This window comes from Miniopterus natalensis, chromosome 22, assembly GCF_054644295.1.
Source record: "Miniopterus natalensis isolate mMinNat1 chromosome 22, mMinNat1.hap1, whole genome shotgun sequence".
Lineage (NCBI taxonomy): Eukaryota > Metazoa > Chordata > Mammalia > Chiroptera > Miniopteridae > Miniopterus > Miniopterus natalensis.
Genome location: NC_142102.1, coordinates 9,733,955 through 10,022,312, shown reverse-complemented (window position 1 = coordinate 10,022,312; position 288,358 = coordinate 9,733,955). Strand labels below are relative to the sequence as shown.

Genomic DNA, 288,358 nt, shown 5'->3' with positions numbered 1-288,358 from the left:
AATGCTTGTCTCTAAGTCACACTTATTAGCCAGGATCCTTCCGTTACCAGTGACAAGAGCCCCAACTCACACTGGCTTAAAAGGAAAGTCCAGTGGGGTTCAGGCATAGCTGGATCTAGGTACTCGGGAGATATTGTCAGGAACTTGTCTTTATTTCTTTGCTCTGCTTTCCTCAGCACTGGCTTCCCTCTTGGTCAGCCTCTGCATGTGGTGGCAAAAATTTCCTCCAGGAGTTCCAGGAGGAAACTGGACAGATCTGACAGAAGAAAAAAAAAAGACTCTCCCTCTCGAACAATCCAGAAAAAGCCTCAGGGATGATCCTTACTGGCCTGGATGCAGGGATGTGCCTGTCCCTGGGTGAACTGCTAGGACCTGCTCAGTCCTGAGAGACATGTCATCTGGAGGCACGGATGGAGCGGCCACCCGATCACTTTGAAGTGCTACATTCATCTCCTAGGGCTCTCAGAGGAAGGGCCCCCAAACTGGGTGGCTTGGGCAGCAGAAATTTACCATCTCACGGTTCTGGAGGCCAGAAGTCCAAAATCGAGGTGTCAGCGGGGTTGGTTCTCCTTCCGGAGGCTCTGAGGGAAAACCTGTCCCCTGCCTCTCTCCTAGCTGCTGGGGGTCACCACAATCCTTGGTGCTCTTTCACTTGTAAGCGTATCACTGCAGTCTCTGCCTCCACTGTCTTCTCTCTGATTGTTCTGTGTGCCTTCGCATGGCCTTCTTACAACGACACCCATCATTAGATTTAGGGCCCACCCTAATTCAGCATGACCTCATCTTAACTAATCACATCTGCAAAGACCCTATTTCCAAATCAAGTCACATTGTGAGTTTCCAAGTGAACATCAGTTTGGGGGGAGGGGGGGCACTATTCAACCCAGCTCAGGTGGTAAACCAGAAAAGAAATGGGGTATGGACACCAGAAAAAATGGGCTGTGAATGCTTGGCAGGCAGACTCCCAAACCAACAGATGTTCGTAATACCACATAAGTCACCAATCATCAAGTCGTCAGAATAGGGGAGATCTTAAAGTCTGTTCTCCCAGGGCCTAGAAACGACTGTGCCTAGTTACACACCGGAAATCCCACTGGGAAGCCAATTCGACAGCAACCAGAGATCTCTCTTTGATGGGAATGGTTCTTAGAAGCGGAGCTAAATTTATAACAACTCAGGAGACTGGAATTCTCTTTCAGGCAAACTCGAAGCACCCCTCCGCCCACTGCTCTGGCTTCACATGTGCCTAAGATGCTGAGAGCCCTCCCCTCCAGGGAATTCAGCTTCCGGTCCATAGGGCCCAACTGTGTCTAAAAATGTAAAGTTGCTTTGTGAAGGCAAAGTCAACTATTTCTGAATCTCTAACCTCAGGAGGCCACCGCCAACTTGGCTAAACCGGCCCATCGTCTCAGAATCACCATCACCAAGACTCTAGCCCAGTTATAGATATTACTTCCTTTCCTCCCTGCAGGAAAACAAACAAACAAACAAACAAACAAACAAAAAACAATTTCTTGGGGAAAAAGATCTAGGAGAATTTAAGTTAAACTCTTAGCAGAGGTAGTCTCTGGGTGGTAGGATAAAGAGGGTACCTGGACCGTAAATTACTTTTGAAAAAAGAAAAAATAAAGATATTTCTAAATTAATAACATTTCCTAGCGGCTCTGTGAAGACTACTACACCATGCTGGTTAGCGTACCACCTTTGATTTAGGATGTCTAATGAGTAAGAAAATTTCTCCCTCAACAACAAGGGGAAAAAAAAATTCTAAATGAAAAGAAATCAGTAGAAACAGGAAAGTGCATGTGAGAGAAAAAAATCCCAGCCAAGCGACATTTAAAAATCCTTATTTCCTTCAAGAAGCGAAGATTATTGCGTTTGACACAGCGATACTCCCTGGGGACCGGAGGCCCTGGGTAAGGGTCAAGATTCCCAGGGCTGACTCACGGCGTTGTCACTTCCCAGATGTGTGGCTCCGGGCGAGTCATTTTACCCACTTGAGCCTCAATCTCATTTTCTAAAAATATCTCCACTATCCAACTATATTTACGTAGTTGTCATAACACTCACATGGGTCCACCTATGGGCAAGAGCTCTGAAAACGCCATAAACTTTATGAGAGATTACTATTAAAAGCCTTTATTATTTAAGCACAGGTGGTGTCCTACCAGGCCCCAATAAAGCACGGAACAAACAAAAGGTAACCCTTTTCCTCAAAATAATGGCCTCTTAGGCTTGCCTATTTATTTTACCCTCAGGTGAACTGAAAGCATCTCACTCAGCCCATGAAACACGATCACTGGCCCACGCGATCTTCCACTCACCGTTTATTATTCCGTTCCTGCCCCAGTCCTCACTCCCACGTGCCGCCTCCCTGCCCACAGGCAACTATTTTATGCCGGTTAACATAGCCTTCCGTGCACGCTCCATAAGAGCCGAGTATATCTGCACGCTGCTGAAGGTTTCCGTTTGCCTTGTGCCCTTGGGGCTCAGCTGCCTCACGGTGGCACTGTCTCGGCGGCACCACGCCAGCCCGTCTTCATGCTTGAAGGGGGCTCCCTGCCACTAAAAATAACCCTGCCACGAGCACCTCTGTCGGGACCCTGGGTGCAGGCTGGCCCCAAGGCATGCGCACACTCGGTCTGCTTGCTCTCCAGTCTCACGGCCTTGGGTGCCCCCTGCAAAGATACAGACACACAGGGACACCTCGTTGCTGTCCCGTTTTCACACAACTGACTACTAATGATAGTTAGTGGGTTGTTACTTCAGGTGGGGGAAAGATTCTTCTTCTGAAAATGGCCTGTTCTCCATCACGCGCTCTCTCCCCTGGTCCCTTGAGGGTTTCCTTGCGCAGCCCAGGTCTGCCAGCGGGTGGCCTGACCAGGCAGAGGTCCTTAATTTTGACGTAACCACGCTCACCCCTTTTCTGCACTGTGGTGTGCACTCTCTGCAAGACACTTGCCACTCGGTACACCATTGATATTTGCACGTCACAAACGTGGTTTTCCGAGAGGAGACAATCCTCGAGCCCAGGACATGTGACAGTCAGTATAGTCACAGACAAGAAGGAACAGTCCCATCTCCATTGTACAGGTCAGAAAGCTGAGCCCTTGTCAAAGGAAAACCATGCCGGACATGTGCTAAAGGCAGATTTTATTCAGATTACTGCCACAGAGAAGAGAGACCCCGGCATAAACGGAGCTCAACTCCAGCTAAGAAAAGGTAACTGAGGTTTTTTTAAGGAGAACAGAGAGGAAACAACAACAAAAAATCTATTGGAAAGTGCAAAAAGAGTAAGAAAAAGGAAACGAGGTAGTTTATGAGATGGGAAATTACAGAAGGGGAGTGAGGGGAGAATTGCTGCAAATGGTTTGGCGAAGCGAGTTGAGACTGCACATTTTTAGCTTTGCATGCTTTCTTGAGCAAAAACTCAGCGTGGGGCTGAAGTCACTTTTAGGGACAGCCTAGTGCAGGTGGAAGCCAGGCTGAAGCTCCTTAGCGCGGCATTCGGGCAAGTCTTCATGCCGCAGGGCGGTTCACAGTTCACGCCTTCTGGCGGACAGGTAACTAGCATAGGGCTACACACGCAACAAGGCAAAGCCTAGACTTAAATACAGCCTGTCTGACCGTGACGTCCACATTCAACCCCGTTTCTGGTCGGTGTTTTTAACTTCACCGAGGTGCCTGTTTGGAGTGAGGCCTGTGGGAGGCTTGTGAGCAGGATGGAGCCATTTATCTGGTGAGGCTGCCCAGCTGCCCTGGGGCTGTGTGTGGGTCTCCCTCCTCTGGCCCTGAGGCAGCAGAAACTCTTGTGAAGGAACATAAAAATCGTTTAAAAAATCACTTTGTAGGAATTTGCCACCATGTGAGAAAAATAAAAGAACCTCATGGGAAAGTTGAATGAGTGATAAATTTAAGGTCTGAGAATACATAAGAGCTATTTGCCTCTTGGTGGGAAGGCCACTTAGGAGAAAGCCTAAACACTTCCTTCATAGACATGGGGAGGGACTCTCAGATGTTTCCAGAAGACCCCTCCCCAGAGTCCCCATTCTGAGACCCAATGAACTCCCTCAGTAGGACTTGGCAGATGCAGTTTTAGGAACCACCTGGGTATCAGCCATGAGGCCCTTCGCTGCAGGCCAGCCCTCAGCAGAAAGAGACATCAGCAGCCCTGCTTCCCATGGCAGGGAGCACGAGGCTGTAAAACACAAACCCCTCTCAGAGTCTAATTGAGATAATTATAGTTTGCCTCCTAGGACTCTCCCTGCAGATCCAACTGACTTTGGTTGTCATCATTGCTCCTATTTCCCTAAATCACTGGGTAGGGCAGGATTAAAAGGTCAAGCCTCCTGCAGGGAGAACTGAACGGGGAAGGTGGTTTCCTCTCTCAGCTAACTAGTCCCCGTCTGACAGAAACGATTACTTTGCACCCAACACAGCGCACCTACATTTGGTGGGACATCATTGGGAAAGTGAGCTGCATGTGGTTTTCCCTGTCCTAGCACTGCCCTGGGACCCAAAATTGCTCTCACAACAGACCGAGCTCTGGGACACCCACTGGCCTGACTCGGAGGGAGCACTGCGCAGAAGCTGAGAACATTTGTCAGAGCCAGACTGTGTCCGAAACGCAGGGATAATACAGTCGCCCTCCTCGCTGGTGGTGAGGCGGAGGGACTGAGTTCATTATAAGCACCAGGCACAGAAGAGGCCCCAGTATGCTGGACAGCGCCAGCTCTTACTTGGCCATCCAGGACCAGGCCACCAGCCTCTCTGAGCTGGGCCATGGCCAATGTCATGCAATCATCACAAGTGACGGGAGTTTTTAGTGCAGTGTACACTTGCCCTTTGAACAACATGAGTTTGAACTGTGCAGGTCCATCTTATATGCAGATTTTTTTCAATTGAGCCACACAGTTCAAACCCGAGTTCAGTGCCGACCGTACAGGTTGCTGTGAGGAGGTGAGCTGCTACGCCGAATGGCAGGCCCTTGGCGTGTGGGGGAGAGAATGGCCGCAGGGCTGGAAAGGGGTCTCTCACACACTGGCTGTGGGGTCTTGGTTCACACACCTTCCCCTCGGGTGCCTCTATTTCCCCATCTGAGAATACATCAGTTCTTATAGCTCACCTTCCATTTTAAGACATCCAGCCTCTGCCTGGGCCTAGCTGAGTCGTTCTTGCAAGGCCAGATTTTATAATCATCCCAACTTGTAGTATTTATATCTATATTGAAAATAAATAACCTGGAATAAAGACTAAAATATGAAAGCTAGAAAAAAGGCACTGAGAGACCCCCTACACAGACTCCAAAAGTAATACTGACATTGGGGCCTGAGGAAGGGAGAAGGGAGTGAATTCCTCAGCCCCGCTGACAAAAGCTGGAGCAGGAAAGCACTGGCCAGGGGGCATTTCGTAAATCAAGAATGGAAGGGGTGTTCGGAGGCACCCCAGGGACCTGACCCCGTCGCTTCCAGAGCCACAGGCAACCCCACAGTTCCAAGATTCTGGTCCTTTAGAGAGGGACTGGCCGAGGTGCCCACTGGCGAGCAAGTTTCTGACTAATTGGGCCTCAGCACTGGAAGGCTCAGTGAAGTTGTCTCTCCCAGCCCTTCACGACAGTGAGTTTAGACAATCAATCTAAGCATCAATAAAATGTACTCACTGTTAGACTCTGCTCAGCCTTCCTTGGCCGGGTTGCGGCCTCACAGCAAAGAGGAATGAATTAGGCTGGTCAAGGTTCATTAACCCGGAGCCACTGCCTGTCAGCTGAGGAAGGTGGGACCTTGAGCTCAAGGCCGCCCAGGTTCCAGAAGCATCGATCCCCTGCCTTCAGTTCACACACAGTAAAGGGGGGCTGGGTGAAAGACTGCAACAGTGCCCCCCGAGAGGAGAGGAGGCGAGTGTCCCCCGAATGGAATGGACAGCTCTGAGCCCCCACTGGCCAGGGCTGGGACCTGCCAGGATGGCAGCACCAGGACCCACCCCGCCCCCTGTATCTTTAGAGCTGGGCTGGACAATCGCTTAGCACTGGTTGCTGAACAAATGACCCCATGGGAACAAAACCTATCTTTATTTTTAACAGTTTTTAAAAAGCCTTCCCATTAAATACTTTTATTATCTGTATGACTCTCAAGTAAATAAGCTGTTTACTGCTAATCTAAGGTGGTGGTTCTCAAACAGGGCAGCAGATCATATCAACAGGGGAGCTTTCAAAAATCACAGACACCCGGCTCCCTAGCCCTTATATTTCTTTTTTTTTTTTTTTAATTTTTTTCTTTTAATCCCCACGCAAGGATATTTTTCCATTACTTTTCAGCGAGGCTGGAAGAGAGAGAGAGAGAGAGAAACATCAATGTTTGGTTGCCTCCAACATGCACCCCAACAGGGGCCGAGGGATCGAGCCTGCAACCGAGGTACGTGCCCTTGACCGGAATCTTCAATCCACAGGCCGACGCTCTAGCCACTGAGCCAAACCCACTAGGGCTCTTTTTAATTTCTCCCAACTGAGAATCCTGTGCAGCCAGGATGAGAGCAGCGGCCTGAGGGGCGCAGTGTGGGCCCGTCCCTGGTCCCCCGCTCCGGGAGGCAGCAGCCTGAAGCCTGAAGCCCACCTGACTTGAGAAGCAGCCCAGCCACCAGACAGGGGCCGGGAGGGTTAGGGCTGAGCCCTCCAATAAGGGGCAAATGAAAGCCAGGCCACTTGTCAGAGCCATCACCAAGCAAGGGAAAAAGTAAGAGCCAGGGCAAAGGCCTAAACCTGCACACAGAGGGACCATTGTGTGGGATGGGGCTGGCGACCAGCGGAGGCTGGACATGTGCTCACACAGGCCGACCTCCAGCTCCACAGAAGCAGCCCAGGCTCGGCGCCCACCTGCGCGTGAGGACAGGGTCCTAATGAACTCCCGGCGCCCTCCACTTTGTCTCAGGCCCAGGATGCGTCGGACACATCAGCTTGAAATTCTTCAGGGCCTTAAGCCTGCCGGATCCGGCGTCAGCACAATGACAGGCAGAGAAATTCCTCTGTAATTCTCAAGGCCCATTTAGAGTTTGATGCTTAGAAAGAAAACTCTTTTTTTGTTCCAATCTAAAGTGTTAAAAGCACTGAGTGGACAAAAGCGCTCTTTATGAGCCGGCCCCCACCCCCTGTCCCCTTCTGGGCATCGGTGGCCAGCTCAGCGTGTTCGCTGTTTTTGTCTGTTTGTGTTTTGTTCTCATTTTAAAAGTTGGTTCTGTGCTCCCAGAAAAAGACGAGATTGACAACTTGAAGAGAGAGCAGCCCTCTCCTCTCTGGTCTGGAAGCGCCAGCATCTCCCTGGCAATCAGCCAGCCTAATTTAATGTCTTTCCTAATGATGGGAAAGAGCTGCTCATCAAAACCCTGCAGACAAGGCCCCTTCGGGAGGCGTGGCAAAGCCAGGGGATTCCAGAGGCTGCGCAAAAGGGGTTACCAGTGGCTTGCACCCCAGGGGGCCCACAGCAACAGGGTCAAACCTGCCACCGAGATGCACTGTCCTCACCTACCCCAGGCGTCAGCCACCAGATGCCAGTGCATGGGCCTGGGAAGGCATTTGTGGTGACACTGGGTTTACCCTCTAGACAGTGTGGGCAGCGGAGAATTACCCAGGGCCCTAGCAAAGAAACTGGGGGCAGCGGGGTGGCCAGAGAGCTGTATTCCTTACCAAGCAGACAGACAGATTCCAGGTAAGAGGGAAGTGAGCCTGATAGAGTTTCCCATTCCCTACACGCACACACACACGTGCACACGCATACACACACGCACACACACGTGCACATGCACTTTCCCCTCCCTGCTTCTTCCTGAATGGGGCTGGGAAGCTGGGGCTGGGGTGGGCAGTGACCACCTGTGGCCGAAAAATCACAAGCACAAAGGAGGCGGAGCAAAAAGGCGCAAGGAGTTTAAATTTCTAAAGGCATTTTGGAGCCACCACTCCAGCCCTAGGCCCACTACCTCAGCCTTCTTGCTACGCAGGACACACAACCCCACTGCTGATTCCACTTTCCTACCACTCACAGTGAGCTCAATACATCCGGAGCCAAACTCGGGGTTTCGCCCACACCTGGCCCTCTGCCAGTCTTTGCGCATCTGCAAGTCGGAAATCAAGGGCCATCAGGAATTCCCATCTCCCTCCCCCGTCCTCTGTGCTGAGACAGGTCCCCACCTCTTATCTGTCATTATCTCCCCCGTTCCTTCGCCAACTGACCATAACCCCCTCCCCCAATTCATTTCCTACCCAGCCACCCGCATGATCTTTTCCAAGGACGGATCTTCCTGGGTCATCCCCCGCTGCACAGCTCTGCAAGGGACCTGCCCCCCCGCCATGCACTTAGGAGAAAGACCTTCACCCGACCCCCAACCTGCCCCACGCCTCCTATTCTGGCCTCTCCCCCTTCTGTGCTCCATGTACTCGTGAACCACTAGTTCAGTGGTTCCCAAGCTCGTCCACTAGAATCACCTGGGGTTTTTGCAAATTTAACTAAACCACAGTCTCTAGGGATATAGCCTAGACATCGGTATGTTTTAAGGTGATTCCAGGGTGCAGACAAATTTGGGAACCGTTGTTTCCTTAACCAAGGGGTGTTCTTGCCGCCTGGTCAGGGGCCTTCGCAGGTGGGCTCCCTCCTGCCTGGGCCCCGGCCCGTCTGCCATGCCCCTCTTCCCCTGCAGCTGCTCACCCTTCAGCTGACAGTCCAGACATCGCTGCCTTGGGGAAGCTTCTCCAAGCCCCAGACTGGGTGGGGCGGCCCTGTTCTGAACTCAACGTCTGTTTCCCCCACCAGACTTTAGCCACCCTGCGCGCGGGTCCCTTCTGTTTCACTCGTATGTCCCCAGGTACAGCACATCCTCTGTGTGCAGCACATATTTGTTGAGTGAAGGAATGGCCAGCACCACCTCCGCCTTGTGCATGAGGATCTGAGGCTCTAATCTAAGGAACACTGCCACCCAGACGTCAGTGCTCTGGGCATCCAGAGGTTTGCAAGTGTCCAGTTCATCAGCGTCACCGGGAGGGCTATTAAGCACAGATTGCTGGGCCTCAGGGTCAGGGGAGGGGCCCGGGGCTTTGCATTTCTGTCAAGTTCCCTGATGATGCTGTTGCTGCAGGTCTGGGGACCACACTTCAGGACCACTGCCCAGGCTCCCCTGTAGTACCTTCCAGCCATTGGGTGTGCTGAGTGACAGAGGAAAGTCAAGGTCAACTCAAATCCATCTTCAATCTAATAACTATCTTTTTTCTTTTTCTTTTTTTAAAGCGTTATACAAGAGTTACATTCATATCGTTAGAATCGGGTGCTCGTCCTGGGCTCTAAGAAGGGCCTCCTTCCTTCCCACTACCCTCCTGACAGAGCAAGTCCAGCTGTGGCAAAGCTCAGTCTCCCCAGGGGGCTGGCAAAGGTTCCAAACAGATTGGCAGCCAAGTGGCAAAGGGGCCTGGCGGGCCCACCCCAAGCCCGGCACACCTGACTTGTGTCCAGAAAGGAGACAAGCATGAAATTCTGTCTGGAGAGAAATGGACCGGCCACAGCTCCCCCTCCCCTTTCCACTACTCCTGAAGCCCTGGAGATTTCCAGAAGATTCCCAGAGCCAAACTTTCAGACAACCCGCAGTCCACCTAAAATCCCCTTTTCTCTACTCTTCCTTCCTCTCTTCAGCGTATTTCAACAAACTGTCGCGAACAAACCTGTGCATGTATCTTTAATGCACATTTGGGTATGTGAAAACAAAAGGCACAGGTTTTCCCTCATTTACTGCTGGTTCCACCCAAATAATTAATATTTTCAGCCTAGGAGATTTGTTTATATTTTGAAACTCCAGTCCACAGATCTGAGGCTCATACTGACTTCCTTGTCAGGATCAGTGGCTGCAAAAAACCCTCCTGGCCCCTTAGTTAATGGTTCATTTCAGGACTGAGACGGCCAGGTCAGAGACATTACAAGTAAAAGCAGTTCCATGAAATACATTGAGAAATCTGAAAATTTAAAAAAAAATTTTTTTAGCTCATTATTAGCGAGAGGTAAGACCACATAAACTTTCTCGTCTGCATTTTACACATCAGAATTTGGGAAAGGATTGTACTGTGACTGAGGTTTACCCCAACACAACCGTGGAAGAGAGCATTTGTGTCTATTGTTCTAACTGTTAATTAACCGTGTCAACAAGATTGTAGAGAAAATGTTTTTAAAGCCTCTTAAGAGGGCAAACACATTCTAAGCACCTCTAAGTACTTCAGGAATACCCCAGGATTTAAACTGACAATGATAAACAATCACTAATTATAGTCATTCTTAAAGGGTTCTCACCAAGGATCTCTTTATTAGATAACACTTGTTAACCTAGTTTCAACTACAGTGTGTATTTAAGGAAGATTAAATTCAATTTAATTCAAATCTGCATTTATCGAGTTTCCTATAATGCGTGAAGTATGAGACTGATTATTCTGAAATGTGCTGTCGTTCAGATTGGCCCTTCCCCCCCTTAGCAGAAAACGGTAAGGTTTAACTCTACGCCCAAGCCTATGACCACAGAAACAGACCTTTATTACGCGTCGTTTAAAATTCCTAAGATGTCCCATGACGAGAATCGAGGTATAGTATCATCATTGGCCCCCGGCACCCGGCACAATGCTTATCACAAAGAAAGGCCCAACACGCGTCTGCAGGACGCGGAGTCACGGAGACAACGCGGCCTCCCTGATGGATTGTTCCAGAAGACGAAAGGAGAGGAATTAGCGTCACCAGTTTTTGAAAACAGAACTCTCTCTCTTTCGTTGTACAGTTCAGATGAGCGAACACGAGCGAGGTAAGCCTTTTAATTGCTTTATCTTGCTCAAGCCGCAGGACAGCCTCTGAGGAACATTCTCTCGATGGACCCATTTTACAAACGCAGGCAAAGGCAATGGGGCTGTGAAGGGTGGGAGAAAAAAAGAGAACCTGGGTCCTCCTGGCTCCAGGCCAGACCCTCCCACTGCTGGGCACCATGCCTCCCATTCAAGCCCAACCCGGTCCACCCCAGGGGCCCTGGGTCTTAGCCCTTCTGACAGCTAAAGACAGAGACTCCATAGCAGCGTGGTTGTCAAGGGTAAGGTTGGGGAAGGGGCTGCACAGGGAGGGAGTGAGAGCAAAGTGGAGAAAAGAGGAGCACTTTGCACAAAATACATGAAATATTGCTTCATTGTCTCCCCTGTGTATAGTCAAAGCATCGTGGACACACAGAGTAACACCCCCAAGCAAGCCACAGGCATTTCGTTCGCCACCCAAAGAAACAAGACGGCTTTCTTGACATTGTGATCTTGAGCAAATTAGCCAAGTAGGAAACACATCAAGGCGTCCAACCTGTTGCAATCGGTGAAGTCAGATTGTGTGAGCATTGTTTTAATAAAGAAATGGGGGAGAGAAAGAACTATAGTTCAAGAAAGCGAGTCTCAAACTTCAGGGGGCAACAATCTCCAGAGGAGGGTCGAAAACACGGAGTCCAGAGTCATTCCCCGAGAGCAGGCTAGCATAAGGCCCGGCCTTTGCGTTTCCATGCCCAGTGTCCACGCACCGTATTTGCTCATGAATCTGTTTATTGAGCAACTGCTATGTGTCAGGTGGAGCTCTAGATGGTGGGGATACGGCAGTAAGCCAAGCACTCGAAACCCTTGAGGTCAGAGTGGGGAGACAGGCCGCAGCCAGATGGCTCTACAATGAGCTGACCAGTAATAAGGGTTATACAAGGAACAAAGTAGAAGAAAAACTGGGTGTTACCTCCCTTTACTGGGTGTTGTGAGAAGCATTTCTAATAAAGAAACAAAGCAGATTTTTATATAGATTTCTAGGGAAAAAGTATTCCAAATAGAGGGAACACTAAATGCAAAGACACTTGAAATTCTGGCGCAACTGGTTTAAGCTCATTTAAAGAGCACTTGCTATGGGCTGAATGCTTTACAGCAATGCTCTTATATCAATGATACAGCAACTCTGCATTGCTAATTATAATGGTCCCCTTTTTCCCCCATGACTACAAGGGGGATTTGGCCACAGATCTAGCAAAGGGAGGAGCTGAAGTATGGCCCGAGTGTCTGATGGGATTTCCCCAAGCACAATGCTTTAGGGGCATCCGCCTTGGGAAACGGGTCCCTCCTGATAAGTGGCAAATACGCAGAGCGGTCAGTAAACCGCGATTTAATTATATGATGGTACATTAATGCAGCCGCCCGAGTGATATTTAAGAAGAGTTTAACAATTTGGAGAAGTGCAGTGCCATTGGGAGCAAAACAGTATATAGAATTATGTAGATAGAAAGGACTTAATTATACCAAGGAAAAAACTGCACAGTAATATAAAATGAGAAGGAAATATGCAGAAATGTGAGCGTTGCTGCGGTTGCCTCTAAATGTACATTTCTGTAACTCTTTACTGTTCGGTACTTCCCAAATGTCTATTGTGACAAGCAGGTATTTCTTTAATCATCAGGGAGACAATGAAAAATACTGTGAGGACGTGCATTGCCCATGCTTGGAATTTTGACTCTGACCCCACCTGCAGGCCTCACTCTTAGTGAGACCTCCACGTCACACTCCATTCCTGCGCATGTCCCCTCAGGCAGGCCCTGAGCCGGGGTCTGGATGGTGCTCGCCTGGCTGCTGAGGGAGGCAGGGAGGCAGGGAGGGGACATGCGCTGTCTTCATTCATCACGTGGGCCAGCCAGTGGGGTCACATTGTACACGAGAGATGACGGCTCCGCGGGGAACGTCTCCCAGCATTTCGCTGCTATAAATTCTCCTGGCTCTTATTAATAAAATATAATGGTAATTCCTAGAATAATGGCCTATTATCCAAAGTCACAGAGCAGTCAAAGTCAGAGTGAATTGGAGGGGCCCGAGGACATGGTGGAGAGGGAGGTAAACCCTGGCTTCCAGAGGAACCGCATTAGGCCCATGCAGCAAATTAAAGGAATAATATTCCAGGCAGTTGTTTAAATTGCTACGAGAAGAAGAATGATAAGTTTATAAAGCAAATACCATCCTAGAAATGGGCGATGCGCTGAAGAAGTCAGGTGGGCATTAGATGGGCTGCAAGCTGCCCCCCACCCAGCCATGCCGGCTTCGTCTTCTGTGCCGAGGCCGCCTCGGCCTCCCAAAGTGTTTGGCTTTCCTTATGCTTCGAGTCTGAGTTCTAGGGGGACAGTCCTACATACGATTTCTTCTTCCAGGAGGTAAAAACCATTCGACACATTGGACCAAGGCATGACTGAGCCATTCTGAGGATAAAAGAGAATTCTTTGAAGTCCCCCCGAATACCCCTTGGGGCCATCTCTAACAGAACCAGAGCAACCAGGAGGACCCAGAGTCGGGGGAGCTTTGGGACTTGGTGTCCCACCACTAAGAGACTTGCTGGCTTCAGAAGTTCTCCACGTGGACTTAGCAGAGAGGGCTCTGAATTCGCAGTGACCATCCCCCTTCCCCCCAGAGACGGACGCCACGTGCTGCGATGAGTTACCTGTGACCCCCCCAAGCAAGCTTAGAGATCCGCCTACTTCTACACAGGGGGTGATCCTATCCAGCCACCTGCCACACTCTCGCTGTGGGGAGAGCTTTCGCCATGGTGGCCCTCAGGAGCCTGCCGCCCACCCTTCATTAGGCTCTAAGGCAATGGGTCTTAACCCTAAAGACATGCGGAGTTTTTTCAAAACATCCTTGGCTGGGATTCGCCGCCAAGAGATTGTGACTTAATTGTCCTAGACCCTCAAGCCAGCAGCTACAGCATCTCTGGAGAGCTTGTCACACATACAGGATTTTAGAGCCACCTGGGACATAATTCTTCAGAATCTGTATTTCAACAAGAATCCCAGACAATGGTCATGCACACTAGAGAGTTCAAGAAGCACGGGCCTAGGGAGAGCCCAGGAATTTTTTTAAATGTCCCCAAGATATTCTAATGTTCAGCCAAGACTAAGAACTCCCCACTTAAATTCTGTCATCAGTCTTTCCTTTTCCTTGCCAGCCACTGCCAAGTCCGGAGTCCTGGCACCAGACCAGCTAATCCCAAGTTCACCCCTCACAAGAGGGACTGTTGTTAAGTGTGGAAAATTCCCTCCAGCCCACTCCTGCTTCCCTGAGGTTCACCCCAGCCGACCGCATCCAGGTTGGTCTCCCCCGACCCAGCCCTAGGAATTTTTTCCCCTTTCCATATCCCGTCGCCGGCCATCTTCCTACCTGGTTTCTACCTCGTGTGTGGGAGTTGGTTGTCCCCACCGCCCACCCTCTCCCCTGCCCCCTTTGCTTGTTGGCAGCTTTCAGTCAAGTGTTTCTGCACTAAGGAGCACTGATGGAGGAGGGGAAGGCTTTCCTTTCTCTTGTCTTCCAGCACCATCTCCTCCCCTGCACGCGGCTTTCTACACGACACGTGTGTAAGCAATGTTAGTGGCATGAAGGCAGATAAAGGGGGGGACACAGCAAGTGGAGGGCTGTGGGAGAGGCGCTATTTGACGTCTAAAGTTAAGAGAGACAGCACAGGTCTTACGCAATAGCGGTAAGTCCCTGTGAGGCGAGCAGGGGACAGAGACTTGGGACAGACGTGGCGTCTAACATCAGGAGACTCCACAAATAACTCAAATTATTAAAGGCAACTAAAGGGCCAACACCAAATATTATCCAATTTCACACTGCAGCTCCAGGGAAAGAAAATAGCCAGATCCCCCAAACAGCCACTGTAATTGAGGATCACGCTGCTATCACCTTCAGGACATGGTTACAAGAGCAGCGCCCAGGCTGCAAGAGATGGCAGGTTCTTTTTGAGCCCAGACTATGGGCATTAAAAAAAAAAATAGACTAAGACTTTCCTGTAAACTTTAGAAGCTGCGAGTAGCCTGAGCATAGGTCCAAATACGTCTTCACTTCACCCCAGCCCCTCAAAAGCATTCAATAAGGTTAGAATGAACGCTAGAAAGGTTTATACACTTGAAAAACTTACTCTGCTTCTAGATGCCCTGGGTTGGTTATGAAGGTCGCCTGGTGGTACCCTGTCCCTGGCGGCCAGTCACAGACATGCTCAGAAGCTGGTGGACAAGCCAAAATGCCTCCTTGCTTTGTCTTGCTTTTCTCTTGGTACCTAGAGTGTCAAAGTCAGCGTCTGTCAGGCATCTGCTGGCCTCAGAGCCCCTGTCTCCTTTGCTCTCTCCATTCCTCTCCCTCCTCCCTGACCGAGTCCCAGCATCATCTTACCAGCTGCAAAGGGGCCACGGCTGAAAAGACCATCATTCCTACTTCCACCCTGGGAGGGTACCTCTCAGCCCTTAGCATCTTCCATCTCTTCCCTGGTCTTCAACAAGAAGCACCTATAAAACAAAATGGCATTTTTCCTGAGAAACAACACATCAAAATATAACTTGAGTGCACTATTATGGCGAGAGGCCCTCTTTGGGGGTTCCCACATACAAACTCTCTCTCTGATCACTCTTTCTTTCCTTGCTTACCTGTACTTTTTCTCTCTCCCTGTATATTAGTCAGGATAAACCAGACTTTGCTGCAGTAACACACAATCCCATCTCAGTGGTTTTAAAACAGCAAAGTTCTCTTTCTCACTTATTTCATAGTCCATGATGTGTTGGCAGGGCTCTGCTCATCGCAGCTATCACGGGGCCCTGGCAGGCTGGCATACCAAGGAGGAAAAGATTTCTTGTGTGTCCCTGAAATAAGCCATGTCACTCCTGCTCATAATTCTTTCTCAGAACTATTCAAAGGCTCATATCCAACCACAATGGAGCCAAGAGGTGCAGTCCTACCATGTGTTCAGAAGGAGAACTAGGAATATCTTATGAAATGCATTGTTTACTATGGTTCCTTCCCAAATTCAAATTCCCAGGACAAAGAATATAATCGGCTCCACCTGAGCATGTCCTATCACTTTGATTAGCTAGCTTATTTGCTGGGGGAGGGGGCTGTGCACTTCATGTATGTCTGGGAATGAGGGAAGGACGAGTGAGGGAGATGGCGAGGGTGAGGGTGGCAATTCAAGGGTGACGGGCTGGAGAAACAAACCATAAGGTATACAGATTGGACCCTTAGGTGTGGATGAGTTGGAGACAGGACAAATGGATTAATAAGCACAAAACAAAGCAGTACAACCTGCAGAGGAAAACGGCAATAACCAAAGAAGCTGATGCCCAAACTCAGTCTCCAAACATTCTCCGAAACGTGTCAACCACGTAGCTAGTAACACACCTGCAAGGTAGAAAAGCTTCTCAACCAGGTAAACCATTACGAGACTGATTCTTCCGTTCCTCCACACGTAATTTATGTGCACCTCAGCCCAATTTTCATTTAATCAAGAGCTATCTTGTCCAACCTTTCAGCTGTGAGTGACTTCATACAAGATGAAAATAACCTAATCCATCATGATGATAGAAATTTTTCTACTTCTTCCCGGCCCTTACTGCCAACAAAATGCCAGGAATCTTGCTTCCTTGGGTGGTTTATTAAAATGCAGCAGGCCCAGTGCATCAGGGCTGTGTAATAGCATGCCCTGCCCACCAGCTAATGCTTGCCAGATGTTCAGGCTCCACCCCATCTGTAAGCACCTGCTCAGAGGAGTGGGCCTCCAGAGCCAATTGTGGGAGAACCCAGCTATTGGCTTTATTTGCCCTCCAACTGATGCACTCTGGAGCAACAAATTAAATTTCAATGGGGGAGGGGGGGTTGCCAGGCTGAGATGGCAATGGTTTGAATGAAGTTATTTCCCAAGGATATTCCCTGGACTTCTGCACCCATACATTTTTTAGGCTGGACACCAAAATTCCAGTCTCCACCACAATGACCTTGGGTAAATCCCTTTACCTCCTTGAGCTCTGCATTCCTAATTTGTAAAATGGAAACAACTGCATGCACTTGCAGTGCTGCTGTGAGGATACAATGAGATGAAACATGAGGAACTGCTTTGCACAGTAAGGGGGACGCAATACTTGCTTAATAGAAGTCCAGTCCACATATGCATTTTTTAACATATAGGTAGGGCCAGAAAACTTGTATCTCTCTTCCATTCTCAACCATATCGCCCTCCCCACACACCCCTCTCTTTCTCTTCCCCCCTCTCTCCCTCCTGTCTTTGTCTGGGACTGTACTATAATGCAGGGGTTGGCATAAAGGGAAGGAGGAGCACTATGGCCAAGGCAGTTCACTTTTCTGAAGGGAAAAGGTCAGAAACAGAGTAATGGGAGCCCCATCTCTCCACATCTGATAGTATGCCGTTTACACCCTGACACCTCTCAATGTGTACCAACAGGAAGCGCCATGAACAGTGGTGTTGAAATTCAACATGGAAGCAACAAGGTATATTAATTATCTATTGCAGCATAACAAATTACCCCAAACCTTAGTGGATTAGAACAAAAACACTCATTATCTCACATCATTTCTGAGTCAGGAATCTGGGCACAGCTTAGCTGAGTCCTCTGGCTCAGGATGTCTCATGGGCTGCAGACAAGCTGCTGACTGGGGTGCAGGTATTTCAAGGCTCCGCTGGGGAGGAATCCACTTTTAAGCTCACTCTGTGGTTATTGACAGGATTCAGCTTTTCATGGGCTATTGGACTGAGGGCCCCGCTCAACTCTGCACCAGCTGTTAGCTGCTGGCTGCCCCGTAGGGAAGACGTGAAGGCTTCCTCCCAACATGGCGGTAGCTGCATCGGCGTGAGCAAGTGCGAAAAGAGAGGAAGAGAGAGAGCAAAAGAGAAGTCACAACCTAACCTTGGGAGTGACACCTCAGCTCTTTCTTCATTAGGAGTAAGTCACTAGGTCCAGCCCACACTCCAGGGGAATGAACCATCTTAGAAGCCGCCTTCTACACAAAGACCTTTTTAAAAATAAAAATTTTTAAAAATCACAATTTTGTCAGCTCACTCCTGGACTTTTCTGAGCCTAACCTCTAAATTTCATTTATCTAGTCAAAAATCCTAACAGCTCTTCAACACTCCGAAGCCAATGTTACAGTGAGGAAGCAATGATGAGAATTATATCCAATTAGCTTTTCCCTTTACTGGGAATAAAGCTGTCCAGTTTGCAATGGGATACTTTGGAGAAATAATGGCAAGTGGCCTATTTTCCTCTTTTATGTCAACCCTTAGAAATAAAACTCAAAATTCACACCAATTAACCAGTTAATTTTTTTAAGTCAAAATGCAGGAGTTCCAAACATGAGGTCACAAAAGTAGTCTTGCCTATTCTCAATGCTAATACATAATTAAATTTCCATCTGCATTTTAAAATTGTGTCTGTCAACTGAGTATGATAAACTATGTAATTTGTGAATGTACTTGTTGATGAATCATGCTTTTCTAACATAATTAATTTAAAGCAAATTAAACAGGATGCATCACTTACTAGATAGAAAAAAACGCTTTAAAATTCTTACATTCAATTTTTATAGCATGTACAAATGACAAAATGGGTTTTTTTCTTTTACTTCCTACAGGATGAGAAAACATATGTTCCCAAAAGGAAGATCCAGGTACAAACTTCTGGGAAGCATCTCTCTGCCTTACACACCCCACCCTCCTCTCCTTTCCAACTCATGCGACTATGGACAAATCAGACCTCTTGGAAAGGACCCACCATAATCTGTTTCCATGGTCTCATGAGCAGCACAGATCTGGAAATATCAGTCCCCCGCAAGCCCACACATTTCAATGAGCCACGGCCAACTGGAATGACGGAATCCTTCAGCCATGTCAAGTGTGCTGCCACAGCTGGCCCAGGGCAGCAGAAGCCGCCTCCTCCCCGGGACACCACCCTGTGTCCAGTCACAACCGCAGAAGCCCTAAATGCAGAGCACATTTTCCCAGCTGCTCTCAATGCCCAGGAGAAACTGGGCCAAGTGGAGAGTCCGGAGCCAGGGCAGTCTAGCGGAAGTTGGAGTGTGTTGGACGAACACCAGCCGAGGCAAGAAATGGGCAGGAAGGGGGGTAACGGGCAAGAGCAGAAGAGCAAATCTAATCATCAGTCCAGCAACCTGAAGTCTGAAGTCCCTCTGAGTTCCAGAACCAGGGGCATCTCCAGATGCCAAAATGGCTTTGGCCAAGTGCTGCCTTGGAAAACTTGTTATTCCTTTGGTTCTTTAAGAGAGAAAAACCCGCCCTCAGGTGGTTGCAGCACCGTCCTGTGCACCAAAAGGTTGCGGGTTCAATTCCAGGTGAGGACACATACCTAGGCTGTGGGTTCAGTTCTCAGTCACGCTGTGTATGGGGGGCAACCGATCAATATTTCTCTCACATCAATGTTTCTCTCTCTCTCTCCCTCTAAAAATATATCCTCAGGTGAAAATTAAAAAGAGAAAGGGGGAGAGAGGGAGTAACCATTTATGAATTTGTAAAAAGAAATATGACCACCCATGGTCTACACTCATCCGCCTGGGCGCTGGCATAGTCTCTCCCTGTGGGCCAAGTCTGCTCTTCCTTTCAGTCAATATTTATTTACCAAGCGGCTTCAAGGTCCCCGAGAAACAGTCCCTGCCCTCAAAGAGCTTTCAGTCTGGTGTAGGGATAGACTGGGATGTAGACGATTAGGACACAATGCCCGCTGTGGCCCTTCCTCCAGAGTGGTGACCACTAGGCTATAAAAGCACATGGAAGGGAACCCTGGCCTAACGGGGATGGCGGTTTCAGAGTGCTAATCAGCTATCACGGACTTGACAGTTTAGCTGAGATCTCAAGGGTCTCAGGACCCACAGGAGTGAGCCAGAGAAAATGAGTGTAAGTTCAAGGTGCAAATTCTCTGCAGACAAAGAGGTAAGAGAAGGTGGTTGGCTCAGGTCAGCACACAGAGCCCATATTAATTTATTTTATCTGCAACAATCCCAAACAGGTGTTGCTATTAGCTCCCTTTTACAAATGAGGAAACTGAGGCACAGGGAGGTTAACTGACTTTCCCAAGATCCCCCAACTAGTGAGTGGCAAAAGTAGTTCAAAATGACTGGAACATATTGGGGATGGGGTGAGGCACAGGCTGCCCAGAGATATAAAAGCGGGCAGGGGCCAGATCCCACATCAAGTTAGAGATTTGCAAGCATCTAAGCAACGTCGGAAGGGGGTCCGAGCTGTGATGCTAGGAGCTGACACGAGCCTTGTGGGAAATGTGCTGGAGGTGAGCGAGGCTGGTGACGGGAGACCAGCCACCTGGTCAGAGATGATGGTGACCTGAGCCACAGGAGTGGCAGTGAGAAAGCCGGGGCCTGGGACTCCCGGGACGCTTGTACGTACAAGCAACTGAACAATAGCTGCTGGGATGGGACAGGATGAGGAGAGGGAGGCATGGAGGCCAACTGCCAGGCTCCTGGCTTGGGCTCCACACAGATGGTAGGGCCGCCAGGACTCTCTGAGATCCTAGAACAACAGTGGGCTGGCTCCGATCCTCAACTATTTCATGGCACCAGGCTGGACACTTGGAAGAAGGCGCCTGCCCTAGAGGTAGTCCTGCCAGTGTGACCAGCGTGCTCCCAGACGGGCTCCCTCTCCCTCGCTCAGTGTCTGGGAGGCCAGGGCCAGCGCCGCTGTCTCCAAGTCTTCCTGGTCTGTTTCCAGACAATTCCTTTTCTAACACGACCTGACTTTGCTCATCCCAGGAAAGACAGGCACCCAAGAATGTGCAGGTACCCCCAGTTGCCTCTGGACTTTTCCATCTTCACTCAATAGGCTGAATTCTTTTTTGAACCCAAGTCAGCGCTGGCCCTCGGCATATTTTCCCAACGCATGTGGGTTTTCAGTGAAATTTAATCTGTGTATTTCTAATTCTTCTACCTTTAACTCACTCACAGGGTGTGAGGAAATAGCTACTTGACATCCAGGGATCCTCCCTGGACACTGTATGAAATTCTAAAGCTTCCTTTCCTTTTGTCTTAGACACAGGAAGCAACAACTTGCCAAGTATAAACAAACTTTCTCCAAGATCTGGAGCCTGATTTTAAATGTCTCCTCAGATGGACAGAAAATAAGGGATGGGGAAGGAGCGGAAAGCATAGTGAAGCACAGCCTGGGCTTTTGATTAAAACCAAAGGACTAAAAATAATAATAGAATAAAATAATAAAATAAAATACAGTGATGTGGTAAGTACCAGTGTCACTATGGCTCGCTGCATTTCTACCCGTGGCCTTATCTGATGTAGGGACACAGAAGGCATTTGAAGACACTAAGAGGGAGGTTTGCAGAGCAATGGGCTTTCACTCTGTAGCCATTTCCAACTATCCTACTAGCCACAACTCACCGAAAAGTCCTGAATTAATCAGCTCTTCTCAGGTGTGGACCCTACAGGTTGCCATAAGAAAGAGGTCAGTAGAAACATAAACCATTTAAGATTAAATTGTTTTCACTTTGGAGACTTTCTCCTACTTCTTGGGAAAGGAACCCAGAAAGTCACCCAGAAATGTCCTTGTTTACGCCTGCTGACACCCTGGGGTTGTGGAAGGTCGGCATTCTTCCCCTTCGTTCAGCAAACGCTTCCGAGAGCTTGCCCTTGGACTTCTGCACTCTGCCCCTCTCTTCTTTCTAGACCAGCTCAGGCTTGTCCCTGTCTCCTGCCAAGCCGTTGCCCAGGGCCCACCTCTGAGGCAGTTAGTTTATAAACAGTTTTGAGAAGCAAGGGGTCAAAGCAGGCCAAAGCTTGCCCAAGGAGGCACATACAGATGGCGAAACAGGCAGAAACGGACGCTCCGAAGAGGGCAGCCCTGTGGTGCGTGGCACAGCTGAACCCACGTGTTCAGTTGGGGGTGGGTCCCAGGCTCAAGACGAACGCGCGTGGGCTGGTTGGCAGAGAAGGGCCACTGTTTACTCTGGGCTTGATAAGGCCGATTCCTCTAGACAAAATGCAATCCAAAAGATAACAAGGTGAGCCGGCTGAAGCCACTGTCACCAAGGGCTCTGTCCACACATCGGAACACATTGGGACCCCATCTGCCAACATAAGTGCTCCAACTTGTTTGTATCTTATCTCGCTGGCTCTTATTAGCAGGGAGGTGCTGAGGAGGGGGCTGGCTCCACGGCTGTGACTCACTGCTGTCATCAGCATCAGCATCCTCGAAGAATTCCTCCTCCTGCCCCTCCCCTCCCCTCCCCCTCTAGAAAAGGGGCACTGATGTGGCAGGCGGTTTTTTCAGATTGCCACTGTCAACATTTTTACGTTTGTTTGGGGTACTTATCAATTTGTGCCCAGCCCTTTCCACATAGAAACTGAAGTAGCGACAAGAAAACCATGAAACAGGCTGTAAATAAAAAATATGAGAGCCAAGCCCCAGCATCATCTCATAAACCAGAAAGGTTGCAGGTTAGATTCCCAGTCAGAGCACATACCTAGGTGTGGGTTCGATCCCATCGGGGTGCACACAGGGAATATAAACTGGACTGGGAGGCTTCCAGCTCAACATGGCAGCCCCAGATCCACCCATCCATTATCTTCTGTCCCTCTGAGAATCTCAGATAGATACGTAGGACAGACAGGAATAAACCTACATGCGGCTGTGTCACCTGCAGGCTCCAAGAGCTAGAACTGAGCTCCTGTCAGCCTGGTCCTACAGCCTTGGAGCTTCTACCATGCTCAGGGCCCAGGCACAGGCAGGGAAATTGGCTCAAATCAAGATAAAACTATACACATACCCACAGGGAACGGTGCCTTCAGGCCCTGAGCCGCCCACAAGCAAAGCAGCTGACATCTGCCTCTTTCTCCCTGGCCAGGGGAAGAGAAGGGGTGTCTGTGGGCAAACTGAAACAGGCCTCATTAAACCAAACCATTGTGCTCAACCGAACATGAGGCATAAATTCCACAAAGAGACTCAAAGTCAAGTCACCACCAAGAGTTTTTCCTGAGAGATCCAGCAACCCAGATGTTCCCTGGAGATGCTGAAAGATGTGAACAACTGGAAAACACCACCAAACAACCCGCAGCTGCCACAGAAAAGGGGTGGAAACCGAAGGGCAAGTGCAGACCACTGCACGTCTGAGAGTGTCTTCGAGCTGATCCAAATCAAGTGACCCCAGTCCCCCTCTCAGGACCTGTAAGGGCCATAATGCTGCCACTCCCCGGAGATGCTGCAGGGCTCAAGCAAACGAGGAACGAAATGGTCCAGAACAGCATCCGCCTTACTGGGAGTATTCTACAAGCAGCTCTCATCATTATTCTTCTTATTACATGATATTTACAAATTTTAGTTTTAGTTATAATAAATCATACTTAAAGGGCCATAGGTACAGAAAAGTGTCTGCTTGTATGTTTGCTTGTTTATGTGCTTCTTGCTTGTTTGTTTGACACACAAGATGGAGCCTAGCCCTAGCGGGTGTGGCCCAGTGGTTAGAACGTCAGACTGTGGACTGAAGGGTCCCGGCTTTGAATCCGGCCAAGGGCACATACCCTGGTTGCAGGCTCCATTTTCAGCCCTGGTCAGGGTGTGTGCAGGAGGCAACCAATCCATGTGTCTCCCTCATATCGGTGTTTCTCTCCCTCTGTCTCTGTGTCTCCCCCTTCCACTCTCTCTGAAAAGCAATGGAAAAAAAATCCTCAGGTGAGGATTGGAAAAAACAAAACAACGAAGCCTAATTGCCAAAGTTAACCGAGCGCCTGCTGTCGGATAGCTGCGCCATAAACTTTTGTTGCTCGACTGAGTGAAATGAAAAAATATTATCGGGTTTCTGGAAATAAGCAGAATTAATAAAGCAAGACAAATGCCCAACCCTGAAGGCTAGGACGGGTATGTAAACAGCCCGCTGGAAAATTCAGGCATGGAATCAAAAGATCTTCATGAAATTCACCCAAGCTAGCTCAGCCTCGGTGACGTCACCCACGTTAGGTCAGATGTGCTGCTAAAACCAATTAGGCCGATCAACTGCGGTGAGCCGTGACCGAGTGATGACCTGTCAATACAGGTTGGCACCAAGCAGCTGTGCTAATCGTGGGGCGCAAGATCTCAAGGGGATCGTACAGGTAAATGCGTGAGCACAGCCCCGAAAGCTTCCCTAAACATTTTTTTAAATAAAATGGCAACAGTGTGCAGCTGGGAAGAGCCATAAGCACACATGAGCTCAATGCTAACTAAAAGGCTAAGAACTTTATATTTCTAAAATAACAAAGCAACTGAAAGCTTATTGATGTATTTTCACACTTGGTAAGAATACCAACAAAATCTATGTTTTAAAAATTTGTAGTCCTGAGAGAGGAGTTTAAAAAACAGTACCAGGCGCCTCTATCCCAATTTATTCCTGCCCATGTGTCCATAGGTTGCTCAGCCAATAGGAAGCATCATAATGCAATGAGTCAGCCGCAAATTCATCCTCCAGACCATCCAGTTGGGAGGTTCTATTAGAATCATCTAGAAGGTTTTAAAAAATAGCCACGCCCAGACCCCACCTGCAGAAATTCATTTTCACTAACCCAAGAGAACCCAGATATGGAATTGTTAACAGATCCCCAGATCTGAGACCTGCAGCTCTGATCTGTACGACTGTACCTCAATATTGGCCAAAGACAGGGCCCTGGAAAGCATGCCTTACCCTGCATGTCAAAAGCAAATTCTATCCATCCTAAGGCTACACTGTTCAGTACAGTAGCCAGTAGCCATATGTAGCATTTAAGCATCTGAAGTACAGCCAGTGCTACTGAGGAACTAAATTTTCTATTTTATTTTACTAAATCTAAAGACTGATAAACAATTTAATAATTGGAAAAGATTTCAGTAGGCTTGAATCTATGGGTATATGAATCTACTACTCTCTCAACTGTAAATTTTGTGAGCTCTTAATACAGATCAAGTGTTTCTGGTAAAGTTAATTTCTAAATGGAGAAATGCTGGAAGTGTGGGATGCATACTGGATTTCACAGACTTCGTAAAAAATAATATAAATATCTCATTAATCATTTTTATATTAACTACATGTTAAAATAATATTTTTGAGATATTGTGTTAAATAAAATATATTATCAAAATTAATTTCACTTATTCCTTTGTACTTTTTTAACACGGCTACTAGAAAATTTTAAATTACATGCGTATGTTCCAAGGAAAGTGAGCGTTTTGCAGCCAAACATAACAAAAGACACAGAGAAACTATGCATCACATGAGTGTCAGCAGACACAGTAGCTGAATCAGACTAATATTGTAGATAATGGAATTGTCGGACACGGAATATAAGTTTTATATTTAAAAAAATAAAAGAGAAACTGAAATACAAACATCAAATAAAAGACTTTTAAAATGAGTAAGCATAACTGAAAGAGAGCCAAACAGAACTTCTAGAAGTGAAAACCACGGCAACCGAAATTAAATCATCATCAGAAAACGAGACCCAGCCAAATGGAAAATTAGTGGATGGAAAGATACAAATAAATTATCCATAAAGCAACAGCGAGAAACGTGTTTGAAAAATGTGAAGCTAACATTAAAAGACATGGCAGATAGAGTAGGAGGTTTAACAAATATTTAAATCAGAATACCAGAAAGAAATGTCAGAGAAAATGGGGAAAAGGTAATATTTCATGAGAAAATCACGAGCTGGAATTTTCCAGGTTTGTTCAAAGCCACTAAGCTTCCGACCCAGAAATCGCAACCCATCTCAAGCAGGACAACCTCCGCGAAGCATAAAGGAACGGCAGGAAACCAAAGAGGAGGACCTATTACAAGCAGCCATCAAGGGACAGCGCGGCTCATCGAAACTTCTGGAACGCAGCAAAAGCAACGCTTAGAGGAAATTTACAGCGTTTACTGCGCGTTAGAAAAGACGACATTTCCAGTAATGAGCAGCGAAGTAAAAGAAACTTTTCTAATCTACCGGTGATGCAACCAAACCCAGAAGAAAGGCTGAATCCTATCTGCGACTTCCTCTGTAGGACGCAGCACTGACGACGACTGTCATGTGAAAAGGTAGTCAGAGGCCACACTGCCAAGAGCGTCGGAGAAACTATTGTAGAGATGATCAACTATTGTAGAGATGAGCTGTACGAGGCTCTTAAGTACAAGCCTTTTCTCCGAACAGACCATAATTCTGCCCAGGCCAGCGGGGAGTCTCAGGGAACCCAGCACGCGGCTCTCCTCTGCCCCGCTGAAAGCACAGGCCTTGGCCAGGAGCCTGGGGGTGACTAGGCCGGGGAAACGTGTATGCAAAGGGGGCGGCCCCCTCACCATTGTTGGCCTGGGGCTCACTGGGAGTGTGGCCTGTGAGGACTGCTTTGGGAGCTGCCTGTCCAGGCTGCAGGGGACCAAACAGCGTCATTGCCTGACTCCTGGACTCCAATAAAAACCCAGTCAAGGACGGTGTCCTGGGCATCTCTGTCAAAGCTGTTTCAAAACGCAAAATCGAACCTGATGGGTGCCATCACGCATCCCTCGGCAGGTTCTCACTGAGCGTCCACGGGGAGCCCAGGTCTGGATTAAGCCTTCTGGAGCCATCACTCATGAAGCATCCAATTTTTCAAACTCAAAGGGCCTAACCAGAGATTTCCAGGCAAGCTGAACTAGGTCAGATGCAGCTTTCGAGCATTGCTTTTGGTACAGAAGCTGGAATTCAGGTCCCAGAGGCTCTAGGCATGCTCGAGGGTATCAGCTCCGGGTTCTGAGTTCAAGCTGGAAGCCTCAGGCTCACAATCTCACAGCTCTCAGTGCGGTGGGAAAAGCAATACTCCTTTATGCCCGGCCAGTGTGGCTCAGTGGCTGAGCATCGACCTATGAGCCAGTAGACTGGGGTTCAGTTCTCAGTCAGGGCACATGCCCGGGCTGCAGGCTCCATCCCCAGCAGGGGGCTTGCAGGAGGCAGAGGATCAATGAGTCTCATCATTGATGTTTCTCTCTCTCTCCCTCTTCCATCTTCTTTCTGAAATCAATAAATTTTTTTTAAAATACTCATATACATGTTGCTCAATCAAAAGTCCTAAGATGAGCTCTACTGCAACCTGATTGGCTTATGGGTCAAGTACCCATTCCTGAAACATTTACTGCGACCAAAAGGATGCCACATTCTGGCCACTTCTGGCTCCTTCAGTAGAGAGACATGTGGACTGGAAATTAGAAAGAGCCTCATTCCAAGTCTTAAAACATTTTCCTCTATGTAGAAATTTGGCTCAACCTTGTTTCAGCTTTTCAATTCTTTTCTCCAAATGAAAGTGAAAGCAGAGCTAATCTACCAAGAATAACTCAGACGAGTGGGCTCCTAAGAAAGAAATCCCAAGTGGTTGGTGCCATTAAGGACAAAAGGAGAGGCTTCGGGAACACCCACTCTGCCAGTGCCAAGTGAAGCTCTCTGTTTCCCCAATCCATAGACCAGCCTTCAAGAAGTGTGATTCCCTTATTAGTGGGTGAATCAAAAAAGATTACTGATTCACCAAAAAAAATATCATGATTTCCTGGTTAATTACATTTGAGAAGTCTGGGGTTCAATAAAGTCAAAGAGTATTTTTGGTTGCAGGACATGTCAGAGCCTTGAGGGTTCCAATGTGTGCTTGGAGTCTCCAGAGGAAAACACCGCTCAGGACTTCCCAAACCTATTTGATTGTGAACCTTCTGAAGCATCTCTTGGGACTGACATTCCCCAGAACAAACTCAGGGATACGCTGCTCCAGAGAAAACAGCTCATTTTCTGACCCAGCCCCACCTTGCCCTGCCCATCATTTTAACTGCGATCACAAAGCAGTAAAAGGTCGCTGAGGAAGGCTGGTTTTGTCCTTCCATCGCTTCTCTGGGATGTTTAGAAATGAATATAATAACAGTGATGAAACCCACCAACTGCTGGCTTCTCAAAAGGAGCTCTTTCCCCATCCAACCTGTTTCACAGTCGCTGGAGTCAAATTGCAAAAGCCCTGCCCTAACTCCAGCTCGGGTGGGAGGAAAGACCACTGGGGGCTGCACCGACAGGGCTTTCGGCCTCTGCGGGAACTGTGTTCACCTCTGGCAAACCTCTGTCTGCAGCTGCAGAAGATCAAGTCAGGTTCACATCTGTTCCCCAGATACCCGACACCCCACCCCAGCTTCCCTGTCCAACAAAGCCTGGCCAGGTTTTCACAGCTAATTCCTCCAGGGCCCTGGCTCATCTGCTCCCTTCTTGCTCCTATGAATTCTCAGAGATCAAAGCAGCAAGTTAGCCGAAGCTTTGTTAGCTCAGCATTCAGCAGAACACCTTAAATTCCCAGCTTGAAAGGGGGCCTGAAGGAGGTCAAACGTCCTCTATTGTTGAAAAACTTTAGAACAGCCAGACGTGGCCAAAGTGTTAGCAGAGGAGCCACCATGATTTCTCTGCGTTTCGGGTTCCTGTGAAGGAAGGGACGTCCCCTAGCAAATTTAACGTAAGAATCTGATGGGAAGGCAGTTGAAATTTTCCCCGGAGGTCACTCAGAGTTGACTCAGGCAATACGCTGATTCTCAGATGGAAACTGGGAGCTACGACCACAACCCAAAGGGTCAGCCCCAAATTAAAATGAGGTCTAAAATGTCCATTCTGGGTTACTCTTCTAACCCATTCGACCCATGTTCTAGACTCTTCCTCCTCCCCCTGACCTTAGTTCACAAGATTTTTTATTTTTTTTTAACCCTCAACCTAAGAATATTTTTTCCATTGCTTTTCAGTGAGCACGCAAGGGAGAGAGGGAGGGAGAGAGGGAAAGAGAAAGAGAGAGAAACACCGAAGTGAGAGAGACACGTCAATTGGTTGCCTCCCGCACGTGTCCTGACCCAGGCCGGGGATCGAGCCTGAAACCGAGGTACATGCCCGTGGCCAGAATCCAACCCAGGACACATGTCAACATCTAACCACTGAGCCAAACCAGCCAGGGTTGGTTCACAAGATTTTATGGCCTTCAGAACTGAAAGGTCATCTAGTCTGGAGATTTTCAAACTATTTCCAGCAGCATATATTTCTCCAAAAAAAATTTTAAGTAGGACCCCAGTATAAAGTAGGTAGTGTTGGGGGCGCTGGGGGATGGTGGGCCGGGGCAGAGCCTGGATTTCCATGTACTCAGCCACCCCCTCCAACACTGAGGCTTTGGGCTCCCCCAGTGTGAAAAGTCCCTGGGGGGTTCAACCGTTCCAGTTTACACAAACGCTGGGGACCAGGCAGGCAAAGGGAGGTGCCCGGGCCTCACGTGCTCCAAATCTCCAGTCCTCATTGAGAGCTTGTACTTTTGCTCTTCACGTCTTCAAGGTGGTCAGTGTTACTTTCAAAATGCTCTTTTTCTGTTCTCACCATCACTACCTGCCCTCCTGGGAAACACCTGGCACCCTGGCATCTACCCCAACAATTCCCCCCGGCTCTTCAGTTGCTCGATGTTTCAACTCAGTTAACCATTAGGATCACCCTGAAGCTTGTAAAAAATACAGATTCCCTGGCCCAGCACCGTACCTAGTGAATCAAAATTTCCAGGGGCAGGTGCAAGAATCTGATCTAAATATGCACCCTAGACCATTCAGATGACCGGCCAGCTCTGGGAAGCACTGCATTGAATTTAAGTCATGTTTCTTCTCCAAAACCACCACCAAGGTTAAGCGATGCTTACATTAAATCACAGCCCTTGTTGCTGGCAGGATCATAATTTCGTACGACTTTCTCTGGACATCCTTTGGGGATTACAGGAGGAGGGGAGTCTCTGCAAACTTTCACTCATCTATTCTACAGAAAATAACCATAGACTTCTGCAAATATTTATCTAGAAGGATGTGCATTGCTGCACTTTTAAAAAAACACACAGAAATGTTCAACAATGAGGGGGCTGAGTCAATAAATGTTGGTATGTACACGTAATATTGTGCACTTACTAAGAAATGTATAGAGATTAATAACATGTAAATATGTTTACAATATACGTAAAACAAGTACAATATGTTAAAACAAATGTAGAGGATTCCACGTTTTCATGTGTGTAAGAAAACTGGACATATAAACAAGAAAATGTTAATATTATCTCTGGAATGGTGGTGGGATTAATAGCATTGTTTACTTTCTCGCTTGCATTTCTTCTAACTTTCCAAAGTTTCTATAGAGAACATGGATCCTATTTACTTTACAATTCCCCTACTCCTGGACATTAGACTGATCCCAATATTTTGCTCTTATAAACAACTGCTTAATTCTCTCAACACTGTGAACAAATGCTACTCATCTAAAAGAAGGGAACTCAAAAAATGCGCAACCGGCAGTGGTCTGAAATCATGTGGAATGCACTCTTGCCCTAAATTTCATTTTCTCTCTGGATTTTTTATTTTTAGGTTCCTTCTCTCCTGCCACCAAGTCATTCATCCATCCAAACACTCCCTCTATTGATCCTTCGGCCCCTGCCTAGCTACTTACCTACCAGCTTTTCTGAAACGACTTTCTCTTTCCCTTTTGTCAAGTCCACTTCTGCGACCCCCGCTCCTTTGCTTTCATCCCGTACCCTAGTTCCGAGGACTCTCACCATCCTTTGAAGCCTGCTGCACAAAAGACACGTGCAGGCCCTGCGGGGATCAAAGCGGGAGCACAGCACATTCTGAGCCTGAAGGAACTCGGTCTAATTGGAGATGCAAGGTACGTGCACACAGTGATGTGCTGGTAAATTGGCTCTCTGAGGAAATTTGACAATTCCCACATGATAAAATATTCCCACTATGGCCAAGCTACCAACATGATAGCACTGAGCCCAGAGGTGGGAAGAGATGCACATAAGCCAGCTCCAGGACATCACTGCAGTGCAAGACAAGTTAACAGATATGTGCATTCATATATATGTGTGTATGTGCACATGTATGTGTACATGCACAAATATATCTATGTGTTTTAGCTTTTCGTGGACATGCAGTCCTGCACATATGCATCTATAACCAGACCGGACAACCAGAGCAGACATTTCTACGGAGGCAATCATATGATCATCTTCATCAGTAACATTTCCTGAGCACTTACGATGTGTCCAGCCCTGTGTTCAATGTCTTATATGCATCACTTAACAATACACTCCTAGGAAGAAGTATCATTGCTTTTGCCCATCTGACAGCTTTACTCTCGCAGAATCGGAGTCCTGAGGAAGGTCATCTTCCCGTGGTCGCTCACTGCAGTACATGGTAAAGCCAGGACCACATCAAGGTCTATATGATTGCAGAGCCCGGGCGCTGGTGACTGGCCTCTCCTGCTGCTTCGTGCCGGGGAGCGAGGCCCGCAGGCTCCACACTGTGGATGGCCAAGGACAGACTGGCCACGAGTGCAGATGGCTGGCTGGCGCTCTCGCTTCGCCGTCACGCCACTTCTCCAGGGCACCATCGAGGCTGGTGAGTAACTCCCAGGGTTGCCCTTCAACTTATGGCACAATTCTGTCTTCATTTAGTTACCTTCTATTTCCTATCAAAAGCTTCCCTAGGTGCTTCTTTAAAACTATAGCTTTCTCACGCCTGTTTATATTTAACTCCTGAACTTTTTAAAAAATTTTTTTTATCTCCTTATCAATTATCATTGATAATTCTTCATTCTAAACACCTGGGAGACAGAGAACTTGTACAACTAGAAAGAATGCACATCTATCTAAAGAGGCAGATGACAGGCCCAAGGGGCTGGCCGACTGCAATGTGTCAGCAGGATACGAGTGCCACTCAGAAGGCACACACATGTGCGTGTCAAGGGTGCCGGCGTAGGAATTCTGCAAGCGTCTTCCCACTCCTTGACCCTGGGGAGCCTGAGTCTAGTTCCCCAACAGAAGGGCTTGAGAAAACTGGACAGAATTCAGCGGAGCACCGGGAGAATGATTAGAGGGTTGAAAAACGAGCCCAACGGTGGCAGGGTGCACACACCGGGAATCTTCCTGCCCGTGGGGGAGGCTGAAGGGAGGCTGCGAAATCGTTTTCCATTGCAGGCAGGAACGAGGAATCCATATTTCTTGAGTATTTACCATGTGCTGGGCACTGGGTTTGGCATTTTATGTGCATTAGCTAAATAACTTACAGTTACCCTTCAAAGCAGCCTTTATTAATCCACAGGCCTTCGTGTGGGTAACACAGTGCCCACGGGTTTGGGAGCTCCTCCGGCCGCACGGCTAACACATGTGGAGGCAGGAGGCGGATCCGTCTCGCAGAGTCGCACGCTCACATCTTTCCCACTTTGAAGACTCCTGTTTGGGTGGCAGCTTCTCAGCTGCAGGACTACTGACATCTGGGATCAGAGAGCTCTTTGTTGGGGGGCTGTCCTGTGCACTTTAGGATGCTTAGCAGCACCCTTGGGAGCTACCCACCAGATGCCAGTAGCATCCCCAGTGCTCACCAGCTGTGACAACCCCAAATAGCTCCAGATGTTGCCACTGTCCCGGGGCGGGGGAAGGGCAAAATCATCTCTAGGACCCACTGAGGCAGAGGAAGTTCATAGCATATGTAGTGCTCACTGCCCTCCATTTCCCCCTAAGGGCTTTTTTAAGCCACGACTTTGGTGAGAAATAAGAATGTATGTATTGACCATGGAAGCTATTACATGGCACATTTTGCTTTATAAGAGGTGGGCTTTTGGAAAGATGGAGTGCCAACAAGACAGCTCATAAAGGCCTTTTCTTCTCAAAGATAATTTAAAAAGGGCTGACTTATTGAGCTACTGGCCCAGTTGGGGTACTCTCCCAAGTACTTAATGTGCGTTAACCCATCTAATTCTCACAGCGGCCCATGAGACAGGGGCCATGAGCGTTCCCATCTCAGACATGAGGAGACTGAGGCAAAAGGAAGTAAGGAAACTGCCCAAGCTTCCACCACGAGCGAGTGGCAGGGTTGAAACCCGAACCTGGACAGAAGGCAGCCGGGGCCTGCGCCCTTAACTCCTACCTGATTTTGCCCCGTACACCCACTAACAGCCAACAGTGTATTTATTAGACAAGCGTGAGCGAAACAAGGAGACCTTTTACCTGAAGACAACTGGCCCTGCCAGAAATAGCCCTGCAAGGAGAAGATGTGACAGGACTCAGCGCCCTCCCTCCAGCACATAGACAAACCCAAAAAAAAGGCCTAGCTGCTTTATGCAGTGGTTAGAGCTCCAGCCCACAGACCGAAGGGTTCCGGGTTCAATTCGGGCCAAGGGCACGTACCTCGGTTGCAGGCTCAGTCCCCAGCCCCGGTGGATGCATGAACAGGAGGCAACCAACTGATGTATCTCTCTCACATCAATGTTCCTCTCGCTCTCTCGCTCTCTCCCCCCTTTCCTCAGTCTCTGAAAAAAGCAATGAAAAAAATATCCTCAGGTTAGAAATTTTAAAAAAGGAGAAAAGAGAAAAAACACAACTCCTTCCCCTAGACACTGACTATTAGCAGGCATCATGCTGCTTCTGTTACAGCATCACTAAGACTGAAGCAGGAGTAAAAGCCTGGGCGCTGCTAACAGCAACCAGCCCAGACCCGCCTTTCGGTCCACAGGGCCTCCTCTCACAGCTCCCTCGCGAGCGCCCACGGCAACCCTCTCTCCTGCTGACCTCGCAGGGCACTGCGGCCTGGGGGCACGGGCTCTGGGCAGGCTTCCTGGCCTGCTTGCTGCTCCCCAGGAATTGTCCCGGCCCGAGCACCCGGACAGGAGGCAGACGGCCCTCCGCCGAGCAAGGACAAAGACACAGGAAACAAGGAGCTGAGTCCAGCCTGTGACCACTGTCTGCCCAACACCCAGCACACGGCTGAAGGGCCCAGTGCACAAAAGTCACTAATAAATATCTATGGGATGAACGAATGAACGAACGAATGAACAAGTGAACTGGCCTTGACTGGGCCAACTGAGTGACAAGTGAAAAACAGAGGCTGCGGTGAGCCCGGCCCTTGACCCTTTGGCAGATGCACCCAGATGACGGCTTTTGCGGGGAGCAGCAGGTCTGTAGAGCTGCTGAAGACCTGCCCCTATACAACCGGGCTAATTGAGGGGCCTGGCTTTACCCTGCCATTGCCTTTTTGAACAGAGCAGGCACTAGCTGTTTGGTGGACAATTAGCCTGTCCCAAGGCTGCAGGAAAGGCTGTTGGGAGCCATCTCCACACCCAGACAAGCAACTCAAAGCATCAGGTCAGCAGCACTGTTTTTAACTAGAAAAGGCAGAGCGGGCAGACAGTTCAAGGCGCTCCCCTGCGTCTGCCAGGACCCCACGAATCTCTTCCTTGGGTCACTCCTGGCCAGAATGTTCCTCCCTGACCACGTGACAGCTCTGTGCTGGCCCCAGACTGCGGCCTGTGTCTGGACCAGGACCAGGGGGAGGCCTGCGCAGGAAGAGCCTCGGGGGCTCAGGAGAGGAAGGTTCACTCTCCTGTTTTCTTTCAGCTCAGAATCCCGGCCCCCAGCAGCCAGGCTTCCTCGGAAGCCACCGCACACATGGCAGAGCTCCGCACCTAGCCCAGCGTGGCTCCTTCCAGCCAGCCAGGCCTCCGGGCCTCTGTGTTTACGCCCTGACCCGTGGTGAGGCCTATTTTCTCTCCCCGGGCTGTGACCCTACCTCCCAGGATGCCTACCATGTGTCTGTTGACTTTTCTCCTTCCTGTCTTCTCGCAGTGGCTCTGTCTTCCCCATCTGTAAATGGCATTTCTTGGGGAGTGAGGGAGGCCCCGGACCACAGGTATGTGTCCTGTCTCTGCTGGGCAGTGGCCGGGCCAGTCAGAGGCAGACGCCTGTGGTGTCCTGTCCCAGCCAGCAGAGAAACGTGGCCTGGAGTATGGTCAAAGGAAACTGCGTCCTCGTGGCTGTGTGTTTGGGTGGCAGCAATCTCCTCATTTCTCGCTATTTTTACTTTAGAAAAAGTCTCTTGCCTGTCCGGGGCTCCTGCCCTGCTGAGGGAACCAGGTGATGTGAAACCATTAAGTGATTTTGAGCCCAGAGTCCTGGGTTCGAATACTGTGCTGTCATTTCTTACCTGCCCCTCCCCTTCCTCCTCTGGAAGGGGACACTTACTACATAAGGGAGGTGGGGACAGGACAGCTTCCCCCTTTGGCTCCTGTTAAGATGAGGTGGCAGGGCCAGTGGAAAGGCCCAGCATCTGGTGGGCTCTCCCTGATGCCAGCTGCCTCCCCGCCCCACCCCTTAGGGCTGAGCCACCATAAGAAAAGGCGCCGGGGACCCCCTCACTCATGCTCACGTGTGCCCTGCCACTCCCAGCGCCCAGGAAAGAAGGCCCCGTGTCATTGCACGTCGACCTCTATGTCCTGGATCCCTGTTTTTTAACAAAACCCCATTGTTACACTTTGTACTGAACACTAAGATCCTATTTTTAATGAGAAATATAGATTAATTTATAAATCCGAGTGAGGGATGGCAAAAAGAGGTGATGGATGGCTACCCTTGGGTACTTGATGCCAGACGTTCGGCTAAGTGGGTCACATATTTTCATCGTATTCTTTCCAGAACTATTGAGGATTCATCAGCTCGGTGACTGAAGGCCCAGGGGTGGTCCCGGGAAAACTCAACCCCAAAGTATAAACTGTGAATGGTATCAACCGATGTTCTCTCTGTCTCATTACCCGTCCGTCTCGGCCTCTGTGTGTGTCTGTGTGTGAGACAGAGATGTGTGTCTCTGTTTCTCCCTCTTTCTCTCACTGTCTCTGTCTACTTCTCTTTGCCTCTCTCTCATATATATATATATATATATATATATATATATATAGTCTTTCTGTGTTTCTGTCTCTGTATCTCTATTTCTCTCTCTCTCTATCTCTGTGTGTCTCTGTCCCTGTCTGCATCTCTGTATTTCTATCTGTTTCTTTCTCTCTCCGTGTCTCTCTTACATGCTCAGAGGTGTTTATGCTATGTGGGTGTTTTCGTAGTTTTGGAGTCTGAGTTATCATCTGGGATTTCTATCAGTCTCCATCTGCTTCCCTGACTGTGTGCAAACAGTAACATCCCAAGCTCAGAAAAGAGGGGACATAAAACAGTTTTATTTGTCGGACCTGAAAAGCCATATGATCCAGAATGTGTGAAAGGAAGTCAGAAAAAAGAAGGAAGAACAGATTGTCAGGCTTGGTCACAGCCACAAGGAGACTCTCAGACCAGTTTTACTAGAAGCAGCCCCAGCATGTGCCTCGTGTCCACAGCGCGGCTTTCCAAACCATCGCCCCTTGTCCATTAGGAGAATATGCAGGCCTGGGTTCGAATCCGGACTCTATAGCTTTCTACAGTGTGACCTTGAGCAAATTACTTAACTTCTCTGAGCCTCAGATTCCCTCCACTGTAAAACAGGACTAATAGTTCCTACTGTGGAAGTGTTGTGAGGATTAGACCAACATGAAGCCTTCAGTATGGTATCTGGCGTATGACCAGGGTCCAGGAAATGCCGATGGTGGTGGTAACGGTGGTGGCATGAAGTTGGCAGAGTGGATGTGGTGATCAATGGCTGCCACTCCCACCAAACCATAAGCCCCAGGGGTCTCTGCTGGCTTCCACTGCTTTGCTACTTGAGTGCTTAGCAGATAATAGGTGCAGAGTCAGTATTTTGTGAGTGGGTGAATGAATAATTGATGAGTGGATGGATGGATGGATGGATGGATGGATGGATGGATGGATGGATGGATGGATGGATGGGAAGGCGGCTGGGGGGCTGGAAGGCTCTCACTGTGGCCCCAGCAGGGGAGCAGGAGCCGTCTGTCTCTAGCAAGGGAGTAGGGAAGGAGAGGCAGAGAGCTAACAATCATTCCCGCATATTCGAGGCCATAAAGACCTCACAGTGCTTCTTGGAGGCGTTTCTACATTTCTGGCATATTTGAGAATGTCTATGAAACTAAAGCATTTGTGAGACATAATCAGGACTGAACCGTATTGCAAAGCCCGTCCTTCACCCCACCCCGACCCTGGGAAATACTGTTCTTCAAGCGCAGACGGCTGGGCAGTGGGATGGACCTCCTGCTTTGCCCAGACGGAGCACACCCAGACCAGGCAGACACGTTTCCCAGCTCGTTCCAGCTCGAGGTTTCGTTCTGGGTTTGGCAGTCATTTTGGGGTTTTTGTGTCCTAGAGACATTTAACTCTGTACTTAATTTAGGTTTAATAGGCAGCTATTATGTTAAATAGAGACCAGCTGAACTGATTATTTAAGACATAGTTATGGTTGTTTAACAACTATGTGGTTTGACTGCTACATCTCAATAAAGGTTTTCCAGTACTCGGCTATTATTACGATCTTGTGTTTGGGAACTGTCCTCACCTAGCTACTGCCCTCTCTTGAACAAGTGCCTGGGAGCCTGGCCTGGAGGCTCCCAGCTCTGCTATGTCCCCTGGTCCCCAGGCTGCTGAGTGTCTGAGAATCCGTGAGTATCCACCGGGACCAGGAAACCGGAGCCGAGACCACGTGTGGCTACGCAGCAGAGCCTGGTCCTGCAGAAAAGCAGGCTCGTGGCTACCCGCCAGCTCCAGCCCCAAACCACCTGTCAGCAGGATTCGGGACTCGCTGGGAAACTCAGAGGCCACAGCTGAGCCCAGGAGGTGACTCAAGCACTTGGGGCTTCTCCGGGAGAAAAGAATCTGTGTGTAACAAAGAGAATTAAGAAGAAAACGAGAAGGGGTCTGACTCTCTAGAAGTTTCCACTGGTGAAGTGTGGCTTAAAGTGTGAGTCATGGACCAGTGCCGGTCTCAATTGGTCCACACGTTGAGAATGAGCATTTAGGAGCTTGTGTTGCAATTGGAAGTTGCCACAATATCCAAGCATAAGGCCCCTGGGCCTGGCTGGTCGACCAGGATGCAGGCCAGTCTGGGCCTCGATGAGCTCATGTGCAGAGGTGCATGCGGCCTGGGCTGCGACCAGCCATGTGTACGTGGACCACAGATCTATCTGCCAAGTATTGAAAACGTGAAAACTAGTCTCTCCGCTCAGACGCTGTGGGAATCACTGCTTTCTTGCTGGGTACCTCTCGCTTCATTTGTTTCCCTGGCCTGCCTGCACACTTTGGGGCATGTAATAAGACTTTTAAAATCTTCCTCATGTACATTTAAAACTGGCTAAAATGTAAGTGTTGTGTGTGTTTTACCTCAACAAAAAATAAAAATAAAATCTTTCTTAAACTGATGCTTTGGTTTCCAGAATCAAATTGAACCTATCTGTTCCTTTTCCTAAAAATAATGAAGAATGTTAATATAATAAAAATCACTGGATTGCACACTTTAAAGGGGGAAATGTTATGGTATAAAAGGATAATTTTATAGTAAATTTCTGTGAATTATATCTCAATAAAGCTACTATTTTTAAAAAGATAGAAAGATATGTGGCTGGATGGATGGATGGATACACAGATAGATACAGAGGTGGATATATAGATGGATACATAGATAGATACATAGATATTATAGGAACTGGCTCACACCAGCAATTTCCAACCTTTTTCATTTTATGCCACACATTAATTACTAAAATTCTGCAGCACACCAAAAATTGTATTTTTTGCCAGTCTAACAAAAAAGATAGATATCACTTTGATTCATTCACACCGGATGGCTATTGTGTTGGCGGATGTCATTTTTTTATTTCACAATCTAAGGAAAAAGAGGTCAGTGCCTCTGACTAAATAGTCAGGTATTGCAGGTTTAAAAAAAAACCTTGGGCTTGATCCCTAATTGGGGGCGTGCTGGAGGTAGCCGATCAGTGACGACTCTCTCATCATTGATGTTTCTATCTCTCTCCCTCTCCCTTCCTCTCTCTGAAATCAGTAAAAGATATATAATTTTTTAAAGTGTTTTTTTTAAAAAATCTTGCTGCACACCATTTGAAAATCTCTGGCTCACACCATTATGGAGGCTGAGAAGTCCTATGAGCTGCTGTGTGCAAGCTGGAGAACCAGGGAAGTCAGTGGGGTAATTCAGTCAGAGTTCAAAGGTGCAGGAATCAGGGGGCCGGTGGTGTAAGTTCTGGTCCAAGTCCGAAGGCCAGAGAACCAGGAGGGCCAGGGTGTACGGGCTGGAGAGGGTGGAGGGCCCGGCCCACGGGGAGAGAGCAAGTCCACCTTCCTCCGCCTTTCTCTGCCTTTCTCTCTATTCCGAGCTTCAGTGACCGGATGGCGCCCACCTGCACTGGGCACCTACCCATGACTCATCTACCAATTCTAATGCTAGTCTTTTCTGGAAACATCCTCACAGACACACTCAGAAATAATGATTTACCGGTTACCTGGGCATCCCTCAGCCTGGTAGAGTTAATGAAATCAACCATTATAACGCATTTGATAACCATGTCAATGCCCACTATGCCTCACTCACAGCCTGAAGACTGGGAACTGGCCTAAAACACAGACCCTGCCCTCCGAAGCCCACACAAGCCGGCAGGGAGAGAAATACGTGCACACCTAATGGTGGCTCTTGGGGCTGAAAACTTAGCCATGAGCAAAGAGCACTGAAGAGGAAGCCATCAGTGCCTGTCTAGTTCACACCAGGGCTGCACAGGACTGCTGACAAGTTACCACTTCTCCGCTCCCAGCTGACACAGATTCATTTCCATGTGGCTTTCGGATACAGTATTTTGACTTCTGGGCACTTCGTCTAGGTCTCTCCACGGACCGGCCTGCTCTGTGCACAAGCTCAGAGTCAGGCAAAGGAGTCAACCCTCCCCACCCACTCCCCCAGACTGAAGGTTTGGGGCTCTGCTGACTTTGACTAAAACTAGCTCTGACATGCTAAAGCCTGAGACAAATTTAGGGGAGGAGGGCGGCCCTGCAGGCTCATCGCAGGCCAAGATGCTGAGACCAGAAACACATTTTTTAGTCTGAGCCTCCACGAAATAAAAAAATTGAATTGAGTGATGAAGCCACAGCAGGATCTTTTCATTCACAGGCCAAAGAAAATCACGATCCAAACTGAACCGATAGAACAGAGGACGAAGGACCTTACAAGGAAGGACTTCACCAGCAGCTTTTCCAAGGAGGCAATTTCTCAAGTGGGGTTTATTTCAGGCCTTGACAATGAGCTGGAAAAGCCTTTGGGAAGTGCAGCTTTCTGAAGGCCTGGGAACAATGCGGAGGTCAAGTTGGAATTATTTACACTGATCAGGGTGGGCCTAGCGTGGATGATTTAAACCTAAGCCAGCCAACGCATCCGTCAGTCTGCACCTCCACGAACCTCGACCTCTGGGTGCATTTCTCACCAGACACATCTAAATACCCACTTTCAGCTGCATCTTCCATCCAGAAAACACCCTCTGCCCAAAACCTTTACTTATATTTTTGTCCCAACTACCCCACTCCGTGTGTGTGTGTGTGTTTTTAAGTTACTTTAGCGAAGGCAACTTGTAACTGAAACCACAATTTCTAATTTTTGCTAGAAAGTTATTGACAGATTTGCGAGTCGAAAAGCTGGCTTTGGCCAATTCCGGCCTGAGTGGAATGTGCATTCCCGCCTACCTGGGTTACAACGCAGGACTGTTGTCCATCACAAACCCCAGGCTCACGGAATCCAAGTGTTCACCATAAATTCCGAGGGCAGAGACGAGCCTGCGCGCCTGCAGCACCCCAGCCCGTGTTCTCAGACAACTCACAGGCATCTTGAGCTGCATATGTCTCCCTAAAGGCCTGCACTGCAGACCCGCCAACAGCTGAAAGCTATAAATAGGACAGCGAGAGAGGGTGGGGGATTGGGAAGCAAAATCTTACAAGGATTCAGACAAAATGGGCCAAGAAAGCTCTTTGGAGGGGCCACGGAGGAAAAGATCTGTGCTGTGTGTGCTTCTAAACCAAACAATGGTTCACACCCACGTCATAGAGAACCTGAGGGATGACTCTACCTGGGCAATGTCACTTCCTTGGATAATATCTGATCCAGATTAGTAGCTGGGGGTGGCGGGCACTCCAGAACGGGAACCCCACGGGACACCTGAGCTTGGCACAGTGGCACGCACACGCTAACCATGCAGCATGGCCGGGCGTGCCCGTGGCAAGGGCAGTTTCTGCTTGTTGGGGTGACTGATTAACTCCAGTCTCCCCACCTGCATCCTAAGCTCCGGCTCTGTCCTGCATGCTGAGTGCCCAGTGCCTCCTACAGTGCCTGGCGCACAGAAGGTGCTCTCCATCTCACACCTTCCCCGCCCAGCCCCGCCAGCCTGCACCGCAGCATGAGCCTCACTCCCCAGACCTGTCACGTCACTGAGCTGTGACCCTGTCTCCCCACCTGTCTCCTCCGGGGCAGTTTATAGGCGCCTCTTGGTCAGCTTCACGGCCCCAGTGCCATGCATGCTGCCTGGCTCGCCAACACATAAAATGAATAAATTGCTCCCTAAGAAAGGCACGTGTGATTTAAAGAAGCTCCCACTTATGACTGCCTCCTATTAAGTGAGTCAACAATCTCGCACGTCTTGGTTCATTCATGATGTCATCTACTCCTTCCTCACAAGTAGGCACAGCTTGGGAGTTTTGAGTAACTGGTCCCTTTATGAAACAGCCCGGGAAAGCTGACCTGCGGGAGGGACAGCAGGAGGCGAAGCAACACTCCTCATCTCCGACAGGCCATCGTTTTTTCAAAACACACTTGGGCCCCCCGGGGTGGCTCAGCTGTTGAGCATCAACTTAGGATCCAGGCGATCAGGGTTCGATTCCCGGTCAGGGCACATGCCCGGGTTGCCAGCTAGGCAGCCGATCAATGACTCTCATCATTGATGTTTCTCTCTCTCTCCCCCCCTCTCCTTTCCTCTCTCTGAAATCAATAAAGATATATTAAAAACAAACAAACAAAAAACACAGTTGGTTCAGATGGAGCCACGGTAAGCTAACACCCTCCGACTTCTTTCCCCGTTTGTGTTCCTAGGACTGTCATCATCCATTCTGGGTGCCTGCGGTTCATTTAATGTACCAGCAGGGGAGGTCCTTTGGAGTTACTCTCTCTGTGGGAAGCCTGCCACCAAAAGCCACACAGTTCCCACTGCCAAAGCCTTGTCCCACGGCTCCGTGAGGCTGCTCCCACCTGGGTTCCTGCCAAGGGTTTTCTTGGCTTGTTCTCGATCCTGAGAAGGAACAGCGTGATCCCTCCGTGCTGTGTTCTCCAGAAACATCTACCTTTCTCCCCGCCGCTCACCGCTCGGCTGGCCCTAGGGTTACTGACTCTGGCACCGCCCACTCCCCTGGGGGTGACGCCCACTCTTCTCCGCAGGCTGCCCTGCAGAGAGCCCTGCGCCCGCTACATGGGCAGGGCCATTAGGCACAGTCTGGGCGCATTTTTCCTCAAGAATTCCTTTTAGAAAGGCGTCTTTTCTAATACCCGGGCCTCCCAGGGAGGGGGGTGTGGGCGAAATTTCACTATCATTGCATACTTTTTTCAAACTCCAACTTGTGCCCCTTCAATAGGATATAAAATTGATTTTGAGGACTGGACCAGCATTGATGGTATAGAACAGAAGCTCATTACAAACAGAAGTACGGATTGAGCCTCGTTTGTTTTAGTTAAAGGTGAGAGAGGCTTACTGTGAGGCACTGGCTTATGTGATGGGGGGGCTGCCCCGGCAAGTCTGAGGCCCATAGGACAGGCCACCGGGACCGTCAGGCTGACCCTCCGGGCTGAAGCTGCCATCCACAGGCGGGATTTCTTCTACTTCAGGGCAGCCTCAGCTCTGGTCTTAAGGCCTTTCGACTGATCCCACCAGACCCGCCCAGATTACGTAAAATAACCTTCCTTAGAGTAAACTGCAGGCTTGAATCCCGCCTCCAGGAAACCCTCACAGCAACACCTGGCCTAATGCTGGAACTGCTGGGCACTGCGGCCAAGCAGCTTGTCACGTAAGAACAGACACAGGTTTTGTGGGGCAGGGGTTAAACTGTAAAATATTACAGTGCTACCACCTCACATATTTGAAAGCCTCAATGAAATAGATCATCTTTTGGGGAAACACAAATTGGTACATTTGTCTCAAAGAGAAGTAAAAAAAAAAAATTGCAGTGATCAACAAGCAGGAAAGAAAGCAAACCTGTTTCAAAGAACCGCCTCCCTAAGAAAGGCTTTGGGGTCAGCCTGCTTTCACAGCATGTTCTTCCACATGTGCATGGAGCAGACAATCCCCTCCCTGTGTAAACTGTTCCCAAGTGCCGAAAAAGACGGAGGACGGCCCAATTTGTTTTATAAGTCTAGCAGAGCACTAAGACCAAAACCTCAAAAAGTGAATAAACTAATTTCACAATAATTAAAGATACAGAGTTAAATCCTGATTAAATACTAGCGTGCTGAACTGAGCAGCACGGCAAAAGGAAATGACAGCTTCTGGGGTCCCTGGGTAGACTGCACACACTCCTGCCATTTGCCACAGCAAAGACGCTTGCACTTCCTATGGCTGAATGACATCTGCAAGGGGAACCGGTGTCTCACCCAAGAGGGCAGCCCACTGAGCAAGGATCACCCCGACTTACCCCCTACCCCAACCCCCGTCCCCAGCAAGAGAACAGGCCGGAGTTTGGAGGAGAGTTGGCCAAGGGGGTAAAACGAACTTCGCCTCCCCCATCTGGGAACAGTGCCATGGGAGCCCTAGTCCCCGACACCTCTCGGAGTGCCCGCCAGACCACCAGCACTCTGTGCCCGCCACAGAGGGAGCCCACAGCCAGTGAGAAAGGGAGGCAGCAGGTGAGTAAAGGAAGGCCGCCCTCCTTCCAAGCTCCCATCCCAGTGTGGTTAGAAGGGAGGGAGAGCCTACAGGAGTAAGAGCCGGGCCCCGGCTTGAGGAGGCAAGATAAAATCTGAATTCGAGACCTCAGCGCTCAAGGGGGCTGCACCCTAACAACTCAGAGTCCCCTGAGTGCTGCAGGACCAGCACGTCCTGCGAGTCTAGCCGGGGAGGCAACAGGCTATGCGTTTCTCCGTCATATAGTTTAAAAATATCTACAACAAGCAGATATTCTATAAACAACAACAAAATTAAGATTGAAAATGTGGATTGTATGGAAAGGAAAAGTTTAAGGAATGTTTGAAGGAGGCTGTGACATTTTGCCTAGAGAGGATTTGGGGGGCCTTTACCATCACAGGCCTAAAGCAGTGTCCTTTGTAACCATCAACTCCATAAAACAAGTAACTATAAATACTTGGAGAAAGGACAGGCTTATTCTGTGATCTCGCAGAGGCCAGAAGAAGGGTTGAGGATTTCCAGCCTCAGGGAGACAGATTTCAGTTCTGTGTGAGGATAACCCTCTTTCCACCGGGGCAGCCCAGCGTGGATCAGACATCTGTCCATGTTTTACATTAAGCTGCATCATCAACTTCTGAAGAGACTTAGTAGCCCGGCCAACTCATGCATTCTAGGATTCCTGCCTACTGGGGCTGGCCTGGGGCTAGCTGCTTAATGCTAAACCCAGCCGGATGGGCCAGGCCATAGCTGGTCTCATCGATAAATAATGTGGACCTGTGCAAACTCAGGTACATGACTGCCACCTCACCCCCAAGCACTGTCTCCTCAGGCTTTCAGCTCCGCGGCTGCCCCAAGCAGGTCCCTCACCAGAGCTCACATCTGCCCAAGTGACAGTCGATTGCAAAGGACATGGGGAGAAGTGGCACAATTTTCCCTCCCTCTGTTCTTTGCAATACAATGGTGAGATCATTCTCGAAGCTGCTTGGGGAAGATTAGACTTCACAATGCCACAGAAATGACGGGTTTGGTTAGCAACAGCCGAGCCTGACTTTGCTGGAACGCGTCAGCACACGGCCGCATTCCCTGTGTGCTTTCAGCAGCTCAGACTGCCCTGCAGTAATGAAAGTATCATGTAGTATTATAAAGAATTGAACCACCAGTCTCTCCAAGTTAGAGTTACAACTAGATTTCCCCATAAGGCAGGAGTTAAGGTCCCGTGCAGACTCCTTGACAGGCACAGAAACCCTGTTCTAGCCCCTGGAGGCCTGTCCAGCCTCAGCTCGTCTCGCCGTTCCTCCAGCCCCGACATCCCCAGTCCTCCAACAAGGCCATGCCTTTGCTCGGACCCCGGGGCCCTTGCCCTGCTTTCTGCATCACTCCTCTAGAATCCCCTCAATTTTCCTGACCCTCTCCTTGCCCACTCAACTCACGTTTTGCTGCTCCCTCCCTGATCCCCCCTGGTAACCTGGGCATGCCTCTCTCACAGCCCTGATGACACATCCTTGTCATTGCCTGCCTCTCTCTAGGCTGTGAGCCCCTGGAGGTAGGACCTCTGTCTTCTCAGCTCCACAATGCCTGGCACATGGTGGGAGTTCAGCAAGCACCGGCTGGCTGACTGAACACAGCAGCCACACTACCGGAGACGGGCTCCCTTTTTCTAATGCATGCAGCAGTGTTCTGAAGCCAAAGTGACTGGGTTTGGCAGAGCTTGTAACCCTGGTTGCTCGCTCTGTCTTTCGTAACTCTCTAAAGCAGCACACTCTATGCCCCACAAATCAATCGAGGTCCACGTGACGGTTGTGCACTTTGGTTAATTGCAAACCCAATCAGTTCCCATAAAAAGCTGGCATTTTTTACATAAAGTTGAAACAGGCCACTGGCTTTGAAAGCGCACGTGATGTGGTTTCCCGATGGGCAAGGGAACTGAGGGGAATATTTATGACGCTCACGGATGACATCCTAGCTATTGTCCATGTTCCTTTTTATGGCATCATAAAGATTACTTTTTACGGTCAGGCTGGCTGACATCTTCATCAAACCCCTAATGTGCACATTCGCCCAAGGAGCATTTGTGCATTGAGTAACATTTCAGCAACATGCAACAGAGGTTTATTGAGTGAGTGCCTGCTATGAGCAGGGCACTGAGTAATGGGATTTGTCTCCAAAGCTTTCAAATCTGCTAAAAATATTCTCAATTTCACAAGCAGCCAGGACAAAAAAAATAGTTTGCTCTAGTCTCCCCTCTGGGGCCCACTGGGTGAAAATGCACCTAGAGCTGCCCAGGGATATAAAACCTCCCTTCATGGACCTTCCAGATCTCTTGAAAGGTCCTGTCTCCAGCTGGCTCTGGAGAACTTGCTTATTAAATTCTGCACGCAGGCTCCGTTTCCAAGCAGCTGAGCCTTGGGACACCCTGCAACCCCTCAGCCCTGGGAACTGGCCTCACCGAGTCCCGGACTGGGGGAAGCACAGATGACCACCACCCTTTCTCCCTACCTCAAAACAATTCAAGGCACCTTCAAGGCAGAGGGAACACCGTTAGGTACCCCCTGGGTGCCCCCGTTTCTTCATCTACAAATGGGAATAATGCTGCATTACCCCCCCACACACACACTCCACCCCCATCACCATGCAGAAGTGACTGAGGAGATGGAGAAAGGGGACTGACAGTGGGGAAGGAGCACGTCCGGAGACTCAACCAGCCTCAGGGCAGGGCCAGGTCGCCCAGTGGCCACGCAGATGGTAACTCCGTGGACCACAACAGGGGGCGGCAGCCACACTTGCTTTGAGAGCTCTTGGCTCTGACTTTTCCTGTAACCTCTGCCCCGCCTCACCCCCCTTCCTCACCCACCAAACCCTGCTCCCCCTTAAACCACAGTGTTTCTTCCTCCAAGAAGCCTTCCTGGCCAGTAAGGGGGAAACAATGTCCCTCTCCTTAGTATTTTTCACAGCATTCAGTAATCACTGATATCGATCACTCTCCATCAGGTAAAAATGATGTGCCTGGGTGCCTGGGGCAAGCAGGCAGAAGACAGGTGGGGCTGCAAAACTCCAGGTGGTGCATGTCTGGAGGCAGAGGTCTGGGCTGGGAGCTGATCCCAGAGGCATCAGGGCTGAGAGTGGACGGCACACTCCAGGGAAAGTATAAGCAGTAGGAAAGGAGTTGCCATCGGTATTGAGCAGCGTGTAGAATAGATGTTGGACAGCTGGCGATCCTCTCCCAGGCAGCTTTAGCACCCGGTGTCCCCAGCACCACGCCTCCTGGACCAGTGTGTATGGGGACATCCTCTGCCCTTCCACACCCAGGGGCCACTGTCACAAGGTAGCTGTGCCCACGATCCCCTTGCAGTCAACAATGCCACCTCTTCCAGCCCTGAACTCCGTAGTATTCGCCTCTGATGACGGAAAGGAAAATGAAACACTCCGCTCAAAAGCAAATAGCAAGTCTTTTTTTTTTTTTTTTTAATCTGAAAGGTATGAGCGTGGTTCCCATAGTTTTATTTCTTTATTTATTTTAATTTTCACCCAAGGATATTTTTTCCGTTCCTTTTTCAGAGGGAGTGGAAGGGAAGGAGGGAGGGAGGGAAACATCGATGTGCAAGAGACACATTGATCGGTTGCCTCCGCACACACCTGGACCAAGGCCGGGGATCGAGCCTGCAACCGAGGTCGGTGCCCTGGACCCAAATCGAACCCAGGGCCCTTCATTCCACGAGCCGACGCCCTAACCACTGAGCCAACATTCTTGAAACGTATCTTGTTTCAGGGCCTGGTGCGAGGCCCTGTTTGCAGGCTGCCCTGTCATCACCGAGTAAAAGCTTCTGAGGCAGAGCTGATGGGGACACTGACACGGGGGAGAAAAGCTATTGATTGGTGGCACGCTGCTGGCTCCTTGGGTTATGGATATCAACACCCCATCAATGCCTCCTCCTGAGTGTTTAACAACCCTCTCTCCACTCCACACAGAGCAAGTGCAGTTCCAACCTAAGCGTCACACTGCACAGATTTTTTGTTTCAAATAATCTGGGTTCCACTGGCCTAATATTTATAAGGTATTTATTCACCTCCCAAGCACCCACTATGATACACTTAATACACAGAACAGGACCCTCCCTCCCTTCCTTCCTTCCTCCGTTGCCCCAGAAACTGGGGACCTGCTGACACAGGTGCCCCGAAGCATCACAGCAAGGTTCTCGCACAGGTCCAGGGGGTGACCCTTATAGTGAAACAGTTTCTCACCTGGTTGCCTCTCTCGGCATCATCAGGACACTGGACATGAGAAACTTTAAATGCAAACACTGTTGACTAATCAGGCTCAGTGTCCCTTTATCTGTCATCTCCCTGAGCGATCTCACCCATATGGAATTAATTTGTTTAGAAGCTGATGTTCCCGTGTCTGAATCTATGCCTAATGTGACAATGTCTCCGATCCCCAGCCTGGAGCTCTCCGCCTCCAGGGCATTCTCAGATGACCTGCAGACACCTCTATCTCAACATGTGCAAAACCACACTCGGCATCTTCCCCAAAACCTGGTCATCTAAGCACATCTCAGTCTATTGAACCACCCATATCCTCAAGCCACATTCATGGAAATATTCTCAACTCCTTGCATAAGCAACTGCCACCACCAAAGCCTGTTGCTGTTAAATGCTTGCTAGCTCTTTGCCACTCACTCCTCTCCATCCCCACAGCAGCCTTGGCTGGGCTCAAGCAGCCTTCTAACTGACGCTTTGTTTAGTCTCCAATGTGCTTTTCACCCGGTAGCCAGAGTGGGCTTCTCTAAAACGCAAACCCAACCCTGATCTGCCCAGCACTGACCTTCTGGGTAAATTTTGCTTCCAGTATGGACCCACTGCTCCAGCCAGAGAGACCTGCCTACAGCTCCCCAGGTATTTCCTCCCTCCAGCCTTGGGGAGGCCGTCTGTTCCCCATGTTCCCCAGAGAGCCCTCTTCAGGGTTGCTCCGCCTGACCCCTTTCCCCACCCTGTGTTGATCACTCAGTTTTCTGTGTCCAATCTCAGATCTTCCCCTAACTTTGCACTCATCCTACGCCTTGTAGCCCTTCACTCCTGGGTCAGTCCCCTTATTAAAAATGTGGGCTCTGTGATTTAGCCCCAGCTGAATCCCCAGCATCTAAGCAGCATTTAGAAAAGCCCTTCTGACTGAGGCCTGGAAGGAGAGTTTCTGCCTCATCAACAATGTTCCCCTTTTTCCTGGGATGGCCTCACACTGACCTCCGAAAGCAGCCGGTTTTGTTGTCCAGACCCCTGTGGACAAGAACCCACGGGGTGATTTAGATTGATGAGCCAAAGAAAGGTGCCCAAAAGTTTGCACCAGGGAAGCCTGCCCTTTAGGGGGAGAGAAGTGGTGCCAGCCCCTTCCCCACCCCAGCAGGCCCAGTGTTGCTCCAGAAAACTCCCTCTGCCCCCCTGCATTTTCTCTCATCACCTAGGAACACTGCTTGGTATTTATGAGTGGAGAGAATGCTGGTCTCACAGGCCTTTTTTTTCTGTTCCTTTAACTGGGAACATTTTATGGTTTACTGTTTGCTCTTCTCAAATGCAGAAATGTGGGCGGCTCCCTACTGTGAAGACTGCCTTCATTCCCCACGGTCTTTTCACTGGGAAGTAATCTAGAGCTTCAAAGTAATCTACAGCCTGGAAGTAATCCTCAGCCTGAAAAAATACCAGGATGTGGCCCTCGAACCTGAGGCCCCAGCCTTGGGAGGAGGGCAAGGCATCCACCAACAGTCTGGCCCTGACCCTGGTGCTGCGCACGCTCCGTGGCCTCCGAGGAGTCGCCGCACCTGTTTAAGCATCGAGTCCAGGCCCACGACATGAGAGAGTTCACCTCGACCTTGTGGCTGTGTCTCTTCAGAGCCACAGCTCGGACCCAGTCCCTTGGATGGCTACAGTGCTGGGCCTGGGGCAATGGTCACGAGCCGGCCGGGAAATGGTCCCTGCCTCAGGAAACTCTCCCACAAAGTTAGAGACGCCAGGCAGGGTGAGGGGGGCCCATCCAGTGCCTGGCAGCTGCCCCCAAAGGCATTGGGTCATTGAATGAAGTGCTGGCTTATCGAGAAGGATCCCGTTTCCTTCTCAGTCCCGGCCTAGGAGAGTCGTAGACCTACCTTGTTCCAACGACGGGCAAACTCTTCTGTCTCTGGGAAGAAAATCTCTCTTTATGATGGAGGCAGCTGAGGACCACTGGTCACTGTCCGTGTGCTACAATCTGTGTCGCAGGCAAGGCCACCACAGCATCTGAGGGAGGGGGTTTCGGAAAATTGCCTTGTAAGTCCTGTTCCTTAAGCTCAGAGCCTGACAAAGGCTTCAAACTGCTCAACCACCACTCAGGGCAGGAATCTGGTCCCCACCGTGGGGGACGAGGTAGGGGAGGAAAGGAAAGGGGGGGAAATGAGAGAGAAAATGGATTCAGTTATCCGGGGGAAGGAGGAATTGTGGGGTGATGGCTAAAGGGCCCAGGGTTTGTTTTGGGGGAGATAAAAATAGACTAAAACCCATTGTGACTATACGAAATAATATACCATTTTGGGAATATAGGGAAAATCATTGAATTGTATACTTGAAATGGGTAAATCGTATTGTATGTGAGTTCTATCTCAAAAAAAAGCTAATATATGTATTTATATATTTTTTTAAGTGCACCAAGGCTCTTGTGCTTGTGTTGGAGAGAGATAGTTCTAAATACTGATTAGTTCTCAATGCTAATAGATGAAATGCTGGCTATTAATTCAATTATCAAAGTAAGAGCCACTCCTCTGTCACAAGAGCGCAGACTAATCAAGAAATGTCGCTCTGCTCTCGAATGCTACTTGCTGAACTCACTCTATTCCTAGATCCGCTTGGGGTTGGAAGAAATGTCATATTGGTTGTTTGGCAGATGTGATAAAATGAAATACATGTTTTATGATAAATGTCACTTCTGTCAATTCTGGCAGTTGCAATATGTGCAGAACCAGAACTCTCCCCACAGGGTGTGAAGTGGGAGCTGTGCTTGCAGGAGCTGTGGAGCGGAGCCAGAGGGGTGGGGGGGGGCTAAGGCGGAGAAGATGCTAGAACATGGGGGGGGGACTGGGCATAGGGATCGAGAAGACACGTAAGTTGCAACTCAAAATTCTAGTGGTCCACAATAAAGCAAGCATGACAGATACTGAAACTGGACTCTACTTACACTCTCTGTTATGATCTTAGCCCTTGGTCTTGCCCGAGCCCAGTGGTTCTCAGACTTGTATGTGCACCAGAGCTATGTGGAGGGCTTGTTAGAACCCAGCTTACTGGACCCCCATCCCAGAGTTTCTGATTCAGTAGGTCTGGGATAGGGGTGAGAATTTATATTTCTAACAAGGGCCAGATGATTAAGATGCTGAAACTCAAGCAGCCACGCTGTGGACCACACTTTGTACTCAACAGGGAAGGGAACCTGCTAGATGCATCCCAGTGCCGGGCCAGATCACACTGGGGACTCTTCAGCAGGCATTTCTTAAGACTGTTCTGGAGATGGCCCAGGGACAGAAAGGGTTAAGTGAGAGGAGTCCTTCTGCCTTGGAAAGACCAGCTAGGACCTTCATGCAGTTTAGATTGGATTCTAGGCTCCTTGCTTATTGACTGCAATCAGTCAAAGTTACCCCATAACAAATTCCCTTAAATTACTGCAATAGTAATAGGCGCAGCTGGATGGTGCAAGTCTGAATTCATTAAGAGGTCATCCCACTGCAAGTCTCCCACAGGGTGTGACTCAAAATGATTTGTTCCAACCAACCTGATATTTCTCGATGCTTGCCCATCTGCAAACTCTGCATCTGAGGACACTGAAATCCCTCGTGCATTTCTTAAAGGTCTCCGAACACATCTTCAAGGTTTCCCCACATGTATCCATGGAGTGGCCACACAGACACACATCCAAGTGTCTTGAAGCTTCTTAACAGCACATATGCCAAGCGCTTAATATCCGCTGATGATAATAAAACTTGCGATTAGAAACGAGTTACTCTCAATTACAGGCTGCATTAAAAGCAAATTAATGAATTTGAACCCAAGAAGCCTTTGTTTCCAAAATGCAAATTTTTTCCCAGCTATATGGAGTTGTAATTGATGAATAAAACTGTATAAACTTAAAGTGTACGATGTAATGATTTAATATATGTTATTGTGAAAAGATTACCACAATAACATCAGTCAACACATCTATCACCTCGCATAGTTATCACTGTGTGTGTGTGTGTGTGTGTGTGTGTGTGTGCGCGTTTTAAGAACATTCAAGATCTACTCTCTTTGCAAATTTCAAGTATACAGTACAATACTGTTAACTTTAGTCACAACACTATATATCGAGATTTTTGCCCTGGTGAAAGGAGCATTAGGAAAAACAATATTTTCTTAAGGGAACTTTCCCTGCAATGAGATATGGCAGAGACTAGCTGTGATAGGGCTGGTGGAGATTAAGACAGGCTCCTTAGAAAGCATCGTGAGACAGAACACGTAAATTACCATGGAAACCAAGCCGTGTTTTTACTGTATAATAGGTTTGCTAATTATACTGAAAAGGTAAGACAGTCCACAGCCTAAGAGGAGATCAGGGTGGGTATTAGTGAGCAATACAGCAAAGTAATGGAGGAAAGGGGCAGCCAGGAGTGGCCATCTCTCCCTGACCTGCCAGGCGGGTGTGACATGCAGGGCTGGGCAGCAGGGAGTCCTGCTGTCCTGTTGGATGGAGGGAAATGAGGATCGGCGACGTTTCCCCAGCCTCGGTGCCACCTCTCTGGTGGTTCCAGTACCTATGGAGCCTCCCCGATGGTGGGGGAGCAGACCACGGGGGCAGACTGCACTGCCATCCCAACCCCCAGAGCCAGCCTGGTCCTGCCGTATGCTCCTCACAGGTAAGAGGCTCGACCAGGACACAAAGACCGGGAAGGAAGATGAAAGCCCATCCTGGAAATTTCACTCACATCAGCTAACTGAATGCTAATTAGCTCATTTAGTAAAAACCCTGTCTGGACAAAACTTAACATTTGCTGAATACCAATGATATCTGAACACTGCGCCCCTTTTCGAAATTCTAATAATCTCAAACATAAAGGAATATGAAATGAGGGACTGGACAATCCTCTAAATAAACACAGGCTAGATTTAACATATAGATTTGCCGCATTTATTTCAGACCTTTTGATTTTTTAAACACAACACTTCTGATGTCGTTTAAGTAACTTCTGAAGCACCCTTAGTTGGGTGAGTCCTGCCTTCCCGGTCTCTGTGCTTTTACTAATCTAAGTATGTATCCACACGAAAAGATAATAATACTGCATTTCAAATTTTACACAATTGGTATGACATTAAAGTTAGATCATGCAGCTTAATGCTTTCATTTGACATTAAGTTTTCAAGAACTGTGGGTATTGAGTGTGAGCAATAACTGAGCTCAGCAATGTAGGTGGGCTTATCCCATGACTACAGGGCAGTTGCAAGGAACAGAATCCTTAGGACTTGAGACTTTGGGACCTAGAATGTGATCAGTTTATGAAATGTTCCATGTGGGCTTCTGTTTAGGGGGTCCTTCTATGTCTATTAAATCAAGGGTATAAATGGTGTATGCTTACTAATTAGTGTCTATGCAATCTTGTTTCTGAAGAATTACATCAAATAAAATTACAGTAATAAAACTTTACCTGTATCAGTTACTTTGACCATCGCAACTTTTCAAAAACATGTATCATATGAGCCTTGCAGATAAAGAAATGTGAGGCTCAAAGCTGGGAAGGGGCAGACTCAGGGTTGGAAACTGAATGCTTCTAGAAGTCAGTATCCTCCACTGAAGAAATAATCTAGCCACTGGGGCAAAGAGAGGCAATTTGGCCCATGCTTAAATCCAGGTCCATGAGGCTCTGAAATGATAACTCTCAACCCCTAAATGATTGTGCAAAACATAGCAAACAAAAATCGAAACTCTGCCCAGCCGGGCGTGGCTCAGCGGTTGAGCATCGACCTAGGATCCAGGAGATCAGGGTTCGATTCCCGGTCAGGGTACTTGCCCGGGTTGTGGGCTGCAGCCGATCAATGACTCTCTCATCATTGATGTTTCTATCCCTCTCTCTTCCTCTCCCTTCCTCTCTCTGAAATCAATAAAGATATTTTTTTAAAAAAAAAAAAAAATCGAAACTCTGAATTGTATCCTGCACTTGGCATTTTGGTTGGCCTTGTCTGCTGACTTTGGACTGATCGCCCCGACTTTCCCCAGGTGTACAACCTCCAGGCCTCCTTTCTCCCCTCTCCGGGCTGTCAAGGCTCCCCTGACTATCAGGTGGCCCAGTGATGGCAGGTTCATAAATTAACCAAAGCCCAGTCCAAAATGTCTTCTCAGCCTTCATGTCTGCATTTTGTCCTGTTAGAACAAAATGTTTCAGATTCACCAGAACAATTAACACAGCTTAGGTGCCAAGACCCCTCCCTTGCAAGGATCCCTTCTAAGGCCCTGTACTTAATTCTGTATTTATAATTTTGTTTTCTCAAAGAGGACTCCAAAAATCATATGAACTTCTGGCCACCCAAAACCTGGATCCATCCCTGAAGAAATGACACCTTGACCTAGAGATCTAGTCAAGTAGTCAGGTGCTGCAGGGGAGTTCACGGGTCATAACCTCAGGATTACAGCTTAGATCAGAGACACAGAGCTCTCTGTGCCCCATCTCTTTCCACTTGTGCCCCAGGCTGGGTGCCTCCCCCCACCCCATGGGACACACTGGCCTTGGTCAGCCCTGCTCCACCGGGGCCTTCAAGCCAAGGGAAGGCCATCGCTCCCAGCTCAGCAATTCGCCTGGGCCCCACCCTGCTCCAGCTGTGTCCATTGGGCTCTTGGGGAAGGGCCAGCCCAAGCCAGATGATCTGACATGGTGAAAAGGGAAATTCTCAGCATTCCTTCAGCAGAAGACATTTGCCAAATGCAATGCAGAGAGGAGAGGCTGACTGGGGTTGTCTTGAGCAGCCAAATGCATCTTCAACCCTAATACAGTACTAAGGGGGAAAAACTGGCTCACATCTGAGTCAATTGAGTTTCAGGGGGAACTGATGTCTGCTGTGAACAGAGCAGGGGGCCAGGGAAGGGAAGCCAAGGAAGGATGCAGGACAGAGCACTGAGATACTCTCCCAGTGCACGAACTTCCAGTTTTGGAAAAACGTCTTCATATTCCCAGAAATGACCCAATGGAACAATCAGATTACATTATTTTCTCCAGTCATCAATGCACAGTGATGGTTCCAGATGCAAAGGGCCAAAATCCTGTTTTTAACCCTGTCTTGACTCTCACACTAACCAATTACCCGAAGTTCCTCATAGAGGTCCTCTTTCCCAAATGTTCATTTTTCTCTCTCACCAACAACGAAGGAGGCTTTAACTTCCCAAGCCAGCTTCAGCTGGTCAGCTTCCACCAGGACACTTGAGGGGTATCCAGAAAGCTGGCTAGAGCCCTGTTTCCCCACAGCCAGTGGGAAATCAATGGCTCTAGAATCACTTCCTAACATACCCTCCCAGGAAGCCTGCGCATTTTAGTTATTAGGAGCATTAGATTATCTGGCCATGCTGGCCGCCTCCTCCATGAAGCCTATCTGATTGCCTCCTACCTTGAGACTGAATCGAGCATCTGTTCCCCACAAACATCTCCCTAGAATATGTGATTTTATATAACTGCCTACATCAGTTCTATCTCCCTCACCAGCCAGGACGCAAAACACTGTCATTCTTCCCACATAATTCTCTGTATCTCTACCACCGTTTAGAGTTCATAAAAGACCTATCGCTTACTGCCCATTTCATCCTTATGAGTTGCCATTTTGTAAATAAAGGAGCTGAGACTTGGAAAGACTGTCAACACCTAGACCTACCCCCAGATCTCCTGATGTCAAATCAAAAGACTGGTGTCACTTTCACTGTTCATGAGCTACAGGTAACAAGGCCTTAAGGGAATGAAGATATTGGGAAGGCAAAAATCCAGAACATAGCTTCCCTGCACTCAAACAGAAGGTTAGACTATAAATTATAGTCAGAGGTGCCAAAAATACAGCAGGTCACAAACTAAAAAGCCTACAGAGGCCAAGCAGGGGCTGACTGGCTGAAGCAGTCCAGGCAGAGACTCACCCACCTGAGAGGTGTGTCCTCCTAATGGGCCATCTTTCACTCAGAGCCAATAGGTTGCTACCACATGAGAACATGGCCAGGAATTACTCATCTTATTTTTGTAGTTGGTAATCTAGACTTTAATAAATCTAGACTTTAATCTCCAATATTTTTAATGTTGGCAGCTAATACAAAGTTCTTAAAATATATTTATTTGCAAACAAATACATCTGCAAGCTGATCACAGCCCACAGGCTACTGGTTTGCAAACTCAGGTGCAGATGCACTCCCTGGACATCCAGTCAACCCATGCAAAGCAACCTAACTCAGCTCCAACGCCCTGCCCACTCTCAGGGCGCCATCCTGCCTTGTAGAAAATGGGTGAAACAGTGCACTTCCCAGAGTATTGCCTTTGACTGCCGTCTCTGCTGCACAACTGGAGTCTCTGAGGATTCAAACACAGAAACGGAGGCCCTCGGCAATAAGGCTGCCACTTCGACATAGCTTTTTGCTCCTCTGTAATACCTTCACCCACACAGCTCACAGTCGGGTAACCTCGTGGTTTTGATCAACCAATGGGCCATTCAGATCAATCAGCCTCACGGAAAGAGACTGTTTTTTTAAATTTGTGTCTGGTTTGGCATTTATTTTGTTTCCATCAGACTTTCAGCTACTTTCTTCAAGGATCCCTTTCAGATTGTGGTTCAAGAGCCTCACAGAGCCTCCCATTTGTACAATAGTGAACATTTCACGAATGTGAAATATTACAATTGGCTCCAAACCTTTAACCCACCCTTCCCTCGCCGCCCCTTTGCAGGCGTTTTCATCTTAGACCAGCTGAAAGGCTGGGTTTCCACAGGCTGCTACACCTCTGCGATTCCTTCCATGGCCAGGCCCCACTGCACTTGCACAACAATCCTCTAAGACAGGTCCTAGTTTCATCCTATACTACAGACCAGCAGAACACGGCCAAGAGAAGATTACAAACAAACCAAAACTCTCAAGTAGCAAAGCTAATTTGAACCCAAATCAAAGCAATTCCAGGGTCCACACCCAATGACACAACTGTGCAACCTTCATGAGTCTTATAATCCCCATTGTACTGATGGAGAGAGAGAGAGAGAGACCATAAAATGACCTAAAAGTCACACCGGCTAGTTAAAAAGCAGATTCACAATTACATCAGGTCAACAATAGACTCGGTTCAAAATCCACTTCTACATTTTAACACAGGCTTAGTTGAAATGAAAAAATTATTATAATGAGAGTAAGAAAAAAGTTTAACACTGACTTCTCTCTAATCCCTGCTAATCGTGCCTTTAATTAAAAAGCTAAAAAAGAAAAAAAAATGGTACACATGAGCTTAGCATGTTGGATCTTCCCCTTCATTTGTAAGTCTGATCTCTTGTCTATTTACAAGTTTGCTCTTGTCTCCCAGCCTCTCGTTACTCAATGTGTGGTCCATGATCAGCAGCATCAGCAACATCTGGGAGTTTCCCAGGAATGTGGGATCTCAGGCTCCCTGAATCGGAATCTGCATGTTACCAAAACCACCAGGCGATTTGTGTGCACAGGAAACCTTGAGATGCTCTGGCACGACCCCGAGAAATCTCAACTATCAGCCATTTTATGAATAATTCCCTTCTGTGTATCTAAACACAAGATGGGCTAGTTGAATGCTGGTTTTTAAATACAAACACTCTACCCAGAAACAAAGCTCCAGCCAGAGCAGCCTGAGGGGACCACAACAGAACATCTCAGAAACCTCAGTTTGCAGGTGAGGGAGTCCACTTTGGGAGGGTCCCAAACGACACCTGAGCCCTCGGCTGCACCTGCACCCAGCCATCCGTGTCGTCTGCCACGGCGACTCTGCCCCTTCACCCAAGATGCCCACCCACCCTTCGACATGGGCTCTGGGTCTCATTTTCAGAGAGGCAGGGAAGGTTCACGGCCTTCAAACGCCTCGCTGAACGACTAGAGAAAAAATGACCTTTTGCTACATGGAAAAAACGCACCCAAAAGTGAAGTAATAGGGGAATAGCAATGAGCCTTAGGGGCCGTCCATAAAGCAAGCCCAGGATGGGTTTGAGAACTTCCTTATAAAGCCAAATGGTGGCTCCTTGGTGGCTCCTCGGTGGCTGAGCAGTGGGTGGTATGGGGCTGAGACCAGCACCGTGGGATCCTGGGTTACAGAAGGTCGGGACAGCTTCTGTCACTGGCCAAATCCTCAGTGAGTCCTTGGGAGACGCGCACGGGAAGGGACCCTTGGCTAGAAGAAAGAGCCAAGGCCAGGACAGCCAGGAGCCTTCTCCAAAAGGCGGTGCTCAGCTCTTCCTGGGGACTGCTGGAATTTCATTACCCTGTGCACACTGTGCAGATGGGAATTTAATAATTAATTAGGGGAGAGCTCGCCCGAGAGCCGCGCAGGGGGATTAAGCAAAGCAACCGAGGGGTGGCAAGGGGCTGAATATTTCATAGTGTGTTTAATTTGCAAATACTACCCACCCATAAGGCTGAGGCAGAAAACCTATCATCATCATAATTATTATTACTCATGTAAAACTACTCGAGTTTCCACCAGACCTCCTTCCGTTCCGCTGCTTTCACCAAACACTCCTCCCCCAAAATGTAATTTTTTTAAAAACCAAGAAAAAGAAAGTAACAGATGCAAAAGAATATAATAAATGAAAGGAACATGTTTGGATAAGAAAAGACGAATCTAGACGCTGCCTTTGTTTAGCCGGCGATTCTTTTTAACACTCAGCTCCCATCCCGATCCTTTTCCCTCCCCTGCAAATTATCTCAGGTCATTTTCTCTGCGCCGCGACTGCGCCCTGAAGCCGAATCCCAGAGGAAACCAATGGAGTATTTCTCGGCATTCCGCACACGCTTGATGCGTTAAGCCACCCACTGGCTCTGGGTACCCCAATATTCTCTCTGTAAATTCTCCTCTGCTCAGATAAGCCAGAGGAGTTATCTGCTGCCTCCCAACAGAAACCCCAACTGCGAAACAAGATGGCGGCGAGGTAGCCGCTGCGCCTGCCGCCTCCGCCACCGCATCAAAATCACAACGAAAATACAGAACCGCCGTCACTCGGGGCCTCCTGCCATCCGGCTGCACAGAAGCCCCGCAACCAGGGAGCTGAAGGAGCACCGAGAGCAGGAGGAGGGGGAGACGCGGGCGGGGCGGGGCTGGATCCCGGAGACGGGGCCGCGGGCCCACACCTGGCGCCAAGGGGTAAACCCGGGAGGGACTCTCGGCGGTGGGGGTTTCCTGGAAGAGCGAGGAGTCCCAGCCCCACGGCAGGCTCCAGGCCGGGAAGAGACGTCCCCACAACTCCGGGCTGCGAAAGCAGCGGGGAATGTCCCTGAGGGTCGCGGAGGCCGCGGGAGCCCCAGCAGCTCCTCTAAAGGGCCCGGCAGGACTCACTCGGACCCGCGCCCTCTGAGCCCGGCGCTGGGCAGCAGCCTGAAGGGACCTGGGACACTCGGGGAGGAACTAACCTGCCTGAAATCGGGCGAGAGCTGGAGGGCGGCTTCCTCCCGGGCAGAAGGGCTGGCGGAGGCCATGGCTCCTGAGGCGAGTCCTCCCCGCACACAGCTGGCAGGCAGGCGCCATGTTTGAGTCGCCAGCACCCCACGCATGCCTTTGGCCCCGCCCCGTGATTCCCAGAGGCCCCGCCCCTCCCACCTGCAGCTCATCCAGGCCATTTCCAGGGGCTTTTCTGTGCAAGTGGCCTCTGGAGCCTCATGCTTAGGACTTACCTAAAATCTCTCAAACAGGCGGCAGCAGGCCCCATACGGCTTGATAAGGGGCCCCAGGCCTGGCACTAGCGGCAGCTGCATTGGTTCATGGCTTGGCCTCTCCTGGGCACCTCCAAGCCCAACACAAGCAGCAGCCATCTACGGTTTGCTGTGTAGCTCAGGCTGGGTGGCCCTGGGCAAGGCACTGGCACAGGCTGACTTTGCACCTCCCCCAAGGCCCCAGAGACAGTGCACCTGGTGGTAGGACTCAACCACGCTGGATTACAACCCTACCACATCCACGAGGGACACTCAAGGGACGCACTTGGTGAATACTAAAGCTCCACTGAAGTAAATCCTGCTCCATAGGGGTGTCCCCAGCACAGCAGCCCTTTGGCTGTAGCTGCAGCTGGTTGGCCTGGGGGTCAGTTCCTCCCAGTGATGCCAACAGCAACCAAGGCTCAACTACAACAGGACAGTGCACACAGCCTACACAGGGGAGCACCTAGGAGGCCCAGCTCAAGTGACTGGGGAGGCTGAGCCATTGGACCCTACAGGACACCTACACAGCCACTCTACAAACTCCAGGAGACATAGCAGCTCTACCTAATACATAGAAACAAACACATGGAAGCAGCCAAAATGTGGAGGCAAAGAAACATATCACAAAGGAAAGAACAGAAGAAATCTCTAGAAGAGGAACTAAATGAAATAGATCCAAGTAAGCTGACAGATACAGAGTTCAGAATTTTGTTTATAAGGATGTTTAAGCATATTATTAGAGAAATAACTGAGAAAATCGATAACATAATAAAGTACCAATTTGAAATGAAGGCTACAGGAACTGAAATGAAGAATAATTTACAGAGAATCAACAATAGAGTAGAGGACACTGAGAATCAAATCAGCAGTTTGGAACATGAAGAAACAAAAACACCCAACCAGAAGAGCAAAAAGAAAAAAGAATCCAGAAATATGAAAATAGTATAAGGAGAGTCTGGGACAACTTCAAGAAGCCCAACATTCATATTATTGGGGAGCCAGAAGGGGCAGAAAGAGAGCAAGAAATTGAAAACCTATTTAAAAAGTAATTACAAAAAACTTCTCCTACCTGGGGAAAGAAATAGACTTACAAGTCCAGGAAGCACAGAGAGTCCCAAACAAGAGGAACCCAAAGAGACCCACAGCAAGACACATCATAATTAAAACGCCAAAGGTTAAAGACAAAGAGAGAATCTTAAAAGCAGCAAGAGAAAAGCAATTAGTTACCTACAAGGGAGCACCCATGAGACTGTCAGCTGATATCTCAACAGAAAGCTTGCAGGGCAGAAGGGAGTGGCAAGAAATATTCAAAGTGATGAAAAACATGGAACTACGACCAAGATTACCCAGCAAAGCTATCATTTAGAATTGAAGGTCAGATAAAGATCTTCACAGATAAGAAAAAGCTAAAGGAGTTCATCACCACCAGTTGAAGGGTCTTCTTTAAGAAGAAGCTACTGAACAAAAGAATCTGACGAACTAAATAGATCCAGAGACATTGATGCATACAACAGGCAATCATATTTCAGAGGAAAGAGGGAAGGGGGTGGAGGGTGGGAAGAGATTAACCAAAGAAGTTATATGCATATAAGCATAACCCATGGACACAGTCAATATTGAAATCATATCAAGTATCTTCTTGGACATTTACACCATGGGATACTGGGATACTATGCAGCTGTAGAAAAGAAGGATCCCTTACCCTTGGAGACAGCATGGTGGGACCTGGAGAGGATTATGCTAAACAAAACAAGACAGTCAGGGGAAGACAAGTCTCACATGATCTCACTCATATGTGGAATCTAATGAACAAGTTAAACTGATGAACAAAACAGATCCAGAGACATAGAAGCATGGAGCAGACTGAGGGATCTCAGAGGGAAGGCGGGGATGGGGGAGTGGGTGAGGAGAGACTAACCTAAGGACTTATATGCCTATACGCATAACCTACGAACACACACAGTAAGGCGGTGAAGGGGTGCCGGGTGGTGGGAATCTAGGGGGGAAAAGGAGACATTTGTAATACTTTCAACAATAAAGATAATAAATAAATAAATAAATAAATAAATAAATAAATATTTAAAAAATAAAAATAAATATTTAAAAAACACCCTAGGATAAACCATGTGAGATTGTCGATATTCTACCTTTTTAGACCTGCAGGCGAAATCATTTTGTATGGTGCAGCCTAATTGAACCAGGTTTTACATGTATGTAAGACATAAAAATAGTTATGAAGCAGGAAAACATCCTCTGTCCATCTATGTATTTCCAATTTCTTTTCCTCCACCACAAATACGCCTCTTGAAATCTGCCCTCACTTTGTGTACCCATGTACTTGTTTCCTGTTTTTTCTTAAAAAGTAATACATGCAAAGGGCAGAAATTTCTAAGGCTCTGAAGCATACTCAGAAAGTGAATCTCCCGCCTACCCTGTCCCTCACCTCTGTTCCCCTTCTCAGGACAATCCCATCTATCATTTTCTTCCCTCAGACATTTTGTAAAAGAGGGTGTTCTTTTTTTTTTATATATGTTTTTATTGATTTCAAAGAGAGGAAGGGAGAGGGAGAGAGAGAGAAACATCAATGATGAGAGTCATTGATCGGCTGCCTCCTGTACGCCCCCTGCTGGGGATCAAGGAGCCTGCACCCCAGGCCTGTGCCCTGACCCGGAGTCGAACCGTGACCTCCTGGTTCATAGATCGACCTCAACCGCTGAGCCACACTGGTCAGGCAAAGGGGCCATTCTGTACGTGTGGCTACTCTCCTGCTTTCTTCAGAATGTCCTTTATCTGCCCGCCTCAAGCATCCCCTATACCTGGTCCAGGCCTGCTTTCCTTCCCATTTTTCCAGGGTCGGCTACTTTTCTAAGAAGGACTCCAAATGTTCCTCCACCAGCTCTGCCTCCTGCTTCCCGTCTTTGGAAGTCACGGTGGAATAAAAAATAGCATTTCATTTTCCATTTCCTAATTTCTCTCCCCCGGTGCTCTTTGTCACAGAATGTATTATTGCTCTATTTCGAGTCTGCTGGGACCCAGCGCCTGTCAAAGCTGTTGAACAGAATGAAAAGCTCTTGAGCTTGATTCAGGCCAAACCTCTATACATAGATCTGGCCCTCATTTTGGTTCCAAAAGGAGCAGGAAAGAGACAGCCTGATGCTGAAAGCTCTAACCTCCCTGGTGTGGGTTTTGACTTGGAGAGTGAAGGAGAGGCTGCCTCCGCCTCTGTGTATGAGCATGGGGGGTGACCACGTGGGTGCTCATAAATTGTTAATATACCTCTTTTGAATTAAAAAGAGAAAAGCAAAAGCAACCAGAAAAGCGTGAGCAGGCAGAGAACACCAATTCGAAAGGATTAATTATTTAAAAGTGTTTAACCACTATCGTAATTCAAGGGTAACGTTTCTAGTAGGGAGAAGTGAGAAACCTGCAGGGAAAATGTGGCTCTGACCTCAGGCAGTAGCAGATTCCCCTGGAATCTGCCCTTCTTTCCTGCTTGAACTTTGAACTCCCAGGCCACTCTACCTCGTCTCCCAGGAGGAAGGCTCCAGGCTCCAGTTTCCCCTAATGCTCCAAGGAGGTGAGAATGAGATGTCCCGGGAGGCTGCTTGTCCTGGCATCTTGATGCCAGAGGTGGCAGCTCTGTGATGCAGAGAAGGCTGGGCCACATCACGGATGGGGTCGCCTCCTCCAGAGCAGGGCATCCCTGTCTTCACACTCCAAGGTGACACTGGCTGGTGCACAGGATGGGAAGGCAGCAGAGAGGGGTCTTATGGCTCGAGAGGAAGCCCCTCCAGCAGCTCTTCTAGCTGAAGCCTTCCACCTCCCACTCCCGCTCCCTTGTCCTTCGGGGCATGATGGGTCCTTCCCAGGTCTTGCCACATCCCTGTCTAAACGGATGCCTTGGGATGGTGAAAGGGGTACAGGTTAAGGTAGGGGTTAAAGAACAGAGGATGAGCATTCAGAATGGCAAAGTACCCAAAGCAAAGCCTGTGAAGATTTGTGTGTGTGTGGTAAAATACACATATCATAGAATTTACCATTTTAATCATTTTAACCTGTACAATTCAGCGGCATTAAATGCATTCATGCTTTTGTGCAACCATCACCACCACCCATCTCCAGAGCCACTTCATCTCCCCAGGTGGAAAGTCTGTCCCCACTAGACATTAAGGCCCTGTTCTTCCTTCCCCCGGCCCCTGGCAACCAGCATTCTATTTTCTGCTTCCATAAATTGACTACTCTGGGAACCTCATGTAAGTGGAAGCATACAGCATGTGTCTTTTTGTGACTGTTTATTTCACTTAGCGTAATGTCCTCAAGGTCCATCTACGTTGTAGCATGTGTAGGAATCTCCTTTTTCAAGGCTGAATAATATTCCATTGTGTGTATGGACCACACTCTGCCCTTCCGTTCATCCACCCTCGAACAGCCCAGCCGCCTCCACCTTTTGTCTATTATAAATAATGCCGCTGTGAACATGGGTGTGAAAATATCTGTCCCAACCATGTAGCTTTTTAAAAAACATATGTCCAGGTTTTACCTTGTGAGATTTTGTTTCACTGGCTCTGGAGTGTACTTTTAACAAGAACCTCGGCTGATTCTAAAGATAGACCAAGTTTGGGGAACAGGAAACTGGACGCCTGAGCAAATTGTGCTAATCCCAGGGAGTCCTCTTTTTAGTTCCTTTGTAATCAGGTGAGCTCCTCTGTAATCCCTGGTGATGAAAGTAAAAACAGCTTCGGTTTGGTAAATGTCAGCTCCAGCAGTCTGAACACAGTCTGGTTTTCCTGTTTACAACAGGGAAGCTGAGACTGAGACACAACTCGGGCACCAGGATTCACGCTCATTCCTCTGACTCCAAAACCCTTCCTCGTGGACTTTGTTGTACTGACTCCCCTAAGCCTGTGGCAGCTCTCCTGGGTGACACAGGGTGACATCAAGGCCAAGGGATGTGAGTAAAAGGAGAGGAAAGGTCGGCACCACACCGGGGCTGCTGCAGGAGTGTGGGACGCAGCGTCCCTCAGTGGTAACTGTTTCTTCATTTCCAGAAAGGTGTCACCCACAGCTTGGGAACAGTGAGTATGGCTTGTGTCTGGCTTTAAGACAGTAGGTCAGCTTCTTACTGTCCTTAATGCAAAGATGCAAAGAACAGCCCCCCACCAGCACACCCCCTCCCTGTAGGCTGAAGTTGTCCCCATAAGCTAAAGGCTTCTCCAGGGGCAGGCGGGTGATCACTCACAAAAGAGAAAAGCAAAGAATGGCCACGAAGGGGCGGACACCCCGACTCTCCTGTTTCCCTCTGTAAATATGAGGCCAGACTTTTTGGTGGTGTTATTAATCCCCACCTGAGGATATTTCTCCCATTGATTTTCAGAGAGTGTGGAAGGGAGGAAAATGGGGTGGGGGGGGGACGACATCTATGCAAGAGACACATCGCTTGATTGCCTCCCACCTGTGCCCTTGACCCTTCGGTGTGCAGGCCGAGGCTCTAACAACTGAGCCACACCGGCCAGGGCTGTATGAGGCCAGGTCCTAACCTCTCCCTTGGCAACATTGCGCATTGGGCAAGAAAAAGCCAATAGAGATATTAGTCTTGCTCTGCCTTAGACATCCGACCCTCACCACCCCTTGTTTCCTAATGACCTTACTTTTTTTAACTCTTCAACCCAGGTTAGCCTATTTCCTGTTCACATTTTTTAAGGAATTCAGGCCCTTTGCAGTAAAGAAGACATGTATTCCCTGGCACTTTCTATCAGGAACATTCCTAGACTGTCAGTTGAAAGCATGTACATTTTGTTAATTTGCACCCTAAACACACCCCATGGCCTCATTTAACTCTGAGTGCTCATCTGTGTATTGCGACGGCCTGTGCATGGTGCCAACTTAATCAAGTACTTAATGAGCAGCATTAATATTCATTGTCTTCTCTACAGGAGCTTACGCTCATCAAGGTAAATAGCTGCTGGCCTGCCGCCTGCACAGCCTGTGGCTGAGCTGAGGATTGTCTGTTCTCATCTAGACAGTGGGCAGTTTGTCCCCCAAGATGGGAAACCCTCCTGGGTACTTTCCAAAGGCGTCATTTTAAAATGAGATGTTTCCACTTACAGATCTTTTGAAAATGCCAAGCGACTTGGAAGAGCAGTAAGAAATCTATTACCGGGGTGATAGTCATCCCAGAATCTTGCAGGGTGCCTATTATATGCCAGCAGGCCCGGTACTAAGTGCTGGGGATGCGCTAATGACCCCACACAGCCCTGGTCCTGCCCCCCTGGCTGCTGACAGGTGGGAGAGGCCCAGGGTAACCCTAGTGAGTGCGCAATTGCAAAGTGAGATCAGTGTTAGGAAGCAAAGCATGGGGTGTTAGGAGAGCCATTTCCCAAGGAGGAGATAATGGAGCTGAGCTGAAAGGTAGGTAAGGGGAGAAATCAGTTATTCACCAAACATTAGGGCTGGAGCACACACTCACACGCACGCTCGCCCAACATCTAGTACAGCTCCTCCGTGTACAGATGGGGAAACTGACACCCAGCCGTGTCTCCGTTTGCCCAGCGTCTGGCACAAGGTCAGAACTAATTGTAGACACCGCCCATCCGAACCCCCAAATCCCTTCCTGCCAAATTCCATGAATTTATTTCTATCCCAGCTGTAGATTCTCTCAATATGCCCCGGCCGACAAGATGCAGGCTCCCTCGAGACCACGAGCGTCAATAGCGATCATGCTTTACTGCGGATGTCTTCTCATTTTCAGATCCAAAGCGTTCCCATCGTATGGAAATGCAAGGCCGTCTGTTGTCTGTAGGAACCGAAGGTCACAGGACAGTCCTGTCGGAAACGCACCGGCAAATCTCTCCAGCCCTGAGCTGCTGATCTGGGCGTGAGTCGGTGCCCAGGCTGCGTGCGCGCCCGGCTGGGGTCCCTCGTTTGCACACGGCCTCCGGGGGCTCCGCGCTCCCCCGCGAGGGCCTTTCCCGGGGACTGGCGGCGGCTGGGGCGGCGGCGTTCTCGCCTGCGCTGCGTGGTGACACATTGTTTCCAAACGCCGGTGAGAACCCACTTGCAATCCGGGCACGTGCGCGCAGAAGTGCAGAGCGGGGGCGGGGAAGAGCCGCAGCCGAGCTCACCCTGACCCGAGGTCACCCCGGGAGCGGCTGCGAGGGGGCGGGACGCGCGGGGCTCTGCTCTTCACCGCACACCAGTCCGCGTTGGGTAGTCGGGGGAAACCGCGCGCGAGAACGCATTCGTGTGTGACACATGTCATACATAGGCATAAACTTTAAAAAATAAGATTCTTAAAAATCAGGTCTTCGTAGAACAAAGGTGCGTCTCGGCAGAGAGCGGCGGCGTTTCTCTGGGGGAGACCTCGCAGTAACGCCCCCTCGACCACCCTGGAACGGAGGGCAGAAGACAGGCTCTCCACGGCGTCCGGGAAAGGTGGGGCCTCTCGGGGGTCGCTGCACTAGCTCGCGCGCCCCAGCCCGTGCCTTTGACACAGACTTGACTTTTCCCGATGCGCGCCCCCCCACTCAGCCACCCAGCGCGTGCAGATGCGGGAGGGCGCGGCTGCGGCGGGGCGGGGCGGGGCAACCCGAACCCACACCTCCTCCTCCTCCGCGCGAGCTCGCCCCCCGCCCGCGCCCGGGGCGCCGGCCCGCCCCCTCCCCTGTGCGCGCAAACGAACCTCGCGACGCCGAGCTCCGCGGCGGCGGGCGGGGGCCGGGCGAGCGAGGGGGTTGCCGGAGCCCTCCGACTCTGCAGTCGTCTCCGAGCGCGGATGCGCCGCCCGAGCCGCCGGGCTGGGCACGCACTAGCCGCTCGCTCCCGCGCCGGCTCCTCCAGGCGCTCGCAGGCATGCAGCCCGGGCGCAGGCGGCGCGTCCCGGGCCGCTGCTGAGCCGCCCGGGGCGGCGGGGACCCGCGCCTGCCGAGCCCCTCCCTCCGTGCTCCGGGGCGGACCAGCGGCTCCCCCGCACCCACTCCTCGCCTGCAGCCCCGCCACGCCACCCCCCGCGGGCCGCAGGGGCTCATGCAGCCGCCAAGGTAAGCGCGGGCCGGGACCGCGGTGGACCCGGCTGCGGCCGCCTCCAGGCGCCGCCGGCGCTCGCCGGGGCCACGGCGCGGGCAGGGCCCTCCCAGCCCCGCGCCTCGTCTTGCTCCGGTCTTGCCCACATTTGGAGCTTCGCTGCGCCTCCATCGCTTTCCCCTTTGGCGGCAGCAAAGTTTTTGTGGTTTGGTATTTGCTCGTTTTTCCTAAAAGGCAGCGGCAGCCGGCAGCGCGCGCGGTTGGACGGCCCGGCAAACGTCTCCACAGTGTGCGCGGTGGGGGCTCCCTTTCTCCTGCTCGACCGCCGCCCCCGGGAGCCTGGAACGGAGCCGGCCCCCGGGCTGCCCCGCCGAAAACCCCCAGCTGGCTCGCCCGCTGCCTCCTGCCCCTCGCCCGCTCCCTCCTGCCCTTCGCCCGCTCCTCCTGCCCCTCGCCCGGCTCCCTCCTGCCCCTCGCCCGGCTCCCTCCTGCCCCTCGCCCGCTCCCTCCTGCCCCTGGCCCGGCTCCCTCCTGCCCCTCGCCCGCTCCCTCCTGCCCTTCGAGGGCTCCCTCCTGCCCCTGGCCCGGCTCCCTCCTGCCCCTGGCCCGGCTCCCTCCTGCCCTTCGCCCGCTCCTCCTGCCCCTCGCCCGGCTCCCTCCTGCCCTTCGCCCGCTCCCTCCTGCCCTTCGCCCGCTCCCTCCTGCCCCTCGCCCGCTCCCTCCTGCCCCTGGCCCGGCTCCCTCCTGCCCCTCGCCCGGCTCCCTCCTGCCCCTCGCCCGGCTCCCTCCTGCCCCTCGCCCGCTCCCTCCTGCCCCTGGCCCGGCTCCCTCCTGCCCCTCGCTCGCTCCCTCCTGCCCCTGGCCCGGCTCCCTCCTGCCCCTCGCCCGCTGCCTCCTGCCCCTCGCCCGCGCCCTCAGCCCGCAGCAGAGCGGAGCTGCGTCCCGGGGCATCGGCGCAGCGCGCCGTCCGGGCTCGGGCCCCCGCGGTCCTTTGCCTGCAGCGCAGGTGGCGGGACAGCGCGGACTCGGCTCGCGTGCTAAGCAGTGGGATCCCCGAGTGGCCCCGGCGTCCCTAAGGGGAGGGTCGGGCCCTGCGGGCCGGGCACCGCGCGACTCCGCGCCTAGCTCCCGCCGTGGCTCACCCCAGGGAGCCAGCTGGGGCCGGGGACAGGTGTCTGCAGGCCGAGGGCCTGTCCGTGCAATTGCATTGGACCTGCTGGGAGGCAGAATCACTTCCCCCAAACTGAGGTTTTCCTGGGAGCCCTCCAGATGCTATTCGGTGGCGTGGTTTCGGAAGGCGTTGGATTGTATTTATTTTATAAATTGGGTGTCTTGCGGACGAATTAGGGGAAATCGCGCCATCTAGAGGAAATGTGAGCTTTCTCTGCAATGGGCATCTCGGGGCAGGTGAGGGGCCCCAGCTGGCCTCCGAGGGGGAGTAGTTCCCTGCGTGTCTACCAGCGCCCGAGCACAAGGGACAGAACTGCAGGTCGCGCCGAGTGGCAGGCTGTCGCCTCCAGGAGATGCATCGCCTTCTCCATCTGGCTTTAGCAGAAATATAAACTGTTACCTGCTGGTAAGGGGAAGCCTGTCCTTTGGGCAACTGTGGCAGAAATCTGGAAAATCTGTGCAGGAACCTTGCTCTTCTCCCCTGCATCACGGGCGAGTGGTTTTCGGGCGACTCTCCAGCCCCGATCCCCGGAAAGGAGACTGGCTGGGCCCTGAAGGGCGGCTGAAGGAGACCTCGGAAAGGCTCTCTTACCAACCTGTGCGGGAGCTGTGCAGAGTAACAAAAACGGCAATTTTTTACATGTACAAAGAAGAGGTTTCCTACTCCACCAACCACCGCCACGGCGGGTGACAGGCAAGCCCCCTTCATAAGGGACATGATCTCCAGTTGACAATGGGGCAGACTTTGCTGGATGGCCAGCAGAGCCGGCGGAGGCCCTGGGTGGGGCGCCCACATTCTCGGGGGCTGGATTCTGCTGACATCTTCCAGGCCCGATGGTATTAGCAGTGAGCCGGGCTCTCCCTGTTCTGACAGGGACGTTGGTCCTTGTAGGTTAGTGTCATGTCCTGCTTGTGGAGAAGACCCTGCCCCAGTGAGGTCCCCCGAGCTGCGGTGATGGTAAGGGAGGTCCCAGTCTCCTTTCCTCACTAGCCCTGCTCCCATTCTTCCTTCCCAGGCGACAGACAGGGGCCTACCCTGAACAGGCATGAAGAAGAGTGGGTGGCTTGTCTCCTCACTGCCCGCGCGTCTCAAACTGTCTCCCCATTTCCAGGTGTTTATTTAATAACCAGATTTGTGACCAAAAAGGGGGGGGGTGTCTTGCAATAACCTGGCATTTTTTCAAGGAGGGCTTCCAGCTCGCTGCCGCCCAGCAGTGTGCGCAGCACCACAGACCGAGGCGTGAGCAGCTCCTACTTACGACGGCCCTTTACTGTGACTGTCCCGCCACCCAGGTGGGTTCAGACACGGGAATTCTTAGCCGAGCAGATGCAAAATACAATGAGTAGGTACTGAGCGTTTCTCACAATGGGACAGGGAGTTTTTTGAGCCACGCTTTTACCATGTATGGTCCCCAAATTTGGTCACAGCTTAGGAAGTATGGTCACCGATCTGCCCAGAAGTCTGCCGTCCAGGGAAAGGAGAGGGATATTCCCAAGTGAACATAAACAAACGTATCATCAGAAGCCAGTGCAGGCTCATTGGAGTCTGTTGTGAAATGAAAAGGCACTACTCCTTCAAGAGCATTGTTCTAGAACTTGACTTATAATCCCAAAGGGAAGTTCAAATAACTTACAGGTGTCTGCGGTATTACTGTGGATCTTTAGGAGATGGCTTTGCTTTTCAAACACAACCATTGTTTATTCATTCAACAAACAACCTAAGTTTAACCTGGAGAAGGGAGGTCCAGGCTTTCCCACCTGTCTGGTGTCCAGACCTATTCAAACGACAGGCATTTCTTTTTTTATTTTGACCGAACACGAGCTCGGTGTGGGCCTCCCTTCCCTTAAGCCATAGAGCTAGGAAGGAGCAACGTGAACAGAGCAGTGGAAAAAAATTAAGGATGCCTACAAGGCCAGGCTCACCTGGAGACATGTTGAGGTTCCCGATGGCATCCCCTGCCAGGTCCAGACCTGGTCATCACCCCTTGCAGGTCACTTTGCCCTGAAACAAGGATACATGGGAGTTAATGTTGTTTTACATCAGCCAGTGCAGATAAAATAGCCTGATATTTAGATTTCAACATGCTGACTTCAAAATGCCTCCCTTACTATCCTGAAGCTAGCCTGGTTCTGCACCCTGGGTCTCTCAAGACCATATGGTCAGAGAAGGCCAGATGCCGGTCTCTTCCATGCTGCGAGGGTTTTACGCTACTTTTATGTTTCTCAGTTGAGAGAATTTTGAGAAAGGAGATCCCCAAAGTCCAGGTAGGTGTCTGATTTCTTCATGAGCATGTGAATGCTATTGGCGACTATTAGCTTTGGACCTGAAAGGGAACACATTGCCCTCTGAGCCCAAGAGCTAGTGAGGGCAAAGCCAAGCCAAGCCAAGCGGGTGCCCAAGCGCTTTCTCTCAGGGTCAGTGACCAATGTCTAGAGGCAGAAGCCCACCTGGCTTTGGATTTGAGACATGCCCTGAATGGCTTGTGGTCTGAATGGGCTGCAGTGAATGGATGCTCTAGATGGGTTTACCTAAACACCTTGGTGCGCAGTACTCACCGGTCACTCAAAGGCTATTAAGTCTAGGTAAGTACTATAGGAAAAGTTGACCTAAAAATACCATTTAGCATCCAAAAGAAAGAAAAAGAACTCTAAAACTATTTCAACTTACTAAAGTTTTAGGGGGATGAGGGAAATTGTCAAGGGAAACTTTTCTTAAAATGTTCATATGTTTTTGTTTCTGGAAAATGGTATATCTCTAAACATATTCCCATTTCTTTTTTAATGTTTTTTTTTTTTTCAATTTTGATTATCGATTTCAGAAAGGGGACGGGAGAGAGAGAGAGGGCAGCATCAATGATGAGAGAGGGTCATCGATGGGCTGCCTCCTGCGCGCCCCCTGCTGGGGATGGAGCCTGAAACCCGGGCATGTGCCCTGCCCGGGAATCGAACCGCGACCTCCTGGTTGAGAGGTTGGTGCTCAACCACTGAGCCACGCCGGCCAGGCTAAACATATTCCCATTTCTAATGCATGATCCATCATTATACATGCAAAGCATATTATTTGACGCAGCTCTGCCTTGGTGGGAAAACCACTGAACTTAGCATCACAAGGCCTGGATTTGAGCATCTCTCTGCCATGTATATTCTTGGTGACTTTGGATAAGTCGCTTAACCTCCCTGAGTCTCAGTGTCCTCATTTATGAAATAGATGGTTGTGACCACTCTACAGCTACATGGGAGACTTTTTCTCCTAATGGGAGGTCAGAACTTGAGTATAACTGATAATGCCCTTAAAACCCACCAGAAGTCAAGTTTATCTAGGAGTCCTTGGGGAGTTCTGCATATTTTCCCCCTGGTTTCCACACACACAGAGGCTCCAGCAGAATCGGGTGTGTGGTAGATAGTCTCTTATAATCCAAAAGATGGTTCCTATCTGTGATATAAAACTAACATTGGCAACTGCTCGTCAACACTTTCTCTACGCCGAGCATCTGCACTAAGTGGCCTGTTATTGTATTAGCTCCTTTGATCCCCACAAGAGCCCTCTGAGGGACCTCGTGCCCCTGTTTTACGGGTCCAGAGCCTCTGTCCGGGCTGCGTGGTCTGGGCCAGCATGTTGTCTTGCCTCTTGGTGGAAAGGTGCAGAAATCCCCTAGGCCTCCAACAAATCTGCAAAGGGGGGGGGGGTCACCTCAGTTTGGCACATTTGCCCCGCCTGGGTTGGCACGCTGCCCCGCCTCCCATCAGCCGGGGATCTTCTTTCCTTCAGCTTTCCATCAGCCATTCTAAACAATTCTGAACTTGATTAATAACTTGGTTATCTGTTCCTATTGCTAAGTGTCTACGGTATTTGCGCTTGGCACCAAACTGTTCATTAATCCAAACGCTCCGGGCTTCTGCCGGTTGGGAGAGACGCACAGCCCTGCTGTCGGTTCAAACACTTGCCTTTTGGTGCGTAAATGGTTCCAAGCTGGTTCTTCTCCCAAGAACTTACTGGAATGGGGAGAGGTAAACACTGGGCTGTCTGTTCTCCGTGACGGGAACCTGGTGCGTCTTGACGCGGGTACCCAAAAGCTGCTCTCGAGCAAGAGGTTGCTACCTGTTTCTTCAAGGTGTGGTTTCAGGGGTGCAGAAGCATTGCTGGGGATTGTTACTGGAGAATTTTACGCTGATGCTAAAGCACAAAATGTCTCTTCAAATAACATTTCCCTCTTGTTCAGCAACATATTCACTTGATGGACTTAAAAATGTTACACTGAGGCTCCTCAGAGTCAGGTGTGGACAAGGCCAGTTAGCCTTACAGCCAACACCAGTTCACTGGGTCCCTAGTGATATGGGATCCCTAGAGCCAGCCCCCCCCACCCCAGGCAGCCAGGCCATGAATCTGCAGATTGGGAAGCTGAGGGTCTAGAGATAGCACAGGACACCCAGGGGCCATGGAGCTAGTGGCAGAGCCACCCCATAACCCATGTCTCTCTCTCCATATCCACTGCAACGTCTAGAAGTCTCCATCTCAACGCACATGACAATTCAGCAATTCAAAATGCTGTCGCTTCCGTGCGTGGCTTTGCAGACTTCTAGAAGACTTTGCAAGCTTGGAGGCCAGACAGTAGGCATGCTTCAGAGGCTCAGACAAGAGGCTCGAGAGGAAAGTAAGAGCGGGAGATTTCCATCTAGGAAACTCCAGTTAAACACTAGTTTATAATCCCAGTAGGGAGAAATGGGCGACGTACCAAAAGAGAAAATGTGGCTGCTCCAGGTGCTTACTGAGAAAGTCCAAGGTCAAGAAGGAGAGGTGTGAAAAGATGGAGGCGGGGGCTTAAATCCAAATATCAGGGACATGCAACCCCAGGAACTGTTTCAGGTCACCAGGAGGGCTCCAGCCCAGGCTGGGCTGAGCCTGGGGGAATGAGAGGGGAGTCCTTGCTTCAGATCAGAGCAAAAGGAACAAGCACATGGATGGAGCAGGGCTGACAGAGGCAGAGAGAAGACCAAATACTCCCCGTGCCTGGGGAGGAATTGGTGAGCTCACTCCAGGTGGCGTGACATCTGAGAGTCACCCAGACCTGCTACCAAGTCAGCAGGGTACCTTCTGGCAGGTTCCTTGCCCTCTGCAATGGAATTTGGGGTAACTGTGCATTGCCTGACTTCCAAATGGGAAGGAACCGGATTAGTGTCTTTAGATGGGAATGGGAACTGAAGTCCCAAAGAGAATGTAGCTGTTTAACGGCATTTGGCGTCACTCGTATGGACTATTTTATACTTAATTCTGTCTGTACATACCTCTGGGCATCCCCTTTGGCTGCTGAACTCAGTTCTCCTGTGACTGCTTAGGTCCTGCCACGAAGAACTGTTTAACCGAGAAAGGAAATAAAGTAGGAAATACCCACCGGTGAGGGAGCAGGCAGGAGGTTGCTAATGGTTTTTGGTAAAATGATAGGTAGTTAGATAGCTTGATTGTTGACTGATTGAGTTAATATGTGCTTCTATCTATCCGGGGACCATCTGGAGGGAAAGGACAGTGGTAATTAAAGGTGGCAGTGATAACTAGTGGCCAAAAAGGGCAACTACCCTTCCATACCAGGCCTGCGCCCAAGGGCGTACACTCTGCCCCCTGCCCACAGAGGGTGCCCAGCCATCTAGGAGGAGTCATATTTAATAGTCACTTTGGTGGAATATATACTAAAAAGTAATATCACCACACACTTTTTAAAGTCCCAATTAAGTGGACAAAGCATAATGCACTTGAAAAAAGACCGTGAAACCAGACCAATCTGCTAGCATTCTTTGAGGAGGTAGAAACAGGCCTGGAAACAAGGGAGAAACCCAGGATGAATTATGTTTAGACTTCTAAAATTCCTTCTGACAAAGTTCCACCCCCAGGGTCATTTATGATAGTAAGTTGTTCCAGAGTGTGGGGGAAATCGCCACAGATCGGAATTGTCCTTAGAGACAGGAAACCAAAAAAATAGGATAAACAGGTACTTTTCTGGATGAAGAATTATAAACAGTGGGGATCCCCAGGGACCACTGGTGCTCCCAGACTTCGTTTAAATGTTCATATTTCATCTGAAGGAGAGAATGCTCAGCTGGTTCCAGGCCTGCAGAGAGATGGCAAACAAATGGTGATTAACCACAGGACAAGCTTAGGCGTTAGCAAGAAAGTGCCTATTAAGCTTTTGCAGGGGCCAGCCTCGGTTAATGCGTTTAGGCGAACATAATCCAAATTACAAGAAAACGGACTCTGTCCGGTATGTTTACAGCCACAAAAGGGATCCTGGAGGGGTCTTTGCAAAATGTTTGTTTGCTAAAGGCCCACAGGACCAAGCGTTCAGAAGGCATTTACCAGGAGGCCCAGGCTGCAGCCTTGGGGAGGGTGCGTAAGTGGTCAGACTCTAACAGGAGCTGTTTGTCTGAAGTCAACTACACTTTGAGTTTCTTTGGCAAATGAAGTGCTGAGTTCCAAAACCCAGCGTTTCAAGAATTTCTTATTCTTGCAAAGAGTTGGGGAGTTGTCAACAGGCTGGTTGGTTTGGCCGGTGTAGACAGGTTCCTCTAGGTCAACACAACCCGGTGCTGCTCTAACGGGGCTGGGCTTCTCTTGATAGTCTAAACTGTGCAAAGGCCAAATCTCCACTTTCGTGATGTCCAAATTCAGCCTCACACATTTCTCCTCATGAGAAAAAGAGCCCTTGGCATTACCTTTCCCAGATTATTTGCTTCTGCCATAACTGTTTCTCCTCTCCAATCAATCAGTCCCCTAGTGGGAATGCTGGGGAGCTCCCTGGCCCCGTGCCCCCCCATTGTATTATCAGCTCACCCCTTACTAAAGAAGAAACTGAGGTGTAGCGACCAGAAGTCTTGCTGTCAAAGGGCCAGTCTTGGGCCAGCGCAGGGCCGGAAGGGGCTGCTCTCGGGTCTTTTGAAGCCACAGGGCTTCTCTGCTGTGTTCCCGACCTGGAGATGCTGCAGCAGTGGGGGTTTCCTGGTGGGAATACTAATGGGTCCCTTCTCTCTCATTTGGGGGGGGAGAGCTTTAGGCTTACTTGTGAAAGGCAGGATCCAGCAAATTATGGTACCTGGTGGCCCTGGAAGATGCCTCTGTGCAGGCTGGTTCTGTGCCTACCTGTGTGCCAGGGCGGCCCTGGGTCCTGAAGAATGCATTGTCGGGTCTGGCCCAAGGATGGGCCAACCTTGAGATGAATGCCATTTGAGACCTGGATGTCAGCGGGCAAACTAGAGCATTCTGCACACCAGGGCTTCAGATGAGGCTCATGGGGGGGGGGGGGGGTGATCATTGGACAGAGCCTGCTAGACTGAGGCCCACATATCAGAGGGAAATGTGGTGGCAACCCAACTGTCAGGCAGGTGCGCAGTGGCCGTTAGTCCTAAGGGGACAGCACTTCCTTTCGCCCCATGGCACAGCTGGCTGAGGCCTCAGTGCCCTCTTACCTGTTTCGTAGAAGCCAGATTCAGAGGTATTACTGCTTTGGCTTCTGTCTCCACAGTCAGGCTTGTTTCCCTTGCCCAGAGCTTGCTGCTCCAGAGCGAGACTCCCCTCCTGGCAGGCAGAGCCCTGCAGCCTGTGTGGCCTCCAGCAAGTGAGGACTGTGATAGTGCTTAAGAGAAACATCTAAATTGGATCAAAACTCAGAATTCTTTTCCAAAGAACCAGATGAGTAGGCTTGGAAGTGAGGTGAGGAGGCCAAGGGAGGAATTGGTTTGACTAAAAACACTTGCTCTGGCTTATTTGTATTGCATCCAAAAGATGTTTCTCAGGGGAAGCTGCCAGTCTCTTAAATACCCCCAGAGCAGCGCAGAAGAGCTGCAGGGCTTAGGGAACCCTGAGGAGGAGGCATTTTCCTCGTCGCGAAAGGAAGTCATCACCCCATGCCCTCCCAAGAGCCGCCTTGGTGGCAGGGCCCTAAGGAACGCGGGCACCGCCGCGGCCGCACCTCCTCCAGGGGGGCGGCGGTCCTGCCTCCGACGCGCGCGCAGGCCCCCGGCGCCGGCGAGCAGCCCGGGCAAGTCGTCGGGAAGCGGCGCGGAGCTTGGAGGGGACGCTGCGGGCCCCGAGCCCGGCGGGGTGGGTGGCCCGGGGCCGCGCAGACGGGCCTCGAGGTGCGCTCGTGGCCGTCCCGCCAAACCCCAGACAGCTGGGGAGCGGACCTGCAGCCTCGTGCGCGGGGGACTCGTCCGAGTGAGAGACACGAGCGACTGCGGGACGGCAGTGTAGCTGGAAAGGGGACCTGGGGTTTGTCCCGCCACCTGGGTCGGATGTTTCGGGGGGAAGTCGGGGAGCGCGCTGCCGTCCTCGCGTTGCGCAGGGCTGGCCGGCGCGCCCTGTGTCCCGGGGCCCCCGAGGTCCCCGCGGCCCGACCGCCTCGGCCCCGCCCCGCGTCCCCACCCCTCGCGGGCGGCGCTGAAACCCGAGCGAGAGGGGGCGGGCGGCGGCGCGGGGGCGGCGGGGCCGGGCCCACATTGGAGCGGCCGCGTGATGGATGGCGAGGGCGGGGCGCCCGGGGCGGGGCGCGGCGCGGGGAGGGGGCGCGCCCGGCGCCCGCGGCCGAGGGGGACCGAGCCGCCGGCTCGCAGCTCCCGCCGGCGGAGCGAGGCTGCCCCTTCTCCGCAGCGCGATTGATCTTCTGCTCTCCTTTCAAACCCTTCTTCCAGGGAGAGGCTAGTGGTAACAGGCCGAGCTGGATGGATGGGTATGGGGAGAGGGGCAGGACGACCAGCCCTGGGATTCTGGCCGACGCTCGCCTTCCTGCTCTGCAGCTTCCCCGCAGGTAAGGCACCGCCCCGGGCGCGGGACAGCGGCGGCCGGGCCTCCTCGCAGCCCTGGGCCGCGTCTCCCAGCGACTCGGACCGAAGTTCGGTGGCGCCCCCCGGGGGTCCGGCCTCCGGTGCCCACGGGTCTTTGTTTCTCCCACGCCCCGCCGAAGGCGCATGGATGCCTTTGGGGACTCGGGGGGGGGGGGACCCTACTCGGGCTGCATTGCAAAGGAGCCGGACGCGAAGATCGCTTGGGCCGGAGGCGCCTCCTCCTGCCGAGAAAGGGGGGACCGGGGACGCGCCCCTTGGAGGCCCTGAGGAGGGGAGCAGGGGAGGCACGGCGTCGGGGCAGGGGCGCTTTCCCTGGCTGCTCACCCGCCAGTTTGCAAACCTGCCCGGCGCCCAGGGGTGGCCCGGGGGCGCCCCTGAGGTCCTGGCCGAGTCCCCCGCGCCCTCTCCTGCGGGACCCGGTCCCGGCCCCGCGCGGGGAGCCCCAGGACCGGGCTCAAACCAGCCCGGATTCCTGTTTGATAACACCCCGCGTCGCCCCCTGTTTGTTTTTATTGTGTCAGAAAGGGAGAGAATTTCAGAATTAAAGCTGAAAAAGCCCATCTGTTTCCAATGAATCCCCCACAGTTTTTCACAATGTTTTTGGCAGATCGCTGCTTTCAAATTCCTCCGAGCCCGGACCTCTTGTTTTTGTTGGGGGAAGGGAGACCAACTCCACAGAGAAGCATTTGTTCGTTCCCAAACGCTCCAGTTTCTTGACTTTTTTTTTTTTTTCCCCCCTTTCGGGGGGAGGGGGAAGGCACGAAACTTAAATCCCTGCTCTGTTTTCTTTATAATGTTTCATAAAACTTTATTTCATTTTTGCCATATGCTAGCCACAGCTGGGAAACGCCAGTTAAACCCTTTACGCCCGTTTTTTTCTCGTGCTAAAAATACAGATCGACCCAGCGGCACGGGCCGGAGGGCCCCGGGTGCGAGGCGGAGCCCCCCGGCGGTTGCTATTGTGTTGCGAGGCCCTGAGGTGTCTTCTTGCAGAAAACGCGAGCTGGTCTCGCTCCGCGGACCGACGCGGATGCGCGGCCCCCGCGCCGCGGCGCTTTGCAAGAAAGGACTTGAGTGAGGCTGGGATTGGGTTGTTTTGTTTTGCTCTTCAGCCAACTGGGATTCGGGAACTGGCAGAACGGGGCCGTCCAGGCTGCTGCTGCGGCTCCGGGCAGGGGGACCGTGCAGGCTGCGCGAGGGGCCGGGGATCAGTTTACCTCGCCGCCCCCGCCCTGCTCCGGGCGTCCCCCGCGCCCCCGGGGCCGGCGCGCCCAGCTCACACTCAGCAGCTGCAGCCCCAGGGCGCCCCAGGGAGCCCTAACCTGCTCGCACCCCTGGATGCCACTGGGGAGGCCCTGGCAAGGCCAAGGGGGGAGCCCTTGGACCTCTCGTGCCCTCTCCCACCCGGGAAAATTAAAACCTCAAGCAGCAAGGAGTCCTACCCTCCCCTTTTCTTAAAGGCAGTTTCTCCATCCACAGAGGGATCTGGCTGAAAGGCTGATTTGGTTCCCTACCAAGAACTAAAAAAATTAAATTAAAAATGACCCTCTCCTTTAGAAAGAAGTTTGGTCCCCTGTTGCAGAGCAGGAGTTTGCCGTGAGTGTGCATCTCAGTTCGGTCTAGATAAAGATCCAGCCCATTGGAAGTTTTATCAGATGGGTTGATAAATGGCTTTTGTCCCTTGGCTGCTGTGGGGGATGTGATCTCAGCTCCAAGCTGAAATTGAGAAGGGGGGCTTAGCGGCCCTTAAAACAGCACCTTCCTGCTCTTAAAGTGGCAGCGCTTGTTAACTTCTTGGGCCAGAGAGGGAGAAAGGAAGGGCTGACGGAGGTGCTCAGAGGCAGGAGGGAGCTGCGAGGGCTACTGGTGGTGTTTTTGTTTTTTTATTTCATTTCTCCATCTTTAAATCTTTAAAGTATCCCCCATAGTCTGGGGAAAGCTGGTGGGTTATGTAATTCACAGCCCAAATTCCATCACTTTTGTTTCCAAGAAGCCCATTTCTTTTTGGCTTCCAGGCTGGTAACTCAAACCTGGCAGATGGAGCAGATAGCTGCGGCACTGTCATGCCAACTGGCTAATGTTCCTTCTAATTTGAGGCCTTAACAGCTGCATTTAGTCAAAATTGCCCACCTTACTGAAAACTGAGCTTTTTACGATCCCCAAACTCAGGCTCCGAAAAGTTGTGTGCTCGAGAAACCTGGGTCAGAAGACAGTTCCTTAAGGAAGAGATGAAACGGGCCATTTCCACAACAAAGCGATGGACCATCTGGTTCATGCATCGCTAGAGGGGCTGCAGGTCTGGGGGAGACCGGGGCGCACATTAGAGAAGAAAAGGAATCTCTGGCAAAGGTGAGGCACAGGGACATTCAGGGACCCCTGTGCCATGGCCTCTCCCACCAAAAACAGGTGGACTGTGGCCGCAGCAGCCGCCTGAAAGCATAGGTTTGTTCGGTGCTAGTCAGCTTGACCGACTGCCAGGAGCAAGCCCAGGGGAGTGCAAATGAAATTGGACGTAGTTATGTGAAGAAAGATGCCTTAACTTCTGCTAGACTGAGAGGGTTTGTGTCATTCGAGAGTGTTTACATGCACTCATTCCACGCTTGTGGCACACCTACGGTGCTCCTGACTCTGGGGACAGTGGGGGCCCTGGACTGGGCAAGGCTGGAATCAGGTAAAGGGAAGGGGGCTCTGCGGTGTCCCTCGGGCTGTGAGGGTGTCTGTTTGGCCGATGCTGTGCCTTTATCGGATGGACAGAGTGGCCATGTCTAGCTGGGGGGGACAAGGGCAGAAAAGGCCTCAGAACAGTCTTCCACAGGTCCTCCCCGCTTTTAAAACTTTGAAACCGTTGGGACTCCTGAGAACAGATTTCTAAGAGAAGCCCATCCAAGGCATATGTTCTCGACATGTTGGCGCGCTTCCTATGGCCACATATGGATGTTATACTCCAGCATGGTGGTTCTCAAAGTGTGGTCCCTGGACCAGCCCCATCTGTCTCCCCTGGGAACTTGTTAGAAATACAAGTTCTGGGCCCACCCCAGACCTGCTGCAGCAGATACTCTGGGGTGGGACCCCGCAGTCTGGACTTTAACAGGCCCTCCGGGGGGGTTCTGGTGCACACCCAAGTGTAGATACGGCTGTTCGAAGAATTATTACCCTGCAGCCTTTCTTTTTTTTCTTCATTTTTTTTCCCCCCTTTATTCTTAAACTGCAGCTGTTTTTAAAATGTTAGTCCTCGGTGGGGAAACGAAGGCCTGGGGAGACCAAGGCCCTCTGCTGTGTGCAGATGTGTCTGCATCGTTACAGAGACGGGACTGTCTCTCTCGGAGCCCGTTTTCCACGGGTCTGGCATTCTTGCCTCCTCCCAGGGCTCCCCTCTGCCCCTTTTCCATCCCTGGCTGAGCAATCCAGAAAGGATGCCACCCAGCCGTAGGTCAGGGAAACCAGCTGGCAGGGCTGTCACTGTGCACATTTTCCTGAGTCAGATTATGTCTTTTGGGGTTTGCTTATTTAAGTCATCCCATGCGCCGGTTCGGCCGAGCAGTCAGAATTCCGAGACGCCCGTTAAAGTCACCCATCCCTCTGCGCCCAGGCCCCAGCAGAAAGGAGCCCATTATTGCTCCCCGTGCTGCAGGATGTCCCAGGATCGCAGGCTCACACCCGTGTGTGCACCCCGGGCACATGCCCAGCTGGCCTGCATCTGCCCTCCCCCTGCAGGGAGAGGGTGGAGAAGGAAGGCCTGCCTGCCTGCCTGCGGAGGGTGGTGAGGGACAAAAGCCACTTCAAATGAGTGTTGACCTGGAGTGGCCAAGCAGATGAGCCCAGGGTTGCTGGAGGCAGAGCCAGGGTGGAAAATTAGCAGCTCTCGAGCTAGCCCTAGACTCGGGGAAAAGGGTTATGCCTCGCCTCAAAGCAGAAAGACCAAATTGCTCACCTGCAAGCTTCAATTATATCTGAAAAGTGATGTCTTTCTTTGCCCATAACCACCCTCCTGGTGGCACCCCAGTAGCTGACTCTCTGCCCTAAGCCAGGATGGTATGGAGCGGAATCCTGTGCCCGGCCTGGCGGTCCTGTTTGGCGTTAATCTGGCCCCGTGTGGCCCCAGTGGGAGCTGGGGGAGGGCATGCAGTTTGAGAGCTGAGCTGTGCCCTCTTCCTTGGCACTCGGCGTGGTTTCTTGCAACAACTTGGCATGAGTGGAGGCTGGGGCAGAGCAGCCCTGGCTGGGTGCGGCTGGGGGGCAGTGCCTACTGCCTCAGCTCGCTGAGTGGCATTCAGCCACCTCTGCCCACACTTGGCAGGGAGTTAACCCCCAGCTCCCCAACCCACCCTCCTCCCCTTCCTGGCTCACTTGAGATTCTCCGAGAAAATTCCTCTTGCCTCGCTCAGTGTTTCTCCAGTAGGCCGGTTCCTGGAGGAAGCCCCAGAAAATGCCCAGTGCCTTCAAGGGGTGGAGTCAGGGCCAGGTCAGTCCCCTAGGACATTCTTAGGCTGGCCTGGGGAGAAGTGCCTTTTCAGAAAGGTAATCAATCCTGTCTGCTTGCAGGTTAAGTAAGGTAGTGTCTGCTGTACCTGGAGAAAAGTCCAACCCGTCACCTGGGCGTGTTCCTCTCGGTGTCTCATGCCAAACACCTGCATGTTTGCGTCAGGATGATGGAGTGAAATTCCTGCAGGAGTGACACAGACAGGCAGCCTCAGGCATCTACCCAGAAGGATACTCCAGAATACTGCCCAGGGCAGAGTTTACCAAATATTGGCCCCAGATCTGTTGGCTGTCCCCTCCTAGATTCAGAACTAAGGGACAGGAGAGGGTGGAGAACGGCCCGTCACTCCTGCTGCTGCTGGGTCCCATGCGGGTGATGCAGGTCACCCTTCCTTGCTGGTGTCCCTTTCCCACCTTCAGGACCCACCCTCGGCTGGTTGCTAAGAGAGGAGCCTCAGTGTCAGCGCTGCCCAGGGCGGGTGGGCAGTGAGGTCAGGGGACAAGGCATGGGACTGGGCCTTCAGCGTGGCCTTTGCACAGAGGCTGTGCAGTGAATTATCTTTTAAGCTCTGCCTGCTTCTGTCCCAATTGGAGCCATCGCCTCTTAAGTTACACCGTGTCCTAAAATAGTGTTCTGATCGTGCCATGTACTTACTGAAAATTACCCAGGGGCCCCGTGATCAACTGGATCTTATCTGAAGTCCTGAGGCTGGCATCGCAGGGTCCAGTCAGGAGAAAAAGCGCACGGGGCATGTCCACAGAGGGATCTTAACTTAGCGGACAGTAAATGGGTGTGGGGGGAATGAGTGAAAAAGCCAGAGGTATCACTGAGGCACACAGAGTGGCAGGAAGTGATTTCCTCCCCTGGGGCTGGGGGGACAAAGGGAAGAGAAGCTTGGGGGGCCCAGGTCTCTGAGGAGGGCCCCCTGTCTGGGGGGGTCTCAGTATGTGGGATTGGCACCAGTGACCCTGGGGGGCGGCACTGTCCAGTAGTAATAGAAGCAGCCTGAGGACAGAAGGTAAACCAGGGTGGTCTCCAGCTTTCCCTCCTTCGTCTAGTGCCCCCTAGTGGCGGAATCTAACAGGGAGCCTGCTGCCGGGAAAAGGGTTTTGCAGACTCCCAGCCCCACCTAACAGGGAAGCAGGGTGAAGCCGAGCGACCTTCCCTTTATAAGGGGCACAACTGGTACTCAAGGCCTTTGTGTCTGGCCCCAAACTCCTGGCTGCACGCTTACCAACCAGCAGGGAGCCCCTGGCCAGCCCCAGCTCTGCAGGAGGCCCCTTGGGTTTCCGGGACCTTCTCTGGGTGTCACCCATCAAATCCCACTGGCCTTCCAGACTTGACCGAAATGCTTCTTCCCCGCTCCCCTCTCAAGCCTCCTTTCTTCCATCTTTGCTGCATTTTAGATTCAGACAAAACGTGTTTGCTCTGCATTCTGGAAGTTTCCTTGGCTCACTCTACCTGAGCACAGGGGCTCACTGGGACTTGTTCTGGGAACCGCATGAGGCACAGTGCCTGGCACAGGGCTGCTTCCAGAACTTTCAGCAAGTCACACAAGTTCCCACGCAAGCCACAGAGTCAGGCACCCCCAGCTTGGCCAAAGTGAGCCTTACCCCTTTAAGAAGAGGCAGTTTTCTCTGTTCCCTGGCTCACCCCACCCCTCCTACTCGGCATCTGAAACCCGATCTAATCCCTTTGCACGCGGGTAATTTATTGGTCTATTGGGCTTTTCTTGGTGGCAAATTGCATTGTCTTTACTCGTGGGTTCAGGCTACGGAGCGGCTCACCGCCTTCCTAAGGCTCCTTTCTCAGGGCCCGTCCCTCACACCCCCTCTGCGAACAGCGAAATAAGTTTTATTGAGCTTCTTTGTCATGCAAACAAGGCGGTAATAATCGGGCTATTATTCTGAAAGATCGGGCTTGATTAACAGTTCAAAGGAGGTCTCTGAAAGCAGCTAATGCCTCTGTGGTGCGTAAATATTTTCATCCTGCCGGGCTGGGTGCAGCTGGCACTCCGAGCTCCCTGCCTCCCCCTTTCTGTCTCCGAGAGGCGCTGGTTGCTATTTAAAGGGCAGTAATCAAGCCAGGCAAGCTGTGTGGCGGTGATTTCTCTCTCTGCTGTGTCTCAGTCCACGAGGGAGGCAGTCTGGAGCCCATCTCCCCCAAATGCGAAATGTTGCACATGCGGGCAGCTGTTGAGTGGGGTGTCGTGGATGACACAGACAGTTGGGCCAAGCCCACAGAGCGAGTGGCCAGAGGGTGGGCCAAGGAAGATGGGACAGGGAAGCCGAGGGGCTGTCTTCAGTATACACAAGATGACGACATTCGAGCCTTCTATGTGGCTCTACAGAAGGATCACGGCCTGTGAGAGTCCCTGGGAGGCAGATGTGGGCCCACAGCTGGAACATTGGGAGAAGAGTTCAGTGGCAGAAAAGGCCAGGTGTCCACCAGGCAGGAGAGCCACAGGGAGATTTCCTGCCATGGAAACTGGCTGGAGGTAGAAACCAGTGACCTCTGGCATCCCTCTGGCCCCAGGCTCTAAAACTCAGTGGCGCACCTTGAGAAGCCCACGTGGAGGCTGGTCACAAAGTGAGCCCTGGCCCTCACTGCACAATTCAGAAGCAAATGGGTCTGATGGTTGCCCAGAGTTCACTCCACCCCCGGTAAGTCTGGAGACTTGAGTTTAGGCATTGCCTGTGTCCCACCCTTTGTCCCACTGTCCTTGCAGCCTCTGGATTTTCCCGTTTGTCCCCCTATAGCTTGTCTTGTCTCAAGAGGCCTGGGTCACAACAAAGCACCCCTGGGTATGAGAGTTAGCAGAGGCTCCCAGAGTCCTTCTGTCCTTGCCCAAAGACACAGTGGCCAAGATGGAAAGAGAAGCTCAGGAGAACGTTGTATTTCCAATCAGGTTCTTTAACTCTGGCTCTGACCTTATTGGCTGTCTTGGATCCATTGAGAGGTGGCAGAAAGGGGCCCCTTTGCCGTCCACAGTCCCCGGGCGGGAATGAGACAGCTGGCTGCCTTCTGTCACCCTAGAGGCACCAGGGTGGCTCACCCTGCAAAGCTGCCTCCATCTTCCTGCTGCACTAGTTGCATTAAGATCCGTTTCAAACTCTCAGACTTTCCTCTCCCTGCGTCTTGGACACCCACATCAGAAAAGGCCAAGGTTTACTGCCTGGAATTCAGGTCTCATGCGTTTTTATTAAAGATACTGAGCATACAAATCAGCGCCTCTGGGGTCTCTTTGGCAGGTGACGCCGCAGCTGAGAGCTTTTTCGTTTGATGCTGGGCCAGGTTACATTCCGGGCCCTGACCTGGGGAGGCCTTTGGCCCGTGATTTAGTGGAGTGTACAGGAGCAGCTAGGGGTTAGGGGGCCCCTCATCTCACCACCATGGGGGCCGTCCAGTCCTGGCCTCCCTGACGCCCTTCCCCAAGACCCCCAGGAAATGACAGCCCTACTCATGTCCACTTTAGGCAGACAGGGCCTGAAGAGCTGTGTCACCACCTGGAGAGGTGGCAGCAGAGAACGGGAGCCATCAGTCCCAGTCCGAGATTGTCACTCTCTTGCGAGCCATGCCCCCACCCTGACCTACAGCTAGAATGGTTCTTGGGCTTCCTCTTAAGCTCCTAGGGCTGAAGGTTTTAAGCAGCTGGGGACATCCGGGAAATCAGGCGTTAAAACCATGGTTCTCAGGCGTGTCATTTGTAGCTATCACGGAGGTCTCAAAGCTTGAGTGACTTGAAAAAAAACACCCATGCATTGAGGCAAATCCAAACTTATCACTCTCAGTGGCTTCTCAGTGTGCTCTCCCCAGCAGGATAGCGAGGGATGGAGCTGTGCAGACGAGGGGACCAGAACCAGGCCCTCTGTGGCCAGGGCTGACGCAGTAATCCTACCAGCCAACACCCACCGAGCTTCCGCTAAATGCTGGTGCCTTTGTTAAGTCCTTTAACACTTTTAGCAACCTCCCAGGATGGATACGGTCACCCTTTTCCAGAGGAGTATAGCGAGGCCCAGAGAAGTTAAGTAATTTGCACAAGGTCACACAGCGGCAAAGCCGGAGACACACGCTGAACGCTGGGGCTTAATTCCCTGCCAGATTCCTGTCGCTTTGGCCAAATCCTTGGGAGATGGCTGTGAAAATGTTAACAGATGTCAATGGCCCGGGGGTGGGGCCTGCCTGCTCCCACAGCCCTGCTGCCCGGAAACACTGACCATTCCTCCCCGCAGGCTGGGCGCTGGGGGGGGCGCGCCTGGCCACTTGGGGTTATTGGCAGCAGCGCGCGCGGTCTGGACACCCAAGGAGCGCGCAGCCTGCGGGCGGGTGTGTTCCACCGCCTGTGAGCGCGGCGGTGCCTCCCGCGTGGGGTGCCCGGCGCGTGGCCCGCGCTGAGGGCGCGTCCCCCCTGTCTCCGCAGCCACGTCCTCGTGCAAGATCCTCAAGTGCAACTCGGAGTTCTGGAGCGCGACGGCGGGCGGCCCCGCGCCGGCCGCGGACGACGCGCCCGAGTTCTGCGCGGCCCTGCGCACCTACGCCCTGTGCACGCGGCGCACGGCCCGCACCTGCCGCGGCGACCTGGCCTACCACTCGGCCGTCCATGGCATCGAGGACCTCATGAGCCAGCACAACTGCTCCCGGGATGGCCCCACGTCGCAGCCGCGCCTGCGCTCGCCGCCGCCGCCGCCGGGGGACCCCCAGGAGCGCGCCGACAGCCCCGAGACCTGCCACTACGAGCGGAGCTTCCACAGGCACGCGGCCGCGCCCAACTACACGCACTGCGGCCTCTTCGGGGACCCGCACCTCAGGACTTTCACAGACCGCTTCCAGACCTGCAAGGTGCAGGGCGCCTGGCCGCTCATCGACAATAATTACCTGAACGTCCAGGTCACCAACACGCCGGTGCTGCCCGGCTCCGCCGCCACGGCCACCAGCAAGGTAAGCGCGGCTGCCGCGGGGCCACGCCCAGCCCCTCCGACCGCGGCCTCCTGCGCCCACCGCGCTCCCATGCTCAGTAAATGAGCGGAGTCTCTGGAAAGGAATGGTCTAGATGCTTCACGTTGCCTGGAGCGTGGTATCTCTCAAACTGCTGGACGCGGCCACTTGGGGTTTGTGAGACCAGCTTTCTGGGGTCAGAAACCATCTCTCTCTCCCCCCCACACACATATGGTTTGTTTAGTCGGTGGGGATAGCATGGCCTGGCTCACATAAAAGGCCTTTTGCAAAGGCACTGGACCTGGTAAGGGTACATACTGGAGGAAGCCTGGTTTCTGTCGTGTGCGTGTGTACACAAGCATGGGTTTGTATGCAGCATGTGCACACCCATGGCCCAGGCAATGGGACAGCCCCGTCCACCCCAGGTTCACCCCCCACACTCACTGCAGAGGGTCTCCTGTGACCTCACATTCAGACTCAGCCAGAGGGAGGCTGGTGGGCGCTCAGAATCCAGGCATTGGGCACCCCTCTGCCTCCCAGGGCTGGGCCCACCAGAGCCCCCAGGGTTTCCAGGTTGGCAGTGGGTCTGTTTTCCTGGGAGGAGCTTGTTGCAAGGGTGCCAGGATGGCCCACAAGGGTGTCTCTGTTCCCTCCCATTCCACCATGTCCCAGAGGACAGTGAGGTGACCTGGCAGCCAGGAAAATTCCTGCCACTTCCCTCTGTGCCAGTGGCCCTTGTACACCCACAGGGGGTCTCTTTCTGAGACCAGCTGCTGGGTGGGAAGCAACTGGGTCTTTGCCCTTCGCTTGCACTCACAGGCCCTCGGCACCAGGCCTGGAAGCCTACTGGTGACAGAACTGTGGCCAGCGCTCTGTCTGCCCTGGCCCCCTCCCAGGCCCCCACAGACTGAGGGGCCCACGTCAGGACTCCCTCTGCCTTCTCTGCAGTCCCTTCACCTACCCACCTCCCACTCTAGAGCCAAGATAAACGAATGCTGGGAGCCTATGGCCGCAGCTTCTAAATCCAGCAGCAAACACACTCTGGGAGGGGACCCCGCCTTCATGTCCCATCCTGTCGGGCACGTAGGGAGGAACCTGCCCTTCCTAAGCCAGGGTGGTATAAGCACCAAATATGATAACAGAACCGAGGGAGGAATTGGGGTTAGTGACCAGCCGGGCAGGGCTGCTGCCCCCAGTGACTGGGGGGTGGCACAGTGGAGCAAGAGCCATTAGGAGCTGGAGCCTGCAGGCTGGGGAAAGGTGCCTGGACTTAGAACCCCCAATACCGCCCTCAGCTCTGCTGACACACACTGGGGCCCCAAGCCCAGCGATGCTGTCCGAAAACCAAATGGATTAATCATTCATTCTTGTGCTCTGTGCACTGACTTGGCTGCATTTTTCCACTGGCAGCTCTGTCGCAGGCTCACTGCTGGGCACTGTGGCTGCAGACCTGCCCCGGTAGGGATGGGAGCACCTCCCTTCCTGTGTCAGTTTCCAGAAGGATATGGGGCCCTGGAGCAGAGCTGGACCCACCCAGCCCCTTTCTGCTGTGACATAGGGCCACCTTGATCTTTGCAGAAGGCTGAGAGCTCAATGGCTTTCTCCTCTGTCCCCGTCAGCAAGAGGCAGCTCAGGCCCTGCTAGAGGCCCAGCAGTGACAGGGTCAGCGTTTGTGCCACACCAGTCTTGGGTGTCAGGGCAGACCGGGGCCGTGTGGTCCCCAGGTAGAAGCATCCTGGCTGGTTTCCAGCACCTGTGGCCCGCGCCTGGCTGCTCCCATAGGCCTCCCTTTGCTCAGGTGTGTGTTGGGTCTTTCATTCATTCAGCAAACGTCTACCGAACAGCTCTTCTGTACCAGCCTCCGGGCTGGAGGTGGCCTCCCTCCCACAGCTTCCAGGCTAATGATGGAGATGCTGCTGGGTAGCGGGATGCTGAGGGCTCTGACCAGAGCACTGGGGAAGGCCTGCAAGTCCTCGCACCCAGGTGCCGCCAAGGACGGGAGTGGGCGGCAGCAGAGCCAGGCCGAGCGTGGGTGCGGCCTGCAGCCTCCAGCGAACTGCCTGACTCTCCTGCTCACTGGACCCCATCCAGTGTGGTGTCCCGCCCCGGGGGCCTTTGCTCATTTCCCATGATAACAGCATTGTCCAGCTGGGGCCATCCTTGTGCATAATCAAAGCCTGGGCTGACATTTTAGCCAACTTCCCACCCCCATGGGACCGCCTCCAGCTGTGCTAGTAGCACCCCATTTTGCAGGTGAGGAAACTGAGGCTTGGGGAGCAGAGGTACTTGTGTCTCTGCCTCCCATCCCCTCCCGCTCACTGGTCCCCATCGCACTTACCACTCTGTCACTCTGCATAACTCATCCTCTTGGTCTGTGACCCCCCAAACGTGAGCTCCATGAGGACAGGGGTCTTGGCCTGTTTCACTCCGTGTGGATACGGCTGCTAGTACCAGGGGCGCCCCATAAACAGTTGTTGATGAAGCCCGGGCTCTGCCCTGCACCCAGCACGGTGGGGAGGGCTCAGGCCCCTCTGGGGAGGGAAGGGGGCAGCAGAGACAGGAGTGGCAGCCCCGCCCGTGGCCCTGTTGGCAGCGAGCCGCCCGGCTTTCGACAGGCCCCCTTCATGCTGTTACTTGTGGTTGAGTCCCTGGCACTGGTGCCGGGAAGAGCCAAGCAGCCTGTCAGCCTTCCAGGAGCCTGTCTCCACGAGCGATGGCAGTTACAGCAAACCAGCCTTTCCTGTTCCAGGGAGACGGATGGCACTTGGAAGGCAGCCCCCCGCCCCTCACAGTGTCTGTGTGGCCCTGCACACAAGGCAGGGACACCAGAGTCCCTCATCCTGAGCCCCCTCCTCCAAAACAGGACCACCCACTGCCCAGACCACCCTGGCTGGCCCACCTCCCGGCCCCCTGCAGGCGGCCTCCAGTCGGGGCAGAAGCCTTGGATGCAGAGAAGGAAGCAGCAGGAGGTGGAACCATATGAAGTCGCCGTATTTCATAGGACAGGGATGGTAGAGTCGCGGCAGTTTCATAGGGTCCGATGCTGAGGGCCCCAAGCGGGATGGAGAGGCTGTGGCCACCTTTAGCATCTGCAGCACCCCACAGAGCCCCAGCTTGTCCTTGTGTCCCATGTAGACAGCAGAGCTCCAGGTGCCCTTGGTCCTGGGGGACAGTGACCTTAGAGGCACCAGCTGACCCTGGGAGCAGGAACGGGACAGGCTGTGGCTCTCTCCCAGTTTCACTTGTCTCCAGCCCATACGGTCCTCCTAGTTAGGATTAGAGAGGAAGGAGCAGCCAGGCGTCTCTGCCAGGATGATGGCGGGAGGGGACACCCTCACTCCCTGGGCTGTCTCCCATCCTCTCCCAGGCCTCCCACCCTGTGGGCTTGTGGCCGAAAAAACCCAGGGGCTGGAAACCAAGAGACTAATCCCAGCTCTGCTGCTTGTTGGCTGTGTGACCTTGGGCAGGTCACTTTAGATCTCTGAGCCCAAGTTTCCTTATCTGTAAATCAGAGGTAATGTCACCCTCCTGTGCAGTGTCCCGCAGGACTGGAAGTAACAGATGTGGTGCCCGGGATACTGGTGCAGCGAGTGTGCCTGTGTCCTTGGTTCTCGGGAGGACAGTGACTCACACAGCTGATCAGGGGCTCAGCCCAGCCCTGACCCCAATACAGGCTCTTGATGCTATGGCCCTGCCCAGGGTTTCTCGTTCGGCCTGGAGACCTCATCTTTTTGCAAACCTGCACCTTCCTCCTCTCCCTCGGCCTCCTGCTCCCCTCCAAGTCCTGGCTGAGTGACCCCAGAGGACAGCCCAAGTGGCCTCTGCTGGCCTCCTCCTTCCTGCGTGGATTTTGTCCCTTCATTCTGTCTTCGAGCATCAGTCTCTTCTACTCTACCTCCTGTTAGGTTCAGCCCATGGTTTGCGGTCCTTTTTAGGGGATCCTGCTGGAGATCCACTGGCTGCGTGACACATGGTGTTAGACGGTGGTTAGTTTCCTATCGCTGCCGTAACAAAACCGCAGACTCAGTGGTTCACACAGACCTTTGATGCTTCTGGAGGTGAGAAGTGTGAAACCAGTCTCATCAAGGTGTCAGCAGGGTGGGCCCTCTGGAGGCTCCAGGGGACAATTCGTTCATTGTCTCTTCCAGCCTCTGGTGGCCGCCAGCATTCCTCGGCTTGCGGCCGCATCGCTCGAGTCTCTGCCTCCATGGGGACGTAGCCCTCTATGGTCAGGTCTCCTCTGCTCCCACCTCATGAGGATACTTGTGATTGCATTTGGGGCCCACCCATGTAACCCAGGATAACTTCTCCACCTCTGAGTCCTTGACCTAGTCCCGCTTGCAAAGCAGTTTGCCCTGTAAGGTCACAGTCACAGGTTGCAGGGATGAGGGCCGATATCCTGAGGGCCATTATTCAGCCTATTACAGTGGATAATGACTTTTTATTTTATTTTTATTTTTTTTAAATATATCTTTATTGATTTCAGAGAGAGGAAAGGAGAGGGAGAGAGAGAGACAGAAACACCAATGATGAGAGGACTTTTTACTTTAAATTAGCTATGCTTTTCTTTTTATGGCTCATCTTTCTATAGGGTAAATGAGCTGGGGGGTTTTCTAGGGTAATGATCTAAAGTTCCTATTCTAAGTCAATTTTTTAAGTAAAAAAATGTGTAAGTTGTTTTAAAGAAAAATATTAGGTGCCTGATAGCGCAGGTGCTGCTGAACTGGGGCCAAAACGGGAAGGGACTGTCGGGGCACCGGGGGGGGGGGGGGGGGCGCCTCTGTCCCTCCTTAGGGCTGGGCCTCCCCCCGCCGTCGCCAGCTCCACCTCACCCCGTCTCCGCCTGCCTTCCCCCAGCTCACCATCATCTTCAAGAACTTCCAGGAGTGCGTGGACCAGAAGGTGTACCAGGCCGAGATGGATGAGCTCCCGGCCGCCTTTGCCGATGGCTCCAAGAACGGCGGGGACAAGCACGGGGCCAACAGCCTGAAGATCACGGAGAAGGTGTCGGGCCAGCACGTCGAGATCCAGGCCAAGTACATCGGCACCACCATCGTGGTCCGCCAGGTGGGCCGCTACCTGACTTTCGCCGTGCGCATGCCGGAGGAGGTGGTCAATGCGGTGGAGGACAGGGACAGCCAGGGCCTCTACCTCTGCCTGCGGGGCTGTCCCCTCAACCAGCAGATCGACTTCCAGGCCTTCCGCGCCCCCGAGGGCCCGGGCGCCCGCAGGCCCCAGGTCGCCAGCCCCGCGCCCGCCGCCCCCGACACCTTCCCGTACGAGACGGCCGTGGCCAAGTGCAAGGAGAGGCTGCCCGTGGAGGACCTTTACTACCAGGCCTGTGTCTTCGACCTGCTCACCACGGGGGACGTGAACTTCACGCTGGCCGCCTACTACGCCTTGGAGGACGTCAAGATGCTCCACTCCAACAAGGACAAGCTGCACCTGTACGAGCGGACGCGGGAGCCCCCCGGCCGGGCGGCCGCTGCAGGGCTGTCCCCAGCCCCTCGGCTCCTCCTGGGCAGCCTCCTGCTCCTCGCCCTGCTCCCCGCGTCCCTGGGCGCCTGTGCGGCGTAGGACGGGAGCAAGGCGACTGCAGAAGGGCCGGTGGCTCCCCAGTGGCCCCTCAGTCGCTGCAGGGCTCAGAAGCGAAGGCAGCGGCTGGCCGGTGAGCTGGGGGACGGTTACCTCAGAGCTGCCTCGGGCTGTCTGCTGGCAAGGGCTGGGGGCGTGGGGCGGCCCCTCGCTCCCCCCCCCCCAGGGCCCTGGACAAGGTTGTGGTGACTGACTGGTGCTGTGACGTCTGTCAGTAGAGCTGTGTGACGTGAGACGGGGAGAGCTGCTCCCCTGCGCCCCGCCCCGCAGTGTGAATGTGCAAAGCCGAGCCCCTCGGGCTGCAGCCCCCCACCCCAGCGACACTGGGAAAGGTCACAGTCAGCTCGTCCCGCCCCCTGCAATGCACTGAACGGCCCCCCGCCCGCCCGCCCACGCGCACACTCCTACACGAGCACACTCGCACACACTGAGCCGGCGGGGCCTCCTTTCCCGGGGGGCCTCGGGGCACCCCAGGCCCCTGCCTCGAGAGCCCCCAGCTGGGGACAGTGCGTGTGGGCACTTGCTCTGAGCGACGCCACTCATGGGCTTGGATGCCCTTCTCTGGCCCCTTCACCCACTGTCCCCCCTCCCCACGGTGCGTAGGAAGTCGAGTTGAGTTTCTAAATGTCTACACAGAGAACTACCCTTTGACTTGCGTTCCTTCCTCTCCGGCAGATGGCAGATGCCCCTGGGCAGGGGGGCTTGGGCCGCAGGGTGTGGGCAGGAGACCGGTGGATAGGGCCAGCTGGCCTGCCCTGATCCTCTGCTCTCCCCCAGCTGCCCCCACAGCCCTGCCCCCCGCCCTGTCCGCCCAGGCCTGCAGCTGGGAGAGGAGCGGGCTTTAGCGGGCCTCGCAGCCCCGGGCAGCCCTGGCAGGGTCTCCCCGGCTGGGTCCCTTCCCTGAAGCCCAGGGCCACACAGCCAGGACAGACCTGCCGCTGGGAGCGCAGGCTGCCAATCCAACGGCCCCAGACCAGTCCCGCCCCTGCTGCTGCTCCAGAGAACCCCAGGGACCGACACCGGGCTGGGCTCCTCTCCCAAAGGTGCTGCCAGGCCCCGGAGGGCCATCCTCCCAGACGCCCCACAGCCCCTCACCGTCCCCCCTGCCCGCCCGCCCGCCGGCATCCACAGCCCCTCTGCTGTCCCCAGGGACCTCTCATACACTGGCCCAGGAGGCTGCGGGCCTGTCCCCGCCTCCCCCTCCCGGAGGTCCCCTCTCTGCCAAACCCCGGCAGGCGGCAGGCGGGCGGTGGGAGGGGCAAGGCCCGGCTGGGTTTCAGGCAGCCCCTACGTTGGAAGGAAAAAGTGAAGCACTTTATTTTGGTTGTGTTTGCTCTCGCGTTGTGCTTGGAAGTGGGGACCCCTCACTGCGTCCTTGTGTCTGCGACCTGTGCGGAGCGTCACCGCGTGTACATCCTGTAAATTATTTATTGAAGGCTAAATGCAAGTAAAGTTGGGGTTTTTTTGTTTTGTTATTTTCCTTTGGACTACGTGTTGGAGTTTGTTTTCTGAACGGACTGCTTCCTTTAGGGGGTGGAGAAGTGACTTTGGTGTGGGTGTCCCCTTACAGTGTCCTGACAGTGTGTGGGGGCAGCTAGCGTGTGTGCGTGGGGGTGCAAAGGATGTAGCAACTTACCAACCGAAGCCCCTGCTTCTCTAAAATTACTTTTTATCCTACGATGAGCTGCTTTGGGGAATGAAGGGGTCCAGGTCCCCTGGCTCTGATGGAGCTGGAACGGGTCTCATGGGCACACGGGCACACTGTGGAAGGACGGGAGGAATCCAGGTGAGCATGCACACCGGCCCCAACCTGAAGAGGAAGGCCAAAAGTAGGGAGGAACTTTCTAGAACCCACCTCTTCCACTTCAGAGAGAAACTGGCAGTCTGGGCTTTAGGAGGAAGGAACCAGCCTGGAAGGGACGAAACAAGGCAGGAATGTACCCACGCGTCTCACCCAGTTGCCCAAACTGTCAGTACCGATGGGCCTCTCCCCCCAGTAGTAACATTAGGAAGTAATTTCCAGGGGGGGCACCACCGAGGTGGCAGAGCCGTGGGCACTTGGCCAGCACAGAACAGATGATCGAGAAGCCAGGGCACAGGATTTTTTTTAAAAACCCTTGTTCGGCCTCAGATGAAAATGCTACATTTCTTGCCAGAAATATCCTTGGTTTGGAATTCGTTCAGGACCCTCCATTTAAGCTGGAATCCTTTCCAAGTACCTTGCTACCAGCTGCCCTCGTGAACATGGAAATTAGCATGTCGTGTGACTGTGGAACAGAGTCCTTAGCTAAATGGTTCCCAAGGAGCTGCCGCGCCTTGCACGGCGGGCTGGGTGGGAGCAGGACTCGGGTGCCAGCCCAGGGTACTTGCGGCCAGTGAGCCCGCGGTAAACGCATTTGCAGACAGGAGCAGGCCCCTCCATCCCCTCTCCCTGGTGTGTGGCAGGAATCTTGGAGACCTTGGTTGGCGAACCAGAATTTAAGAGGAGGACACGGGAGAGAAAGGGCTATGCAAAACAAATGAGGGGCGTTCGTAAGAAGGGGGGCAACCCCTAAGCTGAAAAGGATTAGAACATGGGGACCGGAGTGGGGTTCATCAGAGCGATGCCAGGGAGCAGCGTGAACAGGGGGTGGTCTTGGGTGGCAGGAAGACTTGGCGTCCAAACTGGCTCGGCCCGTCGCTAGCTGTGTGGTCTGACCGCCTTGGGTTTTCTGAGCCCTAGATTCTGTATTTGTAAAATGGAATTATGAGTACCTACCTCCCAAGGTCATTCTAGAAACCCAATGAGCTAATGCTCATAAACTGCCTGGCACCTGGGCCCTGGTGCGGCAAAGAGAGGCCTCCGAAAACGGCGGTCCCCTCGCTCTGCATTGTGTGTGTGCGGTTTTTCAGTCGACCCCTCTTTCGTGATCACTTGCGCTGGGGGAGTGCAGCAGATGACCTCGCATTCTCTTGGTGGAGACAAGCCAATAAACGTGGTTATATCATCGAAAGTCCCATAGTGACAAAGGAAGGGAGTCAGAGGTTCAGAGAGAGAGGCACCCTGGATTGCGGGAGAGTGGGACAAGCTTTCACCTCTGGTGGGCCCAGGGGGGACGTCTGATTCACTCACTGCATGAACTTGGGGAGCCAGACATGCCAAGATCTGGGGTGAGCATTCTACACAGAAAAGAGTGCGTTCCAAGGGCCTGGGGGCAGCAGAGAGCGATGGGACTGGGTGACAGTGAGCAGATACACCAAGGTCCACAGAGAGGCCAGCGCCAGGCAGGCCTCGCCAGCAGGGTAAACTTAGCATCTTACTGCAGTTGCCATGAGCAGCCACCTGCAGGCTTTGAACACGGGAGCAATGGGTGTGCCTGACAGGTTTTAAAGGATTCGGGCCAGCTGCTGTAGAAAGCAAGCTAAGAGCAGGACCGTCAGGAGAGTGACTCTGAGACTGCGACACGGTCAGATGTGGGGTGCCAGTGGCCATGCTGGAGATGACACAAATGGTCGGCTTTGGGTTTAATATGAAGGCGGAGCAGGCAGGGTTTGGGGAGTGAGAGAACTTGAGAAGGGACCGAGGTGGAGGTGGATGGCCCACTGCAGGGGTGCTCGGGAAGGCTGCTACAAGACATGACAATAGGAGGGTACCCCGGCCTGCTGGGGAGATGGCTGGGGCAATGTGGGGGCATCAGAGTGTTCCAGAGGCTCCGATGGCCTCTATGGGCACAGGGAAGGGACAGACAGGAAGGGAACCCGAACAGCAGGGTCCAAGGTGGCTGCTCAGAGGAAACCAGCCTTGAACTGCATCATGACACTGAGTAAGATTCAGCAGGCAGCCGGAGGTGACAGGAGGGGGAGGAGGGCAGAGATCTGGCTCAAGTATCTAGGTTGCAAGAGCAGTTTGCCAGGAATCAGAGTTAAGGCGAGGCTCGTGGGGAGCAGCGGTGAGGTCAGGGCCTTGTGGCTCAGGATGGTCCCCCGCTGCCACACAAGCGGGAGGGCGGAGAGGCTGGACCCAGAAGGAGCAGAAGCCTGTGCATCGCGGGCTGCAGGAGACCGTGAAGGAGGGGCTGCCCTTCAGCCCCGGGGGGCACAGAGCCCAGCTTCCTGGCTGGCTGAGGCCCTAAGGAGGCTGGGACGTGGCTGGTCAGCACTGCACCCTGGCCTGTCCTTGTGGCCTCTACCCCTCTCCTCTCCCCTGTCCTGTGCCACTTTCTGCAGAGACTCTGCAGCCAAGGGGAGCGGCCCGCTGGGCGCAGGAATGAGGGCTGAGCGGGGTGGCCAGCCAGGCCATTTGTGGGCATCTTCTGCCCTCTGCTGGACAGTTCTAGAACCACATCCACTCTGGCCCTCAGGGAATGGGAGCTGCTAATCCCCTAGCACAGCGCAGGCCCCGCCCTGGGTGGCAGGGGTGGTCCCCAACCAGCATCAGGGTGTCCCAACACCGTCCTGTGACAGTGACGGGTGCTGAGCCCGCCACGTGTCACCTTGGTGACTTCACGCACCCCACCACAGCCTGTCCAGAGGGACAGAATGCCAGCTGGCCCATTCCCAGGTCTGCCCACCTCCCAGGCCAGGCCCTCCCAGTCCTCCTGCAGCCACCAGCACCCTGCCCCTGCACCCACCTCCTCCACCTCCTTTCCCTGGCCCTTCTCTTACCCGACCCATCCTTGTTTGCTTGTCCTGGGTCTGCCTCTGCAATCCTCAGCCCAGAGGGCCTCGTCCGGGTTCCGCCTGTGTCCCCAGCTCCTAGAACAGGACCCAGCCCACAGTAGAGGCTCAAGGTCTCGGTCAAGGGAAAAACATTTCTGTTTGGTCCCAGCTGTACGTCCCCTGTCCTGAGCTCCTGGAAGGTTCAGGATAGGCCTCCCTCCTGGGGTTTAATCTGCCCTAGAGTACCTCTGAGGGTCTCACTAGCTCTGGGGTGAAGGCTGCTTGGGCACAATGCCAAACGGGCCTGCCCTCCAGACCAGCAAGTTCAATCCCCCATTCCCAAGCTCCCCTCCTCGATCCCACCCCTCTCAGCCCCGCACTGAGGAGCACTCTCACTCTCCCGGTGGCCCTTAGGGTCTAGAAGCCCTTTCTTTTCATGTCTGAGCTCTCACTTAAAAACATTAACCCTAGAAGCTGCCTCCTTTGTTTGCCAATGATGACAAAGCCATCTGCCCAACCACATACAGGGAAGGACCCAATGGGGACCACCGACTGGCTCTCCTGCCCAGCCCCTTCGGACCATCCCGGCCCCTGAAGGCCACCTTGGTGCCTGTGGTCAGTGAGAACGGACCTTTGTTAACTGAGCTTTAACAACAGTTCCATCTTAGGTCACAAAAGAAATAAAGATACCACGTGGGAACCCTCACAGGCAGCTGCCCTGAGAAGCTGATATTCTGTCTTTAAGGTGAGAAGCCCATAGGTCCCGGACTTGTCCATGTTCCCACATAAGACCAGGTCACAAGGCCACAGAACCATGCAGGAAATCCCGGCGTCCAGCCTGGGGTAGGATCCACCAGCCTCAGGGGGCAGGGCCCACCAGGATAAAGAGGGTGGGCCCTGGGCTTTGCTTAGGACCAGCCTGGCCCTGCTCCTTTAAGAGCCGCAGGTTGGAATCGGAGCCCAGGCTGGTCTGGCACACGGCAGGGCCTTGTTTCATTAGGTGACCTTTCTGTTGGCACTAATTGAGCACTTGCCTCCATGCCAGACGTGCGAGGCCCCGCCAGGGAGGAGGGAGGGGCTGGGGCCTGCTTCTTCCAGTAAAAGGCAGGCGCTTTGGCAGCAGTGAGTTGAGCGGCTCCGTTGCTATTGTAAATCATAAGCTGATTATTGCGGCACTTGTTCAAAGTTTCCCGAAGTTGTCCCAGCTGAGCTGTGAACTGCAACATGGCTGTGAGGTTATCGGCAGGAAGGACCCTCGACTCTTCGAGTCTTTAACTTAAGAACTACGTGCAGTAAACCCCAGCTCTCCAAGCACAGGTCACACTGAGCAAGGCCCCTGTGCCGAGCCTCCAGGACATGCCAAGAATGAAGAGCTGCAGAGAGATTCCAGCTCCGTTTCAAAGTCACTGAGGTATCAGAGCGACCCCTGGGGTCTGGTGGACTTCTCCAGCCCCTATTCAGACGGGACCTCCGCCCACTTGCCTGTGCCACCCTCCCTCTGTCTGGGCCTCGCCAGAGCCGGGCCTGCCCTGTGCCAAATTGCTCGAGTTAACATTCGTGTCAGTGTTTCCATTATAAAATGCTTTCTCTCCCTTCGAGAATATATAACCCAACTGTTAAATTACCCTCAAGGCTGCAGTCTGGCAGACACAGTGTTTTTATTTCCTAGGGATAGACGGGGCGGCGGGGCCCTGGTGTGGATGGGCACAGGTTTTCAGGGCCCCTTCCAGGTCACCTGCAGCTCCTCCAGGTCATCTCATCCAATTGCGGGGACATGGGTTCCAGACTAGAGCTGCTCTGGGGACTGTCAACCTCAGCAACAGCTACTCAGGGAAAACCGCAGAAACCTGTGGTATAAGGTCCTGGACCCAACAACTGGTGCTGTGCAGGGAAAAAATACAGCTTTAAAAGGCTCCAGTTCACAGGCTGTCCAACGATCTGGATGACCCAGAGCCCAAGGAGGGGAGACCAGGTGTATCCAGTCACAGTTCACGCCAAAGCAAGGCACTGTGTCCTCCCCATTCTAAAAATCCTTTATACCACTTTCTAATATACAAGATTCAAAAGCACAGCAGTTTTACAATGTAGGAAAATTTAATACATACTATATAAACAACATTATTTACATCAGAAATCACGAGGACAGTGGCATTTTCACAAATATAAATTAATTACTGTTTAGTCAACAGGTTTTAAAAGTCCACAATTTTACAATAAAGAAAAAACCACCTGTCCCCTAACGAGAGGGGCACAGATGGACTAGCGCAGCCTGGACCTTTGGCCTGGCTCTCCCTGCCCGACGCGCAGCCCCCCCGACAGCCGGAGGAGCCCGGGGCCGGGCCCTGGGCCAGCACTCCTGCTGCCGAGTGATTTTGGTCTGGATTTCAGCATCACCACGTGGATTCGTAACTAAATTGTTTGCACCACACGTTCAGACACCAGGCGAGCACGTCTGCAGCGATGTGAGAAGTGTTCTGGTTTCCCGTGAAGGGCTGAGGGAATGATAGGAGGGGGGCCCGGGGCATCAGGTGGGGCTCCGCAGGGAGGCTGGCCGGTCCTGAAAGACAGCCATGGCGAGTTTGGGGTTCGCATGCCCTTTTCCAGGGCGCCAGGAGGCCGTGTTAATCCTCGCTTATGCTGGGGGTTTCAGGTGAGGCCAACTCCTCTCTTCCTCAATCCTGCTATTTCTACCCAGTTACTGCATCTTTCAAAGCGAAGCTCCATTGCAAGCCCATCCTCACAGGCCACTCCTGGGGAAGCTCCTCCCATACACCAGTGAGAATTTCTCCCTGTGCAAATTTGGTTTTTAATCTAAGCATACAGCGTTTATTCATACTGACAGGTCAGTGAGGAAGCACCTCCCTCTCCCAACACACGCTTCAAATACACTTCAACACCTGAAGTAGGCGCTTTTACGGGGATACTGCAACTTGCTAATCAATTTAACACTGATTTGGCTGATACTGCCTTTTGCTAAATATGGCACTCACAGTCCTGAATGCAAACAAAAGGATTTCCTCATGATGCGACATCTTTGGGAATAACTCACATCTCCGATCAACAGCAAAATACCTGGACGAGTACTGAAATGCAGTGCCTCCAATCGGCCTCTTTGTAGTAAAAGGAAACACTGAGCCTCCCAGAGGACGTGACCTGACCCAGCTTCCACAGGGGAAGACGCCGGGCTCATCCACTCCCCACCCATCGCCATCACTCGGGACCTGGCAAGCCAGCCCCACCTTCCTCTCTGCTCTGGGCAACCCACACGGGGTAGTGTTAGTACTGTCAGCAAGAAGCTGGACTTGCGGTGGCCAAAGCAGAGACCTGACCTACCTTCTCCCACTGAGCACTCACAGCCTGTCCCCGTGGGCGGCTGTAACCAGGGCCTTCTGGGTTTGCATGGTACGCACTTGGGGTGAAGAACCCTAAGTACCAAGGGGAGGTACATGAGGAGGTGGTGGGCTCACTGGACTCCCAGCACGTGCTGTGATGACCCAGACTCTCCCTGGGGCTCCACACTGGCCAGCCCTGGGGTGCTCTGTGCAGCAGGGAGCAGCGGCCACCAAAGCCACACCTGCTTCCCTAGGGGGATGCCGCTTGGGGGTTTGTTAGCAAAGGCATCAATGGTGCTGCCCAGGGTACCAGGCAAGTAGGTGACAATGATTTTATGAAGTGCCCACAGGTCAGTCTCGGGAGGTGAATGCTGTGTGCGCCCAGTGGAAGGGTTTTCACCAGCTCTGGGCCTGGACATCCACCCGAAACAACACTGTGTTCAAGTCAGTTATTCTGTCTCCGCCCAGACAGGCCTCGGGACACGCTAACAACACTGGCAAGCTATCTAAAATGAATGAAACAGAGGGCCCAGGATCAGTCAAATGAGAGGAGCCTGCTTAACTGACGTGACCACCTAGCCTCCCAGTCCCGACTCCCCTCACTGAGCTCAGCCTTCCTGTCCTCAGATGCTTCCTAATGTGCGAAAAAAATTACTTGGGTTTATATTTTAGCTGATCTCATTCTACAAGAAACTGAGTTCACTCCTAATGGTAACAGTGGAAGCCTGTTCACCATGGTGAGAACTCACTTTTCATCCGTTTACCCCCCCCCTCCCCCGAGTGTTAGGAGATGTCACTCTGTCTCCTGCTTCTTTATGCTGTGCAAAGGGAACTAAAATGCAACCGGCAAATGCTGACCTGGTACAACACTGAAAGCTCCCCCTACCTGCTGGCACTGCCAAACCTACCTGGGGAACCTTCTCCCCACCTGCACCGGCACCCCCATGTGATGCCTGCCTCTGCTTCCCCCTCCTCTCCAGGCCCTGGAGTTTTACTTCTTACCCAAGAATCAGAAATCTACCAGGGACTCCAGTTTCCAGCCACGCTCCCCCCACCCTGCCCCCTCCCAAGCACATCAGAGCCACGCCGACTCCCACCTGACTCACAGTACCCCAGGGCAGCCGGGCAGACCCAACCCTCCCCAGCACAGCAGGCGCAGGAGGCCCACTGAGGAGGCCCACACCTTTGAAATGTACAAACAGCATAGAAAAATTAGTGTTTGTAGGGAAGGGGCCATTGTGAGCTGTTCCCCTCTCTGTCCCCCCACCCCCCGCAACATAGGTATAACATAATGAGACCCAGGGTATGACATCTCCCAAGAACACATTTGAGGGGTGTACCTGCTCCCCCCTTCAAGTCCTGATGCAAGACCCCACCCGCTTGTCCCCACGCCCCACTCCCCGTCAGCAGCATTGTCACGCCATCATGAACCACACCACGCACTGTCCAGCAGGTCCCACAGCCTTCACATATACGTTCCTCCTCTGACCACCGCACTAAGGTCCTGGGCACAGTGACCCTGGCAATGAAACATTCATGACTGAGATCCCTTCTCCCCTCATTGGGGAAACACAGCGCGGGAACTGGTACAAAAAAGTCACCTCTTCCTCCCAGCACCCATCAGAGTGGGAGCCAGAGCCAGGCGGGAACGGATGGGGTGCCGGAGGGCAGGAGTGGTGACCAAACCAAGGCTGGACTGAACAGAAGTCCCCACTCCTGGAGGCGCCCCTCAGCCGATGAGCGACAGCAGCAGCGTGTCCAGAAACTCCACTCACTGGTCTAGGTAACTGGCTCCCGTGGGATCAGACCAAAAACATCCAGGTGCTTAATGACTTGCTCTCCCTTTTTTCCCCAGCTGTCCTTTATGTTTTCCGAACATTCCAGTTATAATCTGGGTTGTTTTTCTGTTCTAGTGATCTCTCCAAGGGAGACCTGTGATCCAGGGGCGACTTGGAATCATGGGGAGATTTCTGAGAAGGGGGCGAGCGAGGATCTGAGACTGCGGTGTGCAGCGGGGGCAGGGGCTGTTTGTATTCCCCCAATTTGTCTGTGTGGAAAGATCGGTAATGGTCTGAGGGTCCCTGGCCGTGGTAGCCCATAGGGGCCCGGTGATCAGACATTCGTCGGAAATCCTGCTGGTGGTAATTCTGAGGCCTGAATTCATCAGATCTCCTCCGCTTGGAGTCATGGTGGTGCCTGAAACAGAGATGCGATGATTAGCTGGGAGACGTTGGCCGGAATCCCTTCCTCTTCCTCATGCTCTCAGATCCAAGGACACTTCCAGAGGTCCCCCAGCAAGTGCTAACATTACCAGGAATCAAAACGCAACGAAAACAAAAGTAGCCACAAAGGACAACTTTATACTTATTAGCAAAACACATCCTTTGAGGTGACATGAGCCTCATCAAAGCTGCCATGAAGCGAGTAACACTTGAATCATTGATCGCTTTGGACACTCACACTCCCTGCAGGAAAGCTGGAGATCTACACACATTTTCAGGTTCCTTGACCTAGCCCAGGAGAAAAAGCCACAGAAATTATTCTGTAACTTATAAGCAACAGCAAAAGCCACAATCAACCTAAATATTCACAATAGGTGAAGGATTAGTTATTTTAAAAATTGGGCCCTGGCTTGTATGGCTCCATTGGTTAGGTGTAGTCTCGTGCACCAAAAGGTTGCCGGTCTGATTCCCGGTCAGGGCCCGATTTGGGGGCATGCGGGAGGCAGCCGGTCAATGTTTCACTCTCACATCAATGTTTCTCTCTCCCTCTCCCTTCCTCTCTCTCTAAAAACCAGTATTTTTTAAAAACTGGCCCAATTCAAAGAATATTAAATTTACTTAGGACCATGGTAAATTGTTTGTTATCCTAGCAAAAGAGAATTGATACAAGCCAACAAAAATACACACAATCCAATTCAAAAATGGGTAGAAGACTTCGGTAAACAACTCTCCAAAGCACATGAAGAGATGCTCAATGTCCTTAATGAACATGAATTATTAGAGAAATGCCAATCAAAACCAAAATGAGACCACTCTTCACAGCCACTAGGATGGTTATATTAAAAAAACCCTACGTGCAATGGAATATTACTCAGCCATAAAAAGAAAGGAAGGCTAGCATGCGCTCCAATGTGGATGCGCCTCTAAACACATTACACTAAATGCTCAAAGGCAGCAGTGACAAAAGGCCACATTTTGTAGGACTCCATTTATGCAAAGTATCCCGGATAGGTAAACCCACAAAAACAGAATGCATGCTGGCAACTGCCAGGAGCTGGGGAGAGGCAGAATGGAGAGCGGCTGCTTAGTGGTGACAGGGTTTCTCTGGGAGATGAAGGTGCTGTGGCCATGCTAGAGGCGGTGGTCGCACAACACTGTGAATGTACTAAATGTCACTGAACTGCTCACGTTAAAAGAGCTAATTTATCTACGTGACCTTCACCTCAATAAAGAGAGAAAGATAAAGGGACTGTGACTTTGGGTTCCAGTCAAAGTTGAGGAACAGGGAATAGCTTTACCCTCCTGCCTGAAACAACCAGAAGAGGCAAAATGTACATGATACAGGGTTTCAAGGCATCATGTCAGATTAAGGCAACAAAAAGGAGTGATTCCTGAGGAAAGGGAAACTAATGAGATGAGCCCGTAGCCACCCCGCTCACTGCCTTCAGCAGTTCCTCAGCACAGGGAAGCGGAGACCAGGAGAAGCCAGCACACTTCCTGAGCTGACAGCCTGAGGTGGAAGCAGAACCAAGGCAGCTGGAGTTTGCAGGATGGATGCCGAGCTCGGCACAGAGCAGTTCGGAGCTCTGCAGAGGGTCCCCCCTTGAGAGCTCAATGAACACTGTTCGGAGTGTAGATGTGAGGAAACTAGAGAACCAATAAGCTCCTTATGAGCCAGGGAATAAAACTTAAAACCTACAACCTGGCATTCCAGGCCTCCCAACTATCCAATCCGTTAACCTTCTGGATGTCCTTTCCTGGGTGGGACTGCTCTGCTTAGCTGACTCTCAGGGCCCACACCAAGAATCAGCAGCCTCACCTCTTCCTCAGCCTTTAGGAAAACTAAATAGTCCCTACTATCGCCTGGCGGGTGTGGCTCAGTGGTTGAGCATCGACCTAGGATCCAGGAGATCGCAGTTCAATTCCTGGTCAGGGCACATGCCCAGGTTGCCGGCTAGATCCCCAGTAGGGGGCGTGCAGGAGGCAGCCAATCAGTGACGACTCTCTCATCATTGATGTTTCTCTATCTCTTCCTCTCCCTCTCTCTCTGAAATCAATAAAGATGTATTTATAAATAAATAAAAAGTCCCTACCACTGACCATCCAACCAGCACAGTGCCAGCTGCCCACAGCATGCTTCTCCCAACACTGCGAGAATGCTGCGATGGCATGACCACATCTGCACACATGATGAGATAAATGCATTATAAATACATTATTTGCTCAGTGCCTCTGAAAAATACATTCATACACATGTCGCTTGTCTCTCCCCCATAAACAGTAAAGCTCCTGGCAGAGGCCAGCTCCTGGAGTCCCAGGGCCTTCTGCATACCTGTCGTAATAATCTCTGTGCCCCCGATGGTCTCGGTCGCTGCTGTACTGGTCATAGGGTCTCTTTCTGGACAGGTTGTTGGGTCGGTAGCTCCCAGAACGGTGGCTGTCCATGTGTCGCCGGTCCCCATAGTGATGGTCCTTGTACCAGTGCTGCTCATACTGATGGTGCCTGTCGCTCCCCCATGGCGGATTGCTGTTGCCGCCACCGTAGCTAAACTTCCTTTCCCTCTGCCAGTCGCCTCGATCTACAGAAGAAAGCATGGTCTCGTGACTGCAAGGAATGACTATGTTTCACTTCCACTAACGCTTAACCGAAGGGCTGGCATGTGTTATAAACAGATGTTAAATTTCCTCCTTTCTGTTGCTGGTAATATACCAGCAATGAGTCCTTACATTCCTTCCCCTGAATTTTAAGACAAAAGAAAATTCGCCACCTTTCTCTTTGTGATGTAACTCCTTTGCAGATGTAACTAAGGATTTCGCAATGACATCATCTTGAACTCAGGTTGGGCCCTAAATCCAATGACAGGTACCCTTTTTGGGGAAAGGCAGAGGGAGATCTGGGACAAAGAGACACCCAGAGGAAGGGATGTGGAGATGGAGGCAGAGATTGGGTGAAACAGTCACCAGTCAAGGGTGCCGGGAGTGGCTGGCAGCCACCGCGAGCCAGGACAGAGGCAGGGAACAGGTTCTCCCTCAGAGCCTCCAGAAGGGACCAACCTGCTGACACCTTGATTTCAGGGTCTGGCCTCCAGAACTGTGAGATGATACATTTCTCTGTATTAAGCCAGCAGTTTGTGGTCCTTTGTTACGGCAGCCCAGGGAAACTAGCACAGAGACTTAACCATAAGGAACTAGTGGCTTCACGGGAAATCCAACCTTCTGTCTGCAACTACGTGAAGACCAAAGACATGCCGCCAAATAAATGTCTCTACTCATTTTGCTGGTCTTCTAGCATTCTTCTACAGAGCCAAAGAGTAACACCATCAAGGAAACTACACAGCTTAGAAACATATGCCATTAAAATAACGTACAGTCACCCAGAGACTTAAATTCACTGCTGATCCAGTGAGGCCAAGTGGGTGAGGCCAGGGAAGAAAAAACTTCAGCTCTTCTACCGAAGCATTAACAACAAACTGAGAAACCTGCACAATGTGAAAGGAGCACCTGAAGATGGCTTTAAGCCAAACAGAAAGTAAGATTTAAAAAGGGGCCAACGCCTGTGGGACAGTGCAAATGCTTAACCCCAAGCCAAGTCCAATTCATTTCTGGAGAAATCACACAGTGATTCCTCTGGAACCTCCATGAGGTAGGTCATCGGGGAGAAGTACTGAGCTACTAAGGAGATGGGTGAAGAATTCAGGGTTAGCTTAGTAACAGGAGTTCTTTCAAAGGATGACCAATATAAAACCTGTGACATCACACAAGTAACACAAAACCAGCACAATCCCAGGAAAGTCAGTACACCCAATATAATGAGCACATGGAAACATTTCCCAACCACCCTGAAGAGTCATTACCTTTCCCCCCACTCAATAAAATAGAGATCAACTAGTCAGGAGCTATTTAGATTTTTAAGATCAGAAGATGTCGAACTTCTGCTTCCACATAGTTTTGGGTAGCTTGCAGCAGGCATTACACGCTGCCAAGAATATTAAGAAAGGCCAGATAAAAAAAAACACCTGCTTAAAGACATCAAAGAGCAGCCAAGGCAATCAGGACTAGGAGTAAGATTCCAAAGAGCAGAAAATTGCAGGGAGGGGTGGGCTGACCCTGGCAGCCATGGGGAAATGTGTGATTCTGAGCTCAGGCAAGAGGCTGCGGATTCAGGCTTTTCCTGGGCTGAGGACAACTGCTGGAGAAACAGGTACCAGCAGAGAAACGGCTATCATGGGGATGCTGTCACATCTTTTTCTCTGCTTACACAAACGCAGGATTCAAAAACTTACTATGGAAAATAGTTTGGCGGTTCCTTAAGTTTAACACAGAATTACCAAACGACCCATCAGTTCTACTCCTAGATAAACACCTAAAAGAACTGAAAATAGGCACTCAACTACTAGCACACAATTTCTCACAGCAGTATTATTTGCAACAGCCAGAAAGTAGAGACAAGCCCAGCCGACGTGGCTCAGTGGTTGAGCATCGACCTAGGATCCAGGCGGTAATGGTTCGATTCCTGGTCAGGGCACATGCCCAGGTTGTGAGCTCAATCCCTAGTCGGGGGCGGGCAGGAGGCAGCCGATCAATGACTCTCTCATCATTGATGTTTCTCTCTCTCCCTCTTCCTCTCCCTTCCTCTCTCTGAAATCAATAAAGATTTTTTTTTTTTTTAAAAGTAGAGACAAAACCAAATGCCCATGAACTGATGAATGGATAAACAAAACGTGGCGCATCCACACAATGGAACATTCAGCCAGGAATGAAGTGTTGACAAGTTACAACATGGATGAACCTTGAAAATATTGCACCAAGTGAAAGAATTCAGATACATGTTGTACATTTCCATTTATAAGAATGCATCCAGAATATGTAAATTCAGGGAGAGAGAATACAGATTGGTGACTACAGGGGCTGAGAGGAGGGGAAATGGGGAGAAACTCAGTAGCCATGTGATTTCCATTTGGGGTAATGGAAATGTTCTGGAAATAGATAAAAGTGGTGGTTGCACAACATTATGAATGTACTAAATGGCACTAAATTGGTCATTTAAAATGGTTAACTTTGTTATGTGAGCTGCTACTTTTTTCCCTCCATTTTTTAATCTGTAAAGCCAACTCATTCTTTCTAACTAATAATAATTATTATCAGAGTACAAACGTCCTATTATTCATCTAACCTTTCCCCTATTAACAGACACTCAAGTTATTTCCCGGTTTTTGCCATTATAAGGCTGGAATAGTCCTGAGACCTGGGTGTTTTTATCACTATAGGACAGGCTCCTGGAAGCAGAGCCTATGTAGTTAGATATTTCAGATTATTTTCTGGAAAGAATGTAGCAATTTACACTCAGCAACTGGTATATGTATCACATTTTAATTTTTGCTGATCTGAACGAGTTATTAGCTTATTGCTGCTTTAATTTACATTCCCTAGCAGCGACGCTTTTCAGAGAGTGGAAGGGGGAGGGAGAGCAAGAAAGAAGCATCGATGTGAAAAAGACATTGCTTGGTTGCCTCCCGCACATGCTCCAACCAGGGCTGGGGATCGAGGCTGCAACCGAGGTCTGTGCCCTTGGTCAGAGTCGAACCCGGGACCCTTCAGTCTGCAGCCAGCATACTAACCACTGAGCAACAGTACCCAGGGCCGCACGTCCTTTTGGATTTTTCTTTCATGCTTCCTCTCGCTCAGAAAAGACAATGAAGTGATGGCTAAGGGTAAAGCACAAAGGTCCAGCTGCCACCTCTGGGGAAAAAAATGATTCTCCTTTTGTCCCCAATTCTAACAAGTCCAGTCAGTGACCTACCTGCGTTACTGAAGTGCCTCTTGTTGGGGTGGTTGTAGTTGTCTCTCGGGTGTCCATGCACCTGTGGGCCGTGGGAGGAAGGCAAATGCGACTTCTGCGGGTGAAGGCTGTGCGGGGCATGCGGCTGAGACGTCAAGGAATCCCGGCTTGAACCAGAGGCCTCTGGGCGAAACGGCTTCTTCCCACCCATCAGGTCACCTTTCTTCTTCTGCTCCTACGGAGTAAAAGGAAACCAGAGGCTCAAGATCCCAGGCTGATTCCCAGGACTGGTACCAAGGTCATCACCTTCAATTCAAACACTTCCCTCCTGTCCCCTAGGTTCTGACCTGCCATTTACTACCTTCTGTCCTAAACTATCTCGCCAGCTCCATCGAGCTCCCTTGGAGCACCACCTGCTGCCCTGACCTACTAGGCCACCTGCACTGACAAGCACCTGCAAGAACATGTGCACAGGCTGCTGGATGTCACCGCGAGGGCCATAGACAGGTGCCCAGGCTCTCGGCGCTCTCAAGGGATTCCTCTCCCATGTGAAACCAGGACCACCGCTTAGACTAACTAGGAAAGACAGCCCCCGACTGGTCCAGTGAAAACCAGTTCCTATCCCAAAGTCATCAAGCTAAACATCTAAATGTGTGAATAATACCACTTTACACACAAGCAAAATATCTGATACCAAGACATCAGAAAATCCAGTAATAAAGAAGTGTAAAGTGACTTAAAATCTCACCAACAAGGAAATTATGTAAATAATCTGCTCTGGGCCTAAGCCATTTTATGACTTTTTTAATATATATACATATATTAAACCAAAATATTACCTGGTAATATTTTCTCTTAATATATTGCGAAAATCTCATGGGAATGCTTATTTCCACAATTTTATAATTATGATTGAATAAGTCCCCAATATGGACGTATTGTGATTTAATCTATTTCTTACTGTTGAAGGTTCAGTCACTTCCACTACAAACATATTTACATCCTTAATTATCTCCTTAAACTGAATTCTTACAAGGAAAACTGTATGTTTTAGTCTGGGCAAGTCTTCCTGAACCATCCTCCAGAGAGGCTGTGACACTGTATAGCGCACTGTGTGGTCACTGCTATGGTTACACTGGTGTCTGAAACCCACACTAATGACGCCCTTTACACCATGTCCAACTTCCAATGCTCATCCCAACTCCTTCCCAACTACTCCTTCCTGCGGCCTTTCCTGACTGTTCTCTCAAAGGCTTCTTACAATGCTTAAGATTCACGCTAACGTTCAGCAACGTTCATGTATCCCCGCCACATTCACTGCTATGGAGCATATTCTTCCATGAAAATTAAACAAGTAGTCATTTCAGGGTACTGCTCCCCAGCTCGACAGTGCCAGGCACAGGACGCGTTCATGTACCAAGTCCTTCTGAGCACCTGCCCTGTGCTAGGGTTGTTCCAGGTGCTGAGGACACGGCAGAAGGACAGAGTAGAGGAGGCAGCGAACCTCCCAGACCGGCCCGCAGGCCGTGCGAGCACATGGGCACATCTGCCAGGGAACGCTGCCCTGCACATGGGCCAAATCACAGCTGTGCCCGCCCTCCCCCCAAAGGGGAGGAAACACTGCCGTGCACATGGGCCAAGTCACTGCTGTGCCCGGCCCCTCCCAAAGGGGAAGCAACTTCTGGGCACCTTCTCAGGTCTTGCTCCTGCACGTGAGCAGCTGGGACCCTATAGACAGAAGCTGGAAGGACACCAAGTTCACATGGCCAGGAAAGAACAGAAAAGGTATTTTCTGCCCACAATCCTGTCACCCCTCGGGAGCCACATTTGTAAGTAACAATGAGATATGCATATGAAAGAAAAGGCTTGTTGAATAAGTGAGTCCAGGACAGAACACAGGGAAACAACCCCTCATCAGAATTCAAAACTGTTTAAAAGAGCCAAGAATTTAGTTTAAATGTATTGGCTTTTTCCCATGGGGGCTTCAGGTTAACTCCTGGGGGGTTGCGCCAAGAAACTACACAGCTACCACGGAGAAAGGGTGCACGGGGCAAGGCAGGATGGCCTTGGGGGGCTCCTACCCATCCTGGACCCACGCCTCTATCTGTAAAGTAAGGGCAGAGACCCAGCAACCCCTCTAACACCAACAACCCATGATTCTCTGATCACTACCCCGGGGAAAGAGCAGGTCAGGGGTTTTCCTCTGGAACTGGGGGTTTATCTGTTTGAATGAGTTGGGAGCATATTTATATTTTACCTCCTCCTCTTGAGATCTTTTCTTATGAGCCATCTTGTATAACTTATGCAGTTTTCGAGCATCGAATTCTGTAAACTTGGAAACAAAAATCCATAGGTTCCTTTAAAGAAAAAGGAAAAACACAGTTCTGGTGAATGATAGAATTTAAAAAATAACTTTTTATTCTTCTTTGATTGATGGAAGCTATCAACTGTTACTGGGCAAAACTCTCCAAGTGTAGAAATCAAGTAACAGAAAGTTATAGGTCTTTCCCTCAATCACACGTCATTACGTGCTATTGTCAACAGCATTTGAGGTGGAGACCAGCTAAAATCTCTCTGTTTACTGCACTGGCACCAGCACTTGGTCCTAGCCTTCCTCCACCTTCCGCACCCCTGGACCCTGCTGTGCAGCCCATCGTCACCACCATCTCCCAGACTGGGACCCACATACAGTAGGGCATCTCTGCATGGTTGACCCTTCTTTCCTTCCAGATGCCAACAAGGCCTGTTGTTTCTTCCTTAAAACTCTGAGGGGCTCCTCCCCTCCGAATTCTACTGCACTGAGCCCAGCAGGGCATTCCTGTCAACAGGGGAGGGACTGATGAACAGGCGTCTAGAACAGGAGGCACAGACACGCCCAGTGAGCCGCAAAAGGAGCCTCACAGGCTCACACTTTCTAGGGAGCAAGTTTCACCCCCAGGCTCTGACACTCACAGAGCACGGCACTGGCTCCCGAACTCGTACAACTGTTGCATCACATAGGAAGCCATTTACCTTTCTCAGGCCTTCTATAACAGGACTTCAGTCATCTTAACAAACTGCCTTTAAAACCTACAAACCTCCTAGTCCCCTCACTGGCCCACTCTGAGCCTTTGCTGGCTCTTCGCCTAAATCCACTCTGCTTTTCTATAGCGGGTTCAAGTGCGCCCACCTCTTTTGCACACGCTTCCTCCTTCTAGGAACTCCCACTATACGCAGTCTTGCAGTGACCACTTCACAATGGACAGTTTCTCAGGAGTGAGCAGGGACCTTCCTATGGACCACTGCCAGCCGGGACCACAGTGCCCGGTGCATTTGCACAGACAGGCTCTGATGCACAGCAGGAGCCCAGCCTAAGGCTCTATGGACTAGGATGACCTTTTGTTACCATACAATAGGGACTGAGTTGGATTAAAAGAAAGCCAATGGCTAGGGACAGGAGGTTGGTAACAGTGTAAAAGGGAAGGGTGACATTTTAAAACTTAAAATTTTTATGAGCATGAAGCATTCTATGGATAGTGTCACAACAGAAGGTTTTATTAAAACCATTTTTTCAAACCAACCCACCAATATTGGGCATCTGACACAAAGATAATTCCGTTAACCATAAAGTATATGAGGTCACAGTAACTGTGGACCATGGAGAGATTAACGTTGCAGTTGTCTTTGAGAATTTGTTGTGTTTTCTTATAATCTCAAAAGGGAATGAATATATGTAAGTCACAATGACTTACAAACTAAAGTTCTGCATTAACTGTGTCAATCAAATTATTGCTCGAGTCATTTAATTATCATAGTTTGGTGACTTTAACCTGTTTCCCTTCCTGTATTAGCAGAAAACTAACCAATTAGTTATTATATTTGAGTATCAACCTCAGATGGGTCAAGTTATAAAACTAGATGATCTCTATCCCTTCACTTGAAGGCTGAATCTTTTTTTTTTTTTAAATATATCTTTATTGACTTCAGGGAGAGGAAAGGAGAGGGAGAGATAGATAGAAACGATGAGAGAGTCATTGATCGAGCCCACAACCCGGGCATGTGCCCTGACCAGGAATCGAACCCTGATCGCCTGGATCCTAGGTCGACGCTCAACCGCTGAGCCATGCCCGGCCGGGCAAGGCTGAATCTTTATTCTAAGAACAGGCCAGCAAAGCCGGTCTCACTGTCTCCCTCTAATAAATTAACATCATCCAACCCATTCAGAAAATGGGTCTCAGTGGAATGGCCCATTTCGGGAAAGTACAACTGAAGCCTACAGATATGTTTCCAAAAGATGGCTTTTGGTGGGGGAAAAAATATTTCATTAGGTGGACATGTCACCTTTTACAAGGCAAACACAGAACACACATGCCCTCTATCAAATCAAGCCAGGCAACCGGAGGCGCAGATGGGTTACCTCCTCCACAGTTTGATGTGCTCCTGGTCTGAGTAAGCTTTAAGGCACTCAGCTATTCGGTCTCCGATCTTAAGCAGGCAGTTCCGGGTGTGCTCCAGCTGCTCTTGCACATTGAGCCCCTTGTCGGGTTTGTCCAGCTGTTTCAGTGCCTTTTTCACGGGCCTCATCCTCTCCTTACACTGAAACAGGTCAAGAGGGTAGAGACATAAAACATCCACACAAGTAAAAGCCTCCCCCCCTTGCTTACTGCGCCCTAAATTCCCTGAGCATGCACAGCCCACCCTGGTGCCCTGTAATCACTAGGGGAGAGGCGGCAAAGCCAGCGGAACAAGTAGTGATGTCAGAGTCAGGAACACCCAAGGTGCACGTCCAGCACCACTACTTAGAGCCATGACCTTGGACACCTTCGGACGCCTCTGAAAAGGCCACCCTGTCTCATCTGCCAGAGGAGCTTGAGGATCCTGAAAGGTCTTTGTGAAGATCAAATGAGAAGCAAAATTAGAGACCCAGCCTGAAAACTTCCCATCACAAACTAGATCAAAGTGCAGGATAATATATTTATAAATTCTTAAGGCTTTTGAAAAACTAAGGGAAGTGGTTCCATATAAAGATGGTGAACTGAACACAAGAATCTTTTTCTCCCATACCCTAGCCCGCTAAAAGTGACAGGAAAGGGCTGCCTTAAGAGCTAAGCCCACAAAGACAGGGAAAATGAGAGAGACTAGCAACAAAATAGTGGCAGCAAGGGAAGTGACAAGAGAGCTAAGAACGGCCTCCTTCACATGGCAAAATCCCCCGAAGGCCAGAGATATGTCTCTGGAAGTAGCGGTGAGGGCTCAAAATAAGGACTACATTTTTAAACAGCCTAAGAATAACAGATACTCAGACTCATAATAGATACTCAGGTCTCCAGCAGTGCCCAATAAAACACAGGGACGTCTATTCTCTGCCAGAATGAAAGAAAGGTCTCTGAGCTGGTTGTGCGACCACAGCTAAGGGCAAGGTTACAGCACTGGGAACAGAACTGTATGAACAGACACATACAGGATAGGCCACGGCCGTCTTCTGCCTCTCAAATTCCAGAAGGAAGAAAGTCAGGCCTTCACCTTCCGGTCAGGAGATAAGAGATTTTCCTCCATAAACTGTGATCACCCAAGAGGAAGAACAAATGATGCTGACAATCCCCTGGAAGTTTCCCAGGGAGGCTGCCCAGCTGATCACCTCGCAGTGCACTCTCTCGGTCCATCAAGCCCCGCCCACACGCTCAGCCCCCAATCAGAGGGGTAGTCACCACTCTTAAATAGGAGCAGACCACCTAGGACTGCAGAGCCATTTAAGGAAGGGTCTGACATGACAGCAGGAAACAGATCAATGAGAAAAGCCAGCTGAGGATTACCAATCCATCCAAAGACAGCAACAGGGACTAACTACTTCCAAGGCCAATATCCAAAAACAAGGAGTTCCATAAAGATAAAACTAAGAACTTAGGAGGAAATTATCACAAAACCTATAGGACATGGCTGTCAGCCATTGAGTATCTGGTAGTACAATGAACAAGGCATGTGACATGATCACGACACTTCCGAACAATGAGCGTCCAGCCCAGCACCTTCCATTGCTTTGTGGCAATTCCCACAGCTATACATACGCACGCACAACCTGTCTGTTTTTCAGTGTCGTACTTCAATTTAGAAAAAGGACAACATTTTTAAAATACCACAAACTAGAAGACACTTGTAAGGACTAACAGATAAAAAGACTACTATCATGAATGTACAAGGAATTCCTATAGAACAGGAGGGGAAGATAAAATTACCCCAAATAGGCAAAGAACAGGAACAGGCAATTCACTGGAAACATGAGTGCCCAACAAAGAGCAAAGTAAATGATCACAACAGAGGTATTTCATACCTCGGACAGTGGCAAAAATTAAGAAGTCAGAAATGACCAAGTATTTCCGAGCCCAGGAAAGCAATCTGAACTCACGAGGAGTTCCTGCTGGGAGCACAAACCTCTGCAATGGCCATGAAGAGAAATTCTACCCCATCTAATATAGTGCTGGGCGTGCATGCCCAACGCAACACCCGGCGCTCCAGCTCAAGCTGTGCGCTCTAGAGCATCTCGTACACAGTGAGCAAGAAAATATCCACCCTTTCACCACAGGTACACGTAGTGGCAAACATCTGAGAAAACCCCAAAGTTTGTCAATAGGAGAAAACAAAGTTGTGGAAATTGTAAAACAGAGCAAAGGGAGAAAAAAGCAAGTTACAGAATACCTGTGAGTGTGGCATTTACATAACACTTTTAAATGCAGAAAGCAAGCTATGCTGTTATGGACACACGGAGACTGTGTGGGATGGTTGGGACCCAGACTCTCCCGCCAAACTGCCCAGGTCACATCGCCTCTCCACATCATGACTCTGTGGCACAGGACAAGTTCCAGTTTAACTCTCTCCACCTTATTACTTCTTTGTATCTTTATGTTTTTACTGATTTCAGAGAGAGGAAGGGAGAGGGAGAGAGAGATAAAAGCATCAATGATGAGAGAGTCACTGATCAGCTGCCTCCTGCATGGCCCCTACTGAGGATCGAGCCCACAACCCGGGCATGTGCCCTGACCGGGAATCGAACTTCAACCACTGAGCCATGCAAGCCGGGCTCCCCCATATTTTTTAATATGTAAAATGGAGGTAATTACCTATGTGACAGAATCATTGTGGAGAAAATACACAGAAAGCCTATAAACAATGCCGGGCTGTTTATGATTGTCTTTAGAAACATAAGCAGTAAAACTCTAAAGTCCCCTGTGAGAACGATCATCGGATTTAGAATCATGGTCACTTCTGGGGAGGCAACGAGGGAAAACTGCATGGTGTAGAGCAAGGGATAGCATGGGCTCCAACTCTATATTCTGAGCTGTAAAAAAATGCAGATTTGACAGAGCTTCAGGCACCGAATCGATGTCGGGACTTACGATGCTGAACGTCTCCTGGTCCAGATCGTCGCCCTCATCCTCGCCGATGGGGACAGGCTCACTCCCTGCCGTGATGTGCACAGGGCCCTGAGTCCGCTTGCATTTACTTGATTTGGCATCACCACCTTTAGGCTTTTAAAAGAGAGTCACAAGGAGTCAGTGTCACTTGTGCAATCCTGTCTTGCAATTTGGACTTCGTACCTATGTCACATCACTACAGCAGGTAAGTATGACAGCCTCAGTCCATAAAAAAGGTAAAACAAAGTCCTCCAGGACACCATGGAGCCAAACCTACATGATTCACGGCCTAATCACACCATCCCCATTTCTGTCTCCAAACTGACCCAATTTTTTTTTTTTTTCTGGACCCAATTTTAACTTTAGATTTATCGATGCTCTTTTGGCTTCTGTTTCCTCAGCCATAAAATGCACAAAAACGTCATCAAGAAGCTAAGACTGTAAACTGGAAGAATCTGGTGCAGTACTATGTGGCAATTTTTATTAACAGCTTATAAACGAATGTACACTTTGATTTAGAATTTTTATTAACGGAAATACTGTAAATTATTGAAATCTGCATAAATCCAAGCAGATAAATATCATTTCTCCATGAAAAGTTGCAGAGAAGTGGAGACATACATAGATAAATATATATACAAATGGCATCACGTACGAACACTTAAAAACATAAAACAATACTATGCTTTGTTTGTAACTATATAATACGTAGTAAAAGAAGCTATAATATCTAGGTAGTGGATACATGGGTGTTTGTTAAATCGTTATTCTTCTACTTTTTAAATATTTCACATTTTTTAAAGGATAAGAAGATTCTGTGTGGTTATAATAGCTTGGAAGCAGTTTACGTCTCCCAGATTGAAACTATTTCCAAATTTCTAACATTATAAACCATCCTGTGACAGGTATCTTTGCATTTGTGCCTCCAGAGGTGCCTTTTCTAAAAAATGTTATTAACATGTTATTGATTCATTTGGAAAGCTCTCTGTGAGACACTGCTAAGTGGGGAGGAAAGGCTTCTCAAAGTCTGGTCTGATATTCATTTTATATTTGTTCTCATATGCTTAAGACAAAAGTTCCAAAGGTATTCAGCAAGCAATCTAGAGTTATGACTACACAGAAGTACAACGTTTATTTGTATGTTTTAACAATGATTGGGACTAACTGTGAAGCACTTTCATTAGAAGGCAGCGAGCATACATGCAACACTGTACCAGAATCCTGTGGTTTGGAATGAGCTTCATAAAAACCCAGAAGGGAAGGTTATGTAACAGCAGGGCTTTCCACCCGATTCTATTCCAAACACTTAACTCTTGGTGGTATTGGTTTGAATCCTAAACCCTTCAAAGATTCAAATTCATCTGTGGATTGTGCTTGTCTATCAGGAATGTGAGAACGTTATCTCAAGGAGTTACCTGTAAACTCAGACTCCCCTCACCTGTCCTCTCACTCCAACATCCCCTCTGAAATACGTAACAAAGGTGCAAGGGCCTTGGACATGAAAGAACGGCCCCACTGCGCATGCTCCCCTCTGCAGGGAGAGGTGCGGGCCGCACCCGACGGCGCCCGCCCCGCCTGCCTTCTCGGAGGTACCCCTAAAGAGGCGACGGCTCAGGCCCTGACCGGTCCTGAGTTCCTGAACCCTGGAGGGGAGGCGGTGGCGGCCCTCGGTGTAGCAACAGGTACCTTCTCTTTTTTCTCTCTGGGCCGCCTCCTGTCCTTGTCACCGTCCCCTCTATCCTTCCTGGAGCTCAGCTGCTTCTCCTTGTTCTCTTTGTTCTCCTTCTTCTTCTGCTTCTTCTTCATCGGGCTTTTTTCTAAGCCATCATCCTAGAAGGCAAACGGGGCTTTGAGGCAAGGCCATGGGGGCCACACCGACCCATTTACTTCCCGGAGAAAGGCGCCAGCCCCGGCCCATCCCAGCATCTGCACCAAGGGGCATGCTCCCAAGTGGCAGCCACAGAGCCTGATGTAGCCCCAAAGCCTGGGGACAGCCAGTTAGGCCCACGGGGACTTCACTTCGATCTTCTCCCTGATCCTCACAGCAACCCTTGGACACTGGCATTCCTGTTCCCATTTCACAGACAGACAAAACTGAGGACCAGAGGCTACGGGCTGTCAGCTAGGAGCCGGTGAGGCTGCTAAGGTCTGAATTCAAATCCCTGCTCTTCCTGCACCCACTGCTGATCCCCTTGGAGCTGATCTCAAAGCCCACTTACACTCGAAGAGCAGCAAGATAAAATCCCGTGAAGCTGTCACTCACGGAAACAACACACTGAAGGGAGCTGGTTTCCTTTCCACTTGGCTTAACCAGAGGTTACAAAGTGACAGGCCTCGGCCCAGACCTGACCCACGGATGAGTTTTGTTTGGCCCAACAACTAATTGTACTGTGTTGCGGCTGTCCCCATACGTGAGCTCCCCGGTTAGGTCCCCACCAGTCCCTATCCTTCCGAACAAGGAGGCTGTCAGTGGGTATTTAGCACTGAACGCCCGCGGTGCTCTCCATTTACTTCCATTTCCTGTGAATGTGCAATGCCCGACTTAAAAGAGCTCCGTTCCTCTCAGGCTAGGCAGAGACATATACGTTCTACTTTGTCTCCTCCACATGCAAGCCAAACAGGTTCTGAAGCATTTTAAACCAACTGGCCCAGTAAGCGGAGCTTAAATGACAGCCCTGCACTGAACGCAGCCTCACACCTTGACCTCGCCCTCCTCGGACGGGTTGTCCGAGTGCCTGGGGGGTGAGAAGTCAAGCCCGTGCTCCTCCTTCAGCCTTGGCACTTGGTTCTCCTTCTTTACGCGCGGCTTCCGCTTCTTCAGTTTGGCCTGGAAAAGGGAGAGCAAATGACGGTAACACTACAAACCAAGTCCCTGAAAAGCAGGGTCAAACAACACGACGCCTCTGACACGCAGCAGCCACATAACTCAAACGAGGAGATTCAAAGGAGCGCAATCGACGCTCCTGGGAGGGAGGGCTGCATGCCCTGCGCGCGCAAAACACCCACAGCCTCGAACCTACGGATCCTGTGTTTTGGAATTCATCCTGAAGGTGTAATCCAAATGAAGGAGAAACACCTTATGTTCACAAAAATACAAATAAAGACAGTATGTAAAAGACAATAATGGTGACATTAAAAAAAACAGAAGCACGTGGTATCTAAAAATAAGGAAACAGTGTTTCTCTACTCAATCAGATCTCACGTGCATCAATGGTCTGACCTGTCTCCCAGAGCGTAACTTACAGTGTCACTCAACATATCACCTGGAGAGCGGCATACTTATGTGATCTGATTGCATGAAAGGGATGAGGTATGGGATTGGGATAACTTCTTCCTCTGAAACTCATTTTGTTTATAATCAGGGGAATTAATATGAATGGCGTCGCTCCAAGGGTACGTAGGGAACACACACCCACACACACAGGCTGCTAGCACCGGATGCGGCTCATCACATCTAACTGTGACTGCCACCTTTCTAGGCCTCGACTGAAATGGCAAGGTGGGAAAATAAAAGGAGCTACAGCTCACATGAGCTCGTCAGCAGCTCTCGGCACTTTTCACAGAGCAGGTAAGGGGGTCGGAACTGAAGCCCCGCTGACTCCGACTATCCGTTTTACCCCAGGCCCGTTATTGCAAGTAGCCCGGAGTGAGCTGTAACAATGGGCAAAGCCAGTGGCACTCAGACAGTTACTGGGAATGATGTCCCAAAACTCGGGCAGCAGCAACAGCAGCTTTAAGTCCAGACCATGTGGCCTGGAGAGTGTGGAAGACTATTTTGAGGCCATGTTGGAAGCAAGTTGCCAAGATGCTTAGGTCAGCAATTAAGTGAACACTGCTAGTATCACCAACCAGCCATCACGACTCAAGCCTCAAAAACAGCATGTGACTAGGGAAGCTGCAGTTCTGGTCCATGACCGCAGCGGGCACCTCTCCTCCCTGACCTGTGGGCTGGGCCTCAAGGCCCGAAGGACGCACAGCCAGCAGCCACACTCACCGCTTCCCCACCCGGCACGGTCCCCTTCTTCTCCAGGCTCTTCCTGAGCAGCTTCAGCAAATAGTCCGCTCGGGTCTGCAGCTGCTTCCCCTGAGGCTTTTTATCTGACTCCACAGGCAGAATCTTCAACAGGAAAGGAAGAGAAGCACCCGCCACCACCCACGTCCCGGTTAGTGGATCAGGATACACAGAGACAACAAAGAACTGAGCAGTCCTTTCCCTCCCCACCCGCCCCAAATACAGACACAGCCTCAGCTCCTATCTCATGTCCATGGCTCCCAGTCACTGAAAATCCCTTATGAGCCGTTCTCGTTTTACAAAATGGGATGGAGAAATCCAGCTCTCCCACTGGCTCCTACCTGTGCTGTTAACAGGGTAGAACAACTCAGGTAGGAGGGGCTTGTTGGCTTCATCTGCTAGAACATCCCAGCCGTCGTGGATTTCCTCCTTCCAGGAGCAGGGAATCCCTGGAGCTAGGTTAAAGCTTCGTTTTAGATTGAAAATGCTTCTTAGAGCATTGCCGGAGAGCACTGAGCTATGCCCGGACAGGATCTGTCCCTGCTACCACGGTTAGACCTCTCAGGCCAGAATGGATTTGGTCTCAGTGCTTATGGCAGGGTGCTGTCACCCTCTTAGGACATTGCGTGTGGGATGAGCAGTGTTTGATGTGCCAGGAAAAGCCCTGCCAGGAGCACCACGTGGAGCACATCCTACTGAAATTTGAGCCAGTGAGCCAGCTTTCCCTGCTTACAGCTCTGAGCACGGCCTTACTACCTGGTAGCCCGCTTTGCAACCAATAGGGTGGGAGGCTCGATCTGTGGGAGGAGTACGGCCAACATTTAGTTTCATTGCAAAAAACACCAAGGTGGCTCATTCCTTCTTTGCGTATAGGACTGAAATACGGTTGTTTCAAATACAATTACAGACAAAGGGGCAACAACTAAGGCCGAGCGATGATCTATTAACCATCTTACCCTGGTATTTGTTGCAATGAGACCTCGTAAGATTTCTCCTGTAATTTCCCAAAACTTTTACCTGGCTATCACCTTCATCTATGACATGGTGTCACAGTCCACTAAAGACAGTAACATTTCCAAGGATAAAGAAATCCCAGGAATTTGCTATTGTACTAATTTCCAAGTTGATCCCCACCCACCCCCGAAAAGTTAAAAATACGTAATTGATATAAAATATTATGCAAGAAGTCATCTAGAAATCTCCAGCATCACAGAGTTACTTACTTTGTCAGTTAACTTTAGCTCTGGATCTGTTTTAATTAGCTCCCAGTTTCCATAGCCATGCTCATAAATCCCCAGCAGGAGGCGCGAATCGTCCTCCACGCCCCACTCGACATCGAAATGCGCAGCTTTGACACGACAGGTTAAGCAGTATCTACAGGGATTTCAAAAACGGGAAAGTCAGAGGGGCCTTTCTGATTTGGAAATGAACACGAAAGAACACGGGCAAAGTATTCTACTATGTTAAAGAAACAACAGGCCAGCCAGTGTGGCTCAGTGGTTGAGCATCAACCCATGACCCAGGAGGTCACACACAGTTCGATTCCTGGTCAGGGCACATGCCTGGGTTGCGGGCTCCGGAATCCCCAGGAGGGGGTGTGCAGGAGGCAGCCGATCAATGACTCTCTCATCATTGATGTTTCTATCTCTCTCTCCCTCCATCTAAAAAATCAATAAAACATTTTTTTTAAAAAGATCTCATTAAAGAAATGACAATGAAAACACTCCATAACTACACGTAACTGTAACCTCAAGTCTATTTTCCTCTGGCACGACCATCCCAGAGCACGCATGTAACACACTTACTTTTTTTTTTCTTCTGGGTCCAAGGGGATGGATTTATGCAGCATCTCAAACTCTTCTTCGTGTTGGATAATGGACTTCACATTCACCTGAACCCCAGATATCTTGATTGTTGGGCCTCTCTTTTTCCCTGGTCCCTTCCCTAAAGAAGAGTGATTTCACATTAGTTAAATTAGAATTTGCTGAAGTTTCACAAAAGACACGTTATCAAACCCTGAATGCTCTCTCCCTCTGCCCTATTGTTAACCAAAGATACAACCCATAAGGGAAAAAGACTGTCTCAATTTAGAACTTTTTTATCCATTTATGTTTACAATTATATCTTAATCTTCCTGTTTGTTTTATACTTCAGTTCCAAAATTAATAAAATTAACAAAAGAAGATTCTGAAGGAATTAGTGCTAGAGATTTTCCTTTTGCTTTTCAAACTATTCCATTAACAGGATTTTTCAAAAAGTGTTCTAAAGGTGATCTCTACTGAGCTAAAGATGCCACAGAAAAGTTACCTTAACCTTCGTTTCCAATTAAAACAATCCCAGAAGTAAAAATAAAACCGAGTCCACTCTAACCAGGGCCCAAGTTGAAATCCATGAACAACACTTGTCTGTGAGAGGAAAGGGACTCAGAATACAAGAGAAGGTCTAGTTTTATTTGAAACATGTAAATCGATGAAATGGCACCACAATCACAGTCACTTAGGGATTCTTTTGTATCCACGAGGATTTCACTTCAAATGCTATGCCCAGCAGCACTGAAGGGAGCTGGAACAGAAGATGGTAAAGGGAAAGGCCCTGCTCTGAAAATCAGAAATCTGGAATTTATTCCCAAATCTGCACAAACCCTCCCTTCTCCCCTCTCACTTTTAGTTAACTTGTCTGGGTCTCAGATTCCTGGACAACAATGAAAAAAAAACAGACAAAGGATAAAGACACAATTCTCAAAAAAAGGCAATTCTAGAGGTTCCTAAACATATGAAAGATACTCAACCTCACTTGTGACAGGAGAAATGCAAATTAAGTATATACACATGCTGCTTTTACCCTAGCAGGCTGGGAAAAATAAAATTGAAAATACTATGTTGATGAGACTAAGAGAAAACAGGCATTCTCATTCAGTGCTGGTGGGACAGGATGGCATAAAATGGGATACATGCAGCAGGATTATTTACAACACTGTGAAGCTGAATGTCCATTAACGGGACACAAATACTGCATCACCATAACAGATTAGGAAGCTCTTAATATAATCGGGCAGTGCAGGAAAGAGGAACCATTTTAATGAATGGTGGTGAGACATACAGTAGCCACATAGAAAAAATAAAACTGGATACACCAGGAAAAACTCCAGGTGTATCAGAAATATAAAAATAAATGAAATCACGCTTAAGTACAAGGGGGGGAAAGTTATAGTGAATTCCTTTATATCCTGGGAGTAGAGAAAACCACTGTGAACTTAAGGTTCACTTCTGAATTTCTTCTGGGTGCTACAAAACATATTCGGGTCATTGTCCAAATCACTCAAGTAACTGAAGCTTCTTTTACAAAAAAGAAATTACATCTAAAAAAATGTTTACTGTGTTTAAGATATTTTTTAAATTTATTACTTCAATAATATCCTTGAGAAGAAAATCCCAAAGCACAAATACTTCTTTACTTAATGATAGCAGCTGATGCTGCAGGCTGGACCCTAAGCTGAGCACTTCACATGTACGGAATCGCTCAAGGTCTCATCCAGCCCTCCGAGGCAGGTACTATTATGCCGTTTTCCAAATGAGACTGCTGAAAGGTTACCATTTGTCTTGGGTCTTACAGCTAAGACTCAGCAGAACTCGGATTCCACATAAACTGGCTACCGCCAGGGCCAGAACACTGACCGCAGCTGAAAGACCCACCAGTGAGCAGTGCAAGGGGACAAGAGAATGGAGGAACTGGCGCCAAGGAACTGCAATGACAACACCCTCGTCTTTTTGTTTGAGGTTCCACTATGAGGGGGTCCTTTAACCATAAGGATATCAGAGCTCAAACACTTTCTGGTGTGTAAGAGAAAAACTATAGGTCAAATTCAATTACAAAACATTCTAGTGCTATGAAAATCTCAGCATAACAGAAATGTTTACAATAGTCATCCAGTATTTTACACCAATGAATTCTCTAACCCCTTTAAGTCTGTCACAACAAAAAGCACGCACATGTACATCTAAGACCATTACTGATACTTTTGGTCTCTGACCTCCTCTTTCATAGTCAAAATACTGACGTGTCTAGCTTTGCCCATTCGGGTCTCTATGTCCAACCAGCTAAAGTTTCCGTAACAACATAAAAAGAAAACACTCATCTTGTTCATCACGCTCGCTGCACCTCCTACAAATCAACGTCCCTTGCGAGGAAATCTTTGGAAATCTTACAACGCTGAACTCACGAAAAGGCAGAAGAGAACACGCAGCTCAAAGGACTCGGGATACTCGGGACGCTCGGGGTGCATGGGCGCAGGCCCACGCTCCCGAGGCCTGGCCGGACAGCTGACTTACCCTCGCCGGCGTTCTCCTTGAGCTGCTCCTCATACTCCTGCATGGCCGACACGCAGCTGTTGTGAATCAGTTCACCAAGGCGCTTCAGATCTGCCACCGACTTATCTACGAGCTCCGCGTCGCGCGCTATGCACTCTAGCCTGGGGACAGACAAATACAGGTCACTTCAGGGCCTGGTGCCCAGTTTCCTACTGTCAAGTGAAATACCACTGGGTCTCGCACAAGTCTGCTCCTGCAAGGACACTCTGCTCTACATTCCTCTATCAGCAAGAACCCTGTGACACTGACAGAGGCTAAATCACTCCCTTTCCATCCTAAAGAACTGTGCCTTGGAACAGTCCATAAAGTAATCTCGGAAGACAAGGCTCAGCTCTGTTAATTAAATGGGCTGTCTAACAACAGTAGCAGGTCAGTGCCCGAGAACAGTATGGCCCTAGGTCTGCTTCTTTGGTGCTCACTTTCCTTTCTCCAGCCGACTTTCATTCATCACAATGTTCCCAGAAAGAGTTACTTCTACGATCTGTTTTGTTGATCTCTAAGTCATATGGGGTGTATGAATACATTAATGTCTAAAAACCAGGCTGTCAAAAGGAGCCAGGCCTTAAATGGAAACAGCACCAAAAAAAGAAGCCGCCACATCATGAAAGCGCAAGACAGGCAGATAAGGAACTATTGCTAAGCTTACCGTTCAAGAGGGAGCCCAAACTTCTTATACGCCTTGATGAACCTGAGGGAGATGAGCAATAAAACACAGTGAAAAACAGAGACCTTAGCTATGCTGGTGCAAACACATCCTGTGTTAAATATAAGCCATGTAAACTGTCAAAAATAGGCTGGACACAATCCTTACAACAGGTCTTTGGATGCTGAATGCCTTTGCAACCACCACAACCCTGGAAATCAAAATCCCCAAGTAGTTAACTGGTCTGTTCAGTCCACTACTGTTACTTTCCATTTCATGCTGCAGTATCTTCCATCATTTTCTGGTCAATAACACTGTCTCAAATATTCCTGGGAATGATTTTTAGGACTGTCTCAAATATTTCTCGGAATGAGGTGAAGAAAAATAAATATATGATTTAAAGCTTCTCAGGCAAAACTGTTTTGGGAATTGTGCTGACTTCTGTCCAACCTCATCTCCAACCAAAACTCCAACCTACCCTCTACAAGTCTCCACCCTAAACCAAGCTGTCCGCCAGTCCGTGCACCACCTGCTCCCCTCCCTGCAGCTAACCACTAGCACCGGCGATAAAGCACAAGATGTCACAACACGTCAAGAGCCTCACTGGGATGTGGCACGCTAGTCACTAAAGTAATCTAGTTAGGGAAGAGTCCAAGGAGAGATACTATGGGGCAGAAAACTGGAGGGAGGGCATGGCAATTGAAGAGAAGGGGAATGAATGTGACAAGAGCTAAGAAACAATGTGAAAGGAACAGCGTGGGTTCAGGATTAGGACAGTGTTACATGTGAAGTGAACCTGAGGATCATGCCTCAGCTCTACATTTCTCCTTAATATACACTGAAATAGTTTACATCTGAAATAATATGACATTTGGGATTTTACATCAAAATAGTATGGAGATGCAGGAGCATTTCTGGAATGGTGTGTGGCTCGGTGTCTCTTGCCCTCCCTGTCTTAAGCGCCAACCTGACAGCATCCCTTCCAAACAAGGCCCAGCGAGTAAGAGCAGGGCCTCCACTCACCTGCGGATCTCCGCGTCCGTAAATCCTTCCACGAGGTCCTTCCGCACACTCCGAGGGCGCCCTCTGCGCTTTGGCTTCTTGTCATCATCGGAGTCGTCCGTCTCGCTCTCAGAGGCAGAGGACCTCTGGGCCTGCCTCTTAGACTCGGTGTCAGAGTCACTGTCGTTTGTCTGGGCCTGAAATGTCAAAGTCACATTGTCACCAGTGCCAGGAGCAAGCGGTCAAAGGACTAAGACCAGCCCCTCTTCAATCTTTGGGACTCAGAACTTCTCGTCGCATCAGACAAGTTCCTTTTTCTTTGAGGAGGAGGAAAATGTCACATAATGAAAGCAGGTCTGACAGGGACAGTCACACCTCCAGAGAAGTGTGAACTGTGTACCCTCAGAAGCAAACGAACAGAAGTATTTGGATTGTAAGTTATGTTCACTTCATTGGACAAGTTACTTCTTGGTGCCTTTGTTTGCTATTTATAAAGTAGGGACAACAGTGCCTATAATCAGGGTTGTCATAAGAATTAGAGTCTCTAAGGGTAAGTGCACCAGCCTTGTCCGGCGCACAGTGAGTCCTCAGTGAAGTAGCTACTACTAGCTAATAATGATTCACTCAGATCTTGGAGAAACTTGGGTCTGTTATCTCCAACAAACTGGGTAGTAACTACCTTCTTCGATGTTATTGCAAAAATCAAATGTGACAGTGACTGGGGTGGCTTGTAAACTGTTAAGTACAGTTCTATAATCTCTTAAAACTCCAACCCCATTCAGCCACCTCTCCGAGCCAGTGAGCAGAGGCGAGATGCCTCCCGCATGCCCGTGAGCCCTGGGCATTTCCCCTGGTCCTCAGCTGCGTCTCCCAGGACTCTGCCCGGGATCCCCGCCCCCAGTCAGGCACCAACGCCAGGCTCCTTCCTTGAACAACCAGCACCCCTGCACCCGTCAGAGCCTGAGGAAGAGGCTCACATCTTTCGTCTCACTTGGTCACCTTTTTAGTCGAGCTCCGAATTCGAGGCAGCATGTAAATTTCTTCCAGCTCCTTCTGCCGCTCCTCCTCCTCAACCCTCCTCCTTTGATCCTCTGGAATGATCTCGTCCCAGTCCCTGTGAGGGCGCTCTTCCAGCTCTTCGTCGTCTTCCATTGTGGCGAAGTTGGCAACCTAAATGCAGATGGAGATGTCAAATACCATCGACCGAAACCCCAACTCGCACAGTGTTTTTAATCTAAGTGAGGTGCTAGGAGTCACAGGGGAGTCCTGTGATATCACATAACCAGACTCGATTTCCTACCAACCTCTCGCGTACCCCACAGAAATCAACTTGCCAAGTTCTCTAGTTCACTCAGGAATTTTACCAAAAAACAGGGAAACACACAGACACACAAGGTGTTACAAGTTTAGCTGAAATATATGTTAATACACATGATGTACTATACAAGTGTACATTTACACAGATGCTGGTTATTATTACTTCAGAAAATGGAAATCTCAAATTATCTCAAAAAACGTTTGTTTCCAACATGTTAAAACAGGGTAATGAAAAAAAGGATTCAGAAAATGAAATCGATTCGGTGAAGCCCTCCAGAACAAGCAGAGTAAGCAGACTCCTGATTCAACCAAATCACCGGCCAGGCACTGAAACATAATTGCCAGAAGGGTCTCAGAAAGGCAAGTGTCACCAGTAATGTGACTTAAGACTCATGATATTCTGACCAAGACAGCACCAGGGCGATTCCTTCCGTTTGAGAAGGGAGCAGTAGCCACAGAAGTGGGAGCAACGGAAACACTAGTAATTCCCCGCCGTGCTCAGACACACGAACAATGACCCTAGAGCGCGTTGACCCACCCTCTCCCCTCCTTCCCTGTTCCTCCACCGGGACATCTACCTGTGGCCGACCTTGACACGTTACGTGCTGCTTCTTCCCAACGGCTCACCCAGCTCCCGCTCAATCCTAATGGGTCTACCACACTTCACCACCACTGTCACCTGCTCTCTAACCTGCAGGACACCAGCCGAGGTCAGGCCTTTCTACCACGCTCTCACTGGAAACCGGGCAGCCTTTGCCACTTACACTCTCCCATGCCTCGCAAGCCAGCCTCCCACCTTGGGATTACCAACTGATCCAATTTCTCCGACCTCAAGGACTGCTAGGGAAAGTCATATGACCCTGTTGACTGGCTCCAACATGAAGCGCTATTTTCTAAATTCAGCTCTGCTCACTATCAAGTTCCTCCAGCAACCCCCGGTCCCACCTGGACTGGACCAAATCCTTCCCACCTCTCAGCAAACTCATCTATTTTCCCGGTAATTAAGGTCGCCAATGGGACTCCCACATCTCCTCTCCCTGAAGGGTACTTTCCCTGTTCCTTCGAAGGCCAACTCCTCCACTAGTGCTTTTGATGTTACCCCTTCCAGTCCCCTCCAAGGAAAGGCGCCATCAAATGCTGCTCCTTTCCTGAGAACCTCCAACGGCTCGCTATTCCCACATTCCCTCCTCAACCTAGAAACACGGGAACATCTTAAAAAACCAATCTTGCTTTGCTTGACCCTCTTCACATAAATTACCCTCGCTCTCCCCTTCACTAGCTTTTCAATAGTTCAATGTTGGTGCCCAGCTTCGGCACTCAGTCCTGATCTCACTTAATTTTCTGTTATATCAGATGCCACTGACCACCCTGTAATCACCCTTAAAAAAATCCCGCCAGGTCATCAAAGAGCTTCCCGTCACCTTCTGTTTTTACGCCTGTGCACTGTCATGATTCTATTCTCTCTCCCACAAGCACTACACACACACACACCCCCAAGCTCCACACCACCTGGGTCACCACCTCGCCGCCTGACACCACACCCTCAGCCCTCTTCACAGGCTTCCTTCCCCCAGCCCCGACTGGGCAGGATGGAGCACTTGAGCGGTTACTTGCGTGGGGAGGACCACAGATTCTGCACTCGGAACCTGACTGGCACTCAAGAATGGTACCGAGGACACGAATCAACTTATGTAGAGGGGCAAGCAGAGCACCCGGCACCCGGAAAGTACTAGCAGGCATCAGTTATCATCTGTCAGTGAATCAACGCTAAGGACGTTCTCCCACAGGATTTTTATACCTTAAATTGTGAAAGCAGCTCATCTGTCGCACTTGTGGACACCTCGTTTTCTCTGGTTTCAGCCAAGCGCAGGATCTCATCTATGTCCATTTCCTAAGAGATGAACAGCGACACAGCCATGGTGAAAAGGCAACAGGGGTCAGCCCACACTGACAACGTTTGGTGCAAATAAACCAGCTCGCTTCTCTGATATTCCATTTTTAATTTCCTTTTACAGTCTCGACTTCATGTCATTTATATCTAACATTTCAAACTGTTATACAAATAAGGTGAAACTACAGAAATTATAAGAAATGAAATTGGAATAAAAAAGACAAAAGACAGAATCCGCAAATGCTCTTTTCTCACTCTTTCCAATTCAATTTAGTAAGAGCTTTGCACTTTATTAGAAAAAACAAAAAGACCTACATCCTTCCAATAATTGCTGCTTGAGAGAAGCTTGTAACAGACTCAGGATCTGCTTCCACAAAAATTTATCTCACAAACGATACCTGTCAAAACCGTTTTTTCCTCGTTGTTAATTACCTGAGGCTCCGACTCCTCCCCTTCAAGTTCTTTGAAAAGATCCTCTGCTCCAAATTTCAAAATAGCTGTCAGCTCTTCTTTATTAAAGGGATTGGAACTGTAAAAGTAAAACGCAGTTGTAATCTCTTAGGAATGTCAAGGAAGCTCTACTACATATCTACCCTCTGTTTGGGGGTCGAATTACTGGTGAAAATATACAATCTGTCATAAGAAAAATGCTCTCAAATAGTTCATGTTTTATCCACAGGATGAGTCTGGTGGTAAACCTGACCCCACAGAAGACTAGAAAATCAATTCTTTCCCTGCTGGCTCATCTATCACGTGGTTAAGAGAGGCGGGTAATTAGCAAAATGAATCAGAAGAGAGTTCTCTCTTAGTCCTTGGACACAGAAAGGTACCATTTGCCAAGAATTCTCAACCTCCTCGCCTGTGGGGCAAAATAAAAGAGCCAAGCTGCTTCTACCTCAGTTGCTCTCTAATGGAAAATTATCTGGAAATATCCTATTTAGAAAGAGCTCACTTGACTCTACCAGTAACAAAGCTACAAGACCACCACAGAACACACTTGACCATGCAGTCAAAATGTAAATTCTTTAATAGCTGTGCTTCCAAACAAAGCCAATCAAAACCTGAGCAACTTCCTTCTGTTCCAATAGGAAAAATAACCATCTCTCCATAAACATTTTTATCAATAGTAAGAAAACAGCAGCTAATGCACTCTGGTGGATTTGCACTGCTGAAAAGTACAAGGCAACGCTGTGTCAGGATGAAAGCCCAATGGAGAGCACACAGCTGCTATTGCTGCTGCGTCACACGTCACACGTAGAGCCAAATGCACAAGGCAAGAGAGGGGTAGGAGAGAGGGGGGAAGGAGGACCAGGAGGGGGCAAGGGGGGGAGGGGAGAGAGAGCAAGCAAGCTCAAGTGAGTGCAAGTAAGCGAAGGGCTGATAAACAAATAAAATAATAAATAGGAACAACAAAATAAAATGAAAAAGCTATTTCCTTGCAGTCTCAGCTTGGCCTTTTCCAGGTAATTAAAGGCCTAATGTCTGTTGCACAAAATCCTATTAGAAGAGTAAATTGTACCAAGTGTGGATGTGAAGTCAGGTCGATGCTGCTGCCTCTCCACCAGCTGGCACTTACTTGGACCTTCCCGAGTTGTTTTCCAGGACCGTCCGGCCAGTGGTGTCCATGCGCTGAATGACCAGATGGTCCAATACCATCTTCTTTTTGGCCCGTTCTATGATCTCTTCCTCCACAGTCCCCTTTGTAACCAAGCGGTAAATATTTACCTGCAGGAAAAGGCAATATCGTGGGTATGCCTGATCACACACAAAAAAGGTTACCTCTGTCTAAAAGCAGGAGGGGAAATGAGAGAAGATCAGCTCTCTAGTACCATAATGGACTGTGAGACACCCATCCACGCAGACAGCTTAAGTAGATGCAATATTTTTACTATCTGCAGCAGGTTACGTTCTTAAATAAAACTGCCTTTGAGGAATTTTTATATAGCCTTGTTCTAATAACAAAAATCTTACTACATAATAATCCATTTCACCAACACTGGATCTTCCATTACCCCCAGTAGTGCTAACTTTGAGATTCACATACAAAGGAAGTAAGCATGTATTTTCCCAACATACCTCAGAGCTGGGATTAGTCAATGTAACAAAAGTAGACCATCTTGAACAATGTTAGAATATTTACCAACTTTTCAATATTAAAAAGGAAGATGTTCGGTTCTGGGTCTGTTTATTATCTACCTTTCTTAAACAAGAAAGTTACTGGTAAAGCACTTTTTAAACAGCGAGAGAGAATAGATCCATAATAGGCTATCTCAGCCCCAAAGACAGCTTCTCTGCACTAATTAACAAGCAGACACCTCCCCTTGGGAAATGAAGCTAAACAGGAAAAAGCATCTTACAAAACACCCCAAAAGGCCTGATTAACCTCTCCCTCCTCCCCAATCCATCCCCAGGAGCCTCTCCCCACTGACCTGCTTCTTCTGACCAATTCTATGGGCTCGGGCTTGTGCCTGCAAGTCGTTCTGGGGGTTCCAATCAGAGTCAAAGATCACAACGGTGTCCGCTGAAGCCAAGTTGATGCCCAGGCCACCAGCCCGTGTCGAGAGCAGGAAACAGAAGTCCTGTACACAATGCAACACACTACTTTATGCAGTGGCCTTCTCAGAAACAGTTTCACAGTCCAATAAGCCCTGACACCTGGAAACCCCTGCAGGTGCGAAGAAAAGTGAGATGTGATAGACACACTTCATGGAGGCTACAGAATGTCAGGGGCTTGATGGCAGAGCGAATTTTCATTTGGTTAAGAGGGAAGAGTCAGTGCAGTGAACTAAGGAGTCAAGTAGGATCTGATAAGGCAACAGCAGAGAAAGAATTCATGTCCCCACCTGGCTAAAACTAGCAGACAAGCACTAACAAAAACCAGACAAACTTCATCGGGGGGCTCATTCCAGCACGTGGCCTAGACATAGATTCTCCAAGGAAAGGCGGATGAGGCCACAAGAGGCAGGCAGGATAAACAGGGAACCTGCATTCTGTAAAGGCCCCTCCATTCGTCAGGCTGGGGAGGAACAGAAACATTGTACTCAGAGACCCCACAATGGACCTGGAGAGGCCAGCAGCCTGTATCTCCTCAGGACTTGTGCAGAGAAAACCAGGGCAGCTGTGGCTGCAGGGCCGTGTGTGGGGAAACCCTGGCGCTGACATAATCCAGCTCTCACAGCAATGACAATAGAGACCAGCAGGCATGGGACACTCGCCTGCGTCCAAGTGCTCAGAAAAGTACAGGCAGGAGGCAAACTACATGAGCCAGAGCAGAAGTTAGATTTCTGTTTTCAGGGAAAGTGATCACACATGTCAAAGACTGATGAACACTTCCTGGTACAGTAGTGGCACTCACAGCACTGGCAGTTCTGAGCTACATTTAGATAAATGAGTACATTCAATGTACATACATAGATAAGTGACAAGGTCTGCACACTCTAACGAAGAGTCACCTTGGCCAACATTGTGCCGTAGAAATAAGAACGGAGAGCGCTGCCCCACAAGAACGTTAAACAAGTCCAATAAAGAACTAACAGGTATGTTGACACACATACTCCGTGATTCTTAGTAGAAATGCCCAGCGACACCATACTCTAAAGAAGCCTACACGGAGACAGGACACTTTAGAATGAAATGCCTAAAACTTAAAATCCAGGGTCTGATTGATCATATAAGCCATTTTCAATGTCACACTTTACCAAAGATAGTATGAATTATAATAAGATGTTATTTGTGTCTATTATCAAACTGGCAAAGATTAAAAATGATGAAATTCAATGAAGCTAAGGGTGAGGTAAAAATGGAAATATTCATACATAAACACTATGAACAGCAATTGTTTGGGAAAAATAAATTAGCGAAATGCATCAAAATCTTTTTTTAAATGCTCATATCCTGACCTAAATATCCAACAACAAAATGACCAAATAAATAATGGTGCAGGCATGAGTAAATACTAGAAATTAAAGGGCTTTTTTTAATCTTTAATGATATGGTGGAAATGCTCAGAGTATAATTTTGAATGAGAGGTGGCAACATGGTCCCAATCAGGTAGACAGATAAAGAAATGAATGGTTCCACTTGGTATGAATGGAAATACACCCAAACGATATGCACAAACAGCAAGTTGTCTCAGGGGTTCTGAGATGGGCATTCTGGACTTTTTTTTACTTTGTAGTCTCCACCATCTTCTAAACTTTCTAAATGTGCATATATTTTCCCCCAATGACCAAGCACTTAATTTTTTAACTTACAAAGATTCAAATTTTCAGAAAATGGTAGAGAACCTGTACTCTGTATGTAGCCATGGGGCAGTAGGATCAATTGAGAACTATTTAAAAAGCAATGTTAGCTTTTTTCTGAGAAAGGGCAATATGAGACATTTGACTCATACCATTTTTTAAACTTCGAGCAGGGGACACACAACACTGATTAACAGGTTGGCTAACATTCATTGAGTGCTTTGTACGTGCCAGGCAACATGCTCAGCGCTATGGGGTGACTATCATTCAATGCTCACAGCAGCATTATGAAGTAGGTACTGGGATTACCGGAATTACCATGATTTTATAGCTGACGCAACAGGGAGGAGAGAGGAGGAATGGAAATCAGATCATTATCAATGTTTTAGCAATCCAAACCCTCTTCTCTGTAACTCGTCAGAGCCTTGGTTCTAAACAGATTAGAGCCCAAAGCTCAAGAACTAAAATTTGGGGCTGGAGAAGCTGCCAGAATGCTGCACTTTAACTAGGACTACGTGCAAGGCTGGGGGCGGAAGGCACACCATTCTGGGGTGAGAGACAGACATTAAGAGTGTGTCAAGCTCTTCAGAAAGCAGTCAAGTCTGTTCTGTTTATACGAAGCAGTGGCCCAGACTTGAGAAGTTCTGCCGTTCTCTGCAGGACGTGTCTAGGTCAACTCTGGATCTCTCCACAGCCTCCTTGCCCTCTACCTACCCTAAACCTCTCCTCCCCACTTGTCTCCAATCCCACGGTCCGTAACACCTGATGGGCAGAAACCAAGACGTTACTACGGCTTCCACCTTCTCCTAAGTGGCTCTTCTGTCTGTCTAAAAGGTGAAATACTCATGATGCCACATTCAAGCTGGACACTTAACTGAAGCTGCCGTTAGCCGAATTCAAAACATTAAGCCACACTGTACCAGGGTCCAACAGATTTGAGGCATGGCAAGTGTACTTTTCAAGACTCAAAGTCAGCAGTAAAGTACAGACCAGAGCCGCTCATATTAACATATATGTCAAAATTTCCCTACTGGCCAGACCTCCCCGTTTGCCTGGCTGCTCTCCTAGGCCCATAAACTTGGTATCTGGAAGTCATCAGAGAAAACTCAGTTGACATTAGAACTGCTCTGTCATTAATCCACCCCAAGGGAGGTAAACAAGAGCATACATATGCTTTCCTGGGGTGATAGTGAAATTAAGACACATCTTTCACATTAGAGATTTCTCATTCCTTTCTCATGACAGGAGACTTGCACCGTGAATTGTTCCTGGAACTGAATGTTTAAGCCAGAAAGGCTTTGCCCTTGATACTGAGCCCAAGCTACCCCAATAACAAAGCCGTGTGCGCTGTACCTCAGAACCATCCGCATTGAAGTGGTCCAGGGCCTGTTTTCGGATCTCTCCCTTGATGGAACCATCCAAACGCTGTGAAAATAAAGCACGAGGAGTTCATAAGGTAGGAGGATCAGCTGCGCTTGAAACAGAATACCAGACCTGCAACCTTTATCGGCACGACACCCTCTGGGTAAAAATAGCTGGAATGCACTGGCTGCGCTGCCTGGGGCTGTGCTTAAGCCACATACTCCACTGCCCTAAGCTCTCCTGTTACAAACTCAAGGTCAGAAGCTCTGAATCAAAGGGCTATCTGGGCTTATCCAAGGATCAGAATGGCTGCCAGGACCTGTAACGGAAAAGGCAGCAACCCAAGCTGTGTTTCAAGGCTTTGCTCACTTTCACGTCTGTGGTTCTGAAGAGATGAGAATATACTACCGCTGGCCACCTAATAATCAGTTCCTGTCCCTGGTCACCGAATTATCAGGTCCTGCAGAAAAATGCTGCTTCTTAACTAATGTAGCTAAAGTTGCCCAGTTATTAAGCGCTACACAAACCAAAGGTTATTTTCATCATTTTGTTTGGAAAACACTTTGCCATAACACTAAAAATGTTAAAAATTAAGTTGACCCTATATCCCAGCTTATCCAAAAACTGCACTCTAAAATCAGAGCAAAGTTCAAGCTGCCAAATTGCACCTTCAAAAGCACCTCCGGTGCCCTGGTCAGTCTGTCTCGGTGGTTAGAGCCTTGGCCCGGGCGCTGAAGGGTCCCAGGTTGGATTCCAGCCAAAGGCATGTACTTCAGTTGCAGGCAACCAATCGATGTGTCTCTCACATCAATGATTCCCCCCTCCTCCCTCCCTCCCACTCTCTCTGAAAAGCAATGGGAAAAATATCCTTAGATGAGGATTATAAAAGACGAAACAAAACAGCACCTCCAGCATTTACTGGCACATACAGTGCTTTTATTAGAGTACACATCAGTTCTAAGTCAAAAATGTCATCATAAAGCACATGTGAAATTAAAAGTGAAAATTAATTACCTGTACATATAAAGCACTTCTCTTTAAAGCTATGTTCGTATTTCTTCCCCTCACAATCACCACTTGAGATAAACAAAAGACTTCCCAGTTTCCTTCCCTCTCATCCCCACCCTCGCACCCCCCATGAAAGAGCATTTTCATTACAGGGTTGGCCTGAAGGCATGGAAGTGAAAATTAAGGCCCTCCTGGAACCGTAAGCTCGGTCTATTTCAAGCAAGAAAACTCTTGCTTTCTACTTTAGGATAATTGAGCAAACACAGTACAGAGCCCAGAGGAAGGGAGGGGCAGAGGGAGAGTCCAATCACTGAGCACCCTCACCTGGAAAGGGTAGTGCTTGATGGTCAGGTACTCGGCCAGGATGTCCAGCATCCTCACCATCTGGGAGAAGATGAGGACCCTGTTCCCTCTTTCTCGAAGTCTGGTCAACAGTTTATCTAACAGTATCAGCTTCCCACTGCTCCTGATCAGGGACTGGAAATTGAAAAGACATTCCAATGTTCAAAATACTCCAACCTGCCCTTAATCTCTAGGAGTTCATATTTTTAAAATCATAGTTAAGCTTTCGGAAGCCTTCTACACCTGGCTGACAAATTCCTGAAATGCTCTTTACCTGTTATCAATGACACAATACTTTCAGATTGTTCCTGGCTATGGGCCTGCTCTCACGTGTTTTTAAAGCCTCTTTTGATGCTTTCGTCACTTTGATAAAAAAGCACCTACAGAGCCCTAGCCAGTTTGGCTCAGTGGTTAGTGTCGGCCTGCAGACCGAAGGCTCGATCCTGGGCCCTGATGGGGGCATATGTGGAGACAATCAATCAGTGTGTCTCTCCCTTCTACTCTCTTTGAAAAGCAATGGACCAAACAGCTTCGGGTGATTATTTAAAAAAAACACACACATCTACAGAAAGTAAACTGCCTTTGAGAAAGTATTCCGAGCACGGTGAGCACGCACCAGAAGCACCTCCTGTCCATTCTCTCTCTCATTTTCCTCGGGGGGTTTAATCAGGTAGCAGTGGTTGCAGCATTTTTTCAGCTCCATCACAATATTCAGGAAACCAGACGTGCTGCCTCTTGTTCCCTTGGCAAGAGCCTTGTAGTTCCGGGTCAGGATCCATCTGCAAGTTACAGATGACAATGCTATTAACAGATTCAAACAGAGAGTTGGGGTATTCTATGAAATACTGACACTGAATCTGAGTCTAATGAACCCCCTACACTCGTCTTGAGTGCCCAGGACACAAACTGTACAGAGTAAAATATTAAATGGAGCCACAGCACCAGAATCAGCAAAATCCAGGCTGTGAGAAAAATCTATACAAGATTCAGTTTCTTCACTCAAAGGACAAGGGGGGGGATGGGTTAAAATAAACTTAAGGGACATGCCAACCAATCACAATGTATGGTGCTTACTCAGATCCCAATGCAAACAAGAGTGAGTGTGAGTGTGTGTGTGTGTGTGTGTGTGTGTGTGTGTCCATGTGTGCGCATATTTATGAGAACCAAGAAACACTTACTGGACATTGTGAAAGTATTAATTATTGATTGCTTTCGGGCATGGCAACAGTATTGTTATTATGCTTTTTTTTTTAATTGAGGGATAACTGACATATAACATTATCAAGTGTACACACTACGACTCAGTATTTGTATATATTGGGAAATGATCATCACAATAAGTTAACATCTGTCACCACAGTTACAAATTTTTTTCCTTCTTGTGGTAAGGATTTAATCTACTCTAACTAACTATAGTCACCACACTGTACATTACGTTACCACGATTTACAGTCCTCTGAACATAAAGAAATTGCTATTTAAATCTGTGTTGAGGCCTGGCTGGTGTGGCTCAGTGGCTGAGCACCGACCTAGGAACCAGGGAATTGTGGTTCGATTCCCGGTCAGGGCACGTGCCTGGATTTCAGGATAGATCCCCAGTAGGGGGCATGCAGGAGGCAGCCGATCCATGACTCTCTCATCACTGACTTTATCTCTCTCCCCCACTTCCTCTCTCTGAAATCAATAAAAACATTTTTTTTTAAATCTGCGTTGAGGCGTCACTGAAGCAAACAGCTGATTGTCCATTACCCACTTGTGGCTTAAAGGTACTGACCTTACCCCCACCCAGGCCTCACCTAGCCCACAGCTTACTTGTAATACTGTTTCTGAAGGGCCGACATCTCTACCCTGAGAATCTGTTCCACTTTGGCAGGCAGGGACTTCTCCACATCTTTTTTAACTCTCCGGAGAAGGAAAGGCTCTAGCACCTTATGGAGACTCTGGTAGCCGTTCTCTCTCCCTTTCCCATGGTCTTCCTCGAAATCTTCCCAGAACTCAAACCTGGGGATGAAACAGTAGAGTGTTACTTAGTTACACAGAAGAAAAAAGCATTTAGCCAACAAAAATTTCTTTTAAAAGAAAAAGAAAAAAGAAAAAAAATCTTTAAAAAAAATGAACTTTCCCTATAAGGAAAGATAAGTTTTATCAGTTACTAGCTCTTGAATCCGAGAGGAGAAAACCAACTGAATTAATCTCATCAGTCTACACTGGGTCCCAGGTTTCCAATTCTGAGCTGCACCTAGAGTGCACCAAATTTCTGTATATCATTAGTATAACAATTAGTATATATACAAATCTAGTAAGTTCCTGTATGAAATATGCAGAAAAAATCATCATAACTATCTTTTAATAAGCTGGAAGTTCTTGGGAAAATAAAATTCAGAAGTAAAAGAATTAGCGACAATATTAGAGCTGTCACTGCTCAAAGGCAAAATTTACATAATTTCCATCAATGATCTTCACTGTTCATTAAAAGTTAACTGACTGTAACAAAAATAAATAAGACTATGGCCCTCAGACATGAACACGACAAGTGATAAAAATTTAATACTAGTGAAACTTGGGCACGTACATTTTATTAAGGAATTTAAAAACTTGTCACCCATAATAGTTCTGCCCAAACTTTAGAAAGAAGTTTCTCATATTGAAATGTTAACTCGACCATCTCTGGTTCACTAAAGGATTTGTGGCAAAAATCCAGATTTGGACATTATGATTAAATTTCCTTCAAAAAAAAAAAATTTGTTTTACAAGGATTAGAAAAATGTGCTTTGTCTTGCCAATGGGACACCCACTTGGAAGAACTGGCCTAGTTCTGGGTGCAGACGCCCTCGGCAGGTAAGAGCGAGCCATTAACTGAGGCTACGACCGGAAGCTTAGTCACCGCCCCATGGTCTGCTCTTGGGCACCAGGTGGCCCTGCTCTGCTGAAGCCAAAATAACCAACTCAAGTGACCCAGCGTCACCTAGGGCTACGGAAGACTCGAGCATCTGCTCTCCGGTAAGTCACAGCCAGCAAATGCCAGCACTGCCACCAGGCACAGTGGCATCAATGGAGTCAGCTGCCATTTCTGACTCATAAATGGCCAAGCATTGCATCAGAACTGCCAGGTGGGTCAACATCAGCCTTAGAAACATCCCCCAAATTGTTAAACCTTTATCTAAAAATGACCGAGAAAGAGAGACAAGACACAAATTACTGCAATAAAAAAATTACTTAGAGCACTACTGATCCTTCAAAAATTAAAAGGATTGTAAGGAAACACTGTAATGAGACACTTTAGATGAAATGGACAAATTCTTACAAAGACACAAATTAACAAAACTAAGAAACAGAAAACCTGAAGAGACCTATAACTAGATACTGAATTAGTCATTAAAAAATTTCTCACAAAGGAAACCTATCAAATATTAAAAGAAGAAATAACACCAATGCTAACAAACTCTTTCAGAAAATAGAAGAGGGAACACTTTCCAATTCATTCAATGATCCTGATACCAAAGCCAGTCAGACACATGCACAAAGAAAACATACAAAACAACAAAAAACCTAGAGTCTAATATCCCTCAAAAACACAGATGCAAAAATCTAACAAAATATCAACAAACTGGATCCAACGATACAGAAAAGGGTTAAACATCAGGATCAAGGCAGCTTTACCCCGGGAATGAAAGGCTGGCTTAACATCTGAAACATAGCTAACAGAATGTACCACATACTGACAGAATCTAGAACAAAAACCACACCGTCATCTCAACATACGCGGAAAAAGAGCATGAGACAAAATCCAGCGCTCATTCACTGCAAGAACTCTCAAAAACTAGGAAGAGACCTTCCTCTTTTGCTCTTCAAAAGGCAACATTTAGAAAATGGAAAGACAAGCCACAGACAGGGACAAATATTTGCAAATCATATACTAATAAAGCATTTGCATCTAGAATATTTAAAAATAAAGAAAAAGAAATTAAAAATCTGTTCAACTCAGAAGACAGACAATCCAATAAAATGGGCAAAAAATCTGAAAAGACATTTTACAAAAGATACACAAATGGCTAATGCACACATAAAATGATGTTTAGCATTATTAGTTATTATAGAAATGCGAGTCAAAGCGACAATGAGATACCCCTACACACCCACCAGATGGGTAGAATCCAGAAGACTGACAATGCAAGTATCAGCGATGATACAGAGAAACTAGCAAATTCAAACATTTCTGATGGGAATGTAAATAGTACCGTCACTTTGGAAAACAGCCTGGTTGTTCCTTAAGAACCATATACTTTCCACACAACCCAGCAAGTCCACTCCTAAACATCTAAGCAAGATAAATAAAACGTGTGTCCGCACAAAGACACAACAGCCCGGCACTAAAGCAATGCAAATGTCCATTTACTGGTAACTGACTGGGCATACAATCGAGTGTTAGTCACAATAAGAGAATAGCTCCTGAGAATCTCAAAACTGCTACGCTAAATGAAAGGAACCAAAAACAGAAGTGCACTTATTAAACTTCTATTTATATGGAATTTCTAGAAAAGGTAAATCACTAGAGGGGAAAGCAGGTTAGCAAATGCCTAAGGCTAGAGGCAAAAGCAGAGTTTGCATTAACAAACAAGCAAGAGGGAACTTTTTTGCATGAAAAAATATGCAAAAACTAGATTATGGTGATGGTTGCACAACTCTACAAATTTACTAAAAAATAATGAATTTTATACTTACAGTGGTACACCTTATGGTATGTACGTTGTATCTCAAAATGTTGTTTTAAAAGTTAACAAATGGGGAAAGGGACCATTTCTATGTTGGTCATCAGGCTACCCAAAATGCCTTGACCAGTTTATAGCACATAGTAGGCACTCGCATCTTTTCTGAATTTTAATGACATGAGCTGAACGAGGAAATAAATGGGGGGGAGGGGTGCCATATACAAAATAAAACAGGGTAGGGACAATAAGCATATCTAATAGGCAACTTTAGGTTAGGTCATCTGAGGAAACCACTACAAGGAAGTGGTCACATAAACTGAGGCAAAAATATTAACAAGTGATTGGCCACATGATTTTTTCCTGTGGAAAAAACATTCCACAGGAACGGCAATGGCATGGCAGGGGAAAGGAAAGGAAAAGTGGCCCCAATGGCTGGGGCAGAACGAGTGACGCAGAAAGCACTACAGGATGAGTCAGTACTGCCAAGGGGCCAGGCTTGAGCGGGGTCCTTCAAATTAGGGCAACGAGTTTAGATTTCATATTAAGTATCATCAAACACCGCTGGACAACTTTAACTTTTATGAAATGTGCACACCGTCTCTCCCACAAAAATCTTCTCAAAACACACATCCCACAAATTTTTATTAAGTTAAAGATTTGAGTAAGACCTCAAGGTGATGCTTCTGTTAGCAAAGGTTTGGGTTTAAGGATTTAACACTTGTCAGACTGTGTACCTTGCAGATTTCATTTCAATTTTACTGCCTGCCTTACAACAAAAGTGAGATGGGCTGATGTTTCCTGTCTACTAATTATTTCCCCAAAGTAGTAACCGATTCAAATGTTTGGTAGACAATCTGCTCTCCTCCTTAACAGGCTGCTTTCTGTGCAATACGGACATTTTAGTTCGTCTCTTCCTGCCTCAGTTAATACTTCGCTTTCCCCAAAACATGCCATCCGTTTCCCCTAAGGTCTACTGAAAAAAGTTAAAAAGCATTGGCATTTCCGACATTGTAGCATGTTTTGAAATACACAGGAAGGAGCTTACTTCTCCGGCATAATAAAGTGCAGCAAGGACCAGAGCTCTTTGAGGGAATTCTGAAGAGGGGTCCCCGTAATCAGGAGCCTATGGTTGGACTTGAAATCAATCAGAGTTTTATACAATAAAGAGTCATCATTCTTCAACCGATGGGCTTCGTCCACTCCCAGAAAGGCCCAGTTAATACTGCCCAGCACAGTCTAAAGTAAAAACAAAACAGAACGAGCCGCCAGGTCAGAAGGGAACCCAAAAGTACTTGCAAGCGTTAATTATCTCTGTACAAATACCATCACACAGGCACACACAGAAACATTCACTCGCGGACTGAAGCACTTGAGGGCTCGTTTACTCGGCGGTCTCCCGGTGGACGTCTACTCCAAGAGCGGCCTCTTCCAAAAGGCACAGAGGACCGTAGGCCAGGAACTGCTGCGCCCAGAGCAAGAACGCAGAACTCAGGATGCTGGGCAAAACCACACGCAAAAAAGCCACAAACAAAAACCCAAACGCAGGGCTTTGCAGTCTCTCCTTAATTAAGGTTCTCCTCGCCCTGTTCTCCAGCCCAACCCTGAAGCACAGAAACATCAAGCACTTCTTTACACTTACTGTCACCAATGGGATCACCTGCCACATACACTATTTACTAACTGTAGAAAGGAGGTCATTTAAAGAGCCTCATTGGTCGATCATCCTCGGAGACCATCCCACCCGTTCGGGAGAAATGCCTGAACCACGGTGGGACGGCACTTGGGCCATTTCCAACGACGGGCTAGGATCTCAGGGGTTACGGGCCTCAACTCCCCTTCGCCCTGTGTAATTCAACTGGACTAGGCAACTCAAGGTCTCCTTCTACTATAAGTTTCTGTTTTGTTTTGCCTAACCTTGATATCCTTTGTGGATTTGTCTGCTTCTTTTAACACAGCAAGTGGGAGGTACACACCCTACCATATGGACAAGTCACATTACAAAATGTAGCCCTTTAGGACCAATTACACACCTTATCTTTCAAAAGGATCTCATATGTTGTTATAAGTGCATTGAACTTGAGCCTTTTGGTCTGAGAATGAATCCATTCATATTCTCGTATCTATAAAAGAGAATGGTAATTAAGATACAATTTCTACTTGACCAGTAAGTCTTACGACAGATGCAACAAAAAGATCTGTAGAATTTAATACCTTATACATTCTAAAATGGCCTAATCAACATATAAAGCAGTAACAGAATTAAAAGATCTATCACTGAGCAGCAAAAACTTTACCGCCAGAATTCAAATAAATTGTCATTTCCCTTCACCCGTCCAGCCTCAATACAACTGACCCCAAAAATGCATTTCATCAGCAATTAAACCCCAAAATGAGAGCTTTCTTAAGGTACTAGAATTTGACCATTCTCTGGGCAGGGCAATAATTTTATCAACAAGTAAAACAAATGCCAACCCCCAGCTAGGTCAGAAACCTCATTAATCAGAGCTGACAGATGTGCACCCAAGAAAAAGGAAAGGGAGCTAACTGAGTGAGAATATAATTTAATAGGAACGAAAGTAACGTCAATGTGAAGGCACAAAAGCTAACACATTCACACTGAGGTGTGACTGGACACCCACAGCACAATGGCCTGTGACAAGGCTCCTGCAGTTTGGTGGTCGAGTCAGAGGACGGACCACAGGACAAGGAGTACATGAGGCGATTACCAGCAAGTGGGAAGAAAAACAAAGTAAAGGACACTGAAGACCACTAAGAAAGCTTCCCAGGTGCGACAACAATTTGTCTCCTCGTCTTGACTACTGAATGCAGGGTTTCAAGCCCTTTCGCATCCCCTAGGAAGTCGTTCCTTTTCTTTTGTAATGGTTACCAAAATGGACAAAACTAAAAACTATGCTTAGAAACTGAACATAAGGGCAATGAAATCTGCCAGGGTTTAGGCTAGACAATGAAAATATTTACTGAAAATAAATTTGAATGAGCATGATAATATGTGATTGTAACAGCTCTCTCAAAGGTTTTCGGGTTCCTGATGGCTTGCTCTCATTAGAAGCAATCCCCCAGAAACAGTTTAACGAACAGGGGAAAGAGCAAAGGTATGGGACCCAGTACATCTCTGCCCCAACCCCACATTCTAGCTGGCCTGGGGACAAGTGTTCACCTCTCTGAGTCAGTGTCTCCAACCGTTGGTTGGAAAGAACATGATCTACTCTGAAGACTATCATGAGGATTACGGGCAACATACATAAAGCAACCAGCACAGGGCCTGGCACATAACAGGAGCTTTTTAAAAAAAAGTTAGTGATTCTCAAGAAAAACTAAGTTTACGGTGCTCAGGTTTGATTACAGGCAGATGTCACCTCTGCTGCCTTGGAATGGCTCCTTGTCCTTTCCTTTTATTTCTTCATTATAACTTTAATACATTAAAGTTATTTTAATTTTTAAATTCTTTTCAAGTACAGTTGCAACCTCACCATTTTAAAAGGCTGGAAAACACACTCTAAGAACTCGATTATGTTCAGTAATATCTCTCAGCTCAAACAGCATATTAACATTCTACAAAATATTAACTCCTTATATTCCTTCACAAATAAAGTGGTCTTGGAAATACAGAGGACAGAGAGAAGAAAAACTTAATACTGTAGTCCAACTAAGAGATTCTCCTTCATGTATTTTCATATTAAATATAAGCGTTTTACAGTTGCATTTTTTTTGAGACATATTATCTCCCAATATCAGGGACACAGCAGTGTCAGAATCATAATTTTACTAAAAACTATAATGGCTTTAGGTCAATTTCCAAAATACATTTACAACACAGATTCTATTACAGTTCTTTTTGTTTACACACCGTATTTCTGCTCATCAGGTCACCTATGTAAACCACTACGTTAATCTCTGGTGCCCAGATTTCAAACTCCCTCTGCCATGAGGTGAGGGTGGACAAAGGGACGACTATAAGAAAGGGGCCATACAGCTGGTGCTGGTGGAACAGGTAGGAGAGGAATGATATTGTCTGGATGGTCTTCCCCAGGCCCATTTCATCAGCAAGGATTACGCTGTTGCTTCTGTAGGGAAAAGAAAAATAAAATCATGAGGTCACACAAAAAACAGTATGTGCACAAAGAGCAAGGACACCGATGCCCCACAACGTCCTCAAGCAAGGCATTTCATTGTGTGGCTCAATGAATTTCCTCTCGCCTGCAAGTAAGTCTCCTACATAAGAAAGTATGTAGAAGCCACAAACAGAATTAACGAGTGATCTAGGCATGATCACGACTCGGACTACTACGAGCGCCTGTTCAGACTATGTTCTTGACCTTGCATTGTGGTCTTGTCCAGCTATCCCTGGAACAGAAGAGGTAGGTGTACATAAGCACATGACCTTGGCTTCCAACACAGAAAGCAGAGCAGACTGGCCAGTCCCACTGCTGCTGATCCCTAGAGCCTGACAGTCATGTGCCTTGGCTCAAATTACCCACCCAACCTGCTGCTTGCCTCTGGGTTGTTTAATGCTACACACAGTGCTCCCCAGACTACATACTGCTGTGCATACAGCTCGTTCTAAATAAATACACAACAGTCAACAGAAGGAAAGGATTTCTTAATCCCACACCTGAATCAGTTTCTAGGAAAGGACTCACTCAGGAATCTGCATCTTAACACTTCTGCATGTAAGAATAAGCACTTCTGCATATTCTCATGCAGGTGTATTCCTGGGACCACACTTTGAGAAACGCTGCTTTAGTAGATATGTTGGATTTCGACAGGATACCAATAGGAAAAGAATTGTACAGATATAAGAAAAAAATCTGCCCAGCCAGTGTGGCTCAGCAGTTGAGCATCGACCTATGATCCAGGAGATTGTGGTTTGATTCCCAGTCAGAGCACATGCCAAGGTTGGGGACTCAATCCCCAGCAGGAGGCATGCAGTAGACAGCCGATCATTGATGTCTCTCTCTCCCTCTTCCTTCATTTCTCTAAAATCAATAGAAAAAAAATTTTTTTTTAAAGAAATACATTTAAAACAATTTTTTTTGACAAAATGGTCAGAGTTAGGAAAAGTATTTTCAAAAAAGAGAAAATAGCCCGTTTGGCAGGAAATTAGGAATACATGTTTGACACAGGTCAAAAATGTTCAAAGTGTCCTGCAAATCAGGCCACTGAAGGTTTACACATATATAATACAGGCTTAATGAGTGACCCAGGGAGCGCTGGAAGTGATACATACAAGTTAAAGACAATGTAACGGATTAGAAAAACAAGACACCAGCCCAGCTGGTTAGAGCGTCATCCCATGCACCAAAAGCCTGGCATCCCTGTACAAGGAAAGGCTGCGGCTCCATTCCTGGTCAGGGCACACACATACTTAGGCAGCGGGTTCAACCCCCGGCCAGGTGCAAATGGGAGGCAACTGCTTGATGCTTCTCTCACAACAATGTTTCTCTCTCTCTTTTCCTCTCTCTAAAATCAATAAAAACAACAAAGACATATCCTCGAGTAAGAATTAAAAAGATAAAAGCAAGACACTTAATTCACCAAGGAGAGATTAAATTTTTAATTTAGGAAGAAAGTACACAGAGTATTCCTGAGTAATTTCCCTCATATTTCTCTCGTCTCTCCACCCTAGTGGGAGGAAATGGTTAATTTTCACCAAACTTTTCCCCCCAGAATTATCTTCAACCCAAAATTGGTTGAATCTGCGAATCCAAAAAACTGACTGTACTTGGCTTCAGATTAATATGATATTATATGTATGTAAAAAAACTCTCAGAAGGGACTTCTCTCAATGACATAATTTTTAAATTTCTACAATCTACAGTAGGAAGAAGTAATTCTTTGCCTATAACAATAAAGAAGCCAAAGACAGTAAAAATGCCAAGCATCTTTTTCTACCTACTTGCACCAGGAATGAGCGAGCCAATTGAGGCCTTCGAGCTGATAGTCTCGGAGCTCCAGGTTCTCCCCTCCCAAATACGCCGGCTGTTTCTTCAAAGCCACAAATCGTGGTCTCTGCTTCAGAGCCTGAGAAACAAAATTTAACAAAGCCCGCGTGAGAAAAAAATTCCTTCCTGCTCCTGTGTTAAAATGCTAGCCACAATTTACGTGCTTGGCACCAAAGCATAAAAATGCCAATTTCCTTCTGACTCCCCAACCCACCACAAGCCTTTCATCATGGTCCAGGGTCCCAAAACCAGACTGCCTCCAGAATGTTTTCAGTGAATTTGCTTTATTTAGTTTTGTAACATTTGATCTTCCCAGTATCTGACTGACCAGCCCTTTGTGTCAACACATCTTCCCCCTAAGGAATGAAAGCCAGCCCCACCCCACCTTGCACTCTCTCGTTGGGATGGTTTTAGAGTTGTTGCGACTATGAAAGCTGTCGATGCAGCCCTGGAACTTCTTTCCAATCAAGGCTTCGTCTTCCCAGCTGCACTCTGAGTAGGGCAGGCCCATCCACTTGCATAGATACTCGGGTTCATTGGAAGGCGCTGGCTTCCGACTGTGAGCTATTGCATGCATAAAAAAATACAGGTCAGCGTTAACAGAAAGGAACAACACTCTGTTTTACGTATAATCAATGAAAACGTCGTGTGGCTAAACTGTAAACACTGCAAAACATGAACTGCTTGTAAATGCTAAACAGTCATAAACAAGATCCCTTACCTGGGAAATCTGTCTGACCCAGTGTAGATTTGCTTGTCTTCATAGCTAAACAAATGGACAATGAGAGAAAAAATTTATCACTATAATCAAGAATGGAATGACACTTTATGTCCGACAGGGAAAAATATCAATAAACTATCTTGCATCTTAAAAAGACCCATCATGTTCTCATGGCCCTGTCTAGCTACTTCTCCATTTCTCTGTTCCTCTTTACAACAAAACTCCAAGGAGAGCTGATTTTACTCACTGTCCCCCATTCTCTCTTGAAGTGACCCCACCACTCCATGGGTCCATTTCGCCTATGCCACAACCTATCGAAGATTCAAGGACCAAGTCCCAGTCTGCACTGTACTGACCAGCAGCACTGCCTCCTTCCCAAGCTGTGCAAATCACATGCCTGTCAGTGCACCACCCTCTCTCCTCTCCCATCTCACTGGCTGTCCTTTCCCAGTCTCTGGCTTCTTTCTGACTTCCAAAAGCTAAAATGCTCTCGGCCTTCCCATTCTCACCATGTATACCATTTCTAATGATCTCATTAAATCTTAGGCTTTAACTACTATCCATATAGTACCGATAAATTCTCAAATCTAGATCTCTAGCCCAGGGTCCTGAACGCCAGGCTCACATATGCCACATTCTTCACAATACTCTCCACTTAGATGACTAAGAATATCAAGCTAAGCTCTTGTTTTCCACCCCAAACATCAGCTATTCCTCCCGACACGGCTAAAGGAAGTTTCCATGTTCTTACCTATTACTCTCTCTACTATCTGATACTGTTTGTTCAACTCCGAGGCTAGCTCTTGTTGGCAGTTGAAATACTCCACATCTTCAGGGGAAACCTTCCCCAACCTGGACAGCATACAGACAGACAAAGCACAAACTCATTAATTTGGGGAATCCATACGCATCCATCAAAGCGAAGTCAGAGGCAGGAAAGGACATCTGGTCTTTACTTCCACCTGGAAGTACTGCCCCTTTACTGCTCTAGTAACTAGGCCAGAGATTTTACAAAAAACATCCACTTTTAGAAAACTCTGAACACCTTAGGTTCCCCTCTTGGATGTGGTCTATTTACGAGGAAACCTAAAAATAACTATTTTGTAACAAATTTCTGTAATGTCATGGGATAAATTCGTATATCTAAACAGACCAGAGACAACAGAACTGTCTTCCAGGTTTAAAAGATAACCTGCCTTTTTAAATATATAATGGACTTTAGGGGTGATTAAATGTAGCTTTTTTGGAACACTAGTTATTTTTAGCACCAAAGCTCTTTGAAAGGACAGCAGCCGCCGCCTGAAATTTGGTATCACCATACTTTTGTGAACTTTAAATTTCTATGCTTTATAAGCTACTCCTATCTTAGGGATATTTTTTATTTTTGGATCTGAGGAAAAATACATGATTTAGTGAAGTAGCGTATTTTGCACAATAAAAAAACAGGAATGAGCCCTGGTCGGCATGACTCAGCAGCTAAGCATCGATCTAGGATTCAGGAGATTGAAGTTTGATTCCCGGTCAGGGCACATGCCTGGGTTGCGGGCTCAATCCCCAGTTGGGGGCGTGTAGGAGGCGGCTGATCAATGACAACTCTCTCATCATTCATGTTTCTCTCTCTCTCTTCCTCTCTCTGAAATCAGTCAAGACATATTTAAAAAACAAAAACAAAGTGAATGAGAACTCATCTGTTCCAATTCCTGACACAAAATAACCTGACCCCATGACACTGGCGGGTCTGACGTCCATGTACATCGAAGCCTCCTGTCCCGCAGGCTGCAAATGCATTTCTTTAAGCCACTATGGAAAACGTACCATTGCTTGATTTCATCTTCTTTCTTCTTGAAGTTCTCGAGTTTTTTTAGGCCCTTCACTTTCTGCTGCTGCAGGGACTCCTCGCTCTCCCAGGTGCTGTGGATGTAGGACCAGCCCTTCCACTTGATGAGGTACTGTGCCTCGCCCTCATCCCTTCCTGGCTCAAAGTCGCCACCTGGGTCTCCATTTGCTTCAATTGCGTATACAGTGGTAGACGCTCCAGTGGCTGCAAAATGATTCGGTTTTAACAAACTTTAGAAAGCACATGAAACCACACACTGAAGTTTCCCAAGGATGCAGCTGTCTAAAGAAAAGAATCTCTTTTTGAAGGAAGCACCAAAATCCTTTCACTTGAAAGCAGCAAAAATTCGCGAATACAGGATAAAATCAATCATTTCAAATATTTTTAAAATGCAAACCCAATTTTTATGCTTTAAAACATATTCCAAAACTTGCTAGTGAAATCTGAGAAATCCTTGCATCCAAACACAATAAAAATGGAAGAGCAACAATCCTTAAGTTCGAGTCCCTACTAACTAGAAAACAAATCTGTCCCTCCAAGAATATGAAGAATTAAGTAAGAAAATAAAAATATCTCCAGTAATTAACCATCTACCCAAAGTTCTCTGTTAACTCTCTTAACCTCAACTGAGGCTGGATGAAAAAAAAAAGAGACAGAGAAAAATGAATAGGTATTATCTTGATATTTCCTATACAGAAAGATTACTTTAAAGAAACTGAGTTATTATTTCAGTTTGAAAATTTAAAAAATCTTCATTATGGTCCAAATATGCATTTAACCAGTTTCATACTTTTCACAAGGAGATTCAGAAACAACTAAAGGCATATTTGGTTAATGTCAATAAGCAAGAACCTCTGCTACATTGCTGCTGCTTTTTAAGACTGTAACACATTCTTTACTAGCTTAACTTTAAAACCTCAAAAACATATTAACACATCCCTCTATTCTCAGCTCTGAAACATGATGAGGTCCGAAAAACTTCTACATTTCACAACAAATATGGGCAATGACTGAAGTGCATCGTTTCAGAGTTGAAATATGTAAAATGTGGGTCTTAAGTGAGCAGATATAAAAAGTAATTTGTGCCCGGCCAGTGTGGCACAGTGGTTAAGTGTCAACCTATGAACCAGGAGGTCAGTCAGGGCGCATGACCGGGATGCAGGCTCGATCTCCAGTCGGGGGGGGGGTGCAGGAGGCAGTCGATCAATGACGACTCTCTCATCATTGATGTTTCTATTCTATCTCTTCCTTTCCCTCTCCCTCTCCCTCTTTGAAATCAATAAAAACATGAAAAAAAAAACACCAGTAATTTGCTTGCCAAAGGCACATACCTCCTTTCTTCCCCAACCTTGAATCTAAGACCTTTTCGATGGTTTCACTATTATCCTGCTGGTCATCAACTCCTTCGCCAGTCATCTCAATGAGATCGTCTGAGTCAGTCTCGAAGTCATCATCTTCTTTGTAACTGCAGAGAAACAATGCTGAATAAATGAGAAACTACCTTTCCAGAACATAACACTGCCACGCGTAACGTCATTAGGATAAGGAGCCTCACCATGGTGGCTCCAACACACCATTTTACAGATCAGCTGCAGATAGAGTGAGCTCTGAGTTCATCTTTTTCCTACTTAATGTATTAATGCATGTTCATAAATAACTCCAGGAAGGCTAACTCCCCTTTCAAAACAAAAACAGACTATATTTACAGTGACTTGTGTAAGCAAGGTACAGAAAACTGCAAGGAAACACCTGCGTTCATTTTTTAGTGAGATCGTTACTATATAAACAAGGAAACGACTACACAGAAAATGTATAACGAGTGGGGGGGAAACTGTCAGGCAAAAGACTAAGATTCTAAGATTAAATGTTTTAAGCCTATATTTTGTCTCCCGATAACAAGAATATGAAATCTAAGTACTTTGAAGCTGTTCAGAACTTCACCAAATATTCTTCCTAGTAACAGAATATTCAGATGTAACCTCCCACCACGTATTAACAGCAAGTGGGTTGGAGCCACACAGGAGAAAAGCACAGCGCCAGGCGCAGCGCAGCTGTAGGACAAAGCTCCACATCAGCAACTCAAAGCCCAGCCCTTGCTTTGGCATTAGCTGGATGCACTGGACAGGCCATTAATATCTCCAGGACTTAGTAGACCAAAAATAAATGCATGTCCTCTTTCAAAAAAATTAAATGCCCTTAGATTCAGGTAAAGTAAAATACTGTTGTTGTATTTTATTCTGTTTTCTGTCAATGCTTCATACCCTATTAGTAAGCTTGATAAAATTATGATACCCAAATACCAATATACAAGCTGAACTTTAGAAGAATTTTTATGATTCAAAGAGCAATTCAGAAGCAAGAAAGCACCCAAACATCTTTCTTAAGAAAGGATGTTATGAACTCAAGGTGACATCACTAAGCTGCCTCAACAGGCCATGAACCTGAAGCAGCTTTCAATGGGAATGAAGGCTTGAAATGAGCCAATGGTACTCTTTCCACATTCCCGTTGACCAACAGCACTCTTTTTGCACGAACACAGACTAGATTTCCAAATAGCTCCACAAGAAACAGGCCATTATTTTTTGCCTACCAGATACATAATCCAGGGCTCAGAAGGAAGTCCAAAATATTCAAACTATCGCCCTCACACTAACGAAAACCTTCTGGGGTGTCACCTACCTAACATTTTTAGCTGCTCTTCGACGAGTCTGCCTTTTGGGAGCTTCATCGTCTTCATCATCATCATCAGAAGACTCCTGCTTTTTTTTCTTTCCACGCTGAGCTTTCGGTTGCTTTTTAACACGAGGTTTGGCCACTGTTCTAAAATGAGAAGATAGCAGTTTTACTCTATCATTTGGTGTTTACTTCAAATCTGTATAATTTATTTCCCAGAGCAGGGGTTCATATGTAGGATTAACCAGGGGACGTTAGGAATGTGTATTCCTGGGTCTCTTTCTCTGAGATTCTAATTCACTAGAAATCTGCATTTTCAACATGAACATGAACCTAATGCTGACAGTCTTCAAGGATTTATAGGAGATACAGTGGGTTCCAAGGCAATGGTTCTCCACTGTGCCTCAGGATCATGCGACATAAAATTACACTCATAGCATGTTGCTGGTGCATCTCTTTGGTGGGTAATTTGGAAATATCTCTCAAACTTACTAATACAACAATTTCACTTCTGGGAATTGATCTTACACATACACACCGGTACAGGCATATTAAGGTATTCACTGAAGCATTATTTGCAGTAACAAATGATCAGAAAAACTGTAAGTGCTCATTCACTGGGAACTAGTTCAATAAACAGGATACTATGGAGCCATTTAAAAAAGGGGGGAGTTTTCCATGTACTAATATAGAAAGATTTCCAAGATCATGAAAGAAAAACACACAAGGTAAATGAAATGTATGATCTGTATAAAAGGGGAAAGGACAGGAAATAACTACACATACATTTTTCTGACATGTGCATAGAATGTACTTGGAAGACCACCTGAGAGACTGCCCTGCCACAGGCCAATGAAACAGACTGAGGACATGGCCCTCTGCCCACGCCCAGCCAGGGCTAAGCGCCATCATCTAGGACCTCACACAAGGAAATCCCCAAATTGCCACTCTAGCAGTGGTAAAAAGGTGAAAGGAGAAAATGAAGTTGAAAACACCATCACACCTATCTCTTTCTCTGGGACCTACCATAACCATGCTACACAGAGGATTCAAGATTGAGGGCTCAATAAATGATGGGTAAAATCTAGAAGACAGACTGGAGTGCTTCAACTCAGATGAAAGGAGACAAAACTCAGCTGATGAATTTCCCTGCGGGGGGGGGGACAAGTACAGTGTCCCAAGCCAGGGGTAGGAAAACATTTTGCTGTAAATAGCCAAAGGGTAAATGTTTTTGGCTTTCCAGACAAGAAGCAAAACTGAGGCCACTACACAGGTACTTATACAGTAAGAAAATAAATTTTCACATATTTTTAGTGACAAAATTCCAAATAAAACCATAACTACCTAGTATATTTTTGTGATATATATCTAATGAGAAGAACAGCATTCTTTTTCAAAGGATGACATTTCACTTAACTGGGAACCTCGTCAAACTATAAACATCCATCGATAAAGCTGTTCTTGGCTGGTAGGCCGTACAAAACAAGGTAGTGAGTGGGATCTGGCCCAAAGGCAATTGCTTGCCAACCCCACCCTCAACCATACTGCAAGGAGGTAAATCTTCCTCTCTACCTCCTACCTTTCTCCCACCAACACCAGTACCTTATGTTGCCATCCAACTGATCAAAAATTACCACTTTCCTGCCACCTCGGCGTACTACCCCTTCCGACAACTAGATTCTCTGTTTAATGTTATAGAGATTACAAAAACAAGGTAATAAACAGTGAAGTACACTTGCACCAGACAATCTGTGTTTTAAACTTAAGAATTGGTTCCCTCCAAAAGAACTTGTCCAGGAGTCAAATATTACAAGGAGCTTTTTTAAAGAGAAGATACATCCTTCCCACGTAACTAATCTGCATGGGGTAAGAATCAGTGAGAGTCACTCTAAGCTACATATGATGTCAACATCCATGATCGACAAAAGCAGCCCAGTCATCAGATCACTTGCTAATGATGCAGGCTGGGAAGAAGCAAACCACAGATGTGGGAAACCCAGTCATCACACACTGTGTCCCACCAGTTAAGGCTCTTTCTAGCACAGGTTAACCTCTATCTAGCACAAACGGAGCTCCATCAGAGGCAGAGCTGTCGGGCAAACACTGCACCTTCTGGGGACAGGCCTCCTGGCTTTCCCTTTTTTTTGCTCTGGTTCACTCTCTGCACCAGTGCTTTGTTCCTGCTCACCTTCTGAGGGCTCCTGTTTCCATTTCTCTCTGTGATCAAAAGCAAAGCAGAATGGTTTTTTTTCCCTAAAAGATCCTCCCAGATTGTTAAGCTTGAAGATTCTGACAACAATTTTGACCTAATTATCCAAAAGGCAGAACATGTATATCTTAGCTCTCATGCTGAAGAGGTTTCTTCTAGCTCCCTTTAAATTGTGCTTATGTGATATCTATTCCTATTTTATCTCTCCTAACAAAATAAATGGAAATGTAAACTAAAGATGTATTTTTGAAACAATTTTTTGGGGGGGAAATGCTGTTAAATGTCTCATATTCTATTTTGATTTGACTACTGTCATTGACCACATTGAAGTCATAATATATACTCACTCAATCAGTGGTTCTCAAATGTTAGCATCAACCAGAGCCACCTAACGGGCCTGTTAAAACAGATTTCTGGCCCCAGCCAGTTTCTGATTCAGTAGGTCTAACGTGAGGTCTGAATTTTTAATTTTAACAAATTCACAGATGATACCAAAACCAGAGAGAGACTTCTCTGAGAACTCTCATACTGGACATTTTAACAGTGTTAGAATATATTTGAGGAAACAGTCCCTAGAATTATTTTTCAATGATAAACCTACCACCTACTAAATTATTTGTTCAACCAAAAATGTAGTTTTTTAATAATAACTAGATATGGAAGGTTCCTTTGCTCCTTGAGATCTTAGAAGGCGTGAAAAGAGCTGTACCCGTTAGGTGTCCTACTTCCCCAGTGTTTCAAATTTACTTTGAAACCAAACAAGATACAGAGGGACTTAGTTCATGTCTCCCCTGTAGGGAAGAAGGAATATATAATAGCTACTGGGCATGAAATGTCTAGGGAAAAAACAAAAACCTTAAACGCAAGTTTTCTGGGGTTTCTTTGCAAATGAAACAATTACCACTGTGCCTCTTGGTCTTTGTATGGAAATGAGGTTATGCTGAAGACAACTACTGCAGAACTGCAAAGTCAAATCAACATTCTCATAAGAGAATAGCTCAGAGCAATTGTGGAAGCTTGCTGTAAGAAGGTGGCTGATCTGCGGGTTCCTGAGAAGCTCCCTGAAAGGTACAGGAGCCACCCAAGGCCGGAATTTGTGTCAACTTTAGGGAAAAAATTGTTTTCAAGCCTTCCATGAAAAGGCAGTAGAGCATTTTTGTTTTTTATGTCCATTACTTGGGTTCTAGTGCCACTTGTGTTTCATACCCACTTCCCTATCCGTAGCTGAGTCCCTGGGGCAGAGCCATTTTTGTTCATCTTTGTACCAGAGCTCAGCTCAAAGGCAGGCAAGCAAGAGACACTCCTTCACTAGGTAAGGAATGAGCCATGTCAGTCTACCAGTCAGGCTGGTAGGGTGCTTTGGGAAGCACACAAGTTAAGACACTAAGGCCTATTTGCATAGCCTAATCCTTCAGTCTCTCTTTAAAATAAAGACCTCCTCATGCCTAACTACACTCTGGGTACCTGTCTTCTTCCCTTTCCCCAGAGCCTGGACAATATATGTCTGCTAAAGAATCCAAGGAATAGAAGTGATGGCCAGCGAAGATGACAGGAAGATGTCTCCCGCAGCTGGGAGATTGGCACATGAGGCCGCAGTCTCCCCAGGACCAAGTCCAGAGCAGCTGGCCCTCTCAAAGGGGCTCACACAGCCAAACTGCAGAGAAGTGGCTTGAAGGACACAAGCTTGACAGAACATGAACAATTAGACCTAAGCGATGGTAGAGCAGATGAGGAAAATCCTCAGGCAAGTACTAGCTGTAATTTACATAACCCCACAGGTACTGAGAATCTAAATGAGGGTCTACATCTGCACCTTAGGAGACTAAAATGGCAGTGACCACTGAGAGAACGGATGCTGAGGCTCGAGATTTCCAGTTAAACTGCAGATTTATAGACTTATGGACAACCAGGAGAACTCAGAATCTACCAATACAAGAATGTACAAAAACTTAGCAAGTCAACTGGTCGAAAGGCCTCCTCCTTGAGAAGGAAACGAAAGCCCCTGGAAAACAAGTTGTTTGGCTACATGTCAAACCCCCAGCCCCTCACCCATAACCCTGAAAACCAAAGAACCAGGAAAAAGTACAGCCAGGCTAATTCATTCTGGGAGGATCTGAACAATAGGCTGTTTTGTATGTATGTGTAATCTGACATTGAATAATACATTGTTTTAAACTTTGTTTTAATTTTCAAGAACAGGGCAAAAAAAGTAAGTTCGGATCGGCAATATTAAGTCACTTTGTACCTGAGGTGAAAAGAGTGATGAGTTAGTTACAGGATGACTTCCCATCCCTGCAGAGGCACTGGGCAGGGACATTAGGCTTTTAAAATGCTAATTCACACCTCGACTCCAGGGAGTTAGTCCCTTGTAAGGCGGCATTCTTCAAAAATGTCAATGTCATAAAAGGACAGCCTGTGAAAGTGCTCAAAAGAAACCTGACAACTAACACGACATCTAATCACAGAATGGATCTTGCAGTGTAGGTGTGAAAATGTTAGAAAAGACATTAGTGGGTCAAATGACATAAATGGACCTATGAATTAACTGGACAGGAGTGAAAGACAATATCCTTACTTCTTAGGAAATACACACTTAGGTATTTAAAGGTCAAAGGCCATGGTGCAGGTTTTAAACGATTCAGAAAAAGTATGGTGTATGTGTATATGTAAAAAGAGCACCCGAGACAATAAAAAAGTGAGGCAAAAATGGTCACCAACAGGAAAGCTGGGTCAAGTACAGGCATTCTCTGTGCTTTTACTGTCACAACTTTTCTAAAGTTTGAAATTAATTCCTAAAAAAAGTAGTTTAAAAAAATAGCTCCTTTAAAAAAATCTTTAAAATCCCAGGTCCAATATGCAGGGCTTCAGAATAGCATTTCCCTGTGCTGATATTTCCAAATTTCCCTCCCTCTGAGTGAGTCTCTCTCAACTCTGAAATTCACGTGTTCACGCGCTAGGTTTGGTCCCACTTGCTCCGATCATGGTGCCTTACAACTAGAGTCTTAGCAGCTGTGGGACCTCCTCCAAGTAATCTTACTAATTAAGCCCCTTAAGGAGAAGAGCTCCCCAGAGGAAAGAAGAAAGTGAGGCCAGCCCAGTGCCCAGACATACAGCTCCTGGGGAGTTCCTGAGGCACTGCAGACACACACCCCTACAGAACTACGAGGCTCTACTCTGGGGAAAGACAGGTCCTTGAAGGCCTCTGAAAGTTGCCAACTTTGAGAGCCCTGAGGATTGGCAGGAGAGGGAAAATAAGTATAGGAGCTGCTCAACAAAAGAGAAAGACTGATAGTTGTACAATGGCTAAAAAAATGCGGGCTTCTGCACCCTGGGGTAAGGCCGCTGAAATGGGCAGTTGAGGTTTTCAAGCACCACCATTTGGATCCCAGGCAAGAGACCAACAAATGTAGCAGGTGGTGGAGGGACAAGCATAGCCGTGGGCTTCTCCAAAGGCCCCAGAAGGCCTTGAGACCAGGGAGCTGAGAAGAGAATCTCCTAAGCAGACCATGGGACTGAGGTAGAACAAAAGCCTTCTGAGACCCCAAGAAGTTCAGGCTTGCACACAGTTACTATTTCTCCAACTTGAAATCTAGAACATAAATGAAAGCTGTGTGTGATCTGAGCAGACCCATATGCAACACCTGACTTAGCACACTTTCTAATAATTCTGACACCTCGGCAGAATAAGCATTCCTCTATATTGGAAAGGAGGAAATGGATTTTAAAAACTCAAATCATTTTGCCTTAGGCTAAACACTTACTTGAGATTACTAATATTTTAGAACAGAGAATATATAACTGGGGCTCTTAATAGGGGTGCCATGGACAACTGTGTACCATAAGAACCCCCTAAATCTGTGTGCAGTTTTGAATATCTACATTTTTCTAAAGAGACGGGCTATAGGATCCAGACTATCAAAGGGAGCCACACCCTCTCCAAAAGATTTTTTTTTGAGAAATAATCTAAAAGCAAATACATTAAATATCTTTTCACCTTAAGTAGAATTACTAAAATAAATGTTAAAATAACAAGTACATGATCTACGTTACAAAGGAATTTCACATTACATTAAGCCCAAGAATTAAAGTGTTCTGGCTTATGAACTGTAATGTTGAAATTATATGGAAACACCAATGTGAAATTTCTTTCTAAAATGGGTGTCCAACCAATATAATTTCGCCATGCCAACACAAAGAACAAATGGAAATGAAGCACGGCAAACCTAAATGTGTCCCCTGCTCGACTAGAACAGAACACCAAATACCTGCGTATTTGGTATTTGTGCACATTTTTAAGAAAAAAAATACTTGGGCTAATTGGACGAACTGGATGGGCTACGGTGTGGGGTGTGCCCCCGAGAAGGAGCGCAAGCACGTGTGAAATACTTACTTGCGTGTCGAACACTGAGAATCTTGGGCTTTGAGTGCTGCTGCTGCAGCAGGCCAAGCTGGACAGTGACCCAAGATAGTAAGATACAGAAGCGGACTCTGGGACCTGGGGCAGACTGGAGACACAACGAAGGCAGTCCCAGAAACGCTGACACATTACAAACTACCAGGTTAAGTCATTTCCCCCGGAGAAGACTTACTGTTTTTTCAGCTGCCTCTGGCCTCTTCTTTTTGGGCTCCCACTCTCAGACCCGCTACTTGCCTTCAGTGTGTGAGGGGGGAAAAATGATTACAGACTTTAATTCACAGTTCTTAGGGTCAACACTATGCCCTGGCTCAACAATCTACTCAATATAACAATATCATTCAATATGAGCGTCTACACAGAGAGAAACCTCAGCGTTTGTTTGGTGATGCTCACTCTCCTTTTGCTGTGAAAAGTAATCTCTATGTGTCGTTACTGAATTATTTTTAATGCCAAGAACTATTTCTCTCAGCTTGACTCTTACAAAAGCGTAGTACAAATTTTCTGAGATGATGGCAATGTTCTGAAGCTGCACTGTTCCTACCAAATGTCGCAGCCAGCAGCCACCTGTGGCTCCTGAGGCCCTTGAGTGTGGCTCTTGAGAAATGGAACTCTTCATTTTACTCAGTTTTAGCTAATATACATTTTAAACGTCATGTGTCTAATGGCGACCATACTGGGCAGTGCAGATCTAGAATGTCCCATGTAAATGCCACAACGTTCAGTGTGCCATTAGAGGTGGTGACTAGAGATCTATTCATTTTAGACTCATCAAAGAGTATGTTCAGTCACAAAGTCACAGAGCTCTGCTAACAGCCAGCAGCCAAAAAAAGTTTATAGTCAGAGACATCTCTGAACAGCTTGTTCTCCAAAATTAAGCAACATGGCAAACTACCCCGACTGCTCTTAGTCTTATACCCTAGAGAACGTGTTAATTTATATACAAAAGAGAAAGGTTTCCACAACTATGTGAGTGGTTATAACACAGGGCTCAGTAGCCCAGTCCTAGATGCTATGGGAAAAGAAAGCTAAGGTAGCCAGCTAAGAGGTTCACTCAAAATAAAACCATAAAGGCAAAGCGAATGTTACGGTCAATTCGATTTTTTTAAATAAATTTACTAAAATCCACCCCAACTCACTAACCTTTGGCTATCAACACTTAGCTTTCAGCAGAAGGATGATACATAGTTAAGAACAGCAAAGAGAGAGGACATTTCACTGAGACAAAAAAAGCATCTCTTTGGAATGTAATCTATAAACCTAACATAGAGGTAAGAATCCACAAAAATATCACACAAACAGAGAAAAGGCTGATTCTACAGAAACCACAGAATCCAGTAAACTGATTTAAAAATCACCAAATCTCTCACAATTAGACCACAGAGTAAATATGTGTGAAATATTTTAATAATGCACACTAAAAGTGAGCTCGGAAACCAAACGTAAAGAAATTAGATAAAATACATTCCTTATGTCAAGTCAATTCTCTTTTTTCTCAGAAATAAACCTGAAGCTACCTCCATTATTATATTTGTTTATCAGGCAAGTTACTCACTGAACTAAAATCTATGAGATTTAGAAACTAGATATTTTTAAAAAGTAAACATCTTGCTATAGTCAATTTCACTATGAGAAGCAAAAACAAAAACAAAAACAAAAACAAAAACAAAAACAAAAACAAAAACAAAAACTGAGGCCGGTTCTGTAAAATGCCCAACACTGTCCTGAAGCATCACTATGACATGCTCTTTCTGGTAAGTTTCCTTTTTGAACAGCCACATGTGGCTTTCTTGCCGTACTCAGCTGAGAGAGCTCACATTCGAGCCACTGAACTCCCATCCTGACGTTGTCTTGTCAATGGTAATACATACCAGAGTCGGAAAGGATGAGGTAAGACGAGGAGTTTCAATACATCCCCTTAAAGCATTTCTTTTTCTTACCTCCTCCTTAATATTAAATCGTGATGGTTCTTGTCTGCTTCGGTTTGACCGCCTAACCCCATAAACATCAGGATACTCTTCCCACATCTGTAAAATTAACAGACCAGGCATGAGTCTTTTTTCTTTGACCCCCATTTACTATTTTCATTACTGGAACATGTATTTTCATTTAAGAGCATTTATGTAACTAAGTATCAAAAGGGCTGATTTGTTCATTTTGATTATGAGACAATGAACTGCCATCTTTAAAAAGAGTACGGCATATTATCCCAGCACACACTGACGGTTAGCAATGTCTCTGCGTTGCCAATGGCTAGTAAATTAAATGGTACACTGTGCGCCCATCATTAAAATATAAACTTACAGTTGAATAACATGGCAGGAGAACATTTGCTTCCGCCAAAGACAAATTATTTCCTGATGAATTTTAAGCCCCTAATGTTTTCCATTTCAGCTTTGACTGCATATTGACCCATCTGAGAAACTCAAAAGGCAAGCAAGGCCCCACCAAGTCTAATTAAATAAGAATCAGGGCATTGCACCAACCGACAAGGCTCAGCGGTTGAGCATCGACCTATGAGCCAGGAGGAGGTTCGATTCCCGATCAGGACACAAGCCCAGGCTGCAGGCTCGATCCCAGTGGGGGGCGTGCAGGAGGCTGCCAATCAATGACTCTCTCATCATTGATGTTTCTACCTCTCTCCCTCCCGCCTCTCCCTTCCTCTCTGAAATCAATAAAAACATATTTTTTAAAACTTCAGGACCCAGATGGCATGGCTCAGCGGGTGAGCATCAACCTATGATCCAGAAGATCTTGGTTCGATTCCAGGTCAGGGCACATGCCCAAGTTTCGGGCTCCATCCCCAGCAGGGGGCGCATAGGAGGCAGCCAATCAATGACTCATCAATGATGTTTCTCTCTCCTTCCCTCTCCCTCCCTCTCTCTAAAATCAATAAAGACATTTAAAAAAAACAACAAAAATTAAAATAAATCAAAGCATTTATATATTTCTTTAAATTCCACAGAACGTGTAACAAGCCAGATACATACAGACTGGGTATTTACAACATTTAGTTGGAAATCCTCAGAATGAGCATCACAGCCACCACCCTAACACACCTAATGTTATCCTCTGAGCAGTAAGTAGCCCTTTGCTTTAAAGAACTATCTTCAATAATGATCCTCACCAGTGACCAAAAATGTAAAGTTCAAAGGAGGGATTAGCTGAAGAGAAAACTTTCTTCACAATGTATTTTAGCACCATCTTATAAAAAGACTGCAGCCAACAAATGTATAGGAAAAATATCCGAGGCCCCCTCCTTCCTCAGCCTCTAATAGAGTCTAGCGCCCAATCTCGCTCTCTAGCCAACAGACAACTGCTCTTTTAATAGAATCAATCACAGAGGCAGAATGAATTCGAACGAACTGTAGAAGACGGCAGTGGAAATGTCTAACCAGGGTTAAACATGTAAAAGAGACACTTGACAGCCAAGATGAGAAATGGGGGTTTGTCATCAAAACACACATGACAGCTAAAGCCATGAAATTATTTCGAAGGTGAGGAAAGAGGAGAATGCCACTGGCCGAGACTCGGGAAATATGTGAAGTGGGCCTCGAAAAAGACAAACTTGATGAAAGACGACCCAGAAAAAAATGTCATCAAGCTGACGGAGGACGTTATCAACAGTGCCTTTAAAAAAAATAATAATGCTGAGTCAGCTACAGAAAAAAATAAGGCCTCCAAAGAAAACAAGGGAGCTGGGCCAGGAACAGGCATTTTAGAACTAGAAGCCAACACAATCATGCAATCCAGTGTCTTCGGTCTCCGAAGGCGAAAAACCCGAACGGCCTTAGAATCTGAGAGTCGGAAGATAAAGGTCCAACCGGAAGGCATCAGAATAACCAAGTGGGAGGAAATCTGGGCCAAAGAGGCAGCAAACGCCAAACGCTGAGCAAGCCTGGCAGCGAGGGAGCACACCAAGAGCTTTTCTCTAGTCCTACCTGCCCACCCTACCCCACCCCATTCTGAACCTCTGCTAGAACTGGGAAATTATTCCACACAGGAATTTAGGGAGCTTTTATTAACGAGGGCGGAGGCCAAGTTAGTTAGAGTCACTACATCAACTAGTTTTATCACTTAAAAATATTAGATATTCAGGCTCCACTGTTGGGACTTGATTACAGTCTATACTGTAATGCATCCGTCCTAAGAATCACCTTGGCCCTTCTGAGGACTAATGATTTCTAATTCAAGGCCCAATGAGAAAGCTACCTCCTGAAAAGGACGTGTACGCAGGAGACAAAGAATCTTTTTCAGAAGCTCTCCTTTTAGAATAATTCATCATTAACGTCACAATCCAAGCTTTCTAACTGGCTGGGATGTCCATCCATGTGTTAACTTTATTAACTTTTTAGAACTGATCACCTTAACTTTAAAAGCATATTTTACTCTTTCTGCCTGGTGCTGTACCTCTACCTTGAAATCCAGTCAGTCTTGGTAGTGATTTCCCTTCTTGGTTCCCCTCTGTCTTTTTTACTGAAGCTAAATATGAGGTCTTATAGTTAACAGATGTGAAAGCTAGACCATCACCCCTATTTCAGTCACATTTTAAACACATCGTTTCTGTGGCTTCATCTCTACAAATAAAGGACTCGCCACTGTGCAGACGGAAGTTACATCCAGGCTCACTTTTGTCCCTTAAGCTTCACACAAACACGCGGTCCCTGGAAAAGAGCAGCTGGTCTAGGTGTGCATAGGAAACCAGGCTAAGGCGTCGGGCTCTGAAGATGGCCAGGCCAGGCCTTCCGCCACAAGTCTGGGTGGGAAGTTTCTGAGCTTAATGACACTCAGAGCAAGATTTCCCAGGGGCCCTCTCACATGCATTTTTTGTGAATGAAATAACTCACCACTTGAACTGTCTCTTGTGAAATGCCCACCCAACACACGAGCAGGCAACAGGCACAGCACTTGAGGGTCTGAAGGTCACGTCTCTGGTGATGAGTCAATTAGCAAGGACAACTCTCACTTGCCTGTCCCTAACACTGCCACAGGCATTCCCAGCCTCCCACCATTTCCTAAGGGTCACTTACCATTAAGCAATGGTTATGCTGGGAATGGAAGAACTGAAATAACATAGTTAATCCCAATACTGTCTCAAGAATTCCCAGCAATTGTTGTTTCCTTCACGTTAGGTTTGCTGTAGCTAGTCTGTAGAACTTGCAGGTGACTTAAAATCATTTGCACTGCTATGAAAATCTGAGTGCAAAGGTGCAGATTTGTAGCTCAGTAGAGTAAAAACTGACAGCATAAAGCTTTTAATTTCATTAAGAGATTTTCTTTTTAAGTTTCTAAAAGCAATATTCGTACATGTGAATCACTTTTGTCCCTCGCCCTTCATGTAAACACATGGTCCCTGGGAAATTACCAAATTCCCTCAAAATGGATTTTAAAAGATAAGCTACATTCTTATGATTAATGAAACCAAGTCATTAAATTTTCCCCAACAGGAATGCATCCTAAAGTTTGGGCACCGAGGATCAAATGCTATGCAACTCAATTCTTGACTTTTTGCATCCTTTGCTGGAAGACTCTTCCATGTTAAGCAAAGACTGTTACCTACGCTGCCTGGGTACAGAGAACTTTTCTTCTGAGAAGTATTGATTTCTCTTTCATTCCTCTTGGACTGTGTCCTACACTTTACAACTGCATTTCACAGTCATCTGTCAATGACTCTCTGGTATTTTTCAGGATGGTGTATAAAAAAATTTTAACCACCTTTTAAAATGTTAAAAACCAAAATTAGAGAGATTTGTCTTCTTGCCCTATAATTTTACGGTTTATGTAATTATTTCCTTTATAGCCTATGATCAACTAGTAGAGCAGAAAGCAGTCCCCATTCACATCCAGAGACTATATTATTAAAAAAGGTGGCTGAGGTTTCCTTATCAACGTTAATGAGTGTTCCTTGGGAAATAAAGGTCTGCTAGCTGGTCGCAGCTGGCAGCCAATTCGTAGGGTACAGCAAAGGAGATACCTTCTTCACGTCGGCTATCCGTTCCTTCTTAGAGGCTGGCTTCTCTTTGGCTTCTGGAAGGACTGGCTGGGATTTGGAACCCGCCGATTCACTTTCGGATTCCGACGGGCTCTCTGAAGATTCAGAGCTGCTGTTGGACTCACTGCCATGTCCGCTTCCTGGGTCGCTGCCCTGCTCGCTCTCCGACTGGCTGCCTGAGTCTGAACCTGAAGCTTCTTCAGATGCTGAATGACTTAAAAAAAAAAAAAAATTTAAAAAGATCTAACAACTGCCACACAAATCAGTTAAAAAAAAAAAAAAGTCACAGTGGTAAAATGAGTATGTAGTAATTCTGGCAATACAAGACCAAAATTTCCAAACTTACTTTTATGTTCTTATATTGCAAGTAATATCATTACTATCATTCTAACATCCCTATTAGCTACCATTTCCTGAGTGTTTATATGATGCCACATACCAACTAACTTATGTAAATTAGCTTCTCTTACAAAAACTCAAAAGGGGAGTATTATTTTCTCCTTTATTCAGATGAAAAAAAAGCTGAAGCTCCGAAGTACTTAAGTAACTCTCTCAGGTGACAGAGGTAGGATTTGAAAACAGGTCAATCTGTCGGAATCCACTAAGTTTATTTGTTTAATATCATCCCTCCCTCCTCAAGACAAAAACAAAACAATGCAACACAGGACACAATCAAACCAAGGCATGGTTACCCCAAAAGTAAGACTGCAATCTGGCTGTAATTTTCCAATCAGTATCCTCAACAACAGTGCTAATCAAACTCGACTGGGCAGCTCCATAAAACATACACATTAACCCCAGAGGTCCTGCCTGGGAACCTCCAGCAGTGAGCCCCAGACCCGGAGGACCTAACAGAACAAAAGAAATAAAAAGAACATTCTGATCTAAGGTGAAGGCCTAACCCAGTGCAGACTGCTCCTGTCTACCCCACTTCCCCACAGCTTCCTCATTCCAAACACCCCTCAGGGAGGCAACCTAAGGCAGGCACCCTGGGGCCTGTTAAGATTAGTAGCAATGACAACAAATGGGGGTGTGGGGAGCTCTACCTTGGGAAAGAGAGAAGTGAAAAACCACATTAATTGCATGATCATCTAACAGGTACCAGACGTTACTCTAAGTGCTTTATATATATGATTTTGGTTACTCCCCAGTAGGGCAGGGATTCCACCCCAAGCCTAGCTCTAAAGAGCACATTCTATTTTACAACAGGGGCACGAAACCTTAGAGACTCAGAAAATAAATCTCATCCCTATCATGCTATGTTGCAAACCAGCCAGGCTTCCCTGTACCAGCGACTCAGCACGGTCAAGGCCACCTTATACTTACTGACTCCTTGGTCCACTACACAGTGAAAACTGACTAGTCGCTCGTTCTGGGGCATCTGAAGTCACCCACTCACCACCTGTGACCACTGAGAAGGTGGTCACCAGGCAAGAGGAAGGCAAGAGGAAAGCAAGAGGAGGGCTGGATGGTACAGTTAGAGTGCAGAATCTGGCATCCACGGCTTGGGTCTCATCCAGGCTCATCTCAGGCTTGTGCCATCATTAACCTGTGCTGTCCTCTGGGACATTATAGGTCACGAGAGCATCAAACGACAGCTATGAAAGCAGCACTCTATAAATGCCAAAGCCCTACCCAAACATTAGAATTTCACATCCACGCTCAGGTTCCCCTTCTAACACTAGGTTCCCCCCAGGAGGCACCTGCTGGTGAGTCAGCACCACGCAATTCATGGCACTAGAATTTATTAACAACAGTTGGGCCTCTGCCATGTACTCACAGAAAGGTACAGAGGCAGCTCCAGAAATTTCCTTGTAAGATTTAGGAAGGATGTCTGCTTGAAAGGGGTGCAAGGCATATACCTAGAAGTTGCATTTACACTGTCTAAACAGCTGAGTCACTGGAGAGACCTGAAAGATCAATAAGCTCGTGGGGCCCACACCTCCTCCCAGCCACCTTGGCCATGGTCACTGACAATATCCAATCTCAGCACGTCCGGTGAAACGCAGCTGATGGCTGGAGACTCATCACTTAACTGTTCCGTCCCTTCACCCCAAGTACTTGCAGGGCACAGAGTAAGCCTGGTGCTGCTCACCTCCAACCTTTGCTTATGCGTCAAACTAAGTGCACCTCTGATTCTTGAAGCCTCGGGTATTACCTTCTGTAGGAAGAAAACCTCCTTTGTGCTCTTCAATCCTAAGCTTGGTGCCTACTAGGGACTTCCATAATACTTTGTCATAACATCTCTGCCATAGCAGTTACTACCCCTGGGAACTGAAAACAGGTAGTGTGATTGCGATCTGAGCTTCAACCCCAGTGCTCCGAAGGCTCTCACTTTTTAGCACATCCTGAAACAGAAGACATTTTTTTTTTTTAAACTATAAATACCTTCACATTTAAGGCACTAATGGCCTAATTAGTCCCTCAAAGGACAGGACATTTCTTGAAATATTATGCAGATTTGCTATTAATACCTAATTATAACACCAAATACTAGTAATGCTAAACTGTAGTTTGCATTACTGATTTAGAGTAGGAGATGGGCAAAGTCCACCAGACTCTCACAAAAAAGGGTCAAATCAAGTTGCTTGGTGAGCAATCCTTTAGGCTTTCACCTAAACAATAAAGTAGTAAAATTACCTGATTTCCAATGGCGTGAATAGTTATAAGGCAATCAAAAATGGGATTTTCAGGAATCACCCACCATATATACAGAATCCTCATGAAAAATAAGTGTCTGAACATGAAAGTAATACAAAATAATATGAAATGTAAACTGTAATTGCAAAACAATATTTTAAAAATATAAAGGAAAGGACATTATCTAAAAGTTACTTAAAATCTAAATCAGAAACAAAGTTCATGATCTTGACCGAACAGTGTGCATGGGAGAAATACAATGCAGAAATAAACGAAAGGGCCTTAAGTCAAACCTGGGACTTCAGATTCTAATAGAAAAATGAACGCTTATGAAAACAAGTCTAACACTTGTGAACAAAACGAATTCAGTATCTCTTCAAAAGTCTTGTCTAAAGCTGGGAAAACGGGATGATTAATGTTTTACCAACAGGCTGGGAGAGCAAGCTGCATTAATGGCTATTGTTCCCTTTCTGACCACCACTCCCCGTGCGGCCGCAAGAGGGCAGCAGGGCAGCAGTCACTTCTCGGCAAGCCTGTGGCTCCCGCCCAGGAGCTGCCATCTCAGCACTTGGAGAGTTTGTTTCCCTGAACTTGACAAAATGGCTGAGCTGCTTGGCAGAGCAAGTTTTTGTTGCTTGTGAAAGCAAAATCTGGTAAAAACACAAAGCCAGTTACACTGGGATCCCATAAAACTTATTCCAGGCTAAGCGCCATCAATGACAGAGTGGCTAATGCCTCTGGAGCACTCATGCATCAGACACATGCAAAAATTCTCTTCGAATCCTTACAACAAACACCACAAACTATCCTCATTTTACGGCAGAGACGGCGCCCAAGCCCAGGTGCGTGTGTACGGTGTCAGCATCCCCACCCCCAGTCTGGATTATGGAGTCCACAGGACGTAGCCTCTAGCTGGCAACGCTACCCCACCGAGCCACTCACACATTCTGCAGTTCCACAGGTTATTACTCAGCCGCCCGGCGCTGCGGCAGAACAAGTCCTTCTAATCGCTTCTATGTCAAAGACCTTCAAGACCTCCTGCACCTCTGGCTCAAGGCCTAGGATTCTGAAGACTAAAGCACAACATTACAAGCAAGGTTAAAAGACAAGGAACAGAGAAAAGAAATTTCAATGTATACACAACAAAAAGATTATACATACAACATATGAAGAATTATATACCAAAGAAAACCAGGCAAACTGGGCAAAGGAAATGGGCACGCAGCTACAGAAGGGAAATGGCCAATGAATTTATGAGAAGGTAGTTAAACCTCACCGGTAATATGGGAAGTACGTATCACAAGAGATTATTTCACACTCATTTGCTCTGCAGAAAAAGTCTGATAATACTAAATGATGGTGAGAAAGCAGGGAAAATGGTACCCATGCACCACTGTTGAAAAGGAGTCAGTAGGAGCTTTGCAAAGCACCCCGACACTGTCTAGTAAACCTCAAAATATCGATATGAATCACGCAATTGAACCTGTGGGTATATAACCTAGACCAAGTATCAAACTTGTGCAGGGGGCTGGATGTATAAAATTGCTGAGAGCTCTGCCCCCTAAGATCAAAAAAAAGAAAAAAAATCAAAATGTTCACGTATGAAAATGTAAAAATAAAATGCAGAATATTCATACTATGCAATGAACCACCACAGGCTAGGGAGGAATTAGATCTAGAAATATCAACATGACGACTTCAAAACTATTGTTTTTTAAACACAGTACGTAAACCATGCATGTTTTAACGTTTTATATGCCAAGTTCATGAAAGTGAGTAGGGAGAAGGGGTCAACTCTTTCTAACTTGCTTAAAACGTTAATTGTACTCTTTGCACTTTGCTGAATTTCTCAAAAAAGAGCTGTTTCAACATTGCAGAACTGCCCAGTACTCAGGAGCAGACCTTCCCAGGTCTGAAAGTTCTTCTGGAAGTTACTCTGACACTGGTAACACTATGGACCCTCCTCCCAGAAAAAGGCACACAGACAACAAAAATGCTGCTTACAGTTCCAGGGGTAAAGGTCAAGTCCCGTCAGAGGGAGAGAGTGAAACACATTGATTGGTTGCCCCAGGCACCCCGACCAGGTTGTGCTCTAAGCACTAAGCCAAACCAGCTAGGGCTGCACTGGTTTTTTTAAGTGACTCTGATGCAAAGCTTTATCTGCAAAGGAAGTTTAGAACGAAACAAATTACAGGCAAAGTCCAGTCTTCACCAAGGGGAGTCAAACTGCGCAAGGACCAAGTTCTCCTGAGGTCTCAGGGACACTCCTGCCCACCCACCTCTCCTCACACCACTCCCATGCTGATTCTCAAACTACCCCACGGGAACCACCTCCAACGAAAACATATGGCCTTTTGAGCAGCACCGTTTTCTGGCATCAATCACACAATGCAGTGATTTCAAGTTTCTGGTTTCTTTACAATGAATTTTAAGATAAGCAAAGTACAGAATTATGTGTTCCACAATCTCCTATGTAGCTTCCTCTTGTCCCTCTAATTTGACAGCAACTTTTGACAAAATGTTTAAGTGGAGCCCAACTGCCTGTGTTTGACTCCAATCCCACCATTTTTTCCACCTTGTGCCTCAGTTTTCTCATCCACAGAACAGGAATGATGATCATACCTCACAGACTTGTGAGCATTCCTCAAATTAGCACAGATAGAGGCCTCAACAAGTCCCAGGCCCACGCATAGTGGGCGCTTTAATAATAGCTATTACTCAGTCTTTCCAAAGCAATCAACTTAGTTTCACTGAAACATCCCTCACACTCATCTCACCTGTTGGTTTGGTATTTAACTGAAACGCACGACAAACACAGGCACAATCAGAATAAACAAATTTCAGAAGTGGCTACAAACTCTTGTTAAGTATACAAGTCAATGGAAGGAAGAGAATGGTCGGGGTACAGAGCTCAGTGAGGACCACCCAGACCTGCAAAGAAAGGGCACTGGGGACAGTTATTTGGACAGCTGGTTACCCCCCTAAGGAGGTCACTAAGCAATTCTGCTACACTGACCCCACAATGAATAAAAACTGCATTAAAAATCCCTTAAAAGGTGCCTGACACAGTCAGCACTCAATAAAATGTAAATCTACTGTGGCGTTTTTCTATAAACTGTTCACCACCTGCTACCGTCCCCCCCAAAAGGAAAGGTTTCTGCCATTACAGGCACTGCTGGAATTAAGAAATAACCCAACAGCCCAGGCAGCGTGGCTCAGTACTTGAGGGTCAATCTATGGACCTCGAGGTCAGGGTTCGATTCCCAGTCAGGGCACATGCCCGGGTTGTGGGTACGATCCCTGGTGGGGGGGGGGTGCAGGAGGCAACCAATCGGTGGGGGGGCATGCAGGAGGCAACTAATCCATGATTTTCTCTCATCATTGATGTCTATATCTCTCTCCCCGTTCCTCTCTCTGAAATCAATAAAAATATATTTTTTAGAAGAAATTTTTTTAAAAAGCAATAACCCAACAAAATGCAAAACCCTGAGGTTCATTTTCATATTCTGTTCTCTTATTTCTTTTAATGCTGGTTACAGTTCACGATCCACCAACAGTGACCAACCACTCTCACTGCTCCACAGCATAGCCACACCCACCAATACAGCCCAGGTTTTACAAAGTGACCTTGATCAGCTAGAGGGGAAGGGAGTTCCAAAAGGGCTGTACTGAATTCAAAGGCCATTCTGGAATCCAAGCTTTTGGAGGTCTCTAAAAAAGAGGAGGTAGCACCAGAACTTAACGCATACACATTTTAAAGGTTGTTACTGCTGGATGTGGCAGGATGCAGTGCAGAAACTTCCTCTTCCCTCTGGCACACAGACCTCCAAACTCAAGCTGCTCTTAAAACTGCCCTAAAAAAGGAACTGAGAAACTGGGGCATGCAATGGAAAGACAGAAGGGTTAGAAAACAACACAGGAACAAGAAGTGCTGCATCAGAAGATGCAAACACATGGAGACACATGCGAAGGGATGGAAACGCACGCGAATTTGAAACGCGTGGAGAGCTTTAACCCTAACTCACTCCCAGGGGCTGAGCCATTGGTATTTTCACAAACTCTTCAAGGTCTGGTATTAAAACAAAAAAGAAAGAATTCAATAGTTAAATGAAAATTCAACCAAGTAAAATTTAAAGATCTAATTGGCTTGACTGAACAATTCAGGAATCAGGTAGCAAAAAGAAGGCAGGAAAAGAAAATTATTTAGTAGGAAACCCATTGTTTCAGGCAAGGCCCTCTGCAAAGGGGAACTGAAGGGGCCCATCAGCAGACTGCCTCCTAATGCTGACCAGGAAATTCTGGGTTGGCTGGCTAAAAGTCACATTCCTGGGAAGGTTCAAAGTGTAACTGGTTAGGCATTAGGTCTTGCTTTGCTGGTGTGGGGCTTTCACACAAGTGATTCTGTTTGGGGCCCGTTGTCTGTGCGTGTGTGTGTGTGTGTGTTTGTTTTAACACAAGTGACTCATTAACTATAAAGGAAATGAAGGAAGTAGAGGAAACCAAAAACAGAAATCTCAACACAGTTCTAACAATGAACTGTACTTTAGGCTTTATGCTAAATCAAATATCCAGTGCTCAGGTGAACACTGATTACTAAAAGCAAGCTACAGCCAATATAAACATTTATACCCAAACAGCACTGCACCTTGGTAGTCACTACTGGCTCCTGTACAGCCTGGGCAGGGGAATGAGGCAGGTAAGCCAGGACGGTAATTACTAGCTCCAGTTGGGGGGGGGGGGAGCATCTGCTAGTGAGTGCCAAGAGTAGGACTGACTCAAGAGGCTGCTCTAGTCCAGAAAGAATCAGAGGCTCCCTTCAAAAGGCTGGTGTTCTCAGAAAAAAACTCTAGGAGAGTTTCAGTTAACTAAAAGGGGAGTTGCCTCCAAAAATCATCTTAACCCCTGTCCTAACTGGCATAACCCTTGTAGGAGACCAAGACACCAATTATGGCCCTCGGGGACAACCTGGCCTCTTATAAGTGCAAAACGCTAATACAAGATGAAACACTAATAAAATGACATCACTAACAGCTTACATTTATGGAGCACTTTCAATGTACCAAGCTCTCTACTAAGCACTTTACAGGCATGATGTTTAATCTGCATAACCTGAAGAAGATTATCACCTGCATTTTAGAAAAGAGCAAATTGCAAGCCTAGCACTGAGTACTTCACTGGCCTAAATTGGGGGGAAAGTTTTCAGTACTAAAGTACACACTACACAGGTGCCTGTTATGTACACAGCTCTCACCAGGCACTGAGGGAACAGTGAAACACACCACAAGTGACAGAACAACTCACGAGAACTGAATCCAAAGTATAAAATCAGGACTATCCTTAGAATGATGCCTTACCCAGGGCTCTTCTATAACATTCACCCCTGTAGACCAGGGTGATAACATAATCCCCCAACTATAGGGTCTCTCCAGAAAAAGGAACTGAAATGCTTTTCAGTGTGAAATCAAGTCCAGAAGATGTCACTGAAATACCGAAAAAGGTCACTCCTAACCAAACATGTTAATAAAGGGCTAAATTGGAACTGTTTTAGAAATGTAGCATGGATGGCTTCCATTCGCCTCGGTTCTCCAGGGTTCATTTCATAAAGCAATGCCCTGTCCCCCACCTCATGCACTGCACTCAAAGGCAGACAGTATAGGAGGAGCCTTTTGACTTGCCCTATGAATTCATGTATAGACTGAATGGGGGAAAGGTCCTCACAGACATACAAACAATGTGTTCCAACCCAAATCAACATTTGATGAGTCAGTTTTGCCGAGGCATAAATTTGACTTTGGACATCCGGTCAGGCTGGGATGCAGGAGGAAATGGCTCAGCTATAACAAGCACCCAGCAGAAGTCAACATAAGTCAACATAGTTACTTATATTTGTATACAAAATAACTTAGGTGTTTTAAAAAAAAAACACAATACTCACCTAGGTGGCCTGTGGCTAATTAATAAAACAAAGAGAGGAAACAATGAAGCAACAGTATTTCATTGCTAAAGTGACCCCCTCCTTCAAGAATGCCAACTGAATTCTGAATTTTTCAGAAAAAAAGACCTAAAAAAAAAAAAATTTACTAGATGTCACACAGAGCAGCCACTCAGTTTTTATGCCAGGAACAAGTTTATTGTGCTCCATTCTATGGGAGAAATGACTGGAGTTTGGAAAGACACAGGTGGCCTCAAGATGCATCACAAATGTGAGGGGATTTGGGGGGTGGGGGAGACACTAATTGTGAAATTGTGTTTCAGACACTGCCAGGTAGAATGCAGCTAAACTTCCAGGTTCAGTTCTCAGGCAATAACCTGCTAAAACTTTTACAAGTAAAATTCCTGATAGTTTGCCCACCTTTCTGTAATGACTTAATCTTGCAAAAAATGTTAATCTCCGAAGAGCCAAGTATCAATTGAAAAGTACAGACTGTCGAAGCAAGAATCCAAGAGAGAGAGAGGGAGAAAGACTAATCAACACTTTCCCACTATGATCACAGGAGGAAAACACAGAGAGGGTTCAATGAATGGCTCTCACTCGGGGTCTTTAAACAGGTAATTGGCTCAAACAGCACGCAGACAGTTTGTAGCTAAATCGCTGTATCAGAGGTATTTTCACTCACATAGTCATGACATCTACTTTAGGGCAAAACATCTTCAGCAGAGTCGTTTAGATCCTGGAACATGACTGCAATGCTACTTAATTCTGTCCCACTTTTAGGAACAAAAGGAAATATGAAAAGGAATTTAGCAAATACAAAAGTGTTAATACAACAATTAAATCTCAATAAATGATAAAAAAAAAAAAAAACCTTTGTTGTTCTTGCTTTACATGCACTTTTAAGAGGTTGGAAACACCAGTTAATGATCAAGTTTTACAGTATTTGTCTCTAAGGCTGCTAAATGTGTTATAATTTATTTTACCATAAAATTTTAAAAATCACTTACAGAACCTTTGGTGAGCAAATCTATATAAAACAAACTGAAAACCCAGGTTCACCTGAAGTTTCCATAATCTACCCAAAGAATTCAAGTGCCAAAACTATGAGAACCTAAAAAACCAACTATAACGAATTTTACCTTTTATAAACTTTATTCAGAAACTTAATATACGCCCAGGTAAATACCTCTCCCTACACTCAGAAGGGCCTTTATAATGTCTTGGTAGGTAAGTGATTTTTTTAACCAGAAACCCTTGCATGAGTCCCCACACACAGCAGACCACCAGCCATCCCCACAGCAGTTTCACGTTTACTGGGGCAGAATTAAAATGTCCTGAATGGGGATTTTGAGATGTTTCCCAAGATTTTGCCAAGTGACCTACTACCAGCTAAATATTGGGAGTCACTTTTTTTAGCACGTGCTTAATTAACTTTAAAGGAGTGTTTTCCAGCACCTGTTTGCACAGTAATGGGTGCCTAATGCCCTAGTCTATCCTTGGAGTTAACCTCACGTTCACAGTTCAGTGAAAATTCCTAACGTATTTTCTACTTAACTGTATCTGGAAAATAAATCGCTTTGCCCACAATGACCTGCGCTTTTTTCCACCAAATGCCAATTCAGGAAATGTGTGGTGCCCAGAAACGCACGGGGACAAGTTCACAGAATGGCCCCTTTGTTTAAGAGCCGTGTGTTAGAACAGCTCTCATCCCTGCTAACACGTTTCAACTTAAATAAAAACGCCTCCCGGACAGCGAAACGGGTCCGGTCCACGGGAACAAAGTTAAACTCAGCGGGGACGGGGAGGGGAAGGCGGCGGCCCGCGAGGGGAGCGGGAAGGAAGCGACCCTGGTGCGACGCCGGGGGTTTCCCCGCAGGCCCCGCGCGGGCCTCTTACTTTCTCCACAGCGGGAGCGGCCCCGGAACGCGGAAGACGCTCGCGGGGAAGGGCGCAGGAATTCGCGCCGCAGGGTGTGGGCCGCGGAGAGCGGGGGCCGCCCGCGGCGCGATCTTCGGGGAAGCGACCGCCCACCGGAAAGTCCCGGCCAGCGCGCCCCGCCCTTCCCATTCCCTCGCGGCTGCGCACGCAGCCCAACGTCATCGCGTCCTCGCGTCGGCGGCGCAACGCCTGACGTCACGAGGCGGGGCCGACGCTGTTGACCTGCTGTTACCAGGCGTGCACTCAGCCAATCGGCTGCCGGCGCCGGCGCCGGCCGGCCTTTGAACTCGCACGGCAACTTCCTGCTGTTTGGCGAGTACACAGTGCAATGCAGTATGTCTGTCAGCGCTGCGGCACAAAGGAACAGCCATTTTGTGACTGAGCTGGACCCGCACCAAGATGCCAGGGGCTCCCGGGGCTGCTGTCAGCGCTAAGTACCCCGGTGCCTTTTCTTTTAGCACCAAAGGACCAAAAAAGCAGAGGGGGGAGAGGAAGAGGTTTTGGTATTTCAGGTTTCAACTCGCTTTATTTTCAGTCTCCTCAAAACTCGGCATCCGTAAGAATTATCAGTGTCATAAAATGGCTGCCACTTAAAAAACTGACTTTTACAGCCCACAAGCAACTGCATTTACCATTTCTAAACACCCCCTGGGTTTTAGAATAACTACTAAAAAGCTGATTAAAGAGCAGGTGATTTGCACCGCACCCCAGGTTATCACAATAAATCTGGTTCAAAGGCAGGCGGACTGGAGATAAAGTTAATAAACAGTTTCAGTTCTGAAGATGAACTGCGGGGGCGGCGGGCCCTGGACGAGAGCTCCGCGCACGGCGCCGGCGCCGGCCGGGCAGGCCCGACCCTATCCCAGGTGGACGCTGCTCAGGTACGCGCGTGGCGCGCGCTTCGACGCAGGGCCACCTCGGCAACTTTGTTTTCAGCACTCAGAAACTTTCACAGGTATCAAATAGTTAAAATCTTATTTTCGAAAGTGAACTTTTTACTCTTCAGAAGTCGTGCTATACAAAGTACAACATGACGCTTAAATATTAACTTCGAAAGAGTAAGTTACATAATGACTGGTAAGCGCTGCACTAGTTCCAAGAGGAGGACGCGTGCGCTCGGCCCTCGGAGGCCCAGGAAACTCTCCGGCCAGGGGCGGCCCTGAGGCTCCTGCCCGGCCGCAGGGCGCCAGGCTTCGCGACACGGAAACGGGTCCTTAACGGGGCGCGACGGGTCAGGGCCCGGCGCCAGTTAGGGGCAGCCTCCCCACTGCCGCTCGCTAAAACAACAGCGATCTGCACTACAATGAAACACCCCTATCCCTTAGCTTCACAATTTTAAAAGGAAGTGATGTCATAATTATGCACATGTGTTAAGGCATTCCATTTAGGCTCACCGTAATTCAGGTACATGTAAAATCTGTAATTCAAGTAAGTTTAAAACTCCACGGTCTCGTCAAGGAGCCTCCCCAGGACCTCTAGACATTCAGCAGGTACACGCATCAAACTGTTCTTGGCAAAAGTACGGTGCATGCTCCTCGAGCACCCCCCTGGCAGCAGGCAAATGCACGACAACGTCAAGGGAGATTTCCAGGTGAAGCAAATCACTGAAAGACCAGCAACACCGCCTGATTTTTTTAATTAGAAAGCAGAGTTTGATCACTAACCACATGCCTTGCACAAGAAAGCCAAAACCCAGGTGAGACTATGCAAATCACACTCAAGGGAATTTTTAGTGATTTGTCAAATATGTGTGGGGACTCCTATTTCTTCAAATTGCTACTACTTTTCGGAAAAATCACGGTAGGATTAGTAGAGGAGTTTTCTGTCCTAAATCTAACCTAGGTAATTACAAGGGCATTTCAGTTCAAAAGACAGCAGTCCAAGCTATGTGACAACTCAATTTGCAAAAGAATGTGGAAAGGTATTTTTAAAGCAAGGGTCAAAATATCTGAAGTCTAATGAAACAAATAAAACTAAACATTTGTAATGAACCATGTTAAAAACTTTCATACTCACTAACCTGACAGTACTTTATATAAAATTATAAAATAAAAGCAAAAGTGGAAAGAAAAATATCAATCACATCCTTGTTAACTACATGATTTAAAATTCTTAACCTGACAATTTACAAGAACACACATCAAAAAATGCATTCATGTACTTTTAAAATTAATATACAGATCATACAACAAAACATCTCAGAGGCTTTATTACTTAGTCACTAATAAGGTACTCCGAACAAACGTGAAACAAGTCATGGTTGGAGCAGTACATTTGTAAGCTTCAGGAGATAAAGCATTCCAGGAGACACTGTCGAAATAAATCAATAAATGTAAAGCAGCTACAACTAAGGTGCCAGGATAATACACTACACCTACCAGCCAGAAAGCATTGTCTGAATATAAGCATACAAATGTAAACCTTAAAATATTTTACATGTAAAATATACAGTTTTAATCTCAGTAACAAACACAAAGCACGAGTATAGTAAGGGCACTCCTAGATTTCTGGGATCACAGGTTTAATTTCATAAATGCAGGAACTGTAACCATCGACTAAAGGTTTTGATAAATCATATCAAAATGTCTTAAAATAACTAAGATATTAAAAGAAATATAGAATCAAATAAAAATACAAACTGAGAGGCATCAGTCAAAGGGTCCTTTTTGCAATTTCGTTTTAAAATGTACATTTTTTCATTCATATAACTTTCTCAAATGTCTATTTACTATAATTTACTACCACGAGGCTCCTCTATGGCGTTCAGTTACAAGTTTGGGTATCCTAGTTTCTTCAAAGAAAAAATTTGCCTTGCATGTAAAATGGTGCAATGCAGCAATGGCTAAACCGACAAGGTCATTTTTCTACAGCACAAAAACCTAAAACCTGAAATTTATTGACAGAAAAACTGTCGTTTACAAAAAAGGCCCCCTTGAATAAAGGTACCTTACCTTTAGACTGCTGTAAGAGGCCTTAAGTCAACTCAACTTTCATAAATTGCTACCAAAAAATTAGGGTGTGGCATATTAGCAATCTCAAGGTCACGCTTTAAAAAACGAATCCAAATTAGTAAAATACTTAAAATAACACAGACAGCTACCCCTGCCTGTCAAGGTAAACAATGTAAGCTGAGGTTTCCCCAGAAAAAAGGGAAAAGGAAGTAAGTTGATAGCTCATACCTCGATGCATTGCTGTGTGGCGAACTGTCCTCCTCTTGGCTTTTGTCCTTCCTTCTCATCATCTTTTAATTCTTAAATATTAAGGGGGAGGGGGAATCTGTGTTTGCTTTGAAGTCCTGTGCCCAGGTATTTACTGTCAAAAGTTGAAAGAAAGGTAAGGTCCCAGCTTCTATCGAAGGTTTTATTACCAGGAACAAAGTCCTGTCCGTGTAACGATATTGTTAGAATACAACAGCGGTAAGCACCGACAAACAAAATAATTATATTTTTACCTTAAAAAAACAACAACAACAGGATACACCGAACAGGGGGAATCATCTCTATCAATAAGGAAAGTTTTTCAAAGTAACACACTGGATACAAATAACAATCTCTGTATCTTATTGCGTCATCCAGTAATTTCTCATATTTACAGAAAATAAAGCGAACTTTAACATATAAACCTTTAAAATTATCACTAACGATCATGAACTTACCTGATCCATGTAGTAGGTCCAAAGCAAGAGTCCTATCTAGTAGTAGAAATATCAGATCCCAAATAATTAAAAATAAAAACAAAATTCTCCGTTAAAAAACGAAAAATAAATAAAAGAACCCTCAAATATGTTAACTGGTCAAAAAAAAATAAAGCAACAATTAATACCAAGAGGGGTACGGGAGGAAAAAACCTCATTAGGAGAGCGCACAAAAATGGAGGTGCGCCATGGCTTCTAAGCTGGAAAAAACAACGACCTGGGCTCTCAGTACGGCTGCTTCTTTCCAGCAAGGCACGAAAAGAAAGCTCCCCAAAGCTGCTTTTCTCCCTCAAAAAGGTTCGAATCGACCCCAGCAAGCCACTAGGAGAGGCAGGGGGCTGCGGGGGCCCCCTGAGGCGGCCCGAAAGTTAGGGAAAGTTGCGTAAAGTGAGGCGAAAGCAGGGAGCAGAGCGCGCTCTCTCTAAGGCACAGCCGCCATCTAGAGCCTCCTTCCCAGCTCTGAGAGCTCTGCCTTTGATTGACACTCTCTACATTTACCCCACAACTCAGGTGATGTACCATAGACCCACCCCTTCATCGCCACCAAAAAAAAGCAACATCTCCCATCCCAGGGAGCTGAGGACCCCCACCCCCACCCGCCCTGCCCCTCCAGACCACCCCATCAGGGGGAAGGGGGAGGGCTTCTTAACCCCCTCTGGCTCAGGCACCCTTTTTAAGCCAGAGAGAAATGTAATTTGTTCCTTTTGTCTAAAGATCTGCTAAATATTTCAGTCCTTGGGCTAAATAACTTCCTCTCTGGACAGGAAGTGGTGTTTTATAAAGCCATTTTGAAAAATGGATCATTCTTAGAGAATTTTAAGCTCATTTTCCTACTAATCTTTTGAAAAATTAACCCCACCCTGGGTAAAATGGTTTCTAAGTAAAAGCAAAATCTCGATGTCATAAATTAAATTCAAGTTTTGCCTCCTTTATGAACCCTAAAAATTATCTAAAGACAAATTTTAGGGGGAATTTTCCATCTCCCAACTAGAAGGGGTAAAACTCAAGAGCGCCTCCCTAGTGTTCAGTTGCATTAGAGCAAAAAATTAATGCAACTAGTTTTTATTTGAGAATTTCGGTTTTTCTTTGTATTTTCACAAAATTCTTTAACCCATTATATAACCTTGCAAACTTTACCCCCAAAAAAACTCATAATCACAATATATTTACTTCCCATATTGACTCTTGCAAAACAAAGTTATTAAATTCAAGAATATGAAACTACCAGAGCCTCCTTCAAATAACGAATCCAAGAAACTCAGCCTTCAAAACCAACACAACATATATCCCCAACTCTTCCCTTGTATTTCAAATCAATCTCTAAGTATGTTCAAATTTCGACAATGGTTAAGTTAATAACAATCCATCACATCTGACAGCAATTTATCAAAGTAGTGTCACGGCAAATTCTAAATATCAAAACCGTAAGATCTATGGAAACAAAATTAATACTAATGCCAAAAACAAATTATTCAACCCTTTCTCTCTCAGAAAGCACCCAAGAAAACATTCAGACATGCAAAAAAGAATCAAATAAACTTTCCCTATTCAACATTATAATCTTCCAGAACAAATGTCCTTTCCTCACTGAGGATATCCACTTCCGATTTATACCCAACAAAAGCAACAAGTTGCATCTAGGTAAACGTAAAATCCATAACCAAAACCCAGTTTCAATTCCATGCTTTCTACAAAAGATAATTTTGTACCAAAATCCAAATCCAAAATTCCACTTTTGGTATATATAAACCAACTACTTTGACTCAATCATGAGAACACATACTGTACATGTACTAATCATGGATGTGTGTGCTATATAGTATTTGACATTAATCAAAAATCACAGTATGATTAACTATTTCTCACAAAAAGAAAACGAAAAAACACATCAAGCTGAACTTTTCCTGAGTGGGAAAATATTATTAATTTGGTCCAGCAAAATAAAACACACACTTATAAACTTAGTGTCAGTTGATTACCAATAAATAAAATGCCAGTTTTCAACTGGAAATCAAGTATGTCATCTGTGCACATGGCATGATTCATTTATTCTAAATTCCTAAATGTAGAGAATTTAAAAAATGCAGAATATCCCTATTTTATATTTATATAAAGTATATTATAGACACTATTGCCACCAAAATTTTAAGGCATTTAATGAATATCCTACAGGACACTTCCCTGATAAATCAAACACTTCTCCTCCTAACATTAACTAAACACAGTAACAGGAATCAGTTTTGTTCAGATAAATGAATATTCTATTGCAAGATGTTTTATTTTCAATATTAAGCAGCACAGGTGAAAAAGACCTTTCCATCAACACAGACAGAACTCAGAAAAATGCTGTATCGCTCATTCTAAATTTTTAGGCAAAATGCATTTTGTTTTAAGAGTTCATTAAAATCATGTGGCAAGTTAAAGGTTCTACTATTACCTATTGGTTGGTTATTTTGCAAGACGTTTTAAGAAAGCATAAAACGGCATGTCAACCAAACAACCATCTCTTAAAGCACAAGTAAATCCCCACACCTTTGTGGAGAAAAACCTTAATCAATGAAGTAACATATTTTCCAGCACACCATTGCCATTTTACCAGCTTTATTCAGAACACTTCACTGCTGGGCAGCTGTAAAGGCCAAAGTGTTATTTACGGCGATAACTGAACATTTAATGTAATGAATCTTCAGCTCAAAAAAAAAGCCCAAACTGAGGAATTTTTAAAATGTTAGAAATTTTATTAAAGTTAACATTTCACAAGGTCATAGTCATACAAATCAAACTGAAAAAAATTCCAGACATACAAACTGTCATCTCTGTTAACGTGTCATCTTTCATCTCCGAATGTCAAAACTGGACTTGTTTTAATGATATAAAAAGTCTTTAGAAAGTCAAATCCAGTCCATTTGTGTTGGATAAGAAACCTACTGTCTTCGCTCATTTCATGAAATCCATGATTAAAGAGCCCTGTCTTGGTCGTGTATTATCTCAGCACTCTGGTATTAATCCATTTTCCTCTACTCCCCATAGTGGACTGCCATCTTGATTTCTCAGTGGTAGGATCCATTTGAGACTCTTCAAGCTGACTGGGTGCTTGATGAAAACATTAAAAGAAAAAAACGCCGTTGGAATACCAATAATCTTATTCCTTCAGAGAACACCCACCCACTTTGAAGATACTCTTACCATACACAAAGTTTTAATTTTGCAACAGCTTTAAACTATGCAACTCTTAAAGTTGTATGTACTACACACACAACTTGTCAATGAGAGAATCAAAGACTGTACACAAGTAACTAAGTTTTCACAGACACACAGGTGACCATAAAAAGAAGTAGCAGTAAAGAGAATACATTTTTACTAGTTAAATGTGATATTGTATGCGAGAAGACAAAAATTCAAATTCAAACATCCTGGAAAGCTAAATTATAGCAACACTATGGATTTTAAATCTCAAAGAAGAAAACTTTCCAAGTTTCAACTAACCTAATGATGTAAAAGAATCTTTAGGGATTAAAAAAAAGAGCAAAAGCAGTGGATCCATCATAGCATAGCTCTCCAGTCCAACAGATGGTAATTTTGCTTAGATAACGCAAATAGACAATCAAGATGCCACCATCTTTAGCTACATAACTGAGAATGCAGGAAATACGTGGCCACTAGAAAAAAAAAATGATGAAAAAGGCAAAGTATCAGCTTGGCTTATTTGGTATTTGCCATTAAGTGCTATCAGATGCAAATTATAAACAAATAAAATACTCCCACTACAAAAAGATCAAATGCTCCTCATAGAATGACAAATACATTACTTAGATAATTTGAATTAAAGGGATAAGTGGGAAGCCAGGTGATTTTGCCTTTAATAATCCTGATTCATCAGGATCAACATAATTGCAAAAATAAGTTTTAGCCCTGGTCTTCTCTGTAAATTTTGCAGCTCTCAAACTAAATTTAAAGTGGTAAAGTCTGGGTGACTGACTAAGGTTATTAAATGTAAAGGCATTTTTGCTCATTAGGTAGTTAATACCTTGTTTCCTAAACTATAATTAGGACTTGCTGTCTACTACCTACAATAAAAAAAATCTACTTAATAAACTATTTGGTTAACCAAGAAACACTACCACTCATATTTTTAAAAATGACTGAAAATGAGTGCCACGAAATCAGTAACAAACAAAAGATATTTCTCTTTAATTATTTTGCCGATTTCTCTCCAGCCTGAAAGGAGAACTATACTTATTTGTTCCCCACATTATTAAAACATCTTCCATCTGAATTGTTCCTTCCTTTAAATTAAGGAATATATACTTCAACATAGAACTATAAAAATAAAAATACCATCATTCCTCTTGCAGAGTTAATTATGAACCAATTTTCCCAATCTCTATTGTTTCAACGCAAAATCAAGCTCTAAATGAAGTTGGGGAAGTAAATACTATTATGATGAACATGAAACTAAAGAATTGATAACAAGTTACAATCATTTCAATGTCTATAGATGCAATTTATTCAATTAGTACATGAAATGAAAAATCAATGCTCTATATTCTTCTGCCACAGAACAAGAGGTAAAATTTACCTAGGACTTAATATGAAATTTCCTTTTTAAACCATTATTTAATTTAAAAAAAACACTAATGACATTTAAAATCTTTCCAAAATTACTCAATAAAGTCACTAGTTTGTGTGGTAAAAATAAAGGTTAGAAAATACTAATATATTGGTCATTCAATTACATATACTTATATATTTAAGATGGTAAAAAAAAAAGGGAGGTGGTGAAAAAAAGAATGCTAGAAGAGAAAGGAAACACCTCTATAACATTAAAAACTGTCATCAATCTGCATGCCTGTAAAGTCAATCAAAAGCCAAAAGTGAGAATCTTGTTAAAGGTAAAAGTGCTCAGTCAAGCATCAAAGCACTGAAAAGAGTAGGGGATTTAGGAGTAAGCCATTCATTTTCATGGAATTCCAAATTCTTACAAAACCTAAAATTGCTAATGAGCAAAGTTATGTTAAAAAATTGAAGAGAGTAGGCATGAATTCTGTGAGCTTAGAAATATTCTTGGTAACAAAATCCAGTTCTTCATCTGTGAAATAGTAATAGCAGTACCTACCTCATGTGGCAGTAGTGAGGCTTAAATGAGATAGTACATTTATATTGCCTGGCATATAGAAAGACCTCAATAAATGTTAGCTATTACTGATATACCACAAGAACCACAGTACTTGGGGGCCTACAAATCAACTTTACTAAATTCAAATAATTTATATTCCAATAATGAAACTCAGAAGAATCCATAGAATCATGGAGCCAATTATTTCAAGACAAAACACACCTTTTGCTTTAAAAGGAGAATTTAGTCTTGTACTAAAATAACATCAGTACAAAAAAACTGAGTAGGATTTACATCTCAAAGCCCTACTACTACTCCCTCTCCAGTAACTTGTGAATGGCGGCAGACCTGCTGAAGAGATGACGGTTTGATCTAGAATTCCATCATCAAACAGGCCCACATCTTTCGTGTGTTTCTCATGAGCTAAGCTTTACGCTCATACTATGGAAAGTTTGACTTTTCCACTATGATGTTCACTAGTTTATGCCTTCGTTTTATGGAAAACTGCTTGTTGTAAAGTAAATCCCACAAGCAAAGGTAAACGCTACTATGTTAAGAAGTAGGAAGTAACTGCTACCTCTTAAAATTTCCAAATATTGTACACATCCAGAAATTAACATAAAATTGAGCAAGGAGGTCTTCTCTTTAAATTCAGATTCAATAAATTTGTCCCCAAAACACTGAGTCATTGTAAAATAAAGCATTATTAGCTGAAATGCAAGCAAATGGCTCATTAGAGAAATGAGTTTAAGAGGTACTCCCCCAAAAGAAGCAATCTCCTTACCTCTACATCCCAACAAAGCCCCAGTTTCTAATAGCAACAAAAATGTGGGGTACAGGGAGAAATGCAAGGACAAATGAGTGATCAATGATTCTTAATTTTAAAAACGGGGGGCTACAATAATGCCACAATTTATTAAATCCTCTTAAAACTGGAACACTTATTGGAAAACCAAAGGAAAAGATGTATATAAAATTACAATCCGGGGCAGAAATTGATCCTTCCCATCATGTAATTAAAGTTTTGTTCTTGGTGCTATGGCTGGATTTCAATATTCCTTGTACTGGTCTTTAATTTGAAAACATTTAATAGAAAATTCACATCTTTTTGTCTTACCACCCAAGAAGAAGGCAAGTCCTCTACAGGATTACAAAATATTAACAAGTCTGGGTCTTAATAAAGTGGGCATAAAAATAAACTACACAATGATCTGAGAAAGACCAGCCAACTGTTGATCAATTATGGTATCTGAGTTATCTTATTTAAAGGTTTTGCAATCAAATCAAATCTTCCCCACTGCCCCTGTTAGTTTGAAAGTTGACTATACCTGCTTAAGAGATTGCAAGTTGTAGTTTCTTGTCAGTTTTAATTTATACTGAGTCCAAGTTTTAGCTTTCAGGCACACTGAAAAAATTACTATTTAAAGCATTGAAACTAATGTTTCAATAATGAGTTTCACTTTGTTTTTATATTAGACCCAAAACACTAGTTGATAATGTTTAAGACACTATATATTTGCCAGGGGATTAATCTCTTTAAAATATGGTAAGACAAGGTCAATAACTGCTATACATTAGGAAAGTTTTCATCTCTGGACTCACCGCACCCTCTCAAAAAACACACAAAAATTTACTATTTTGCAGGCCTTAATAGCCCTTTTATACAATGGAAGTTGAAGTAGTAACTAGAAGCAAAATCATCTAGAATCTCCCATAGGTGATTCAAAGTGTATTTAAGAAACAGCTAGTATGCAATCATCATACCTAAAATGCTGTCGGTAAAAAATCCTTTTGCTTTATACAGCCTTACCCCTAGCTCTTTTCCCACTATTTCTCAGGCTGGGAGTTAGGAAAACTCTTCCACAGTAATTATAATCAAGTCTTCTTATATCAAAGCATAACCCCCATGTGAGAAGAAATGTCTGATACGCTTTCAAAAAAGGAAATTTCAGAATTACTTAATTTATTAGAATTACTACAATGAAATCCATTAAAAATTATGTTCTACTACCAAAAGACAACCCAAGGGCTATGGACTTCTAAATAGGTAGGGTAAACTTGACAATCGAGATGGATCTAGGACAAAGGTACACAAGCTTTCCTTATAGGACAAGACAGTAAATATTTTAGGGTTTGTGGTCATTAGCTACTACTATTCTCAACTCTGCAGTTGTAGTGGGAAAGCAGACATAGACAATGTATAAATGAAAGAGCATAGCTATGTTCCAATAAAACTTTACTTACAAAAATTCAAGGGAGTTTACCAACACCCAGATCTAAAGCAGTGTTAGAAACATGTTGAAATGTTGGTTTCTCTGTATTGTATGTCTTGCCTCAATTTAAGTGAAGTAGAAAATGATCGGTTAGAATAATAAGCAAAATTTAAATAATAAACTTCACACACATCTAACCATCTTGGGATTTTTTGTATTTTTGTGCTGCTTTGAACTTCACTAAATCCCTATGTATTTTTACAATTCTGACTCAGGTACTCAAAATTTCCAAAGTCATATTTAAAATTAAAAACAGATAAAACATGTAAATTGAATAAAACTTACTAAATGCTTCCACCAACATCTATTACGTTGTACAGGCCCTTTAGAGATTCAGTCTCAGGAATCACATTTCTGCAGAAAACAAAAAGAATATAATTTTATGCATAGAAAAAAAAAAAAAAAATCACAACAGTATTAATATGCCATTATTTATTCACAAAAATCTTGATCACTCGCGAGAAGACCAAGACATATATGTATTTATGAACAATACAGTCCAAGAAGAAAATAAAAAAGTTCTACCCCAGAAGATCTTTAATTTGGCTGTACAGGAGGCTCACCTGTAGCATAAGTTACTATAAAAACACAGGAATAAGTCTAAACTTCAGTCCCCAAGAACTCCAACAAATAAGGTCACAATCTGAGCTCCCTAGGAAGATCTAATAGGTATTAGCAGAGCCAACATCACTCCTTCAAGTACAAAATAATTTTATCTTCTGGTCTTTCATCTAATCTACCTTTAAAACTTCTAAAGGACAACTTCCATTACCTACCTGCAAGGTCATGTTTTCTCACTTTATATATTATCATATTATTTCACATTATCATGTTCTGTATTATCACTGTTCTAAGATAAAGTGTTAGAAAGGAATCCTTAACCAGCATTTCAGGCTATTTTTACTAATTGTACTGATCTACTTAACTCAAACACTAACCCTTTCTAAAATACGTACCTGATAACAAAAATATCAAATTCATACTTTTCACTAGTTACGACTGAAATACATAAACTAAACATAGAAGAGTTGTTTCTTGTATCTAAAATATCTTCTGAAATACGTAGTTTTTTCAGTCACTCCTGCTCCAAAGTATGATTATAATACAGCATGTTGAGCTACCAAAAAAGCTCCATTTAAAAGTTCAATATTAAAGTACAGCTATTTAAGAATTTTTAGAAAGCAAAAGAACAGTTTAGGATTTAAGCTATCCAAATGCTTTTCCATGCTAAGGTTTTGAAATTTCAAATTATAAAGCAAGTTCCTGATATTCTTACCAAATCTAAATCCCTTTAGTCATCTTGACTAATCATAGTCAATACAGCAAAAATCTGCTTCAACATTACCTCTAAGAGGAAGGTGCCAAAATATCCTCCCAAAAGGGAACAAAGCAATTTATAAGAAACATAGCATTATTTATTTTTAAGCTTCCAATTGAATCGGACCTTATAAGGAAGAGACGATTTTTGGAATAAAGACAAATTTTAAATCAACCAAGTAAATTAAACTGATATAACCCCTAAGAAAAGGGTGGAGTTGACTTAAGGAATATTGGTGAAAGAAATGTCACAGTGGTCTGATAACGTACTTATAAAAAAAGCTACCTACCAATACAATTATGTACCTCTGGGTTTAGCATCTACCAAATTCAGAAAAGGACTTGGATCTCACTTTGTGCTAATATGGATGTAACCTACCATACTGGCTCCTTCCCAAAAATTGACCAAGTAGTACTTTGCCTTCCTTTGAAGGGGGAAGAAGCTGAAATGAGCTTAAGCAGGCTATAAAAGCTGATAATTTTGCTCGTTTCTATCTTTAATATTTTGAAGTATTGTAGATTCTCATTTAATATGAAATTATAGTTGCCATGTAAATAACCATTTTGATGTCTGGGCCTTTTATAATAAAAGGCAAAGATGGTTTTAGTCAAATCTTGTATTATCATCATCATTAGTCCATTTGTGCTTTTCTTATAGCATTTGATTTTGCCACCTTTTAAAATCATTAAAACAATTTTTAACATTAAGAATAAAACCTGAGAACACTATAAAATAAATATAAGAAAATCTTCCACAAAAATAAGGTAGTGATAAGTCATTACAAAACTTTGCCACACAACAATTCACAAACCATTCAAGTTAGGCAAAATATCTAGCATAATCTAAATTAAAATGATTATGATTACTACATAGTACACATTAAAGGTATAATTCTTTGTCTGGGAAATATTCCATCCCAGGTAAATGATTTAGTTTTAAAAGTAAAGGATTGTTTTTCAAAATACAAAACTATCTAGCTTTACACAAGGTTTAAATCAAAATTATCAAATTGTTGTAGGAAAACGCCACTTAAATGTTATGTAAAAAAAAAAAAATCAAGTCACATTTATCTATAACGTTTATAATATCCTTGAATTTAAATTGTAATGGTTAATCATACTCAGAAATAACACTCAATGTGAAACTTAAAATTTTGAATTAATACAATCGATCTGGAAAGGGAAGATAGCTGGTAAAAACAAGGATATCTATGTTTGAAGTATAGATATTTCTTAAAGGAAATTATGCAAGGCATGTGAACTGTATCACTTATGATCGAAGGTCAGCTGCAAATGTTTCATTAGACACAATAAACTTTGTTATTTTTATTATAGAGAAAGAGGGAGGGGGGAGGAAGAAGGGGGACAGAAAGAGAAAAAGAGAAAAACACAGATTTGTTGTTCCCCTTATTTATGCACTCATTGGTTGCTTCTTGTATGTGCCATGATGGGGAGACCAAGCCCAACACCTTGGCTACTAGAACAGTGCTCTAGCTAATTATGCCACCCAACCAGGGCCTAAAGCTTAAACATATTTAATCAAATAATTGTTTTTAAAACTCTAAATAATGCTTTTATTACCACATTCTAAATCTCAATTGTTTAAAGACAACACCCTAGCTGTTTTTTAAGATCAATTTTCCAATGTCTTCATAAATACTATTTATTGCTATCTGGAAATGCCTAAAATTAAGAATGTCGGCTACAGGATTGCCCAGGTCCTGTTATTCAAATAGTTTCACCACAGAATTACATGATTTGTGATGCAAAAATTACAAAACCTATTCTCCAGTTTTTATAAGAGAATTAGACACTCCTTACTATATCTTTTATTAGCAGAATTTAAGAGCTAAAAGGTATCTTAAAAAATTGGAAACTCCAAATACTTTATACTAAGTAGGAGACTACGGTGTACACTGAACAAAATGTCAAGATCACAGGGCTAATTTACATTAGAAGCTGGGTCTCTTGACTGCTGAATCTGTTGTATTTTCCACTCCATCACACACCTACCTCTCCCTAATGCGGGAGATGGAGATGTCCGCAAATTATCTCTTTCCCCTTATACCTCTCAGCAAAGAATTAAAACTGAGAGGAGAAAAAGTAAATTAATTGGTTGTCCCAGTCCCAGTGTTTTAATAATTAAGAAACGAAACAACAGTAAAATAAACTTGAAAAAAAATTTCTATTCAAAATTACCTATTTCACAATCTAGCCACCTAAGTGTCATGTCATGGTTAACAAAAACCTTGTGATAAACTATGAGCATGGCTTCTTTCATTTCTGTGGAACTTAAGGTAATTTTTAAACAGTTATTATTACCATGACAACAAATTCAAGCCAATCTAATCACCAACTTGATCGGGTGATTTTTTTTATGACTCAAGAATTAGCTCAAAATGCTAAATTAATAGAAAATATTTAAGCATTTACCACTTTGATCCTCTCAGCAGAAAATAGCAGTAAATTAAATAATTTACTTTCCTCATGAAACACAGTAATTTAAAATAGTTCTACATTTATATTTGTCTTCATGTGTTCACTATTTTTGTCCATCAAAATTATTATTGCCCATTATACAAGCTTGGCTCAAGCCGCAAATATCAAAACAATGAATACCAGCACTATCATGAAGGTTGAAGTACATGAAGATCTTTTAAAATGTGACCTATTATAATACCTTATCTTGCTGGTGATAAAAGGACAGTTGTATTCCATTAGTTTGGAAGACTAATGTAGAAGTTACTACATCATTTAATTTTTCTATAATTATTAATACTAAATTTTTAAAAAGATAAAAATCTTCATTTACATTTCTAACCTTCAATTATTCATTTTTTATTTTATGGGTTAAATTACACTTTGGTAGGCCATTACAAATTTATTGCCAATTTATACTTAAGCTTACGTTACACTTCACATACGTTTGTGTCTTGACAAACCCAATTCTCAATTTTTCTAAGTGTCCAACCACCTCTGAATGACAATCTAATATCCAATAATTTGCACAGAGGAAACTCTAACATTGACATTTATGTTAAGAAACCTTGGGATAAAAGATGTTTTAAATATTTTGTGTGTTGTATCTTTAAAAACACTATACAGGTTTAACATTCCGGTTTCTTTTGCACACTACAAACACAAATTTGATCAAATTACAAAGGACTGAAAAGGAAAAATTAAAGGTAATAAAAATATTACCTTTATCACCTATTTGAATCAACAGAATAAGCAAACACCAAGAGATAAAAAGATTTTCCACATAAATTTCAAGGACAAAGGTAAACTTGCCCTTATGTTAATTACTGGTTGTTTGGCAACTGTTAAAATTCCCTAAGATACCTATTATTACATACTTTCTCTGGCAAATGCTTACTAATATCAGCTTGACGTTAATTTTCAGGTTCAGTATTAACTTATGAATAAAGAATATTTTCTGAAAATTGTCAGTGGACATAATTGTTTTCACTCTCATAGCTAGTTTTAAGATGTAAAATTGCTGGAAGCACAGTGAATATTACTTCTTCCTTTTATGACTTAAAAATTACTAAGCTATGGGGGTCTCTTTAGATTCATTATTCTAGTTTTCTATAAAATAACTTGTTTTTGTATCTGTTTGAAAACTCATAAAAATGGGAAAAGTGACTATTTAAAACCATTAGGTAACAACTAGAATGTGAAAGTTTCTATTTCGTTTCTGAAATATAGCTCTTGCAAGAATCCTAAAATCTGCAAATGCAAAATTCTAAGTCATTTCTAAAACCTGATCAGTATCACCAAAAAGAATGTATACTTCATATCGTAAAGATAAATTTTGATGACTCAACTACTGATTTAACCATAACCCTGAAGGCACCATTTTCCTGTTCTGATAGAAACTACATGTATCAACTATTTCCATATCAATACAAAAGTGCTTGGATAAAAAGAAATGGAGTTTGATGGGCTTTTTCCTATCTCGTTTTCAAACAGTCTTTATGTTTTTGACAGACTTTACTGATATTTTCCTACGCAAATGGTGGTAGATATTAAATTTCAGATAGTGGGTAAGAACATTTACTTACTTGCTATGTAAAATACAGATTTTCGCAAAGATTTCCTTTATCCTCAAAGATAAAACTCCACGGTCTCGAGTCTTCGAAATGGTTTATCTTTTGGGGGGGGAAAAAATATTCTAAACAATTTATTGATGCAACAACCAACAGCAAGTAGGAACAACTATTTTAAAACTTTTTATTATATAAAAGAAAAACTAAAATGGATGCTCGCAAAACCTGATTTTTAAAATGTTCTTCCCTAAATTCTATTAGGAATAGTAACTAGCTCAAATTTTCCAATAAATTTATTTATTTACATATTTAAAAGATTAGAACTGTTTGCACAGTGTATTAGCTAGAAAGAAAAAGGGTATCTCTGGTTCATGGTTTTCCTAAAAATGTAATCAGCCTTTTCTTGTTCCCAAAATTAAACAAAGGCGTAAAGAACCTTTAGTATTTTAAACTATTCAAAAGGCACATTGAGTTATAACAGCTGTGCACGTATACCTTCTATCAAAAGATTCGAAGGCTTTGTAAATTATTTAGATATTTACTCATATTCATAATCACTACTTACTGGAAATATAAATTATCAAAGAACAAAAACAAAACCTAATAAGCTTATTTTTATGTCAAAATAATAAAAATTTACCCAGTCTTACCTCAAATAAAAGAGCTGTATTTGTTCAGAACCATCGTCAACCAAATTTAATTTTAATCTTGTAAGTTACCTTTAAAAAAAAAGGAAAATGATATCAGTGTTTTGATTTTTAAACATTTCTTGGCCTGAAGTTTCAGGATGATGAAACAATGAGGAAAAAATACTCCAAAGACACAATCTATGGCTAAACGTAGGAGACAGCTCATCCACACACTACCTGTCCATTTTAGGCTGCAGTTATTTCTTATCTTAACATCTATCAGTCTTTGTTTTCCTCATCTTTTGGTTGCGTGGACTAATACTTGCGATTAAGGCATTGAAATAAAAAATACAAAAGATTTACATCTTGGGACAGATATAAGATTATGACCTTGTTTTATCTTCCTCCTTTTGAAGACAGGAACGACAAAAAATACAAAGGAAAAGTTCACCATTTTTAAAGACTGAAATCTTAACAGTTCCTTTACCATCTAAAAATACCTTTTTAAATTATGAGTAACTGAAAATTAACTCTTCCAGGAGAAATCAGTTAAGTTAAAATGGCCACTGGTTACTTTTACATTTTTAAACTACAAGTTATTTGATCTCACCAAGTGGGATATGAGCTTTGTCTTTTGAGCAAGTTTCAAACATGTACTGTGTCTATGACATTTACTCAATTTCAAACCGGGGTCTTGAACACTTTCAGCCTCTCCCTTCCCCCCTTACTCATGTAAAAAGATCTTATGAGGTTAAACTGCCAGCAATTATTTTGCATTTCACTATTCAAAGAGGATTCTGAAATACCAGATTCAGAATATTCATTTAAAACCACTTTCAATGTTCAAAAATTTCCAAAAATGTCAATTTGAAAAAACAGAACTGGTACCTAAACAACAGAGTCTATAAAATCAAGATATGCGCAACTGATGTAACATGTAACACTATATGAATGCTACACGGAAATAAAACAATTTTACTGACAAAAATACCCTCAGAAACGCGGTCGATTACAGCAATATCTTTCATCTTATAAGTACTTGGTAAATTTGCCCAACAATATTTTTAGGCAAATCTGCACCTTTACAACATACAAGAGCTACCGCAGAATGAAGACAAATATATTCTAAAATACACAAAGGTTTTTTGCACTTGTGGTCTGTTCAAACCAAAAAACTTAAATTCCCTCTCAAACATTTTTTCAAATTCACAGAGAGCTCTGCAAAATTTCTGGAAACCAATATATACTAAAATACTGTTCCGTTTGAAGAATATCTAGATTTTCATGCATGCAACAAATGCAACAAACATGGCTCCTCTTCTTCGTCCATGACCGAGAGCAATCCTACTTTAATATTTACACTGCGAGAAAGTAACTTCACAAAGAGATTTGGTGTCAAAATATTCCTTTGTAAAAGTTCTGTCGACCATGTCTTGTGGTAAGGTAGATTATTTTTAAAAATAATAAAATGATGAACTTAAACTTTTTAAGTCTAGGCACTGCCTCAAGTACGTTCTAACGTTCAGGTGGGATAAGTTACAGATAACGGCTCCTTATGACCTTTTAAAAAGTACCCAAACAGCGCATTTAATCATTACTCAAATAGTAGAATGTCAAATAAACTCGGCAGATTAAACTGTATTAACAAACGTCATCGTCTAGCACCACAATTAAAATGTTTCCATTAAACAGCCTTGACGTTATAGTAAACTTGTCTTCCCGATTTTTGAAATGCCAGGCGCACTCCTCCTCCAACTTGCATTTTAAAAGACAACCTTAACGTCATCGGGGTTTTAATAAGCAGCAAGTCCCTTTCTCATCCGTTAACGCTGCAGCCGTTCTCAAAATCGGCTTTGAAAGAGTTAAGAGCCAACACCCAGAAGAAAAAAAAAACAAGTTTTATTTTTCTTTAAACGTAGCCAGGGTTCCATTGTTCTTTTAAACTCGACCGTCAAGATGAGTTCCCACCTTACCGGAAAGGGGTTACAAAGCTCCCCCGAAGGAGAACCTGAAAAGGTCTTTATTTTTTTTTTTCTTTACCTTAAATATCAAAATAACTCACCCGAACAGAAAGGGGCTCTCCCAGCGCGGTCCCCTTCGGGCTCCCGCCAGCGGTTACCCGCCGCCGCCCCTTTCCCGCGGGGCCGGTCCCGGCCGCGGGGCCGCCCCCGCCCACCGCAGGGTCTGCAGCAGGGCCCCCCGCGACCCCCGGCCCCGGGCCCCGCGGCGCTGAGGCGCTTCCCGCTCGGGGGGCCAGCCTACGACGCCGGCAGGGCTTTCGGGGAGCCGGCCGGAGAGGCCCAGCCCGCCACCCCCTCCTGCTCGCGTGTTCAAGGACATTTTGCTTTCCCTCCCAAGGACAAAGGACAATAAAAGGGGCCGGGGAGACACTTACCGGGTCCGGGCGCAGCTGCCGGCACCTCGAGGACGCCCGCACACCATTCCCGCGCCGGGCCTCTCGCCCGCGCCGGGCCGAGCCGCCGAAGCCCCGGGGACCCTCCGCGGCCGCTGCCGCAGCGGCGCTTTCGGCGTTGTGGGCCCGGCCGCTCCAGGCGCCTCTGCCGCGGGATCCGACCCCGGCGCGCGGCCGATCTCGTCTCAGCCGCGGTCGCTTCGCCCCCGCGGGCCTGCGGGCCGCCCGGGCGCAGCTCCCCGACAGCCGGCGGGTCCCGCGGCCGCGGCGGAACGCCTGACAGCTCGGGGTGCTGCTGCCTCTCCGGCCATCTTGTGCCGTGTGTGTGTGGTGTCTCTCTCCCGTCTCCTCTCTCGGCTTTACTCCCTCCTCCTCCTCCCCCCGCCCTACACACCACACACCACACAACATGGCCTCTTCGCTGCGGCGGCGGCTGCGGCGGCGGCAGCAGCTCCGCGGCGTTCCTGCCCGATCCCCTCCTCCACGCTCCCGCCTCCCGCCTCCCGCCCGCAGCCCCAGATCGCAGCGCGCACGCGCGCAGCCGCCCGCCCACCGCGGCCATTGGCTCTGCACTCTTCCTGGCACGCCTCCCCCGGAGCGGCCGCACGCACGCACGCTCGCAGGCGTCTCCCTTCCTCTTAACAACAACTGCTTCGATGCTATTGGGTAGTTCTGACCCCACCCCTTCAGCTTTCTCCATGCCCATAGGCTTGTCTCAGTGTCACTCACTCCTCGTAGGGGTTTATGGTTTTCTGGAAGGGGCCCGCGCCAGCGATTGGCTGGTAACGAAAACCTTTGGTTTGAAGCTGTTGCTCTGCACCCCGCAGTGCGGACCCCTCAGGACTGACTTGGGGGGGTCCCTAGCGCGGTATCCAGGCCAGGATTACTATTACAGTGTCCTGGAGGTAAGGGCTTCTGAATTCAGGTTTTTGCCTTTTTTTTTTTTTTAATGGAAAAATGACTGACAAGGGTGACGAGCAGACAGGACGCAGGTTCCTAGTCCCAGGGGAAGCAGCCATATCTCCTCGGCGGTAGAACTCAAGATCTCCCTTCCAAACAGCCAGGGCCTCCCCGGGGTCACGGACCCCGAGCCTGTGGGTTTGCCCCTCAGCCAGGTACCGGCTGGGGCGCTTCTCCGTGAGCTGCCTGTTGCCCGTGTGCAGCGGGCAGCCCCCCAGGGCGCCCAGCGCCCCGGATCCTTCGTGAAGCAGCACCTCACAGCCCTGGTCGGGCCGGATTCCACCCTCCAGGGCGGCGTTTGTTAAACGGGTGGTTAGAGCCTGCGCCACCCCAGTCTGTCAGAACAAAGTGCGTTTCCCTTCAGCAAATCTCCCTTCTTTCGTTACCTCTTTGGAAGCACCTCTGGGCCGACCACAGGCATAACTGAAGAGCTAAACTTCCCCGAACTGAATGGGAAGGGAGGAGAGATGGGTCTGTCCCGCTGCCAGCGCCTGGAGGTCGTGCTCCTTTGGGCAGGAGGCCTGGAGAAAAGGGAAAGAGCCCCAGATGCTCTCAGTCCCGACAGTTTTTTGAGGGGCGGGGTCGTGAGGCTGGGTGAGTAGCTTCAGTTCCCTTGAGACCCTGCTCCTGGCTTAGAATCCAAGTGTCGAGTACCCCTGGGGCCTAGCAACTAGTTAGGGCCCCTTTTTAAAAAATGGCTCAGTCGTTCATGGACTTGGCTCCATAGGGCCTCAGCTGCTCGGGGCAGAGCCAGGACTGGCACCCAGCGCTCCCGACTCACAGATCTTAGGTTCCCTCCAGCCTCCTTAGCAATATGACCCGCGGGCACACAAAGGAATGCTGCTTTAACTGAAATTAAACGTTCTCCGTGTATTGCCAAGGGTCGTTCCCTGGCACCTTAGGGGGCAAGTAGGCCGGCCAGGAGGCTGTTTTCCCTGAGACAGCCCCACCCTCAACCCTTCTACCTCATTCTTTCTGGTGTGTTCTTGCTGCGCTATTGTTAACTCCCTTTTTTTCCCTCCTACCACTACCTGAAATCCATCTATGATTCTGCTTTTCCAGATTTATCACCAAGCACTCCTGTGTCAGCGAAACAGGCCTGAACAGGCCTTTCTTAAAAGTAGTAATGGCTGAAAAGCATGGAGTTAGCTCTGTGCCAGGCGCTGTTCCAAGCCCTCGGTTGATCACACAACACCCCCGTGAGAGAGGATTATTATCTCTGTGTATTATCGCTGTTAGGAAACTGCCACACAAGGAGTTTCATTTGCCCAGGTTCACACTGCTAAGAAGCATTGGAACCAGGATTGAGCCCAGGAGGTCAGGCTGCAGACCCGTTCCCTTCTGCCTCTCCCAGTTTCTTTTGGAAGACGGTCCCCTTACCAGATCGGTTCAGTTGGATGTTCTGTTGTGTGACTTGCCAGCTCCTTCCTCCCCTACTTCTTCGAAATCTTCCACCTTCAGAATTGGGCCTCCCTCTAATGGGCAGTTCAGGTCCTTTCTAACTGACTTCCCAGACCTGGGCCCCATGCTGGCATGCCACCTGGGAACCATCTAGCTCTCCTTTTGTTCCTTCTTTGATTGTGGACCCCTGTGGAGTGATGCCCCCTTAATAAACATACACCGTGGGTAGCTTACATAAAACAGCTTTCTTTTCCCATGCTTATACCCCACACAAGGACCTCTTCAGAAAAGGCCCTTATCTGCCACATTGAAACTCTATTCTCCATCACACATGACAGCCATGACTTCTTTTGCCATTTCTATTCCGTGTCTTTAGTCATCACTCTTTAAAGCTAGACTAGCTTTGCCCCAGATTAAAAGCACCTGACACCTGGCAGACCACATGCTATGCCCTCCACAGTTCCTTCTCCAGCTAAGAGATCTGCCAGTGAAGGGAGAGGAGATCCCTCCCTCCCCCAATCCTGCTGGCTCCTATTACTGCTGTTTCTTTACCGGTGAAAATGAAGAGCAGAGCCCTTAGCCTTGGCTCACTTAGTGGAAAAGCCTCTGCATGTGCTCTGAGTACTTCTAGTCCCATTTCATTGTGTCCAAGAGAATATTTCTGGAAGTCTACAAGGATCTGTTTACACTGGTCATCTCCAAGGAGACCTCAGAGGGAGGTGGAAAATAGCAGTGGGTCTAAGAGCGCTTTTCACTTTATACCCCTTTGTGACACTTGAATTTTGAACTATGTTAATATATTACCGTTTTTTAATGAAAGAGGGGGAAAAACTAACTCAAATAATCTGCTGAACTGAAAGCTGACAGTATTGGAGAGGAAGGTAACTTTTTTTCACTTTTTAATCATCTGTGTCAACTGCATTTGTCACAATAAACACCTTGAACTTTTTTTTTTTTTTCTGTACAAAATAAAGGTCACGCAACACTGAGTACTTCCAGGGATGTGACTGGCACCTGAAATGTCCCTGCTTGATGATAAGGATTCCTGGTACATACAGTGGGGGAGCACTTTCCATTCCCCACGTGACATGGCCTCACATGCTGCAAAACAGGGCTTCCCACCTGCTCCCTGCTTCCCGGCAGCTCCCCAGCTCTGTCCCCCGTTGATGCCCTCCTGTCCTCCGTAGTAATTAAAGACGAGGCAGAGATGCCAGTGGGTCTATTTTTCTCCTTTCCCTTCCTTTGTGTCCACTTTGCCTGAGGTGTCTCCCTCAGAGAGTCAACCCAGCTCATCATAGAAGCTCAGCGAAAACCCAGGATGACCTTGACTCAAGTCAGAGACACATTTTCAAATACAGGCCTTCACAGATCCCTGCAGCTCTGTTCCTGCTCTTTGCAGCTTCGCTTGCTGCTCATGCTCTGCATGACTTAACACACAGGCTGTCTGATTTCTGCGTATGCCCTGCTCCTTCACAAGTGGCAATCTTTCTTTCTTTCTTTTTCCCAGGTTACATCACAAACAGGATTGAAGCTCCTTTGATACACAAAATGTTATCTCCAAGCACAGTGACAGAAAGGGGGGATACTGCATGAACTGGGGTCCCTGTTCTCATGGAGCTTACATTCTAATGCGGCAGAAGTCAGAAGTACACAAATTCAAAACAAACAGGTAGTGATAAGTGTTATGATGATGGGAGCCTAATTTCAATTGAATGGTCAGGGAAGGCCTCTCTGAGGAAGTGACATTTAAGTTCAAGCAGGAAGGACACAAAGGAGGCAGCTATGTGTGTATCTGCACACAAGTTCCAAGAGAAGATGGCAGATGGTATGCATGCAGCTAATTTTGCTCCATTCCCAAACTGCACTAAACATAGATTTTCTTTCTTTTTTTTTTTAAGTCATAAACTCAGAAGGAAATGTTAACTTAAATCCCTATATAATTTGAAGTTTGATTTTCTTAGAGTAGTGGTAAATAATCATTTTTGCATTATCCAAGCTTTGAGTTCTAATGTAATCTTTAGACATCTCAGAAAAATGTTCATTCCACGTCTACAGTCTTCATATAATTTTGGAAGTTCACAGACCCTTTGCAAGCCATTTAAGCACTTCAAGGTAGGAGTGCATCTTTTCTCATGTTTGGCCTTAGCACCTGAACTCAGATTTCCATTTTGAAGCCAGACTGTTTTCAACTAGAATACCTTTCATTGGAAATGCTCTTTCCGTTTTCCTCAGAAACTAATTTTGTTAAATTTCAAAAGGACTTGTAAGAGAACTTGTGCTTCCCAGCCAAGATGTAGTATCAGGAACGAGATTTACAAGTCCGCATGAAACAAAGCAAAAACAGACCAAATGCAAGAAACAAGGGTTTTTAAGACATGAGACGTGAGGTAATGACTGTGATTCTTGAGTACAGGAAACAAATCAGGTAAACACTGCTGTTACCCCGGCTTACTTCCTGGGCTGTGTTTCCAAGCTTCAGTTTTGTTTTGTTGTTTTGGTCTGGGTTTTTTTGGGGGCGAGGGGGTGTTGTAACTCAGGCAAAGCCTAGCAATCTCCCTGAATTGAGGAGATGGAACTGGGAGTCTAGAGAAGGCAAGGTGGCTGGAGATAGCAGGGCAGAGTACCAGAGAGAAGAGAACATGAGCCATTGAAGAAAAAATTAAGATCTTGACTTCATAAATATTTAAAAGTCTCTTCTTGCCCTGCCGGCATGGCTTAGCAGTTGAGTATCAACCTATAATCCCAGAGATCTCGGTTTGATTCCTGGTCAGGGCACATGCCCGGTTGTGGGCTCGATCCCTGGTGGGGGGCGTGCAGGAGGCAGCCAATCAATGACTCTCTCATCATTGATGTTTCTCTCTCTCTCCCCCTCTCCCTTCCTTTCTCTGAAATCAATAGACTTTTTTTTTAAATGTCTCTTCTTTGAAATTGTTAAGAAAAAACAAGCTACAGATTGAGACAAAATATTTGCAAACCACACATCTGACACAGGACTTGTATCCAGAATATGTAATGAACTCTCAACATTCAATAATAATAAACAACTCAGGTTTTTTTTTAATGGGCAAAAATTTCAGAGGCAGTTCACTAAGGAAAATATACAGATGGCACATAAGCACATGAAAAGATGCTCAATATCATTAGTCATTGGGGAAATCCAAATTAAAACCGTAGCTGGGTATCACCACACACATCTAGAAAGTTCAGAATTAAAAGAACCCTGCTAGGTGGTGAGGATATGAAGCAACTAAAACTCTCACTCACACTTTGTTGATGAAAATACAAAATGGTATGGCCACTTGGAAAAGTTTGGTAGTTTCTGGTACAGTTAAACATTCTTAGGCTATGACTCTGCTCCTAGGAATTTACCCAAGTGGTTCATCTATAAATTGGAATACTACACAACAGTTTTTAACAAATGAGCTATTGATATATGCAACATGGATGAATCTCGAAAATAATTTTGCTTGAGTGATAGAAGCCAGACAAAAAAGTACATAATTTTATTATTCCATTTATATAAAATTAAATGACTAATACTTTGGTTGCCTGGGAAGGGGGGGAAAGGTAGTGATTTCAAAGGGCATGGGGAAACTTTCAAAACTAATGAATATAGCCTGGCCGGTGTGTCTCACTGGTTTGAGCGTCGACCTATGAACCAGGAGGTCACCGGTTTGATTCCCGGTCAGGGCACATGCCCGGGTTGCAGGCTCAATCCCCAGTGGGGACATGCAGGAGGCAGCCGCTCAATGACTCTCTCATCGTTGATGTTTCTATCCCTCTCTCCCTCTCCCTTCCTCTCTCTCTAAAAAAGTAATGAATATGTCCGTTATCTTTACTGTGCTATGGTTTCACAGATGTAAATGCATGTCAAAACATATCAAATTCTACATTTTAAATATGTGCAACCTAGCATGTGTCAATTATGCCTAATAAGCCTGTTTAAAAATTGCATGAGTTTCTTGTTTGCTTGTTTTGTGATGGAATATCCTGTGACAATGGTAGTGCTCTTAAACCATTTGTTCCTATTTCATTTATTTTGTTCAGCAACATGTATTTTATCCTTTGATTTAATAAAAAAATTTTAAATAGTTAGCATGATTCAAAATTCAAAGGGTGTACAGCAAAAAAAAAAACTCTCACACCCATTCAGCACCCCTCTCTGAAAGCAGTTAATGTAGTTTTCCAAGTGTACTTCCAGAGACATTCCAGGTTTTATTATAAGAAACACTACTAAGATGAATTTTGAGGGTGCTTGTATTTTATCTGTTGGTTGAAAGATTGCAGAATCAAGGCATGTTCATTATCAGACACACTGGTCTAGTTCTTTTAAAGCCATGTCATCAGGACACCTGCTCCCCTAAAAATATGACCGTCTGTCTCGTGTTTCCCTCATACTGACTAATCTCTTGTAGCTCTTAGTACTTGCACATCTCCTAGTAGGTGCCAGTTCATACAAACTGTTCTTTTCTCTCTTTCAAAGTGATTGTGTTCCTTCCTTGGAATTTTTATGACTTAATGACTATGTTATCCAGTATTCAGTTGGCTCTTATCATAAGTTAATATTTGTTGGTATATAGATCACATGTCCCTAAGTAGACTCCACGTGGCTTTACTGGAGGCAGAGACTTTGACTTAGACTTTGCTCACCACTGCACAGTTATCAATGTTCAAATAACAGCTGGTTGAAGATTTGCTGCATTAAAACTACCCAACATTTCAACAATAAAGATAAATTTTTTAAAAACCTACCCAACAGGCCATCAGAATGCCCTCCAACTGTAAATCAAATTCCATTGAGTGGATTAGAAGAACTTGATATGGAATGAGCTTCGACATGATGTAGCCAAAGTAATTCATCATAACTTAATGTACTTTTAATATAAATATAGGTTTCTATTTATTACAACTCCTTAAAAGTAGGACACACCCTGTATGCTGGTGGTCAAAAATAGATCTTGCCCCTGGCACTCTGATAGAGTCTCTGGCATGCTGGCATGCTATGCAATAGTCCCTAACTAGCCAACCAGAATACAGAATTCTCAGTATCTCCATCCTGAGAACTCCTTGGTATTTCACTTGAGTTCTTACCATTTTAGTGTGCAGTAGAATGATTCCTTTATGTGTTTTTTTCTCCTTACTAGGTTGGGTAGAAACAGTATAGTCACAAGCAAAGCCCAAGGCCTTGGCATCATCAGCTTTGGGACCCAACCTGCACTTGGCCATCCCCTCCTGAACTTCCTCTACAGTTAAAAGTGATGGCTCTCATCTTTTCTGGTTTTCTCTGCTCTGAGATTCCTCCTTCATTTCCTGATGGCCGTAGTCGCCCTGGGACGTATGTCCTCTGGTTGCTAGACCAGAAAGATGGCAGCGTTCTACTAGATTTGAAGACACCTTATGCCACACAGTGACTATAGCCTTTACTCAGGCCAACCTCCACCCCCAAAGGAAACTCACCTTGAGTCACTTTCTTTCTCCAAATTTTTTTTTAAATATGTCTTTATTGATTTCAGAGAGAGGAAGGGAGAGGGAGAGAGAGAGACAGAAACATCAATGATGAGAGTCATTGATCGGCTGCTCCCTGCACGCCCCCTGCTGGGGATCAAGCCCGCAACCCAGGTTGCATGTGCCCTGACTGGGAACTGAACCGCTATCTCCTGGATCCTAGGTCAGTGCTCAACCACTGAGCCACGCCGGCTGGGCTCTTCCTCCAAATTTTGACTCCCTTTCAAAATTTCCCTACTTTTGGTCCTCCAGAGACATTGCATAGTTGTCTTTTGCATTTTTTATATCATCTGCAGTTATCTGTGGTGGGGCCAGTCTGTTAGGCACTTACTCTGCCATGGTGGGAGTGGAGCTCCCTCTCAGTTGAATCTTAAGCAGAGAAATTAAAAAGACTGGGAAGCACTGTGATTGATTCATTCCAGAAATAACATTCTCAACAAAGTCCCCAAGCCTCCAAGTTCTTGTCGTTTTGGAATCTGGCCCTCAAGGCTTCCCTTTGGTCATGTGTGCGTCCTCATATTCTTTCAATAAATCTCTCTTCTGAGTTCTCACCAGAGCAGGTTCATGGAGCTCACAATTAAAGATGATGGTCTCGTGCTTATCCGCCCAGTTAGACTTTGGACACTTTGAGGCTAGGCAGGTGCTCTAGCCTTTTACCTTGATGTCAGGGTCCCTCAACCCTTGCTGCTTTCCTTCCCTGGCCTCCAAGGCAGCCCCTACTGAGAATACAACACGAATAGGTGCCAACAATCTTGACCTTGAGACTCTCCCTCTAAGTTGGGTGGCAAGGTTGGCATTTTTGAAATGATCGTGGCTGATACAGAGCATAAGATGATCAAGTATCTAATTGGGGCTAAATAATAAAGACTCCGTGACGTCCAGAAGTGGGAAAGATCAGAGTGGGTAAGGGAATTGCCTGAGGGAGTTTCTTGGAGAAGGGAACTTACCTGAGCTGTAAGGACCTGGATCAGCAGAGGTAGATTCTTTGTAGGGAGTAGCAGGGCTGTTTGCTATCAGTCCCACTACACCATGCTTTTGAAAAGTCATACTTTTTAAAGTTATATGTTGACAGAGCAGCTATTCAAATGGGGATAAGAACAGAAGAAGCATCAATGTAAAGCTAGCCTGAGACAGGGAGATAAAACCATCAAACTGTATGATAGATAATCAGCTTTGCTCCAGAGCTGTGGGAGACAAGCTGTACTTCATATTGAGTGCAGCATTTAACAATTTCCCAAGTAGGGAAATCGGTGTCCGTCACCTGCAGCCTCAGGCTTGGAGGCCAGAGAGCATGTGTGACATCACTGCATTTAAGGGTGAAGTCCATGGCATTAGCCAGCTCCTCCTTTGGACATGGTTTAAAACCCTGGAAAAAACAAAGACAAGGGCAGAACTCTAGGAGCTAATATTTTCCAGTGTGCTCAGAAATGAGATAAGTCAAGGAAAGAACGGCAGTGCTACAGGGCAGATTGTTGCTCAGGGAGGAGACACAGGAGGCAAGGGGAAGCCTGAAGGTTGGAAGGAAAAACTGCAAGGTTGGGTAAGAATTAAACTCAGCAGGCAAGGTTTTACTACAGGGCTGCAATGTTAACCCTTTCTTCCCCAGAAGTCTCCAGTTCAGTCTATTTATTTAAATTAATAATAGGAAAGGGATTTGCTTTAGCACCATTAACTTTCTACCCCACTGTTATATAACATGAAACTTAGGAAAGAAAGCTACTTAAGGGGCCCTTTAACCCTTCCTTTTCCTCCATCTCGTCGAACAAATGAAGAGCTCTCATGTTCTGTCTGTTCAGGTATTTCCTTGTAAATATTACAGATACAGACCACGAGTGTGGTCCTGGTGAACATGATCTGCAGCTGAATGTATCTCTAAAGAGGAAGTAGGAGAGTGCCTTGGAGACCAGAAAGACCTGTTTGCTGTTGGTTGCTGACAGCAGAGGGTAGGGATTTAAATACCTGAGGAGGAAGTAGAATAGAAGTTGGGGGTGGGGGTGAGCAGCTTCCCAGTAGGGCTGAGAGTGTGGCGCTGAGAATCAGCAGCTCTGGGCCCAGGAGGAAAAGCTTTAGAAGGAACGCTAGCATGAAGCGTCAGAAGGGCACACACACCGAGCTGGTGGGATTTATAACAGTGCTGAGGATGCAAGTGTGTCCCCCTGGCTCCGTAAGGAGAAAGTGCTGCCGTGACTGGGAAGAACCTAGGGTCACTCCAAAGGCTCAATCTAAGGAGATGTTGTCTCCCATCTGTAAGGACATGCCTTTGATTCATGGGGAGAGGGAAGGTATGAATGGCCCTCACATTTATATCGTGCCTCGCAGTAACTTAATAAGTGAGATGAAAAAGGAAACTCTCTGAGACCTTTGTCATAAAAGATTATCAAAAACCCCAAAGGTTGCCCAGCCTGCCGTGGCTCAGCAGTTGAGCATCGACCTAGGATCCAGGAGATCACGGTTCGACTCCCAGTCAGGGCACGTGCCCAGGTTGCGGGCTCGATCCCCGGTGGGAGGCGTGCAGGAGGCAGCTGATCAATGACTCTCTCATCATTGATGTTTCTCTCCCTCTCCTTCTCTCTGAAATCAATAAAGATATATATTTTTTTTATTTACAAAAAAAGTAATATATACTTTCATGTTGTGTTAGTTTCCCAGGGCTGCTCTAAGAAGGCACCACATACCAGGCGACTTAACAACAAAAATTTATTCTCTCACAGTTGTGCAGTTTAGAAGTTTGATATCAGGATGTTGGCAGGGTTGGTCCCTTGTGAGGACTGTCAGGAAGAATCTGAAGCAATGGACAGAGTCATTGCTTCTCTCCTAACTTCTGGTCGTTGCTGGCAGTGTTTGGTGTTTCTTGGCTAAAAGAAGCATCACCCTGCTCTCTGTCATCATCTTTGCATGGCTTTCTCCCTGTGTGCAGTGTCTGTGTCCAAGTTTCCTCTTTTTATAAGGACACCAGTCATATTGGGTTAGAGGCCCACCCTACTCCAGTATGACCTCATCTTAACTAATTACATCTGCAACAGCCCTGTTTCCAAATAAGATCACATTCTGAGGGACTGGGTTAGGATTTCAACATGTGAATTTAGGGGGGAACACAATCCCACCCATAACACTTGTAAGTACATTTATCTTAACAAGTAACTACGTGGCATTGCGTGGGAGATCTCCCTTCTCTGGACCGCAGACTTTTCATTTCTTAGGAAGGGCGATTGTGGCTGCTCTTACTCCCAAGGCTGTGGGTCTCCAAGAGACCACGGGTTGGCTTGTCCTACTGTGTAGGCTGAGAGGGAAGCAGGTCCAGTTTTACTCTTGCTGTTCAGACAAGCACCGGGAGCAGAAGTGTCCCCTTACTCTACCATCAGTGCTGTTGGTGGGAAGTCCTTGGTTCTCACTGCAATCCCTGATCCTCGCTCACGGGCTCTGCTTCTTTGCCATCTCAGCAGCTGCCCAAGTGGTTGCATCCCCTTTGCCAGGATATCATAGCTCCCTCCTCTCTTCCTGCTAGTTGCCATTGCAGGTACGCACAGCTGGCTCCATCGTCTTCCCCTGATTTAGGGGCACCCTGGCCAACTAATGCCTCCAGCCTCCCTTTGCCAGGCCCTTATTTTTCCGGGACTAATAGGGACGGAGCTGATGTTTTAGCCCAGGCCTCCAAAAACACCCCAGCCCGTGGGTGTTCAACTGTACACTCAACAGCTCCTCTTACCACATGACCTGTTAGACCTGAAACTCCAGTAAGCATATTGTCAAAGCCATGCATGACGTAGTCCTAATTCCTAGAATGGAATTCACTGCAATCCAACTTTTGGAGCACTTGATTTGTGTAGCCAGTGAACCAGCCACAAAAACATGCTGGCGATGACTGCTCACAAACAAATACTATCAAAACCTTATATTTAATAAAAACTTAGTAGACTGCACACTCAGACAAGCTTTCAGGATCCTGGAAGCATGGGCTGAGAGGGACAGTGAAATGAAAAGAAGACTAGGTGCTTCCCCGGATATGTGATATAGGAAAGAAACTCAATCCCATGAGAAGATCAATGTGAAGGTTAATTTCGTGTGTCAGCTTGGCTAGGTTATGGTGCCCGGTTGTTTGGTCAAACACTAGTCTAGATGTTGAAGGTAGTTTGTAGATGTGATAAACATTTACAGTTAACTTTAAATAAAGAAGGTTATTCTCCATAATGCCTCACCAAGTCAGGGGAAGCTCCAAAGAAGAAATACAGTGACTGACCGATAAGCACATGAAAGTATGTTCAACATCACTAGCCATTAGAGAAGAGCACACGACTATAGTCCCAGACTCTCCTAGGCGACTAGTCATTCCAAACCCGCTTCAGTCACGTGATCCCCAAAACGACTGTGTCCTTTCACTGTGGGGAAGGCCAGTCAGGGATTCCATGGAAATCGCCTCTGGGCCACAGCTGCGTCCAAGCCCCCTAACTTCCAGCCTCAAGCCTCACACTTTGTCCTTGTCATGGCCTGCCTCTGTCCTAGCCTGTCTCTGGATCTTATTAAAAGTGAAAATATTGTCCTCTTAACTGGCTAAGGGGAAAATGAGACAAAACCACCATCATAAAGCAAATAACTGATTTTTAATTATCTTTAACTGTGGTAAAATACGCATAAAATTTACCATCCTAACCAGTTTTACATGTACAGTTCGGTGCAACCATTACCACCATCCATCTCCAGATCATCTTTCAGGGCTGGAACTGTACCCCCTTAAACAACTCCCCATCTGTCTGAATTTGACTAGTCGCTGTGCCTCCCATAAGTGGAATCATAAGGTACTTGTCTTTGTATTTGGCTTGGTTCACTTAGCATAATATCCTCAGGGGAAGATTAAAAACAAAGGAGTAGAATATTTAAGCCAGGTTTTTAAAAAGCCTCAAACATCAGTGGCTTAGAGAGATGAAGTAATACATGGAAAGGAAATCTAGAAAAATGTTCATTGTAGAATCTGAGTGGTAAACAGGTGAGTGTTCACTGCCTAATTCTTTCCACTTTTCTGTATGTTTGGGAATTTTCACATTAAAATATGGGGGGAAATCAGTGACTTGCTATTTGCCACTTTCAAGCAATTTTGGTTATGCGAGGGCTGGAACAATGGCCTCAGTATAAAAACGGTTTCTCTTCCATCCCAGCAGAGTGCATTTGGGGGGAGAGAGGGGTCTCAGTGTTGGCATCTCTCTTGGGAGGGATTTCATTAGGGGCCCAGGCAGGAGCCAGGGCCGGCGGTCAAGCGAGGCGGGTTCAGACAAAGCCAGGCAGAGGCAGACATTCAGCTGTCAGGTTTTCTACAAGGAACCACTAGCTTCACTAAGAGCATTGAGAATATGAGAACTGAGCTGAATTAAGTTGCCCAGATCTTTTCCCGAGAGAAACAGCCATAGGTAGGTAACCTTGGAGAACCCCTTCCCGTGCGTTTCCTATCTGTGGTCTGCAGTGCCCTGAACTATAAGCGCTTCCAGCTGCATGAGTCAGAACCAGCCCAGCCCCTGGGACTGCAGGTCCCTCGGGAAAGATGACAACTGCATATTTGCCCAGGTGTATTTGGAAAAGCTTGCGGTGTGTTTCTATTGCTGAAGATACCAGACTTCAGCTACCCTGTGGATGCTTTTTTTTTTTTTAAGCTGTTTTCCACGTAGCCATATGAATTCTCTTCTGACTGCAGCCCTATGGAGGAAACGCCTGCAGTAATCTATGCCTTGCTGGCCTGCCATAAACTCTGCTCCCTCCCTCCCCCACACCGGTGACATAAGAGATCTCAGAGGGGCCTACCCAAAGCTGCAGCAAAACACACGCAGATTCATTATGATGCCTTGTCAGAGCTCCTGGTTTGAAACAGCCTAATCAGACATCATAGGGGATGGTTAGATAAATTATGACTCAGCCCTACACCAGAAATGCATGCAGCCCCTTTAGAAAGCAAGAGAGTGCTTTAGGTATTGACAAGGGATAATTTCCAGGCTACATGGTGGGTGCCCATTTGTGTGGTTAAAAATACATATCTCTCCGGTTATATATGCAAGAATATCTTTGCATCTTTGGCTGGAAGTACAGAGATTGTCTCAGGGGATGGAGACTGGGGCAGGGGTAAGATGAAAGAATTATAATCACTAGATAAAATATGCTTTTTGTGTTATTTGACTTACGTGTGTATTTTCTATCAGAAAATTACTTACCTAGAAAAAGTAGAAATAAAACCAGACTCTCAAAGCAACAGCAGCAGAACCATAGTGTTCGGGCTGCCCAAGCTCCCTCTCTTGACTGACATGAGAGTCCCAGGTACTTAATTCAACATTGGACCTGGAGGGTTGGAGACCAGCTGACATCAGATATTAAGGACCTGCTGGGGAGACCCCACCAGCTTTCTGCAGTATCTGTTCTGGGAGCCCCACCACTGGTGCCCCAGAGCAGGTTCCCTTGGGCATTAACAGCCCTAATTTCAGATTTCCAGGCGCCTGGTTTAGTAAGAGGGAAGGAAAAGGGAGGAAACATGGCACAGGTTAGAGTTTGGAGTAGATGGTATGGCCACATCAGGTCAGTGTGGGTGTTTCCAGGGGGCCCTTTGGCAACATTCTCTGGGGGCTAGCAAGCTGTGACCTCACACTCCCTAGGACTCTGATACCTGGGGACAGTGGGCCCTAGATTTTGATGACAAGCTGCCTGGGCTTCCCATCCTGGCTCCACCATTGACTGGCTATGGGTGGGACTTGGGTCATGATAAATTTCCTAAGCCTCAGTTTTTTTCATTCAAAAAGTAGGAGCGAAGGTGGGTATGGGGAGGGAATACTGCTACTAATGATGTCATAAAGTTGTTGCTAAAATCAGGCTTTCAGTAAATGTTGCCTAGCTTAGTGAGATCATGGATTCTGGAGCCAGACTGCCTGCATTTAAATCGTAGCTGTACCATTTACTAGTTTTGAGACTCTGGGAAGGTGGTTTAATCTCTGTGCCTCAGTCTATTCATGTGTTAAATGGGCATAATAAGAGTACCTATATCATAGGGCTTTTATGAGCTATAAATAAGTTAACACATGTAAAATGCTTAGAATTGTGCCGTGTGTATAGCAATATTTGAGCTGGATAAGGTCTTCACCACACTTTTTATGTTTAATAATGAACTGTGGTCTAGAAAGGGACTTGCCCAAGGAGACACTATTGATTAGTGGCAGAGTCCGGAGTTAAAACCCAGCCTACCAACACCCATTCTAGAATGTTTTCCACTGGTTACTTTAGACCAAAATGTTTTGTTCCATTTTGGCATAAAATCAGATAGAAGTGCCAAGCCGGCGTGGCTCAGTGGTTGAGCATTGAGCTCTGGACCAGGAGGTCACCGGTTCAATTCCCGGTCAGGGCACATGCCCGGGTTGTGGGCTCGATCCCCAGTAGGGGGCGTGCAGGAGGCAGCCGATCAATGATTTTCTCTCATCATTGATGTTTCTGTCTCTCTCCTCCTCTCCCTTCCTCTCTCTGAAATCAATAAAAATATAAAATAAAATTAGAAAGAAGTGAGCAAAAACCTGTTTGGAATCAAAGAAAATGATATTGGGTTCAAATGAAGTTGTGTGGCCACAGCCAAGCTTCTTCAGCTCTTGAAGCGTGCTCTTCCTCAGGACTAGTATGTACCTGGTAGTAGTGATGTGGTAACTGATCTTCTATGTGTAAGACACCTGGCACGAAGTGTTTCTCAGTAAACAGTAATATTAATACCAATTAATAACAGGCGATGGTGTAGTAGCATCCCACATCTTAGGATAGACAGCTTTTATCCCTCAGTCTTCCAGGGCTTGTAAACTGACTTGATAATTCTCAGTGTGGATAATTATTAACTATACACTCATTTTGGTAGCAGTTATTTTAAAAACAAATTGGAAATGTCAGGGGCAGGGATGAGACAGTGTTATGACACATGCCTGTGAAATATCACAGTAAATAAGGTTGTTTTATTTTCTAAGTTCGGTAGTAATATTTCTGATCAAAAGTAGGTGTGGCATCATCAGGAAAATGCAAATCAACACCACAATGAGAAGCAACTCCACGCCCACTTAAAGGGCCAGGACTTGAAAGACTTGATGCTAGATATCAAGTGTTAGTAAGGATGAGGCTTCTAGAACCCTCTTGCACTGCTGCTCAGAGTGCAGATGGTTAGATCGCTTTGGAAAATAGTTTGGTAGTTCCTTATAAAGTTAACTATAATCTTACCATGCTAGTGATCTATTACTGTGGAACAAATTACCCCCAAATTTAGTAGCTTAAAATAGCATTAATCTTTATTTGTTAACCTCTTATGGTTTCTATGGGTCAGAAATTGAGACAGGGCACATTTGCTCTACCTCATCTGGGCACAGCTGGAAGACTGAAGGCTGGGATGACCGCTCCTGAGGGCTGGTTCACTTACATGTGTAGTGAATGATGTTGGTGTTGGCTGCGGGCTATTGTCTGGAATCCTCACACACGGTTCTCCATGTGGCCTGGGTTCCCAGGGCAAGCCTCCCAAGAGAAGAGAGGAAGAAAAGAAAAGGAGGAGATGGAAAGAGAGAGAGAGAGATCCCTGAAAGCAGCAATCATATCCATTTTTAAACCATCATAACATCTTCAGCCTGGTAAACAACCTTGTCATTTAACAAGTGAATTTTCTAAAATGGGTGTGTTAGCCTGTGTGACGGTTAACTTTATGCGTCCATTTGGCAGGGCCACAGTGCACAGATATATGGGTAAGCATTATTCTGAACATTTTGTAAGGGTATTTTGAGACTAGATTAACCTTTCAATTACCAAACTTTGAGTAAAGCAGATTGCCCTCCATAGTATTGGGTGGGCCTCATCCAATCAGTTGAAGGGTTGAATAGTACCAAGAATGACCTCCCCTGAGCGAGAGGGAATTCTGCCACACATGACCTTCAGAATTCATGCACCAGTCTCTCATTCACTCTGCAGATTTTGGGTTTGACAGCCTCCATAATCAACTGAGCCAACTCCTTAAAATAATTCTATCTGTTCGCCCATCCACCCATCCACCCATCTATCCATCCTACTGGGTTCTCTAGAGAACCCTGACTCACAGAGCCTGGTTTTCTAGTATTAGTCAAGCCATTGACTTCTTGTCCAGAAGTTTTTGCCCTTGATTCATAACTTCAAACAGGCTTTTCATGTGAATGATTTCCTGTGCTACTTCCTTATAGTAGACAGCGTGCCCCTAATATACAGCATTTACATAGCGGCTGTGAGGCCTTGTAGCAAGGTGGCAGTTCTCTGCGGTTTCCCGAGGAGGAGGTGAACAGGAGCCATTACATGGCTCATCAGTAATCTGTTGCAAAGAAGCTGTGCCCACCAGAGCAGAAGTAAACCTTTCATTACTGGAAAATGTGAATCAACTCAGGTGAAACAGCGTTCTGTCAGCTTATAAAACTTAATTATGTTTTTAACTCCATAAATTTATCCAACTAAAGATGTTTGAAAATACCCAACTTCCAACTTGACCCAACAGAAAATTAATTATAAGAGAGCAATGTGTTAAGAAGTGATCTGAATTTCTTAATTGTGTCGTCCAGTGAGGATGTGTGCTTTCAATTTTTGTGTCAACTCTGCATCAGAGCTGCTCAGTTTCTTCTTATAGAACAAATCCCGGAAAATTCTAAATTTTCCCCAAAAGGAGAAATGGCGGGGAGGGGGGTGTCTGAATGTGGCTTAGGTTTTTCGCCCTTGTGGAGTTAGGAAAAACACTTCAGCCCGAGGACAAAAGCTCCCTTGTTTAAAGGCCTGCCCAGCTGCACTTCAACTAAATATATCCTGGGCAGTGTTTTCACTTCTCCACCCCTCTCCTGGAGCCAATCACACGGTGACAAACAGCTCAGAGGCCCCTGGGGACTGGCCCTGCAGAGGCACTGCCTTCCTTACAGGATTTCACCTTCCTCTCCAGCACAGGCCTGCTCTGCTCTGCCGGACTTCCCCCAGAGGCTGCAGGGAGCCTCAGCTGGGAAAGGGGGCCTTCACGGGTTAACTCGGCAGCCTCTGCCTGGAATTCATGCACCACCTGGGCCTGCAGCATGAATGACTCATTGTTTCCCCTCTGAACAGTCTGAGGAGTGCTTCTTGGTGTCAATAACAGAGGCAAAGTAAAATTGTTCTTCCCCTTTCAACATGACCAATTTTCGAACACTGAATATAGAACTGGAAATCTGGGGAGTGTGTTGGTTCTGCGGCAACTGGAGCCAAGGTTACTGGGCTAAGTTGGTCTGTGGGGACAAAGGATTTAAATTTACTGTCTGCAAACAGAAAGAGGCCTAAAGCCAGGGGTCCTTTCAGTCACAGCTGTGTGCCTGTCCTATAAAATGAAGCAAACTTAGCTGAACCCCTATGCTGCCTAAACCTGTGGCTGGACTGGATATGATCCTAGATTTTGTTACGATTTGTAGAAATGGAAATTTGGCTGATCATTTCCCATAGCTAAATGTAAGACATGTATGCATTGCAGTCTGTATGTATCTTCCATACTCCTGTTTCTAGCGCAGCTATTAGCCCTGGCCAGTATGGCGCAGTGGTTAGAGCCTTCATCCAAGGACTGAAGGGTCCTGGGTTTGATTCCAGCCAAGGGGACGTACCTCAGTTGCAGGCTTAATCCCGGGCCCCAGTCCAGGCATATGCAGGAGGCCACCATCGATGTGTCTCTCTCACATCAATGTTTCTCTCTCTCTCCCTTCCACTCTGTCTGAAAAGCAGTGGAAAAAATATCCTCAGGTGAGGATTATAAAAACGAAAAACAATGTGTTTCATAAATGTATCTCAAAGCTTGAGAGTCAGATGACACATTTTCCTGTCTGCACATGTGTCATATGCAACACATGTTTAACTCATGTTTCTTTGGCCTCCTTCTATTTACCTACGTTTTTAGGTGTTTAAAGGAAAATATTGCAAAAGGAATATGTGGAAAAAATAAATAAATTGGAAAGGAAAAAGGCCTGTGTAGACTGAGGACCTAGGCCGTAACTCGAATGGGGGTGGCACACAGCAGAGTGTTATCAGATTAAGTGACAGCCCTGAATTTTCTCATCAGAACAGCCACCTTCCCCTCATCCCTGCTGTATCTTTTCATCAAAATACAGGTCTCAGGACTCTGGTTCTGCTTTAGGTTCTTTCTAGTGGGTGGTGAGTTCACTCTGCTTTTCTCAAGTCCAAAGTAAATGCAATTTGCACGGCTGTTTTTTCTCCCAGTGTACAGAACTCTTCCACCCTGAGTTCAATGAACGTAAAATTCTCTGACACCTTTCCCCTTGATAAGCCTGTTGTATGCCCTTCACGTGTTTGTCAGTGGGCCTAAAAGGCAAACTGGGGGTCCTGAGGGGAAGGGTATGTCAGAATCAACTAGGAGGCTTTTCCTAACTGATCCCACCCCAATCACAGTTCTGCACTTTGGAAAGGACTAATGTGGCCTGGCAAAACAGTAACGATTTAAAATCCCAGGCAAGAAGGGGACAGATGATGTGAGTTATATGTGATGATGTCATGGCATGTTTGGAGCAGAAAGGAACACTTGGCCTTGACTCCATGTTATCACTCCACACTCAGTGGTGCCATTAAAGGACACTGAACACCCAAGGTGTTTAGAAAGATTCTCTGTTCCACTAAACCAGATAGGATACGTGTTCAACCAATGTAGCTCTAAGCTACCAGATTTTAGAAGGAAATAACTTAAAATCCCTCCTTGAAACAAAAGTTCTATTAAGTAAATCTCTGGAATTAAAAACTATGTAGCCCAGCCAGCATGGCTCAGCAATTGATCATAGACCTGGGATCCAGGAGATCACAATTCGATTCCTAGTCAGGGCACATGCCCGGGTTGCGGGCTCGATCCCCAGTGGGAGGCCTGTAGGAGGCAGCCGATCAATGACTCATCATGGAAGTTTCTCTCTCTCCCTCTCCCTTCCTCTTTGAAACCAATAAAGATATATTATTTAAAAAACAACAAAAAAGAAGGGCTCACCAAGAATAACGGGAATTATTCTTGAAAGATGCTTTAGCCTTGCTTTCTCTCCTTCAGTACTGAGAGCTATCTGACTCCAAGTAAAACAGCGCACTCAATATAATGACAGCTCATACATACTTAGTCTCAATGACAGCTCATACATACTTAGTCTCAATGGGAAGCAGTAGGGAGTAGCAGAGTCTGCAGTGAAGTGAGAGGTCCTATCCCATGTAAGTGGCCCATCTCTGCATCAGGCACCTGCTGCCAGGTGGAAACAGGTGGGGTGGGGGGCATGTCTTAATTTTTCAAGAGAAGTCAATGACCCCGATTTTTATGTAAATCCAGATTTTGAAAAGGGACCTGATATTTAAAACAATTTTTTTTAAAAAGCCGAACAAAATAGGTTGGTGAACTGGATGAGGCCTGTAGATCACCAGTTTGAGATCTCAGATCTGCTCATCTAGAGACCCCGATGTAAGGTGCTGGGAACACAAAGATTTTTTTAACCTTTGCTCTCAAGAAATTTATGAACTAGTACTTTAAACATGAGTTGTGAGTGTCGTAATAGGGGAAATGACCAAGTGGCCTGGAAGCCCAGAGAAAATCAGAATGAGGCGAGTGATAAGGGAGAAAGGTCAGGGAAGGCTCTAGAAGGAAAGTTTAGCTGAGCTGTCTTGCTAGTTGAGCCAAGCAAGTAAAAACTGGAGGAAGGTGGTCCAGGCTGAATCACAGAGGCCACCAGCAGGCCAAGCCTTTTGTCAAAGAAGCTAAGGTGTTTGACAGTCAGGAGGACAGTGGAGGGAAGAGGTCCTCCCTGCCAGGCATCTCCAAGGCTGTGCAATGAAAAGGGAGGAAGGAAGATTGAAGACTGAACTCAAAAGACCATCAAAGCCAGTGGTCCCTTTGGCAGTTCTGACACACATTCTCACTGTCCGGTGCAGCACGCTGGTTCACTCAGCATCTGCTAGGAATTAGATGTAATTTCAAAGAAACCAGGAAGAATTTGAATCAGAATAGAAAGGGTAACCCTGGGCATTTGGTAATACACTTCTGGCGTCCTACTATTTGGCTGTGGAAAGGGTGGGGGGCCAATGAGGTAAAAATTTAAATGCAAGCGGGCTCTGATGAAAGAGCTGGCCTGAGTTGTTTCTGTATCCTGTGTCAGAGTAAACACAAATCTAAATAAACAGATCTCCCCAGTAGGGAAAGGGGGAGACAGCCCCTCCCTTCCTTTCAGCATTTACTTTAGAAAATTTGTGATGTAAATTTCTTCTATGCCCCTTTGAGAAGTATGTAAACCTTTTCAAAAGCTAAATAAGCCTCTTAACAGCTTTAGAACCCAGGGATGTCTTTCTCAATGACCTGGGAGCCATCTCTTTGAAATGTCACCACCAAGGAAGATAACATCCCTATTTCCCAGTTTCTCTGGGAGAGTAGGACTCTAACTTCGGTTCTAAATTACACACTTTCCTCCTGTTATAAAAATACAAGCTTATTTTTCCTTTCAGATAAACTAAATTAGCTAACAGATTAACCAGCTACCAATTACCAAGGTGAATTCAGAATGAACTACATGTGACAAATGGTGCAGCGAGGTCCTCCTACCTGAGGACCGCTTGTTTATCTTGAGAACAGGTATGTAAGGGGGTCTGCCTGCTCAGCTATGTGCCTTTGCAATTTCTCAGGGGATGAGTTGCCTCAGATGCACATCATATTTTGGTTTCATGCCTATTGGATAACAGAACTGTTTTCTACTTTCGTGGAGAGGTCTTTTAGGTTGGCAGTCGATTTTTAGTTATTTCCCCAACGCCTGCCATGAAGGTCGGCTCCGAGTACGCTCAGCACCTAAGGCCGGGGCTGATGCAAACGTGAGGAGTGTGCTCGTAACAAAGCCCAAGGTGCTCCCGGGAGAGGCTCTCACCGCCGCCCGGGAGCGGCGGAGGGGCGCAGGCCGGCGAGGGCACCTACCGACGCGGGGCCCGACTGCGGGCGTGAACCGCGGCTCCCCCGCCGCTCGCTGCGCTTCTGGCGCTCGCCTAAGGCCCAGGCGCCCCCGTTTCTCCGCCTAGGACATGGCAGAGAGACGGGGGCCTGCGCCCCGCCGCAGGGCGCCAGGCGGAGTGAGAAGCCCCCCGGGCCTGTGTATCAGACAGACAGCGACATGCTACAGGCAGAGGCACGACCGGGGCACAAAGATGAGGCAAACATAGTGCCTGTGCCCGGAGTTCACAGCCTTACAATAATTAATATGGTACCGTAAGACCAACCTGGGCATAAACCAACCTTTCCAGAAAAAGAAAAGAAGGAAACTCAACAGGTATTTGTCAAGGGCAGAGGACTGCCCGGTGCCATTACCTAACTGCGCTCCACATAATTATATAGTCGATAGTCCAGTTTTAATCTCCAAAGACTTCCTCCGGAGCTATTTAAACAGGAAAAGCCGGAATTCTTATCAAAAGAAGTGAAGGCGTCACCTTTGAAGCCAAAAGCTCTGCCACAGGAAGGCCGAGGCCGTGGCTGGCACACCCTGGGGCACACCCTGGTGCTTCTCCCGCCCAGACAACCTAACTACAACCACTTTTGTAAGGTTATGGAAGTGAATAAATATTGACACTGGACATTCTTAAAGCCGGCCATACAACTCTGGGCTTTCTGCTGAGCTCAAGGGCGCTCAACCGGCTTTGTTCCTGGCGCTTGGAGACAGGACGGGGGAGCCATCTTGGAAACAAAAGGGCTGCGAGCGCCGGGGGCGGAGGGGGCGGTATCCAGGCAACGAGATGCGCACGCCCGCCGCGCAGCCGCAGTCCGCCAGGCCCTGCAGGCTGGCAGCCGCGTGGGCGGGGCTGGCGAGGGCGGTGGAAAAGTACAGAGGCGCCTCTTAAAGGCGCCCGCACATTTCCTGCGCCGAGCCCCCGCCCTTGTCACCCTGTTAAGCTGAAATGGGAAGCGGTGTCTCTATTTTACCTTCGGAGAGGAAATAAACTTCAGCTCGAAGTCAGTTCCCAAGGCAGGCCTAGTCTGTTATTCGGCAAATGTGTTGGAATGAATAGATTTCCTCATTATCAAGACATAACACCAAAGCCCTGAAATATCAACTCTGCTAAGCACACGGGGTGGGACAAAAGAAACTTCATGAAGTCACATTGACTATGCACAGGTTTAAAATGATCGGGCTCCGCAGCGATGAAAACTCATTTTTGACAGATGGACTGACAAATTATAACGTACTAAAAATCAACAAACCAAAAAACACAGGACGAGCGTGTGTAAGAGGCCACAGGATGGGTCCAGCATGCATCAGATCTGTCTTCTCTTAATAGATCAGTTTACACCGTAGGATAATCTCTGAGATTTCTCCTGCTGCTTAGTCGTCAAAGAACTTCTCTTCACCTTAGAAGCTTTTGTGATTTGCAAGGTGAGCGGTAGCTGATTGCTATCCTACTTTTCTGAAGGAAGAAATAACACGATTCTCCTGGGTTTTGCACGTAAACATCCAGGGCCTTTGCACTGCGCTCGCGGCCGCAGCGGTCGCCCTCGCCAGGAACTGCCTGCAGGCAGCTGCTCGGAAAAGAAACCCCGGCCTTCCCGGAACAAAGCTGTTGACACACTGTCTCTTCAGTGCATTTCTGAAGATCAAAGATGGTTGGCTCGGTGGCAGTTTCTTTTTGAGAACTGCCATCAGGCCACCCTTGCCCTCCCTGGCCTCGGGCTCCGAGTGCAGACTCGGCCTGGGAGTCTCAGTGGATGGTCCTGACACCCGGAGGCGAGGCTCCAGTCTTACCAGGGCCCAGGTAAATTGATTTTCCACCTCCCACTGAGCCATTTTCACCAGGTTTCTGGGCTATGTTTAAGTCTCATTACATTTCTCTCACATTCCAATTGCCGCTTTTTAGCAATTTCTGACGTCCAGTTTTGCATTTTTCAGAACGCAGGGCTTTGATTGCAGGAGTTTAGACACCCAGGACAGTGTTTAGCGTGTAATTTTCAAGTTTGGATGGCACAGATGGGATGGCATTTGTGATATTATCTTATTTTCTAGAATCACAGGGAAAACTAATTACAAGTAACAAAAAAGGAATGTTGTGAAGAGTTGTCATCCACTTTGAACCTGCAGATTTAATGTCACAGGGGACTGTGCCTTTGAAACAAAAATATGTGCAGTTGCAGTTGGTGCCTGCATTTTTGGCCTATGAGATCATTTATCAGAGCTAAGAAACTGAAACCTCAAAATGCCCCCTTTTAAGATCAGATAAGGTTTTCAACTTTTAAAAGTCTTGTAGAAAGCCTAATTTGTAATAATACATAATGGCTGCTGAGCTAGGCGAGTGCAGGTGCCAGCCCTGGGTACTGTGACTGTCCCCTTTCCTCCACAGGGAAGTGGCATTTTACAGCCCAAAGAGCTTTGCAGGGTTTCGGTGGACGAGAGGAGCCTTACTGTGCCTGGGGATAATCTCTGCAGAGTAAAGATGGAAAGAAAGTGCTGTATACAGTATAGAGAATTCAGATGGAGCCACCTAGATTTTCCCTCTCAGATCCAATTCTCCTGCTAAGTGGCTAAGAGGCTAAATTACTATAAATTAGGCTCTAACCTATAGATGGTTAAAATATAATAAAATATTTGTGGAAGAAAACAAAGTGCTTATGTGTAAAAATATTAGTAAGCAGAGTTGGGAGATTTTGTGTTGCCTATTTATTTAATAAAGATGATAAAATTGCATAGTTCATAAAATCCTCCGAGAATTCTTGGGTCTCAGTGCAGGAAGACAGGGTTTGGAAATCTTAGTCTTTGAGGTAAGAGTGTCAGATAAAATACAGGACACCCAGACAAATTAGGATTTCAGATAAACAATAATTTTTAGTATAAGTAATATTTGGGACGTTATTTCACTAAAATGTTATTTATCAGAAATTTAACTGTGTTTTTTCTTGTTAAATATGATAATTGTACTTTAAGGGCCTTAAGGAGGGCTTTTGTAATTAGGTTTCTTTGCATGCATGAGAGTGGTAAACACCACGAAAAGCTTCCAGTTCAACGTGCCAGGCCAAGATATGAATATGACACAGCATACAGGTGTGTTGCCCCAAATAAGTAACAGATGACTGCTATGTGCAACCCACCAAAATAGTATCACAAGCACTTACTATTAACTTGTTCATTAACCCATTCACGCAACAATTATTTATTGAGTGCCTGCTATGTGCCAGGCATAAATTCTGGAAAGAGTGAGATAAACAAGGTAAAAAAATCCCCTTCTATGCAGAGCACTTATTTTTGTCAGGTAGACTAACATGTAAAATTGCAATAAATGATAGATCACAAATTTGATCAGAGAGCCATGGGAACATCAAGTTAAGTGTATCTGACTAAGGCAGGGGAAAAACAGGAAGGCTTCAAAGAGGAAGTGACTTTGAATGCAGGAGACTTAGCTGGTGAAATAGGAAAGGACAATAGCAGAGGGAACTACATGTGCAAAGGCAAGGAGTGTGAGGGCATTGTGGATTTTTTAAAAAGCACACAAAATAAGGCAAACCAACAGCAACTAGAAAAACAGTGAAAAGTCAGGTGTAGCACGAACTATAAGAGGATTTGATGAGGCTATCTGATAGTACAGGATGGGGACAGATTATAGTGCTGAGTCTGCTGAGCTCAGACTCTCCTGGGGGCAACCAGAATAGGACCAGGGCAGTGGTGGGAGAGACTCTGCTAGGTGACGTTTCCAATTCATTCTTTTTTTTAATCTTCACCCAAGGATATTTTTTTTCTTTCAGAGAGAGTGGGAGAGAGAGAGAGAGAAACATCGATGTGAGAGACACACCAGTTGGTTGCCTCCCACATTCGATCTGTCAGGGGCCAGGGATCCAGCCTGCCCTTGGCTGGAATCACCAGGGACCCTTCAGTCCTCGGGCTGATGCTCTAACCACTGAGCCAGACCAGCTAGGGCACAATTCATTCTTTTTTTTTTTTAAAGTGTGTGTGTGTTATTTTGTGCTGTATCCTTGGAACATAAAAATGAACACAATACTGATCCTATCTTCTAGGTGCTTTTCTAGGGAAACCAGTTATGGGGACAGCTACATTCAATACAGTGGGATGAGTGCTGTAAAGTACAAAGTAACAGAGGTAAACACTGTGGTGAATCAGGGAGTCTGAGGAGGGTGAAACTCCCTGGGAAGGGAGGCAAAGGGCCAGCTCAGGCTTCCCAAATGAAGAGATTCTGGAATTAAGGTGGGGTCCTGTTGTTAATTTAAAGAAATTTAATACTTTATGCAAGTGGTTAGACATTTTCCCAACAGAACAGAAAAGTACACGGTGAAAAGGAAATGCCTTCTCACCCAGACCTTTGGCAACCACCACCATTGCATTAACATAATATAAATATATTATTCCTTTCTCTTTTAACACAAATGAAGGCATCATCTACTCAGCTTTTCTTATCTTGACTTTTCAACGTAATATATTTTGGAAATCACTAGAGAGCTGCTCATTTCTTTCTCTTTTTCTTAATTCATCTTTATTTCAGAGAGAGGAAGGGGGGGGAGAGAGAAACACCAATGAGTCATTGAGTGGCTGCCTCTTGCACGCCCCCAACTGGGGATTGAGCCCGAACCCCCGGGCACGTGCCCTGACTGGGAATCAAACCGTGATCTCCTGGATCCTAGATCGATGCTCAGCCGCTGAGCCACACCAGCTGGGCTACTCATTTCTTTTGAATAGTTCCATAGCATTTCATTGTAGGGATCAATCAAACATTTTTATACTAGTGTTCTATTGGACATGTAGGATTTTACAATCTTTTGCTATTACAGACAGTATGTAGTGTCCATCAATCTATCCTAAGAAATATCCCCAATTTGGGGAATGGAAACTGAGGCCCAAAGATGTTGACCTGCCCGAGGGTCACACAGTTTGTAAATGATGGATCTGGAACCCAAGTCTGGCTTCCTCTGAGTCCTGTGCCCCAGTTCTTAACCTCTGCTCCATAGAGCCTTGAAAGGATGGGAAGCAGGCCTTCGGGGCTATTTGATTCGGGGAGAGAGGGAAAGTGGGGGGAGACTAGAAGATAGTGAGGCACAGGCCTGGAGAGCCCTGGCCCTACTGGAAGGTGCCTCCAGCTTGCAAAAATAGCAGCCAAGACTCTGGGGCCTAGAGTCTAGGACATGAAGCGACCAAGATTGCCCATTTATTTCTGGCAGAGCTGAGTTAAGGGGCAAATTTACAAGATCTTTTCCTTTCAATTAATTTTTAAATATTGAGAAAAAATGTCTTCCTCCTCCTGCTATGCTCCCCCCCTTCATTTATATCAGTAGCAGATTTTACACTTTAACTTCTAGGAGACAGGTTTCTAAGAGCTATATAGCTTCCAAAAGCTGATCAAAGTCAATTGACCCTTAAAAGAACTAAATTTAAAATATCCATTCACTTGATGTCTTGAGTATCAGCTCTGAAATCTAAACGACAAAACAAATCTAGAGCTGTCTCCAAAGGCTCACAGTGAATCATTCAATCTCTGGTAACTGATTTTAATCTCAGATGCACAGTGCTGACATAGCTAATAAAAAAATTGTGTGTTGTGTATTGCTGTGCATCTGTAGATTTAAACTGTTTCGTAACTGGCATCAAACACTGTACTCCCAGAGATAAGGCTCTGCGCTGGGGTATGTCACCAAAAGGAAGACCTATTAGAGAAAAATGATTGCCATATATGGTAGCTTTTAATGCATCAAATCCTCTCAAATGTTTTTGAACTGTGTTCTTTCTCGTCGAATGTATCTTATTCTAAGTATTTCCCATTATTCATGAATTTGTTTTATCCCTCTTTGCTTTTTGGTAGAACTAAATCATTTTTAGACAGCAAAGGAAGGATTGTGGGAAAGAGAGTTTAATTTTAGATCAGACTGTGCAATGGTTTCCTGGTAAGGAGTATCCAAGCATCATTACACTAATATAGAGAAAACTCAGAACTACTTGGCCACCTTGCTTTGAACAGAGCTGTCTTTCCTGTCACTGTAAAGGATCTAGTAGTGTATCCACAGTAAAACAATTGAAAATAGCTAATAAAATGACAGCACGTTAATATGTGTTTAGAGGTCTTTAGCCTAAATAAATAACATTCATTCACATTAGATACTTTGGGGGAACTTCAAAGTTTGTGTATTTGCTGCACATTGGAAAAAAACTTCAGCAGTTTGTTTCTTTTGAATGACATCTTTACAAAGGAACTAATTAAAAGGAAAAGCAGATTCTATATTGTAATAGGTTGACAGTAAAATAATTCCTTTTAAATATTTTACTCGAAGTTAGACATTCATGTGTGGTACTTATTAGACACATACCCATATCAAAAACAGCACACAAGCAATATATGATTTATAACTTAAACGAGTAAGTGTAGATGAGTGGGGATAATCAATATAGAAGAGGAGGGATTTGAATTCAGGTGGAATGCTGACGCACAGTAATTAGAAGACTCTGGAGGGAACACCATTAACCCAACAATTTGGGGAGTCAAATATGTATCAATGAACCTTAAAATAGTCAGATTCATTATAACCTTATTTTACAAAAATATGCAAAAAGCTTTTCACACAGAAGTACTCTTATTTGACATAAGAAAATGTACATTATATGTGGCTAAATATAAATTGTGTTGCAAAACTAGATATAGTATTATTTTAAGACAAACAAAATTTGTTAAATATTGGTTATTTCTTGGTAGTGGCATTCTGGGTGACTTTTTTCTTGTATTTATGTTTTCTGTTGAGCATAATTTGCTTTACATAATAGGAACTAAAACAATGTATTTTTAAAAGGTCAGTAAGGAAGGTACCAAATTGTACACACCACAGTCTCCCCCAAAACAAACTGAAATCTATGCCTGCAAGGGCAGTACCTGAATTATAAGTCATTTTACCTTTCTTTACTGTTTTTCTAGTTCAAGAAATCAAATTTGCTATAATAAAATATTTGAAAATTTAAACTACATTTTCTTTTATCAAAGGGCAGTGATAATGAAACTGGAGGCAAACAACCACAACCTAAGGTCTGAGGATGCTTTCTAATTCTTGTGCTTGTCTCTTTATTGCATTTGCAAAAAATAAATGCCCAATTTTCTACCTGAATCCTGTGCACAAAAGGAGACAAAAAGGGGGGTAATCCTGCAAAATATAGGGACACTATGAAGCAGCCTCCTTTTGAGGAATTGCTAAGCAGCATGCTGCATTCTTTTCCCAGGCTGAGGGAAGGGGTTCTTATCCTCCAGGTTAAGGGATCCTTTGAAATTTAGTCCAGTCTTTCTTTGCCAAATGATGGCGTTTGAAGTGAAACCTCTGAGGGGGTGGATACAAAATGGAGTGGCTGAAGGGAAATTCTCTCAGACCTCTGCTTGGGCCTTAAAGTGAAAGCCTTGACCCTTTCCCCCACCTCCTGATCACATCATACCCTTTCTAATCTGTCAATAGCAATGCAGTTTTGATTAGAGTACAAATGTTAAAATCCCTAGCCGACTGAGGAAACCATAAGGAATCCCTCCTTCATAAAGAAAGTAATCTTTCCTGTAGGACATAGTTATTCGGGGCCATTATTAAATTCTGAAATTTTTATTAATTAAACCTCACAAACCTTTGGGAAACAAGTTTTATTACAAGAATAAACGAACCAAGGCACATCATGTCAGAGCCTTTCCAGTAGTCTCACAATGAGAATCTGGATCCCAACTCTAAGTGGACAAACTTATAAATAAAACCAGGGACAAATGTCTCCTTTATGCTAAATATACCATCGCAAGCCGAATGGCATGTGCTATTTTTACCCACACTGGCTCTTTTACGTCCCAAACTCAAAGTAAAACGGCGATGAGGAATGAAAATTAACCGGGCGGAGACTGAAGGGCTGGGCGCACGGACTCGAAGGGGAAGCCTCGGGCCTCCATCTAAGTGCCGTGCACACTAACGCACTACATTACAGAATACACAGCCACCAACATCTACATTTTCTTTTCTGAAAAGCCAGCCCAGGTGGTGCGATAAAATAACAGAACTTCGGGCTCTGTCACACCTCCTTTGTCCCCAGAGCAGCTCCTTGCACAAACCAATTCCAGCAACACTGGGCAGGGCGGGGAAGCTCCTGGAAGGCCTAGAGCTCACTCAGGGTCGTTCCCCACCAGGGAGGGAGGATGTTCTAACCCTCTGGACAGAGGCAGGAAACGGTAAGCAAAATTGCTGCGAAAAGAGGGGAGAATGCAGTTGAATCCAACGAGGCTGCGCCCTGCACGATCTGCAGCACCGTCTCTCTCCCTCAGCAAGAAAACGCCCAGAGAAAGGCGTTTCTGCCGTCCTGCTTATAGTGAGCAAGGCGCAGCAAACAATGGGCACCGAGGAGCAGGCCAGCGGCTTCTGGGGGACCCTCGGGGGTGCCCAGGGCCCGGTCCGCCTGGCACGTGCGGCTGTCTGCTTCTCGACCCAGGACCAGCCGCGTGGCTTCCAACAGACAGCCTAGCATGTGAGACGGCCTAGCACGTCTCCAACGCGCCATCCGGCTCGTCCCGCCCTGCCCCCGGTCGCCGCCCTTTAAGGGACCCCCGGCCCCAGGGGCGCCGGGCGAACCGCACCCTGGCCGCTGCGCCGCCATCTTGTTGTTTTCCTCCCGGCCTGCCACGTGACGCGTCGCTGCGGAAGCCCAGGCCCCGCCCCAACTTCCGGCCAGACCGGTTCCAGCCGGCCGCGGCCTGCAGACGCGCGGCTGCCCCCTGGCGGCCGGTCGCTTCCGGCCCCGCCCGCCCTTCCGCCATTTCCCTCCCGGCCGGCCGCACGTCGGCGCCCCGCTGCCGTCCCCGCCCCGCTGCCGTCCCCGCCCCGCTGTTGGTCGCCAGCGCCGTGCTCGGCCCGCCCCGCCCCGCCGCGCGCCGCCCCGCGCGCCAGCGTTGGCCGCTGTGCTCAGTGTGAGTCGCTGTATCTCTCCGCGCAGTTTCAACGTGGGCAGCCTCGCGCTCGCTTCGCGGGCTGTTGGTACGTGGTGTCGCTGTGTCAGGCCTGCGTTTCAGTCAGGGGACTGCGGCCCCGGCGCTGGGCCGGCTGCCCGTGCACGTGGCTTATCGTCTTAAGCCTGCACAGCAGCCTGTGAGGTGCAAGTTGCGTTTATTAAAAGCCCAGAGAGGAATCTGCTCCGGTGGCAGAGCCCACGCGGAATCTCGGGCGTCGGGGCTCCCACTAGGCCTCAAGTGACCCTGCACATGTGCAGCAGCCGGGGCCCTTGGAAATGCACACGCCTTAGAGCCCCCCGTTAACATTTGATCACATTTGCTTTTATATTTTTTTCTCTATTTATATGAGAGCTGCAGAGCAACCCTATTTTAGTTAGGGAAGCCAGAGTTTAGAGAGGTAAATAATTGCCCAAGGCTCTCAGTCTATACAGGAGGGGGCTGGGATTGGGACCCAGGACCCAGGTCTGTTACCTCCATTAAAAGAAAAAAAGAGGAGTCAAGTTGAATTTGCCTTTACTGAAACAGGAATGGACAAGGGGAATGTCTGAAATGTCAAAAATCCTCCTTCAGAGCAGCTGACCTACGACGCCACGTTCCTCTCTGCAAAAGATCCAAGTCAGAGGCAGTTGGGTGATAAGGTGCCAGGAACAATGGCGCCCAGGTTTCTGGGCCGGAGTGTTTACAAGGCGGGTGAAGCGATGGGGGGCACGGAAGGCAGCCGTGAGAGAAGGGAGGGCAATTGGCAGGAAGGGAACGGATTCAGTGGTTTCTTCTAATCCTATTATCTCCCAGTTTTTGTTCTTTTGATGCTTTGATTCTCTGGAAACCTTGCCTTGTCTCTATCTCCCGTGACCTCTGTCCCTGGTTAGATTCCTGAGGCCTCTTTAGGCGTCTGGAGGTCATCAGTTGCTGAATTCCGGGGCCCAGGCTACCCCCCCCCCCCCCCCCCCCCCGTGGCCTTGCTTCTCTCTCCCGTCCTCGCTGACTGCTGGTCTCATCCCTGCCCAGCCGACAGACATGCTTCTGTGTTCAAACTGTAGACTCAAATGTCCCTCTGGGCATTTCCACCTGGGGATCTCAAAGCCCTTCAAAGCAGCTTGTTCATGACTTTCTCAGCTACCCAGTCACCATTTAAGGTCCCTCTTCCCCTTCAGTTTCCCTTTCATCTGCTGTCCTGGCTGAGCAGACACTTGGGAGCCCTCTGGGGCACTCCCCTTGCCTGTGTCACCCCCTAGCCAGTGAGTCCTGGTACTTTTTTTCCCCTTTTGCTCAGTCTTTTCCCTTCATCTCCATTGTCCCTGCCCTGATCCTAGACACATTCTTCCTCCATTGATTCCAGTGATAATTCTCTAACTGGTCTCCCTGCCTCCACTTGGCTCTCTTCAGTGGATCTCCAGAGGAGACCCATTTGACTCTCAAAATGCAAATCTGGCCTTATCAATGCAAATCAAACCTAGCTACCAGCTCTCTCCCCTGGAAGGGTAAAAGCCCCTCAGTGACCCCCTATTGGGCTTTAGGTATAGACCCAAACCACCAAATGAACAAGGCTCCTGAGGCTGCTGGTCCCTACCCTTTGGGCTCCAGACACTTGCCTCCCATTCACCTGGAGCCTTCAACAGGCTCTTCCCTTTGAGCTCTCCTTTCCCACCCATCACCTCCCAACTCCTTTTTATTCTTGGACCTTGGATCCTTCATATTTTGCTCATCTCTTTCTCAGGACTTTCCCTCTCCCCAGCAGATGGATCCTCCCTTGTGCACGCTCAAAGAACTTACTAAGACATGATATTTTATTGGTATGTGTCTGTCCATTTCATTACCTAGACCATGAGGTCCACGGACGGGGACTGTGTAACAGAAATGGTGCTCAGTTCTGAGAAGGACCCATCTTAATAACCAATTACTTAGCGCCGTTATTGCCATCTAGCGGTGACTGAAGTTATTATACCCATGGGCCCATTCTCACTGAGGGTCTTTAGTTAGCAAGGTCTCTCACTATGCTCCTGGCATAGAAGGGAATCAATCCATGAGTAAGGAATACCTAAGTTAACTTACTTGGTTGGTTAATTCTCTTGACTCTCAGTAAACGTTAACCATGGGTCTAATTCTTTGACCACCCTGGGATTTTTTAATAACCTAATCTTAGCAGCAGTATAGTTATCAGATCTGTACAGTACTCAGAGAGTGACCTGAGAAAGCCCCACTCAAATGAATTTAAGTACAAAGCCTGGACTTTATACATTGTTCTTCTCAGAGGCTGTTCAAGTGCAGGCTTCCTGACAGCATCTAATCCAGAGCAAAGCCGTGCTTCCTTGAATTCTCCCTAAAAGCAACTAACAAACCCAAATCCTACAAGTCCTTTCTAATGTCCTGACATGAAGGCACATGGACTTCATGAATCTCAGTGTCATTTTCCAAACACAAAGAAAAATTTCATCCTCGGTCCTCGAGTGAGGTGGCAGAAGGGGAAGAAGCTCTGAGACGTGGTTATGAATCCTGGCGCCATCACTTTCCAGTGGAGATACTCTGGGCAGCTTGAGGTTTCTCCAGTGTAAAGTGGGACTAATTATGTATGACTATGGGCTTTACAAAGTGCTGATAAGTCAGAAAGCTTTATTCTATATACAGTAAGTGCTCACTTAACATTGTCTGTAGTTTCTGCGACTTTAAGCAGGATGATATACGATAGAGAAATCAATTTTCCCAAGGCTAATTGATATAAACAAGAGTTAAGTTCCTACAGCATCTTATCAATGATATAATGAAATGGCGTTGAATGAAATGACCTTATTTGAGGACCTCTTGGGTTGAAACCAAGATCCTGCTGCGTCTGCTCCCACTACTTATGGTAGGAGAGGGATGTAAGGCGGGTAGAGAAGGGACTGCCCATCTTGGTTTTTTGGCAGGTTTTTGGCCATCCAGTGGCTTTTGATGGCTGCAGTGCAGGTGTCACACCATCCCTGAACTGCACCAGGCATACAACTCAAGAGATTTGCCAGTCTTGATGGAAGGATATGTAAATCTGACTTAATTCACAGCCTCTCTTTAATAGTTCACTTGAAATTGCATCTAATTTAGGCTCATTCATAATTGTCACCGATGTAAATAACTGCAAATGTGGAGGAGCCCACCACAAGGCCTGATAATTACTTCAGGATGAAAACCCAATTGTAGGAACATCACAGTTGCTATGACAACCATGTGAGAAGCCCGGTTGCCCACGGTTACCTATGTTACCAGATGTCACTGGTGCATGAATCTTAGCTCTGAATGAGCCTCAGGAGCATAATGGGGAAAGGCAATGGGAACTGTATGAGTGGGTCTGAATGAAAGAATCCTAGTGCCCTTGGGGATATCTGACATCCCTTTTGTATTCTTAGCCCTGATGGGTTCATGGAGAGTCTATCTCATTACTGTTGTCATCTTGGAGCCAGAGAGTCCTAAATTAACCCCTCCTCTAAAAGGTCTTTCTTTTTCCCTTTCCTTTAAAAATTATTTGTTAAAATTTAGAAATAAGTTATAGAAATATGTGGTTCAGCCTCAAAAATGCAAAAGCTCTTTGGGGAAGTTCTTCCTGTCCTACCCGCCATCTACCCACTTGCTGTCTTGCCCCAAAGGTATTTTGTATGCCTGTTCAAGTTGATACAAGATATATTCCTTTCCTTTTTTTTCACACAAAAGAATATATGACATACACAAAAGAATAATTTATAATACACACTATGCACCTTTCTTTTTTCCTTAATATATCTTGAAATTGTCTTGTATCAACCCATAAAGCGCTTTCTCAGTCTTTTAAAAGTGCAGAGCACTCCCTTATATGGATGTGCCAAATGTGTTCAAACAGTCCCTACTGATGGCCTTTAAGGTTGTTTCAGGACTTTGCTGTCACAAAGGTGGCATTGACTAGCCTTACATTCATGCCGTTTTGCACATGTGAGCTATCTGTAGGATGATTTCTAGATAGAATTACTGGGTATATGGATTTGTCATTTTAAATTGCTGTCCATAGATCTCATATTTATTGTATTCCCCCAGCAATGTATGTGAGGCTGTTTCCCCAACTTTTGGGCTTTTGCCAACCTGATAGGTGAGACATGGTATCTCGCTGGGACTAAACCTGCATTTTTCTTATACGTATTTAATTGTAGTGAACTAGCTTTTCATATGCTTTGCCTATTTTTCTATTGGGTTGTTCGCCTTTTTCTTAGCGGGAGCTCTTAAAATAGTAGGGAGATTAGCACTGTGTGATAGGAGTTTTAAATATTTTTTTCTTCCACTTTGTCATTTATCTTTAAATTTGACAGTATAGCATAATGGATAAGAGCAAAGGCTCTGGAGCCAGACTGTCTACATTCAAATTCCAGCTCTGCCAATAGCTTGTGTGACTTTGGGAATTTGCTTCTCTGTGCTTTATTTTCCTTGTCTCTAAAATGGGCATAATAGTACTAATCTCCTTTGGCTTTTGTGTAGATTAGAAGCTTAATATATTTTAAGTGTTCATAATAATGCTTTATATAGAATATAGTAAATTCTATATTTGATACCTATTAGAGTGGTCTTGGGGGATACATTCTGAGACCCCCGCGGTAGATGCCTGAAATCTTGTATGGTACTCAACTCTACATATACTGTTTGTTTTCCTATACATACATACATACCTATGAGAAATTTTAATTTATAAATTAGGCACAATAAGAGATTAACAATAATAATAAAATAGAATGATTATAATAATATATGTAATAAAAGTTATGTGACTATAGTCTCTTCTCTCTCAAAATATCTCACTGCATGGTACCCACCCTTCTTGTGACGCTGTGAGATGATAGAGGCCTTCAGGATGAGATGAAGCCAGGTGAATGACATAGGCACTGTGACCCAGCACTAGACTGCTGTTGACCTTCTGTCGATACATAACAAGCACTTTACCTCCTCTCCTCGATTTCTTTATTCATGGTAGACCCATTAAAAAAAAAAGGATGTGGAAGTGAATTGAGTCAAATTGAATTTCTCTGGGCCTTGGTTCCTCCATCTGTAAAATGGGTGTGGAGAAGCCGAGTGGCCCCTGCCCTTGGTCTGGTGTCCCTTTGCAGGATCTGGTTATCAGAGAGGGATGCTAACTTTGGATGTGGCCTGGCTCTTCCCCAAACTACATTGTCACATCCTCAGCCTCTTTCCTAGTACAGTTTTTTTTCTCCTGTTATAAATGTAATACATGCCCACCAGGTAATTATTGTTGATTGTCTGCCATATATTGAAGCACAATTTTTTCTTCCCTCAACAAGAACATAAATTTCCAAGTTATTTTGTAATAAAATTGGCCATTGCATGATTCCTCATCACAACTCGATTTCAGTGACTCTTTGTAAAAAGTTTAGCTATTGTTAGAAAGTGTTGGGGCAGGACAACATAGATACTGTTTTAAGTTAATCAAATGTGGGAGATTTGTATGTGTTGCAGGGTGAAGCACGGAACAATGGGAAGGAGCAGCTACAGAATAGGAACAGATCAGTATAAGATGCAGGGCCAAGCCTTGCCCAAAGCTCTAGATTCCATCAGATAGGACACAATCCAATGGGATCAGTGAGTTTGGTGCCCAATAGAGGCAGGAAAGACCTTTGAGTCCAGTACCCAAGTAACATGGACAGTTTCTTCAATCCCTCTATCTCTGTAGAGATTCTATGCCTTCTACTCTCCCCTCCCACCCTAGGAGTGGGCTATGGGTGGGATGCATACCACAGTCTCTCATAGTGTTGGTCAACTATAAATTAAAAGAAATGAAATTCTAATGTATATGTCTTCCCTTGCCCAAGTTGAAGCATTACACAAATCCTCTTATACTACAAATTCCCTGTTTCTGAGTTCTTAATTTTGACTTCTCTTTCATTTGGCCTTAGTATGTCTTCAAGTAATTTTTTCTAAAAGCAATGTGCAGGATATGTTTTCCAGTCCTTGGACATCTGAGAATAATTTTCTGTTGCCTTTACACATGGAAAACCTTTTGACTAGATTTTAAAATATTTGATTACAACATTTTTGCTCAAAATGTAATAGACATTGCTTCATGCCTCTTCTTTTTCTGTCTGCTTCTGGTCACTCTATAGTGTCTTCAAACAGCTGTATTTTATAAAAAATTGTGAAATTATCATTGTGCTCATCGAGAGGAATAGACTGATAAAAGTTGTTGTGCTATTACCAAGCTAATATTATTTCTTGGCTGTATTTTTGTAACGTACCTTTTTTTTTTTTTTAATGATTTTAGAGAGAGAGGAAAGGGAGAGAGAGAGAGAGAAACATTGACGTGAGGGAGAAACATCCATTGGCTGCCTCCTGTATGAGCCCTGACCAGGGAACATACCCGCAACCCAGATATCTGCCCTGACCGGGAATTGAACCCACAGCCTTTGGCTATGGGATGACGCTCCATCCAACTGAGACGCTGGGCCAGGGCTATAATATGCTTTCCTGTACCCTTGTCTCCTTCAGCCTAGTCTCAAGCTGGTAGCGAGAGTAATCCTATGAAGTCTAATGATGCTCTTCTTTCCTTACAAGCCACTGGCAGCCCATCTCCCTCAGAATAAAAGCCCACATCCTTGCAGCCATCTGTGTTGCCCTCCAGTGTGCCCACCTCCACTCTTATCTTTTCTCTCTGACATGGTGTCCAATTATTTTCCATTTTCATCTCTCTGTTCTCGCCAAACTGACCCTCTTCCTAATCTTTGCTTTTGCCTCTGGGCCTTTCCCCCTTCCCTTCTCTCTTCCTGGAACAGGCTTCCCCATCCTATTTAAACTCATAAATTCTTACACCCCTACCTACTCTTACAGTCTCTTTCCATCTCTGCTGATGTACTTGATCTCCATACTGCTCACAACCAACTTGTTAATTGACTGTCTTCCCTCACAAGGAAAGAAGTTTTATGAAGGCAGGAATTTGTGTGTGTTTGCTCACATCTATATTCCAGGCCCTGGAATAGGTGACGCTTAATGAATCAGGGTCCCTTTCTCCCTAGGGACTCATATTGCTCAGCTCCCTAGTACTGAAAACGTATGTCCAGGGCAGTTCCCAGCCATACTCGGAAATGGGTGTATTTTACCTCGGGCTCTTTCTCTTGACTCCCGTAGAGTCTTTCCCATCATTCCTCCCTTGCCGTGCTGATATCCTAGGACACAACACTGCAGAGTCTGGTAACATGTTGGTGAATTAGGGGCCTGTGGGTTTGGGTTATTTTTATCAGAGATACAGCCTCAGGAGAGCATGGCACCTTTTAAACTTGTTACATAAACTACACGATGTTCTAGTGTTAATAGAGTTAATAGGTAGAGATAGAGAAAAGGGGAAGGGGATATTGATGTAATCATTATTTACATAATGCAGTTTTATGAGCCTCCATAAATTATGCTTTGTTGACCTTTAAATTAATTTAGGCTTGATGAGATGGTTTCATTGTTTAAAGATGTAATATAATTATTGTATTATGTTTTTTATTGTTTTCTAAGCTTATTTATGCTTTGTCTCTCATTAAGGCCCAAGTGTATGACCTTCTTATGGAACATTTTTTTAGCTGTTTTCTGGTGTGAGGTTTGCAGAAGCCTGATCTGACTGAAGTATGGCGTTCCTAAATTTCCCAGGACACATTGCAGCTTTTGCGCTAATGAAGGCCTACATTTTCAAAAGAGTTAAACATTGTGATCTGCAAATGGGCTCTTGGGCTCTTTAAAAATGTAGTTTGCAACAGGAATCTTTGTCATCCTGGGCACATAGAGAAAAATTAACCTAGCGTTCAGCCAAGGCTCAGCCTTGGGCCCTCTGGTGTTGGATCTTGAAAATGCACATTAATTTTGAGCATACTGTGTCCGGTGGAGCCTTGAGTCCCCCGAGGATACCTGCAGGGAAGGAGGATGCTGCACAGGCTGGCCTCCAGCCTTTTCACGTCCAGCCACAGAAGCTCCACTGTTTCAAATTTTCTTCAATTTGGGATACTGCTAACCTCTTCCTTGATAATATAGTTAGTTTAGTGCTTCAAAAATAAAGGTTGAAAAACTGTAGTACTAGAGTGTAAGCATATGAAACCTAAGAAAGGGATTGTTCATTTATGTAATCAGATTTTAGGATTTGGGCAGCATTTCAACATATCAATACTTGGGCTAGCCCCAAATAACTAACCTATGGGGAGATTGAATTGAACATCTATATATTTTCATTAAAAAATATACGATAGGAAACAATGTTTGTATGCTTGGGTTTCATGCACTCATAGTCAAGCAGCCAGGTTTGGGAACCATTTGCAGTACTACGTTTATTGCTGATAATCAATGGGTCTTTGATCCCACTGCAGAGAGGCCCTGGTGGAGGCATCCTTGAAAGTAATTCTGATGTTCTGTGCTGTGGCTAATAGTGCAATGTCCTCCTCAATCCTTTACTGACATGGAGAGACATGCAGAACATTCAGCAGTCTGTTGAGAACTCCCTGATGACGCTGCCCAATGCACTTTCATTTCCATCGCCAGTGAGTCAGACCTGTGCAGGCCATGGTCATCTTGTCTGTAAGGGATGGTTGGTCTCCTGATCTCTTTGGTCACTTCCACAAGTTGCCTCTAGGGCCTATTTTCCCCATAATTCCTACCCCTTTCCTAGTGATATTTCTGTGTGTGCATGTAGGGCTCAGCCAACCCTGGAACCTTATAACAGACCCAGGTCCCTGCTCATCCTCTCTTATTAGTGCAGAAGTCAGCTGTGCTTCAAAGAGGACAGTCGGGGGTGGTGGCCAGGCAACAGCTTGCTCCTTTCTGGAACAGTCATTAAGAGCCTCTGGGATCTGCAGGGCCACCAGCTTCACCATATGAACTGAGGAGTCTCATTTTCCTGGCAAAGTTAAGGGACAAGGTCACACAGAGGTCAGTGGGGTTTAGTGACCATCAAGGGCATGGAGGACAGGTAGGCCTTCACTGTGTTGAGTCACTGAGGTTTTAGTGTTATTTGTGATAGCAGTTAGCTTACCCTGACTAGTACATTACCCAACCTCTCTGAACCTTTCCTTTCTTTACAGGAAAGGAAATTATTTTACTTAATTCACAGATACAGTGAATTAAGTAAGATAACTTAATGTGCATACCTGGCACGTAGTAAGTGCTCACTGGATGTTAGCTATTGTTATTAGTGAATGTGACTGCCGGTTAGAAGAGGGGGCAGGTTTGTGTCTGGGAGGATAGTGGTTTAGGAGTGTAACAGTAGGATTGTCGTTGTCATCATCATCATGAAGATGGCACCCGCCATTTACTGAACACCTGATTGGGCCAGGCTCTGTCTTAGGGTGCATCACATGTACTCATTTCAATCCCCTGAGGCAGGTATCATTAACCTCAATGAGGGCCTAGGAGCCCAGAGTTGCTGCTGAAGCTGTTCAAATCACACAGGCAGTGACACAGGCAGGCTTTACACTCTAGGCTCTCTGACCTCGAAGCCTGACTCCTTTACTTCAGAAATGACACCATGTGTATTTGGGGGAAACGTGATACATATTTAAAGAAAAAAATTTTTAAAAAAATGAGGCCTTCATTTGCTTTGCTTCTCACTAGGTAAGTGTTATGTTTTACTTCTGAGACTTTTTCTACTTCGAGCTGTAAGGATTGCCATTTAAAATTAATCCTTTGACATAGACATTGGCTACAGATGTGAAAGGCCCAGCTTCCTTTCCTTTCCCAAGGTCCTCTTCTGTTTTGTCTGTACTCCCGCAGGCTCTACGTGGAGTCGGTCAGTGGAAAAAGGGACTGGATTTCCAGAACAATGCCCGAGTCTGAATCCTGCAAGTCTCCCTTCAGCTCAAGGCCTCCTGTGAGTAGAGCAGATATTTTAAAGCCCTTTCAATGACACGCATAACCTGAGGTATAATTTTCCAGAAGCAGCTTCCATTTCTTTATTTCTGTGAGGAGTGAGGAAAGATTTGTTTGCAATTTCATAAGAACAAGAAAGGTTTGATGAAAATGTCTGAGGTGCTGGTGCTTAGAATCCTGATACTAGATTTACTAGACGAACGAGATGATTGATTGCCCTTCACAATTACGGGTAATTTATTCTCTCTTCTTCCCTTTTGAGATAACAATTTTGGCTTTAGCAACATAAGCCACCCCCATAGAGCAGTAGATCTATAGGCATAGATTCAGTCATTAGCAATATGGGGTGTCGCTGGACTGCATTTACATTTGTATTAACAAGGCAGTTCTCTTTGGAACTGTTTATGTCATGCCCGCTTGCGACGTGTTAAGACAGCAGGTAAAGACTGGCTTTTAACATACTTTACGTGCAGTGTTCCTCTTCTGAGTCTGATAAAACTTTAAACACGAAACATATCTTCCTTTTTTATCTCACAGATAGTTTCTCTGTCAAAGGCAGTGCTAAAGGCAAGATGTATAAAACCAACTTTGACACTTCAGGTTATTTTTGGAATATTTATGAATATGTTCAGGAAAAAGCCAAGGCCCCTGGCTGCTAGAACAATGGGTTAAGTTGCTTTTCTTGTAGAATATTCTTATTATATTAGTATAGCATTTTGTAGAAATTCTTCTACAGTAAAACTTTGAAAACCGTTTTGTTCTTTAAAAAATAGCCTGGCTGGTGTGTCGCAGTGGTTGAGCGTTGACCCGTGTACCAGGAGGTCACCGGTTAAATTCCCAGTCAGGCCAATTGCCCAGGTTGCAGGTTCGATCCCTGCTGTTTCTCTCTTATTGATGTTTCTCTCTCTCTCTCCCTCTCCAGTCCTCTCTCTCTCAAAATCAATGAAAACATATTTAAAAAAAAAAGAATGTTATCAGGCCCTGGCCGAGGAGCTCAGTTGGTTGGAGTGTCGTCCCGTTGTCCCACGCCGGGGTTTCGGGTTTGATATCTGGTCAGGGCACATACAGGAGTCAGCTAGCCAATGCATGAATGAGTGGAACAACAAGTCGATGTTTCTCTCTCTTTCCCTCTTTCTTTCTCTGTAAAATTAAAAAAAAAGTTCTTAAAAGAAAATAATGTTTATAAGAGGTAAAAAACAAAACAAAGCCCCAAAATAATGTGGCTGCTTCAAAAGTAACACAAGATGGCGTCAGAGAGCCAAAGTGGAGACGGATTTGTGTCTAGTGGAAAGGATGGCCTTTTCCGTTCTCTGAAGCAGTGCACGCGGGCCCCTATTTCTGCACATCCTCAAAGTACCTTTTATTTTCTGTTATTTTTTTCTTTTTTCAATAGCTATCCTAATGGGAGTGACATGGTCTCTTATTGTGGTTTTGATTTGCATTTCCTTGAACAATTGGTTTTTACTTATTTTTTAAGCCATAGAGTAAATAGTCTGTTGACAGCTTGTACAGCATGACCTGGTGATTAGGGGTTTGGGATCTAGTGTGTGCAGCCTGAGTGAGAGTCACAGCACTTTCATGTGCTGGCCATGGTGAGTCACAGCCACCCTGAGCCCCCAGTGGGATAACTCCTTCATGTAGGGTGGTTGGAGGAATCCTCAAGGTAGACCTATAAAGCTCTCAGCATAGTTGTTGGCATGCAGCGAATGCTCAAAACCAGTAGCCATGCACAAAGCCCAATGCATAAAGCAGTTTAACCAGGGAGGTGCTTAGGTTGATATGCCAGAGTCTAAGACTGTCATAGGAGTTCACTCAGCTGATAACCCAAGTGTCAGTCAGAACAGACGAGTGTCACCAGCATTACTCTGGGTCCTTGGGAATCATTCAAGGCTCTTGGCCCACACCCATTCTTCCAGAGGGTGACAGACATGCCAGGGTCCTGCCTGTTAGGAAACTCTGATTAGGACACATGGATGATACTCGGAGTGTCCATCTGCCCAGCTCAGCTTCCTCTTTGAAAGACTGGTGCCCTTGGGCTTCATAAAGAGGCAAAGTGTCATTGTTACTGAAAACATGGAGCGATGCCTGGAGGAAACCGGTCGTCTTGAACTTCATTAAATGTGTTCTTCCTTGGGGCTGGGTGGAGAGGGGCAAAGGGGGGAGGATGGGGGACATCTGTAATACTGTCAACAATAAATGAAATAAAAGTAAATAAAAAAAATGTGTTCATCCCTTGCAATTTGAACCGAGCAAGAAGCATTTTGAAGTAGTGCTACAAGTTCACCGAGAAGCCAGGAAGCTTGGGAGGACAGAGGGGCCAGGGCAGGACGTGGGCCGCTTTTCCTTTCAAGGAGCCGGTGATAACTTTGCAGGATGATTGCTTTTGGATCTTTGGCACGAGATTTGTTTACTGTGCAGGAACAGTCCCTAAAGGAAGAGATAGTATCTGCGCAGGGCAATCAGAGAGCAGCAGAAACAGGCCGGCTCGCTGAGGAGGCTTGAGCTGACGGGGCAGGAACACGGAAGGGAAGGGCCCGGCTGGCCCAGCAGGAAGGGCAGAGGCCGGGGCTGATGATGAGAGCTTGGATGGTACCAGGAACTGCCAGAAGTGGTGAGGCTGCAAAGAAATTCTTCTCGGGGGTGAGAGCTGCAGTAGAAGGTTCCTCAACCATTCAGAGGGGCCCAGGAGTGGGCCTGGGAGACCCCTTCTGGGGAGATAGTGTGACCAGCTCTTCTTTCCATTCAGGAAGATGCTCAACCCCACCTTTTCCCCGGGTCAGCTGTTCACCACTCAGCAGAGAACATGAAAAGCATCCATAAAAGAGACTGCAGATTTTGTTGTCCATAAACCTCAAGGATGAATTTTCCTATCACCTTTTTTGAGTATGCTTTTTAAAGCCTTCATAATGCCAGGCTGACCATGGCCAGTACCCACGAACTTCCTCCTAGGTGATGACTGGTGTTACCTCAGCCAGGAGAAGACCTTGGATGATGCCCGAGGCCCTAGCATATGGAACTGATAGAGGGGATTTTTTTTCATGGATGGCAGAGAGAAGATTTTGCTGTCCTTTTTGAACTTTATTTAGTCTATGGATGGGATCCTCTGTGGGCTACTTGAGGGGATCCTGAGTTGGCTCCCCTACAATATCCAAAGACCCTGAAGGTTAGAAAGAACAGATAAAATAAAGATGTGGATTCTTTTGATTTGTTTCATTTTCTTTTGGTTTAATTATTTGAATAGATAACACAGTCACTATGTGGACAAATATGCAACTAAAAGTTACCCCACCTGCTCGGTACCTGTCCCCTCCTCCCACAGGTAAGTACTTTCTAAGACCCAGTTCTAGTTTCTGATGCATATACAAAGTCAGAGACACATTCCTATGCCCACCTTGTTTTTAAAACTAAAGACAGTATTTTATAATACTGTTTTATATCTTGCTTTTTCCACGTAATGTATTTGGGAGATGTGAATTTTGAAGAAACCCTGTGGAGGGAAGGGAACGAGGTGAACTGAATCAGATTGCTAAGATAGATAAAGCCTTCGGGGTTATTTGCCCAAGTCTGTTAAGTTGCCCTGGCCAGTGTGGCTCAGTGGTTAGAGCGTCGGCCCCTGGATGGAAGGGTCTTGGGTTTGATTCTGGCCAAGGGCATGTACCTCGGTTGCAGGCTCGATCCCTGGCCCCGATCAGGGTGAGTATGGGAGGCAATGAATCCATGTCTCCCCCCCCCCTTCCTCTCTCTCTGAAAAGCAATGGAAGAAATATCCTCAGATTAGGATAAAAACAAAACAAAAACCAAGCCTATTAAGTTTACAGATTGGTCACCAACACCTGAGCACGTTTAAGGCCTTACTCAAGGTTACCCAGTGACCTCTAACACTTAAAAATAATTCTTTAATTTACAAAAGCAGAGCGTCTTTTGTTAAGTGGGGCAGTTAAATGAAACACAAACCTTCATTTGCGGTTAATAATAACCCAAAAATTTCCTACTGCCCTAAATGAAATAAACCTCAGTGGGGCATGGGGGCTTTGTTGAAAGAAGCCACACAGCATGGCCTGCTTTCCTGCTGCTTAGCAGGACAGCAGCAATTGTAGCTCGGGGCTCAGGCAGTGCTTTTCTGTGCCTTCTCTGTGCTTGCAATGCTCAAGATCCAGCTTCTGAACTTACCTAGAGTTCACTCCTGCCTTTCCTGAAAGAGGTGAAGAGGCCTCTTTTCCTTTTTCCTTCCCTGACCTGTGGTGGTGAATTCAGGCCAACCATGGAGCAAGGGGCAGAGTTGCAAAAGTGGGGCAGACTAAGCACCATCCACTGCAGGCAAATGATTTCTTCAGGGGGCGTGTCCTCTGCAAGGGCTCATGGCCCCAGACAATGGGCCTCCACTTGCAGGCTTGGAGACCTGGTTCTCCCTCCATTGGCCTTGTTTCCTTGGCGGAGAATGCATGACCTGAAAAGATCTGCTCAGTCGCATTCTGCTCACCTGCCTGGGCCTCAGAGTTGGCTCATGGTTCCCTTTGTCATCATGAACCTTTGTGTTGAAACAGAGGCCTGGCCTTTGCCCGTGTGCGTGGGCAGTCCTTTCTTGATAGATGCCATCCCAGATATGCACAGTGTATGTAAAGCCTCTAGCTCAGGGCCTGGCACACAGAGGTGCCTAGTTGTTTAGTTTGGGTTTCCCCAGAAACAGATCCTGAGACATACTGTAAGGAGCTGGGGGAAATCAGACACGGGCAGGGGGTGTTACAAAGCCAGCTCCCCCCTGGGCAGCTGGAGCTTGATCCCCTGGGAAGTGTGGGCTATGATAGAGAATTATCTTACCCAAGGGGTGAGGGAGCTGGGGTATTTTTCCTACAATTGTCAGTGGTTGGTAGAAAGCTGGTGGGCACTGATTCCTCAAGTGCCTGCAGCTCTGAGAGAGCCCCCCAGCACAGATGACACTGGCAGTTGGCAGCCAGCCAGAGCTCGAGTCCACAGTTACAGGCAAGGCACGGTCAGTGGACACCACGTCATTGGCACTATTTTCCTCTCACCTCTCTCTTACATTCTGCCTTGGTGTTTAAGTTTGTTTTACAAACTTTCGACCCATTTCCAGCCACCAGCTGTCAACTGAGATTCTGTCCCAAGCTCTATAACTTCCCTGAATTTGTCTTGGGTGCCACCACACCCTGGCTGTGACAGTGATCTTCTTTAAATTTCTTGCAGAAATGAGCTAGGATGCAAAACTGGTTGCTGAGGATCTTGCATATTCTGTCTCCCACCAGGATGGAGTCTGGAAGCAGATTGCATCGATACTTTAAACAGTGGACTCCTAGGTGTTCCCTAGAAGAAAGTAAGCAGCTTGCCTGAGGTCACGCAGCTTGTGCAGTGGGCTGTCTGGCTGCAGAGCCTGAGATGTTTTACTGGTGTCTGCTGTGAGGTATCCTGTGTAGCCCCTGGCTCTGTGCAGGTGGCCTTCTTTGGTGTTGACCTTGGGGACATCTCTTGTTAGGCTCTCCTTGGCAGCTCCAGTACCTCCCACCTTGGCTCCAAAGGACTGTGTGTTGGATGCCTCAGGAACACATGGGGGGGGGCACTACTAAGCCCACTTTTCCCATGAGGTCCATGGGGATCAGAGGTTGAGAGGCCTGCGGTTGGCTCACAGTGGGTGAGGGATGGAGGGGCCCTGGGTCATTTGATTCTCTAAGCAACATGTTTTCCCTGTGCTGGAGTTTGGTGAAACAGGCACGCCCACTCACTGCTGGGTGAGTGCAAATTGGGGACATCCCAGGGGTGGACAGTATGGTTATTATCTGTCAAAATTACAAATGCACAATGCCACGCACCCAGTAATTTCACTTCTGGGAGGTTATGCAGACACACTCGCATGTGTGAGAAATGGCCTGGCTACTTAGCGGGTCCCTGCGTCACTGTTCGTGCTAGTTTGGAAATGGCCTAAATGACCATCAGTAGGAGAGTGGCTCACAAAGGAGTTCGACATCCCTTCCATGAAATGCTGTGCAGGCCTGAGAAGGTGAGGAAGCTGTGTGGACTGATTTGTTAGAGAAAAAACCCAAGGAGCAGAACAGTGCGTTTGTTCATTGTGCCGTAACTTGTGTACGGAAAGAAAATGCGTGTGTATTGGATGACATGCATGTCTCTGGCAGGAAACCCAAGAAATAGGAGACCCCACATTGATTGCCTCTGAGAGGGGAGCTTGGGGGCTGGGGTCAAGGGGGGTGAAGGACACATTTTCCATATACCCTTTAGTATCTTTTGAATGTCAAATGATACAGATATATTGAGTAGCTACTCAAAAGTAAATAAAATGTGAAGTTCTGTGTATTCTTTTTGCTATATTGCATTTTACTCTGAAATCTCAGTTTTCTTATTTGTAAAATGAGGGAAGTAATATTTATTTCAGAGAGTGATGACCTCTGCGCCTCTTTGTTTATAGCATTTACCACTGCCCTTACAGATTTAATTTTAGGAGCAGTTCACTTGATCTGTCTGCTGCTGGAGGAAAGAACTGTGAGATCAGGTTCTGGGTGTCACTTGCTCACCACTCTATGTCTGGGACCTGCATTTGATGGGTGCTAAACGAAAATATGTCTTTGTTATTATTATTTATAGCATCAAGTTGCAAGAGGCAGCGGTACGTACAGGCTTGGATAGTCTAGGTTCAAATCCCAGCTCTGCCACTTATTAGCTGTGTGACCGTGGGCAAGTCATTTAACCTCTCTGTGCTCCAGTTTCCTTGTTAGCAATCTGGGAGCCGTGGAAGTATCTACCACGTAGGATGCTGCAGGTATACAAAGAGCTCAGACATCTAAAGGACTTAGAACAGCACTGGACACTCTATAAATGTGAGGTATGATTACTTGCCATGACTTTGATACTTTTCTCATTATAAACACTCATCTCTACGATTCTGGCAAAACTTCCAGAATTTGGGAAGACCTACAGAAGAGTAGGATACTTTGCTTGTTTCCTCTTTGATGTCTTCCTTTCCTGGAGTATTAAGGTAACTCATCCTCTGAAGGGCTGTCTTATTTTTCTGGAGATCATCCCAGGAGCAAGGCTTTCTAATTTAGGGGACAGTCAGCCCCCAGGTGATTGGGCAGGGGTTGTAGGTGGGAATCTCTTGTTCTTTCCTTTCTCAAAGCCCCAGAGTCCCTGAAAGAAACCCCTTAACTCCCTGATGGCCTTTCCTATGAGGCCCTGCCCTTCTCATTTCCCCTGGGTACAGCTTGGTTGGGGTTTGTTATAGCCCCAGCGCTTATTCAGTCTCTTGCTCCGTGGACCTGGGGGAGAGGAAACTGGCACAGGAGTCCTGGAGAGCAGCAGGACGCCTGGAAAACCCTCTGCTTTCTGTTTGAACTACTGTGAAGAGAGACACTTTTGCTGTAAGCTTACTGAAAATTGTGGCTTGAGTGGCCTTGATGGAGACCCACAAAAGAGATAGACAATTGGAGCCTGAGTGCTCGGCACAGCTCCTTAGGAAGTGGGGCTGGATCCATGGGGATCTTGGCTGAGCTGATCAAAGCGCACTGGGAAAGAGGCTTTGAGGACGTTTTCTCAGCATCCTTCTGCATTCTGATGGCCGACCTGTCAGCGTTTTTATTCTTAGCCCCTGAGTTTCTGAGTGTCCACCCCTCTCTGACTGGTCAGGGGATGCAGCAACTGCCTGCTGCCCTCGCCCTCCTGAGCTCTTTTCATCTCAAGGATGGCAATGCAGTCATCATGCTTCAGGGTGCTACTGGGAAGTTCTCTTGCCCCTGGGAGTCCGGGTGCTGTGGGAGCTGGCTCATTAGTGCCAGGCGATCCCTGCAGAATATGGTGCCTGTTTGAAGTGTCTCCTTGAGAAGGCGCAGCTACCCTGGGCTGGCTCCCTGGCGCTTGAACAGGTGGCCCCGGCAGACCAACTCTGAAGACAGCAGGAACTCTGCACAGCACTGCCTGGGCTCTGAGGCTGAAAGGAATCTGCTTTCTTTTCAGGAATCTCTAGGCGTGTTTGCTTTTCATCTTGTTTCCTGACACAGGGTAACATCTTTTCACAGTAAAATGAAGCCTCAGTATTCACTCCCCCTCCTCCCACCCAATGTAGCTCAGACATATGGAAACGGCAGTAAACAAAATCACCAGAGTGTTTCGAAAACTGAAGACAGGACAGTGAGTTGGCAGCAACCTGAAGGGGAAAGGAGAAACCCAGCCTCTTCAAATATTAGGACTTAGCTTCGTATCTGCTGGATCCTGGGGCAGGGTGGAGAAAGAGCCGGAATGCCCAATGTGGCAGTTTCTTTGTTTTGAAGTCTCCAGACCCTGGGGGCCGTGAAAAAGAAACATTTTCAGAGCTTGATCTTTCCAAATAGGAAAAAGTCAGACCAAGCAAACAAACAAACAAATAAACAAACACCCCTCCCAGCCTCCTCTCTTCACACCCCACCTCTTAAGAGCGAATCACAAAATCAAGGCCACGGATTGGTAGATTGCAGGCTGTACCTGGCCTGCTGCTGTGTTTTGTTTGGCCCTCACAAGTTTTCCCCCCCCCAAACTTCAGCCAACAGTGAAACAATGGGAAATTTCAAGGAATAATCCAGAAAATCGGGAGGTGCTGAGCACATGCGCTGTTGTTAAACCAGATGGAGCCAATGAGTTACAAGGGGCTCGCCAACCCTTCCCATCTCGCTACCTGTTGTTTTATTGGGTCTCGGACTCTGGAGGCACCTGAGTTTGCCATCTCTGATGTAAAAGAGCTGGCAACCAGCTGCCACTGCAGTATTTTTCTGGATTAAGCTTTCTGGAGCAGTGGGGTACGGTTCTAATATCCTTCTTAGATTCTTCCCCAGATTTGCCTCCCGCACTCAACTCCCCTGGCTGGTCTGTGTCATGCATCCGCGCTGGGCTGTCTTGACTCTCAGCATTTCCTGTCTCTAGAGACAATGCCACACCAAAGAGTGTAAGCCTCCTTTTTAGCTAACACAGAACCTGATATACAGGAAAAATGCCTACTTTAATTTTCTTCTCTTCTACCTACATTCCCTGCTGTACAATTCTTGCAGCTAAATTCAAATTTTAGCTTTGGTTTTGTTTGCTTCCACCCTTTTCTGGTCATTTGGTTAGCTAACTCAGTCATTTACGGCTGAAAGCCCTCATTTGCTTGCTCGGAAGGCCTGGGACGAGGGGAGAGAAGAGTGAGCCAGGGAAGGTTTGTGACAGATATCAGACCTCTGAGCGGCCAGGTTTCGACATTGTTCCCAGGATACAGATGTGGCTGAGCAGTCCGTATGCAGCAGTCTGATCCTACCATTCTGGAATGGGGATTAACGACTTAGGGTGTAGCCTGCGTCTGGCGGCAGAAGGCGAAGCTTCTTGCCTTTGACCCCGGATGATTTTGTTAGGCACTTGCTCCTGATGATGCACACAGGGCATCTGCTCAAAACAGCACTGGATTCAAGAATCGAGCTGGAGAGAGGATTTTACCCGGCTCCCATCCCAGCGTGGAGGCACCCTCATCTCTTGACTCCTCTCTCATCTTGTCTAACACAGGAGGGATCAGTGGAGAGTAGGCCTGGCTCCTGTCCCTGAGCAGGAGGGCAGGAGGTCCAGCTGGGTCCTGGGGGTCCCAGGCTGCTACCTTGGAGGGGTCAGACAGAAAAGTGAGTACCAAGATAAGTTGCCAGAGAAGGATTCTTGTGGGTAGTGGCATTTGAGCACATGTAGAATTTAGGCCTATGAAAAGTTGCAGGAAAAGTTATTCCAGACAGAGATGAATGCCAGCTAGTTATATGGCTACTTAGTCATACTGTCTCAAATTGTTTTGTATCATTTTCTATATTTCTCACAAGATTATTAAAATTTGAAGGTAGAGGTCTTAGCGCGACTCTCACGTCTTCCAGCATGGTGATGGACATGTAGACTACGCTAGATAAGGGTGTGGACATGATTGCCTGGGCTTTTCTGTATTCAGATGGTGAAATATCCTTCCCTCTGCTTACAGTTGATCTTAACTTTGACCTTTTGGAGCCAGGCTGCAGCCAGGAATACTGCTAATTGATTGCTTCTCGCTCCAACAGCTCCTATGAGATGGCCCAGGAGCTTTTCGCTGTTAGAAACCAACGCCAAATTCTGCTGCTTTTCACCTTCAGCCACTGAGCAGCTGTCAGGCGCCACTGACTTAAAGTCAATTGCGGGGCCTCAAATTTATTGGGTGAGTCATTGGCAACCTCCGAATGTTTCCCAGTGAGCCAGTCACCCAGAACGTGATTTTGAATTAAAAGTGCATGTGTTGCTTGGACGGAACATGGCAGCTAGGGCCATAGAGGCTGAGAGGGGGCAGCGGTAGAGGTTGGCTCCCGCCGGTGGTGGTGCTGGGCATGGAGTGGAAATCTTTCCAGCTAGCTGGGAGAGCCAAGCTCAGAACATAAATATTTCACTTTGATGCTCATCTAAGATCAAGCTGAAACCGGGAGCTCTTTTAATTGTGGGGCTGAGCTAGCAGGTGGTGTGCTTTTTAGTGTTGATATGTTCAATTTAGAAGAAGGGAGACGGAAACAAACTCAGAACGCCACCTTGAAGAGCTGTGGGCTGGCGGCAGGTCCGAGCCCTCCAGCAGTCACCTTGCAATGCACCCTGTTGGCCCTGTTGCTTTAGGGCTCTGCACTAAGGTAATAAAAATTCTGCCAGAATTCAGAAATTTCACTTATTAGAGACTCATTTTTGAAGACTTGCCCCCTCTGGATAGCCTCTGCTGAGGAGACAAGAGGATGAAGTTATCAGTTCTTAGTGTCTTAAAGTGAATTGACTTGTTAGATCACTTTTATTTCTTAGCAGGGCCGGGATATGGTGGGACGTGAAGGGAATGGAGGGAAATGAACATTTACAAAGAACCTATGCTGCCCCGCTGGCGTGGCTCAGCGGTTGAGCATTGACCTAGGATCCAGGAGGTCATGATTTGATTCCCAGTCAGGGGCATGCAGGAGGCAGCCGATCAGTGACTCTCATCATTGATATTTCTATGTCTCTCTCTTCTCCCTTCCTCTCTCTGAAATCAGTAAAAACATGTTTAAAAAAAACACAAAAAACCCTATGCTGTGCCAGGAATAGTGCCGACATATTTGATTTTCACAGCTGTGTGAAAGGATGTTGTTTTGACCTCAGAGGCAGAGGACTGAGTTTATAACACCTCATTGTTGGTCAGTGAAATGTCCCTTTCTTGTTTCACTTATTTTTATACCCCGTTATCTAATTCTCTATGTCTATTTCCCAATCTTCCTAATGGCAACCATTCTATTATATTTGATGTGTGTTCTCTTATTTGTATTTTTGTGTGTTTATATTTTAAATTTACATAAATAGCATGATAGATATCCTGTTTCATTCTTTTTTTTCACTCACAAAATTATGCCATAATTTGGAACATTTTAAAAGTGCAATAGTATCATGAGCTCTAAGGTACCTATTGCTTTAAGTCTAATGTAGAGGGAAGGTCAATTTCATTTAATCTATGCCTCCACCTATTCCTACTCTTCACAGATTACTTTGGGATAAGTCCTCGCATCATACTATTTCATCAATAACTATTTTAGTAGGCACATCTAAAATATAAGTACTCTTCATTTAAAATACATAATCGGCCCGGCCAGTGTGGCTCAGTTGGTTGAGTGGCATCCCATGCACCAGAAGGTAGCTGGTTTGATTACAGGTTAGGGGACATGCCCGTTTCTCTCTCTTCCTCTCTGAAATCAATAAAAACATTAAAAAATTTTAAATATATAATCATATTCTATTTTCATCCTGAAAAATTAGGAGTAATCACTTAATATCATCAACTATTCAGTGTTCAAATTTACCAAATTGTCTCATAATTTTTTATTTGTTTGAATTGAGATTTAAATAAGACATACTCTGGGATTGGTTGGTATGGCTTCTAAATCTCTTTTCACCTATGGGTCTGTCCTCCATTCCTAGAATTTATTCTTTGAAGATCAGATCATTATCGTCACAGAGTTTTCCAGTTTGGATTTCACTGATTGGATCCTATGGTGTTAACATGTTTCTCTGCCTTCTGTCTCTCCTGTAAATGGAGGCCATGGGAAGAATGTATTTCAAGAAGGGAATCTCGCTCCACTGAGAGACAGAGGTCAGGGAAGACGAGGAATGAAAAATGCCTGTTAAATTTAGCAAGTGGAGTCATGACTAAGCTTAGAAAGAGCGTAGATGGGCCAGAGCCATGTAGAGGATCAGGAGAGTGGGGAGGAAGGAGATGCAGACATCGAGGGGCTTCTGCTATGTGCCTTGAGGGGGCGGATGACTGGATGTGAGGCTTGTCCTATTGCCCCGCCCCCCCCCTTCCTCCTACTTCCAGCCAGGAATTTGAGCCCGAAGGCTAGTCAACAGCAGTGGCCATCTTGGGACTACAGGAGGTCCCCACCCCCCAACTAGAGACCTCAGCCCCTAACACCCTAGAGCTGCTGAACCAGTGCCAGCCATCACCCACCTCTGGATACATGAGAAAAATGAAACCTTATGGGTTGTTTGCAGTTGAAAAATTTGTATCTTCATGTCCTGCGTCTTACAGTTTGCTGCCGATGAACTGTTGCAAACTATTCTAAGACAGGATCTACACGCTGCATCTGTTTCTGCAGTTAATTGAAATCTGATGGCTACTTGCTGGTCACTTGGGGTCTGTTTTGCTTCTACTGCCTTGGGCCATGAGAGGACTCACTTTCCCCCGAGGTCCCTTTATTCAGACTACTTCAAAAATCTGTATATATGCGCTGCCTTTATGTCACGAAACACAACCCTAGGCGCCCAAACCTTGCAGTAGGTCTCTCATAAAGGCGTGACCAGATAATGTACACTAGTCAGGTGACCAGCAAATTGAACACACAAAAAGTTTTCCTTTTTGCCCAGTTTGAGAAACGTCTGGAAAATGAAACCATCTGCCCCCTTAGGGAAGACACAGAGGAGGGGAGTGACCTGTTTTTCATTTCTCCAAGTTCCTGTGAGAGCATCAGGCCGTGAAGATCCTGAAGGGAAGGGAGCAGCAACGGCTTTAGGAGGGAGAGTACCAGCCTGCAAGGGTTTAGAATTCTCCAGTTGCCCTGAAGACAAAGGGAGGAAGAGGGACAAAGGGAATGAAGCCCCTGATGTTGACAGTAGCTAAATTAGGGTTCACTGTTTGGAAAGACTCCGTGCAGCAATTGAGAGTTGAAGAGCAGCTAAGCCAGTGCCCTAAGGCAGAGGTTCTCGCCCAGGTTGCCTATTAGAATCACCAGGGGAGCTCTTTAAGGAGCCGGTGCATGACCCATCTCTGGAGGTTTGAATTAATTGATCAGGGTCTGGATATCAGTCTTTGTAAAAGTTCCCTTGGGGATTCTAATATGTAGCCAAGGTGGCCGACCACTGCTTTAAGGGAAGCTTTCTCTATGGTATAACTACATCTAAGGCCACCAGTAGTAATTTATTTTATGGGGGAAGGGAACAAATCTTTATTGAATGCACTGTGCTCTTTAAATAATAATAGCAAGTAATATTAGCATCTAACCTTCATGGAAAGCTTGTTATATGCCAGGTGTTATGGTAACTACTTTACATCCACTTAATTTTCACAACGTCTCTATGAAGTGGATATTATTATCTCCAGTTTACAAATGAGGAAACAGAGGCTTGGGCAAAACCAAGAAATTTGGCTGAAATCATTCGGAGGCAAACAAATAAATATGTAAATGAAAGTGATAACTTGCCCAAGGTCTTGCAGGAAGGGGAACGGCTTTTGAACCAGGGCCTTTAGCTCTTCCACTGCCCCAATTAATAGCTATCTCAGTGAACACATGTAGCAAATACTTATTGAAAGTGGACCATAGGTGTGCCTGATGTTAGGTTAGAGGTTGGGAATGTGACATGAGCAAGGCAAAATTTCTGCTCTGCAGTCTTGCCAGCAAGACAGTTAATTCCAAAACAATGTGCCCAGTGCCGTTAGGTGACCAAGTACCCCTGGTGCCCAGGATGCTCTGGTTTCAGCAGTAAAAGTTGTCCCTCATTTTGAGCAACTCCTCAGTTCTGGGTGAACTGGGACAGCTGGCGTGGGCTGGGGTGAAAAGAGCACTCTGGTTAGGATAGCGGGGTGGGGATTTTCCTGAGGGGAGGAGTCTGGATGGAGTCTAAGGGGACAGCTGGGAGGATGTTTTCACATACAGGTGAGACCTGAGGCCGGGAAAGAAGGATGACACCACCAGTAAGATGTGAGGCCCACTGATTACTTGATATGTGCCAGGAACATCCCTGAGACCGAAGCAGAGCAAGGAAGGGGGACTAGGGAGGGATGTAGACATAGAAGGGTCTGGAGTGGGGTCAGCAGGCATCCACAGAGGCAGGAGGTTTGGAATTCACACTGGGGAAGGGAGAGAAGGTGTCACCTGCGGCCATCTCAGAACTTATCCCTGTCTCAGTCCTTTAAAAAGCTCTGCCTGGGAATTCACACGTGAATTTGTGCAAATGCAAAATCTAACTCAGGTCTTTTCTGAGAGGCTGCTAACACCAATTGTGGGAATCACGGTGGGACAGGCAGGGAGGGGATGTCTTGGGACTTGGGGTGACTCCTCTTGGCACTGCAGACCCCCATGGAAACACTCAGGGATGACAGCTGGTGTGTTTTCATCAGGAAGGCTGGAGTCTGCCTCAGTTGCTATTTACTTTACAAACAGCCATCGGAGGGTGAACTGCCCCCATCCTCTCCCTTGGCTTTGCTGGAGAAAGAAGTCTGTAGCCTGTTTAGTTCTGCCCAGCTGGCCTTGGCCTCTCAAAGTCTTCATTTGAGAAGAAAAAGAACAACTGTGACTTTGATGGGTATTAGACAAAAAGGAACTCGACAGATGGGCCACCCTTAGCTCAGAGGTGGGGGCCCTCCTCCCGTGATGCACTGGAGGACTTTGTGTCCTATGAAAAGCCCCCAAAATTTGCTCCGTGGGTGGCACTTTCTGCTGCTGTGTGATAGGCTGGGAGGGCTCCGTCAGTCACTATTGTATCAGCCCTCATTGTTGGTGGGCTCTCCTAGGGGACATTTGAGAAACTTGATAGAAATATTTCTCTTTGGCAACAGCCCGCTGTTTCCATGAGTGGACAATACTAACCAGATGTGACGGCGGCCAGCAACAGAGAGGCCCGGCCAGGGGGAAGGCCCGTCACACACGCACGTCCAACCCTGGGCAGGTCGGATAACCTCACAAAGTCTCCTTTTTCTCACTTGTTGATCTGCACCAACAGCCTGAGCCCCAGTTATCTTCCAGTGTTGTGAGAATGAGTGTTAAAGAACTTGGCAAAATTTTTAGTTCTTTTGTTAAATAGTTGTCAAGGTGCTTGGAGGATATATTTCAGGAACAAATGGAATGATAAAACACAGCAGAACCTAAATGTAATGACGTTATTTTGTTCAGGTCGAATAAACTATTGTTTGCCATCCTTAGGGACCTACTAATGTAAATGGTCTTCTCATCTCATATTGGCAGAACATTTTTAACCTAATTTTTTGAGAAGGTAATAAACTCACATGGTTCAATATTCAAATATGTGAAAGGGTCTAGTCAGTATCCTCTGCCCCTGCCTCACCCCAGAAATCCGAGTCCCTCCCTATAGCTACGGTGACCAATGGGTCCTGGTTTCCATGGGACTTTCCGGTTTAGACCTAAAAGGCCCATGACCTGGGAAAAACAGTCCCTAGCAGATTGGTTGGTCCCCTGTGTTATGTGGACCCAATGTTATGAGTTTGCTGTGCATCCTTTTGGAGATAAGCTCACAAGAGCAATCAGAGTACCTTAAAAATCATCACAGGTGATGAAATAAAGATTTCAAAAAGAGTATTGCGTGATATTGGGGGGACGGGGGATCCATAATAACACCAAGGCCCAAATCTTATTGTCTAACAATTGTTTTAACATTTTTTAAAAAAAATGTTTTTATGGATTTCAGAGAGAGGAAGGGAGAAGGAGAGAGAGAGAGAAACATCAATGGTGAGAGTCATTGATGGGCTGCCTCCTGCATACCCGCTGCTGGGGATCGAGGAGCCTGCAACCTGGGCATGTGCCCTGACCAGGAATCGCACCGGGACCTCCTAGTTTATCGATTGATACTCAACCACTGAGCCAGGCCGGCTGGGCTAACAATTGTTTTTAAGCCTTTCCATCTCCTGAATTGCTGTCCTTCTGTAAAAGAAACCTCGCTGCCAGGCTTGGGGAAGTATCACATGAACGTTAACAATCTGTGGGCCTGTTTCCCACAGCCGTGCTTGAGCAGACTCCATCATTCTTTTGTTTATCATTTATTTTTGTCGAGTTAAAAAAAGCATTTGTGTACTAGGGGCCTGGATTTCGTAAATACGCTCATTTGCCAAGTTATCTTTCAGAGTTCCCTGTGTGAATGTAACTGATTTGGGAAAGCCCAGTTTCAGAGAAAGCATAACACTGCCCTTTATCAAGTGTGAACTGAGAAAGACATTGAGAGGCCTTTTCCAGGCTAAAAATAGACCTAGAACTCGGTGTATTTTAGCTCTGGGACTTTCACAAATTGCCTGGCAAACCGGCATATTATTATTTTATGAATCAGGCACCAACGTTCCTTTTAAATGTTCTAGCTTCAGGCTATTTTACTCCTGTGCAAAGAAAGATGAATTATTTATAAAAATAGGCATGAATATCATATGACAATACCCGAATTTTTAGCAGGGAGTAAAATGAGCTGCAGCTGGTACTCTGTCAGCTCCCCAGGAACCTGATGGGAGCAAGTTGAGGATGGGGCTGCATCCTTTAGAAGGGGCTGATGCTGAGGTGGGGTGCATCCTTTGGAAGGGGCTGATGCTGAGGTGGGGCTGCATCCTTTAGAAGGGGCTGATGCTGAGATGGGGCTGCATCCTTTGGAAGGGGCTGATGCTGAGGTGGGGCTGCATCCTTTAGAAGGGGCTGATGCTGAGATGGGGCTGCATCCTTTAGAAGGGGCTGATGCTGAGATGGGGCTGCATCCTTTGGAAGGGGCTGATGCTGAGATGGGGCTGCATCCTTTGGAAGGGGCTGATGCTGAGATGGGGCTGCATCCTTTAGAAGGGGCTGATGCTGAGATGGGGCTGCATCCTTTGGAAGGGGCTGATGCTGAGATGGGGCTGCATCCTTTGGAAGGGGCTGATGCTGAGATGCAGGATGTTCTTGAAGGATGCTCAAGTCTCCCCTCTCACTCATGCCCTCCCCCCCTCCCTCCCCCCCCTCCCTCCTTCCCTCCCTCCCTTCCTCTGCTCCTCCCTCCCTCACTCCCTCCCCTCTCTCTGGCAGACTTCAGAAAGCAGTGTAGGGAGACCCTTCATAAATTCGAAGTTTGGGCTGGTTTTATGGAAGTGTTTGTATGCAAGATACTTAACATCTCTAAGCCTCAGTGTCTTCACAGTGCTACTTCCGTTTTCTCCGTGGGCCTGTGTGGAGGGTTAAATGAGACAAGTGCATGAGCCATAGACACTAGCAGTTATGAAAGCCTAGCAGCTGGGATGCATGGGAGAGGGGTGCATGCGGGCTGAGGACGGACAGGAGCCGGAGGGTACCCACCTGAGCACGGAGGGCTTGGCAAGGGGACCCACTCTTCCTGGTGTGCCTGGGACAAGCCTTGTTTTCAGAAAGTCCTGCATCCTGGGAACCCTCTCAACTCAGGCACATTGGAGGGCTGGTCACTCTCCCAAGTTAGGTTGGGGTGACTTTGCCCCTTTAATTCTTCCTCTCTTCTCAGCTGGCAACTGAGTTTCAAGCAAGTTATGCAATTCAAGGGTGGTTTAGAAGTTCACTCTTCCAACAGGTGATGGCAGTGGCACCTGCAGTGACAGGAGGCAGTGGTGATGGTGGGGCCAGCAGAATGTCTGCTGGACAGTGCTGCTGGTTAATAACTTCCCAGCTGGGTCCTTCCTGGGTCTCATTTTGGCTTTGGTTCTAGAAGCCTAGCCAGACTCAGCTGCCTTTTTCTTGCTTGTTGGAATGGGAATTGTAGCCAATGCAACACCCAATTCTTCTTTTCTATAACAGATCCTTCCCTCTACTTTAATTTTCTTCAGGGGGCTGCCCAAACCCTAGCTCCAAGGTGGGCCCAGTCAAATCCATGCATGACATTCCCCTGGTGGGCTGTCACTCAAGATGGACCAGTCAGAGTGAGAGGTGGTTTTTATTCCATGGTCGGAAGAAGAACCTCAGAGAGCTTTCATTTATGTGTGTTATACCTAATTGATGTTTACTGCCCTAGAAATTTAAAATGCAGAAATCTTTAAAATATTTAATTCATTTAAAAACAAAATAATAGACACATTAACATGTTAACATCAATGACATACTATTAAAAACTACGTTTTTTTCAAAAAAGTGAGAGAGGAGTGGCACTGTTTAACAGTTTTTGCAAATCTGTTTAATGTCTGGGTTAGTAGAAGACAGCTGGATGTGAGGACGTCTGCCTTTGCATTAAATTCGTGTCGATTTGTTGTTTTGGTTGAAGAATGTGAAAAAAGTCCAGCCTCACCCAGATATGCAGTTACAAGAGGGAGGAGATTTTAAGAGCCTTTTCACATAATATGGGCATTCTTTGATGCCTCACCAAAACTTTAAAGTAGTAGTTTCTTTTTTTTAAAAATTATCTTTATTGTTGAAAGAATTACAAGGGTCCCCTTCCCCTTCCCCCTTTGAGCCCTTGCCCCGTTCCCACCCCCTCCCCAGGCCTTCCCCTGTTGTCTGTGTCCCTGGGTTATGCATATATGCAAACAAGTTCTTTGGTTAATCTCTCCCCACCTTCCCACCCATCCCCACATTCCCTCTGAAATACATCAATCTGTTGTATGCTTCAATGTCTCTGGATCTATTTTGTTTGTCATTTTATTTTGTTCATTAGATTCCATGTATAATGACATCATGTGATACTTGTATTTCTGTGACTGGCTTATTTTGCTTAGCATAATACTCTACAGGTCCCTCCATGCTGTCCCAAACCGTAAGAAGTCCTTCTTTTTTACAGCTGCATAGTATTCCACAGTGTAAATGTGCCACAGCTTTTTATCCACTCATCTACTGATGGGCACTTGGGCTGCTTCCAGATCTTAGTTACTGTAAATTGTGCTGCCATGAACATAGGGGTGCATATATTCTTTCTGATTGGTGTTTCGGGTTCCTTAGGATATATTCCTAGAAATGGGATCACTGGGTCAAATGGCAGTTCCATTTTTAATTTTTTGAGGAAACTCCATACTGCTTTCCATAGTGGCTGCACCAGTCTGCATTCCCACCAACAGTGCTCGAGGGTTCCCTTTTCTGCACACCCTTGCCAGCACTGGTCGTTTGTTGGCTTATTGATGGTAGCCATTCTGGCAGGTAATGAGGTAAAATGACCTCATTATCTTTTTAATTTGCATCTCTCTGATAATTGAGCATTTTTCCATATGTTTCTTGGCCACCTGTATGTCCTCTAAAGTAGTAGTTTCTTAAAGATTAGTTGCAGTGTGAAATCTGGAACCATACCAATGAATTTTTCTACTCTGTTCCATCTAAATCCATGGGTTTATCTTGCACTTTGAATGATTTTGTCACATTGTGCATTGGCCATTTGGGGAAATTGGTTTGTTGATTTATGTAGCTCTTCCAAATTTTGACATATTTCATTATACAACAGCCAAACCCCACACTTTTTAGTAACACCACCAAGCTCATCAGAAAAGTCGTGAAGTATTGGGAAGTAGTCCAGCTCATGGCAGAAAGCATCATTGACAAGTTGTCTAAAAATTCAAATTTTCACCTGAAGGTTTGAATTTTTATCATTGGTTCCAGTACCGTTAGTTGTTATCGTTGAAATGACAGGCTCATCTTGTTCATTTTTAAGAAAATGGCTGCCAAAGACCAGGTCTGAAGTTTGTCAGGCACTCTTCTGATTAAAAATGGTGTTCCAGGAAGAGAGTGGCAAGTTCAGTTTTCCCACATGCTTTTTCTTGAGACAATCATCATGCTTCAGTGTGCAGCAGAAGTGATTTATTCATACTTACATTTCATCACATAAAATATTAAAATGATCTGTTCTCAAGGGTCAAGATTTAAATAATTTCATGGATAGATCAATGACATTCTAAAGTAAAACTGGCTTTTTTTTTTCTTTCTTCCCTATAGCGCATGGTTGTGAAGAATCCAATTACTCTGGGTATCGCTTGTCCTGGTTTCTGCTAGGGGACCATCAGGTTTCATCACCATAGCTTTAGCAACATCAGTGCAAATGTTAACTCAGTGAAAATGTTAAATCACATCTCAATGTTATTATGGAATTAGTTTTGACTTTGCAGGTTTCCTGAAAGGGTCTCAGGGACCCCAGGAGCCCACAGGCCACACTTTTAGAACTGACAGTTGATTCTAGGAGCAACCCAACATGCTTCCAATAAACTCTCTTTTTCTGAAATCAGCCAGCGTTGTCTGTTTGTCATCCATGTTCCATGTTTAAAAATGTCATGTTTATGGTTGATTGAATCAAAATGTTTAAGGAACTCTAATTTAAGGGCCTTTTGTAAGTAAGTCCTTTGTTGTGATGATTTGCAGAGCAGATAATCAGGCAAAATGAAAGATTCTGAAGTTTCACTTTTCTAAAAATATTTAACCTTCGTGCTTTCTATGTTCATGATGTTAAGTCATTGTTACATAGTCAAACAAATCTATGTTGATCCATGAATTGTAGCAAAAGAAGGGTTAGGGTACTAATATTTTCTCCCTTCTTATGGCTGCTTCCAGTGACCTTTCTGAGCTAAGTATGACTGTCCTCACTTTAGACATTAAAAAACAACTTGAGTTTGGTGGTTAAGCCTTGGCCAAGGCCACTCAGTGGTCAGACCTCTCATCTTGACTGAATGGCACTCAAACTAGTACCTCTTTGCTCTACCACATAAGAATTTCTGGTAAGGACAAAAATATGAACCTGCGATATGACAGATTTACTCCTTAGAGGCCAGTCCTCATAATCATGGACGTCAGAGGTGGTTCATTAGGAATTTCTTTTATAAATTCTATCATGATGACATGATAATGCTGGCTCTGTACCAAAGCAACCCTTCTGACATGCCATGAAGTAGTATTTTCATGTGATCTGTCCAAATTTCTCACCACTGGAGCATGCGCGAATAGTGAACGTGCATTTCAGGTAGCACTTCCTGGGTGATGACTTCTGATACCCTATTGTTCATTTCATGAAATTAAGATGTTGCACACATAGTAGCCACCATCCTTCTTAGATGGCCCGAAGAATCCCCTCTTCCTGATATTCACACCCTTTTGAAATCCCTCCCCTTGAGTATGGACAAGATCTGTGACTTATTTCTAAACAAAAGAATATACAGAGTGTCCCCCCAAAATATATACACACTTTGAATAATTATTAATTCAAATGGATTAAATCTGGAAAGAAAGAAACATCAAATTGAGCTGTCAGCTGTTAAAGTATGTATACATTTTTGGGGGACATTTGTATAGTAAAGGTGTTGGAATGTCACTTCTGTGATTGGGTTTCATAAGATAATGACTTCTGTCTTGCTAGCAGACTCTCTTTTGCCTTCAGGTGAGGCAAGCTGCCATGTCAGAAAAACATAGATGGTAAGGAACTGAGGGCGGCCTGTAGGCAACAGCGGGTGGGGAACTGAGGCCCCCAGTCCAACAGCGTGTGGACAGCTGAATCTGACCAACAACCAACAACCTATTGGGCTTGGTAGCAGGTCCTTCCCCACTCAGTTCCCACTCATCTTCAGGTGAGACCCCAGCCCCAGTTGGCACCTTGATTGCACTCTTATGAGAGACCCTAAAGCAGAGGGCACAGCTAAGCTATGCTCAGATGGCTGACCCAAACACTGTGAGATAATATATGTATGCTGTTTTGAGCTGTGACTTTTGGGGTAATTTATTAGGCAGTTGTAGCCAACCATTACACCCTACTATCTTTATCTGTCTCTTTCTCTAGCAGATCCAGGAGCCAGCTGTTTAAGGCCACAGAGTCCTTGTCATGTGTGTTTACCTGTTTACCCACCACTGGAGAGTTTCCTGTCAACCCATCCCCAGGGTGAAAGGTGGAACCTGAGGTCCTCAGTGAACATAATTTCTAGTGATCCAGACAGCACTCTGTGTTCTCCGTCAGATCCCACCTTTGGGCCTCACACTAGGACCTTCACTTAAGCATCATTTAGCTTGCAAGTCAGAGTCAGGATACCAGTTATTTCCTGGGGTCTGAAAGTTGAGCCAGGGAGGGAGACTATTAATCCCCCAACTGCTGTCCACAGCGAAGTTATGAATGCGGCAATGCACATCCCAGTCTGGTTCATAAGCAGAGGTGCAAAATGAATAATTGAAGCCATGAGATAAGAAACTCTTTTTGACAGAAAGAGGGCAATTGGGAAGATACTGAAATACATGCAGTGCACAGGCCATGGCGCAACCCAATTCACTCCAGAGGCTTCAGTTTTCCCATCTGTGAGCTGGGGCGTTACCTCCAGGTCCCACAGTCTTGGATTCTTAGTCCGGCACCATCTGGGTTGCTGTGAGCTGGCTCTCTGGGTCCTAAGTCAACTAATAAATGAGAAAAATAGAAATACTTGTCTCCTGAAACAGTTGTAGGATTAAATGAAATAAAACGGACACTGCAGCACAGGGCTGCACACGAATGAGCCTGGCCGTTACTCTCCTTCAAGGGGTCCTAGGCCCTCGGGGTGGCTTCGGCCGCGGGTGAGCGGGGCGCAGCCCGCACGCAGTCCGCCGGTGGCCTGCTCCGCCCCCGTGGCGCCGGGGCCCGTCGAATGACTCGGTGCAACGTGTTGGTGGCGGCGGCGGGCTCTTCCGGGCGCCGCAGTTTCCTGCCAATCAGCGCGCAGCCGTGTCCTCCGCGGGAGCCGCGGTGCAGGCCTGGCGCGGGTGCGGGACGGGCTCAGCCGCGCGCCCTGCCCCCCGCGCCGCCCGCACCATGCGCGCCGCGCCGCCGCTGCCGCTGCTGCTGCTGCTGCTCGCGCTCCTGGCCGCGCCGGCCGCCCGCGCCAGCCGTGCCCAGCCCGCCGCGGCGCCGCCCGAGCGCCCGCCGCCCGGCCCGGGGCCTGCGAACACCACCCGGCCCGGGGCTGCGGAGGCGGCGGGCGGCGGCGGCAGCTCCAACAGCAGCGGCAGCGCCCTGGTGACCCGCATCTCAAGCCTGCTTCGCGACCTGCCCACGCTGAAGGCGGCCGTGATCGTGACGTGCGCCTTCACCGCCTTGCTCATCGCCTGCCTGCTGCTGCGCGTCTTCAGGTGGGTGCGCTCGCCCCTTCCCTTCCCTTCCCCCGCGGGCCCACCGGCACCGCCCGCCGGCCGTTACCGCGCGCCCCCCGCGCGCCCCCCGCGCGCAGGTGCCCCGAGTGCGCGGCCCCCTCGCCAGGGCCGCCCCGGCGCCTCCGTGCGCTCCGTCTGCCCGCTCCCTACGCTGCCCGCGGCCGTGCGCTCGCCTGGTTTTCCTGGTAACGTTCTAGGAATTTCCTCCCCTTTTAACTATGTTCATATAAAATAAATACTGAATTCCTTTCAACTCTCTGTGAATGCCTAACATTAAACCGTAGCGCTCCGAATTTTGATAACCTTATCCGGGATTTATTTTTATACCCATTTCACAGATGAAAAAATTTTCCCTTAGGCACAGTGGCTTATCCAAGTAAACTCAGCGGTGGAGGTAGAATTTGAACCTGGGCCCATCTGACTTCAGCCTTACCCAGCTTGTTGCCCTCCCTCCCGTCCTCTGAGGCCCCTAATCCCCAGCCTGCCTTTTTTCTTTTGCTTCCTTGTGCTACCAAAAGCAGCAGTGTCCAGCATGTGGGAATGTCCGCAGGACTCCGGTTGGTGGGGGGCTTTGTGCCCAGGATGCTCGGTGACTCCTGGTGGCCTCAGTACTTCCTGTTAGTGTGGGGACAGAGATAATTCTACTGGTATTCTCCTGCTTGACTGAGTTGGCCCAGTGAAGATTCCAGGGGCATAAGGGGTCTTGGAGAAGCTTTTGTAGGTTGCTCCAGTTCAGCGAGAAAGTGTCTGGGAAATTGGGAAGGATGCCCGGGTTCCTGGAGTAGGGAGATGGAGAGGGCTGCATGGATGCAAGTTGGATATTTCCCCCTGATGCCTGCGAAATCCTGTCTTTGTAGGAAAGGAACCAAATGTGTTGTTACTCAGGCGGGTTGCTGGGTAATGTCGGGGTGTGTGTGTGTGCATGTGTGTCATTACTCACTGCCATTCCCTCCCCTTCCAAGTGTACACAGTGTGCTTCGGTGTTTGATCAGCTGTTGGAGGTTTGGGGCCAGGGGCTTGCTCTTCCCAGGGAAACATTTTCACCGGCAGGAGCAGAAACCAGACCTGGAAGGGCAGGGTGGGGAGTAATTTGTAGGTTTGCTGTTGTGGTGTGACTTTGGGTCTGTAGGATTAAATGCCAGTGCGTCTAACAAAACGGAGAAGGGGGAACTGTGGTCCCCCACCCACCCCACCATCCTGTGCCCTGGCTCAGGCCATGTTGTACCTCACGGTGCTGGTCCCCTTCATGTGGAAACTGAATTGTCCCCTTCTTCACTCCGGCCTTCCCACTGCCCATGCCTCTCTGCTGACAAGCCTCAGTGGCTCCCTCTAGCCATTACCGGGCATGGCGTCCGGGGCCCTACCAGCTGACGCCAGCGCACCTTGCGGCCATCAGCCCTCCCGGGCCTCGTCTCCGTCGCTTGCTCCTTTCCTTACACTCCACCACGCCGGCTCGTGCTTTTCCACTCCCGGGCGGGCCATTCCTGCTTCACACCTGCCAACGCTGCACGCAGCCACTGGCCCAGCTCCCAGGCTTCTTCCTCTGTGGAGGTTTCCTGGGCATCCAAGTGAGGCCATGGCCTTCGTTTCGGGCCTCCCGCAGCCCCAGCCTTGTTCAGCTTCCATACACCCTTCTCATGCTGTGCGGGGCGGCTGGGCTTAGTGTCCAGCCCCCATACGCAGAGAAGGCCCGCGGTCTCCATGCTCCTCCCTGGCCCGGCGTTCAGCGACCCTCCATTACCCTTTACTGGTTCCCCGATTGTTTAGTTGGAGTGAACGTTGATGCCTAGAGACATTTAGCTCAAAATAGGCAGCCGAGCCCATAAGGCGGTGCGCTTTTAAAGAAGGTATTTGAACTATTTGCCAGTCTGCTCCTTATTACAGGGGTGGGGGAGAAAAGCAAGCAGCATGCGACCAGATGTGGGGGCCCCGAGCCACGGATTTGACGGGGAGCGCAGCACTCAGGCCCGGCAGGGAGGAGTCCTCATAGGCTTGGGTTCAGAGTGTTGAGAGAAGGTTCTGACTTCATAGAGAAGCAGTTATGGACGTGACCTGCCTTCTCTTCCTGGGAAGGCGGTCTTGGGGTGAGTTTCCAGGCGGACAGCTGCCACCCCGCTGTCTGATGTGGACAGGAACTTACGGCATTTACAGCAGAGAAGGGCCTGGTGGCACACAGTTCCCATGTGCTCCTTGGCAGAGGAGAAAGTTGTATCTCAGGGTACGGAGTGAGCCATCTGTTCGATTCAGAACACTCTACAAGCCTGTGGCCGAGGCAGCGCCAGTGCCCCGTCCCACTGCTGGGTGGTCTGCACTGTGACCTTTCCCCCTTCCCACGGCCCTCTGCAGGCTCAGTCCACTGGGTTCCCAAAGGCCTGCTGCCTTGGCCCGGCATCTTTCTCACCTGCTGCCTCTCTCGGCTTCTAGGCAGGCAGTGACACTCCTGCCTTTCCGTCCCCGGTCACTCTGATGCTCTCACCTGTGCCCACAGTCCTTTCACCCACGGAAGCTTCTCTACCTGCCGGCGCTTCTGGCTGCCCTGAACCCCTACTTTGTCTCTGAACAAAGACAGAAGCAGCAATTGCCTTCAGGCTGGTGCTTCTCCTGCCAACCTTGTCCCTGCTCCTGCCATCCCCCTCTTCTTAGCATGTGGGCAAGCTGACTCTTCATGACCAGGGCCTTGCCTCCCTCTTGAGTCCTGGTTTTGGGCCCTGTCTCCTGTACCAGCCCTTCTGGACTTCCAGGTTCTCCAGAGGTGGCCTGTAGCCTGGGACCTGCATGTTCTGCCCCATCTGCCCCTCTGCCTGGAGTTCCCTTTACCACACTGCCATTTCCTTGCTCTTTGCCCTCCTGCATTACCTCCTGGGAGAAGTGTCTCCTGCCAGGGCCCCCCCATTGCTCCCAGAGACACTGGAGTTTTGGATTTTCCTACGTGGAATCAAGAGTGTCCCTGAACATGTCCCTTTTCCATAAGAGGCTGAGGGCTTCCAAGAGCAGGGCAGGACTTTAATCATTTGTGTCTCTCTAACACCTACTGTTGCTCCAGGCACAAGCTGGCATCTAATAAAGATATTTTTAGCAAATGAATGTTGAGCTTCTAAGTAGTTTACATTGCCGATGCTTCTCAAAATGTCCTCCTTGACTAGATGCATGGCTCATGTCCCAAACCTGTGAGGTAGGAATTGGTTTGAATGGGGGCCCTTCATTTTCTTAACAATGTAGATAAGGGAGGAAGAGTATAGTATCATCGTTTATAAAGTGGCAATCCTAGCCCATTTGTCTGTTTTCCCTGAAGGAGTCACTTGGCCAGACAACAGAAAATAATGTAGATCCAAGGAAACTGTTAAAATTAGAAGCAAAGAGTGTTTATTGCAGTGGAAAAAACATCTTTAACCAGGCAATTCCATTCCTAAGGCACACACATTGTTAACTGTGATACATAGTCTTTGCTTCTAAATTTATTAAATAGGAGAAAAAGCCAAGATGCATGGGCCGTGAAATTCAGAGCAGTTGTGTTTGATGGCAGAAGATTTAAATAACCTAAGTATCCAACAACTGGGCACTGGTTAAAGAAATTATGGTAATCCTTACACTGGAATACTGTATACCTGTTAAAAATGATGGTGTTGCTGTAATACTCACTGTATATTGCCGAGTGGAACAGGTTATAAAACACGTTTAGTATGAGCTCGTTTAAATAAATTATATATGTGAATGGGCAAAGAAATCTGTGTGTATGTATGTGTACATGTGAATGTGTAGATTATTTATTACATCTTTATTATGCATGATATATTTCTACATTGTCTGAATTTCCTTAAAATGGACATGTATTCGTTATTTCTCTCTCTGTGTACACTCAGCTCCTTGCTGCGTCCTTGGATGTGTCTTCCTGAGGACCTGTATAAGAGCATCTGGGGAGGGTACTCCTACGAGTGGGATTTCTAGGTACCGGGGTACACATACTTGATACCCTTGAGTATATACCAGTTTAGCCTCCCATCTGCAGTACCTGTGGGTTCTCAGGTCCTCCTATCATATCCAACACTTCTTAGTATTATCAGGCTTGCTAAAGTTTTCAAACCAAATGAGTATGATTTGGTATTTCATTGCTTTGTTTTGTGTTTCCCCATTTTTTATTGAGGTTGGGTAGCCGTCTCTTCCCTTCCCATATGAATTAATCCATAGGATTTCCCCATCTGCAGAACAATTAATAACTTTTTCATGTGTTTTAATCATTAAGGAAAGTGTTTTAAGATGAGACAAAATTGAAAGGAGGGGACAGCAGTTTGAAGGCAGAGTGCCCTCTGGTGAGAGTGCATGTGCGTATGTGTGTGTTCTGTACGTGCAGCTCTGCCCAGTTCACAGTGAAGCCATCCCCTCACCCCACATGTCGTTTGTGACATGTTTCTGAGAGCTGGAAGGGAATCAACCAAGAGGCTGTGTCTAGAAAGTAGAAAACTTCGATTCCTCCAATTTTTGGTGTTGGGGCGTCTGCGGGGTAGCATGGATTCAGGGATAACACATAGGCCAGTGGTCGCTGTTCTCAGCACCTTTGGCCCTGTGTGCTCCCTTAGGTCTGACTTCGCCCACTGAGTTCTGAGGGGACTGAACTTTACTTTCTGGTGTCATACAAAGAAGGTGGAGACAAGTCAGAAACTACCACCTGAAACCACAACTTTCCTTTCCTCTTGGGGAACCTTTCCCCGTCTTGGCGAGTCTCCCAGCTCTCCTGCTCAGGCCACATTTCTCCCAGATCTCTGTTGGCTGTATGCCCAGCCACCTCTTATTTCAAAAGCTCTGATCTGAAAGGAGGGTTTGTTTTGGTGCTTCCTGGGGGATGGAGGGGAAGACGAATTCTAGCTGATCTGACACTGCCCAGCTGTTGCATGTGTATCAGTGGCAAAGATGCATGGCACCATGTCCTGCAGATGTTGGAAGCACGGAAGCCCAGTTATTTTACTCAGCCAGGTCTTTGAAAGGAATGAAAACTTTCCTGCTTAGCCTGGAATCCCCAGATTTTCCGTTGTCTATGTATTGACATTTGTAATAAGAACCCAGGACCCTTCAGTCCATAGGCTGACGCTCTAACCACTGAGCCAAACTGGCCAGGGCCACTGCACCTTTCTGGATGTTGTTTTCCATCACTAATTAGAGCACATGCTTCCAGGCTGTGTTAGGTCCCCAGAGTCTACCAAAGAGTCCTTCTTGGCCATCTGCCTGCTGCCCTTGAACCAATGGAGCTGCCCCTAGAGGCTGCCTTCCTCGCTCCAAGTCTCGCTATCCTCAGCTGGCACCTCACATAAAACCGAAGTGGACCTAGCCCTTTGCAAACACACTTGAGAGCTGGAGGAACAGGTCTTGGGGCATTGCTGTTGCCATATTTTATGTGGCTCCTCAAACAGGTCAGACCTGGGGTGTGATTATTTTATCTTAGAAGAATGAGAGTTGGGTCTGTTCCTCAGGCATTGAGAGGGACACAGAAACAAGGGTGGGGAGCAGGTGGAGGCGAAACACTGTAGTGTTATGGAGAAAAGCCCTGAAAATTAGAACTGAGCTTTTTGCGGTTGCCTGGCCCATGTTGTGTGATCCTATATGAAGCCTCAGCCCCACTGGACACACTGTGTGCTGTGTGCTGGACACAGGTGTTGAGGTCAATCAACATGGTACCACTTTGCTAATCCTGAAGGAACAGTGCCCAAGAAGGGAGAGAAGCACGTAGGTTGTATAAATAGTGGCAGGTACCTTGTAACCGTGACCAAACTGCTGGAGAACAGATACAAGGAAGACCTTGGCTGAACTTATGCATCATTCCATTGATCTGGGCTCATGGCTTTTAGCCGAATAGTCAGTGTCACTCGTGCTTGGCACTTACGACAGATAACACCATGGCCAGGAAACTGAGTCAGAGGTTGCAAAGTGATGGCCCACAGATAAGTTTTTATTATTTTGTTTTGATCCGCACAGTGATTTTAACAACTGAGGTAGCTGAGAATGCTTAGTAATTGGGACCCTCCAGCTTCTCTTGACAAGTGGAAAGATCTGGAAACGCTGGGCCTCTGTTCCACGTGACAGTAATGTGTGGAAGCTGTGGAGCTGCTGTCCCACCTTTGGCTTTGTGAGCACCACTCTCTGTATCTCCCTGACTCAGAGACAGAGTTTGGCTGCCAAGTGGCCAAACAGTCACTGTGTTTGTTCTAATGTTACTGTCATAGCAGGCCTACTCCACTGGTTCTGTGTGCTTATGGGGCTCTGGGCCATTGGAGCTTTTGACTTTGTGCTTTGAATCATTTCACTTGACTGGGGCTGATACTGGAACAGAGGGGCCCCAGCACGGTGGGGAGGGGACAGCCCCAGGACAGGGGTAAGGTGTGGTAACCCTGCTGGGTGCATCTGCAAGGCTCTCAAACACCTGTTCTAAGGAAGGCTTGTCTGGAGCCCTGTTAGGTAGGGGGAGGGGGTGGGTGAGTTGCCCAGAAAAACTGAGACAAAGGAATTGCAGGGCTGAGATCTGAACCCCAATCTTTGAATCTGACCACCACACCCCCGAATTGACCTTCCAGCCACAAACTAGCCCCATGCGCTTGTTTTGCTTTGTCTCTGTTTGTGGGGAGGGAAAGGAAGGAAGGCCTCTCCAAGTTGCTCAGCTGAGTGCCGCTCCCTCGCCTCTGTTTGCATAAACCCTGCCTGCCAGTGTTCACTGGGAACCCGCTGCTGGCCAGCTGCTGAAAGGGCCTTTGAGTAAACAACACCCCTGGCTTGAAGATTGCATTTCAGAGTAAAAGAATTTTGAATTTCTCTGTCTTGTTAGAAATGCGTGTTTTGGCTCCAGCTTGGAAGGATCCTTTGTGTCTTCTAGAATGTCCCTCCCTGGTCTTGCCTGTTCCTGTGAAGGGCAGCTCAGACACTTAAACCACCACTTGCCATTACCTTGTTGAGGCCCCTGGTTCAATGAGCCCTTGTTCCAGGAAAGGAAAATTGTGGCAAGGGGGTCATGCTCTTGAGAATGGGCCAGCAGCGACTTATCCCTTCTTTGTTTCCTGAGTCTCCTATTTCTTCTACAGGAATTATGCCCACTAGGTTTTGAAAGCTGCTCTCCTCCTCAGTCGCCCCACCACCCACACCCATGTACAGCTGAGGAAACAGGCCTGTGTGTAGAAACACTGGGTTTGGAACCCAAGTCGGACTTTACACCTGGGCTCTTTCTAGAACCAGGTGCTTCTTCCTTGAGGTGCATCTCTGAGGGAGGTGAGGGCTCTGTCCACAAGGCTGACTCTGTCCCCCGGAGAGACTCAGATAGCCGTGTAGCCTTTGCCATTTCCTCAGGCTGGTGTGTTCACTGTGTTCATAAGCAGTCCTGTGAAGGGAGCCACCAGGATGTTTGTCTTCTTGGAAAAACCTGTTCCCAGGCAGTCCTAAGCAAAAATGTTTATATTGTCACCGAGGCATTTTTAAGTATGCTTCTTTGTTTCTAAAGCAAGGGAGAGTTTGAGGGTTTTAGAGGGTCTGAGGAAATGGGAAAATTATGCTTATATGTGGAGGTTTACTAATAAAATGTGGAAAAGGCCCAAGATGGTGTTTATTGTTACCGCGGTGGCTCCAGCTCATGCTGTGTCTGCCTTAGTTAGGTTTCTTTAGGTTGCGTGTGACAGAAAACCCGGCCCAGACTGGCTCTGGTAAGAAAAGAGTGGCTTGGTAGTTATCAGGGAGGGCTGGCTTCATAGGGGATTTGAAACTTGGCTTCTCTCTCTCTTTGGGTGTCCACAAGGGGCTTTTTAAGTCCTTGGTTTCATGGGCCATCTTTTCTGACACGATTGTTTAGATCTCACGATTGTTCAGGCACATAGCACGGTCAGCAGAAGGGCAAGTCGGGCCCCTTTGCAAAGCCAGGTGCTCCCTCAGAGCAGCCACGGATCATCTGGGTGGAGATACAGGCTGTTTTCCTGAGAAAGATGTGGTGTGTAGGTCTGTGTAGATGGGGAGCTTGACCCCAGTCTCGAGGGCACAGGGATGGGTGGTTTTCCTTATGGCTTTGTCTGGGGCTGCCTGTGACATTTGGAGTCATTTCTGGGTTTAAATGTCCCCCATCCAGGATTGGAGATGGAATTGTTTGGAGATTTTAAGTCATCTATGGCAGGATGCAAAGATTTATTTTTTTCCTTTGTGGGGAGGTATAGAAAAACCAAGAATCTGTTGATGGTGAGAATGTGGGACCAATTCCAGCCCTGCACAAAGCCTGCTTCCAAAATACCATTGTCCCAGGGCCACTGGGGAGGCGACTGGCTGTGCCCTCTTATCTCCTGCCACCAGGCTTGGCACTGGCATCGTGCTTCATCCCATGTTCAAAATCCAAGCAGTCTACCCCCCCCCCCGCCCCCGTGATCAAAGCAGGGAGGACAGGTTGTTCTGTGATGAGACTTAGGGACCGTCAGGCTCTGTAGCTGGTTTCTTCCTACCTCCCAGTGTCAGTATCTGTAAATAAAATTTCCTTAAGTTGTATTTTTGGAAAATCATACTCAGCAGGTAAGATGAGCAAGGTGATGTTGCTAGGAAACTTTGAAAGTGAACTTGTGTTTTCATTGTTTGGCGAACTTACAGAGTTTCTGTGTGCCGAGGACAGAGCTGTCGCATGTGTCTTTGGCGTGGCCTCCATCGGGAGCGGCTCACTGCAGGAAGAGTTTTGAGAATCTGATTCTTCAGGGCCCCATTTGTGATTTTGGGGGGTTGGCTGGTTTCTCATAGACAGGAGCAAATATACTTAAAAAGGAGGGACACCAGAGAAGACAGACATCTGGGAAAGAGTTCAGAGTAGTGGAGAAATAAATGCAAAGAGCACCAGTAGTCATAATAATAGCAGTGTTCCCAGTGGCCTCGTGAGCGTTCAGCCGTTGCCTGATAAATGTTGCATCCTTCACGCAGAGACTGACGCTAGAGACAGAAGGCCTTGTCAGCACTTTCCCTGGGCCCACCGTGGTCCTCTATTACTTCAGAGGCAAAAGCTTAGTGTTATAACTCAGTATCCTCGTAAATCCTCATGATGGATACAATATTGACTCATTTTTACAAGTCCTGGTCATACAAGAGACGCTATAACACTTCTATTTGTGTATTATATTTACTCACAGCCGGTTGTGCTGAGAGCCTCCCGTGTATAGGCTTGTTACATGCATCATCTCATTTAATCCCCCCTCGCCTGTGAGGGACAAATATTATTCTTACCCCATTTTATTTATGAGGAGAGTGAGGCTTAGGGAGACTAACTCACTTGCCCATGACCACGCAGGTAAAAAGTGGCCAGACTCTGACCCAAATCCTACCTGGTTGGCCCATAGGGCAGTGTTCTTAATGCCAACTGTGCCAGCTGTGCTTGGAGCAGTGACCATTCAACACAACAAGACAGGGGAGGGGAAGGGGGAGGAGGGGACAAGGGTGCGTCATGCCCATGCAAGTGCAGGGCTGGATCCTCTCCTCATTGAACATTTAAAAAAAAAAGTCTTTATTGATTCCAGAGGGAGAGGGAGAGAGAAACATCAATGATGAGAGTCAGTGATCGGCTGCCTTCTGTGGGATGGAGCCTGCAACCCGGGCCTGTGCCCTGACCGGGAATCGAACCTCGACCTCCTGGTTCCCAGGTCGGTGCTCAGCTGCTGAGCCCCGCCGGCCAGGCATCATTGAACATTTTGATCTTTTGTTCATCATGAATTTTCTTTGCATTAAGTTTGCCTTTTAAAAATATTAAATTTGGGTATTATTATTTATCTTGGTTACTGGGTTTCACGGTGCTCAGGGCCAACGTCACCATCTGTCTCGTGGGTGAGGACCGCAAGGGTCCCCGAGGTCAGGGGTGTGCCCCAGGACCCAGGGCTGCAAGCACAGGGGCCGGGTGTTGGCCAGGCTCCCCGGGCCCAGCCGGGGACGCGGTGTGGCTTCCTGCAGGGTGACTGTGGAGCTCTCAGGAATGTGCTTCTCTCGCAGGTCGGGAAGGAGGCTGAAGAAGACCCGCAAGTATGACATCATTACCACCCCGGCTGAGCGGGTGGAAATGGCACCGTTGAATGAGGAGGACGACGAGGACGAGGACTCCACAGTGTTCGACATCAAGTACAGGTAGTGACCTCACCTCCAGAGGCCGGGGAGGGGACTGACTGCCTGGGGGGCGGGGAGGGGACAGGCGATGCTTCCGATTCCGAAAGAGCAGCTCTGCTCGCTGCTCAGTCGCACAGGCCTCAGCACCTCTGCAGCACCCTCATTGCAGCAGGCACTCCGTCTCTGTGACACAGTAGGGCAGGGTCTCCCACATGCGGCACTTAGTCACAGAGGCACCATTCTGGGCAGAAACCCAGAACCCAGCAAACCCACCAGTATTCGTCTTCAGCCCCGGGTTATCCGTCATCATGAACCCCTGTGTCCTGCAGGATCAGTTTCCACGCCTGGATTTCTGCTTCCAAGGCTGCCAACTTCTCTCTGCTGTCACTTTGAGGAGAGCTTCAAAGACAGTTTCCTCTGTAAGCCCTTGTCACATGACCCGAGGCTTGTGTTTGATATCTTTTGAAAAAATACCATTTTCTGCCCGGCTGGACGTGGCTCAGTGGTTGAGCATCGACCTAGGATCCAGGCGATCGGGGTTCGATTCCCGGTCAGGGCACATGCCCGGTTGTGGGCTCGATCCCCACTCGGGGGCGTGCAGGAGGCAGCCGATCCATGACTCTCTCATCATTGATGTTTCTCTCTCTCTCCCTCTCCCTTCCTCTCTCTGAAGTCAATAAAGGTATATTAAAAAAAAAACCACACCATTTTCTAACCTTTTGCTCATGATGTCTAACAATGCAGTTGATTTCTTAAAATAAAAATCCAGCAACTTCACTAAATTCTTATTAATTCTAGTACTATAAATGGGAATTTTTTTGGTACTCGGTGTAGATATATCATCTGAAACTAGTAAGAGAACCACCCCCCTCCAAGTCCTTCAACATTTTCTTTCTCTCTGTCTCTCTCTGTCTCTGTCTCTCTGTCTCTCTCTCTCTTTTTCTGTACTCATTTTTTGGCCTTTAAGTTATTGTTAAATGGAAGTGGTGATAATAGGCATGCTGTCCCATTCCTGATCTTATAGGGTATGCTTTCAGTATTGACCATGAAGAGTCATGTTTGCTATAGGGTTTTGTGGAATTTTTTTTTTAATCAGGAAGTTCCCCTGTATTCCCAGTTTGCTAATGTCAGATTTTGTTAATTGCCTTTTCTAGCTCTATGAGAAGATCATACTTTTTCCTTTACTCTGTTCAGGTGGTGAAATTATATTTATTCATTTTTGTAATATTAAACTAGCTTTGCATTCCTGAGATAAAATGAGTGTGGTCATGGCCATGCTATCATTTTATGCATTGCTGCATTCACTTTGCAGTTATTTTTTATATTTCACAACTTATATATATATATATATTTTAATATATCTTTATTGATTTCAGAAAGAGGAAGGGAGAGGGATAGAGTGAGTTGAAACATCAATTATGAGAGAGTCATCATTGATTGGCTGCTAGCCCGCAACCCAGGCATGTGCCCTGACCGGGAATCGAACCGCAATCTCCTGGATCCTAGGTCAACGCTCAACCACTGAGCCACGCCTGGCCGGGCCACAACTTATATTTTTTATTAGAGTCTACAGTCTGCTAAATGAAAGCAGTATTCAGGTTGCTGATGTTTTGATTAGGACCTTCTTGTTTCTCTTAGTCACTGAGATTGGTTTGTCATTTTCCTACTTGGTAATATCCTTGTCAGGCTTTGGTAAAAGTTTGATTAACCTCGTAAAGCAAGTTGGGAATGTGCAAGTTATTTTACTTTTCTCTGAAATAGTCTGTATCAGATTAGAATGATTTGTTTCCTGAATGTTTAGTACATTTTGCCCAAACTGGCTAGGAATAGCCTGATACTTTTGTTGTGCAAAGATTTAAAAAACTATCAATGCTCAGTTCTTTCAACAGTTATAGGACTATTTAGTCTTTATTTTTTCTTGGGTCAGTTTTGATGGGTTGTATTTTTCTGGGATTTTGTTCATTTCATCTAAGTTTTCAAATACAGTGTCCTAAACATTATCTTGTTTTCAACATGGCCACTTTTATCCTCAATATTGATTTTGTTTGCCCTCTCCCCTTTTTCTTGACCCAGCTTGCTGGGAGTTTGATTTTATTCGTCTGTACAAAGACCAAACTTTGGCTTCTTTGATCCTCTCTATTATATTGCCATTTTCAATTGATTTCTTCTCTTCCTTAAGCTTTCTTTGGGTGTGTTTTCTTTTTGTCTAACTTCTATTAAATATTCAGCTCATACATTTTCAGCCTTCTTTCCTGGGGTGTTTGTTCTGTAACTTGATCTACCTCAGCTGCCTCCCGCAGGCTTTCCTTAGCATCCGGGCACCAGCCTGCCTCCCTGTTTGTTGAACAGAACTGGACTTCAAGTAGCTTCCGTTAGAAGTTTTTTGCTGTTCGTGGTTGAAATAATATCGGAATGGGAGTGAACTTGGAGTGAATCTTGAAGACACAAGACTGCTCTAGTCCTCAGGCTCAAAGACAACTGAACATTTAGAGGGACCGTTTAGAGGCTTTCTTGACTACAGGTGTAGTGTGTGGTTTAGAAGTTACAGATTAGACGACGGGGATGCGAAATCACCTATATTCTCACTGCTCACAGTAACCACTAGAGTGTGTGTGAGTACTTATGTGGAATTTTCCTTTTTACAGAAATAGAACCTTGTATCACAGGCTGTTTTGGAACATTTTTCACCTGAACGGTGTCTCACAAACAACTTTTCGGGTCAATACGTTTGAAAAGAACAAGAATTTTAGGGGCAATTTTATGTTTGGTTTAGTGTTTTTGAGAACTTCTCGTCTACACGTGATAATCTGTTCATAAGTCTTTGTCTTTTTCTCTAGGAAACAGTACATTTAAATCGGATGTGGCTGGATCGTAACCTTGGGTCATTTCATGAGTGAGTGCAAAGAGTAAAAGCATGTTTTTGGTGCCAGGGCAGTCAGGCAGTAACTTGGCTCTTACTGTTACACATGTGTAGTTCTGACAACATCTCGTGACTTAGATCCGGCTCGCCTCAGCCAGGCAGGAAATGGAGAGAAGGCAGGCAGGGCGAGGCTGTTTAAGCTCCCATCTCCCGGGCTGTTATAATCCATGAGATAAGACCTCCAGTGTGTAGGGCTCCCATCACCTGAGCTGTTATAATCCATGAGATAAGACCTCCAATGTGTAGGGCTCCCATCCCCTAGGCTGTTATAATCCATGAGATAAGACCTCCAATGTGTAGGGCCAGGTGTGTGTGTGTGTGCTGGGGGAGGGAGGAGGGCTGTAGAAATGTGATTCCAACTCTGTACCTAAAAAGTCGAATTAAAAGAGAGGAACTGGTGGCTAAATGGAGTACAGAGAACCCTGGGGCTTTGAAATAGTTCCATGTTTCAAAAGGTGATTGAATCCTGGTTGCATGCGTTTTGAGCTTGCTTGGCCTCCCATGCAGTTGTGGCTGATGTTTCGGGTCTATCTGCATGCCTGGTTTATTATAGGAGACTTTGTGACACCCTCTGGGCATCCCCTAAGGCAAGGCAGATGCCGCTCTCCCTCCCATTTGAGGTGGCACCGGCAGCTGTGACAAACGTTGCCCCAAGGTAGGGTGCTTGGAGAACACTCTACTCCTGCCAGCCCTGCCTTCCCCAAGAGGGAGCCCCCTGTTCTTTGCTTCTTAGGTTTGGAAAAAAATGTGGCCTGTGGGGGTGCCGGTTTGTGCTCTAGAATTGCTTGCCTCCCACCCTCTTATGGATAGAGCTGCCTGTGGGAATTTAATTAGAAACTGATAAGATTTCTGTTGGAACACCGGAGGCTGTGCCTGGCATCTTGTCTTTGGAACAAAGGGCACTTGGTGGCTATTTGCAGCAGGGGACCCTGGAGATTAAGCTGGGAGTAGGAGAAAAAAAACCTGACTTGCTTATTGCTAGACTGAGGCCTGGAGCTCAGGGTCCCCAGGAACATCCGAAGTCAGCTGCTAAGCACATTTAGGGCAGGGACTTTTGAGTGGCTGGGCCCCTGTGCCCACCCCATGCTTCCTCATCTTCTGGGGATGGGGAACAAAGCTCTTTGGAGGATCAGCATGTGGGCGGTGTAGAGGCAATGGATGCTGTGAGCTTCTAAGGCCTGGAAGGAAGCAGAGGGTGCATGGTGACCGGTAGGCTCCTCACAGATGCTAGAGCACTGGACCTGGGCCGGAAACAGCATTAGGGGCACCCCCAAACCAGTCTGAATAGAGCTCTGCCAGGCCTCTTTCTTGCAGAATGCTGAGCCCATGTGTTAAAAGCGGCATCGCATAAGACATTTTTGTTCCTTTGAAAAGCAATGTTGGCACTTGGGGGGCAGGTCTCAGCTTTGGTATCGTGCATCTTAAAACTATTTGAGTTTCATGTCTGTAAGGAGTGAGCCTGTGAGAACAGGAAGTTTGTGTGGTAATGACAATTTACTATGAAGTGAATCTGACTTAGTCAGGTTGTTGCCGATACACACGCAGTTTATAGTGCTGCCTAAGAATCTGTCAAGAAAAGAGAGAGGAAAAACCAGCACAAATAATCCTAACTGGCAGTGCTGTTGTAGAAGCCAGCTGCATTTTTCAGTTTTTCCCCCACATTTGGTGTCCTGGGTGAATACAGTGGGACTGCGGAGGGCTCCTATAGTGCGTGTGGTCCTCACGTCTGTCCATCTCAGGGGCACTCACAGCCGGGGCCTTGTTTCCTCTCTCAGTTTCTCGTCACTTATTCCCATGGTCCCTGTGCCCTCTTCAGGCCACATCCTTGCCTGTCGCACCACGAGGTCAGCTGCCAGGGCGCTGGACAGGGGCTGAGACAGGGGCTCTCATGCTGAGGACTTTCTACCAACAGACTAGCTTCTTATAGAAAAGGACAGGGACGGGTTGGGACATGTCCCTCTCCTTCTCTGGGATGGTGATAACCTGTTGTCATTGTACAAGACAGTTCGAAATCTGAAAGGCAGAAGCATGGGCATGGCATCTAAGCATGCCTTCACTTCCCACGGGGTTTCCAGGGAGGGCAGGGACAGTGGCAGCATTGACATTCTTGCTGGTTTCCCTTAATGATGATGCAGGAGTGTCACCAGCAGTTTGGCTGTTGACACAGGGGAGACACAGGGGAGACACAGGGGCTGAGAGCATCCTCTTAGAAATCTCTGCTTGTTACCTTCGTCATGTGTCTAGCTCTTGAGCCTGCAAACTCCATTCACTGTGAGCGCAGGATGGGTGAGCCTGGCTCTGCCCTCCAGGAGCTTGTGCTGTTGACAGGGAGACAGCCAGGAGCACTGACACCTATAGGAAGACCTGGTAAGTGCCGCAGGGAGGAAAGAACAGGGTGCTGTGAGCAGCCGGGAGGGGCACCTCTCCAGGGCAGGAAGCTCTTCCCAGAGGAGGTGACACCTGTGGTAGGTTTGAAAGGCCCAGGAAGCCAGCTCAGAATGGGTTAGGGTGCCGGAAGGAGTGAGAGTATTGCAGGAAGAAGTGGGTTTGAGCGAGTGTAGGTATCAACAGGCGAGCTGCAGTTGTGTATCTCTGCGCCCCAGGACCTTCCTCAGGGAAGAACCGCAGGGAGACAGATGCAATGAAGAGACCTGGGACTTTACAGCCAGCCTCCTCACCTGTCCCTGTGTCCACAGTCCCAGGAACTCCCTGAGTCACAGTCACACCAGAGGGTCTGAAGGGCAGCCAGCTACCCCACTCAGACTTGGGATGGGGTCACATCCTTGTGGAGAGCCCTAAGAGCCAGTGACCTCCATGGGCATTCGCAGGTGCCCAGATTGACTGCTCCTCATGGATTAGATTTTTTAAAAATATGTTTTTATTGATTTTAGAGAGAGAGGGAGTGAGTGATAGAAACATTGATTGGCTGCCTCCTACATATCTCCCACCGAGGATCAAGCCCGCAACCTGGGCATGTTCCTTGACTGGGAATCGAACCGGCAACCTTTTGGTGCATGGGGTGGCGCTCAACCACTGAGCCACACCGGCCATGACTTGATTAGATTTTAAAGATGAGTGAGCTCAGACAAGGGTCTTGCCTGCAAGGAGCTTCTAGACTAAGCAAGAGACAGACATGAATCAGGTAATTACATAAATCGGGTCAGCAAACTGCAGCTTGGGGGGCCAAATCCAGCTCACAGCCTGCTCACAAACCAAGAAGGATTTTTGTATTTTTGATGGTTGAAAAAGATTCAAAAGAATAACATTTCACAACATGTAAAATGATATGCAATTCAAATTTCAGTGTCTATAGAGTAAAGTTTTATTGAAACACAGCCACACCCAATGCTGTCTGTGGCTGTTTTTGCCTCACAGCAGTGGGTTGAGTAAAAAATACTTATTCTTTGGATTTTTACATCTTTTGCTGAGCTCTGGTGTAAACACCTGTAGAAGTACTAGGAAGGAGGGATACAAGAAGAAAAGAGGCTGTGGTCTAGGGGGTGTGTGGGGGGAACTAAGAAAGGATCCTGAGCTGGGATCTGAGGGAAGGGAAGTACTTACCTGGGGGAGTGGAGCTCACCTTCCAGACAGCAGCACATTCAAAGGTCCTGTGGTTGGGGAGTGTGATCTGAAGGATGGAGACTGCTAGGGAGGGCTCAGAATGGGTCTGGGGCTCTGCAGGAAGGCACTGAACTTACTCTTCCTTTTCTTTTAGGTAAAACCTGTTTTCCAGTGTGTTGGCATCCTGTGGAAAGTTGGTCAGCTGTGCCTGGGTGTGAAGGATCTGGAAGCATTTTGTCTGAGGTGTTGAAGCCAAAACAAACATTATTTATGAAACTCTGGCACATTTGTGTGTGTTGAACGACTGCTCAGAATATCACCGCAGAATCATCTCTACCACCCTCTGGACACCCCTTTAAAATGTTACCTTTTCTTCCTCCTCACGAGGGCTTTTGCCCTGCTAAGGAGCAAAGGGTAGAAACAATATTAATTTGGAAGCAACTATTGACAAAAGTAAAGAGATCAGAAGTTATCAAGAACCCCAAAGAGCCTGAAGAATAATTATCTGCGTATCTAGGATTTCCGACATTCTGCTCTCCTGGATCTATGGCATTCTAGATGTGTAACCCTTTGGTAGTCTTTTGGGATTGGTCGGTCTGGCCTTGTGATGGGAATGGCTGTGTGAAAGTTCAAAGTGAAAATGCTCAGAGCTGGTCAGCCATAGCAGAAGTGCACACATTTGTGGTTCCTTTTCTTTTTTAAAAAAGGGTTCAAGAGAATTAGGCATGGCTAGTTCACAGAGGCTTTTGACTATCAGGGAAAAATCTATGTGTGTATGTAGGTACATATAAAATAACATCTCTGAAGGAAAAAGGCAGCCTTTGGTTAGTAACATCCTCCGTGTGTTTCTCTGCCCTGTCATGGTTCTTACATTGTTGGTCTTAGAAATCTAATTTTAAAATATCACTGTGGTAATTTAAATGAATAGTGATTAGGTTGGGTGAAAAAGCTCACTGTCAGGGACTGTATTTGAACTTGGTCTCGGCCAGGCTGGACTAGAAACCCACTGAACCCAGGAGGTACCCCAGGTATGGGTCAGGGGTTTGAGTGGCTTCTGGAAGCAAGGACTTGGGTCGACTTCTCAGGTTGATAGAGGCTCCCGTTGCACTGTTTCCCCAGGGTGGATGCTTTTGCTAAAATCAACTGGCAGTGCCTTTGGGGCCCTGGGACTCTGTTCTCTCTGGAAAGGTGTTTTGTACATTTAAAAAAAAAATCTCTTCTTTTCTAGCTTTCTGCAGGGTTTGTGTATTTGCCTGTTAATTGTATGCACCATTGATTTGGATGTAAACTTTAGCCTTTCTCAGCTCACCCCTTTTTCAGATTCTTTAGTTTCCTGAGAAGGTCTGCCAGAGCTGCAGGGTCCCCTGGTGCCCGAGGCCCCCTGGGCATGGTGCTCTGTGGCCCTGGCCTATAAGGAAGGCACATTGGCCTCTGCAGGAAAGAGGGGGACCCTGAGGAGACCACTATGAGAAGAGCACTCGCTGTATGGACCGCACAAGGCATGCCTGCTTCTTCCTGATTTCACTTCCTTTGTGGACTTTCCTTTTTCTTTTTTCTGCCCCGTTTGCCAGAGAGGTGGGGCTGCTTTATCTCTCTCCACCGCAGTGACTTCATGGGCCAGACTCATGACTAAATGGAACCGGCCACCTAGCAGCTGTGCGCCCTCTGAACCTTTGAACTGGAACTGCCGCTCACACTTGCCTTTTCCACAAACGCCACAGAATGATCTGTGGAAAAGCTGGTTCCTCTGCCTTACACGTGAAGAGCGGCTCAGGCTGCCAGGTGCTCACCGCCAGGCCTGGCGGAAGCAATGGAGAATGACCTTCCAAATTTTGGAGCTTCAACACTACAGGCTTTTAAATAAAACAAACAAAACAACAACAAAAACCCTTCAGCGTGAACCATATGTGCATCGGTTTAGATGTTTTCGAGATGGAGGGGGGCACAAGGCTGGAGGGGGACGTGGGGCCTGGTGGGAAATGCCTGGACCTGGTGGTTTAGAGAAAAAGCTGAGAAATGAAATGGCCCTTGGGGGGCGGGGAGACAAGCTATTATTCTGTATACATTCTTAGGCTCATCTAAATCATTTCCTGAGAGCTGCCTCTTTGCTTAGTAAATATTGAACCCTCACTGCTTTAGGAGAATCTTGGGGTATCTCCAAAGAATAGAAAACCAGTTGTGTCAAAAACTGCTAATTACTGGTTTGTGGTTATCATGAGGTTTACGTGTATCATTCTTTATAGCACTCTATTTTAAGCTGATTGACACTTAAGTTCAAATATATTCTCTAAGGACTACATTTTTACTCTCCCATACATGCTTAATGTTATTGATGTCGTATTTTATATCTCTTTGTGTTTTATATCTCCTAAGTACTTATTGTAGTTTGAGTTGAGTTTGATACTGTTTTCTTTTAAACTTTGTAGTAGCTTCTTAATGTGTGACTTGCTGTATTTATTGAATATTTGGCTTTATGTGGGAGGTTTTTATCTTTTTCATATTTTCTTATTTCTGGTTATGACTTTTCCTTTTCTAGTTAAAGAAGACCCTTTAATGTTTCTTAAAAAGCTGGCGTAATGGTGGTGATGCAGTCCTTTAGTTTTTCTTGTCTGGGAAACTATTTCTCCTCTAATTCCTTGCTGGGTAAATTATTCTAGGTTGCAAGCTTCCTCAGTACTTTTTATGATCTCTCTTTTTAAAAATAGGTCAAGAACTTTGCTGTTGTATGAAAACAGTGTCTGCTCATAGAGTTTTTGCTGTAGTTCTCCTTTTCCAATTATTGGTCCAGTGTGCCTGGAACTGGGCTCTCTTCCATCTTGGCAAGATGATCCTGAGGCGGGGAGACTTCTCGGGATTTTCCAGAGTATGGCCCAAATATCAGGAAATAGACTTTTGTTTTCCAGTATAAGCCCTGGAGCAGCTGGGGTTCTTCAACTTACCACACACCTGGCTCTTCTGGAGTCTGCCCCAAGGGAGAGTTAGCAGAGTCCATTCAACCAAGGGAAGAATTCTTCAAAGAGGTCCTGCCAGTCCCTTCTGGCCTGTAAAGCTGCTGATGAGAAATCAGATGATGGTCTTACAGGGTTTCCTGTGTATGTAACTCGGTTTCTTGTGCTCCCTTCAAGAATGTCTCTCTGACTTGCGTCTTGCTGTGGGTCTCTTTGGGTTCATCTTGTTTGGAACCCTCTCTGCTTCCTGGACCTGGGTGTCTATTTCCTTTCCCAGGTTAGGAGAGTTTTCAGCCATTATTGAAATAAAGCTTCTTTGTTTTTATTCTTCTGGGATGCCTATAATGCAAAAACTTGACTGCTTGATGTTAACCCTGAGGTCTCTTAAATTATGTCCTCCTCCCCGTTGTTTTAAATTCTATTTTCTTTCTGTTCTTCTGATTGGTTGATTTCCACCGGTCTGTCTCTAGGTCACTGCTCTGATCTGTATTAGCTAATCTATTATTGATTTCTTGTTTTTCATTTCAGCTATTGTGTATTCTTCAGATCTGCTTGGTTCTTTCTTATACTTTCACACACTCTGTTGAAGTTGTCTTCCTTATGACCGTTTGTTGAATTCTTTGTCAGGCAAGCTATTTCTATTTCCTTAGCCCCCCCCACCCCCCCACCCCAAGAGGTTTTTCTTATTCCTTCAAGAGAGGCTCTTCTGTCTTTTCATTTTGTTTGAATTTCTGTTTGTTTAGATGAACTAGACAAAATCGCTGCCTCTCCAGCCTTGGAACAGCGGCCTTCGGGAGGCGGCTCGTGCAGGCCGTGCGGGCGGCTTTGGCCGGCCGGGCCCAGCGGGTGCCCAGGGCGTGCGGGGCGCTGGCCCGACCACGCGTGCGCGGCGAGCCCTGTGGTCCTGCTTGGCCCCTTTGTCCGCGGAGACGGGCTCCAGCGATGTGTCCGGGTACACGGCGGTGACCTTGCAGGCCGGCCGAGGCGCCTGCGTAGAGCTCTCGCCCCCCCGTGGAGGCGGATGGGCCCTAAACCGGGGAGATCACGGCCCCTCTAACCCCGAGAGCGCCGCGGCTCCCCGCCCTCCCTGCAGCCTCTCTGGCGTGCTGCCCTGAAAGGGGTCCGCGGAGAAGCGACCCCCGCGAGGCTGTGTTCCGGGGGGTTGTGCGAAGCCCGTGGAGCTGAGCATGCGCTCTTGGCCTCCGGACGCGTTCCTGACAGGAGTGCAGTCCTCTTGGTGCCGGGGCACGTGCCTGACAATGAGGAGCACGTGCTCTCGGTGCCTGGGGCGGGACCTGACAGGCGGAGCATGCGCTCTCGGTGCCTGGGGGGGGGGGAGGAGCCTGATAGGTGGAGCATGCGCCCTCAGGGCCTGGGGCAGGAGCCTGACAGGTGGAGCATGCGCTCTGGGTTCCGGGTGCCCGGGGCAGGAGCCTGACAGGAGACGCGGCCCTCGTCAGGGAGGCCGGCAGCCGTGGTGACGCCCTGTTGTCCCGCGTGCTCCCTTTGTTCCGAGGCCGAAGGCTCCAGGCGGCGTGGCTGGGACGGGGCTGAGGTGACCTGGCAGGTAGGCCCAAGCCCGGACGAGAGGTCCGGCCGCCCTGTGGAGGTGGAGGGGCCGTGAACCGCCTCCTCAGGCACGAGGGTTCGCGCAGCTCCCGGGGGGCGCCCTGGTTCCCAGCGTCGCTGGTCCGGCTCTTCCTCCTGTTTGTTGTCAGAGCCGGTCATTCCGCGCGGGGGTGTCTCTCAGGGGTAACTGCCCCCCATGTTCGCGCGTGTGTGGCTTGCTCCCGGGAGGCCCGAGCGCGGTGTCCCACGCGCTGCCACCTTTACCCAGTGTTCATTTTCTGTCAAGAAAGTATTAATTACGTGGCTATTCTCAAAAGGGGGGAAGATTGGGGAGGTTGTTGCAAAATCACGTTTTCTAAAGACTTTGGCACATTATCTCCGAAAGGGACTCGTGCCCCTCCTTGCCCCCTTCAGTGGGGTTCCTTTGTTTGGATATAACTTTAATAGAATCAAGAGAAAATGACCCAGCAGAGCAGGATATGGGGAATGGGGTGCGTCGGTGTCCCAAACTTGCTAGAGAGACTTGAGCAACCACAGCCCTTTCAAGAGGCTGGGGCATTTTCGGAATGGGAGGGGTGGGGAGGAAAGGAGAGCCTAAGGGGGGGCTGCCACTGGACTCCACAGAGGCAGCATCACCGCCACTCGCCTGTGCTGACCACCTGCCTCGGCCACCCACCCTCCCTGCACACCTACCCCTTCCTGGAGCGGAGACATGAACTGCAGGTCCCAGTATCGCTTGTGTGTCTCACCGCTGACAGTCCCTGGGTCTTCTGAAGGTGCTGGGGTTAGGTCTCCTCTTATGTAATTGAATGCTTTCATCCTTTGAGGGTGAGGGGCGAGTGAGCGCTGGTGGCCTGGATGTGTCTGCTGCAGTCCACCCGCGCAGGAAAAGGGTCTGCCCCAACGAGATGCCGCAGGCTGCCCAGCAGAGGGAGGCAGGTGGCAGCCAGTGCTTACCTTGGGCCTGGCAGCGCCAGCATCTTGAAACACCTTGGTGGTTTTTATTTATCAGTCGATGCAGGAACGCTTGATGTGGACTCAGTGCACACAGCACACAGCTTGTGAAAACAAGGTTTATTTGCATTTTTGCCGGGAACGAAGTAGACACGAACGTTCCAGGGGGTTGTCATGAGCCCTACCCAGCATTGCTACCTGAGTCCTTGTCCACGGAGTACCTGGGCGTGGCTCTCCTTGTAAAGTGTCTCAGAATGTGCTGATGTTTTGTGTTCAGTCTTCTCCAGGTTAAACTGGTTGGCTTATCAGCAAGCTCTCTTTTCCTGGGGATGGGTTTTTGGTGAGCCATGTCAATGGGGATGGGAACACAGCAAGCTCTTGTGTGTCTGTGGACAAAGCAGGGGGCCCACCGTCTCTGGTTTAAATATTTAGCTGGCTTCTCCGGCATGGGGTGCTGTGAGCTGTGTCCGGTGGCTTTGTGAGTTATCATGGGAGTCTGCAAGAAAACTACCTGGGCAGTGCTGAGCGTGGTGGGAAGAGAAATGGGAATGCAGACAACTCCCCTGCAATTTCTGGCCTCACTGCTCACAAGCTGTGTGAGGCTGGCCTCACTTTTCTCATCTGTAATATGGGAGTAAGCTTACCTCTGGTTATTGTGATCATTAAAGGGATGATCTGTAAAGTGCATGCTGCACATGCCAGGTGCAGCGTCACTCAGGAAATTGTCACCTCTGCCACCTCTACCACCTCTACTACTGGTAATGTTTGAGTCCCTTCTGTGTGCCAGGTGCTTTTGCATCTGCTTTCCTATTCAGCCCTTTGGAAGTCCTCTAGGTAGGTGTCTTTCCTGGAATGGGCTCAGAGTTCTGCCACTTCCACAGGCCCAGGTCTTTTTCCACCGAGAACTGCATTGCTTTCCTGGGCTCCCCTTAAGATAACAAATCTCACATTGGCCTATCATGTTATCACCCTCTGAGTCCAGCCAACAATGTGGCCAGAATGGTGATTGTCTTTATTTTGTACTTGGAAGAATGGGACCAGGAAGGTTTTGCTGCTATGCAAGGTCACCTGGATATAAGGAATAGGTCTTGGACCCAGAGTCTCCTGCCCTCTTCAAAACTTTCCCCTAAAGGGAGGAGCCAGGGGTCTTCCCTTTGAAGACCACAGTGACTCATTCATGGGATGACATAGATGTCTGAACTTTGGGTCAAGGACACTGAAGGTGCCATGTCCCAGCTGGCACCCCACACTCTAGAGCGCCCCACTCTGGTTGTGGTCTCTTGAAGGGGAGAAGAATCGGCAAGGCAGAGTAGACATACCCCCTGGGGTCCATGCCCTTCTGTTTCCAGATCTCACCCTAGAATTCTCTGCCCACATGTTCTTGAGCTGGCTTCCAGGACATCCTGCCTACAGCCACTCATGTGCCTACAGCTTGGCCAACGAATGTTTAGGTGTGACTGGGTTGGAGTGTGCAGGCTGGGTTGCCCCCATAATGCAAACTGATTGGGATGGCAAGAGAAGGGAGTGGGTCAGTTCAACTGGGACCTGACTTCAGCTCTGCATGGGGGAAAAGAGTGCCTTTGGTCTCAGTTTTAGTTCTGATCTCATCAGCATTGTACATTTGAACCAAGAACGGGTGGATAAGGGCACTTACACATGCAATGAAGAGCCCACTCTGGGTACCTGTAAGGTTATGATGGGCCATTTGTCAAATTGTAGTCTGGTTCCAGGGGATTTTTCATGTTCTCTCTTTTTCCCCCCATCACATATATGGTAGGGACATGCTTTGAGATTGTGTTTCACAGTTTTTCTTTGTATTGATTCTGTCTTTCATGTTATAAAATTTTGAGACCAATACTGATTCATCTGGCCTTGACATCAACCCCCATTTTCTTACACTCTTGCTCCCCCTCAATTCCCTTGAGGCCTGATGAGTGTCAGTGTACTTTTCTTCCTTTACTTGGAATCACTATCAATGGAAAATTATTAGTTGGAAATGTTCTGGAATGGGAAGTGAAGAACCACAGAGTTTTATAAGCACCACATAAAGTAACTAATGAAATGGAATAATCTCCTTTTCACTTGAAAGCTACCCGAGGGCACAAGAATCAGTCTTCTTTTGTCCACCTCAGGCTGTCCTGGAGATGCCTAAGTCAGCTACCTCCTGACTGCTTCCTTTGGCCGAGACACTGAAATTGTCAGCTGCCTACATGGCGGTGTTTGTGTGTGAACTGAATGACATAAGGTGCACACGGTGGGGGCTTAATAAATGCAATGGCATTGTATTTCACATCCAGCAGGTGCTCAGGGAGCCACAAGACATGATGTGGGCCTGCTGGGATACAGAGGTGAATGGGACAGGCATACCTCTGTCTTAAGTCTGTTAGAGTAGGAGATTTAGGAGGTTTGTACACAGAACCCCATCATGGCCATCCTGTGCTTTACTAAGGCATCTGTAATGATAGCGCATCAACTGTTATTTATTCTGCTTTTAATAGGTTCAGGACACTGTCTTAAAAGCTTAGGCCCTAAAGTCTAGGCTCAAATCCTGGTTCTAGTATTTACCACCTGTGGAACCTCGGGCACAGCTCTTACCACTCTGCGAACCCCTCTTCTCACCTGTGAAAGGGGAAAAGAAATAGCATCCACCTCTTTTGTGCATTGTTAACTGGATTTGTTAGTATCTTTAAAGCACATCACCACCAGGCACACAGCACTGACGTGTTAGTATGTCAACACTCTATAAAGTAGCCTCTGTTGTCATATCTACTTTACAAGGATGAAACCAAGACTTTGGTAATAGACTCACCCAGGTCCAAAGCCCTGGGTGCTATGCACAGTGCTGCATTGCCACCCAGTTCTGGGGCTCAATCTAAGCTGGGAGCCAAGTTTGAACCAGGCCCCTCTGCCTCTAGGTCCTGCCAGAGATACAAAGGTCTACAGGATGTCCCCCCAAAATGTATACACACTTTGAATGATTATAAAGTTAGTGTTTATTAACATACAGTTCATTTTCAAAATTTAAAAGAATCTACAGAAATGAATAATTTCTTTTTCAATGCCTGTTTTCACACTGATGACTGTTCTGGTCCAGGCACTGCTAATAATGCCAAGCAGTGGAATCACAAACATCAAGAATCATTTCCTTCTGCCCGGCCGGTCTGCCTTAGCAGTTGAGCATCAACCTATGATACAGGAGATTGCAGTTCAATTCCCTGTCAGGACACATGCCCTAGTTGTGGGCTTGATCCCAGCAGGAGGTGTGCAGGAGGCAGCCAATCACTGATTGTCTCTCATCGTTGATGTTTCTATCTCTCTTTCCCTCTCCCTTACTCTCTCTGAAATCAATAAAAAACGTATTTTAAAAAATTAAAAAAGAATCATTTCCTTCTGTATTTGTGTGCCCTCAATTTGTCAACTGTGCCAGTTTCGTACCTTAAACTTATCTTTTATGTGTCCCTATAAAGTCTAGTGGCACTTTAGGATAAATTTTCTTTGTTCAAAGTTTAGTCTGGCTTCACACATTATTTCAAACCTGAAAAGGAGTGAAAATTAAGTGAATGATCAGCTGTTAAAGTGTGTATACATTTTTTCGGGACATCCTACATGTGATTCTAGGAATGCAGAGTGCTGGGTATGTGTAGGGCTCCCCTGAGGCCATTCTCTTTCCCCTGGGCAAGGCATTTGTAGTGACTGGTGCTTGGGAGAGTGGGGTCCAGGGATGTAGCTGCCGGGCAGAGGGGAAAAGGGAGGATGGTGGGGTGGGGGGAGGCTGCAGAAGGGCCTTCCTTTACCCAGATAGTCCAGTTCCTCCTCCTGGAAGACAAGATCCACTTCCTAAGAGCAGAATGAGTTCAGCCCCAGGGGAACAAAGTTAAGCTGGAAGGAATATTGAGCCTGGGTAGGATGTTTCCCTCTTTCCAACCTTATTATGGGCCTTTTAGAGGGGCCAAGTTCAGGTGAAACAGGCCCACTGTCCAAAAGGATTCTACACCCCAGCTGTACTGCCTTCTTCCCTGAGTGGGGTACTCTGATTCCAAATATTCAATTCCATTCTTTTTTTCCCCTTAATCCTCACCCAAGGATATTTTATCCATTGATATTTTTTAATTTTTTAAAAATAGAGTGTGGAAGGGGAGGGGGAAGATAAACATTGATGTGAGAGATGTATCGATTGGTTGCCTCCTGCATGCTCCCCAAGTGGGACCAGGGATTGAACGTGCAACCCAGGTATGTGCCCTTTACCAGGAATCGAACCCATGACCCTTTGGTGTGCAGTGTGCAGTGCGAGGCTCTAACTACTGAGCAACACCAGCCAGGGCGATTCCATTTCTTTTATGAGCATTTGGTAACCTGTCAGTTCATGTGTCTTGATATTGGCTCTAGAAGATGCAACCATTATATAGACATGATTTACTTCCATTGTCTTCTAGATTCACTAAGACAAAGTTATAAGAAAACATTTCAGACTGATATTTGATAAAGTGTGAATTTATTATAAAAGTGATTTTTTTCATTGGTGAAATTTTGGAAGACCTAATTATAAAGAAGATAAAATAAGTTAATGTAGGTAATGGTAACCAGTAGCATTTTGGTGTATTTTCCCCTGAATTAATTTCCTTCCTTCCTCCTTTTCCTTCCTTCCATCATTTATCCACTCATCATTTGCAAACATTTATTGAATGCCATTTGTGCCAAGAACATTGTTAATTGGAAGGCTCAAGAAGTTGACTCTGGGGGAAGGCCAGACATGACCTCCTGGGAAGAATAAACAGCTGTTTACAGGGACACAGGGATCTCAGAAGCCCTGACAAGGAAGGCACTAGCTTTGCTTGGACAAAAAGTAAGCTCTGGACTTTATGTGGGTGACTTTTCCATGTTTTTCTTTACAAAATTAGGTTATATACTTGTTCTTTTTCACTTAATATTATGAGCATTTCCCAGTGTCCATAATATTTAAAAACACATTTTAAAAAGAGCACCTTAGAATTGCGTTTTGTAGGATTGTACCATTGAGTGGCCCTCTCTCCAACCTATACTGGCAAATAGTATGGGTGCGAGAGGCCCCACTGTGAAGGACAGGGAGTAAGGCCCCTCGGGTCTGAACTGGCCTCCGAGAAGAGTTCAGGGAGCCGTTGATTTCCTTCCCTTCTGCTCCATCCTCCCCTTTTCACCCCTTTCAGTGTTTAGTCTGAAACCTGGACAAGGATGAACCTGCCTGAGCGCAGAGCTCAGCTCACCATGATCCATCATGATCTCCGTGCGACCAGGGAACTTCTGCTCACTGCTGGGCCCAGCCATCCCAACCCAGCTGTGTGCACTTCTGACCCTCTGCTGGTTCTTCCCTGGCAGAGCAGCTTAGTGACCATCTGCATGTCATTGAGTGGAGCCCACGAAAGCAGATGCTCCATGTGGAACCTGTCCAGTGAGGGCTCGCTCAATGGGCAGAGTGACTTGAAGCTCCTCACCCCTTCCAGACCCATCAAAGCCCCACCAGCTTGCATCCAACCCCTGCAGGCACTGCAGCTGTGAGAACCCTCAGTGGTTCTGATGTGTGGAGAGGGTTCAGCACCACTGGTCTCCCTGAGCCCTGTCCCTGAAGCAGCCATCGTGTGAGGTGTGCATTCACTTTTATTTGTTCTCAGATGTCCATCCAATTGTCCCAGCATCACTGACTTGAGATGCCACCTCTGTCATATACTAAGTTCTATATAAAGTTTTATGTTTAAAGCCTGGAAAGGTCCATCACAAAATCTGAGGACTCAGCGCTGCTAAGCAGGATGACACGTGGGATTTGTGCGTGTATTCAGGCTGGAGGGGCACTTGGGGACCATGGAGCCCGTTCTGTGCTTGAGGACTCATACTCACAGAATCTATGGAATTTCCAACTGTTTTCTCCACAGGGGGGTACATTTCCTCTGAGGCCGGACCATCTGTACCCAGAACCCCAAGCAAGACTCAGCTGGAGGCTGCTGGCTTCCTTGTCCTCGAGATCTTCCTTCTACACCTGTGCCTTATGGCTTTCCTACCCTGATCAGGGGAGAGTGCTGAGGGTTGTGTTGGGAGCACACCTGACCCAGGTCCAGACTGGAGAGGGTGTGACCACAGCATGTGGGGCAGAGAATGGATTTGGACTCATCTAAAAAAAAAAGTCAGATTTTGACGAAGGACAGCACTGTATTTCCCAAATCAGTCATCTTAGTGACCAAGGGACCCAGGTTTGTGAGTTAAGTCTGAAAAGCTTGAACTTCACCAAGGGGAAAACAGGAAGCTCTGTGATGAGTGGTAACCCCAACTTGTTGGCCATGGCCAACTTGGCTTCTGCTACAGATGCTTTGGCTGCATGTTTCTCAGTCTGGAGGCCCTGCCAGAGCATGCCTGGGCTGGGGTAGGAAGTGCCAGGGTTGGGTGTTTTATGAGGGGGTGCTGGGGCCATCCGGGCCTTGGAATGCCAACAGCCAGCCCAGTGGTTCCCCCAGAGGCCCATTGGGGGCCCACTGTGGCCAAGGCTACATGGCATGTGAAGATGTATGAGAACTTGCCACAGAAGCCCAGATAGATTCAGTAGGCCTCTGGCCTGAGACTCTGCATTTCCAACAAGCTCCCAGGTGAGGCCAGTGCTACTAGTCTAGGAAACCACGTCTTAAAGAGCAAGACTTTAGGTGCCTTTTTCCTACATCCTGTTTTGTCACCACTCTTCAGCTTTCTGAACACTAGCCCTAGAGGTTTCGGTCACAGCCCCATGATCACCACTGACCTGTCCCCACTTCTGCCACAGTCCTCAAAGACTGTGATGCTTCCTGGATATCCTGCCCCGAGGGGCACATGTGCTGACTCCAAACTACCTCAGATACCTGAGGCTAGAAGGAAGGGGAGAGGATAGAATTCAGACCTAGAGGAGAGTGTGGAATGGGGACTTGTGTGGGGTGGTAGTTTTCTCCCCATGCCCAGGAGATCCACACTGTTTGGAAGATCAGGGTTTCCAGGATGGTGGGTGCCAAGAAATGGACCTGATGTCAAGGAAGGGCCCAACTAGCCCAATAGGAGCATTGGAAGAAATAGATGCAGAGGAGAGAAAGCGAAAGCACCCTGGAACTTTGATTACAACATACAAAAAGTTGCAAGTTCAAACTTTGCAGTGGAGATAAAGAATCACGAAACTCATGCAACACCACGGGAAACACATAGGTGGGATATTTTAAATGTCGAATTTCAGACATTTGCTCGGGATACTTCGAATGTGTTAAGGGCTTGTTTTTCGTAAGTGGGGTTCTAGATGGTGTCAGAGAAAAAGCAAGCCGGTAGGTGGGTGGCTGTGTAGATTGTGAACAGGAATGGGAGGGCAGTAGTGTGGTGGTTCCTTGGCCTGACTCCCAGGAACGGAGGGAAAGGAGGACCTGTGGCTGGTGAGAGCTACCTTGCTCAGGCTCTCTTGTAAGTTCTGTACCCAGGGTTATGTGAGTGGCCGCCAAGGGAGCACTTTGGGGTGGTACATAGACACCTCTCTTAGCGCAAGGCAAGATGGCATGAAGCCTCTCTACACTTAAGAAGACAGAGGAAATCTGGGTGGTGTGGCTCAGTGGATTGAGCGTGGTTCCACGCATCAAGAGGTCACTGGTTTGATTCCCAATCAGGGCATATGCCCAGGTTGTGGGCTCAATCCCCAGTAGGGTGTGTGTAGGAGGCAGCCGATTGATGTTTCTATCTCTCTCCCCCTCTCCTTTCCTCTCTCTCTAAAATCAATAAAACATATTAAAAAATAAAAATAAGACAAAGGACTACAGTGAGAGAAAATTTGCATTTGAGAAAAGCAGTGTGAAAGTAAAAAAGTTCTCTCAGCTCTCCCCCCAAATGAGCTCATCTGTTCCATTTCCCCACTGGCGTGCCCCAAGCCCCAC

The 288,358-nt window shown here is 47.1% G+C and overlaps 3 protein-coding genes, 1 long non-coding RNA gene and 1 pseudogene across 11 annotated transcripts; 3 read left to right on the top strand and 2 right to left on the bottom strand.

Moving 5' to 3' along the window:
• Positions 1-77,140: 77,140 nt before the first annotated feature.
• RGMA (repulsive guidance molecule BMP co-receptor a) lies at positions 77,141-92,782 on the top strand. Its single transcript, XM_087829228.1, has 3 exons — positions 77,141-77,365; positions 86,303-86,820; positions 91,675-92,782. Exons 1-3 carry the CDS (start codon positions 77,284-77,286, stop codon positions 92,392-92,394), a joined length of 1,320 nt encoding a protein of 439 aa, XP_087685354.1. The 5' UTR covers positions 77,141-77,283; the 3' UTR covers positions 92,395-92,782.
• A 6,343-nt stretch (positions 92,783-99,125) lies between these two features.
• Positions 99,126-179,176, bottom strand: CHD2 (chromodomain helicase DNA binding protein 2). Of its 2 annotated transcripts, XM_016197730.2 has the most exons (39): positions 178,643-179,176; positions 178,167-178,299; positions 164,457-164,688; positions 160,423-160,509; positions 158,658-158,719; positions 153,969-154,076; positions 151,866-152,006; positions 150,518-150,651; positions 149,165-149,390; positions 148,101-148,201; positions 147,350-147,394; positions 147,014-147,192; positions 146,583-146,707; positions 144,534-144,750; positions 142,696-142,785; positions 141,711-141,901; positions 137,769-137,957; positions 136,573-136,735; positions 135,939-136,091; positions 134,598-134,669; positions 131,433-131,582; positions 130,580-130,728; positions 129,436-129,532; positions 128,911-129,003; positions 126,795-126,965; positions 125,817-125,992; positions 124,797-124,838; positions 124,112-124,251; positions 121,589-121,727; positions 121,007-121,157; positions 119,766-119,888; positions 118,470-118,598; positions 117,458-117,601; positions 115,754-115,885; positions 112,780-112,958; positions 110,641-110,740; positions 108,405-108,618; positions 104,937-105,183; positions 99,126-102,578 (listed from the first exon to the last, which is right to left on the bottom strand). In XM_016197730.2, exons 2-39 carry the CDS (start codon positions 178,226-178,228, stop codon positions 102,245-102,247), a joined length of 5,487 nt encoding a protein of 1,828 aa, XP_016053216.2. In that variant the 5' UTR covers positions 178,229-178,299; positions 178,643-179,176; the 3' UTR covers positions 99,126-102,244. The 2 variants fall into 2 exon arrangements, with proteins under 2 accessions (XP_016053216.2, XP_016053215.1); XM_016197729.2 differs by lacking the exon at positions 153,969-154,076.
• Positions 179,177-181,396: 2,220 nt separating this feature from the next.
• Positions 181,397-194,565, bottom strand: LOC107525549 (uncharacterized). 5 transcript variants are annotated; one of them, XR_015716343.1, is made up of 4 exons: positions 192,087-194,151; positions 191,452-191,538; positions 186,356-186,424; positions 181,397-181,774 (listed from the first exon to the last, which is right to left on the bottom strand). It is a non-coding gene; the product is annotated as an uncharacterized LOC107525549 (long non-coding RNA). The 5 variants fall into 5 exon arrangements; XR_001602070.2 differs by having other exon boundaries at positions 186,356-191,538; positions 192,087-194,162; XR_015716344.1 differs by lacking the exon at positions 181,397-181,774 and adding an exon at positions 181,806-182,340 and having other exon boundaries at positions 186,356-191,538; positions 192,087-194,162.
• A 30,116-nt stretch (positions 194,566-224,681) lies between these two features.
• LOC148090720 (uncharacterized) lies at positions 224,682-238,552 on the top strand (annotated as a pseudogene).
• A 19,520-nt stretch (positions 238,553-258,072) lies between these two features.
• Positions 258,073-275,415, top strand: FAM174B (family with sequence similarity 174 member B). Of its 3 annotated transcripts, XM_087829095.1 has the most exons (4): positions 258,073-258,404; positions 268,398-268,529; positions 271,346-271,401; positions 275,144-275,415. In XM_087829095.1, the coding sequence occupies exons 1-3, from the start codon at positions 258,088-258,090 to the stop codon at positions 271,359-271,361; spliced, it is 465 nt and encodes a 154-aa protein (XP_087685221.1). In that variant the 5' UTR covers positions 258,073-258,087; the 3' UTR covers positions 271,362-271,401; positions 275,144-275,415. The 3 variants fall into 3 exon arrangements, with proteins under 3 accessions (XP_087685221.1, XP_087685222.1, XP_087685223.1); XM_087829096.1 differs by lacking the exon at positions 271,346-271,401; XM_087829097.1 differs by lacking the exons at positions 271,346-271,401; positions 275,144-275,415 and having other exon boundaries at positions 268,398-268,533.
• Positions 275,416-288,358: the final 12,943 nt, after the last annotated feature.

Coding starts and splice junctions, on each gene's coding strand:
- CHD2 (XM_016197730.2), bottom strand. CDS start 178,228: ATGATGAGAAGGAAGGACAAAAGCCAAGAGGAGGACAGTTCGCCACAC. Junction 150,652..151,865: donor AGAGCAGCTAAAAATGTTAG/GTAGGTGACACC, acceptor GTTTCTCTGCAG/TTACAAAGAAGATGATGACT. Junction 141,902..142,695: donor AGATCCTTTTGAAAGATAAG/GTGTGTAATTGG, acceptor TTTTTACTTTAG/ACTGTGCTGGGCAGTATTAA.
- FAM174B (XM_087829095.1), top strand. CDS start 258,088: ATGCGCGCCGCGCCGCCGCTGCCGCTGCTGCTGCTGCTGCTCGCGCTC. Junction 258,405..268,397: donor CTGCTGCTGCGCGTCTTCAG/GTGGGTGCGCTC, acceptor CTTCTCTCGCAG/GTCGGGAAGGAGGCTGAAGA.
- RGMA (XM_087829228.1), top strand. CDS start 77,284: ATGGGTATGGGGAGAGGGGCAGGACGACCAGCCCTGGGATTCTGGCCG. Junction 77,366..86,302: donor GCTCTGCAGCTTCCCCGCAG/GTAAGGCACCGC, acceptor CTGTCTCCGCAG/CCACGTCCTCGTGCAAGATC. Junction 86,821..91,674: donor CCGCCACGGCCACCAGCAAG/GTAAGCGCGGCT, acceptor GCCTTCCCCCAG/CTCACCATCATCTTCAAGAA.